At 41.6% G+C, this 245,509-nt stretch overlaps 1 protein-coding gene and 1 long non-coding RNA gene across 2 annotated transcripts in view; one reads left to right on the top strand and one right to left on the bottom strand.

Annotated features, from left to right (window-relative positions):
• Positions 1-4,227: 4,227 nt before the first annotated feature.
• On the bottom strand, positions 4,228-140,522 carry LOC131381463 (uncharacterized). The gene is made up of 3 exons (XR_009210212.1): positions 140,442-140,522; positions 113,253-113,860; positions 4,228-5,512 (listed from the first exon to the last, which is right to left on the bottom strand). It is a non-coding gene; the product is annotated as an uncharacterized LOC131381463 (long non-coding RNA).
• A 72,075-nt stretch (positions 140,523-212,597) lies between these two features.
• Positions 212,598-245,509, top strand: part of ADARB2 (adenosine deaminase RNA specific B2 (inactive)) — a 554,344-nt gene continuing 521,432 nt past the window's right edge. Inside the window, exon 1 of the mRNA XM_032171565.2 lies at positions 212,598-213,051. Within this exon, the coding sequence (XP_032027456.1) occupies positions 212,952-213,051 (100 nt within the window). The 5' untranslated portion in view covers positions 212,598-212,951. The remainder of the gene's footprint in view (positions 213,052-245,509) is intronic.

Raw genomic sequence — 245,509 nt, 5'->3', positions numbered from 1 at the left:
GGATAAGGGGTGCGGATAAGGGGTGAGGATAAGGGGTGAGGATAAGGGGTGCAGATAAGGTGAGGATAAGGGGTGTAATAAGGGGTGTGGATAAGAGGTGCGGATAAGGGGTGCAGTAAGGGGTGTGGATAAGGTGCAGATAAGGGGTATGGTAAGGGGTGTGGATAAGGGGTGCGGATAGGAGCGCGGCCGCCAGTGGGCCTAATCCTTACCTGCCAGCTCCATCCCCGGTGGACCCCAGGGCTTGGCTGTGCCCCGAGTCTGTTGTGGGGACGGTAGCATCTCCAAGAAGTCTTCCAGGAAAAGCTTTGTTATCACACGGGGTTAGAGCTGAAAACCACACACAGATTTTTAACCAAGAGCCAGGCTTTTCATCCAGATATTGCAAGACGTTCCAGTCCATCCTTATATATCCAGCGGCCTTCTTGGTTCTTCATTCTGATGTGTCCTAGATACCTCAAGCTGAATGTGCTCAAAAATGAGACCCCGCTGCCCGAATCGAGTGCCCCTACCCTCCTCCCCATTCCAGTTGTTGATACACCCATTCTTCCAATTGTTCAAGCCAACATCTTTGATGGCTCCAGAAAATTCATGAATTTTCTCTTGTTCCCTTATGCGTTCCCAGTCCATCAGGACATCCTAGTCCTTCAATATTCAAGCCTTTCCCATGATCATTCCAGTCCTCACCAACTGCACAGCCCCCCGATGCAGGTCACCACCTTCTTTTTATAAAAACTTCCAAGCAAATTGAACACTTCTTAAACATGAGTCAAAGGAAAACTTTCAAACAACCATAATTTAAAAATCATGTATGCAAAACTTATTCAGACAAAAAGGTGGTACATTAAACTAATGTGTATAGTAATCCCTCACTGGCATAGGGCACATTTTGCAATTGTGCAGTCGTTTGATTTCTTTTGCTATCTTGTTTTTTAAGCCTCATCTAGATCATAAGTATTCCACATCTGTTCTTTCTCCAGAGGCTTTTTATTTGTACGTTGTACAAGCATTCTAATTTTTCCCCCATCTTGAATAGCATGCTACTGTGGCTAACCGACTCATCAAGGTTAACCATTCTTCTTGCCACCTTCAAAAATTACATTCTTAGAGGAACTGTACAACCAAGTCAGACACTGTGGGCAAATTTAATTAACTAAATGTCAGAGACCATAGTTGTTACAAATGACATAAAGGGAAAAAAACAGGCTAGGGCATAACCTTGAGAGACTTGTTATTGTTGCTGAGTGTTTTTAAAGGACTGTTCACTTGGGCATAATACCTTCAGTCCCAAGAGCGGTGAATAAAACCATGAATATTTCTATAAATAACAAATCACCTCAATTCTGCTATAATTATCTCATGTTGAGACAACATGAAAGGTTAAAAAAAATAAGTGGGAGGCTTTCTTTCTTTTTTTCTGCCTCTGCTTTTCTCTGCAATGTGAAGTTGTGCATTTAGCTGATCCCATCTTCAGAAAGGTTGCTGGATCAGCTGCAGGCTAATCAATGGTCACATCTGGAGGGCCTGCAGACAGAGCAGCCGCTCTTGAAAGAGCTACAAATCGTTTTCACCTTCCTCATTCAATAGAGCCATAGAGAGCTGGATTGCTCCTTGAGCTAGGAGGATATAAATATTTCCAACATCTTCCTCACTTGCCAAGCTCACCTTGGCCTTGGTACTAAATATCTATGTGTGTTCCCATCTTGCTTTTGTGCTATGGCCACACCACATGTTTCTCAACCATCCACAGGTTCTAGGCAGCATTGCCTATTGGATATAGCACAGGTCTCATGTCCATCTGCTACTACCCGGTCCATCTGCTACTACCCGATCTCTAACAAAGAATATTTGCTGGAGGGTGTGAGCACTCCATTCCGCCTCCTACTCTGATTGTGTTGGATTACACCAGTCATATGAGACTTCCTGCTGGCCTTCCAAACTCTTGACCCATTCCAAACATCCAGAGCTGTCTGCATCCTTCAACCTGGTCGAACAACAGAGCTTCAGCCAAGACTCCTCCGGCTTATGGAATGAACACTTCTGGGTTATTGAACCTGAATTTCTTTCCTTATGGGTGGGTGTCAACTATTATAAACTCAACCTTAGCACATTTCCAGCATGGGACTTTATTATTTCAACTCTATTTCTACCAGAATAATACTTTAGAAACGCTGCAAAGTATAAGGTTTTGTCAAATTATCACCATTTTATTTTTACATTTGCCTGCTGTTTTTACCACAACAACACTGCAAAAAACACGAATGCTTTTAACTAAAAATATTTAGATGGTGCATTTCCTTCCAGCTTTTTACACACAACAATCCAATCAACATATGTCAACAGAAATCTATCATCATCTCTGTTATTTCTGACAGACTTCACGCCAGTGAAGGAGCACTGCGTAAAATGAAATGTTTAAAAAAACTCAGAGAATCCAACCTACTGCCTTCTACAACTGGGGAAGAGCTGTTCTTATTTAAGGAATTCATTGACTTCAAAAATATGTAACTAACATCTTAAGTTCCTCTTGTTCAGATGACTTCACTCATTCTTTATCAGCCAAGGTGAGCAGAATCTAGGAATGGGTTGTTTCTTTCTGTCAAGGCAAGGAGCACCGGATGTGGGAGTGCTCCTGAGACAGAAGGCGTCAGGCATAAGAATGGAATCACGGGCCAGGCACGGTGGCTTACACCTGTAATCCCAACACTTTGGGAGGCAGAGGCAGGCAGATCACGAGGTCAGGAGTTGGAGACCAGCCTGGCCAGCATGGTGAAACCCCATCTCTACTAAAAATACAAAAATTAGCCAGGCGTGATGACACATGCCTGTAGTCCCACCTACTTGGGAGGCTGAGGCAGGAAAATCACCTGAACCTGGGAGGCAGAGGTTGTGGTGAGCCAAGATCATACCACTGCACTCCAGCCTGGGAGACAGAGTGAGACTCTGTCACACACACACAAAAATAAAATAAATAAATAAATAAATAAATAAACAAACAAACAAACAGAATCACGTTGTTCTGTGGTGACTGAGATGAAGAGAGAGTTTTGCAAGCTGCTTGGGGAGGGGACTTCTGAATAAAAGCGGGGACTTGCAGGGAGCAAAGGGAGAAAAAGAGTAAATTATACGGCTAAAACCCACAGAAGTTGAGTTAAGCCCTTGTTTAAAGGATCCCCTAACGTTCCCCTGGTCTCTTCCCTAGAGATATGATGTCTGCAGGGTTGGCCATGCAGCCACTGGAAGCTGTAGTTTGGATGGTGGCTGTAGGGACTCTTGCGGAGAGGGCACAGACACAGGTTGACTCTGGCTGGGTTCACGCGTCACATGCCTGAAATCTCCACCTTCTATGTCCTGACTACAGCCGCAGAAGCCCCAGCCCCATTCCTCGGGAAACCACTAGGTTATCTTCACATGTAATGGGAAAACGGTGTGAGGTTTACCTAAGACAACAACAACAAAAACCTGGACTGAAGAAAAAAATTCTGCCTTTTGAAAACATGCCTTACCATCTCGTCACACAAATATTTTACCCATAAATTATGTATATCATTTTTCCTATACTCTCTCCACACAAAATGTATGAACATTTTAGAGCTATGTTAAAATGTGTTTGGATTTCTCAGGAAAAGTATGATTATTTACTTTTTCTCGTCTAATAATGTCTTCAATTTGTCAGTAGCACATAGAGCAGCCGAGAAGAGGTACTTAAGCATGTCAGCAAAGCAGAGTACATTTACACCCATTTAAAAACCGTTTAAGATACTAGCTCGTGAAACAAAAGCAGCAGCAGGATTAAAGAATTAATTAAACTTTACAAATAGAGCTCCAAGTAGATGTGGAATGGTCGTAAGCATGAAAAACAGCATCTTCAGTACTCACTGGTTTCTAAGAAAAGTGAATTAACTACTTGAAGTGAAGAAGGAGGAATAATCTTGAAATGGGTGAAGAACAAAGAACTACGAGCTCTAAAAAGAAATGGGTAATTGCTACCATGAGGTAATAGATATGTTTGAATATACAACACAAACGTAATTGCTACATACAGTCAACATTGGAGTAATTTGGTGAAATGAAGGCTATTTAACTAGAAAAATGGATACCAGAAATTTTAGTGAGAATGTTTTCGTATAATTGGGATACATGTGACCTAAATCTAACAAGGAATATTTTGCATAGTTTTAATGAAGTTATGGAGTAGAATCACAATAATAAATCACTTCAGAAACAGACTTTAAGGAAATGATTTATTGGTATATGAGTCTGTGCTTAAACAACCATGGAAGAAGGGAACTCAGAACATACTTCCTGTTGGTATTAGAGTTCATGGGGTGTGCATGCTGGGTTTCACCTGTGGCTGAGAGGTCATCACTTCGTGTTGGTATTAGTGTTCGTGGAATGTACATGCTGGGCTTCACCTATGGCTGGGAGGTCATCACTTCCTGTTGGTATTAGTGTTCGTGGAATGTACATGCTGAATTTCACCTGTGGCTGAGAGGTCATCACTTCTTGTTGGTATTAGAGTTCATGGGGTGTGCATGCTGGGTTTCGCCTGTGGCTGAGAGGTCATCACTTCCTCTTGGTATTAGAGTTCATGGAATGTACATGCTGGGTTTCACCTGTGGCTGAGAGGTCATCACTTCCTGTTGGTATTACAGTTCGTGGGGTGTGCATGCTGGATTTCACCTGTGGCTGAGAGGTCATCACTTCCTGTTGGTATTAGAGTTCGTGGGGTGTGCATACTGGGTTTCACCTGTGGCTGAGAGGTCATCACTTCCTGTTGGTATTACAGTTCGTGGGGTGTGCATATTGGATTTCACCTGTGGCTGAGAGGTCATCACTTCCTGTTGGTATTACAGTTCGTGGGGTGTGCATGCTGGGTTTCACCTGTGGCTGAGAGGTCATCACTTCGTGTTGGTATTACAGTTCGTGGGGTGTGCATGCTGGGTTTCACCTGTGGCTGAGAGGTCATCACTTCGTGTTGGTATTAGAGTTCATGGAATGTACATGCTGGGTTTCACCTGTGGCTGAGAGGTCATCACTTCCTGTTGGTATTAGAGTTCATGGAATGTACATGCTGGGTTTCACCTGTGGCTGAGAGGTCATCACTTTGTGTTGGTATTACAGTTCGTGGGGTGTGCATACTGGGTTTCACCTGTGGCTGAGAGGTCATCACTTCCTGTTGGTATTAGAGTTCATGGAATGTACGTGCTGGGTTTCACCTGTGGCTGAGAGGTCATCACTTCCTGTTGGTATTAGAGTTCATGGAATGTACATGCTGGGTTTCACCTGTGGCTGAGAGGTCATCACTTCTTGTTGGTATTAGAGTTCATGGGGTGTGCATGCTGGGTTTCACCTGTGGCTGAGAGGTCATCACTTCCTGTTGGTATTACAGTTCGTGGGGTGTGCATGCTGGGTTTCACCTATGGCTGAGAGGTCATCTTGAGAACGATTTCATGAACAACATCCTTTGGCTCCTCCTGGGAGGTGTTTTAATTGTCTTTGCCTTACATATCTGTTAAGGAAGACACAATGAAAACAATTTTCCCCTCATCTCTCCCAGGAGGTATGATGTCAGCAGAGTTGGCTCTGCAGACTTCGCAAGTTTTAGTTTGGATCAGCAAGTTGGAGATTAGAGACAGAACTTTACACCAAGTCAGGCTAGCACGAACTGATACAGCAACTACTCATAAAGGGAAGGAAAAAAATCACCTAATTCCCATCAGAGTTGACCTACATTATGTAGTTTTATTTAATGTCCTCTAATTACTTGATATAATTCATGCAATGCAATTATTTGACATTGCTACCCAACCTAATATACCAAACATATTGACAACAACATTTTTCTGGGATATTTTCTGCTAGGCTTAATGCTAACAAGCTGTTGCCCCTGTGTGAGTGCCAAGATGAGCCCAGCAATGGGACCCACTGCTTAGGGAGGACCCTGGGTTACCAGCTTGTTCCGGAGTCCCACAGGAGAGCACCCCGCTATTGACTACTCAGTTCTCACACCACTTGTCTGTGTTTGAACTACTTTGAAACCTTTATATAGAAAGTATGTCATGGCATTCTTAGGTTTCCTTGTGCACCCCAAAGAGGGCATATTTTGCATATTTATTTCACCTCTGTTCTTTTCTCAGCTTCCCAAGACAATTAAGTTACCTTTCACTGGTACTAAGTCACTTTTTTAATAATACTGATTCAAAGTCTTAGACAACAGTCACATGCAATGAAATACTTTTCTTAAACTATAAACTACAAAAAAGTAGGTGTTGTACCTTAAAAACAGCAAGAAAAATAAAAGCTCAGCGTGGTACCACAGAAGTCATGTGGGGCCTATCAGATGCTGATTCTCCATGTGTTAAGGCTCACTGTTTCCTGCACCTGACTTGGGGTTTGGATGAGGACCCCAAAGCCTCACCCAAGCTCTCTCCCACATATTTAGTCACATTACTATCTGATTCCCACCAAAAAAAAATAAATAAAGATAGAATTGGGATTTGGGCCATCATTGATGTTCAGAGCAATAAATGCACCCCTGATGGTCAGGAACGGAGCCCTCCCAAGTGTAGCTTGCAGTAAAGGATTGCTTGCAGAAAATTCTAAAGGGATTAGGTGTCTCAACTGGTTGTGATGCAACATCATGCCCTGGAGACTCCAGGGGAATGGGAGATTCTGTGTGTAATAGATAAGTGACAGCATGGGCCAGTCCTCCTTCTTTGCCTCGACAATCTTAAGTGCAAAGTGAGTTGTGTATGTATACGCTTGCTTTGTTTTCATCTTTTAACTCTTTAGGGCTTAGGTCTGGGTTTCTCTTGGAATGAATATAAATAGAAGACAGAGCCACCCACTCCCACCTGACTTAAAAAGTGGCTTCCCGATTGTCACAGTGAAGAGATAAATAAAGGTAAATCTTGGACTTGATGATGATGATGTGGCGGGAACATTAGGGACCAGTGTGAGGACTCAGAAAATATGAGTTGATGGACTTCATGTTTTCCCTGAGAACGGCGGCTACAGTGGGGAGGCAGCCAGGCCCATCCAGCAAGGGTATTCGTGGGAGTCAATTCTGAATATAATCCCAGAAAATGACTGGACTTTAATCAAATAGAAAGAAACTCAGGAAAAGTAATATTTGAAATATTAACATAATTGAAAACATAAAACAACATGTTCACACCCATTAGCTGGTGAAGCTTGAGACACTCTGTTTATATCCCAAATATTGGTTGACTAATATTTGATGTCATCTTTAAGCTAGAACAAAATAAGTCCTAGAAACAGTAGAACCAAGTTCTAGAACATTGACTGAAGCCGGAACTGTCCCTGTCCAACTTGTTTTGAATTTCTTTCCACTTTTCTGTGCATGATATTAATCTCTGCCTTCGTTAAACTTGGGGGAATTCAATGATACTGAGTGTCCCCAGCTTTCCCTGAGGCACTAGCTTGACCATGCGTTATTTTTGGTGACATAACGGCCATGTTAATGACACATGTGGAAAAGCCATTGGTCAGCAGGCAGGAGTCGTCAGTGCCTCTGAGACTCACTGCTGCACAAGGCAGTGAATAAATATTTAATGAGACCCTTTTCCATTAAAAAATAATGGATTACACTAGACTCTAAAGATCAACTTGAATTACTTCAGCAAAAGCCATCAACATTAGTCACAAGAGAAACGGATTCCTCGTCAGTGGTATAATAAACTTATGGTATTTGGAGATTAACATCTTTGTGACTTTGAATCTGCTCATCTCCTACTATTCAGAAGGCTCACCTAAAAACGGAAATTTTCCCATGAGGCCTCCTGCTCCCCAGAGCCCATGTCCCAGGGAGAACTCGGAAAATCAACACGATGGGCCTCTGGCGGGGGTCTGAGTGGATGATGTTGGGATGATCTTAACTATGCTTTGGTTAGTTGCTCATCAACTCTGATTAAATCAAACCAAAAGTTTTCCTACATCCTATTTTGCCACAGGCACAGGTACAGAGCAAACGTAAGCTGGTGTTGACCATAAATAGCATAAGCTGCCTCCATGCACTGCTAATGGGACCCTTGACTGAATTCTTTGGAGCCTGGGAAGCTCTGGAGGCTGAGGCAGCAGTCACCATGTGGGCCTGGGCCTGCGTGGGGCGCCTAGGTCCGAAGGTTTAACTTTATGCGGATACAACCAACCTTAAGGATCTGCCATGGGTGTCTTCTTGTTGTGGGAGACATCTTGCCTCCTCTCTTGTGCTCTCCGATCTCTGTGATCTAAAGGACACATCCTCTGTGGAACCCTTCTGTCAATTGATCATTAATGCTACAGAGAAAGTGTTCACTGCTGGCCAGAAGGAACCAAATGCTATCCATCCACAAGCAGGAAAGTCAAGGATCCCGTACACCAAGATGTTAGGACGGGACGGGAAGAAAATCTTGGTCTTCCTTATTTTTAGGCCTAAAGTCATGGTCCTAAGGATCGTCATTCACTTATCAATCTCAATTTGCCTCCCCTCATTTTCTCTGCATGAAAGATGTTACTTTCGGGTTGGGGAGGAGAGCAGGGAGAAGCCGGTGACGTGGAAGCCCTGGGAGAAATCGAGGAAAGCGCTGGGCGAGTCTCTCACCACGCTTTGCGCCTGTATTCCTACTGCATTTACCAGCTACCTTTCCGCTCTTTGCAGAAGTGGCCATTTCACTTCAGAAGTGCATTTCAGGTTTTTCGGCTCTGCCACTGAGAGGCATTTATTTATGTCGCCATCGGCCCTTTTATGATGTGTGCTAGCACCTGGCAGGTGCTTGGCCTTCCGGAGGACGCAATGTTTTGCCCCGATGTTACTCACTGCTATGACGGCTTTCATCAAGTGGGCGGTGGGGCTGACACGAATATTTTCGAGGAAATGATTACTTTGAAGGTCTGTGCCTGAACCCTTCCCGTGGAGGGGGAAGAGAAGCTCACAGGAGTGGGTGTTACGATGGGGCCCTGAGTGTGCTGTGCACCCTGTGTTGTAAAGCAGACACCACAGGAAAAAATAAACCGGGAGAGAAACAGAAAGGGACTCAAGATTCAAATGCATACTTTCAGGTCAGTCCTCATTTGTATTGCTTTAAGACGAAACATTAGATTTTTGTCTTAAATGTACTAATAAAAATATACCTGAATGCAGAAAGCAAAAATATACCTGAATTCCAGAAGACTGGAATATGACTTGCAATTTTCTGAACTTATAAGTAAGCTTAGGGTTCCAAAACCGACAATACAACGGCCTTAGGATTGGCTTTAAAATGATCTAGTGATGTAACTTCGAACTCAATCCATTATGAAGCCAGTTTTCTCCAGGTTCTTTGGGAAATGCCTGAATGGATTCAACATTCTAACAAAATTATTTGGGTTCTTTGTCCAATTTACTTTCTAAGGAATGACTCTCAAAGCAAAATATTAGTATGAAGTTTATAAAAAATGAAGCTGTTCCTGTCTGCGGTTTTCCTGGAAGCAGCCCTCACTCACAGAAAATGACAGCATTCTCCACGGAATTGATATTTGCTGCCACTGGGCTCCGGATCGCATGGACATTTCCTGCTATCTGCCCACAGAACTTGGCACCACTCCCTTCGTTAATTTCATTTTTCAGTTACCCAATTTTATAAACAACTGTTTCCTGCTTGGGCCTCGATTGTCATACATGAGAAGACGGTGCCAACAGTGTAACGTAGCATGATGCTGAGCCCCACAAACAAGGACTTGTATTTTCTTGAATAAAAATGAACAAAATTATTACCCAAAGAATAATTTAAAATTGTAGATATTCAACTGAGTTTTTCTATTTCAAATTTTCCCTGTACTATGTGTACTCACTGAGTTTTGGAAGAATAAAAATGAAAAATAATAAAACTGTCAAGTAAACATATTTAACAAATAAACATATTGGACAGTTTTATTATTTTTCATTTTTATTCTTCCAAAACTCAATGAGTATAAATAGTATACAAATATGTTTATGTGACATGTTAAACAAAACAGTAAGAAATAAAACTAATTATAGAATTCATATTTCAAACAGATTTAAAAATTTTTAGGAATTCAGGTGATTTTATTAAATCGCCATTTCACATGTGTGTTTCTATGGAATCTGCATTGAATAAATTAGGCAGTAATGATTATAATGGAATGCGATCAAGTTATCCTCTTAAGTATCACATTGTACTCACTGTAGACATTGGGTCAAAATGCAGAAGATTGTTCGAGTTTAGTTTTGTTTTTAGGCATTTAATCAATTTATCAATCCTATGTTGGTCATTAAATTGTATGACTCTCAAACCACCAATTAAAAAAAGAAGATTGTTAGCTATATGAGGAGCTTGTTCACAGACACAAGGATCAATAATGGATTCAAATGATTTAAATTTTTTGCAAAGCCATAATAATCTCAGGCTATTAATAGAAGAGCTCAAATGCAGAATGTGAGGGTGCCCAACTCTGCTTCTCCTCCTTCTATCCAGGGGTTTCTGCCCGTATCATGTGTACCCTCATGATCCTGCAACAGATTTAACCTCTCTTTTCATCACTTATTTGTGTAGTATGTACAATCTGTAGTCATAGACAAATGCAGTTATTATTTTCTATTATTATTTTTTGAGACAGGGGCTCACTCTGTTGCCCAGGCTAGAGTGCAGTGGTGTTGTCTTGGCTCACTGCAGCCTCACCCTCCCCATGCTCAGGCGATCCTCCCACCTCAGCCTCCTGAGTAGCTGGGACCACAGGTGTGTGCCACCACGCCTGGCTAATTTTTGTATTTTTTGTAGAGATGGGGTCTTGCTATGTTGCCCAGGCTAGTCTTGGACTCCTGGGCTCAAGAGATCCACCCACCTCAGCCTCCCAAAGTGCTGGGATTATAGGTGTGACCCACCACTCCCTGCCAAATGGAATAATTTTATCAGGTGCTTTATCAAACATATATAAAAGTACTCAAATAAATTTATCAGGTGCATCTTGATTTTTCAGGGTCCAAATTTTGTTGCTTATCGTTGCTGTGTGTTTTGAATAACCACCTTCTTAATGTCAGCGAATCCAGCCTATCCCATGATTACACATGGAGGTGGGTCCCATGAACACAGGAGGGGCTCCTCAAAGCAAAGACTATTCATTTAAAAAATGAGTACGGGGCAGACTTAGTGGCCCATGCTTTATAATTCCAGCACTTTGGGAGACTAAAGTGGATGGATCACTTAAGTCCAAGAATTTGAGACCAGCCTAGACAACATGGTGAAACCCCATCTCTGCTAAAAGTATATATATGTACAAAAATAAAATAAGTTTTAGAAAAGGGTACATGGGTCTTGGGAAATTAGAATCCTTGCTTCTGTGTTTCTTCTTTACACATATCTGTTCTAATGGCTGCACCCCTATTGTGTCATTACCACCCTGACGAGTTCAAGTTATCCTAATAGATACACAAAGATTATTTTACCTGTATTAATATTTGAATAAATAAATACGCATTTATGGGGCAAATTCAGATACTGTTTGCTTACAACACAAATATTTGACATGGCTAGGAAATAAAATATTAAAGGCAATATATTCTAAATAAAAGACTGTAATTATCATCTCTCTCTCTCTCCACACACACGCGCGCGCACACACACACACACACACACACAAATGAAAAAACAAAAAGAATAAAAAAGCACATCCATAGGCACTGTTGGAGTTCTGCCCCGGGGGATTCCCCTTGTCCACTGTCCTTTGGGGACACCTCACAGGGGCTTGGTGCTGCCAGCATCCACTCCTGTGTGCTGCCTGCATGCCATGCAGAACCATCTGTAACTCAGGCCCAGGTCTTCTCTCCCTCTGTCAACGGATCCTAGGGAACTCCCGATGAGGCCACAGGTGCAGGCTTGGGGAAAGAAGGCAGTGCGGCCACAGTGGGGGCCATGGGCACTTCGGCCACTGCCTCGCGTGACTCACTTGTGTCTCCAGGACCTGCTCAGCACTGGTCATGCTCTGCTGCTTCAGTTTGAGGATGGAGGGTGGCTGTGCACACCCCGCGTTGTAGCTTGGTGGGTCAGTGCCCCTGGCTTATGCTGGGCAGCTCAGGTCACACAGCAACTGGGTAGTCCATGGTCAGGCGGCCAGCCTCTATTAAAACCCAGTAACAGGCCAACGCTGAGCTTTCTCTCAACAGGAGAGTAGTCATCTGGGATGATGGCAAGGCCTTGCTCCAAAATCCTAAAGGCCTTCACTACAATTCAGCAAAGGCCCCATGCAGCGTCCTCTCTGCCACAGACACTTCAGGCTCCATTGGGTCTGCTGGATCACGTGGCCTAAGCATCACAGCAGCTTGCATGAAGCTGGATTTGCTACAGAGGCTTTCTGATCGTTCTGGGCCCCAGAACGTACACACGCATGCACACACACACACACACATGCACACACACATGCACACACATGCGCACACACACGCACATGCACACATGCACACACATGCGCACACACACGCGTGCACATGCACGTGCACACACACATGCACACACATGCACACATGCACACACACATGCACACACACATGCACGCACACACACACGCACACACACACGAAGAGAGGTCTAGGGAGACAAAGTCCTTCCTTCTCAGGAGAGCTCAGTCTGCACTCAAGAACTGCAGCCATTTGGAGGAGGCCACATTGTGAAGAATAATCTGCTTTGCTTGAAGGCCATGGATGCAAGTGTCAATCATATCACAAAATGTCTTCAAGGCCACGTCTAGACTGTTGTTTGACCAAATGGCTGGACACCATAGCTCAGCCCAGTTGACATATAAAATTAGCTGTCACACAAATCTAATTCAGAAATGCCAAAATTGGCCAGGCACAGTGGTTCATGCCTGTAATCCCAGCACTTTAAGAGGCTAAGGTAGGCAGATCACTTGAGCTGTGGAGTTTGAGAGCAGCCTGGGCCATCTCTACAAAAAAGAAAAAAAAATTGGAAATGGTGGTAGTGCATGCTTGTAGTCCCAGCTACATGGGAGGCTGAGGTGGGAGGATCACTTGAACCCAAGAGGTCGAGGCTGCACTGAACCATGATTGCACCACCGCACTCCAGCCTGGGCAACAGAGTGGGACCCTGTCTCAAAAATAAAGAAAGAAATGTAAAAATTAAGACCAATGCATCAAATCCAGCTTAGAATTACTGTAGCGATGCAATGATGATTCAAGCTAAAAAATGTATTCGTTGCATTTCAATTAACAAACTAGAAATAAAATGACATAGTCACATCTTTAGATCAATAGATGCAGAGAAGAAAATGAGACCGAAGTGGCACAGTCTAGTCTCTTTGGCCGTATTTCAGCTGACCCACAAGCAGGTGCTGGAGCGCCTGAGGCCCATCAAGCCTCAACCTCTGACCCTCCGCCTGGCACGCTGGGTAAGCTCTCATTCTCTCAAGTCACTGGGCTTCAGTGTGGCTCCCTGTGCAGCACTATTTTAGTAGTAAATGACGGACACGTGGTGCTGTACAGAAAGAAAAGAGTCTCTTCACCTCTGACACAAAATGTAACAGAAAAATAAGTAACAGGTGGTCTTTACATCTACCTGTGGAAGTTAATAAAGTTAACAAAATAAAATATGTTCATGACATCAGGGTAGGTACAATTTACAGAAGCCAAGGCATTAAGCATTTCCATTTATCAAAAGACACTGTTAAGAAAGTCAAATGTCAAGCCATAGCCTAGAAGATTTTTCAACAGTTAGAATCAACAATGAATAGCATTCAAAATAGACAAAGTATTTTTACAAAGCAATACAAAGATAAATAACCCATTATAATGTAGGGGAAATTCATAAAGAGTACTGCACAAGAGACTGTTTTCAAGTGGCCAATAAGTGTATATAAAAGTACTCAAACACACTATCCTTCAAAAAATGCAAATTAAATCTGCAGAGACATAAGCAGCACACACCTGCCTCAGTGGATGAAAATGCAAGAGCTATAATATTAAACGTTGCCTGGAGATAAGTGCAGGGAAAGTTTCCCACTCACAAGAACACACAGCACTTACACGGTGAAAGATCACAAGAATACCCAGCACTCACACAGTGAAAGATGCTTTAATCTGGAAAAAAAGAAGATGCATTTTTCAGCTGCATACATTTGCATTCTCATCCAATATTGCAGACTTGAATAAATCCACTAGGTTAATTCTATTATCTCCTTCTTTCAGGCCCATCCCATTTTAAAGTCATTGGCTCCTAAACATATAATCCCAAATGAAGAGAGATCAGAAATCAATGTTCTTATACTTTCTTTCTTTTTTTATTTTTTATTTTTTTTGAGATGAAGTTTCACTCTTGTTGCCCAGGCTGGATAGAGCACAATGGCGCAATCTTGGCTCACTGCAACCTCCACCTCCTGGGTTCAAGCGATTCTCCTGCCTCAGCCTCTGGAGTAGCTGGGATCACAGGCACGCGCCAACAAGCCCAGCTAATTTTTGTATTTTTAGTAAAGACAGGGTTTCACCGTGTTGATCAGGCTGGTCTTGAACTTCTGACCTCAGGTGATCCACCCACCTCGGCCATCCAAAGTGCTGGAATTATAGGCGTGAGCCACCGTACCTGTCCCTATACTATGTTTTAAGTGTGAAAACAGGAGTAGTGCAATATCGTGTCTTGTTTCTGAACTAAGCATAGGGACGCAGCCCGGAAAATGAAATAAAATTTAGTGGGTGGTCTGGAGAAATACATAAAATAAAATAAAATCCGCTGCATATGGCTGTGGTGGTGGTTGGTGCCAGCAGCTGATTCATCTCCGTGGGCGCTCATGACCTGTTGAAGTGCGGCTCTGAGCTGGCTGCTTAATGAATACGTAAACCCCCGACCACGCACGCCTCGGAGCGGCAATAAAGAGGCCTCGGACAATCCATGGACTAGAGCTCCAGCCCGCACTGGGTCTCAGGAAGACATATTTGCTGAGGTGCGTTAATCTCCCTACATAACTCCCCACAGTTTATAATTAGTATTGCACTTGTATTCCACCTTACTGAGTGTTTTTGAAAGGCTTTTGAATTTAGGTTATGAGTTTTATGACGCGCATGTTATTAAATGTGAACTACTGATACCCAGAGCTTCATGTGCATCACTGCAGGGGATTTGACTTCTGTCTGCCTGGCGGGGCATTTTGCTGCCTGTAATAGAAGAGGTTTTGAAGAGATGCAAGTCTGCTGCAAAGTAACACTTCCTTTCTCTGTAATTAAAAATGGGGGGAATGCACAGCCATTTATTGCATCAGTGAGACCCCCCCGAGCCCTGGGTGGGTCTGTGCAGTCGCCAGAAGTCCCGGGTGCACTCAGGGCCCCCATCCCTAGCCCATTATTTCACCCAATACCCCCTCTCCGCACTCACTACAGCCCCAGCCCATCTTCCCGCTTAGCGGCCGTGTTTCTGCTTCCATTTCAAGCAGTCAGATGAGACACCGCCCAGACCAGCAGCACTTCCAGGCCTCAGCCTTCCCAGCACCCGGAGTTCCACCTTCCCAGGCAGCAGGGAGGGGCTGGCCCTGCTTCTACGGAAAAGCCCTTAGCCTTCTAGAGGGCGTTACCCAGCGGGCCTCTGGTTCCCCTACCCCACCAACTCTTCTATTATTATTCAGTTTCATTCTCCAGGTTTAATTCCATCCACTTTAAAAATGTTGCTATTCTTCCCTTCTTTAAAAACAAATCTGATTTCATTTCCCTGGTTAATTTTTACTTCTATTCTCCTTCTTCCTCCCTCCCCCTCTTTCCCCCACTCTCCCTCTCTCCTTCTCTCTCTCCCTGTCTCTCTCCTTCCCTCCCTCCTCCTCTCTCTACCCTCTCTTGCTCTCTCCCTCCCTCTTCCTCTCCTTTCTCTCCCTCTCTCTTCTACTCCTCCTCCCTTTCTCTCCGCCCCCTCCCTCCCTCCTTCTCTCCTTCTTTATGCCCCCATCTCTCTCTCTCTCCTCTCTCTCTCCTCTTTCTCTCTCTCTGTCTCCTCCTCCCTCCCTCTCTCCAGATAGCCATTCTACCCACCAGGCTTTCGGGGATCAAGGGGCAATGAGGGAAGACAATTGCACTGTTAAAATTACTGAAATGAGGCCAGGTACAGTGTCTCACACCTGTAATCCCACCCCTTTGGGAGGCCGAGGCAGACTGATCACTTGAAGCCAGGAGTTCAATACCAGCCTGACCGGCAGGGTGAAACCCCATCTGCACCAAAAATACAAGAATTAGCTGGGCGTGGTGGCACATGCCTCTAATCCCAGCTACTTGGGAAGCTGAGGCACAGAGTCACCTGAACCTAGGAGGAAGTGGTTGCAGTGAACCAAGATTGCATCACTGCACCCCAGCCTGGGCGACAGAGCAAGACCCTGTCTCAAAAATAAATAAATAAATAAATAAATAAATAAATAAATAAATAAATAAATAAATTTCCTTGAATGGATATTGGTATTTCATATACTGTACATCACATGGTTGCTAACAGACTGGATATTTTAATAAAAGAAGTAGTTAGCTTTTTTTTCTCTTGAAATACATAGAGACTAACATAGCGGGAACATTAACTATGGCAGTCTTCGAAGTCTGTCTTTTTTCTCATTACTACTTGCCATCTCCTGTTACCTTTTTCTTAATATATCATTCATGTTCTGTTTTCCTATAATCCCCAAGACTAGAGCCACATTTAAATAGTATATTTACATGTTGAACACTATAGTAATACTGTTTAGACTAATCTTAAGAACTTTTTAAGTCTAAAAACAGATCTTGTGGAAAGCAGTTTAAGCCTCTCTGATGGCGATGTGTCTTTAAAGAACAGTTGAAAAGATGCCAAATATACAATATGCTGGTAAGTGGGAAAGCTATAGTCACAAAAAGGCACATCTACTGGAAATATAAAACATTTTACTGTAACGCAGAAACCTCATCTGGAAAGTTATGCAGCAAATGACAGCAGTGATTAACTGTTGCTAAGGTGGAAAGCGGGTACAGACACCTTCAACCATTTCTGTGATCATTGTATGTTTATTAAAAATGTGTAGCTTTTATATTGACAAAAGGAGTAGAGATGATAAAACATTTATCTACATATAATGAACAGATATCTCAATCTTTCTCCTCTTCACTTTAAACACTGATGTTATTTTATTATTATTTGAGATGGAGTCTTGCTTTTCCACCCAGGCTGGAGTGCAGTGGCACGGTCTTGGCTCACTGGAACCTCTGCCTCCGGGGGTTCAAGAGATTCTCCTGCCTCAGCCTCCCAAGTAGTTGGGATTACAGGCACCCACCACCACACTTGGCTAATTTTTGTATTTTTAGTAGCGAGGGGATTTCACCATGTTGGCCAGGCTGGTCTCAAACTCTTGACCTCAAGAGATCCACCTGCCTTGGCCGCCCAAAGTACTGGGATTACAGGCTTGAGCCACCACACCTGGCCTGATTTTTTTAAAAATATATTTTTGTACTGAAAGAATGTCTATTATACTTTAAATAATATAAAGCAATTTATTTATACTTCATCATCTTATCACCAATCTTCAGTTTTATGTATAAAAATTTATGATTAGAAACTGTACAATCAGAAGTTTGAAGTAAGTGACACAGGACAAAAGGAGGTGACACAGGACCTCACAGTTTGCACATTTATGGCCTTTGCCCTCTTCTGAAAATTGTACATTTTCCAAAGATATTCAGAAAAAAAAATTACATATAAACCACATATTACTGAATTATTTTCCCCATCAGTACTAATTTTATGTGTATTATACTGTCTGTTAGAATAAGAAATAGTGATTAATTATGACATCTCTCAGATTTAAATTCTTGCAAAATTTTCTACATGTTAGATGGTAATCAAACAAACAATTCTTTTAGAATTTAATGAAAATTTCCGCTCTTTAACATGGGTTTTTTATTAGAAAACAATACAGTGGAAGCTTTCCACTTCAATACGGTGGAAGCTTACAATTATTTTATAGAGAAAATTGCATGCAGACTTGATTACAATAAGTCACAATACTTCAATATTTTAACAATTGAGTCCCAGAGTCAGGTAAATGCCTTATGACATGGTAAAGGCACTTCTTTTCAAATAAAATCAGTGGTTGCCAGGAGACGCTGTGCTTGCTCAAAAAGAAACTCTAATCATATCTTCAGTTTCATTAGGAATAAATGTTCTTAGTAGTTTCGTTAGTCATTCAAATAACCTCAAACCTGCGTTCAAATATTTCCTGGGCTTCTCCTTTCCTCCCCGCAGGGATGGCACTTCAAGTGCATACGCAGGACTTTTATTAGGTATTTAAAATGAGTAGCAGACTCTTATCCAGAGCCCATTGTTCCTTCATTCTAACAGGAAAGGAAAAAATAATAACTCTCGGTTCTAAGCGAGCAGCGAATGGCATAGTTCTTTCTCACTGGGAACCATCCCCACTCCACGTGTAAAGGAAGTCGTGTGGGGCTCTCCTCACCCTCTTTAGCCCAACCTCGGCACAATATCAATGTCGGCTTGGGTTGAACGTTGTTTTCCCAGAAGATAAGAGTCTGAGAGAATCACCAGCCTTCCTGGAAACTTCCACCTCACAACCTCCTTTATTGTATTTTGGGGCAAAGATCATGAGACCAAGACAGGCTGTCCAGCCCTTTCTTCTCCACTAGCCAGATGTGGGGCAAAGCTACCTTGCATTATAAGATTCAGTGTTCTTATCTACAAATTAAAAATCACACCTCCACTACCGTGTTTGTTTAACTTGTAAATTGAATTATTTTGGAAATAATAGACAGTTGCCAAATCAAATTGTTATGGGATTACTGATTAAACAGACTTTTGTTTACTCCACAGCCCCGAATCTCCCCATCCCCAGTAGATCCCAAAACACCAGTTTCAAAATGTTTAACATTTATGCACCTTTCTGTTTTAAGCTGTTCTGGAAGTTGCCTCCATATATGGCAGTAAAGAGGAGAAACTAGTGGCTACTTTATGATTATGTTTAGCATTACAGGTGGTGGTTCTGTTTGTTCACACTCCCCACCACCTCTCTACCCGTCCACCTTCTCGGTGCAATTCAACACCTGTCGATTAACTGGGTGATTTTTAAGGATCTATAGTTAAAGTACTTTTTATTTTTCATCAAATTTGGAGTCCATATTTAGGTTCTGCACTTTGTACAATAAGGATGTGAATGTGCTCCCACCTGCGTTCACCTCATCTCTCTCTGTTGACTATATTTTTCAGTGTTCGGTTTAGTAACATTTCCATTACACTCTTAACCATCACTCTCTCCTGTTTTATCTGCCCATTGATTCCAGTTGAAAATACAGGGCTTCATAGCATTATGTGTAAGTGTTGCTACAGACTAAGATAATGATTCAACAGTTTCCTAGGAGGAAATTTATTTTCTTCGACAACTTCCTTAAATGCTTCTTGGCGTTCACATTGACATGATTTTTAAGAATGTCCTTGAATTCTCTGCTTTCGTCATATGACTGATTTCTTCCAACATTTCATCACACTGTCTAGCCTCGAGAACTCTCCCTACACAGAGCTCTCCTTCCTGGGCCCTCCTCCCTTTGCTCTAATGGAAAGTGTTGGGTCTGTGCCCACAGCTGTCAGCCTGCGATGTGCCCAGATCACTCCTCCATGTGGGAGCCTGTTCTCTTTCCATCCCAGGTTCCCTTTCGCTTGGCCTGGGCTTAGTGCCGCTTCCCAGGAGAATGACCTCAAACAAGGCTTCCAGAATATCTGCATGGGAGGATCAAGCCACCAATGCTTGAGTGTTTCCCAGTCTAGCGTGCCTTGGTAGACTCTGCTCTTCATGTTTTAGATGAGGATATAAAAGTATCAAAAGCATTTCCTGAAAACACTTTGATGAAATTGTTTCATTTCATATAATCATCCAACTTAACTTGTACACGTGGAATACCAGTGAGCGTGATCTTCATTTCCAGTGAAGAAATTAATAAGAAATGAGGATTTCCATGATCTTTGCTTTATCATTGTAGTTCTACAAGCTCACAGTGTTGGATAGATGGGTGTATTTTTAAAACATGCTCTTTAACACTTAGTAAGGCTTCCTCTTAGAACACACATGCCTTTTGTCACTAAGAGATCCCTTCTGCAATTTATTTGATAATTTTTTCTCCTTCACTTTCTCTATGTTCTCTTTCTTGAAATCCTGTTAGTCAGATGTTGGACCCCTCACTTGGGTTCCTCCCTCTTAATGTTTTCCGCACATACTGTGAACCTTGTAATTTAGTTTCATATTTTGTGAGACTTCTATAGCCTTATTTTCCAAGCTTTTTTTTTTCAATTTCAGCAAACACAATTGTCTTCTAAAGAAATCTTTACATTTTCTAATTATTTCTTATCCATAAAATCCAGTTCTTCTTTTATGGATAAAACATCTTCTTGAATTCTTCTAAATTCTAAGTTTAATTCTTCTAATTTAAGTCTAATTCTTCTAATTCTAAGGTTTTCTTCCTCTGTTTCATTTAGAAATAGTTTTCTGTTTAATTGGAATTTTAAATTCAATGTTAAAGATTTTCCTTGCATGTCCGTTTCTACTTGATCTTGCATTTATGTCTTATAACAGGAGGGTTTGTGATGAGTGTGTGCATGCGGGTAAGTCATTTGGGAGCAGACCATTTGGAGGAGGTGACACCACACTCCAGCTTGCAGCATAGTTCTAAGAGGTCAACGACTCCTGTTAGCTTTCTTCTGTGATTTGTTCTGGATACTTCTGTGCATATTTTAGTAAACGCGCCTCCACTGTGTTGCTGTGGTGGGAATGATGGCTGTGAATGCTTTGCGGGTAGCCACATTATTTATGAATTTGGAACAGGGATGTAGACAGAAAGTCATATTGATATACGTTTAAATAACCCTTCTATTTTCACTCCGCATCTCATTCTGCTCTGACAGTTTCAGAGCTCAGCGCCTCTGTGTCTTTGTTCTGCTGGAGGTCAGCTCCCATGTGCATGCCCTCTAGGCCTATATTTACCTGTAGCTTACTCTGCTGTGCTATTCAAGGCGGGCACGTTAACTTTCTTCAATTCAGAAATCTGTTGAAAAATTCTATATGCTGATGGTCCCATCACAGTTTGCAGGGCTGCAGTGAGTTTACCATGCCATTTCCTTTATAATTCATGTAGTATAATTTAAGTGGAGTCAAAAGGAAATGAGGATATAAAGTTAGACACTCTTACATTCTCTCCTGAATGGATATCCATGACCGAGTTTAGCAAGCTGCTTCAGCGGTTAATCCAAGTGAGAGGTTTCTTTAGTAATGAAACCTCTTGAAAAATGAAAGAAAATGAAACATTTTCTTCCAAATAACAAATTGTTATTCAAAATATGTTCTGACACACGTTAAATCTTCTCTTTTGGGCATTAGAAATAACCCCTCCCCCATTTATTTCTTGAGACAATTTCTTGCCCTGTCACCTATGCTGGAGTGCAGTGGTGCAATCGTGGCTCACTGTAGCCTCGGCCTCCTGGGCTCAAGCGATCCTCCCACCTCATCCTTCTGCGTGGCTGGGACCTCAGGTAAGCACCATCCCCAGCTGATTTTGAAAATTTTTGTAGAGATAGGGTCTACCTATATTTCCCAGGCTAATCCGGCACTCCTGGGCTCAAGTGATCCTCCAGGCTGGGCCTCCCAAAGTGCTGGGATTACAGGCATGAGCCACTGCACCCATTCCTAATACCTCTTTTAGTATATCTAGAAATAAGCAAGATATGTGAACTGAGTTATACCATTTGAAGAAAAAGCCTTCTAATGAGACTGCAGTGATAAAATTTAACTTTTAACATTTGTGTGTATACATATACACAAAACCGTATATAGCCAAATCACATACAGCTGTTCTGATTTCAATACAAGTGTTTTTGCTTATCACAATTGGCTTAGTCATTTATTCATGTTTCAAACATGAATTAAACTCATTATTTTTATCAACTGTACTAGGAGAATGGCATTTAAAGATGAGCAAGATACTCAGATTCTAGTTAAATTGATTAACGTTTCTTCTTTTTTAGAAATAGCCTTAAACAAACATCAGTTGTACAAGTATTTAATTTAAATCAATCAAACATAAGCATCTGTTATGCAACACAGTTTCTTCCATAGATTTATACAGGATTGACTTTACTAGACTCTGAAAGCCCATGAGCACATTTTGTTAGAGATTTATTCTTTCTTTTATTTATTCATTTTATTTGCAATGCTTTGAACTTAATAAAGGCTCAATTATTGTGTGTTAGCTGAAAACACGGGCTTGGAAGGAGTGTAAGGCTTCATAATATAATTATATAACTCTTTGTAATATTCCAGGCAATTCTTTAAAAATATTCTGCTTCTAAGGTTGTTCTTAATGTCCTCATGATCGAGTTGGTCTCTAGTTTGAGATTGGAATAGCAAATTAAAATACAAAGTCTCACCTGGTAGAAAAGAAAAAAAGCAGTAAAATATAGCATTCTGGTAACACAAGAGGTCAGCTTAATTATAAGATTGGCTAGACATCTAAAATAGATTAGGCCCCTGACAAGGACAAAGAAAGAGGCCAGGAAGTGCATGCAGGCCGGGAAATTTCCAGAATGTGGGGCTCTGGCCCAGAAATCGCACTGAGAGGTTTTAGCCACGGTGGGGTGGAGAGAGAGTGCATCTTCACAGGGAGGATCCTTTTCTAAAACGGAATATTTTGTACCACCTAAAAGTGCGCATCTCTTTATTCCCTAGAGAATATTATCGTGGCTCTAAGTAAATGTTGGCGGTAGATGCTAATTAAATATATTCTAGTTAATCTTGACTCGACACAAATGTTGGTAAGAAACTTACTTTTTTTTTCCTAAAGAGCTTTTTATACAAAAAATTAAATCCCCGCAAAGCTATTGTGTATGAACCTCTCTGTAATGCACAAAGAGGATCAAAGATCAAGACAAGGAAATGTCTCAATAAATTTAATGTCTCAGTAATTTTTTTTTTTAATTTTTTTTTTTTTTTTTTTGAGACGGAGTCTTGCTCTGTCTCCCAGGCTGGAGTGCAGTGGCGCGATCTCGGCTCACTGCAAGCTCCGCCTCCTGGGTTGACGCCATTCTCCTGCCTCAGCCTCTCTGAGTAGCTGGGACTACAGGCGCCCGCCACCACACCCGGCTAATTTTTTGTATTTTTAGTAGAGACGGGGTTTCACCATGGTCTCGATCTCCTGACCTCGTGATCCACCCGCCTCGGCCTCCCAAAGTGCTGGGATTACAAGCATGAGCCACCGCACCCAGCCTGTCTCAGTAAATTTAATGTCCAGATACATATAAATTCGTTATACACAGATAAGGCTACAAGCTAAAGTAGTTGATTCTTAACTCAGCAAATTTGAACTTATAGAAGATTTATAAAATTCAGCATTTTATTTTTTATATTAAATAGCCTTACATTAAAAATGACAACATTTGTTACACATAAATACGCAATCTCCATTACTAATATTGACTTAATAGCAACTAGATTTAAATAGAAAATTGTTAACATAATCCTTGCTCATTTATATTTCTACTGTTTCCTTACAATTCTCTTTAACTTCCTTTTCAATTAAACAATATTTGTATCCTGGAAACTAATGAAGATTGCTTCAAGTTTTTATAAATATGAACATGACCACCTTGGGACAGACACTCTAATGACTGAAACAAAGCAATACAAATGTGAGTCTTTGGATTTCAAACTGAAACAAGCCAAAGCATTTCTGAGTTAAGAAAAAATATATATCAGGGGAATTTTAGAGGAGCCCCATCAGTAAATAGAAGACAAAGCAGATGCTGCTTCCAACTCGGACTGGTGGGCATGCATTCCCGCAAGGCAGTATATGGAGTTCCACGGAACCAAGCCCCAGATAAACAACCACACTCGTAAAAATTATTTATTTATTTATCTATTTATTTATTTATTTATTTTATTTATTTTTTTCTGAGACAGAGTCTTGCTCTGTCACCCAGGCTGGAGTGCAATGGCACAATCTCAGCTCACTGCAACCTCCTCCTCAAGCAATTCTCCTGCCTCAGCCTCCCAAGAAGCTAGAATTACAGGCACGCACCACTGCGCCCAGCTAATTTTTGTATTTTTAGTAGAGACGGGGTTTCACCATGTTGCCCAGGCTGCTCTTGAACTTTTGACCTTAGGTGATCCACCTGCCTCGGCCTCCCAAAGTGCGAAGATTACAGGAGTGAGCCACTGCACCTGGCCTTAAAAATCCTTAAGTGTCCAGAAATTATCCGAGTGTATGGCTAATAAAGAAACATCTATTCATGAGATTGGCTGAAGTTTGCAACAGCGACGAGAGTCTGTGCTTCACTCTTCCCTTCAGCCCTCAGCTCAGTGAGGTGAGCCTCTCCTTGGGACTGCGCACAGAGTCGACAGGACAGAACTCCCCCCTGCAGAGCCTAAACAAGGGCCTGGTGCCTCCGTGGGAGGGCAGGTCTCCAGCCTTCCTCATCCCCCACAGCTCCGTGATGCAGGGGACAAGTTCCTTAAGAGTTTGGGGCTGCCTTGTCCCCCCGGGGCCCTCTCAGAGGGCAGAAGCTCTCCTCCAGGGAAGATAAGCCAGAAACATCGGAACTCAGGTCCCCTGCACCCTGGTGGGCCTGGACGATGGAGGTTGCACACAGAAATCCAAATTAGAAAACTGGAAGCCGCTTCACCTGGCCCATGCTCCGCCCATAAGGCAGGTGTCACTTTGAGAGAAGCGGCCACCGTCCCTGCACCAGCTTGGGAGAAGTGGCCAGAAGCAGAGGCAGGCGGTGAGAAGAGACAGACCCACAGCTCTCCCCAGAGGAACCAACGTTATTTGAAACAGGGTGTGGGGATTTCCCTCTGCAGGAAGTCAATTCAGACTCCTCGAAAAAGCAGAGATTTTGTTTGTCATTGCAAGCCTATTTAGTAGTGTTTTTAGGAGATGAAATATCTTAATTCCCATGGAGGCACCAGCCACTTTGGCAAGTGCTAGAAATAAAAACACATACGGAAGTCTCAGCCCTCCAGCGATTTTTAAAATCTGACTGAAAGAACAATGCCCTTTGGAAAATAAATACAATGAAAAGAAGGCATGTATGTGATCGCTCCTATGCATTCATTGAGAAATATGGTGGGCGTCAGGAAGGTTGGCCTGCACCCAGAGAGTAAGGGCATTTCAAACCTCAGAGCAGGGCACGGGGAGTGTGGCAAGGGAGAGGGCAGATGGCCTAGAAGCCAATGAGGAATTTACGCAAAGGACTCACCCCAATTCAGCCTGGTTTCTCACCAGCCGGCATCAGCCTTTTAAGGAGAAAGTGGTTATTTGCATGGAGATGTTAGAGAAAGAATTTAAATTCCAAGAGACAAAAAGGTATATACAACCAGTCAATTACATAATCTTGCTGCAATTTGTAATTTGCAGTTCAGAACTATACATATAAATATATCTTATTTTATGGTGCCCTCTGATTGAACATGAAAATAAAATATTCACTAACTGACCAGTTGTTGTACTTACTTCTGAATACTTAACCACCTTTGTTTTCATAAGGTAGATGAGTCTTTTGTATACATGCATGGATTTTATTATACTCATACATATGTTTCATGCATGTCTATGTAAAGGTGAGAAGAACAATTTTATTAAATTCCTGTCTCAGCATAATCAACTTGGTTGTTCAGTCTATATAGATTTTTTTATACCTTAAAGTGATAACTTAATGCTTCTTCTATCACTGCGCTGGTCTCTGATAGATGAACGGGAAGACTGTGGTTCCCAACTATAGTAAATTTATTTTAGCAGTGGAGCAACGACATGATGATCAAATGGAAAGTTTATTCAATCATGTGTCTTGTGGGACTGGGAGTAGAGGAAAATGCACTTTGACAACCAAAGCACAATTTTAAAAATCACTATCTTCATGTATAATTTTATTAAACAACAATGTCAAGCTGCTGAATTAAGAAGAGCTAATAGGTCATTGTCGTAAAAAGGCAATTAGCAACCAGTGGCATTTAATAAGGTTGATTTTGCAGGGTATCTATCAGAGTCATAATTTTTTTATATAATTAGGGTAGGTCACATTTTATTCGCTGTATTAAAAATGATACTAATGTTGCCAAGTTTATGAATTTTGATGAAAGTGTTCAATGTACATGTGAATCATCAGTCTGAAGACAAATCACTAAAATGTCATCATCCCTAACATTAATCTTCCTTCAGGCAGTAACAAATTGGGGAAAGTGTGAGAATATGAGCTAGGTAACAGCTTTCACACACTGTCTTACTTTTCGTCTTAATTGTGTTGCATTTACAGTGACTGATCAAATTATTTTGTTATCTCCTTAAACATGACAACTTTATGCAACTTTAATTTTGAAAACTGCATCGACACTGAGTTCCACAATGATGAGTCTAAGAATTTGAATATATTCATTTGGTCTTAAAATTTGAACCTTGACGTTTCCCTCAGTATTGCCAGCTCCCACGGTGTGTCTCTTTAATTAGTTCAATGCTTTGCTTGTCCCAAAGCACAGGACCAGGGCGTTCACCCAACTGTAATTACCCCTCGCAAATTGTCTTCCATAGAACCTGATGGAGAGACTTTGCAAAATAATTTTTAGAAATGCATTTTTATCATCTTCTTTACTATCCATCAATACAATTCATAGCTGTCATTTTAAAGCTTTAATTTCTTGGTGGGCATTGCATTATTGCACATCCAGGATAAAGGATTAGAAAAGGCTACATCCATTAACGGGAATGTTCTGGCAGATGCAAGTTTGCTTTTCAGCGCTTTGCTCACTAAGCTGATCTTGTTCAATCCCATGCCATCCAAAAGCTAATTTCCACACCCTCTTTCTCATGCCCATCCAGAAAGAGATGCAAGTGCTTAAAACAAGGAAATCATCTTAAGTGAATTTCCATATCATTTAACTTTTGACTGCTTCACTTGCAGTTTTCTTAAAATTGACAAGTAAAGAACTCAAATAAAAACATACACCTAATGTATACATAACGTATATAATCTCAGTGTGCCTTTTGAGTTTTTTATAGCCTACTTTTCCTGACAGATTTCTTTCCAAATAGTGGAACCATTCTTATTTTTTTCCAAAAATTTCAAAAACATGCAACACAAAATTACACTGAGATTTGTGACAATATCTGAGGTCTCTATATAGAGGAAATAAAAAAAATTGAAAGAATAAGCACATACTTGTATGGGAAGATGCTGTAGGGAGAAAGTTGTGGATAGAGCCCACTCGACTGCTTCTTACCCAGTTATTTATTCACTCCCATTTTCTGACTGCATCCAGGCAGTCTCTTGCCCTTATTTATGTAATATACACATAGACCCCAACCCCAGTCGTCATAGAAGAAGAGTCCTATATGCCTATAGATGGAGACCCACAGCAGGGATTTCATGATATTGGAAGTAAAACATGCAAGGAAATTTTTTTTTAAAGTTATGTGAGATAGAAGAACGGCTGGATAACTCTAGAGGCTGGTCGTGGTGCCTGCGTGTGGACTCCAAACACACAATGAGTAGCTGGGATGCACTAAGACTGCCGGTCAGCACCACGCAGCATGGGAGACGGTCAGTGGAACTTATCAAGAAATATGATTAGGGAAAAAGATCAAAATGTGTTCAGCAGTCAAAAAAATTTCAAACAACATAAGTCCACACAAGTCGAGAATAAATAAATGCCAAACTATATGCTGACAACTATATTATCAGAAGTATGGTTCTAGGTGGAGAAAGGCAAATTTTGGTGAAAAACATAGAAAACATTTTGAAGGAAGTGACATTTGGGCTAGGGCTTAAAAATGGATAGGAAGCACTTTATTTTTAATATATCACAAGCATATACTTACAAATGTAAATTTGGACTTTGCATTCTCAGCTCTTCTCCTTTTCAGAAATAATTGGAGTTATGTAACACTAAAAGACACATAAAACTAAGAACATTTAAAATTGTTCTCAGTTTCTACCCAATATTATAAACAATAACAGAGTTAGAAATATTGTTAAGGTATTGCCAAAACTAAAATTGTATTTAGGATATTTTATGATATTCAGAGCTAAATAAATTGTATTTATTTGTTACAATGTGGATTAATCTAGGCACATTATGTTAAGGGAAATAAGCCAGGCACAGAAGGACAAATACCCTCCTATATGTGGATCTACGAAAGAACTCCTAGAAGCAGAGAGCAGGGGTGGAGAATGGGGAGTTGTTGGTGGATAAGCACAAGCTTTCACTTCTGAGATGAGTAAGTTCTGCGAATCTAACATACAGCATGGTGACTGTAGCTAACAACTTTGAATTATGTACTTGAAATTCACTTAAATGTCTTAACCACAAGGCAAGGCAAAACAAAACAAAAAGGTAACCGGGTGAGGTGATAGTTGTGTTATTAACTACATTGATGATGGTGATCTTTTCACTATATACATTACCATATATACACATAAAATCATCGTGTCGTAGATCTTAAAATCCTATAATTTTATTTCTCAATTATACCTCAATAAGTTTGGAAATTTTTGTAATTAAGAAAACTAGTGGAGGTATACAAGTTTAAAAGTAATCTTTATATTTCTAATTATATTCCAATAACTGATATATTTTACTTAGTTTATTCCTCTTACTGTGTATATTAGTTTTTTTTATTTGTAATGGTTTCTCTTCATGTTGTAAAGATGACATCTGAGTATTAAAAATGTGGTGTTACTCATACAATCTGTGTATAATAAAAAGTACACAGAACATGTTACCTTTTCCCACTATACCAGAATATCCACAAGGACTAAGAACATGTCTATACTTCACTTACCACCACGTTCCATGTAATGAGCACAGGGCCTGTGCCCACAATTATGCAGTCACCTGCTGGAGTGAAGTATTCTGAAAATCTCTATGAAATTGTGATAATCACATTGTTCAACAAGTTGGAGAATTACAGCAAAAGAAACAGGTAAAAATGTGGAGAACTTCTCCAGGGAATTGGAATCTAAAAATAAAAGTCAAATTTTAGAACTAAAAGTACAATAACAAAAATAAAGGCCCTTGTAATCATGTATTCAACAGTAAATGAGACAATGGTGAAAGGAAATTTGGGACAACAGAAAATATTAGAGTTAAACACAGGAAATAAAGAATGGGTAAGAAGAAGGGAACAATAAAGATACACGGACATATTTGAAAAAGATCTAACATACACGCAGTTATAATACACGAGAAGAAAAACAAGTAAATGAGGCAGAAGTACTATTTGAAAAAAAAATAGCGGGCAACTTTACAAAACCAAGGAACTTGATAGATTCTGCAATGCACAATGTTCTGCAAATCTCCAATAGGGTCAGCGCAAGGGAAACACGTGGGTGTAAAATAGACTGATGAAAAAAAAGCAGCAGCCAGAAAAAAAAATGAATAACAAAAAATGAATTTTAAGGGAGTATCATTAAAACTAAAAGCTTAATACTGAACAAAAATTTTGGAATCCAGAAGACAGTGAAAATGCATCTGAATGTCCTGAAAGAAAGTAATTACCAAACCAGAATCAATAACACCTTTCAAAAGTGAAAATAAAATAATGATTTTATGATGAAGAAAAACTCAGAATTTTTTTACCAGCAAACCTACACTAAGAGAAATACTAAAAGTAGTTATTCAAGCAGATAGAAAATGAGCTAAGAGTTAAGATAAAATTATAGGAAAGAACAAAGATCAACAGTGAGGGTTATTATGTAACTACATAAAATTGACCACTGGCTAAATATTGACCTGCAAAATTAATATTATTAGTGGCCCTATGGTGTTTCAGTGCAGGGCAAAAAAAAAAAATGCAAAAGGTACAGGGTGATAAATTGAGATAAAGAATCACCATCTTCAGAAATGTTAAGAATATAAAGTGAGATTCTTTATGAATCTAAATGTAAGATTCTGTAAGGTGAGGTTCCATGTTAAAATTTTTGCTAAAATGGTAGAGTGAGTCCATAAGTAAAAAATTAATGGAGAGAAAATAAATATTTGACTAAAATTACTCAAAAATATAGGAAAGATACAAATGCTCCCAGTATTATGAAATAAATATTTTGGTGGAAAAAACTATTTTAAAATTTTGCTGAATTAAGTATTCTAACTAAGATTCAAGAGAGTCAGATCGAGAAAAGAAGAATAATGTTGCATATTATAAGACACAAAACTTAAATATAAGAGTTGGTAATGTTGACAGTAAAAACATAAGAAAAAGTATACCACAAAAACACTAACAAAAGAAATCTAGGTTACTTGTATGAACAGCATATAAAGAATAGTTCAATTAAAGAAGGATTACCTAAAATAAAAAGGGACACTTTATGATTAGTAGAAGATTCACTGGGAGCTGTCATAATTTTAAATCTATATGTAGCCAATAACAAGGCTCAAATATATACAGCAAAAATTGACAGGATTGAGAGGAGATATAAGCAAGTACATGATCATAGTAAGAGATTTTAACACTCGTAATTACTAATAAAATAGACAGGTGAATGCATCAGGGAGTATACAGAAGTCACAAATAACTGAGACATACATTATTATGAGGTATATCTGAGCTATTTCCTAGAATTGACCTATCTTCAGTCATCAAACAATCAGAAAATCTCAGAAGATCGAAATTGTCAAGAATATATTGGACTAAAATGGAATTAAGGTGGATATTAATAACAGAAAGATAACTAGAAAATACTCAAGTGTGTGGAAATAAAGACTACACTATTAAATAATTCATGAGCCAGAAAAGAACATTACAGCAGAAAGAAGAAAATATTTAACTGAATAGTCATAAGTATAAGAAGAAATCAAAGCATATGGGTTGCAGCTAAAAAGAATGCTGAGGAGATTTTTCTTGAAAGCCTATTTTCCAGAATATACAAAAAAAAAAAACTGAAAATCAAACTTCCAAATGATAAGGCTGTTAAGAAAGAAAGAAAAACTAACAGAGTTGGAGGAAGAGAATAAAAATATCAAGGAAGGTTATTCTAATTTTGACACTTATCCCAATGTTTAAGAAACAAACACTCTCTCAAAGAGTTCATATAACAAAGTTAGATGACAGATTGTTGGGATTGTTTACCTGGGATATCAATGGATTCAACAGTGAATGATTTCTAGGAGGGAGTCATGGAAATGACAGATCATGCCATGATTTGTTTTCAGCCAGTAAGCACTGGTATGGCTTTTGTTTAACGTATTTCTGTGCCACTTGGTAAGTAGTTACTGAGGTCAGTGGTAAAATCATGAGCATATCTTCTGATCTATTGGATCTGAGATCACATAGACAGAATGATTGAACTGCACATTCTTTGTAATATGTTCTAAACTGCAGTATTAGAATTATCAGTTTTATTATACTCATTATTTAGTTGTTTCTACTACTCCTGGATAAAATATCTTTTTCATTGCCTTTAATATCCACATGGACAGCACTTGTGTAAGTACTTAACTATGCAATGCATATATTTATAAATTGGAGAATCTTTAATAAAACTTTAAGAAAAAATTTAGATCTTTCAAACGGCTTGGGGGAAAAGCAATGATACTAGTAACGAAAATAGTCTGGAATATTTATGACATCATAGAAATTAGAATAGGCAGGACTATATTTTGTCTATAAGAATCAGTAAAATTGAACAAACTTATTTCAAAAAAATATGTGAGTGGAGTTGTACTGCTGGTGACATAATGTTGAAGGCAAATGGTGCTCAAAAGTTATATCAATAAAACCTGAAAGTGCTGATACTTAGATACGTCATCGGAATAGAATTATAGTTGATTTAAGGTACAGATTTTAATGGGCAAAATGTGCAATCACTAATGAAGAAATGATGTAAACAAATTAAACTTTTAATTAAAACACTATACTAAAAAACAAATTATTTTTTAAGAGTGTTAAAAAAGCAAACAAATAACACAGAAACCAATATGACAGTTTTTAACCGTATGTACTTAATAGTTAAAAATAACCATGCGCTTTCAGACACTTATGATTTACTAAGGCTTGAAAACAATATTAATAGATAGATATATGCTTTACCTGCTTTAAAAATAGATATCTATTTTCATGAGAAAATCAAATTTTAAAAATCAACAATTAAGATAATGCATTTTAAATAATAATCTATGAATATTTACTTCTTATAAATAAATGTGTTAAATAATTTTCTTAAAACGTAAAATTCAGACCTTAAGATAATTTCATTTTTTAATCTCATGGAACCGGAAGGATCAGCATATGAAATTATGTATCAAAGGTTTGTTTGTGCTTTAACGTTTCCATTTGGCAAAAAACTATGAGTGAAAAATTACTGGATTTTAGTAGACATCATATTATTAAATTTATAGAAAAAATATATGGTTTTAGTCAATATCTTGGAAAAGTTTCTGAAGGTTTTATTTTGGCACTGATTTGCCACATGAAATTTTCTCTGACGGATACAATAAAAAATAAAATATTTTAAATGTTTTCTACTATATGCCAAATAATGTTCACAGAAAATTAAATACCAAAGATTGAAACAATGAACTATGGAAGAAAATTTAAACAATGTACTGTGGAAGAAAATTTAAACTTTGTTGGTTAGCCTCGAGTACAGAGGATAAGAAGCGGTTTGAAATTCTTATGGAATCTTCTAAATTTACTCTGATGAAAGTTAATGAACAAATAATAATCATTTTACAATGTAATTACTAGAGTTATTTGCTTTTCATAAAATACATCCTACCAGACACACCAATTTTGTTTCAAAAGAAATAGTTCAGTTGTTAAACCATGATTATTGATTTGTTGAAGATTTATTTAATTAAATGAAGGAAACTGGCAAAAATATAGAAATCACAGAGAAATTAAGTCACATGATATAAAATAAAACAGAACATTTATTCTTTTTACAATTTATGAAATATTGAGACATTGACAAATGACATTAACAATGTTCTATGGATAAAAACTAAACAGAAATTAATATTAAGCTATTTAAATTTTAAGATCTCCCATTAAATATCTTATTGAATTTTTAAAAAATTGATCCGTGAGACAAACACGTTTTATAATGTCAATGTTATTAGAAATGTGAGGAAAATGTAATGTGATTTCTCTTAGATTATCATAAGCTAAAACAGAATTCAGCTGACACATAATGCCGTGGACAGTGAACTATGTGGAAAACTAATGGAAAACTTTGAAGTCACTACTCATGGCAGACCACATGTCAGAAAGAATAGTTTAGCTAGAGATAACCATCCCAAATGCAATTTACAGGCAAAATTTCCTATTTTTCTTAAAAATATGTTAATTTTCTCAATAAATAGCAAATAACTGGAAATTATTAGAAAGACTTGATAAAAAAAATGTTTTGAGACAGAGTCTCGATACGTTGCCTAGGCTGGAGTGCAGTGGCAGGATCTCAGCTCACGGCAACCTCCGCCCCCTGGGTTCAAGTGATTCTCCTGATTCAGCCTCCCTAGTAGCTGGAATTATAGGCATTCACTACCATGCCTGGCTAATTTTTATATTTTTAGTAGTGATGAGGTTTCGTCATGTTGGCCAGGATGGTCTCAAACTCCTGGCGTCAAGCCAGCCTTGACCTTCCAAAGTGCTGGGATTATAGGTGTAAGCCACAGCACCCAGCCTTGATCAATATTTTTAATACTACCACTTTTAAAATTCAGTAAACAGTTTTACTAATGATATAGATAGATGATAGACAAATATGTGGAAAAATGGATAGATAGAAGATAGATAGATAGATAGATAGATAGATAGATAGATAGATAGATAGATAGATGATAGATAGATAGATAGAGAATAATTTTGGAAAAAGGAAATATCAGTTTTTGAAATGACTTTTTATCAAAAAAATAAAGCCAGAGAAAAATAGATGAACGTTAAGGATAAGAATTATATATTTGAAAAATAGTCCAGGGAAGCCATTAATACTAAAAGTATATCTTGATGTATTGATTACTTTGACAATGTTTACTTCTTTAAATTCTACCTGTGCTCCACAGCTTTTATGGCCGCTAGAAAATGAATGGTATTTAAAAACACATATATGAGCCTTTATAGGTTACACTGTGGCTGGCTAAATAGAAGTTAAATAATTATATGATGAATGTACCTTTAAAAACTGTGGTCTGGAGGAAACAAAATGATGTCATGGCATAATAAATGGGCACTATCTGGAAAAGTTGGGGACAATTTCCTTGAAGACGTGATACTGGAGGCCTTTCTTTCGTAAAAGTTAAAAAAGAAAATTATCTTTCATTTGTCGTATTTTAGCATAAAATTATAAAAGCAAATTAATTCATTGGAAAAAAAAAAGCCCTTTCAGGCAAAGATTCAGAGGAAATGTTTTTAAACATGCCTTTGTCTCCACCTGAGCGTGATTGATCAATGCAGTAGATGATGTTCTCAACTTGTTTCCTTACTCAACTGAACTCAGAAAGAGTGAGATGCCAGGGCCTATGCTTCAAGGCAGACTGTGGTATCGAAAAGTCCTGATCTAATTAAAAGGGGGGAAACCCGAAAATAAATAAATAGTCCAAATTTGAGTAATCTCATGTGGCTTTTGACATGAGCCCTGTGAAATGCAATGCACAAGACCAAAACAGATTCTCATAGGAAGAAGCACATGCCTCAGCTACCCAGTAGGTAAGGTAAGATAAATCATTATTCATATGATCAATGTATTGTATTGACTAATCAAAGTGTTAATAAATCAAAACTAAATGTGACCATCTTTCAATTGTATGTCACCATTGAATTCCAAAGGGTCTCACGGCATCATGTGTGATTGTTTAGTAAACAGACTAAATGTTTGAACATTAGCGAATCCAAGTCTAAGAGCTGCATTCCCTTAGGAACCATTATTCAAGGAGCATCTCTCAGAGAACGTTGAAGCCAATGGGGAGGGAATTATGGGAAGGTCATCGTGAGAAACTGGGGAGGGAATTATGGGAAGGTCATCCTGAGAAACTGTTCCCCCTGAATCCACTTGAGTCCAGTGGAGAGTGGGTTGGGAAGCATTTATCCCAGTTATAGGGTTCTTTCCCATGAGGAAATATATTCAAACACAATTTTAATAAAAGAAATAAAAATTAATTATCCTATAAAACAGTATAGATTCTCCAGAGTTTTGTACTTAAATATAATTAAGTATCCTGACTGAAAATAGCTCCAACTTATCTCAATGTTGAAGACTAATCTAGTTCACTATTCTGTGTCTCAGGATAGTTGTTAATTATGTTATTATTACTCTCATTAATATTAGCAGTGTTCGTATTATTTGAGTTTCCTCTTATCTTTTGTAAGAAGATGCATTTGTGCATTTTTTCTAGATAACAATAAAAGAATTTGTAGAAAATGACTTGTATAACATGACTCTTTCTGTATCCACAGCACATCATTCATGGGTGGTAACACACAGAGAAGGTCCCTCCCCACTAAGTCCTACTGGGCCATCCTCATATCCTACTTTGGAAGCTGAAAAATAGAATCTCATGATTGAAATGGTAGAACTGTCACATTTTGTAACATTCATGTATGTCCGCTGTGAACCGTGGGCACGGTTTTCTCTTACTGTTGTTTTACTAAACATCATCAAATATTCACAAATGTGAGAGAGAGGAAAGAGAGGGTGGGATATAGTATGATATATATATAAATATATGACATTTTATATATATATGATAATGTGCCAATAAGTATGATATATGTTACATATCATATATACGTATGACAATGCGCTGCAGGTCTCCAGGAATTACCATGTGCAATATTCCTCAGGAGGCACCAGTCTCATAGTTCATATAAACAGCAACATCAGAGTTTATGCAATTTCCAGCTATATGGTTGCATGAAATTGTCCCAGTAGTATGTAATGTAACATATAACATATGATTTATATAATGAAAAATACAAGGACCTCACCCTGAGATGTACATGTGTTCATGAAAAGCTGCACCTCCTATTTGAGGAGGCAAAAAATTTCACCAGCTTTAAAAATCTTAATGACTTTAGCTAATCCAATGCTGTTCTTTCGCAAATTTATCAGCAGAAGACCATTCGCTATAGCAAATGCTGTTCCTGCATCTCATGCGTGGTGAGTGGTGCCTGTTATGTGGTGAGTGGTGCTGGTTGTCTGATTTTTATAGCTCTATTATGATCAGTTTGAAATGTAGTTGTAGTTCTCAGGCCTTACAAATGCATGCAACTTGTAGTCAAAGAAAGAGTGATTTGAGGCATTGGGATATTACCCTGACCCACGCTTTATTAGATCATCTGATTTATATTCTGTTCCTGACTGTCATTGTTTTCTTCTACACAGAAAAAAAAAATTGATTTTTATCCTGCTGCTCGAGCTTGTGAAGCAGGGTAAGTCAGAAAACAAAGTAAAATAAGCAAATGTGATAAATGACCCAAGGCTATGGAGAAAATCTTTTTTTTTTTTTTTTTTGAGACAGAGTCTCGCTCTGTCACCCAGGCTGGAGTGTAGTGGCGCAATCTCGGCTCACTGCAAGCTCCACCTCCCGGGTTCACGCCATTCTCCTGCCTCGAGTAGCTGGGACTACAGGCGCCCGCCACCACGCCCGGCTAATTTTTTTGTATTTTTAGTAGAGACGGGGTTTCACCGTGGTCTCGATCTCCTGACCTTGTGATCCGCCCGCCTCGGCCTCCCAAAGTGCTGGGATGACAAGCGTGAGCCACCGCGCCCGGCCGAGAAAATCTTTTATTAGAGGCAGACCTCACTCCCCACTCTCCAGTAGAGACCACTGGTCCTCCTGAATTAATACCTAATAATATCCTCAGATTCATGGGTGAGGCCCCCAGGGCATGACAGAGCAAGATACATACTCTTAAAATACTTCCCACAGGACTTTTTCGAATCTGCTAAGTTACTAGGTTTTGGGTTTTACCTGAATATTCAGAGCTAACTATCTCTTGAGAACGCTTGGAATACAAATGTCATATGGACTAAAGAGAAAGAAGCCAGGCCACGGGCAACTGAGGAGTGATTTGGGTATAATTGCAGAGATGTTTAAAGAGAAAATAACTCAAGATCTCCATGGCTTGTGCAAGGCATTCTTTGCTTCCACTTTCCCAAAAAGTATTCAGTAAAATCTCCATACTCTTACATGCATGGCAAACGTTCGTGTATTTTGGGAGTTGTGACAAAGTACTGAATATATATTCTCACTAAATAAGGGTCCAAGGATCCCAGTTAATTAGCTGAGATTTGCTCCAATTAATTTGAATCTGTCTATTTCCCCCTTTTACCTTATAATCATGTCCCTTCTGATCTTTGCAAAACTCTCAGACAAAATTTCAGAAACAACAACGAAAACCAGAGACCATTGTCTTCCACCTCCATTATCAGAAAGTCGTTTCCATCCTTATCCACCATGTGCAATGCCTGCCCACTGCCCTCTAAGAATCACTCCAATTCCCGTTGTCCACTCCTGGATAAGGCATCCACCCACGACTAAAAGTAAAACTGTATACTCAGTAAAAAGACTGCATCTGGATACCAAAGTGAGGCAGTCTCAAATTACCAGCATTTCACTTCTTTTTTTTTATGTTTCTCAAATTTATTTTTTATTTTATTTTTTTTTATTTTTTTTGTTTTATTTTATTATTATTATACTTTAAGTTTTAGGGTACATGTGCACAACATGCAGGTTTGTTACATATGTATCCATGTGCCATGTTGGTGTGCTGCACTCATTAACTCGTCATTTAGCATTAGGTATATCTCCTAATGCTATCCCTCCCCCCTCCCCCCACCCCACAACCGTCTCCGGTGTGTGATGAAGACACATGCACACGTATGTTTATTGCGGCACTATTCACAATAGCAAAGACTTGGAACCAACCCAAATGTGCAACAATGATAGACTGGATTAAGAAAATGTGGCACATATACACCATGGAATACTATGCAGCCATAAAAAATGATGAGTTCATGTCCTTTGTAGGGACATGGATAAAGCTGGAAACCATCATTCTCAGCAAACTATTGCAAGGACAAAAAACCAAACACTGCGTGTTCTCACTCATAGGTGAGAATTGAACAATGAGGACACATGGACACAGGAAGGGGAACAGCATTTCACTTTCTATCTGCATATCGTTTTAAACTCCATCAACTTCAGAGTTGTTGTAAGATTAATAGAAAATCAGGCAAATGGCCTGGGTGAGCTTGTCACTATACATTAAGTATGCAGTAACTAAGAAGTTCAATGATGGTGAGAATAATTATGATCACTGAGACATTCGTGCAGATGAGGAGAATCACAATGCTACCATATTTGAAAATTTCAGCATGATGTTTGTATTTAATGATAATTTCAAATACTAAAATTCTTTGACATTCAAAGAATGTTGCCAAAGGACAGAATAACAAGTGATTAGGCACCATTTGGAATAGGTCAATGAATAAATCTACGTTTCTTATTACATTGGGTAATGACTTTCTTTTCAACCTTATGGAGAGAGACACAAATAATATCAAGACTGATCTGAAAAACATGTGGGGTTAGATTTACATCTGGTAGAATCATAAGGAAAATATCCTGGATGCTATACAAATCCAGATATTTGTATTTCTTCTCATAAAGAACAACTGCATTTGTGAAGGTTGAATTTGGTTTTACCTTTTCTAATTATAGGAAAATCTTTGCTATTGTTGGACTTTATTTTTCCACTTGTCTAATGTAACATGATGTAATCTGATTCTTAATAGTTCTTCCTCTGGTTTTTAAATTTGTTTTTCTAGAATGAGGAAGTACACTGGGCCTTTTAATGTGTTAATATTTCTTGTATTTCTGTTCTTAGAAATGTAAAGCCAACAAAATTTAGTACCAGTTTTTTTTTACATTAATGAAATATTTTATTTTTCTGTTTTGCAAGAAGGACAGAATAGAAAGACACCGTTTTAAAATTAGGCCTTGTTTAAAGTTTATTAATTTCTGTTGTGCAGTGGGGCGTTATCTGTCTCTGTGACTTTCAACATTTACTATTGGGAGGACGTAGTGTGTTCAATAATGTGTTCGATTGAATTAGTTTTCTAGGCTTCAAGAATGTTTCCATCTCTGTATTAACCTGTTAATCTTTCATTCCAGCAGTTAGGTTTTTGTATCACATTGGTTAGAATGTGTTAAAGAAAATGTGAGTAAAAAAAACTGAATTTTATTTTTAATGATATGTAGAAATGAGGAAAAGTGTTTCACCAAGTATTTTCAATGGCTCTCCCATGCAGGATTGACATAGGTGGCGAGACTAGAATCTCACCTCCCAGTGCCCACTTTCCCTCTGTTATTTTCCTTCCTCTCCCTTCTTGGAGTCCTGAACTGTGGGATTCATGATCAGTATCTGTCAAATTACCTCTCGCTATCACATTTTCATCCCTGCCTCCTTAGTGCTCAGAAGGGGCCAAGAACGGCCTGCGGCCGGCCACATTTTTCTGGGTGATTTATCAGGAATGGAGGGGTCGGTGTTTACTTTGACATAACAAAACTTAATCAAAACATAAAAGAGTGTGTTCTGCACACACTGCACACCATTTCCCACACTTTTTAGAAGCAGAAGATACTGATCTACTCGGAAGACATGACCTACGTCCCCACAACGAATCACAAATGCTTCAGCCTTGCTTGAATATATACACTTTACCTACAGAAAAACGTTAGGTGTCAGCCGCGGAGAAAATGTGTGTACATCCCACAGGAAATTCCATACTTGGCCAAACTGTAAGCCATATTTTACTTTACCTCTCTTACTATGATTTTGCTAGAGTTTTAATTATTTAACCATACTTTTACTTGTTTATTCCCTGTTTCTCTAATATCCATAAACTTTTAGATGCCAGAAATGTATTTTTTCTGTTGGTTTGTTTGTGGTTTGGGGGGTTTTGTTTGTTTTTTGAGACAGGGTCTGTCACTTAGGCTAGAGTGCCCACTGCAGCCTCAACCTCCCCGGGGCTGACGCCATCCTCCCGCCTCCGTCTCCCAAGTAACTGGGACTATAGGCATGCACCACCACATCTGCTAATTTTTATTTTTTTCTTTTTTTTGTAGAGACACGGTCTCACTACGTTGCCAGCTGCTTTCACACTCCGGGATCTAAGTGATCCTGCTACTCCAGCCTCCCAAAGTGCTGGGATTACAGGCATGAGCCACCCAGCCTGGACAGACACCAGAGATATATTTTTAATATGTTTACTTCCGAATATTTATTACTTAAATTTTTAACAAATAAATAATCTATGAAATTGTTACTAGAGCTTTCTGGTTTCAATAATGCCATACAAGGCTCAACACACTGCAGAGGTTTAAAGCCATACAAAGGGTACGCACTTCATCCTGCAAATCTCAACAATACTTCTACAGCATCCATATAAATTTGGAAATTGAGGACAGTACATCTCACTTGCCCATATGATAAAGAATAATCTGTGATAAAAGATATTATAAAAAATTCAGAACTAAAAATTTACATACTATAAATTTTGATATGAAATTTTAAAAATAATTTATTGTTCTTTTTAGACTTAATGAGATGGATGCTTACATAATTTACTTTTTAGAAGAAAGTACAAAGGATCAAATATTAGCAATAATAGTAGAAATCAAAGGAACAGCAAACAACATATAAATATGCTCTAGGCAGGTCAACAAAACCTAGAATTAGCTTTTTAAAAAAATGTGTAATGTTGATAAGCCCCTGAGAATATTGATGGAGAAAAAAAGGCAGTAGAAATAACAAATACTAGAAATAACAAATGTATATCATTACCACTTTCTAAGTTTTTAAAGGAGAAATATATATATATAATGAGTATAGTGTAACTATATAATAATATAGAGTAAATATATAAATATATATTTCTATATAATATAAATCTATAAGGGAAAATATAAAGCCCATGATTTTGAAGTACATATTAAATAGATTAATCCTCAAAAAACATACTTCACAAAGCCTGACCAAATAGATATAGAAATTTAAATCATCATAAAATTTGTAAATAAAATGAAGCTATTATGAAAACTGCAGACCATAGAAACTATATTAGTGAATTTTGGCCGGGCGCGGTGGCTCACGCTTGTAATCCCAGCACTTTGGGAGGCCGAGGCGGGCGGATCACGAGGTCAGGAGATCGAGACCACGGTGAAACCCTGTCTCTACTAAAAATACAAAAAAATTAGCCGGGCGTGGTGGCGGGCGCCTGTAGTCCCAGCTACTCGGAGAGGCTGAGGCAGGAGAATAGCGTGAACCCGGGAGGCAGAGCTTGCGGTGAGCCGAGATTGCGCCACTGCACTCCAGCCTGGGCGACAGAGCGAGACTCCGTCTCAAAAAAAAAAAAAAAAAAAAAAGAAACTATATTAGTGAATTTTACCAAATATTTAATGAAGGAATAATACCAATTTTTTACAAAATTTTTCAGACAACAGAGAATTATTAAGTACACTCTAACCAATTTAACATGCCAGAAAAAAAAAACTGATGCCAGATCTCGACAGAGAAATGATAACAATAAAATATAGGCCAAACTCATTCATGAATATAGATTCAAATATCCTTAAACAATGAAATTGATATATTTAAAAAGTCATTCATAATTAATTTTAAAATAGCATTCTAAAAATCTAATTAAATACCCTTCATCTTAAGGAAAGGGTATATACATGTTCTCACTCATAGGTGGGAATTGAACAATGAGAACTCATGGACACAGGAAGGGGAACATCACACTCTGGGGACTATTGTGGGGTGGGGGAAGGGGGAGGGATAGCATTAGGAGATATACCTAATGCTAAATGACGAGTTAATGGGTGCAGCACACCAACATGGCACATGGATACATATGTAACAAACCTGCACATTGTGCACATGTACCCTAAAATCTAAAGTATAATAATAAAAATAAAATAAAATAATAATGAAATAATGATATTTGCTGGAGAAATGTTGAAATCTTTCTCACTGAATCAAGATGAGGATGTCTTCTCTGCTCACATTTATTCTGTACATTACTGAAGTGCTAACCCATTTAATAAAGGAAGAAAAAAATGAAATCTATAAGCTTTTGCAAAAAGGAATAACACCCTCATTATCCAGTGCATATAATTCTGTGTTAAAAGTCCAATAGAATATACAGAAATGTTATTAAAAGTTTAATATGAAAATTATGAAATTTAAATACTATTACTAAAGAGAAACAAACGTTATAATAGATATTTGTCAGTTCTAACAGTTTTTTGGTGGAGTCTTTTGGGTTTTCTATACATTAGATCATGTCATCATAAAACAGACAATTTAACTACTTCTTTTTGTCTTTGGATCCCTTTTATTTCCTTTTCTTGCCTGATTGCTCTGGCTAGCACTTCCACTTTGATGGTGAATAGAAGTGTGTGTTTGGTGGAGGGCATCCTACCCTTGCTCTCGATGTTAGAGGGAAAGCTCTCAGCCCTTCACTATTGAATGTGATCTGGCAGTGGGGCTGCCATGTGTCCTTCTGTGCCACATGTGTGCTGGGATGTCACACTATACTGATGCTGACAGTTTGATCAGTGGGGCGGCCGTGTGTCCTGTGCCACATGTGTGCTGGAACATCACACTATACTGATGCTGAGAGCTTGATCAGTGCGGCTGCCATGTGTCCTTCTGTGCCACATGTTTGCTGAGGACATCACACTATACTGATGCTGACAGCTTGATCATGGAAGGTGCTGAGCAGAGGCCTCCAGGGTGCCCACCTCCTTCTTTCTTCCTTTCAGGGACTCCCCATGCTTCTGAGATGCTGTGATGTTTTAGTTGTAACTGGGAGGGCCCGGGAGGTACAGGGCCACTCTGTCTTGGATTAACCGTGGGTGTGCCCAGCTCTGCCTTGTCTTAGAGAGAGTAAACCCTCTCAGACTCCACTGTTGCCTGAAATCAGCCTCAGGTCATGTGACAGAAGGGTCCAGGGCCCCTTCAGATGCTGCCAGGTCGGAAATGGGCCCTGGAATCTTCATGGCACCAAACTCAAGCGACCTGCGGTAAAGCCCTGGGAAACGGGAATAAGGACTAAGCGGGGCCCCAGATCTCGTCTTTGAAAAAAGCAAGACAGTCCGGGGTTTAAGAAATGCTGGGACTGCTGCGGCCACTGTGCTCTCGATCTGGAAGGAAATCAAGATCCAAGAGAGAGGTTGGGTAGACCCGATCCTGGGGCGCACGAGCTGTGTCCGAAGCAGTGACACTGCTCTGAGGCACCCTCTGAAGTGTCACCTTACAGACAGGAAGGTCATGGCTGGGGCGCAGCTCAGAGTCCAGTGGAGACCTGTCCATGTTAGTGCATAGGATTAATGACAGGTGCTTTCATCACTGGGAATGATCCATAAATATTGCTGGATAGCCAACTGGAAAGTAATCATTTGAATCATTGCTTTATAACTTAAACCAAAGTAATTTTGATTTGAATAAGAAAGTATAGCACAAATCAATAAAAATCATAAAAGAACTAGCATAAAATGTGACGGAATCTCAAAGTAGGAAATGTCTTCCTAAAACTATGTCATCGTTGAGAAGAAATAAGTGAAAAGCTAGATCACACACATGCATACACATACACACACCTTTACAACCAAAAAAAAAAAAAAAGACACCAAATGAGTTCAAAGATCAATTACAAATTAGGAAAATAAATGTAACTTTTGTTATATCAAGAATTGTAGCTGTTGACCTATTGTAACACATATTGAAGTCCTAAAAATTAGTTGATACTCAAATTGTATGTGTATATAAAAAACTACGTTACACTATACATATTTTATAGAAAAGAAAACATTGTTTTTTAAACATATGAAAAGATGTCCAAATTCTCTTTTAATAATAGAAATAAAAATGAAAAGCCAATAGAGACACAATTTTTCACCTATTTGAGTGATAAAGATGATGACAGACAGACATATAGGCAGATGATAGATAAATAGATAGATGATAGATAGACAGACAGATAGATGAGTAGCTCAATAGGTTGATAGATCAATAGATTGATAAATAGAGATATCTAACTTAGGCAGAGAAAAACAGATTGTCTCATACATTGCCCATAAAGGATGTCAAAAGAATCAAAAGAATCCATTGGGAAGTAATTTGACAATATCTAGAAATGCATATATGCCAACAACTTTGATTCACTGATTTTATCCTTAGTATTTTTCTATAGACACTCTCTACCTGTGTGAATGGGGTACTCACAATGGCATTGCAGCATAATTTTTGCTACCCCATGTAAAATAAGTACAAAATAAGTAAGCATCAAATAAATAAGTAGCTGTACAGATATCGCCTTCAGCTTCTTCAGCCTCCTACAAAATAAAAAATAAATCCCATCAGAGTCTTCATCATCATTATGCAATTTTTCTATGCAAGATCGGAAGGGGTTTGAGCTCTGCATCTCTTTGCTGTTTCTTGTGAATGGACTATAATTGCATTCAAATTGACACCTTCAGAATAAACATTTTTTTGCATGATTTAACTGTCTTTACTATCTGAGCAAAGTGTCTACACCCCAAAAACAAAGTTCTGTGATTTTAAAAATGATTCATTATTTACAGGTTGTTGCTTAGGAAAAGAATCATTTGGAGGATTGCAGGTGTGCAGATTTGAATGGATGATCGCTCTGTTTTTGAATTAGTTCCTCTGTATGTGTGTGCACCTGTGCATGCGTGTGTGCATGTGTGTGTGTCCATGTGTGTGCATGTGTGTATGTGCATGTGCACATGCCTGTGTGCCTGTGTGCATGTGTGTGTGGTGAATGTGCATGTGCATATGTGTGTGTGCCTGTGTGTGTGTGTGTGCCTGTGTGTGTGTGTATGCACCCATATTCTTTAGTACTTCAGCTTCCTCCTTCCCTTTTTTGTGTGTCTTCAGTATGGATATCAATGGTAGGCTTATTTCTCTGCCTTCTGGCAGTGGTCATAAGATTTAGATGGAGTGTCATGATTGTCGATTAACGTATACTGGCCTGACTCTGGAAACTTCTGTTTAAAACAGATGATCTTGGGTTATCATTTTTGAATTATACAGTGTGGAGTAGAGGAACTGAGTAGGAATGGCATTGGCTCGCCCTTGGAAATATGTGTAGAATGAGTTTGGAACGAGCAGCTGACTGGAGGAGAAATATCCATGAAGGCTTGCTTGCAATGCATCACTAAACACGTTGACACCTGAGGAAGCAAGGATTCGGGGGCCACCTGGAGTGCCGTGTTTCCCTCCAGTACAGAGAGTCCTTCTATCCCCAAAAGATGCGTTCTGATTCAAGAGATGCTTAAGTGGCTCAAGTGGTTGAATCATTTCCAAAATGTTAACATACACAATAGAAATTGTTTGGATTGATTTTCTCAAGAGGCATGGGATTTTCACCCTAGTGCTCATGGACCACAGATGCCAATAACAGAAGGAATTGTCAGTCATCAATCCAGTAAATAGTCATCAACTTCAAAATTTCAAATCGTAAATCCCAACACATACCCATTTTTTACACACAGCTTAAATTAATTCAGCATTATTGTGTTAATGATGGTTTCATATTTTCTACTTGAAATTCAGAGACATTGTTCAGAATCGGGAGAAAATAGAAGAAGAATAAGAGCTACCTATGGGTCATACTTAAGGGTCAATGCTATCCTCTATCAACCAGGAAAAGATGTCTCTAGGAAAATCTCATCCTGTTGTCTGGCCACCTCTAGCCCATGCAGCTAACAGAGGCATGGTTTCCTCTGAGTAGAGCCTGGAGAGATGATGGGGAACTATTTCCACCAAAATCAACTTTTATCAGCCTTCTCCTATGCCAGAATATCTGAAAAAGCAAGCATTCCAGCTGTGTATGAAAGTCAGTTAAAATAGGAGTTTGATAGAGAATTCCATCCAGAACAGAAGTCCCCCCAACTGCACGTTAGTTTTCCACAGTTTCAGTTACCAGTGGCCAACTGTGGTTCTAAAATAGGTGAGTACAGTACAGGAAGATATTTTGAGAAAGAGAAAGAACACATTCATGTAACTTTTGTAACAGTATATTCAGTATATTGCTATGATTGTTATGTTTATTATTAGTTATTCTTGTTAATTTCTTACTGTGCCTAATTCATAAAATGAACGTCATCATAGGTATGTATGGACAGGAAAACGCAGAGCTAGTATTACTCAACTTTGAGACTTTTTATAAAGATACATTAATCTAGACCATGGAGTGCTGGTAAAGACTAGACAAATAGATTAGTGTGGTAGGATAGAGACCCCAGAAATGGGATCACATGAATATAGTCACCTGATCATTGACAAAGAAGCAAAGGCAACTCATTGGAGAAAAGAATCTTTTTGACAAATGGTGCTGGAACAACTGGACATCCACCCAAAAAAAAAAAAAAAAAGAACTGTAACGTTAACCTTATATACGTTCACAAAAATTAACTCAGAATGGACACTAGAGCTGAGTGTAAAATGCAAAAGTATGAATCCCCAAGAAGATAAGATTTGAAAATCTAGGTGACCCTGGATTTAGCAATGACTTTTTAGGTACAACACTGAAAGTATGATCCATGAGAAAAAAACAGTAAGCTGGACTTGGTTAAAATAAAACATTTCTGTTCTGTAAAAGATACGGTTAAGGTAATGAAAAAATAAGGCACAAACTGAGAAAAAAATATTTTCAAGAGACATATCTCATGAAGGATTGGTATTCAAAGTATACAAAGACCTCTTAAAATTCAACAATAAGAAAACAAACAATCCAATTAAGAAATGGGCAAAAGATATGAACAGACACCTCACCAAAGAAGATATAAAGATGAAAAATAGTGTCATGAAAAAATCAAAAAATCCTATGTTACCAGGAATTGGCAAGTTCACAGTGAGCTACCACTACATACCTATTAGCATGATCAAAATGCAAAACGCTGACACCACCAAATGCTAGTGAGGATGTGGAACAACAGGAATTCTCATTCATTGCTGGTGGAAATGGTGCAAAGTGCAAAATGGTGCTGCCACTGTGGAAGACAGTTTGACAGTTTCTTTGAAAACTAAACACACTTTAACCATGGAATTCAGCAATTGTGTTTCTTGCTATTTATTCAAAAGAGTTAATAACTTTTGTCTACACAAAAACCTGCACACAGAAGTTTATAACAGCTTTATTCATAATTGCCAAACCTTGGAAGACAGTAAGATGCCCTTCAGTGAGTGAATGGATAAATCCACTGTGCTCCATCCAGACACTGGAATGTCATTCAACACTTAAACGAGCTGTGCAGCCATGAAAAGACATGGAAGAAACTCAAATGTATGTTACTAAGAGAAAGAAGTCCATCTGAAAAGGCTACATCCTGTATAAACCCGTCTACGTGACATTCTGAAAAATGAAAAACCATGGAGATGGTGAAAAGATCAGTGGTTGAGGAAGAGAGGGAGGAACAGGGCACAGGGGATGTGTAGGGCAGTGAAACTACCCTGTATGATACTGTAATGGTGGACACATGTCATTATACATTTGTCTAAATGCATGTAATTTATAACACCAGGAGGAAATCCCAGCATGAACTATGGGTTTTGCATGATAATTATGCATCAGTGTAGTTTCATCAGTTGTAACAAATGTACTGTTAAGATATCTATGCTGTGTGGTGTACAATCAGTTACAGAGTTGCACTGCCATTGATCAAGCTATGGTGGAATAACAAAATTGTAGCATGCACAGCAACCCATGGGGGAGATGCTGTTAGTGAGGTCGCTTTTGCCTTGTGTTAGGAAGGGGTATACGAGAATGCTCTGTACTTTCCACTATATTTTGCTGTAAACTTAACATTGTTGTAATAGAATCTATATTAATCATAAAATAAGGATGTGAGAAAATATTTCTGGTTTAATTATAAATTGGTCAAATATTTTTAAATAATTATTTATAATATGAATCAAAAATTTTAAATATCATTACTTTCAGACTGGTCATTTTCTTTCAAGTCTGTTATCCAAAGCAAACAATCATGTATAGCAACATTTTTATAAGTAAGAAAATATATTTTTAAAAATCCTTCAGTATGTAATAATTTATATCAATTAAATCATTATACCTCCACACAGTGGAATATTATGTAGCTACAAAAATGCATTTTAGAAATAATTCAAACATTATGGGATGCTGTCACAATATAATATGAAGAGGAAAAATACTATAAAACAGTTTGTATAACACAGAATTGTATTACTAACCATATGCAAATCATGTGCATTTATAATATATTTGAATGTATTTGTAATATATTTGAATGAATATATGGAATCAATCAGTTTTAAACTCCACTATATGCTTATTAATAAGGGGCATTGTTATAGGTAGTGACTATCTGGGATCAGTGTCACTCAGGCAGTAAAAAGAATTTAGCAAGACAGTTGTAGGTAAAGAAATGCAGATTTATTAGAGAAAGTAGGAAAATACATTGCAAGAAAGCAATGGGCAAGTCAGCAAGAGAGGAGCTGGCTGCAAGGGGACAGAGACTTGCTGGGGATTTTATAGGATGGTGCTTGTGCTGGAGAGAGCCACGTGCAGTACTAAGAACACCAAGGTTGCAATGAGCTAACTGGCATTTTTCTATCAGCACAGGGTCTGGGGACAGCTGGGCCTAGGAAGATTGTGAGCTATTTGCACAGGAGGGCTGTGTGTCCTGCACCATGAAGAAAGGCAGGCTTACAGCATATCTGCTTCTGCTTTTTGCTTTCCCTATCTCCCCCCAGCCTGGCACCTGTTCCCTTATTAGGACTCCACAGTCATGGCTGTTGTTGATCCGCCATTTCTAACCATTGTATTGAGACCCTGATTCTTCTGCCCTGGTTTCTGGACTTGCCTTCCTTCCCCACTGCCTTTGGCCTCATTTGAGACTGGATTAAATGCTAGCTGTGCTTCCTCCCTTGCGTGCACACCCAGAAGTTAACCAGCGGAGTGTCTTGGCTGAGCTTCTCTCCCCATTTCTCCTCTGCATAATCCCAGGAGATCCTTCCGTGTTTCCCATGTTCCCTGGGCGTCAGTGGACCACATAACTCACCTGCTGAGCAGAAATATTTTGGGTGGCTTTGTCTCTCATGTTTTTCTCTTGCAAGAAACTTCAAACCCACTGACCATGTTTTGGCAAAATCCATTTGTATCACAGTTGACCATGCTACAAATTTGTTTTCTTTGAATACTTCCTTATTGGGATGTATTCTGCAGGAATGCCAGAAAAAAAATGCATCAAATATTCTAGGACGCTCTGAGCGGTTTCCACTTCTTCAGCTACCATGGGTTATTTTATGTGCTTGGCATCCCTTGACTCTGCTACTGTCCACGAGCCCCACTTGTTCTTCAACTCACCAAAACCTCAATGTCTAAGACATAACTTTATTTGTTTACTTTGTTTTTCTGACTTATTAAAGTCATGTTTTACTTCCTCTGGTTCAAATTCCTCTGAGACATTACTTGATCACCCTCTGTTACTTTTTGTTCTTTGGGGATTTGTTTTGTTTGTTTTGTTTGTTTGTTTGTTTTTGAGATAGAGTTTCGCTCTTGTCACCCAGGCTGGAATGCAGTGGTGTGATCTCGGCTCACCACAACCTCTGCCTCCCGGGTTCAAGCGATTCTCCTGCCTCAGTCTCCTGAGTAGCTGAGATCACAGGCATGCACCACCACGCCCAGCTAATTTTTCGTATTTTTAGTAGAGACCTGTCTCTACTCCCGACCTCAGGTGATCCACCCGCCTCAGCCTCCCAAAGTGCTGGGATTACAGGCATGAGCCACCATGCCTGGCCTGGGTTTTTTTAATTAGATCTCCTTACTTTTTTTTTATTATTATTTTTGGGGTTTTTTTTTCTTCTTTCATTAAGTCCAGGAAACGTGTTTTCACTCTCTCAACTACTCTCTCTTCATTAAAAAAAATCCCAATAAGATATATGCATTCCCTTTGCAGCTAATCAAAGGCATCTAATTTAAAATGCATTACTCTCAATTTGATAGTGCATGTTTTTTAAATATAGAAATTACTTTTCAGGCTGGGTGCAGTGGCTCATGCCTCTAATCCCAGAACTTTGCAAGGCCGAACTGAGGGAATTCCTTGAGCCCAGGAGTTCCAGACCAGCCTGGGTAACATAATGAGACCCTGCCTCTACAAGAAAATATAATTAAATTTAAAAATTAATTAGCTGGGTGTGGTGGTTTGTGCCTGTGGTCCCAGCTACTTGAGAGGCTGAGGCAGGAGAATCACTTGGGCTTGAGAGGTCAAGGCTGCAGTGAGCTGTGATTGCACCACCGCACTGACAGAGGGTGAAACTGTCTCAAGAAAAAATTATTTTTCATAAAAATAGAGTTGATATGTAATCCCAGCACTTTGGGAGGCCAAGGCTGGTGGATCACGAGGTCAGCAATTCGAGACCAGCCTGGCCAATATGGTGAAACCCCATCTCTACTAAGAATACGAAAATTAGCCAGACATAGTGGCACACGCCTGTAGTCCCAGCTACTCTGCAGGCTGGGGCAGAAAAATCGCTTGAACCCAGGAGGCGGAGGTTGCAGTGAGCCAAGATCGCGCCACTGCACTCCAGCCTCGGTGACAGAGCCAGATGCTGTCTAAAAAAAAACAAATAGAGTTCTTATGTTTCACATTTATCTCAAAAAAAAAAAAATGCAACTATATCTTTAAGTGAGAACAGTAGAACCAAAAATATGGAAGTACACAACCATAAAGACAAACACATTTTAATTGAAGGAGCAGACACCAGAAATACAAAAGAAACTTATGCAAACTAGTTAGTGGGATAGCCTGACCGTTGATCTCTATCATTTCCTAAGCCCCCTACCCACGGAATGTTTGCTGCATGTTTAATAGACTGAATTATATAGAAAGACTTCTTGAACTTTGATTACTATGAGAGCTGAAGGAAGTACCTACAATACAGTATCTTCTATTTCGACATGTCTATTACAGGGGCCTGGGGCAGGGCAAGAGCTCACGACAGTCTTTAAATACTCTCAGGCTTATTTCACTCATCACTGTGAGTGTTAAATAAGATCATATTTAATTAAATAAAAAAGTGCTTGGTATGTGTGAAATGTACAATAAAACACGGATGAAATCATAAGCAAACCAATGCTGATAAGACTGAGACTCCACATAGATAAAAGGCTGGCAACGGAGACTTCCTGGAAGAAGCACTGAACTCACACGCCTCACTGATGTTGCTCTGTGAACAGCGTGCAGCCCTGGGGCTTGTTTCTGCTCCCACCATGTCGCTGCTGCGGATGCTGGGATTCCGTTATTCCACCATAACTTGATCAATGGCACTGCAGCTATGTAACTGATTGTACATCAGACAGCATAGATATCTTTGATTAATCTCCTCCTGGTAGGCTTAAAAGACGAAAAAGCCCCTGAGGATTCCCGTTTGCTCTCCTTCTTTGCACAGATCAGAGACAAATAGTTCTTTCCTATGTTATTCTTGTCTTGTGTAAAGACGGTTTGTACAAGAAAGCCCCTGGTGTAAACAGTATTGAAACATTGTTCTAAAAGATTAAAGCCCCTCTAATGATCTGACCCCAGGAGTGTGTCTTCTTGCAGGCTGCATTGATGTAACTGTGCTGAGGCTGCGGGAAATGATATCAGCACATGGAATGGAAAGTAAATAAAAAAGTAAAAACTGAGACAATCATAAAGTCAGGTTTGCTCCAATCTTTTGATACAAATACAAAAGAATTATAGACAATATATTAGAATATATGCACTTATAAGTATATCTATATGTGTGTATATATACACATATTTACACACGCATATATACATGTATAGATACACTTATACGTGCATATATTCTAATTTTAGTTGATACATTAGGTATGTGTAATTTATCAATTAAAATTAGAGATAAAATGCATAGGGTGTTTTTATGGGCTCTGAGGGCACGTTGAGCTAGGTAAATGGGATTGTTACAAATAGGAAAAGCTGGAAGAAAAATAAATCCAAATATGGGTACAATGAAGTAACAACACTGAAATTTGAAAACACCTCCCAGTTCATCACTCTAGGACTTCCAGGAGCGGGATTATTTTACCTGCTGCATCAGAAAGTTGTTCAATGTCAGCTTTTATTCCCCAGAGGGAAAATTTGGTCTGACTGTCACAATAATCTCTTTGGATCAGTGAATCGTTTGCAACTTAATTTAGCAAAGCACTGCTTTTATTTCCCACCCAAGGTTGGTAAAGCAGACAAATGTCTGAATCAGGCTGTGACCCACTGAGTTGCCTTTTAATGCACTTACAATGATCCAAAGATTACAAATAAATCGAAAGATTACAAACAAATTGCTGCCCAAGACTGCACACTTCCGTCCATCTGCTCTGCCCTGGAGTGGACAGGAGCCAGAGACAGTCAGTTACCACTTTGCAGATGTCTGTTCTATCATAAGAAGGGGTGCTCGGCTGACCTTTCAAACTATTCTTTCTCATGGGAAAGTTAGAGTGGCAGAGGGTTCATATGAATAATCTTTTTAAAAATGTCCTTGCAGAATTTACTGAATTCTTGACAGAGTCCAACTCACTTAGTACAGCTTAACCCAAACTTGAGAATACTGCGAGGAGAAAACCACTCATTGCCACTCCTTGGCCCTGTTTGAAGGGCTACATTTTTTTCCGTAAATAAGCACACCATAAACCAACATACCTTAAACTGTTTTCCATTTTAAAATGCCATTTGAAATGGGGTCCTGTGGATTGAAAAAGAAAAAAAAGGCAGGAAGCTTTGGATTTAACAAGGTATGAGAGATTTCTTCACCCCAGGGATTCCAGGATCCTGTAATATACTAATGAGCCTTACGATCTGCAGAACAGATTACATTAATGTGTATGTGCTATAAACAGTTCAAGTGCTGCTTTTGGCTACTTCACGAGAGTCTTACGTGCTCAAAGTGGATTTAATTTGGATGTCAAATATTCAACTGTTATCCAAAACATAGTACTCGATCACTGGATAGCTCACGGCTGGGTTCACAGGCATTGACTTACTAGCAAGCCTTCAAGTGCATCACGATCACCACCGGTTTGGATCAGTGTCTCCAACAACCCGGGCTGGGGATGATTTTCTTTCTCATTTTCTTCACTGTCACACTCACCACTGCATGAGTCATTGCATTCCATGTGTCCTGTAAGTTCCTCTAGCTGGTCTGTCAAATCATGAGCATTTATCCCTAATATAGATCACTTTACAGATTCCCACCAAAATGTCAGGATGGATTTTTAAATTTCTAGAACACATCCTGCTAAGGATGGTGGATACTATGGTGGATGCTATGGTGGATGCTATGGTGTATACTATGGTGTATAGTATGGTGTATACTGTGGTGTATACTGTGGTGTATACTATGGTGGATGCTATGGTGTGTACTATGGTGAATACCATGGTGTATACTATGATGTATACTGTGGTGTATACTATGGTGTATACTGTGGTGTATACTGTGGTGTGTACTATGGTGTGTATGGTGAATACCATGGTGTATACTGTGGTGTATACTGTGGTGTATGCTATGGTGTATACTATGGTTTATACTACAGTGTATACTATGGTGGTTTTTGTTTGTTTTTGTTTTTTGCCACTTAGCAATAACTCCTATCAGTAAAAAGTCACAAAGATCAAGGAGCAATATTTTTTTCAGATTTGCCTGCGGTAGGATTAAATAGGAGAATTTTAAGGTACCACTTTTTGATTCTAGAGAGATCTTTTTCTCCATTCAGTTTCATAAACTATAGGAATAGCATCATTATTTTTTACTGGTATTTTTATTTCACTTTTGCTGCTTGTGTTTATTTTTTTAATCTTCCCATGTGTCATATATTGGGAGTTCATGGCAACATGGCCAGAACAGCAATTTTTAATCCCCAAGCCCATATCAGCCGTGCTTCCTACAACTGTCTAACAAAGATCGGTGAAAACATAGACTTTCCCAGTCACAGGATTCCTCTCTAGCCATTGAGGCTGTGGCCCTCTGAACAGCTTATCTGCTGTATGTTTCAAAATGCTTATTTTTTACTATTATTAATTAAATTAGGTATTAATATTTATTAAGTATATTGAAACATACAGCAGATAAGCTGTTCAGAGCTGCATCATTATAAAAATGTCTTTCTTTTCTATATCCCCCAGCCTCCTGTATGCAAAGTCAGGAGAAAATCATAAGGGAAACGAAGAGAAAATAATAAAATTCAGCTCGAAAAAATCTCCATTGCGACTGCTGTAGCTGCACTTTGATTTCTGTTGCCATCGGCTCTGTCACGAGCCTCCAGCTCCACGACCTCCCTTGTCCTCACTCGTGTCCTCCAACTTTAATTAGTTTGCACTTTGTGAATGGTTCCTGCTGCCTCGGAGCCCAGGAGTTAATCACGGCACGAGGGAACTTGTGTTCGCTCAGAGACTTTATATTACAGCACTAATTGTACAATTAGTCTGAGGTCAGGTGGGCAGAGGCGTCCCGCGCAACCTCGTGCTGGGGAGAGGGCATCCATCTCAGCTGGGCCAGGTGCCTCGCTGGCAGCCGCTCAGGGAGGGCACTAAACACGGCAAACACAGCGAAAATAAGACCTGGATTGAAATCTCCATCTGCGATCTCTGGATAGGGTGGGCAAAACATTGGTAAGGGGGGCACTTGCTGAGTGTTCAAGGGTAGGATTTAATAAAAGATAAGATTCCAGAGGAATGTGGAGGAGAGCACACTGTGGGCTGCGGTCTTGAATCGTTACATGCAACGCGGTAAGTCGGGGAAGAAGTGGAAAACGTGTCCCTGTGTTTCTCCGAAAATTGTAAATCTATGCAATTATGTTTCAGAAGATCCTGGAGCCCACAGGACTACATATATTGTATGTATAAATGGGATACACATGCATACACACATACACACATGCATACACACATACATCTATGCACACACACATACACACATGCATACACATACATATATGCATACACACATACATCTATGCATACACACATACACACATGCATACACACATACATATATGCATATATATACACATATATATACAAAATTAACATTTCATATAAAATTAAGTTTAAAACAGGGAGTAGAATGCTACATTTAGATTAACTTTTAACATAAAATAAAAGAGTTCTAATGCTTTTGATATTTGGTGTGATTCTGTCAACATTATCTAGCCACTGGGGGCAGCCTTTCATAACCGTCTGGTATAGTTGTGGTTCAGTGAGAATTCCAAGAGAAATGACTTAATGGGTACAATATATGTTATTCAGATGACGGTTATCATAAATGCCCTGACATCACCACTATGCAATCTGTGCCTGTAACAGAATTGTACCTGTACCCCCTAAAATTATACAAATAACAATTTTAAAAAGAATTGTAAGGCATTCTAATCTATTCTATATCCACAAACATCATCGTCATGTCTGAATATCCTGCATTGAGGACATGTGTACATAGAGATATGAGAAAATAGATCAAAAAGCATAAGTATATTAATGAAAGCAACACTAGTACATTTTAAATGTAACAACTTTGAGGTAGTCTTACTTTCTAAGCTTCTGGTAAGGTCATTTCTGTGTTGGAGAGATATTTTGTTTAGGCTACCGCTATGTTTTATAGAACAGAAAGAAGAAATTCTGCACAATTAATGGATTAGAATAGAGAATTCTTGGAGGAAAGTCACAGGAGGGAGAGGGTTGGCAATGAAGCTGAGTGCTACACATGGGGACAGGAGGCCAGTGATGGGCAAAGCAAGTCCTCCAAGGAGAGCAGCGCGCCTGAAGGAGCCTCCGTTGCCTGTGCAGCACCCTTTATAAAGTGCCTGCTCTGGTCCGCAGGTAATGTTGACATTCTATCCAAAAACCCTCCATGTGTGGATCTATTTTTCTGGAGAAATGTGGGAAGGCGGAGTTCAAGAGGAGGGTGAGATAGCAACTCATGTCATACCCAAATGTGGCATTCCACCTAAGGCTGCGATAAGGTGCAGAGCACCCTGGAACCAAGAGATGGGCTCGTCCCTATGGTGATGACCAAAATGCAAGAAGAGAGAGGTCAAAGAGTAGCAATCAGAGAGCAGGTGCCAGGGACAGGCCAGCTGCTCTTCAATATAAGTTTTAGCTGGGCACTCTGGCTCACTCCTGTAATCCCAGCACTTTGGGAGGCTGAGGTGGGTGGATCGCCTGAGGTCAGGAGTTCAAGACCAGCCTGGCCAACATGGTGAAACCCCGTCTCTACAAAAATACAAAAAATTAGCTGGGTGTGGTGGCACATGCCTGTAATCCCAGCTACTCGGGAGGCTGAGGCAGGAGAATCTCTTGAACTCAGGAGGCGGAGGTTGCAGTGAGCCAAGATTGTGCCACTGCACTCCAGCCTGGGTGACAGAGTGAGACTCCATCTCAAAAAAAAAAAAAAAGTTTCTACACTTACCTGCTATTTAAAACTCAAGAGGGGTACACTTGACAGTGACATATTGGTAGACATGTGGTTAATTGTTATTGGTTATTCCCTTTTTATTTAATAATTCTTTACAAATGTATTACATTCTTTATTTCTGCTCAAGACACAGAAAGTTGAAAGAAAGCATCAGATTGCCATGACAACAGATACCATTCAAAGACTCTCCAGAGTGAAAAGGCCTCGACGCCCATCCGAGAGTGGAGGAGGCAGAGAAACCCAATGGGCCAGGAAGATGAGTCCCTTCCTTGGAGGAGGAGATGCTCAGCGACTTTTATCTTCACCAGAATCACAGATCAGGGAGGGAGCTGCCCTCCGTGGAGGAAGGGGCAGGTAAGAACATGGCACTGGAATTTCAATGGACTTTAGGGCCAAGTACCCGCTGGAATGGTGGGTGAAAGCCGCAAGGAACCCCATGAAGGGTTGGCTTTCACCTACCTGTCCTTACCAATGGGTCTCACCTTTATGCTCATAAAAAGCTTCAGGCAGAGCAGGGGAGCAGAGAACCCCAGTGCTGGTCCTGCTCAAGTCTGGGGGAAAGACAAAGACATTGAGAAGAACAAACAAAGACTCCTAGGCACTCACCTCCTCAAAAACTCTTCTCACACTGCTCTCAAATTATTAACACCTCACAGCGAATTGACTCTAGTTCGGAAAAATAAATCCCAGATTGAACTCAACCACAGAGTAGATTGACCCAAGGCCCAAATTGGCCGCCTGACACAAGAGGCATGGAGTTTTCTGGGTGTAAAAATGATGCATCTATTTATCTTCTGGACTTTTTACACAATATACCTGAAATCCAATAAAAAATTAGTTGATACTTGAAGAAGCAAGGAAATCTGACATCTACCAAGACAGGACTGAGCAAAACCCAGAGAGAGGCAAATGCAGGAATTCTAGATTGGGACTTAAATCAACAACAACAACAAAAACCTATGGAAAGTTATTCTAGTAAATGAGTACAAGAACTGCACAATAAATATAAACAGATGGGAAATTTAAGAATAGAAAGGGAAGTACAACAGGAAGGAAGGAAGGAGGAAGGAAGAAGGAAGGGAGGAAGGAAGGGAGGAAGGAAGGAAGGGAGGAAGGAAGGAAGGAAGGAAGAAGGAAGGAAGGAAGGAAGGAAGGAAGGAAGGAAGGAAGGAAGGAAGCAGAAACAGGGAGGGAGGAAGGAAGGAAGAAGGAAGGGAGGAAGGAAGGAAGGAAGAAGAAAGGAAGGAAGGAAGAAGGAAGGGAGGGAGGAAGGAAGGAAGGAAGAAGAAAGGGAGGAAGGGAGGGAGGAAGGAAGGAAGGAAGGAGAAAGGGAGGGAGGAAGGGAGGAAGGGAGGAAGGAAGGAGAAAGGGAAGGAGGAAGGAAGGAAGGAGAAAGGGAGGAAGGAAGGAAGGAAGGAAGGAAATGAGAGAAAACAGTATCCTCTAATGGGTTGTTGGGAAAATCTGATGGCAAAGGTCAAAGAGCAGAAGCAGAGGTAGTCATGGAGCTCTAACTGGGGTTGGATGTGTCTGGTTCAGTAAATATTATGCTTTATCCCCTATCTTTCCCCTGAGATTATATAATAAATTTTTGAAATGGCAAATATTTTGAGAAACATATAAAATGTGGAGGAAAATATTATCTTTTTAAGAGATAGAAAAAATGTAGAAAAAGATAAGATTTTGCAGAGAATATCTATCATTCAGCCCACTGTCATACAAACATTAAAATCCCACAACCTGAGAACAGAGGAAGAGGAGTGGAATCCACTGAGGCACAGCGAGCAGGCTGAGAGCTGCGCTGAGGAGGGCGAGGAGAACCACAGCCTCTCCTGGGTGGGCAAGGGAGGACTGGGGAGCTGTCCGAGGAAAAGCTGTCAAATGACTGTTCATCTGCGTGATTGTTTCACCTCTTTAGTCAGTTCTTTGGGGAGAGAGTAAGTCATTCTGGGACAAAACTTAATCTTCAACAGGGAAAATATCATTCAATGAGCACTACAATGAAAGATGTACTAGAATAAAAGCTGTATCCAAGGCCAAAGGGAAGGTCGATTACTGGCTATGGAAAGGTCAATATGGAAAGATCCTGAGGTGGGCTGGTTAGATGTAAACCCAGGCACACAGCCAGCCAATGGCAGCAGGGAAAATACAGGAACAGCACACCCCATTATCCTCTATTCGATGCCTTCCCAGTAAACCATCCACCAAAAACAAAGTGAGCTACTGATGTGACTGATTTTAATCGAAAAATTTTGATGAAATGGATTCAATTGAATAAATAGATTATTTTATTGTATAAAAATCTATTGTATGAAAGATAAAATGCAGTCCTCAGATTAATTCACAATCCCTGGTGTTTTTGATCTTTCAACATTTTAGGCCTACAAATCAGTCCTGTAGTCAATCAGGAAATGAACAAGCTGATCGCCAGAGCACTCTTACTTAGTGGTCACAGGAGGCCCTTCCCGCCTCCTCCCGCGTATATTATGCTATTCTGGCGTTTGCTTTGAGCCTTGTAAGGTAAGAAGTTAGCTTGCTGGCTGGTGTGGTGGCTCACGCCTGTAATCCCAACACTTTGGGAGGTCGAGGCGGGCAGGTCACGAGGTTGGGAGATGAAGACCATCCTGGCTAACACGGTGAAACCCTGTTTCTACTAAAAATACAAAAAATTAGCCGGGCGTGGTGGCGGGCACCTGTAATCCCAGCTACTCGGGAGGCTGAGGCAGGAGAATGGCGTGAACCCGGGAGGTGGAGCTTGCAGTGAGCCGAGATTGCGCCACTGCACTCCAGCCTGGGCGACAGAGCGAGACTCCGTCTCAAAAAAAAAAAAAAAAAAAAAAAGTCAGCTAAGGACATGCAAAGACAATTCTCAAAAGAAGATATACAAGTGGCCAACAAACATATGAAAAAATGCTCAACATTACTAACGATCAGGAAAATTCAAATCAAAACTGCAATGTAATACCACCCTACTCCCACAAGAATGGCCATAATCAAAAAATCAGAAAATAATAGATGTTGGCATGGATGTAGTGAAAAGGGAGCACTTCTACACTGCTGGTAGGAATGTGAACTAGTACAACCACCATGGAAAACAGCGTGGAGATTCCTTAAAGAACTAAAAGTAGAACTACCATTTGATCCAGCAATCCCACTCCTGGGTATCTATGCAAAGGAAAAGAAGTCATTATTTGAAAAAAATACTTGCACATGCACGTTTATAGCAGCATAATTCTCAATTGCAAAAATGTGGAACCAACCCAATTGCCCATCAATCAACAAATGGATGTAGAAACTGTGGGTATATATACACAATGGAATACTACTTAGCCGTAAAAAGGAATGAATTAATGGCATTCACAGCAACCTAGATGGGATTGAAGAATATTATCCTAAGCAAAGTAATTCAGGAATGGAAAACCAAATATTGTATGTTCTCACGCATAAGTAGGAGCTAAGCTATGAATATGCAAAGGCATAAGAATGATACAACCGATTTTAAGGACTTTTGGGGAAAGGGTGAGAAAGGGGTGAGGGATAAAAGACTACAAATTGGGTTCAGTGCATACTGTTCAGGTGATGGGTGCACCAAAATCTCAAAAATCACCACTAAAAAACTTACTCATGTAACCAAATACCACCTGTTCCCCAAAAACCTATAAAAATAAAATTTTTTACAGGTTTTTGTTTTGGTTTTATTTTAATTTTGTTTTTTGATATTATTAATAAAAACATGCCTAGAGAATTATTATAGGTTTTTTTCATTTCTTTTCCACCTGTAAGTAGGTAGTCTGGTAAGCACGAACCTGGTAAGATAAAGAATTTTTTTTTTAATTACAGGTAGAAAAGAAATGAACATTTTTTCATTGGGTCTCATGAACATATATGTTTAACTTGATTAGAAATTTGTAGACAGTTTTCCAACAAAGTTGTATCATTTTACTCTTCAAGTAGCAATGTTTGTAAGTTCCAGTTGATCTACATTTTTGCCAAGATTTGTTATTAGTATTTTCAGTCATTTTAATGTCACTCTGTAGTATAAAAGTGGGAATATCTCATTGTGGTTTTAACTTGCAATTTTCTGATGACTAATGATGTTGAGCACCTTTTGTTTGCTCATTAGCCATTTATATGTCTATTTATGGGAGGTAACTGATTAAGTCTTTTCTCTATTTTCTATTTATTTGGTTATCTTTTAATTTACAATTAAAGGGATTTCTCATTAAAGGGATTTATTGGTTTTATTTTGAGATGGAGTTTTGCTCTTGAGGGATTTCTTTATATATATTATAGATGAAAGTCTTTTGACAGATATATATATATATATTACCCATCTCAATGGTATATATATAATATTTGTGGCTTCTCTTTCCAGTTCTTACAGTTGCTTTTGATAAGCAGGAATGTTCATTTGTGATGAAGCTAAATTTATCTTTCTTGCTATACGTTGCATGCTTTTCTTCTGTGCTGTTTGTTCAAACAATTGTGCCAATCTAAAAGCTGTGAAAATATTATTTAGTGTTGTCTTCTACAATATTTATACTGTTAAATGTCTTAATTCCAATTTAAATTACTTATCTATGTGGTAGCAGTCAAAGTTAATTTTATTTGAAATCAGCATCCTTTTATTTCAGCAACAATTGATTGTGAGAACTTCCATTTGCTACTAAATTATGGTGGAGCCTTGGTTGGTAATCAAATGGCCAAATGAGTATGAGTACATTTTTGGACTCTTCATCTGCTATATTGGCCTAATTTTCTAATGGTATAAAAACAATATACTCTGTTATTGACTACAAATTCATAGTAAGTCATGAAATAAGACCGAGTAAGTCCTCCCATTCTTTTATTTTTACCTAAGCTTCTCTTGGCTATTCTGAGTGCTTTGAATTTCCATATAAAACTATAGACTCTGCTTGTCAATTTCTACAAAATAAAGCCTCCTGGGACTTTCGTTTGGATTGCATTAAACCTGCAGATTAATTGGTAGAGAGTAACATCTTAGCAATGCTGGGTCTTGCAATTCATGAAGATTGTATAACAGTCAAATCTTCAAGATCTTTTAAATTTCCTTTTAGTTTTATTTTGCAGTCCTTTGTGTAATATACTTTAGTTGTTATTAAAGAGTTTTAAAAGTAGTGTCTTTATGCTACTATAAATGCTTTTCTAAATGACATTTTTCATTATTCATTGCTAAGATAAGAAAATACAATTGGTGTTTCTATAGTAAATTGATATCCTGAAACCTTGCTAATTCACATTAATTCCAGTAGATTGCATTTTTAAGTTTTTTTGCATATCCAACTAAGCATCATGCAAATAGAAATTTAACATTTATGATCATAATTTATTTTTCTTGCCATATTGCATGGGCTAGAAACTTTTATCCCATTCTGAAGCAAAGTAGTGAGAACGGACATTCATGCCCTGTACCATAACTTGCAAGAAATTTAAGTCCGCCAAATTTTAGCTGTAGATAACTCATAGATGTCACTTATCGTATTGAAAAAGTGAGCTCCTCTTTCTGGTTTGTTGGTTTTATCTGAACAAATTTTGATTTTCTCAAGTGCCCTTTTTGCATCTATTGAGAACATCACGTGGCTCTTATTTGAAAGTCTGTTAATATACAGGTTGAGGAATTTTCAAATGTTAAATTAAAACTACATTCTTTAGATAAATTTGCTCACATGTGTAATTTTTAATATAGCTGGATTTGCTGATCTAAATTTTTATTAAGGATTATTGTATCTATGTTCATGAAAATATTGGCACATAGTTTAGTTTTATTGTTACATGTGTTTGTGATTTTTGGGTAATACTGGCCTCATTAAATGGATTGACTACTTCTTAAGTCTTCTATTTTCTGGAAAAGAATATGTAAAATGGTATTATATATCCTTTATTTATTTGACAGTAATCATCAGTAAAGCCACTGGGACTGGAATATTCTTTAAGAAAATGATTTTAGTGATGACTATAATTTATGATTTTATTTATTTACTAGATCTAGAACAAGTCATACTCCTTTTTTTTTTGATGGAGTCTTGGTCTTGTCACCCAGGCTGGAGTGCAATGGCATGATCTCAGCTCACTGCAAACTCTACCTCCTGGGTTCAAGTGATTCTCCTGCCTCAGCCTCCTAAGTAGCAGGGTTAATGTGCCCACCACCACACCTGGCTAATTTTTGTATTTTTAGTAGAGATGGGGTCTCACCGTGTTGGCCAGGCTGGTCTCAAACTCCTGACTTCATGATCTGCCTGCCTTGGCCTCCCAAAGTGCGTCTTATTCCTTTTTTAAGTAATCTTTGGTGGTTTGTTTTCTTGACCAAGCACTCCACCTACTAATTGGTAAGCTTACTATATAACTGAGGTACTCTAAAAATATCTAAGTTTAAATCTACTATCTTGCCCTGAGCTTCCCTTTTGTCTCACATGACCATTGCTTATTTTTCCCTATCTGCATGGGAATTAGTGGAAGGATTTTAAGATTCAATCTGACCTCCAAGATGGCGTAACAGGTGTATCTCTTTACTTTTCAGTGGTAGCACTTGGGTCTGCAGCATGTCACCGTAACAGATCTCAGGGAACCTTCACGCGCAGTGTAGGTGCATGTAAACACCGTAATTCCATTCCCCTGCTACCATTTGGTTTTTGTTTTGCTGTCATGCGCTTTAAATCTAGATCTGTTATAAACCCAACAATACATTCCTGTCATTTTTTTTATTAAGGAGTCAAAGATCAGTTAAAAAGTTTAACAAGTGAGAAAATATGTCTTTGATATGTCTGCCTGTATTTACAATTTCTGGTGCTCTTCATTTCTTTCTGTTATACAAGTTTCCATCTGGTGTAATTTTTCTTCTGCATGAATAACTTATTTTAACATTTCTTGCAGTGCAGGGCTGCTGGCAACGTTTTCTCTCAGCTTCTGTTTGTCTGACAAAGACTATTTCTACTCACTTTTATAGCAGCTTTATTGAGGCATGATATATTTTAATAACATTATTCATGTTTATAACTTGAGGTTGGGCATCATGTCCAGACTTGTAATCACCAGCATGGTCATAGCATAAATGTTTGTCAACCCCAAATTTTCCTACCACTCCTTTGCAGCTAATCTCTGCCATGCTACCTGGTCTAAGCAATGACTTATTTTCTTTTTACCACTATAGCGTTGCATTGTATGAAATTTAAAACTTTATGGGCCTAAATTATACAATATGTAATCTTTTATGCCTTGTCCTTTCACTCAGCATCACGCTTTTGAGAATCTCCCAGGTTGTTGCATGGGTTAGCCGTCTGTGTCTTTTTCTGGCTGAATAGTATTCTGTTACGTAGATAGAACCACGATGTATTCATCTCTATTGGTTCGATGGACTTTGGGTTTCTCTGCAAATGTTGACTATTTAAATAAAGCTTTTTATGAATATACAGATACAAGACTTTTGTCAAGGTACATTTTGATTTCTTTTGTTTTCATTTACTAATTGACCTATACAGTAAAAGTATGTTTAAGCTGAAAAGAAACTGCCAAATTATGTTCCAAAATGGCTCTACTACTTTGCCTTCAAAATAACAATCCACCTGATTTCCATTGCTGCTGCACACGCTCCGCCTGGAACTCCGTGCCCCGCTCTGCGCAGCGCCTTCTCCTCTGGGCCGAGCCGCCCAGATAGAAGACCCACAGCTGCCAGGCTCTGAGCCCTGCTTCGTCCTCCGCTCTGTGGGGTCACCGCACTCCACTGGGCTCCAGAGTTTGCCCCGAGGTAGAAAACTGTCCCCAGACCAAGAACCAGCATGAATGTAGAACTCACCTCATTAGCCTCCTTTTTCCACAATAAATACCGTCCATCAAGTGATGACAACATGGTGCTGTCTTTGTCCAAAGTCTGAAAACAATCACTTCTTATGTTTTTGTTTCCATTTTCCTGGTTGTTACGGGAGGAGCTCGTCTTGTAGCAGTCATTTCTTCATAGCTGGAAGAAGTAGAAAGCCCCCTTGCACGCCTTTTAAAGTGTTTAAAGTACAGGGATGCGTTCACAGGAGAGGCTGTTTTCTCCCGGTATGCGTGGTGCTTCTGTATTAAGTGGTAACACACACACACCCACACATACACACAAATACGACCAACGCACACATCCCTTGCAGTGCAACTTTCACAGCTCATGTGGAGAAGACTCCCAGGATCATCTGTTCCAAGGGGCACAAGGGGCGCCACCCCATGGCTCTGACAGCTTGAGGGGGGCCAGTGTCAGCCACCGCAGCCTGTGAACATCTAAAATTATATATTTCAGGGATATCTACAGCTAATAATGTCAGCAACATATACTGCCCTGTTTCAAAAATGACAGTAATAATGCCAGAATGATAGCACTCAAAGGACGAGCCACAGAGAGGCTGAGGAAAAGTGAGTCCGTGTGGAAGGGGTTGTTGATAGACAGGTGAGATTCCCATCGTCAATGCTCTAAGTCAGGGTTTGCAAAATCTGGGAGTCAGACCTACTTAAACAAACAAACAAGCAAACAAGCAAACTTAGTTGTAAATATATGCTCATACGTATGGTTACACCAGCAATAAACTGGTCATACCAGCAATAAACAGCAGACTTTATTCAACCATATTGATCTTATCTTCATGTAGATTAAGGTAGAAAAATATTGCATCATCAGTAAGAACTGGAACAGAATTAAAGTATTTGTTCATTACAAATGCTGAGCTAACCTTATGAGTAAAACAACGAACAAAGGCTCCGATGGAAATTCTGCCCAAGGAGAACTGCTATACACATTTTTCAGATTCTGTATCTTGCATATCATCTATGTCAAAGGCATATTTATCCAAACAAATTCTAGAATCAAAGAAAAGAAACCGCATTTCTCACCACATTACACATTGAAAATATGACACATTTATTTCTGAGCAAGAAGCTGTAAAAAAATAGCTTAAGAATGGGAGTCGTGAGGTGACCCAGACCATTTTACTCTAAAGTTCTGTCCTTGACATAGGATATATTTTGCTGGTGGCAATGAAGTAGCATTTACGAGTCTGCACAGCCTCTCTCACATATGTGCACGTTGGCTGGCGGTCAGCGGGGACAGTGGAGGCCCCAGACCACAGGTTGTTCGTAATCAATCAGGCTGCCAGGTGGCTGCACTCCGGCAGCAGGCGTGAGCAAGCCCTGTGGGGTGAGCACTGTGCATGGCTGGGTTGAAACCACAAGGACTCTTGTCTCATCAGCCAAAGCAAGCCGAAGGCCTGAGCCCTACCTCAGGTGGGTTACTCTGAGATTGGTGTGATTCACGTGGGACCACACTTCGTCGATCGATTATCAACAATTCACTCTCTGGCATGACTAAGCTGCACCCCTCACACATGCTCAGGGCTGTCAACCTACCCACAGCCCCCGATGCCTCATCCGACCATAGAATTCAGCCCAAAGCCCAGCATCTCCTCATTCACGTCATGTCCAGACGTGACTCCTCAAAGTCAACCCCTAATGATCCAGAAACCTTTGAATTAGAAGGTCAGTTTCTGTCTTTCACACACACAAAGCACACTGGTGTTCTGGGGACAGCATACGTGTGACAGGCACGGCCACTGGGACAGTGAAGGAAGGCAACGGGTGATATAGTTCCTGTTCCGAAACACCTCTGAGATTCTGCCAAGGCAGCTGCCGTTTCCCTGTTAGCAGCGCTGGCAGTGCCCACATCAGGCCTCAGCTCTGCCCCTCAGGAGCCTCCCTTCAGACCGTCCTCTCTCAGAAGCCCTGGCGCTTTGGTCCTGCCATGCCCTGCAAGGGGCTGCCTTCTCTGTTGCTCCCTCCAGCTCTTGGTTTCACCCACTGGGCTCTTGTCATCCTCCTCCAAGACACTCTTCCTTTTCCACAGAAACCTCTGGCTTTGTGTTCCTCACCTTGCTTCCTGCCTGTGGAAAACCGGGGACCTCTTTGCCCTTTCATCCATCTCAGGCCCTCCTAGCACAACATCATGTTACATTTTCATGCACAACACTCTTCAAAGTGTCGTGAGCTTTTCATATATTACAAGTTAGCCGTCTACGGTCAACCAAAGCCACACCCTCAAATGTTTTTGAGACATGTTTCTTTCTCAACCTCGCTTCCATACTTTGTGATTAAGCTTCTAAGAGACTGCACTCCTTGATTCTTAGAAGCCCTTCCTTAGAGCTGAAGGGTCTTCTCTGTAGCGCTTTAATCGTATCAGAAGTCCTAACAAACAGTCCTACCACCCCCTAGATGTAACCTTTGGCTCCAGGCCTCATGGCACATTGAGGGCCTTTTACCAGCTGTGGCTCCCATGGAGGAGAAGCAGGTTTGTTTTTCAAACTAGCAAGACCTGCCTACTGTAGATTCCTGCAAAATACTGCATCCAAGCTGAACAATCATTTCTTGAGTTCACCTCCCTTTTCCTATGTCCTCTCATAAATAGCAAAAAGGAACCAACTTACACTTTCAACATTTTGCCTGGAAATCCCCTCCACAAGGTCCACACGTTGATGGGACCCATTTTCTGTCACCCGAGAGACCGCTGAAGACATTGCGCTAATTCTCTGGCTTCAACAGAACATGGGCCAGCATTTTCCAGCTTTTTGTGGAGTTTTCCACTGAAAACCTGCTCATCATTTTCCAGTCCTTGTCCCCAGCCTCTGCTCCCTACCTCGTCCCAAAGCCGACGTCACATGTTTTAGTTTGTTGTGTTGTTGTTGCTGTTGTTTTCAGCCTTCCTCTTCCAGGTACCAATTTTTCCATCTGCGAGCTTCTAAGTAACAAACCACTTCCAAACTTCGTGGTTTAAAACAACAAGGTGTTCAATTGAGCTTGAGATGAGCTGGACAGTTTTTCTTAACAGGGATCATAAAGTGTCTGTGGTCACACTACAAAGTCTGCCAGGGCCCAGCCGGCCGAGGGAAATGTCACTAGAGTCTGGGCAGCTCCGCTCCATGTGGAGTCTCTCTCCCCAGCAAGGCTGTCCCATCTTTCCCACAGGCTGGCAGAGATCCGTGGGCAACAGAATAAACCGTGAGACCTCCTGAGAACAAGACCCAGAGCCTCCAACAACACCTCACCACAGTCAATTGACAGAGGCTAGTCAAAGTCAAGCCCAGGTTCAAGCACTGGGGAAACTCTCAGTTCTTGCTGTTGGAGGTTGCAAAGCACCTGTCCATGTCTGTAATCTGCACACTTCTCCCATAGCAAGTCCTTGAGCACAGTACTTGGGTTGGACAGGTTATGTATGAATAAGAAACAAAGATGTTGACAGAAATGGGATAGAATGGCCTGTTTTGAGTTCCTTGTAGAAATCCCTAAATCCCTTTGAACAGATGCTCACAGATCTCTCCACATCTCTCTCACCACCTAGATTTTCCCCCTTCTTTCTTCCCACTCCCTCTTCTTGCAACACCACAGGTGGAAAAATTTTGAGGAACTGGCATAATCAAAGTGGTAGAGCAAGAATACAAATTTACAGGCATCTTGTTTCTCCCACTTGAATCCCTAAGAAAATCTCAACTTTGCCATCTATAGAAGAGTATCAGCTGGGCATGGTGGCTCATGTCTGTAATTCCAACGCTTTGGGACGCCAAGGCAGGAGGATCACTTGAGCCCAGGAGTTCGAGACCAGCCTGGGCAACATGGCTAAACCCCATCTCTACAAAACAAAAAAAAGATAGAAAATTAGCTGAGCATGGCGGTGTGTGCCTGTGGTCCCAGTTACTCGAGGCTGCAATGAGTCATAATTGCATCACCACACTCAGCCTGGACAACAGAGCCAGACCCTGTCTCGATAAATAAAAAAAGAAAATAAAGAGTATTATGACTTAGGGCACAAGTGCATTTATTGTAAAATGGCATCTGTCCAAATACTGAAATGCTTTAAAATGTCATAGAACTTAAAGCAACACATCCTTCACTTGAAAATCAAAATGTATCTTCTTGTCCTAAGCAAATCCCTGCATGATGCTGGTGATTTTCCCTGAGTCAACTTCTATGAGATACTAAAACTTGACATTCTCACATCTGTTTGAACGAAGAGATTAAGGAAGGTGTTGCCTGGTAACAGAGTTAGCATGTTTAATGATGGCGTTGGAGACGTTCGCACCTTGATATATTTATAGAAGGTATCCTGAATCAGGTGAAAGTATTAATTTGATGTTAATATGGTTTTGTTTTCAATGGCTGTCAAAATTATAATGATAAACTTTACATGTTAGCTCACAAATAATAATGGCCTTTGGGACATGCGAAGCTTCCAGGAATATTTTGGGCAGCTCAGTTGACAAGTGGGTCGCTCAGGATACAGGACAGCTGCTGACACATTCACATGTGCTGTGTGCTTTCTTTCTTCCTGTCTGTTTTTCCAGTGTTCATCATATATATATATAGATATAGATATTGATATATGTGTATATATGTGTGTATAAAGAGAGAGATATATATGTGTGTATATATCTCTTTTGTTTCTACAACAACATTCTCTTCAAGTCAGACTTTTTGGACAAAAATGATGTTTGACTTGAGTGCATTTCCAGCTTCCCACTGACATCACCAAGAGAAATGAACATCCGTTATTGGCAACAGGGAGGAGACAGCCCTAAGTGTAGCCCCCTGTCTTCCCCCTCACACTCTTCTCTGATTCACAGTCCACAGTCATACTAATGTCATACTAATTTTTGTCACTGATCAGGTTGCAAAATGGTCTGGCTTTTACACATGCAACACTTTAAAAACTTGGACGCTGAAGCCTTAAAAATACAGTGTAGCAATATGACCTTTTTTTTTTTTTGACAGGGTCTCACTCTGTCTGCCAGGCTGGAGTGCAGCACTACAATCACTGCTGATCGCAGCCTCGATCTCCCAGACTCAAGTGATCCTCCTACCTCAGCCTCCAGAGTAACTGGGACTACAGGCATGGGCCACCATGCCTGGCTAATTTTTTTCTTTTTTGTGTTTTTCATAGAGACAGATTTCACCATGTTGCCCAGGCTGGTCTTGAACTCCTGGGCTCAAGCAACCCTCCCACCTCAGCCTTTCAAAGTGCTGGGATTACAGGCATGAGTCACCGTGCCCCAATTTTTTTTTTTTTTAGTTCACAGCATCAAAAATGCACCAGTTTGGTGACATAAAAAGGAAAAATGTAGAATGATTACATTAAATGTGACAGTAAATAAAAAGTAAAACTTCTCCTGTACATTTACCGAAGACTGCCTAGTCTTCGTAGGTTTATTAATCACTTGATTTTATGTAGCAAATGACTCAATGTTTAAATGGCAATGAATGCTTACTGGCATCTCACAATATGACTGAAAACACCAAATTAACTAAATCAATGACAATAAAATGAAGAAAAGGAAGAGAAATAAGCCAGGCACAGAAAGACAAATGTTGCCTGATCTCGGTTATGTTTAGAACCTACAAAAGAGGAACTCACAGAAGCAGAGTAGAATTCCCATGACCAGGACCAGGGCTGGGTTCTGCAGGGCAGGGGGAGACATTGGTCCAAGGGTGCAATGTTTCAGTTATACAGGAGGAATAAGTTTAGTGATTGATTGCACAGAATGGTGACTATTGTTAATAATAATGCAGTATATATTTCAAAATTACTAAAGCAGTAGATGTTAAATGTTTTTACCACCAAAAAAAATAAGTATTTGCAGTGATGAATTTGCTAAATAACTTGATTTAATTATTCTACAATGTAAACACATCAAAACATCACATCTTTTTTTTTTTTTTTTTTTTTTTTGAGACAGAGTCTTGCTCTGTCGCCCAGGCTGGAGTGCAGTGGCGCGATCTCGGCTCACTGCAAGCTCCGCCTCCCGGGTTCACGCCATTCTCCCGCCTCAGCCTCTCCGAGTAGCTGGGACTACAGGCGCCCGCCACCACGCCCGGCTAATTTTTTTGTATTTTTAGTAGAGACGGGGTTTCACCGTGGTCTCGATCTCCTGACCTCGTGATCCGCCCGCCTCGGCCTCCCAAAGTGCTGGGATTACAAGCGTGAGCCACCGCGCCCGGCCAAAAACATCACATCTTATCTCATAAATATATTACAATTAGTATCTGCCAAATAAAAATTAAATTAAATTTAAATTTAAAAAATGATTCTAAAAGCCATACTTAAAAAATAAAAAAGAACAGGATGCAATAATATTAAGATAAGGAAGAATGCTGAATCCCACATTTATGTGAGTTTTACTTTGGAGAATTCATGCTTTATTCTGTCTACATACAGTGCTGCTTCTGTTTCAATTCACAAAGACTTGTGCTCTGAACCTGCTACCCCCATCCCATGGCCCAGTGGGGTTTGCCGAGATTACTCCAGGCACGCCTACAGTTTTCCTCTGACCATCAACCTTGCAAGATAGCTGGTCATGCCTTGAGAGAGACTGTGTTGGAGGCAATGAGTGTATCTACCCCAGCCTCATAGGTCCTAAGTCATGACCTTAGTCTCATGACCTCCATGCCCCAAGCTGCTAACCTCAGTAACCACGGCATAACATAACACAATCATCCAGATCATTCCATCTTTAAATTCTGATTACACGCAAATTACTTCCACTAAAAGATAACTGTTGCTATAATCTCCTTGCAGGTCTCTTAGAAAATAGATTTTAAAAAATTTATTGTTGTTATCAGCAGCCTTTTATTTTGAAAGTGGATTATTTAATTTCTTTATAAAAGACACTTTAGCACTGGGGTGCTATCAGTGACAGTTAAATATCTGTACCTTACTTCTGTACAGAAAATACAGAATCTCGTTCAATATAACACAATGCTATATTTTTCCAGGAATGAAAAGGTATTTCTTAGACAATCACAGTTTCAGTTGATAATTTTTCCTATTAAAACCAAACATCGCATGTTCTCACTCATAGGTGGGAATTGAACAATGAGAACTCATGGACACAGGTAGGGGAACATCACACTCCGGGGACTGTTGTGGGGTGGGGGGAGGGGGGAGGGATAGCATTAGGAGATATACCTAAAGCTAAATGACGAGTTAATGGGTGCAGCAAAACAACATGGCACATGGATACATATGTAACAAACCTGCACATTGTGTACATGTACCCTAAAACCTAAAGTATAATAATAAAAAAAAAAAAAAGAAAAAAAAAGCTCCTCTTGTATGTATCTCAAACATTCTCTGCAGAAAAATTAACGGGTGCTTAAGAATGACAATCAAATGATAGTACCAATCATGTGATTTCAGAATTAACTTCAAACATTAATTCGATATGTTTCAGAAGCTAAAATAAACCTGAAGTAGTCAAGTTTAAAATAATTGTATAGAATTCATGGAGGGAATTTGAAATTCTAAAATATACGATTTCAGTTATAAGCCTCACGTTTGCTTCTTTATAAATTTTTTAATAGGCAGCAATTCAGTATTCTCAAGGTGTCAGTTTTTCCGGGATTGATGGATAGATTTGGTGCAATCTCAATTAAAATTTCAGCAAGTTATTTTATTGACAACAATTCTGATTCTAAAGTTTATCTATAAATTTAAAAGATCCAGAAAAAACAAGCACAATACTGAAGAGAAAGAGCAAAGTCAGAGGACAGACGCTACCCGGCATGGAGGCTTACTATGAAGCGACAGGAATCGAGGCAGGGTGGCATTAGCAAGAGAGGGGGCACAAAGATCAATGGAGCAGAACAGAGAGCCCAGAAATAGACCCACACAAATATAGTCCATTGAACTCTGACAAAGGATTAACGGAATTCAGAGGAGGGCAGATGGTGTCTTCAACCAACGGTGCCGGAACACATAGCTATCCACCCGCAAAAATGAATTCTAGACACAGACTATAGGTAATTTCACAAAAATTAACTCAAAGTAGATCATGGAGCTATACGTAAAACACAAAACTCTAAAACTCCTAGCAGATAACATCAGAGAAGATCTAGGTAACCTTGGATTTGGGAATGACTTTTTAGACACAACACTAAAAATATATTCCATGAAAAAATGATAACTTAGACTTTATTCAAATTTAAAAACTTGTTCTGCAAAAGACACTAGTAAGAGAACAAAAAGATAAGTCAGAGACAGGGAGGAAGTATTTCCAAATTTAAAAACTGACAAATGACTGAGAACTCTTAAAACTTACCCATGAGGAAACAAAGTAACTGAATTAAAAAATGGGCAAAATATCTGAACAGACATCTAGTACCAAAAAATATATATAAATGGCATATAGGCATACAAAAAGATACTCCACATCATGTGTCATCAAGGGAAATGCAAATTAAAATGGCAATGAGATCCCACTGCACCCCTGCTAGCATGGCCCAAATCCAAAACATTGACAACACCAAATGCTGACAAGGATGTGGAGCAACAGGAACTCTCAGTCATTCTTAGTGAGAATGCAAAATGGGGCTGCTGCTTTGGAAGACAATTTGGCAGTTTCTTTAAAAACTTTTTTGAAAAGTTGTGTTTTGCAAAACTTGTACCATATGATCCAGCCATCACTTTCCTTGGTATTTACTCAAATAAGCTACAAACATATGTCCACACAGAAACCTGCACATGCGTGTTTACAGCAGCTTTATTCACAATTGCCCCAACTTGGAAGCAACCAAGGTGTCCTTCAGTGGGTGAAGGGACAAGCCGTGGAGTGTCCGGACAATGCAGTGTTATTCGGTGCTAAAAAAGTGAGCTACCAAGCAATAAAAAGCACAGAAAAATCTTAAATGCACATCACTAAGGGAAAGGATCCAATGTGAAAAGGCTACAGACATCACGATTCCGACTCTGGGACATTCTGGAAAAGGCAAAACTATGGAGGCAGTAAAAAAGTCAGGAGTTGGGGAGGAGGGATGAACAGGCAGAGTGCAGAGGATTTTTAGGGCAGGGAAATGACTCTGTGTGATGCCACGGTGGTGGGTACCTGTTATCCATTTGCCAAAACCCATAGAACATACAACACTAGGCGCAAACCTCAATGGAACCATGGACTTTGGTGAACAATATTGTGTATTATCATTGCCTAATCAACCGTAACAAATGTACCACACTGAGGCAAGATGTTAGTAAGAGGAGAACGTTGGGAAGCGTTCATATGCGAACTTTCTACATGTTTCTCTCAACTTTTGAAAACCAACGCTGCTATTTTTTTAAAAACGATAAATTAAAAGGAAAACAAAAAACTCAAATTGGTAGCATCAATTTTTCGTCTGAGCAGCTTCTGCCTATGAATTTTCAGGCTTCTGAGCAGCCAAGTCCCCCATGCCGCTCCCTCGCTACCAGGAGCATGGGACCTTGGGAGGATCCTCCAGGGGAGGAGCTGGGGAGCCCCTCCTTGGGGCTGCTGGGGTCCCCTAGAGCTGAGGGCCATGTCCAGCGGCCCTGTCTCCTCCATCCGCTACCTCTGCTGCTGCATCTGAGACCAGCAGGTGGGTTGAGGGTTTCCCTGAAACATATTTTGGTTTGAGTCACACTTGTGTTGGGATCAGTGATTATTTAATTTCTTTATTATTTCATCTTCTTCATGCCATTGAAGTTCCATTCATCAAGAAATTTTCATCCAACTAAAGGAAAGAGTGAAGGACTTTCACTTTGTCCTTAGCCCCATGAGCAAAGAAAGAGTTTATTAAATACCTTTGTACAGCTCTTATTTCATATTTCTACTGTGTTCGCCTTCCTGGGAAAGGAAACGGTCAGTGTTCGGTTTTAACCTGTTAAAATGTCCATAGGTGCGAGAGTCCTCAGATAAACCCAAGGTGGGCCAGAGGGGCTGGATCCAGAGGGCTTGAAGGGGGCTCCCCTCACCTGGCCCTACACTCAGCTTCCTCCTGTGTCTTCAAGTTACTTCTATTTCATAAATACAGACCGAGAAGAGGTGAGAAAAAGGCCAACAAACCCAACCACTCAAAGTTTGCTGAAAAAAAAAAACAGGTTCAACAGAAGTGTCCTTCTAAGGAGACGTCACAGCTGCTCGGACTTTAGCACCTGACAAATTGCTGTCTGGGTCCCGCTACCTCCTCTGTCCCCACCCCACGGGAGGCACCAACATGAAAGCACCGTGTGGGCAGGGAAGGGGACCGAGTCCATGAATAAGGAGCATGTTACATTGCCTCTTTCAATGTCCTCTTTAACCGTCTTGACTGTAGCGACAACCGAAGTTAAAGGTTGTTACGGCTCGACACCATTTCCTCCGTAATGGAAGTGCTGATGACCTCACACTGCCACAGCTCTGCTCAGCGTGGAATGGCCCAAGCTTATTACGTGTCTGAAAAAATGCACCTCATCCATTACTAATCCATCACTGCTTCCGGGAGGAGCAAGTGCTGTTGCCTCAGAGTGTGCAAAGCAACTGGACACAGCTCATGGAGAAGAGCAGTAAAAACAAGGTATTTTTGTCTGTATTTTTTTTAAAGAGGTGGCCTTTTTTCTTTTGAGTAATGTGTTTTTGGTCCTTTGTTTTATTCGCAATAAACGGTCACTTTTCAAGTTTAAACATGTTAAGGATTTAGTTGTCTTCCTAAGAATTCCCAATGTAGTTGTCCTCCTGAGGATTTCAAATCGAGATCTCAGTTTACAGCTCTACTAAGAAACAGGTCACTCTTCTATAAATCCAAATAAAAAGCATGTATATTTTTCCTAGAGTGCAAATTTTTATGTTTATAGTTTGTCCACAATCTCTAAAGAATATGTATTTTGAAAAAAAAAAGTTCTTAGCTACAAATTAGAGAACACAAAATGATGAACTTGGAACAGAAACACATGAATCCATCTTACAGCTCTGCCCACCCCGTTTCCACTCACCTGTGCTCACCATTCCTTGCAGTGCCTCACGGAGAAGACCTCCGCTCCTCTGTAGACAATCAGACTAGGAAGTTTGATACTATTACTGAAAATGTTCTGGCCAGGCACAGTGGCTGATGCCTGTAATCCCAGCACTTTGAGAGGCCAAGGCGGGCCTCCCAATCGCGAGGGAATACTGACCTCCTGATCACGAGGCCAGGAGTTCAAGACCAGCCTGACCAACATGGTGAAATCTGTCTCTACTAAAAATACAAAAGTTAGCCAGGCATGGTGGCAGGCACCTGTAATCCCAGCTACTCGGGAGGCTGAGGCAGGAGAACTGCTTGAACCCAGGTGGTGGAGGTTGCAGTGAGCTGAGATCATGCCACTGCACTCCAGCCTGGGCAACAGAGCAAGATTCCACCTCAAAAAAAAAAAACAAACAAAAAAAGAAGATGTTCCTTTTGACAATTGTTGTACCCACAGGGGTGGCCTCCCTTAGAAACATTTTTGGGAGAGAACCCCTTTTCCACCAGCCTAACAGCACCCCAGCACTGCATCTCCTGTGTCTACAGTGATCAGCCATCCAACATCACTTCCTGTAAACCCACTCCTTTCTCCCAGAAGCAACCTGGGAGTGGGGCTTCGGCTCACTCAGCCCGGACTGACAGAATCCCTCCTGTTCTGTCCTGGGTTTGTTTTCTCACCTGGACGCTGAGCTCCAAGGGGACAGAAGACTTCCCGCTGATCCTAACATCCCACATCCCTTTGGTCATTTCTAGGCTGATCCTGGCAGCCCCACAAAGGGCAGCCCGTTGGGGACGCCCCCTGCATGAGTGCAGAAATGTCACCTCAGCATGCACGGCACACACCAGTTACCCACCTCACAGCTACAGCTTTTAGTTTCTTTCTGGGTGCGAGACTTAAGTGAACATTTTCCAGTACCTGTGTGTCTCAATGGATGTGGGAATCACTTTGCTTTTGTCACTGTGATCCAAAAAATGCAAATCAAAGTGTGGGTGGGTTTCATAATTTGCCAGTGAACATATGTTGAGTGGGCAAGTTAGTTGGAGTATTTGAAAACTTCAAATGAATGTTCTTTCTTCTTCCTTCGCCCTGTCCTTATCTATCTCTCCCTTCCTGACCCCTAACCCCTTTCTCTCTCCCTTTCCCTCTGTTTCTCTTTCTTTCTTTTTCTTCCACTCTTTTTCTGTCCTCTCTCATCCCTCCCTCCTCTCTCCTTCCCTTTCTGTGTCTCATCCCTCCAGGCCCTTATATGCAGATCTAATTATTATAAATTGAGGAACACAGGTCCTCCTTTTAGGATCCCAGCTCCTGGACCCTCTTTCTCTCCCTCTCCCTCTCTTTCTCTTTCTCTCTTCCTCTCTCTTTCTCTTTCTCTCTTTTCCTCTTCCTCCCTCTCCTCTCTCGACCCTCTCTTCTCTCTCGTGTCACATCACTCCATGCCCTATGTGCATATCTAATTATTATAGACTGAGCAACACAGGTCCTGTTTTAGGATCCCAGCTCCTGGAGCTCCCTCTCTCTCTCTTTCTCTTTCTCATTTCCTCTTCCTCCCTCTCCTCTCTCTTGCCCCTCTCTTCTCTCTCTCATCACTTGCACCCTATGTGCAAATCTAATTATTATAGACTGAGGAACTCAGGTCCTGTTCTAGGAGCCCAGCTCCTGGGTCCCACCATCGCTCGTCATGACAGCATGCAGGCTAGGGTGCCCACTGCCTTGAGCAGCCCAGCCCATCCATTATTTACCCTGGTTATCAACTGCAGACCATAAAGTACTCTTGGCTTCTGAGCTGTAAATCATGAAATGGAATAATAACTAGGCTGAAGGGGAAAAACAAATTGAGATCAATCCTACAGAAGAGTACAAACTAATAACACTTGTTGTCTCTTTGGAGAATTAGAATGAGATTTTATCACAGGAGGTTGTTGACAACGTTATGACAAAGCAATTTTCACCCTAACCTGAGGGCACTGTTCCCATGGGACAGAACCGAAGTTTCTTTCATTCACATGCAGGCCAAACATTCAATTGATTTTTAACTGTCCTTTTTATTGTTTTTCAATATAAAAGAAAACATCCAATTTTAGGGGATTGGTTCCCACAGGCAAGCTCTTCAGAGCATAAAATCATAGGGTTCAGCCCCAGTGGTGCGTTTCCTGCCTGCGCATGCGTCAGACTCTGCTAACATGTGGGCTGTGAGCAGGTGGTACAGGCCAGTGGGCGAAGATGCTGGGGGGAGCCCAGGACAGGGGTTGGCCAGGACCACTGAGGCTCTGCTATGAGCCTATCCCACGTGACTCTGTCACTTTCCCTGCCTTCTTTCCCATGGAAAAGGCCCATTTGTTCACTCTCTGAGGTTAGGAGTGTGACAAGTTTTCATAAGTCATCAGCCATTTGTACTGGAGTGAGAACTGTGTTTATCAGAATCACCCAGCTTCCCGCATGGGTGGGATACTCTGGCTGGGGCTGAGGGAATAAGAAAGCATCCCTTGAGCAGAGGTCCTCAATGATCCCCTCACTGCCCAGGGCCACCTGGGGATGCTCGTGACAGCCACAGAGTCCTGGAGTAGTCACGGATCCCTTGAGCAGAGGTCCTCAATGATCCCCTCACTGGCCAGAGCCACCTGGAGATGCTTGTTACATCCACAGAGTCCTGGGCTTCACACCAGGAACGATACCCATGAGCAAGATCTGATGGACTTAAAATACCCCCAAATGTCTTATTACTGATCCAAGATACTGTGTTCCCTTAAGTCATCAAAGCCTAGTGGGGCCTTGTGTGGAAGCACAAAGAGATACCCACAGCACAGCCTGAAGCGGGAGGCACCCAGACCTAGGCAGATGAAGAGGACTCAGGAAGCACAGCCACCGTGGGCCCCAGGATGATGGCCCATGCTCAACACCCACATCTCACATGGAGGCAGGATCCACTCTGAGTGGCGTCGAGATCTAACACGTGAGGACAAACGCAAGAATTCTTGGCAACGTCAAAGCTGGAGCCCAGGCATATCTGGGCTCTGGTGCTAGGCACGCTCTGCTGTCCACATCTGCCTCTCAGGCACTCCATACGCCAGCCAGAGACTGGAGGAAAAGGGTCCCTGGGAAGGGCTGGTGAGTATTTGACAAACCCAGTTCCAGCACAAGCCCAGTGTCGACTCAGGTGCCCCAAATCAAGGATGGGGCCGACTAGAGACCGGAACACCTCGGGGACTTTCAGAAGAGGATTGCAACCTGGGAGCCCTGCGGGTGCACCTGCTCACGGTGGGGGTGACTGTTCGGATGGGAAGATTTCTTTTCTCTGACTTCTACCCGTAAGAGCTGTATTCCTGGGGTGGCCTCTTCATTTTACCAGGATTAACTCAGGAAGGAATTTGACCTAAGGGCCTGCTCCTTGGTGACTGGGAAGAGGTGAGCCTGGGCCCCTGAGGCCTCTCTGCAGGTTGATTCTCACCATTAGTCCATAGAACGTTACTGTTTAATCTCATTTTCTACTGCTGCCTTAACCAATCACCACCAACTTGTCAGCTTCAAACCGCAGAGCTTTATCGTCTCTCACTGTTCTATAGATTGGAAGTCAGTGTGGGCTCCACTGTGTCCTCCGCACAGGATCTCATGGGCTGAGCTCAAGTCTCCTGCAGGGCTGCATTATTTACCAGAGACGCCAGGGAAGCAGGTGCTCCCCAGGGTGCTGGCGGAGTTCAGTTCTTGTAGCAGTGGGACTGAGTCCCTGCCTCCTCTGGTCCATCCCATCCTCTGATTTGGGTATCCGTCTTCTCCTCCGTGTCCTCAGCCGGGGACTGCTTTCTCCAGTGTGTCCTGTCCTCTGATACGGGCACCATTTCCTCAGCCAGGACTGGCCTTTTCCTCTAGAGCCCCCCACATTCCCCATCAGTTTCCACGTGGCCCCTGCTGCAGTGGCCCCTTTCCCTGCCTTTGGCCCAGGGAAACTGTCTGCTTTCAAAGGCCCCTGTGGTTAAATAGGGCCCACCTGAATAACCCAAGACAATCTATTTTCAGGTTCCATAATCCTAAGGACAGCTGCAAAGGCCCTTTTGCCACACAAGACAACAGCACTTGCAGGTCGCAGGGATTGGGGTGATGTCGTCAGGCCTCCCACTTCCCACACCCTGCAGTGATGCACCTGTCACTGCATGAGCCATACCTCCATCTCAGGAAGCGTCTGTGGTTGGGCTGCAAGAGAGAAACATGCCCTGGTCCTTGAAAGGCCACACAGCAGGTCTCTGATGGAGTCCAGGAATATGGACAGTTGGCCTATGTGTCTGTGGATTCTACAAGAGCCATTGTCCATATTTTAACATGAAGAGCATTAAAATATCTTGGGAGAAGTGAGTGCCTTGAGGAAATACTTGGAAATAATTGAGGAGGTGCAGACTGAGGTAGAAAAATTTTATGCCATCTGATTAAAGATGAATGCACCGAGAGGGACCTTGTTCTCCCAAGGATTGGGGACAGCCTGAGTTAAATTCCTGAAAATGTAAGTCGCATGTCCACTGTCAACAACAGTGGGTGTCTCTGCTGCCCCTGGTGAACAAAAATGAGGTGGCAAGGAGGAGTATTTTGGGTGGTCAGGTGGCACCTTGGTTGGCATGGGGATGAATTTCTATGAAAAGAAAAGGTCATGTTCATTTACCAAAACTGATTTTTAATAGGAAAGGTAAAAATAAACTTATGTTTTCATTAACATCTATCTTAAATGTCAAATGTCTCAAAAATCATCCCCTGACAAGAATACATTAGTGATACATGATAACTTAATGTATTCTAGAAACTCAGGACAAAGACCTTTGAGGAGAGACGTTTCTGAGGATTTTGGTCTTGTTTTTATCACATTTGCTAAAAGTCTAGGATAAGAAGCTTGAGCTGACTAAATGTAAAAAGAAAGACCTCTCAGTACAGCAGGGAAAAGTAAAATGTAAATTGTATAATTGCATATATGGGATGAACTTTAAATGAGTGGAAATTTTATCATGCTATGGTGTAGTATTTATGTACAGTGAAGTATTTATGTACATGGTAGTATTTATGCAGTATTCATGTACATTGTAGTATTTACATAGTAAGTACATTGTAGTATTGATGGAGCATTTATGTAGTATTTATGTACATTGTAGTATTTATGTAGTATTTATGCCTATTGCAGTATTTATGTGGTATTTATGTACATTGCAGTATTTATGTAGTATTCATGTACATTGCAGTATTTATGTAGTATTTATGTACATTTCAGTCTTTAGTATTTATGTACACTGTAGTATTTACATAGTATTTACATACATTGCAGTGTTTATGTAGTATTTATGTACACTGTAGTATTTATGTACTTTGCAATATTTATGTACATTTTAGTATTTATTTATGTACATTGACAAAAGCTCTCTCCTCAGCCAAACTTTAGTCTGACTCCTCTGCGTTCTCTTCTCCATTTGACCTTGACCTTGGACTTTCTTGTGTGTCCTTACTGAGTCCAGTTTTGGCAACAATTCTGCTAGGTCTGTGTAGGGAGAATCACCCTATTCTGGAAGCCTCCTCTTGGTAATTTTTCATGCACAGAACCCACACTCTGCTTCTTGACTATAAATCCCCACTTGTTCTTAGTGTGTTTGGAATTTAGTTTGATATTTTCCCCCATTGCAATAGTCTAGAATAAAGTCTTCCTTACCATTTTAACAACTGCCAGAGCTTTTTGTTTCATTTGAAAGCATTATATGGTGCGGATTTACATGCATATAGTGCAGTTGGAATATTTCTTTAGAAATAAAATGAAGTAGGCTGATTACAATGAATATTTTTTTCATTAAGCTGGTTTTAACTGTTTGTCCTTCGCTAGAGAACTTTCAGAATTACAGGAGGTTATTAAATAATAGCCATGTTTGGACTTGATGTCATATAAGTCAAATCAATCTCATCTCACTTTTAGGAACAACCATTAAACTGAAAAGGAAACATTTATCTTTGCAAAAAGTCAAGCACCACATCCCATTCACTTTATGATATAGACACTGAATAAAGAGAGGAGTCAAAAAGTATTCTCTGAAATTAGAGGTATATAATTTATGTAAGTGTATAATTATATACGCATATATGTTTATGTGTATGCATCCACATTATATTTAGTTAGTTATATTGGTATTTCCCTATATCCACTGTTGAGGAATTTCAAACAAGAAATTTGGAAAGAGATGATACAAGACAGGAAAAAATACTTTCTCATGAAACATTTTATTTTATTTACACATTTTTTGTTTGTAAAAATTTATGGGCTACATGTGCAATTTGGTTACATTGATAGATTGTGTAGTGGATGGATTATTAAATAAACTGATCAATCTTCTACTAGAGTCCTAGCTAAAAGTAAAAATAGAAAAAAGCACTGGCACTTTCTACCACTTCATGGATGCAGAAATGGCTCCGATCATGAGTAACTCGTCAGCAAGCTATCCAGGCATCCCAGGGAGAGAAAGACCTGAGGAAGCCCCAAAGCAGGCAGAAGAAAACAACAAAAACCTCGGAGAAAGAAGCATATTTTCATATTCAGCTGGCTTTGCATGCATCCAGGCAAGTGTGGATGTATTTTGGGAAGGGTTATTGTTAAAATTAGCTGGGTAAAATTGAAAAAATGCCAAAGGCGGAGTGGAAATTGGAGTTGAAAGTCTAACTAGTTCCTGAACCCACTGAACAAATGTGGGCAAGTTCCTGAAGTGTTCTGGGCTTGGTTCCTTATTTTCAAACCAGAGAAGATGAAGTTGTCTTCATACGGCCATCTTGGGAATTAAATGGAGTTGCGTGTGGAGAAACTCATCGTGCACAGGGCTTGTATATAAAACACTAAGTAAACATCAGTGATTCAGTCTCCAAATCTCTACTTCCCTCTTCGTTACCTGTCCATATCGTTGCACAGTCATCCCACAATATCCATGAAGAATTAGTTCCAGGATCTCCCACAGATACCAAAACCCTCGGATGCTCAAGTCCTTTATTGAACATTATGGAGTATTTGCAGATAACCTACAAACATCCTCCCACACACTGTAAATCATTTCTAGATTATCTATGATATTAAATACAGTGTAAGAGCTATGTAAAAAGTTGTCATACCATATAGTTTAGGAAATAATGACCAAAACCACATCTGTACATGTTCAGTACAGACTCAAATTTTTTTTTCCCAAACATTTTTGATTTGTGGTTAGTTGAAGCCACAGATATGGAGCCCATGAATATTGAAGGTCGACTGTACACAGACGAAACTCAGAGATATGATGGGTTTGGTTCCAGAACATCACAAGAAAGCAAACATCACAACAAAGCAAGTCACATAAATTTTTGGATTTCTTATGCATCTAAAAGTTATGTTTACACCATACCATAGTCTATTAAGTATGCAAGAACATCATGTCTAGAAAAAGTGCCTATCTTCACTAAAGAATACTTTATTGCCCCCAAAATGCTAAGGATCATCTGAGCCTTCACGAGTCATGATCACTCACTGGTGAAGGGCCCTGCCTCCATGGTGATGGCAGCTGACTGAACAGGGTGGCAGTTATGAAGGGTGGGGTGGCTCTGGAAATTTCTTAAAATAAGACAGTGAACTTTGGGGCCTCAACTGACTCTTCCTTTCATGAGACATTTCCTGTGGCATGTGATGCTGTTGATATCATTTTACCCACAGTAGGACTTCTTTCAAAATTGCAGTTAGTCCTCTCAATCTCTGCTGCTTCTTTATCAACTAAGCGTATATAATATTCTCAATGCTTTATTCTCATTTCAACAATGTTTACAGCATCTTCACCAGGGGTACATTCTAACTCAACAAAACCACTTTCTTTCCTCATCCCTAAGAAGCAATTCCGTGTCCATTCAAGTTTCCTCATAAGATTGCAATTCAGTCCCATCTTCAGGCTCCACTTCTAATTCCAGTTCTCTTGCTATTTCCACCACTTCTGCAGTTATTCCCTCCACCAAAGTGTTCAATCCCTCACACTCATCTACGAGGGTTGAAAATTAGCTTCTTCGAAACTTTTGGTAATGTTGATATTTGGACCTTGTTCTATAAATAACTAGTGTTACTAATGGCATCTAGGAGAATGAGTCCTTGACAGAAAGTTTTCAATTTACTTTGCCCAGATCCATCAGAGGACTCACTGTCTATGGCTACTATAGCTTTTCGAAGTGTATTTCCCTTTTTTTTTTTTTTTTTGAGACAGTCTCACTCTGTCTCCCAGGCTAGAGTGCAGTGGTGCAGTCTCAGCTCACTGCAACCTCCACCCCCGGGTTCAAGCAATTCTCCTGCCTCAGCTGCCTGAGTAGCTGGAATTGCAGGTGCCCACCACCATGCCTGTCTAATTTTTGTATTGTTAGTAGAGATGGGGTTTCACCATATTGGTTAAGCTGGTCTTGAACTCCTGACCTCAGGTGATCCACCCACCTTGGCATCCCCCACCGCACCCGGCCTGAAATGTATTTCTTAAATCATAAGACTTGAAAGTCAGAATGACTCCTTGATCCCTGGGCTGCAGAATGGAAGTTGTGTTACCAGGCACATGAATGCAAACAGCATTATCTCCTTGCACATCTGCATCATGGCTCCCGGGTGACCAGATGCCTTGTCAATGAGCAGTAACAATTTGAAGGGAAGCTTTTTTCTGAGCAGTAGGTCTCAACAGTGGGCTTAAAATATTGAGTAAACCATGCTATAAACAGATGTGCTGTCATCCAAGCTTTGTTGTTCCATTTCTAGAGCACAGGCAGAGTAGATTTAGCATAATTCTTAAGGGCCCTATGACTTTCGGAGTCGTAAATAAATATTGGCTTCAAGTTAAAGTCATCAGCTATATTAGCCCCTAACAAGAGGGTCAGCCTGTCCCTTGAAGTTTTGAAGTAAGACATTGACTTCTCACCTCCAGCTCTGAAAGTTCGAGTTGGCATTTTCTTTCCAATGGAAGGCGATTTCATCTACTTTAAAACCTGTTGTTGAGAGTAGCCGCCTTTATCAATGATCTTAGCTAGATCTTCTGGAGGACTTGCTGCAGCTTCTCCATCAGCACATGCGGCTTCGGTTTGCACTTTTACGTTACACGGATGGCTTCTTTCCTTCAACCTCACAACTTCAAACTTCTCTTCTGCAGTTTCCTCACCTTTCTCAGCCTCTGCAGAATCGAAGAGAGTTATGGCCTTGCTCTGAATTAGGCTTCCACTTAAGGGAATGCTGTGGCAGGTTTGATCTTCTATCAGATCTCCATCTCAGCAATGAGGTTGTTTCACTTCTTATCATCTGTGTGTTCGCTGGTGTAGTAATTCTAACTTCCTCAAGAACTTGTTCTTTGCATTGGCCACTTGGCTGTTTGGCACAAGAGGCCTAGGTCTTGGTCTGTCTCAATTTTCAACGTGCCTTCCTCACTAAGATTAATCATTTCTAGCTTTGCATTTAAAGGAAGAGAAGTATAAATTTTTCTTTTACTTGTGCAGTTAGAGGTCATTGTAGGGTTACTGACTGGGGCTGACTTTTAATATTGTTGTATTTCAGGGAATAAGGAGGCCTGAGGAGACAGAGGAAGATGGAAGAATGGCGGGTCAGTGGAGCAGTCAGAAGACACATCCTTCTATGGACATCGTCTGTGATGCCCCGAAAAAATGACAGCAGTGGCATCAAACATCACTGACCACAGAGCACTAAACCAGATATAATAATAATGAAAAACTTCAGAACATTGGGAGAATTATCAAAACGTGGCATGGAGACCCGAAGTGAGCACACACTGTGGGAAAATGCCGCTGGTGAACTTGCACAATGCAGGGTTGCCATGAACCTTCAATTTGTAAGAAACACATGATCTGTGAAGTGCCGTGAAGTGAAGCTCCACAAATCAAGGTGTGCCCATACTTGTCACATCATACTGATTGTCCAACCTTTTGCTGAATTCACCTTCTCAACATGAATGTTCATTTATGAGACACAGACCACAACAGGGTCTTTCTCTGATCTGAAACGTCAAGGTCTTTATCCAGATTGAAAGCCTTTGCTGGCATCATGGTGGGTGGAGAACCTGGGAAACTCCCCATCCAGGTGGGATAGTGAGAGGCAGGGGATCTCTGAGGCCTCTGTACTCCTGACAGCAACGATGTCCTTGGTGTGTCACTGGGGGGAAAAGCCTCAGCTGTTGGGTGGAGGGATCTGGGCCAATCCCAGCTTCTCTATTTAGTTTAATCTGGCCTTGGTCAAATTCCTGCACAGCTTCAAATTATCAAGTGTCTTCAAATTTTAGTTTCCTCATTTGTAAAATGGAGTTTATACTATTATTTGTCAGTATAAAGATTAAATAGGGTAATTCAAGTCAAACTCCCTACACAATCAAAATTGTCAATACAGTGCATTAACTATGAGCAGAGCTATTGACTAACGATCTTGTGTAAACTGCCTTACACCAGGTGCTTTCCACTATCTCACTGAGTTCCGACCATTCTTGAGATGGGCCTTATCATCTCCATTGTAAAGGATGAAGAAAATGGAATGCAGGACAATTAAAGCAAAAAAAAAAAAAAAAAAATCCCAATTTGCACAGCAGGAAATCACCTTGGATCCAATCCTGCCTCATCCCTGGTGCTGCTTGTTAAATATTCTAGCTCTCTGAACTTTGAGACAGTCGTATCAAAGCTCCTTACCATGTCTCAGTGCTTCCACCTATGAAATACGAGTGGACACGGGTTCTGTGCAGGCTGTGCCTCTGTCGAACTGTTTCCCAGGGTAAGGACAGGCAGGGAAGACGTGGGCCAATGTGACCAGGACCCATTGAGCAGGTGGGGCCGCGCATTTCTGTGGCATCACAGGTGCAGTCCACAGTCCATGCTCCTCTTGCATAATACTCTGCCCTTGACCGAAGATGGACCACGTTGTTGTCTTTATTATTTACACCAATAAATGATGATCAATTATGCCCAGTTACTAATAATATACTGCTTATTTTGCAAACCTCTCTATGCTTAGTAATTAGTGGTTTAGAAGGAGTGAAGTTTCTACATAACATAAATAGTTTTTGTATTCCTAAAATAGTGTCTGTAGATTGTTCCTCCTTAGAAAGTGATTGATGGCTGAAACTAAATGTATATTTGATTTTTTGAAGTAGATGTGATTTCTCAGTGCAGAGTTCTTTAGATTTAACTTCAGAAACCCTAGTAATTTGTTTTTATGAGTGCACTTCTGTTATAAATTTATTCTTGAATTGTTTGTTCTAAAGAGCCAAATTCAGAAATGAAGTTGAGCCTGGATGAGTCAGTTACAGGTAAATTGCAGTTTTCATGTAACTGAATCATAATGCAATGAAACCCAGTAAAGGCATTAAACAGTTACAGGATAAACTAACCAGATAATTAATTCAATCATCCTAGAAAGGATTCAACAGTTAATATGATGGAGACACCTTATGTCATGATTAAACGTAGCAGGCCAAAAGAAAGTTATTAAATAGAAAACAACTAATTGCATGCAAAACAACCACCATTCCTGCTATGTTTAGAATTGTATTAATTTGTTAACTACTGATTAATACACACACAGACACACACAAAACATTCTTACTTCCGCTTGTAAATCAAATGATTCAGACACCTATTGTATTACCTACAAAAAGAGCAAGAAGGCCTCATATTTTCGTTTGTACTTTGGTTTATTTTGCATAATTTCTGTGTTCCTGGACAAGAACCATGCAGTATTCCTGCTGCTATGTGGAGGGAACAAGAAGCAACCACATGAAAACAGAAAATGAAGCAAAGAGAAAGCCTCTTCTTTTGTTCAGCAACACTAAACATGAAACAATGGAGCCGTGCAAAAGTAGAAGCTATGGAATCTATGGAAACCAAGAACATACAGGATTCTGAAATATACATGCCAAATATCCAAATGAATGTTTTCACAGATAGCAATAGCCATGCAATCATGGCTTGTGCAATGCTGTCAAATGTAACTCACTTTAAGTTGGTATTAAAGAAATGGATTGTGTACTGAAGAGGGAAGCAGGAGGGAAGCTGATATTCCAAGATCTTCCCAGCTGCTCACAGAGGTGTGTGAAACTACTACGCATCCTTTGAAGTGGAGGAGATTAAGGGAACGGCTCATTGTGGGAAAGAAATTTCTACTTGGAACAGACGGCACAGAAGGACCCGCAAAGCTATTTGAGATAAAACGGAAGGGAGTGGCAAAAGAACCTAAGACCCTCTCTCTTTAAAAATAAAATTTTGTGGAATTTTTATTGTCCCATGGACTATATGTAAATATTATTTCTGAGATCTTTCTGATTCAATAATCAAATAAAATGACTCTGGCTCCATGCGTCATCTGCCTCATGTTAATTCCAGTTATCTGTCATCCCCTCTCAGCTCAATCCACAATATTTATTGAACAGCCCTCATCTGCATGGGACTGTGAAGGTGCCGTGCAGGGTGGGGATGAAGTGGCAAGGTGCCTCTTCCCTCAGTGAATTTCCATAATAACTGGAATGCCCTCTGCCACTTGCCAGCCAGGATCAGACACAAGCGTGCCAGTGCCTGCCTCGGAATAGAAATGGCAGGAAGACAAACCCTCCCAGGAGGAGGTGACTGGGACGCTAGACCACATTTTTACAGGGCTTTTGGCTTCGCACAACCGTGTTTCCATACACACCACTGTCTAAAAAGCACCAGTTAAGAAATGAGGAGTGCCATTGCTCAGTGTTTGCTGTTGACAAGGGATGGGATCCACAGCTGAAGCAGGCCAGGCTCATCAGTAACCAGCTCATTAAACACTTTCTGGATGTGATACAATTCCACATGTTCCGCTGGGCAGGGGTGACATTTTACAAAGTCTGAGGTGTTTTGATTTGAAACATCTCAGCAGCCAAGTCAGGTGTTCTTCCCTGATTCAAGTTATCTCAATACAGCCAGTAAATATGAGCCACAGTTCAGAGACAGGTAGGTCAATGGACATATAGATGATAAATAGATGAAGGATAGAGGCACAGATTGATACATAGATAGATAGACGAGATCTAAATAGTAGACAGATAGATACATAGAGAGATGAGATAGGTATTAGGTAGATGGATAGACAATAGATCGCTTAGATGACACATATGATAGATAAATAGATCATAGATAGCTACATAGATATATAGATGAGATAGATAAATAGATGTTAAGTAGATGGAAAGATGATAGATTAGATGGATGACAGATGAATAGATAGAAAATGATGGATAGATAGATGTTAGACTAGACAGATAGAGATGATAGATAATAGATGATTGATAGATTATAGATAGATGGATAGAGATGATAGATGATAGGCAATAGATAGATAGATAGATAGATAGATAGATAGATAGATAGATAGATATGATAGATATGATAGATTTATAGGTTATAGATTAGAGAGAAGACAGATAAATGTGACACCCATAGCTTACATGTAGATCAGAGATTAGAATGATTCTTTCTTGTTTTTGAGGGTGAACTATCACTATACTGAAGATTCTAATTTTATCTGTAATATTTTACTTATTTTATTAAAATTGTAAGGCCAATATGACATAATATTAATAATTGTGGTTCCGGGGAGGGAGGCATTTGGCTGTTTATGGCATTATCTGTTTTTCTCCCCTTTTAAAATTGTAGTTACCTACCATTTTACAATTTTTAAACAAATTTAATGATTTTCCAAAACAATTTAACTTTTCACATCTGCTAGTGGTTAAAGTAGTTTCTTCTGCTGTACATAAAGGAAGAGCTTTTCTAGGAAGGACATTTCTAGAGAGCTTTCCTTCCCAGCCATATGAGTTTTCCACCAGAAAGCTCCCCGCTTCAAGCACTTTAGGAGGAAAAGGCTCCATGGCAATGAGGGGTGTGGGAAAGGATAAAGAGGAGGCTGGGTTTCAGAGAAGCCACGGCCTCCACATGTCTGGCGTCTGATTGAAGTCTGGTCTGAGGCTGAGAGAACACCCATATAAATTCCTTGGTTCTGTCTTGGAGGAAGGAGAGACCCCAAGAGGTGTGCAGCACTGTCCTCTGGCCACTGGCTCATCAGCTTGTGGCATCGCCCGAGACCCCAGCCTGCCCCTCTGTGCCCTGACTGCACAGCTGCCTCTGCTGTGACCCTGCCCAAGAGACTGATCAGTAAACCGACTTGGACCCAGAAAGATGGTGCAGGAAATGGGCTTCAATTCACTAGAGTGCTTCAGAGTTTCCTGGATTTTACTGTTTTGAAAACGTTTGTTTAGCATTGGCCCAGGGTACTAAGGCTGCAGGTGTCAATTTTATGAATCAGATAAATTCTCACTTGTTCACTGCAGTTGTAGACATTTTCCCCCACAGACGCTGCAGCTCCCAGCTTCATTAGTAAATGCCACACATTGGAGAATCAGGTTCTGCAGGAGGGTGGTTGAGTGCTTTGCCCAACCACAAGCCTCACTCATGCACAGGGACGTTCATTATTGATGACACCAACCATCCTGGAATATGCAACGTGGCCTTTCTGTTTGATTGGTTGTTTGATTTTGTTCAGATATGTGGCTGTTTCTAGGTGGCAGGAGATACTTCCATCAGAAAGGCAGAGCAATTGGGGTTCTGGAGTCAGACGTGGCATCTAGAGTCACACTCGAAAAATAGGTGCCTCTGGCAACTACCTTATGCCTCCCAGCCTCGGTTTTCTCACCTGCAAAATGAGTAGGGTAATATTCTCCACCACGTATGGTTATGTTCTCATGCAAGTCCTTAACATGGTGCCTGACATATAGTAATAAAAATCCAACATGTGTTAACGTTTGGGCATCGCAGCAGCAAAAATTGTTGTGTAAGCAGTGGTCATGGCAGTGTTCTTCCTGTGTGTAACCGGAAGAACAAAATCACAAGGGAAGGAGCCTCCGGAGGGGCAGGCGGAAGAGCTCCCAGGGGAAAACACACCATCCTGCTAATGCTCTGTTCAGGCCAGGGTGTGGGGGGACTCGGACAGCAGGAGGCTGGGAGCTGGGGCCAAGCCCTGTGATAAACGAGTGTATTTACTCTTTTTGTTCACACACTAAACCGCATATTTCCCGCTCAGATTGAGGCTTTCAAATGTGGCAAATAATTTCTCCTTAATAGGAAGAATAGAACACTATATTCAAGAAGTTACGCTTCATCTTAAACCCTCAGATATTTCACAAACCTTTTCATTTCTTTTCTTTTCTGTTTTCAGGCAGGGTCTCATTCTCTCACCCAGGCTGGAGTGCAGTGGTGGTATCACAGCTCACTGCAGCCTCTAACACCTGGGCTCAAGCCATCCTCCCACCTTAACCTCCCTAATAGCTGAGACTACAGACGTGTGCCATCACACCTGGCTAATTTTCACTTTTATTTTTTGTAGAGACAGGTCTTGCTATGTTGCCCAGGCTGGTCTTGAACTCCAGACCTCAAGCAATCCTGCCACCTTGGCCTCCCAAAATTCTGGGATTACAGGAATGAGCCACTGCACCCAACCCCTTTCCTATTCATATCTCCTGGTGATGGGGGGGGGTTCTTACAGCATCTACCTGTGTGTGGAAACTTCCCATTGTAATGTAATCAGCAAATGGACAGGAAGGAGGAAAGCCTCTATTTTATGACTAAGCAGCCATAATGAGGAATTCAAAACGGCAAGTTCTGAATTCAGGGCAATGAGTGGACAATACCCCAACAAAATATACTGTTGAGTTTCAGGGTCCACCTCTTTTCTCCTCCAAAACTGCTGTCTTTCTTACCTAAGCATTAAGATTTCAAAATGAGAAAGCACCTTTGGAAATGGCGGGAGAACAAGCCGCAGCCTGCGTGTGGGTTCACGGGCATTATGGTATAGAAAGGTTAGATCCTCATGAGAACTTAGCCTGAAATTATATTTTGTTTTCCCACAACCTTTTGAAAAGAGGAGCGAGAGTGACCCGGAATGCTTCCAGAATATGACACAACAGCTCAATCTCTGAATGTAAGACCACATGAGATGAACAATATGAAAAAAAAATTGAGAAATGTCAGGTGGAACACGACTCTTGATGTTACATATTCGAAAGACAATCACGGAAATGGGAAACCAGGCCTGCTCTATGTGGCCACGGAACAGACTTGACCTGCACCCATGACGAAGACCCAGTGGTGTTTTCCTGGCTTGTGCTTTTTACTAAAATCCTGCTCGGCAGATACACACAAGCATATTTGCCTATACAGTGGCCTGAGAGACTGAGTTAATACGAAGAGACTTCGCACAGCCACAGCCATGCACTTTTAGAGAATAAGAGGAAGAGAGGAGGCAGCTTATATCACTGTTAAGTTAAAGCTTGCTGACTCTGAAAGGAAAACAAAAGTCCTCCTCACTCTTCTCTGCCTCCAGTGGGGACAGTTGTCCTCTCTGTGCCCCTAGGAAGTTCACTCACCTGGTGATGAATCTTACGCCACATCATTTCGTCTGAGGGAGAAAAGCCTTGAGCCAGAATAATCCTTTCCTTCAATACAGAATATTAAGAATGGGGCAAGTAGAAGAACTTTTGAGTGACGATGCCTCCTCTCTGAGACTGCAAAATTCTGGGGAGGGGGTTGAACAGAAAAACAAGGTGGCACTGGGTACGGGCGTTCGGTTTGTGGAGCTCAGATGTGTCCACACACCTGTGTTTATAGGACTCTCTAGGAAGATGAACCACAGGCCTCATAAATATCTGTTCCATGGCAAACCAGCTATTCAGAGGAAGGTGTCATTAGGAACAAGTTGCTAAACAGTGTTTGCATATGGTTAAGGCTGGGAAGCAGGATATGCCCTTTTTGTTACAAAATAACTATTGCAGATGAAACAGCCACAGCCCTCTAAGACCCCACTGTCCTAGGTTAAATCATCAAAAATTCATTCAGTTTTCTATTTTGGTTTTTTTCCTAAAGGATTGTTGTATTCCGCACTTACACAGAGGCCTTCCTTGGCCTGGTGTGCCGCCAATTTTTTTTTTTCTTTTTTTAACAGTTAGCAGGGAGGCCGTCCTTGTGGTGCCAACGATGGCATCCAGGGCTGTAATTTTTCCAAATTACTGGTTTTGTTTAGCAGAATGGAGTTGGCTATCCATAGCAATCCCTGACAGCATCGTGTGGTATGTTTAGACCTGCAAAGCAATTAGGAGAATCTCAGAGGATACCCCACGCACAGCTGAGTTTCCTGTGAAAGCCAAGCCGGTATCTCAGAGCCCTGCAATGGAGAAGAGCTTTCCAGAGTTCAGCTTTAAAACTCGCTGGCACGTGTTTTTTTAGTTCACCTTGGAGGGCTGGGCTGTGCTCCCACCACAGGCACCTTGAGTGGGTCCTGAGCCACTCGCCCCGTTGGTCCTGAAGCTCAGCTCTCAGGACAGGGGGAGACGGGCACCCACTCCCCCCGGTGCTGTCAGGCTCTGGCAGACGTGAATGGCATTCACCCGCCACAGGCTGCCTCCTCTTCACAGACCAACTCGTCTTCGCTCGTCAAATTCCTGCTAACTCTTCAGGATCCAATTCAAATTAAACTGATCCAAATTTTACCAAAGAAAAAGTCAATTGCTTATTTCCATTATATTTTATAAACATATCCCCATTAGTACATCCTTTTCTCTGGGTATTTGCTTACATTTCTGACTACCCTGTTTAGATGGTCCGTTCCTCCAGCACAACTGCAAACTTTTACATCTGCTGCCACCTGCCCTAAAGCTCCACACAATGCCTACACTTCAGGGTACAGGAAAGGTTTATAGTAAATTTTTGGATGCACCCCCTGGCTTCAATTGACTTTATGTCTGCGACATCTTCAGTGTGCTTGTGGTATCTTCTATGAAATTAGGAATGGCATCTATGTCACTCATGTAGATTATACTCACATAGAAAATGCAACTGATGAAAATAATAGGAATTTCGTTGTTTTTCAAGAAGATGAACTCTGACAGGAAAGGCTTCCTTCAAATTATTTATTTATTTATTTATTTACTTATTTATTTATTTATTTATCTGTCTATTTTGGGAGACAGAGTCTCGCTCTGTCACCCAGGCTGGAGTGCAGTGGCGCAATCTTGGCTCCTGAGTTCCTGCAACCTCCACCTCCTGAATTCAAGCAATTCTACTGCCTCAGCCTCCCAAGTAGTTGGGACTACAGGCACATGTCACCACGCCTGGCTAATTTTTTGTATTTAGTAGAGATGGAGTTTCACCATTTTGCCCAGGCTGGTCTTGATCTCCTCAGCCCAGGCAATCTGCCCACCTCAGCCTCCCAAAGTGCTAGGATTATAGGCGTGAGCCACTGTGCTGGGTCCCTTCAAATTATTCATTTGTTTCTTCCTTGACAGAGGGCTGAAAATCTGCCGCACACTAGTTGTGGGCATGTTCGGATATTCCACACACAAAAGTATATAAAAATTCATCAAGTGGAAGAGAGAACGCTTGATCATGATACCTAGGCGTGACTTCTTTCTTTTTTTTCTTTTTTTAAGTTTTACTTTAAGTTCTGGGATACATGTGCAGAAAGTGCAGGTTTCTTACATGGTTTCTGATTGACACGCGGGGTCATTTCACTCTCAGCGCAAGGAATGGAATGGTCCAGGTTTCCACCCTGATTTTACCACATGCAGAAGGGATGGCAAGGGTTTAAAGGGACGCGGCTTCCATTTGCTGATTACATTACAACGGGAAGCTTCCACACACGAGCTGATGCCCTCAGAGCCCCCCACCAGGGGATATTAATAGAAGAGGGGCTGGGGGTGGTGGCTCATGCCTGTAATCCCAGAACATACCACCTGGAACATGGGTTCTGTGTTGTTGCCTCCTCAGCTCTGAGCGGCTCTGTCCAAATGATAAGAAAGAAGAAAGGAGAAGTCACTCCAGTCTCCCACGAAGAATAGCAAGGGTAGGCTGAGCATTTCTTTTATTTTATTTTTCAAAGTTGCTGACATTAAAAAGGAGCACAGAAACATTTTTAAAACAAAAACCTAAGACAATTTCCTCATATCTTTTTATTCTAACTCACTTTCGGAAACATCTCTTGGTCAAGGTTCAGCCCCGTTCTTGGAATCCTGTAACTCTCTTTCAATACAGAGACTCACCGTCTCCGATATCTTCCTAGGTTATAACACGATCTCCTTCATAGGAGAAACTGAGCAGCACTTGACACAAGAACAGAGAACGGTTCTGAGTACCGCAGTCATCATGGCTGGAGTTCCCCGTACTCATGTCCCGTCTAGTCCATAGCACATGAGGGGACCACGGAGAGGGACGTCATGGTCACAGCACACCTGAGAAGTGCCAACTAAATATTCATCAGATTATGGAACTAATACATAAACTTTAATACCTGAGCAAAATCTACATGACCCTTTTGGTGCCACCCCTACCCAAACAAAGAAAAATGAGGAATTGTCCAGTAGAATTCTCCCCTCGAAAACTTCATTGCCATTTTTCTTATAGTTCCATTGTTTGGGACAAAATAAAGGGCATTTACACAAATGTTATTCCAAAGGGTCCAATACAATAATGCCAGAAACAGCCACTACTCATTCAGCATCTTGTAGGTGTGAGCCAGTGGCCAGGGACTTCAGGAATACTTCCTGGAACCTTCACAACAGCCTTTTACAGTAACCACTGGTGTGCTCCATTTCATAGTAGAGCAGCCTGGGGTCATCTGTCAGGTGAGGAGCTGAAATCCAAGTCTGCCTATTGGTTTCAGTTTCCTGGACGTGTCCCAGGGACTAAGGCTACCTCCAAGGCAGGCAGGCGGCACACTGGGAGACTGAAGGAGCGGTGTACCCCCGGGCCTCACACACGCACTCTGCTGATGTCTCCCTGGGGCGGGGACGGCACTCACAGGGCTCACGGCACCTGTGGCTTCACCGTCAGACAAAGGACGAACGGAGAGATACCTTCACAAAGGAGAGAGAGAGAGTGCGTGTGTGTGCGTGAGAGTTTTAATATAAGAAACACATTTTTGCAAGGTGGGGTGGTGGGGGCACAGCCCTTCTCTGATGCTGCCCAAGTTACAGTAACCATAATTGGTACGCGGGGAAAACGCAGCACTCAAGTGTCAGGACTGGAGTCCTCAGCCACCGTCTCCCTGACTGAACTGTGATCGCTGGCTCATTAAAAGCACCGTGTTTTACTTAGAGAGATCTGAGGTTATTCATAAATAATTCAGTGCTACTGGGAGGGTAAAAACAATTGTGAGAACATTAAATTTCCATTAAACATATTAAACGCAAGCAGACTCTCAAATGATCTCTTGGGCACAGGATCCAGTACAGCATTCAGTTACATATCAAGAGAAAGCCCCCTGTACAGTGCATGCTAAATCGCTGTTTAAGATAAAAGTAAAAAATCAAGGAGTCCAAGACAGTTGAAAATGAATAAATCACAAACTTTGGTAAAAGACAATAGCTCGTGGAGAATATTTTATGCCAAAGGAATGTGAATAAATGTGAATAAAATTGGGAGAATATTTTATACCAAAGGAATGTGAATAAATGTGAATAAAATTGAGACAAGAGTTAAAGTCGAGTTACTTTTACTGGAATGTATGAGTAAAGTCGCTTATTTATTTATTAATTTACTTATTATTTTTATTTTTTTGAGACGGAGTCTCGCTCTGTCACCCAGGCTGGAGTGCAGTGGCACGATCTCAGCTCACTGCAATCTCTGCCTTCCAGGTTCAAGCGATTTTTCTTCCTCAGCCTCCTGAGTAGCTGGGACTACAGGCATCCGCCACCACACCTTCCTAATTTTTGTGTTTTTAGTAGAGACGAGGTTTCACCATGTTGGCCAGAATGGTCTCAATCTCTTCACCTTCTGATCCACTGGCCTCGGCCTCCCAAAGTGCTGGGATTACAGATGTGAGCCACCGTGCCAGGTCAAGTCATTGTTTTAAATCCAATTCCAAAGGTATCTAAAATCCCAGGAAGCAGGAGGAGGTCAGTCCATCTATTCCTCTCCCCCTGCAGACAGTCCCAGCATCAGCCCAGGAAAACTTTGTATCTATAAAATTAGAGAAGAGAGGTCTTAAGGCCTCCCAGGGTGAGCACTGCTGTTACTAGCAGGGAGCAGAACCTGCAGCCCCATGTTCAGCTGCTCTTAGAAGGATGATTAGTTCAGGCGTGGGAGGAGACAGAACAACGATCTTGCTTAAGCGGAGATAATATTGTACAGCTCATCTTACTAAAATGTGACATTGGTAAAATATTTGAGAGTTGTCACTAAGTGCATATGACAATAACTGATATTTATTGAGTGCCAGAGAGTGTCGCAACGGTATTGCGTGTCTCAACTCATTTCATCAAACTAGACGGCAAAGTGATTCTAGACAGCCGCGGCACCAGGCAACCTCACTGGCTCCCGCTGCAGGGTTCTTGCTTGTTTTGCAATCCATTTACCACAGTAAGGTGGGAATTTTTATTTTCTCTTTAATCACCTTGTTAGAGGAGTAATTGGTGCACGGTAAAATTCATTCTTTGTAAGGGTACAACGTAATGAGCTTTGACAAAGTATTGTAAGACTTTTAACCATGACCAAAATCGAGGTGGAGCATTTTCATCACCCTGTCAACATGGCACTGTTGACACTCATCAGTCCTATCGTATGAAGCATTCGACCTTAGCGCCAAGTCCTTTTCCATTATATGCATGTACCACAATTTATTAATCTATTAAAAAGTGGATAGACACTGGCTTCCCCCACCGTATTGGGAATTACAACTAAAATAGTTGTGTTCATTTCATGTCACGTAATGTGAATTAGTATTTAATATTAATTTCATTATTATATCTCATTTCACGATAGTTAGATTGCTGCTTAGGATAAGTTTATGTTTAATTGTGTAAGAAATGGCCACACTGTGTTCAGAATTGCTTACCCCACTTTGCATTTTCTATAACAATGTGTAAGCATACCAGTTGCTCCACACTGCTTTGTGTTTGCCTGGTTTTAGTCATTCTAGAAGTGTCACGGTATGATATCACGTTGTGGTTTTAATTTGTATTTCATTAATTAATGAAATTACTAATAAGATTGAACATCTTTTCATATGCTTATTTAACATCTACATTTCTTTGACTAAATGTTCAAATATTTTCCCACGATATATTGGAGTATTCGTCTTTTTTTTTTTTAGACGGAGGTTTGCTCTTGTTGCCCAGGCTGGAGTGCAGCAGCCCAATCTCAGCTCACTGCAACCTCTGCCTCCAAGAGCCAAGCAATTCTCTTGTCTCAGCCTCCCAAGTAGCTGGGATTACAGGTGTCCGTCACGACACCTGACACCTGGCTAGATTTTGTACTTTTTTAGTAGAGACAGGGTTTCACCATGTTGACCAGGCTGGTCTGGAACTCCTGACCTGATGTGATTCTCCTGCCTCAGTTTCTCAAAGTACTGGGATTACAGGCTTGAGCCACCGCACCTGGCCAGTATTTGTCTTTTTATTTTGAGTTTAAATAATTCTTTGTGTAATTTTGTTACTAGTCTTTGACCAGATAAGTGTTTTTCAAATATTTTCTTCTATCCTGTGTGTCTTGTTCCTTCATTTACCTCACAATGTCTTTCAAAAGTTAGGCATTTTTAATTTAATTTTAATTTTAATAAGTCAGATTTACCCATTTTTTTTAACGTTTGATGTGTGAGTTTTATGTCCTAGTTCACTTTTGTACATATGGATACTCAATTGTTCCAGCACTATTCATTGAATATTTTTTTACTAAACCACAATTGAACCTTGGTTCAATTGTCAAGAATCGTTGAGAGACTTTTCTGTTCTGGTTCATTGATCTATACACCAATGATTACGCCAGTGCATACTCTGTGGATTGCTCTAACTCTCTGGATTGCTCTACCTTTACAAAAAGACCTGAAATCAGGAGCGCCGTTTTTTCAAAATCACTTTGGCTGTTCTAGGTCATTTGTTTTCCTTATACATTTTAGAAAGACCTTGTAAATTTCAACACAAATAGGCTGCTGTAATTTTGATTGTGTTAAACCTATAATGCAGTTTTGTGATAGTTGACAATTTTACTGTATGAGTTTTATGATAAATATATACCATAAACATGGTATACATTTCTTCTTAAGAAATTTATTTAGATTTACTCAATTTATCTCAGCAATATTTGGTAGTAGTTTTCTTTCTTTTTTTTTTTTTTTTTTCATTTAATTGAGATGGAGTTTCAATCTTTTGCCCAGGCTGGAGTGCAATGGTGCAATCTCAGCTCACTGCAACCTCCACCCCCTAGGTTCAAGCAATTCTCCTGCCTTAGTCTCCTGAGTAGCTGGGAGTACATGCACCCGCCACCACACCCAGCTAATTTTTGTATTTTTAGTAGAGACGGGGTTTTGCCATGTTGCCCAGGCTGCTCTCAAACTTCTAATCTCAGGTGATCCACCTGCCTCGGCTTCCCAAAGTGCTAGGATCACAGGCGTGAGCCACCACGCCCAGCTGGTAGTAGTTTCCAGCAAAGAATTTTTACACATATATTTTAGTTTTATCCCTAACAATTCCATAGTTTTTATGCAATTTTAATGTATTTTGTTAATTTTAATTTCTAATTTTTATTGATAATATATAGAAAAACTATTGATTTCTGTATTCTGAGTCTGTTTTCTGTTAATTTGCTAATCTCATCTATTCCAGTGCATTTTTGTAGACTCTTAGGACTTTCTTTGAAAATTATTTTATCTTCCAATACAGACATGTTTTATGTTGCCTTTCCAATATCTATGTCTAAACAATATTTTTCTTGCCTTTTTGTTTTGGTTACCTGTTCAGTATTGAATAGGAGTTGTAAGGAAGAAACTCCAAGCCTTGTTTCCCATCTTCGGGGAAAAGACTTTCACCATTAAGTATGAAATTTCTTATAGATTGAGGAAGTTTTGTTATCAGGTTGAAGACGTCTTCTTTTTCTACTTTGCTGAGAGTTTTCATTGGGACCGGATTTTGTCCAAAATTATATAACATTATCATACACATTTTTTGATGTGTGGTTTTTTTTTTTTTTTTTTTTTTGAGATGGAATCTTGCTCTGGTGCCCAGGCTGGAGTGCAGTGGCGTGGTCTCAGCTCACTGCAACCTCTATCTCACAGGTTCAAGCGATTCTTCTGCCTCAGCCTCCCAAGTAGCTGGGATTACAGGCACCTGCCATCATGCCTGGCTAATTTTTGTATTTTTAGTAGAAACAGGCTTTCACCATGTTGGCCACACTGATCTCAAACTTCTGATCTCAAGTGATTGCCCACCTTGACCTCCCAAAGTGCTGGGATTACAGGCACCCACCATCATCATGCCTGGCTAATTTTTGAATTTCTAGTAGAGATAGGTCTCACCATGTTGCCCAGGCTGGTCTCAAATTCTAGACCCCAAGTGATCCACCTGCTTTGGCCTCCCAAAGAGCTGGTGTTGCAGATGTGAGCCACCACTCCCGGGCCCTTGTTTAACATATTGATATTGGGAACTACACTTACTTGTTTTCAAATGTCGAAACAACCTTACATTCCTGGGATGAATTTCAATGAGTCATCCTACATGTTCTCATTTTGCTGGATTTCACTTCTCAAAATTGTGTTAGCGATTTTATTTGTCCCTGTGTATGTGGAGTATTGTTCTGTAGTATGCTCATTTTCCTGTAATGTCTTTGTATGGTTTTGCTTTCACAGTAGTTCTACTCTCATCAAATAAGTTGAGAACATGATCTGTCCTCTTATTTTTTGGAAGACATTGTGCTGAATTATAAGTATTTTTTTCATAAATTATTTTGTAAATTTTTTCAGGGAAAATATACAGGCCTGTAATTTTGTTTCTTTAGTGAATTAATGATGATTTTGTTGATCTACTTCTTGGTCGAGATCGGAAACTTTCTTTTTAATCCCTCAAATATATTGCCTTACCGTTATTTTAATATCTCTTATGTTTTATTACCACTGGAGTTTATAATAACCTCATTAATTTCATTCCTAATATTGGAAATTTGTGTATTTCTTTTTTTCCCTTAATCACACTAGTTAGAGTTTTAGAAATCTTATTTATCTTTTCAAAGGATTAGTTTTGGTGTCACTGATTTTCTCTACATTTTTCTGTTTTCTATTTCTTTTCTTATCTTTACAATTTTCCTTTTCACCTTTTTGCATTTAATTAGCTTTTCTTTTTTAAGTTTCATAATCCTGCAACTTATATCATGGAATTGAAACTTTCTTTCCTTTTCTAATATAAACATTTTAAGGCTATAAAGTCTCCTCTGGGCACTGCTTTAGCTGTATCTTACCCAATTTTATGAATTCTACTACATTTTATTCAATTATAATAAATTATAACTTTTCTGATATTTCTTCTTTGACCGTTGTATGTAAAATACTGTTGTTGTTGGATATTGTCAAGATACCTTTGTGTTCCTGAATTTTAATTTTAATTTAATTCTGGTGTGTTCAGAGAACACACTTAGTATTATTTCAGTGACTTTATACCTGTTAATATGTGTTTTATGGCCAGGAGTACTGTCTTGAGCACTACTGCATGTGCACTAGAATATTATCCGTACCCCTCTGCAGTTGGGTGCAGTAATCAGCAAATGTCAATAAGCTCAAGTTGGGATGGCAGGGCTGTTCAGGGCTTCCGGACTCTCATTTCACTGTCTAATAATTCTATCAATTGATAAGAGAGGGGTGTTAAATACTCCAAAAACAAGTAGATAAATCCAACAATTTTGGATTCATCTATTTTCTTTTTTAGTTCTGTCAGATTTACTTTGAATCTTTGTTATTAGTTGCATAGACATTTAACATTTTTTTTCTAGACGAATTAACTTCTTCAATATTATATGTGTCTCTTTATACCTGGTAATACTTCTCCTTAGGCAGTCTAATTTGATATTAATTTGCTACTTAAGCTTACTTTGGGCTAGTGTTTGCTTAGCATTCTTTGAATTTTGTCTTTTAATTTTATGTCTTTATACTTAAAAAGGGTTTAAATAGACATCCTCTCACGTCTTGCTTTTCATCTAAAGTGAGAATCTCTATTAATATCTTTACATTTAATATAATTATTAACGTGGTTGTGTTTAAATGCAGTAGTTCGTTAGTTGTTTTCCATTTCCCCATCTGTTCTTTATTCATTTTATCCTCTTTCTATGTATTGCCTTGTGTTAAATGAGTATTATTATTATTCCATTTTATTTTACTATTGGCTTATCAGCTGCGCTTTAAAATGTTTAATCTATTTATTTATTTATTTATTTATTTATTTATTTATTTATTTATTTTATTTTTCTGAGACAAGGTCTCGCTCTGTCACCCAGACTGGACTGCAGTGGCATGACCACAGCTCACTGCAGTCCCGCCCTCCTGGGCTCAAGTCATCCTCTTGCTACTGCCTCCTGAGTAGCTGAGATCACAGGTGCGCACCACACCCAACCAATTTTAGTCCAGTCTAGTCTAGTCTGTAGAGATGGGGTCTCAGTGTGTTGCCCAGAGTGGTCTCAAACTCCTCGGCTCAAGCAATCCTCCTGTCTCAGCCTCCCAAAGTGCTGGAATTACAGATGTGAGCCACTGTGCCTGGCCTGAAATTTTTAATTTTTTCTAAGATCTGCATGTGCACATTTAATTTAATATCAGAATATATCTGTGACTGTCATTAGACAAGTCAGTTATCCTCGTCACCCTCCCTGACATGCAGGATTATTTCAGTGCTCCATCATGGTCCCTAAGTGCTCCATGGGCCCCCCCTCAAGGCTGTTGTCACAGTTACTATTTTATATACTTTCTTCTGAATGATGATTTGACGAATTCACCTTCTAATATAATCTGTGCTCCAAGAAGACAGGAGACAGATCTGTGCTATTCTATTGCCTGTGTCCACATGCAGAATCAGGCGCATGACAGTGCGTAAGGCACAAGAGAGGAAATACTTCCCGAGTCAGAAAGTAAGTCAACGAATAAATAAAAAACTGGATTTTTCTCCAAATATTTCATTCTACATCGAGAACATATCCCTTCCACCACAAACCCTCCTCTGTTCCCTCTGTTGTCTAAGTATCAATTAGAATCTTTGATCATCTACTTGGTACTAGGCCTATATTTCACTTCATCTCTTTTTTCTTCCTCTCCTATTTTTTTAACATAAACACCACACACACACACATACACACACACATGCTTACACACTTGTACATATCTAAGTTTTTAAAAAATAGTTCTTAATTTTAATACAGTCTTCACATACATAAGTATGTGATATATATACATGACATGTAATACAAATATATATGCAAACACATAAATTTAATATAATTTCAAGCCATTTCTGACATGAATATAAAACTGACAAGTGTGACTCAAGTGAGGGCTATATCGAAGTTCACCTTCAGATGAAATACACCTCTACTTGGCTCCTGTTAACAAGTGTTTTAGCTTCTTGTGCCCAAACCAGGTCATGAATCAACAAAGAAAAATGGTTTCTGCCCTACAGTTAGAGAAATTGACTAGGAAAGTTAAAAGTCAGATTTGCAGTGCTAGACCTGAAAAGAGGTAGGAAGTAATTAGCAGAGGGTCAAAGAAATCTGAATTCTGAAAATGCCCGTGGGATTCGGGCACCCGATTCCATTGTTATTTAGTCGATTTGAATATTAATTAGGAAATGTCCTTACATTTATGCTCCCTGTGAAACTTAGAAAACTACCTTCACTTCCGTCAGAAGATGGATTCGAAATTTATATTTCCTTTCCCGTTAACGATGTTGACATTCTTCTGGACTCTTATGGCTTCCCATTCCGGGGATTAAGGGGTGCAGCTCTCTCGAGCCCTTCGAAGGGAAACACGCCAATCTCCCGTTCTGGACAGGGTGGGGCTGGATGCTCCTTCACCCCCGCCCCAGGCTCTACTGCACGCCGTCCGTCCACGCAGCCCAGCCTGCTGAGGCCTCAGTTCTGCCGTTTTCCCGGTGCTTACCCTCGGGCACAGCAATCCATTTGGACAGTGAAGTGAGTCCCGTTGCAGGCATAGCTCGAGGGTTTCTAATAAAGGAACATAATGTAAACTATCCCCCTGGCTTGTCACCTGGAAAGTTAATAGGCCAGCACCACCCTGGCGGAGCCCCTTCATTCACCGCTGGGGCCCACCTCCGCACGGTCCCTCGGGACTGCAGGGGCCGCTATGCAGGTGCATGGCGATGTGTCGGTGCAGGGTGGGGAAGCTGCTAGAGTAACTTCAACTCCAGGACTGAACGCACCATCAGAATAGAGGAACTTGGCCATTGAGCCAGAGTGAAATGGGAAAGGCGAGGACACATGAGGGAGAGAGATACTAATACTTGAGAAGAAGGAGAATAAAGCCCAGACGGCTCACGGGTTTGCCCACGGTCCCCTGTCTAAACCAACCTGACTCTTCCCAGTGCCTGCCTGCAGGTGGGTGGCTTCAAAGGACAGCGCCCCGACCCGGACAGCGCCTCCAATGAGAGGGCCTCATGGACGACCCCTCTGCCTCCCTCTTCCAATGCTTAAATCCTTCCCACAGCACTGGACTCTGAGGATGCCTGGCCTCTGCCTGTCCCCTGCACCCACAACTCAAAAAACCAAAGTACTGGAGATCAGCAGCTTCTTCTTATTGAGCCCAAAGCTGCCTCCTTTAAATTTCACACATTGGATTTAGCTGAATCCAGAGGTCCACCCTTCATATTCCCCTTCATATTCCTGGAAAACATGTTGTGCCTCCGACTCCCCGCCTACCCAGGCTAGAATGTCAACAGTTACTCCAAGGACGTCCTATCATCCTCACCACTGTTTTTTTAAAAAACCCCACTTCCCCTATGCCGTTATTAACGTGTGAGGTTCAAAACTACACAAACATCTTCATATATTGTTCAAAAAGTCAGAATAAAGGGGAATACGCTTCAAACCATGTTCTCAGAAGTGCAGCTTTCGCCTTTACCTGGGGGCTCAGGTCCGGCATCACATCACACCCGGCGAGAAACAGGATTGAATCCCCGTCTTTCCAAAAGAAAGCCAGAGACAAAGTTTTCATGTTTCCGGAAGGTTATGCGCAAAGGAGAGGAAGAAAATACCCCAAAATGAGAAGAACATTTTATTTTTATACTCACATATTTGACTTTTTTTAAAAAAGGTTTCTTCAATTCTTGAAAGAACTAGGTAACAAAATAATTCTTCAGAACTTCTTGGCCTAAATGCTATGATTAGGTTGTCTTTTCACTTTGGAAAGGATTTTTTAAACTGCATATCCAAATGCACATCTTGAGAAGTGACTTTTTTTTCTGTTGCACATACATATTAATAGGAACTTTCATGGAATGCCACCGAACTATATCTTCATTAAATCTGAGAAACATAGAAATCCAAATTCTTGAATAGGTCATCATTTCAAGAAACATGAGTGGTGGCACATTTTGATGATTTAAATCATATGGGCTGATAAAATCAATGTTCTTCCATTTCTCTGCATAATGTGCCCTCTGCCACCCACCCAGCAATTGTATCAAGATGGAAACAGCCGTGATCGCTGAGTGATAGCCGGAGAGATTTTGCCTAGCATAAGTTCTGGCATCACACACAATTGGCTGAGAATTGCAGCTCCACCACTTACAGCAAGTGTGAAATTGGGAAAATTACTTAACCACCCTAAGATGAGTTATCGTAGGCAGCAGACACAGGTCATGGAAAGGGTGGTTGTGAGGATGCCGAGAGGTACCAGGGACCATCTCCTTCCCCGTGAGCAGCTACTCCTGTTTCCTATCATGAAGACTATGGGTTGAATTCTCATGCTTCTCATCCAGAAAATAAGTTAGGAAAACCTGGGACATATGGAGGATGGTTTGTTAATTCCTGCATTCCTTGATTTATACGCACAAGGCTATTGTCCATTCCTGCATGACTACCTTCGTTAAAAACACCTCCTCTTGCTCTAACTAGACTCTAATTTGGGGAAACCAATCTAGAAGTAGAAGCCAGCGGAGCAAACACAGAGTGCAGCCTCTGCTCCACCCTGACCACCAACCACGCAGCTCAGCGACCCAGAGCATCAGCCTCACCTAGAGCTTGTCAGATGTTCTGATTCTCCAGCTCCAGCGCAGACCCCCATGTTGAAATCCACAGTTTAACACATTTCCCCAAGGATTCACAGGCTCTCAGGAGCCCCACTAGAGACCGCCACAAGGGGAATGAGAAAGAGGATGAACACAGGCACAGTGTGGACTCACATAACACAGGGCAACGTGAGTGAGACCCCGCTGAACCCCATAATTGCACACAGGAGGAATTTGTGAAAACACAGAAGTTATTTTCTACAAATTCTAATTGCAGTGAGTCAGAACTGGATCTCAATATTGCATTATATTCATAGCATCATTCTGTCTACCTTTTGAGCCACATGGAAGAAAGAAGATCATAGAACCAAAACTAGAGGATAAGTAATTTTATCCACATCACTGCTGTTGAGTTGGATGGGACTTGCACCTGCCTTGTATGCCACAGTCTCTGTGCTGACACTCAGGATGTGTATAGAGAATGGTGCTGAGTGAATGAGGGAACCAGAGCCAAGTCATAGGAAATAAAGGAACCTTGTTGCATGTGCAGATGAAATATTAGATTGTTTTCAGCTCATATGAATGATCTGGGGAAGAGTTTGCTGGTAGCAAGAACATCGAAGGATTTTTTTGCAAACTGATTAATTGAACATTTAACAGCTTGTTTTCATGTACAGTTTACCCAATTTATATAAGCAATTACTGCATTTGCATGTACAAATGGATGCAGCTGCAAAGCCTAAGGTATTTTTTTTTTATTAGATCTACTAAATTTGAATCAGAACATAGGTTTAAAAGTAGCATTTGACATAGCTGTTTCTGCTAATGACCAGCAGAGACCAGCATCCTGTATTTGAAAAAAGGTCATCGGGAAGTTCAATTTCACCAAATGAACTAATTGGATTTGAAATGCATGTAATCTTGTTTTACAGTTAAAAGGCGAGAATCACATCCTACCTTGATTGAGTCCTAACTCCTCAACTGTTTTAAGTTCGTTATTTAGAAACAAGCCTGTGGAGTACGGGTAACCTACAGTGAAATGTGTTCACAGCAATGATGTTAATGCCTATTTCCGTTTATTACATCACGTGGATGCCACTTTGTTTATCAAGCGTATTCCTCTTGATTTCTCACTGGAATATGAAGGATGGGTAAGACACTTCAGTGCTGTGGCAGATAATTTTATCAAAATTTGGCATGGTACATACTGGAATTTTTTTAGATTCTGTCTTCCCGATTTGCCTGCTTTCTTGTCTCTGGTACCTGTATTCTGAACTAAATAAAAGTGGTTTCCTATAAATAAGGAAAGATGTTATTTTAATTTCTGATTAATTCTAAGCAAAGAGAATTTCATGGCACACCTGTGTAGATACCTCCAAATTCTTGACAATATACTGAATATATCTGAGGGTTATTAGTAAATTCATGTTCCTGGGAGTTTTCTTCATGCTTTATAAAGTAAATTAATTCGAGAAGAATCTGCCAGATGATGTTTAAAAATCACTTGCACACAAAAGTTACTATTGTGATATTCATTTCAAGCTTTTCAAATCAGACAGAAGTGCTTGAACATTCCTATATTTTAAATTACGTTGGTGCACGGTAAGCTAAATAACTTGCAACTCCCTGGTTATAAATCTAACAGGGTCTTTCAATCTCAGATATTTCCAACCTTTTTATCTTCATTAACGTAAATCACAAAGAGTTGAGGTGACAATGAGAGATTGTTCAACCCATAAAACAAATCCAATAAATTTCAACTTGTTTGAGGTGTTGCCACAGAACCTAAAATACCCTTATGAGAATTTATAACAATGATTTGTTCCTTCAAGCCTTCATGGATGTTCCATTTTATTGTTTCTCTTGATTTATAAATCGCCTTGGACATTTTTGGCCATGGAGTCCTATTACCTTCCCTTTAGTGGTTCGTGAGTTTCAAGTTTTTCTGGGATGAAAGCATTTTATATTTAGCGGAATTCAGTGGCAATTTGTATAAGTAGACTGATGAAATGTCTCCAGACTGTATGAGTCTGAATGGTATAATACACTCAAGGCTAAATTCACTTAATTATGAAATCACACATATGTGTGCTCATATCCCAGTTATTTACTCAGGTGTCAGGCATTAATGCAAATTTCTCACTGACTACTGTTACTTTCCATAACAACAGATAAAATGAGGTGTGCCAGGTACTGTGCAAGTGGGTTTACGTGTGTTCCATTCACATAGCTTGCAACACAACCCTGTGATGTAGGCGTTATTGTTATCCCGACTCTGCAAATAAGAAAACGGTGGGGCCCAGGAGAAAGGACAAAACCTGTTCCAGCTCCCACATCCAGTCAATGGTCAGTTGAAGATCTAACGAACAGGTTGCAGTAAACGGCATTGAAACCGATTTCCCTTGGATGTGGGTAGCTGAAAACACTCGGAGATTCCAGTCAGGAGAGCAGGCTTTGAGTCCAAATACTATCACTAACCAGGTGTTTGGGCTTGACTTCTGGTACTTACAGTTTCTCATATATTACTGTAAAAGTTGGGCTTTTAACTGTTCAGCTATGCTCCCACCAAAACAATATAGAGTCTAATGAAAACCATTAAATGTATTTTTCAAAGTTTCTTTGTGGCCTTTAGATTATTGTCCTGAATTTCAAATTCCAGTTTTAAACTATTTGGATTAAAATATGTAACAGATCTGAAGCCCTCTGATTCCTCTGAAAATTGAGCTCCTTTCAAAATGTACACACTAGATTTTATTTTTTGTAACTGAAATTTCCTCAGGTTCATTATTCACAGTTAAAACACTCAATTGTGTTTGAAAGCACCATTATGGTACCTGGACCCAGGCCATTCACTTTAAAGCCTTCGCTTGCCCTCCCCACACCGCTGGGCAATAAACGCCACATCCCCAGGCCCCAAGTGGCAGCGGTCAGCTGCCCAGGAGGGAGGACACGAAACTGACCTCTTGACCCCTTAGGGCAGCTCCTGGTCTTCGACCCGCATGTTTCTGGGAACCACATCTCAACGTGTGTCTTTACGTCTTTCTAGCACGATTGCTTTCAGCTGTTCATACCTGGTTTGGCATCACTGTTACTTTTTATAAAAGCAGGATTGTATTAGGCAGGTTAGAAAATATGATGTATCAAAACTTGGAAATTAAAAAATGTGAGGACTGTGTGTTCACAGGTGTGCAGAATTCTATCCAGCTTGTTTCATCCTGAAAACCATGGCCTGTGTCAAGCTTCTGATGCGCTCAGTCATAGCTCCCCCTCCCTGCGGCCACCAAGACGATCTGTTTAGACCACATCATTGGTGGAGCTGTCACTGGTAACTGGCGCTGCCCCAGACACCGTGCTAAATGGTTAAGATTCTTGACATTAAGACAAGATTGCCCCTGCTTCTCCTGCTATTTCAACCCAAAACCCTCTTCAGAAGCAACCTTACCAAGTATTCTTTGATGCTCACATCTGAGCCAGGACCGAGCTTTGTGGAAACTACCCAATAAATCATCATTGAGCAGATAGAGTCATTTTTTTCCTATATTGCCTGCAATAGAATATATTCACAACACTTCATATTTCATTATAATTATCAACAAAATGACTTTCATTGAATTTTATTTCTTCTCTTAATAAAAAGAGCCTCCAAAGTGAATAATACAAATTTCCTCTCATTTTTATACATAAAATCCATAATATAATCATCAGAAATAAATGACCCCTAAAATGGATGACAAAGGTCATTCACTATAGGGTCAGGATGAGTCTTTTTTAAAACTTTCTCCAGAGATTTTATAAATTTATTTTATGAATTAAAACTACTCTGACTTCCACAAATTTTAAGTCAATGTATGAAATGTGATATAGATTTTTCATTGTTTACGGAGTCTGTTCAGACTCGAAGTGCAATTCAGAGATCCAGCATATTTCGTCCGTTCACTACAAAAAAGTCTGTTAAAATCGTCACAAATGCTTTGCATAAATTGTCAAGTTTGTGTACTTTCAAAAGCCGTTTAGAGAGGAGAACGCTATAACAATTAGATGATCTTGTGATGTATGTGTTTATTCAATTCATACCTGTGAAAGGAAGATTTTAAATCATCTGAAAAATATATGCACACATTTATATACTTACCCCCCCCCCACACACACACAAGAACACACACACAGGAATGAACCCCATGTTAGCGACACTGATGTGAGATTTATGTTCGTATTTCTAAATGGCCCATCTTGCTGCTATCTCCCTCTCCATTGATGGTCTTGTTGGTGAGTTTTCTCTTTCCTTCTTTCCTTGTCCCTGGTTATAATGAGGGAAACAGGCAGGTCCTCACATTATTTCCTGAACAGACTCTGGTCCCTGGAGATGCAAAGTCTTTAACTCCCTGCTGGCTGTGACTGACGAATGGATTACTGAAGGGCAAAAGAGACTCCATGGGACTCATAAACACACTGATTTTCATCATTTGGTCAATACTTTCACCTATCAAGATTCAGTATTGAATATCATTTTATAATTATCAATGGATACGCACACACATCTTTAATAATCCATATGAAGAATTATCTAACTTAAATTTTCCCTTTGTTTTGTTTTTCATTCACATAAAATTTTATTCCATCCACAATCCAGGCTCTACAGTTAGGTTGAAGGGATCCAAATAAAGCTGAACCACTGGGGCTCTGTGACTCTGCCAGATTCACGCACCAATCTGTGCCTCAAATGCCATCCAGAAAGCCAGGAGTAATACAGCCTATCTGCATGCTTTGAATATTTAAATACAAATGATGATAGATGATTGATAGGTATATATAGATGGACAGATGACAGAGATAGATAGATATAGACATACAGACAGATAGATGACAGATAGATAGAGAGATGGAGATATATCTTTCTGAATTATGCCAAAGCCATCCATGAATATTAGCTGTTATTATTGTCATCATCATCACCATCATCATCATCATCACCACCACCATCATCATTATAATCACTGAATTTCAGGAATTCTGAAGAATGAAAAGTTAAACTACTATGCCTTAAGTTTGAAGAATGTATCCCAGATTGACTATAGAACCAAACAAGGATATAAATAACAAGAATATATATATATAACTTAATAGATTTTTTAGGCCCCTGGTTTCTAGGGAAACCTCCCCTGCATTCAGGAAGCCTCCACGAATATTCTGTTCGGCCGCACTCTCTCCCTGCCACGTGGATGATCCCTACTTAGGAAACCCTCAGAGGACAGCATCTCAGAAACGGCGCCCTAATTGCCACCACAATGATGTTAAGGTGAAAACCAAAGACACGATTCCCCAGTGCTCCTGAACCTGCAAACTTGCCAGCACACAGACATGGCTTTGGTGCCTGAAGCTCACACTGGAAAAGGCAACACAATCATTTGTAATCCAACACATGAAGTTCCCCTGATCATTCTTCAGCTAATAAGCCTGTGATTATCTGTTCCTTGTGTGAAGAGAACAGGAATGCAAAAACTCCTAGAGAACAATGTGTCCTTTTGATGAGTTGACTCATGTCATGATCTTATTTTTAATGAGAATGTTTTTAAGAAGCTAAAAAATTCCCTAAATTTATTACTATACCTCATATACATGAACACATCCGCCTGGTTTATATGCAACCCTTGTCTTTGAAATGATAATTATTGGTTTTAAAAATCAGTTGAAGAGAAATATACAAAAAGTATCCTCATATATGAAATCTAGCTGCAAAACTCAAGAACCTAAATGTCCTAAAGGATGTATATAAAGACATGCTTGTGCAGAATTGCTCGAGGGAAAGCAGGGTGGGAAACAGCTCCTTTTACACCTGAGTGCTCCAGTCCATCTATTTTATTCTGTCTTTTCTGTCCTATATCAATTAGGCGCTCTGATCTAATGCTCCCTAATATTCAGCTTTGCACCAAAGCCTGCTTTACAGATAGACCATGATGTATATCTGCCAATCTAAATCTGTGTATCTATATATCTAAATCCAGATGTAGATAGATACAGATATATAGATACATAGATATAGATATACAGATATCTATATCCATTATGTATCTATAGATGTATCAATGTATCAATATCTATAGATATATAGATGTCAATATCCACAATGCATCTATAGATGTATCAATGTATCAGTATCTATAGGTATCTATATAGATATATCTAGATATGCAGACATATCTGGATATAGATATATAGATATCTATGTCCACTATGCATCTATAGATGTATCAGTGTATCAGTATCTATAGATATCTATATAGATATACCTAGATATGTAGACATATCTAGATATAGAGATAAATAGATGGATGATCAATTGATTGATACATAGATACATACACACATACATACATACACAGATGTATAGATACATAGACGTATAGATGGTGTAAATTTAGGTGTTCACGATAATTCCTTGATACCATCAGCATCTCCTACAATTTTTGGGAAATTAATTGATATCTCCCTTCTCCAATTTCCCCTTCCTGGAAAGCAAGAACCCAGCACTCTGCACCAAGGTTGAGGATGGACACCATGAGACCTGTGGCAATAAGTACATTATACATATTTAAAATATATCTTGTACTTGTGGTCGATACATGGATGCAGAAAAGGAATACTGGACTAGAAATTCCTAGTATTTTTCCTGGTATTTTTCCAGTGTACTCTGAATAATAAACATATTCTTCATGTTCTTCATTATGTACTTCAGATGCCAACCTCAAAAAAGGGAAAACAGGCCTGAAATGTAGAATACTTAGAACCACTCAGCCTTCGGTGTGCATCAAACTTTGAACTGGGCATTGTTTCAATACTAACCAATACCTTACCAAGTATTTTGAAAACAGGGATTGATCTATAAAAAGTCACTGGCATTGATCATTTTCATTGCAATTGAGTTTGATAATACCATTCCAAATCCTTCACAGAAGTCACTGTAAGAATGTTGCATGTCAACCACACGATAACTCATTTTCACAAACCCTGCTTTTCCTGTTGCCTGGTTTTTCTCTCTCTGAAATATTCCATCAGAACTTTGTGTGCAGCACCTGGATCTTTTCAGCCTGGGCTGCAGCCATCTGGCTCCTGAAGGAAGCATCGCTGAAGACCCATGATGGCTTCAGGAGCTCCTAGAGGAGCCACTTTGGTTCATACTGAAGCCCAAAGCACTTTATTAAATGTCCCCACCCCATATCCTACTGTGTACCATACAACAATAAATAGTCCAACCCATCAAAGAACAGCTGGCCACTATTTACCAGAGTGTTAGAACCCACTCATTCAAGCATTTCTTGTACCTACAGTGAGAAAAGCAAGGACTCATCACCACAAGCAGAAACTCACAATTTCCTTCTGTTTAGTAGTTTTGCAACCCTATTAGCGTTATTTACTTTTTTAAAAAATTGTAAATCTTTGTTTTAATTTCTAAGTTGTAGTTCTACAGTGTAGCCTGTGGGCTTTAATATGACAAGTAATTAACAACTGCAGGCCTTTTGTGTTCATATAGATATAAAAACATCTTCCACGCTGAGCGACATGAGAGGGGGACATAGGAATCTGAAAGTGCTTGTTGATTCTAAAAGACCCTTCCCTGGTGAGAAATTCCCAGGTTCTTTGTTTTTCATTTTTATAACTGACACATAAAAATTGTCTATATTCAATCCATCATGTACAACATGTTTTGAAATTTGTCTGCCTTGTGAAATGACTAAATTGAGCCACTTAACATACGTCACCTCATATTATATGGTGAGAACACTTAAAATTACTCTTTTAGCAATTTTCAAACATATATTATATTGTTATTGTATTAGTGTTCTCTAGAGGGACAGAACTAATAGGATAGATGTATATATGGAAGAGAGCTTATTAAGAAGAGTTGACTTACGGGATCACGAGGTGAAGTCCCACAATAGTCTGTCTGCAAGTTGAGGAGCAAGGAGGCCAGTGATGGATCAGTCCAAGTCCTGAAACCTTCCCTGCACTAGGGAAGCTGACAGTGCAGCCGAGAGTCTGTGGCCAAAGACCCGAGAGCCGCTGGTAAACCACTGATGTAAATTCAAGGGTCCAAAAGCCGAAGAACTTGGAGTCTGATATTCTACGGCAGGAAGCATCCAGCACGGGAGAAAGATGCAGGCTGGAGACTCGCAAGTCGGCTCATTCCACCTTCTCCTGCCTGCTTTATTCTAGCCATGCTGGCAGCTGATTAGAAGGTGCCCACCCAAATTAAAGGTGGGTCTGCCTCTCCCAGTCCACTGAATCAAATGTTAATCTCATTTGGCAGCTCCCTCACAGACACACCCAGGATCAATACTTTGCATCGTTCAATCTAATCAAGTTGACACTTAATATTAACCATCACAGTTATCCACTAAGTCACCATGTTGTCCGATAGATCTTGAACTTGGAAGACATCGTGTTCCATGCAGTAAGCCAGGCACAGAAAGACGAATGCTGCGCAGTCTCACTTGTACGTGGAGGCTGAAGATGTTGAACCTGCAGAAGTAGAGAAAGGAACGATTATCACCAGGGGCTGGGGCTGTGTGGTGGGGACATGTTGCTCAAGGGATACAAAATGTCAGTTAGATGGGAAGAGTACGTTACCAAATCTTTCTATACCTTCATTTTCTGGTCTCTAAAATTCATGGCACAGAATCCTGCCACGTGGCCAGCACATCTCAGGTGCTGGATGGACGTGGGCACCTCCATTGGCCAGTTCCTCTCTTCAGGTCCCTGGCCTTTGTCCCACAGCCTCCGGCGACAGCTGATTCCACAACAGAGGGGCAGGTGGGAGGGGGGCGGCAGGTGGGAAGCTGAGCTTCTCGCACCGCCGCCTGCCCTGTGGGGCCTCGGGGTGGGTGCCCAGCTCTAGGGCTCTGGTGGCATGGCCTCCTCCCTCCACCCTGAGCCTGGCAGGCAGGTCCAGGTAACCTCCAGATCCTGTCTGCCTTGTCAGCCTCTTCCATCACCTGCGTAACTGAGGCTCTGCTGAGTCCTCCCAGACTGAGGGATGCAGAGTTGTTCTCCTCCCTTGTCCTCCCCCCACATCCATCCACAGCCCTCTGTCCAGTATTGAGCCATTTAAGCAGCATTTACAGAAGGTGCCAGATCCCTGGCCTCACCCAGGCTCGGGTCTCCACTGCCACTGCCTCCCAGGAGCCTCCGACCTCCTGACTCTCCTCCAGCCCTTGCTCCTGACTCCCCTTCTCCCCACCACGTCTTTGACATCCAGTTTCACACTGTCCATTTCTGTCTTTTAGTTCTTTCATTTATTTTTGTCTTATTTATCAAAAGAGTTCCTAGAGGGTACAAATTGCATCTTACATTATTTTTCAAAACTACAACCCACACCTGAGTATATCAGTGCTGACCAATATTTAAATATCCAGCAGCTTCTATTCTAATTGCTTTGTATCTTAGTAATAGCAACTATAGTGCCACACAGAGAAATGGCAGGGAAAGCATATGAGATCTTCCAGCTGTAAGAGACACTACAGATAATATTAGTTAATTTTTTTAAGATGTGTATATAGAAAAATAGAAGTCAAGAAATGCTACTGGATTTATCTGACACAAAACCTTAGGGGAAGCTGTCCTGCTTTCCAGCCCAGTAAGAATTTCAGTAAAAGAGGAATTCACCTAAGAATTTTATGACAAAGGTAGCCATTCAAAAGGAATTATGTTCAGTTATTTGTTTTTATTTTAAAAATATGTTATCTATTGTTTAAATTATAGAAAAAAACAGGCTTATAGGGTATTAAAATCAGATTAAAATTATATATTATTTCAAAATACCTGAATATCATACAAGCTTGGATAAATTATTCAGAAATAACTAGACAAATGTTGAGATAAGTGATGGTGTGACCTCTCTTATTATTTTTAATTATTATCTTTTCAAGACAGAGATCCTGCAGTAGAGAATATACCTGGTTAGTATGCTCCCATTCTCTTTGAAATGGTAATTACCGGGGGAAAGTTTTATAAAGAGAAATCAGAGAAACACAAAAACAGAATCATCTTCCTTCCTCATGGCCCTGGCTGTGTGTGGCTTCAAGAGCACCCTCTGAGCCAAGGGAACGTCTCCAGCTGCACTGTGACCGCCCAACTGGGCTGAATAGATCCAGTGCGCATTTGTAAGGTGATTCTGCAATTACAAGGTCCCCAGACCAAAGGGAGATACTGGCATTTTTGAAGTTACAGTGGTCTCAGAAATACCGTTGAGCATTTGTGCATTTGACATGCAGGTCAGTAAGACTCACTGTGTGCCAGGCACTGCCCTAGGCTCAGGAGAACAGTCCTAGAGGAACAGACGGGGAGAAGCGAGCAGGTTCCCCGGGACAGGGGCTGATCACCATGCCAGGCAGCCGGGCAGGGGCCTGTTACACCCAGGTGTGCGCAGGTGGCCTCTTCTTCATGAAGGAGACCAAAGCAGCTTCAAGTGTGTGTCCTCCACTGGCCAGAATCCTGTGCAGGGAGAACAGCCCCTCTGGAGAAGCAAGGATTCACCCCAGGGATGCGTTTCTGCTTCAGATCCCAGAGGAAACAAAGGTGGGCTCTGGCCCCTCGGGATACCTCCTCCAGCCCATCACTGGTACAGCCACAAGAGTCAGTGTACACAGAAACCCACTGAATTGTTAAAAAAAAAAAAAAAAGAAGAAGAAGAAAAAAAAATAGAAAAGAAAAGGAGGCAGTTCCAGTCACATGGCTTCAAGTCAACAAACAAATACACGGACAGCCCCATCCCGGGCAGCGGGAAGCCCAGCAGGCACCAGCCTCTTCCCTGGGCTCAGTGACCATCCAGACCCTGACAGACGTGTACATGTACTTATCAGGGGACTTTCTTCCCTAGGCTAGAAATGAGGTGGGTCCCTCATGCTGCATTTTAGGGCAAATGTTGAAAATATTAACTCGACAACAAGGAAAATGAGAGACGAGAAAACCCACCATGAATCAAGTCATTTAATTTCTATTCAGGACACCAAAGACCATGTAGCAGTGTGATGTGTATAAGACATGTTTAAATGTGGATAGAGGAAAGCAGGATTCAGGCATTTGTGACGTCCACATATTATCACTCTGATAGCTATGGGTCTCACTTCTTTATCAGCTGTTGCAATGAGATCTCAGTGGAAACAATTATTGTCCGTGCTCAAAATAGACTTAACAGTTTGCAGATGATAGAATGCCAGCACCCCAGGGTGTGATATAAACAATAAAAGGAATTTTCAGAAAATGCAAGGTAAACAGAAAAGTAAAAAAATATATTTCGGCCGGGCGTGGTGGCTCACGCCTGTAACCCCAGCGCTTCGGGAGGCCGAAGCGGGCAGATCACCTGAGGTTGGGAGTTCGAGACTAGCCTGACCAACGTGGAGAAGCCCCGTCTCTACTAAAAATACAAACTTAGCCTGGCATGCTGGCACATGCCTGTCATCCCAGCTATTTGGGAGGCTGAGACAGGAGAACCACTTGAACCCGGGAGGCGGAGGTTGCGGTGAGCTGAGATCACGCCATTGCATTCTAGCCCGGGCAACAAGAGTGGAACTCTCTCTCAATAAATAAATAAATAAATAAATAAATAAATAAATAAATAAATAAATATTTCATCCATACAGTTTGTAGGTCTGCTTTACAGAAACACTACAAAGAAAAGACCTACGAAAAAGAGCTAATGGAGAATATGAACTTAAACATTTTAAGGTATGGATACTGAGCAAATTGGACATACTAAAACCCATCGCACGGTGTCTCAGTTACACAATACGCATAAAGAAAGTAAGACACGTATCGCACCTCATACAATTGAGTGCAGCAAACAACTGGTTCTAGATTGTTCTGGTGACCGTCTCCACACAGCTACCAGGGATGTGTTAAAAGCATCAGTCTTCCTTCCTTTCTCCTTGTACCATGTCTTATTAAGAATCAGAACAAAAGGCCAAGGTCCCAATCCCCTTTCAACAATTCTGAGTTCCTCAAGACCAAATAGTAAGAGTTGAAAGCCAAAACTTCCAGTACAACAGAATGTGTTCTGGTCTCAAATGAGAGCTGCCTCTCATCTTTGTTCTTTCCACCTTTTCTCTGCTGTTCTGTCCACATAAACGATCACACGGCAATGCCCAGACCCCATGGGAGACTGTGTGTTAATGGTAATATGCAGAAAATTATGTGATTTTTTTTTTAGATGGAGTTTCCAGGCTTTTTTGTTTTTTTAGATTGAGTTTCTTGTTGCCCAGGCTGGAGTGCAATGGCACGATCTCAGCTCACCACCACCTGTGCCTCCCATGTTCAAGCAATTCTCCTGCCTCAGCCTCCCAGGTAGCTGGGATTACGGGCACGCACCATCATGCCAGGCTAATATTTTGTGTTTTTAGTAGAGATAGGGTTTCTCCATGTTGGGCAGGCTGATCTCAAACTCCTGACCTCATGTGATCCCCCCACCTCGGCCTCGGCCTCGGCCTCCCAAAGTGCTGGGATTAGAGGTATGAGCCACTTTTTTTTTTTTTTTTTTTTTTGAGAGGGAGTCTCACTCTGTCGCCTAGGCTGGAATGCAGTAGTATGATGGCTCACTGCAACCTCCACCTCCCAGGTTCAAGTGATTCTCCTGCCTCAGCCTCCCAAGTAGCTGGGATTATAGGCACCCACCACCATGCCTGGATAATTTTTGTATTTTAGTAGAGACGGGGTTTCACCGTGTTGGTCAGGCTGGTCTTGAAATCCTGACCTCAAATGATCTGCCCACCTCAGCCTTCCAAAGTGCTGGGATTACCGGTGTGAGCCACCTGGCCTGGCCTTTTAAATGTATTTCTGGACATGATTTCCAGTTAGAAAACTTTGATTTCGAATTACCTTCCTGAAAATCTGGGTAAGTTCAAGTTCTGAAACACACTTGGCCCCCTCTAGGTTTGGAAAGACCTGCCATTCCACTGGTCAGCCAAGCCCTGCAGAGGGGACCCCACCTCACTCCTGCAGAGGTCAGCTCTCACCACACTGGCACCTGGTCCCTCCAGCACCATAGTGTCCCTGCCCCAGGGTCTTTGCACTGCCCCGTCCCTCTGCTTGACAATGTCTCTCGCTAGATCTCTGCATTAGATCGCTTCCTTGCCATTCTCCAGACAACACTGAAATCCGGCTTTTCTAGTAAGGCCTCCCAGGACCATATTGCTGCAAACAGCAGGTCCTGCATGCCTGGCCTGGCTTACCCACTTGCTTGTTTTCTCTTTCTCAAGAGTACTCGTGGCTCCTTCTTCACACAATGGCTATTTTGCTAATATTTTACTTATTTTGTCTTAGAGTAAATAGAAACTCCGTGAGAAAAGGAGTTCTATGATGTCTGACCAATAGAAAAATTTAATAAATACCTGAATAAATTTCTATGTGGAATATCTGTGTGTGTGTGTGTGTGTGTGTGTGTGTTCTCCTTGAATTTCTGGCAAATATTACATATGAGTACCAATTTCAGGTATTCTCAACTGAACTTTAGAGAAAAATATGTTATTTTATGATCTGGATGAGCTAGCTAATGATGTTTCTTGCTAACCTTTACCTTTAGAGGTGAAAATTTGATTATCACATAGGATATTTACTTGCCATAAAACGGAAAGCTGTAAAATTCCTACAGCTTTCATCTTTTTATTTTCTTTGAAGTGTTGTGTATTTTAAGCTGTAAAAGGCCTTTCATTTCTAGTAGGATTAAGAACTTTCTTTAGTTTCAGCTTTTTTGAAATATACCTGACAAATAAAAATCACATATGTTCAAGATACACTACGTGATGCATTGCTATACTTTGTGAAACAGTCACCACAATCAAGTTAATTACCATTACTCACATAGTCACTGCGTGTGTGTCTGTGTGTGTGTGTGTGTGTGTGTGTGGTGAGAACAATTTCAACAGGTTATTTCTCTGTTGAATCTTTCAAATCCAATCCTTTGGAATTTTATTGACACTTGAACAGAAAAATGTTTGCAAAGTTCTTATTAAATATTTTAACTCCCCTCCTTTTTTAGCACAATTTGACAAATGTTTGCTGAACACTGTGCTTAGGGGTGGAGATATGGCAGGAGCGAATTTTATCTGTCTTCAAGGAACTGGCAGTCAAATGAGTGAGAAAATAAAAATATATAATCACAACTTCTTATAAAAGTCAACAAAGGAAAATAAACTTCTTATAAAAATCACAAAGGCCATTAAGGTAAAGAATTCTGGGTGTGTGTGGCAGGGGCCAGGAGCAGGGGGACGTGCCAGGATGAGCAGAAACCTACCTGCACGTGGCCCCTACCCAGCCTGGAGGTCAGAGGCCGCCCCTCCAAGGTGAGCCATGGCAAGGGTGTCTCTCCAAATCCCACACCTGCATTCCTGCTAAGTTCTTTATTGCCTAAGCTTTGGTTGTGAGGACCCTCAGGTATTTAGATGCCTTCATAGTGAAACCTGTTTTCTGGACCAAACTCCTGTGGAATTTAAGGAGGTCGCTGAAGCTGCAGGACAGGTGGGGTGCTGGGTGTGGATTATCTGGTTGCTGGTCTATCAGTTTGATACCCACGTGTTTCTCCACCATGGTGTTGTCCACTGGGCTGGTGGCATTAGGTTTGGGATCTTCCTGCCCATATCTGCAAACTGGCTGCCACCAGTCCAGTGTCACCATTTCACAAGCACTGAGGTCTACTGATGGCATTTCCAGGGCCTCCGTCCCTCTGAAAATGGTGAGTAGTTTTCTTATTCCAGGTGTCCCAATCCAGCCTCTTATGAAAAGCCAAAGCTTCACTTTTCACCCATGGTGAAGCCGGTGGTTAAACCGCTGGCTCGTGTGAGAGGCACACATGTTGTTGAGCAAACACAGTGCCAGCCAAGGGCCCGCAACCTGTGTGCACCCTCTTCTAAGGCTGTGACACACTACGAATACTTCAAGCATGTGTAAATAACTATGGCTACGCTTTGGATATGATCTCCTCTATTCACACCAGAGGCAGGCTTCTGTATCCCTTGCCTGGTGATTAGCTGGCTGAAAAGGCGCAGATCACACCGTACTTGCGTGTGCATATGTATGTGTGTATATGTGCAGCTGTTCATGAGTGCACATGTGTGTGAGTTGTGTATTTCGCTTGTGTGCATGCATGTGCACATGTGCATGTATGTGTGTTTATTTACTCACCGTATCTACTAACTTATGAGCTACTTGAAGCCTGGAGGTGACTTTTACCCCTTGTATCTCTACACCAACACATGTTCATCAGGGACTGTATCTGCCATTGTTCAAGTAGTTCATGTTTGAAGCCATGGAAATCTCAACTCTGAGAATGGAAAGGAGGAAACTATAGCTACAAGAAGATTTATGAAGGAAACATCGAGTTGAGAAAATGTCATGTGGACCTTTGATGAGTAATTCAGGGATAAGAAATACTCAACAGGTAAAAAAATCCCACATTAACTAGTAAAAAATAGCCAAGGTAAGAAAAAATCAGTGAGAACACTGAGTAATGAAGGATCATTACAGAATTCAGTTCTCTGTGACCTTCTCAGACATTAAAAATGATAGGGAAACGAGGAGTATCATGTATTTCTAAGACCATGAGATGATTGTGAGAGAATGCTAACAGTTAGGTCTAAAGTAATACAGTTCCGTTTCTTGCAGCATGTCTTTTCTCTTGTAAACACTTACAGGTGGTGATTATCCTGCACCCTGGCTGTGCAGGCTGTAATTACCATGCTAACAGAGCACGTTATAGTAACGCACAGCATGTCAGTCATGAAAGGAAGCCATCGCTCCTCTCAAGTGCTCAAAATGCCCTCTTGGAAAGCAAGAGAGTTTCCAGAAAATTGTTAACACCTATGCATATCAATTTTAACACATTTTCAGTTTTTTTAGATTTCAAATTCTCATCACCGATTGCAAAATCAATTTTTGCATATTAATCACAACTTTCAGTTAATTCATTGTACTCTCGTGATGTGTTTAAAGAAAAAATGTAACTATTTTTATGGTACAAACAAAATTGTAACATAACTCCACTTAAAGTCCCTGGCCCCCAATTAGTGCCCTAATTATAATGCTTTTTATCCAAATATGAAAAAATTATCCTTTATAGCAAGCTACAGACATCACTTTCTATTCTCTATTGAATTAATAGTACATTTGTTTCCTAAGAAATGTCTTCTTGTTTTCTTATGAGATTTCCAGTGGAAATCCAATCATCACAATTTAATTTAAGATGGCACAATTTACTTATTTCAAAGCTTTTCGTTAAATGTTAATTGTCCAGGGATTATACAATGAAATGTGCCAGTTAGTAGACACACTTAGATATATGTCATATATAGCTCAGGACTATTTTCACTAAAAGAATATTTTGGGTATATACCCAACGGACTATAAATCATGCTGCTATAAAGACACATGCACACGTATGTTTATTGCGGCACTATTCACAATAGCAAAGACTTGGAACCAACCCAAATGTCCAACAACGATAGACTAGATTAAGAAAATGTGGCACATATACACCATAGAATACTATGCAGCCATAAAAAATGATGAGTTCATGTCCTTTGTAGGGACATGGATGAAACTGGAAAACATCATTCTCAGTAAACTATCGCAAGGACAAAAAACCAAACACCGCATGTTCTCACTCATAGGTGGGAATTGAACAAGGAGAACACATGGACACAGGAAGGGGAACATCACACTCCGGGGACTGTTGTGAGGTGGGGGGAGGGGGGAGGGACAGCATTAAGAGATATACCTAATGCTAAACGACGAGTTAATGGGTGCAGCAAACCAACATGGCACATGGATACATATGTAACAAACCTGCACATTGTACACATGTACCCTAAAACTTGAAGTATAATAATAAAAATAACTATGGCTACTGGATGTAAAGTGGTGTCTCCTGGTGGTTTTAATTCACAGTTTTCTGATAAACAATGCTTAGGACTGTCAAAGATTATTGTTCATGTGACTGTCACATGTCACAGATACATTTTCTAAATGTAAACTCTGATGGAGTATGAGAAGTATACTTTTTAAGGGATCAGCAACAGTGAAAGGAATGTGGAGAAAGTGAATTAAGCAGAGGGAGAAGTTGAATTGAGGTGCAGGCTTGACGAGGTCTCAGTGGACCTAGCAGGGACCTCCAAAGAAAACGTGGACAATAAGCTGTGTCCCCTTCAGCCTTGGATGTCCATGGCCTCAGGCAGGGCAGCTCCTCGCAGCTTGGCAGACCCGACGCCCAGGGGCTGCCCGTTAACCACTCTCCTAGAAAGTAGTGGCACGTCCTTCTTCAGGGAGTCCACGCCAGTGTCTCCACATGGGCCATGCCCCTGTCTCCATCACTCATGGCCCTGCCAAGACCCTGTCTTGTAAATTTACATCTGCTGCCCAATGTCATTGGGTTGTTTGAATTTTCATCTCTCCCATGGGAATTCTTCATATATTCTGGATACAAACCCTGTATCAAATGTGTTTTACAAATATGTTCTCTGAATCTGTAATTTGGCTTTTCATATTCTTATTACTATTATTGAAAAAGGGATATTTTAAATATTTATTTCCTTTTTGTTTATTGCTTTTTTGTGTAATATGTAAGAAATAGTTGACCATGAAGTCTCAAAAGTATTCAATTTTTTATATACACTTTACATTTTTAGCTTTTGCATTTAGGTCTGTTATCTGGTGGTGGGCAGAATAATGACCCCCAAAGATATCCACATCTTCATCTCCAGAACTCATGAAGATATTACGTTATCTTACGTGGCAAAAGGGACTTTGCAGGTGTCATTAAGTTAGGGCCTTGAGGTGGGAGGTGTTCCTGGATTTTCTAGGTGGCTCCTCTGAAATCATGAGAGTCCTTGGGAGGGAAAGAGGAAGGCATGGGGTCAGTCAGAGAGATGTGAGGAAGGAAGGATGTGGAGGTGGGAATAACGTGACTGTTGGCTTTAGAAGAACCCGTCTGTTCCCAGCAATTTGTTGATCATTAGATTACCTTGTAACCCTTTTAATGTTGTAGAATCTGTTGTGATGCTCTCCATCTGTTTGAGGAGCAGCAAGGAAGTCAAGGCTTCTAGAGAAGATCATTGAAGAGAGAAGTCCCCAAGAAGCATCACTGGAGATAATGAAGACTGGCCTGTGTCAGGCCTAGGGCCCTGAGGGACTATGGCTTTCACTTCAGGTGGATTTGAGCAGAAAGTGGCATGTTCCTACATTAAGTGGATCATGCTGATGGCTGTAGAGAGAAGAAAGCTGGGGGATGCAGAGTGATAAAAGGAGGAAGTAAATCTGAAACCAGCAGCTGCCATCAACCCAGGAAGGGATGCTTTGCCTCCGCCTAGTCTGGACACAGGGTGAATAAGTGGCCATTGGATACTGCAGGTTTGGAGGGCAAATTCAACAGCATATGCTAGTAACTGAGCATGGGAACTAAGAAAGAAAGAAAAATCAAGAGTATGTGTGAGTTTTTGCTCAAAAAGTTGGAAGAACCAAATTGCCGTTTACAGGCATGAAGAATTTGCAAGATCAAGCTTAGGTCTGTGGGTGGAGGAAAGATGAAGATGGATTTAGTGGTGGATGCCTTCAGTTCAGGAGGCCACTGATGAACCGAGTCGTACAGGTGCCAAGAGAATGGATGGAATCATCACAGAGGTGAGTGAAGAGAAATCCATGGGGGCTAGAGGACCGAGTGCTTATCAGAAGATGGAGAGGACGAGGACTCAGACTGGGAGAAAATGAGCACCAGTGGCTTGGAAGGGAAACCAAGAGAAGGAGGCTCCTGGAGTTCAGTGAAGAATGCCGTGGGGGTAGGGCAGGCAGTTCTGTCAAAGCTGCTGACCACTAAGCAAGGGGGGCTCCCAGGCAGGAACACTGGGTTAACAAACATGGCAGACAATGGTGTTACTACTTGGGGGAAATATGTAAACCATGTTATCTTCAAATTAACTGTAATTTTGAAGTCTTGTAATAGTCATGGAGCATCCCTGTGGTTTTCTGAGTCATCAACCAAAGAAGAATCCTGTCTTCTCCACGGTAGAGTCCCCATTCCTTCCTCACTGCCAAGGCCTGGAAGCCCTAAGCCTGGATCATGTCCCGGAACGACACATAACAGCTCTGGAATCTCCAGTGTTCCAGAATGACCTGGGAAAGATGAAGACCAAGCCAATCTCGAGGCACTAGAACTTTCATACCTTCATAAAACCAACATGCTTCACAGGGAATAGCAAAAGAACATTTAACAGAGATGTGGAAGAAACTGTTTTGCACTAGAAATTGGGATCTGAGAAATTTCTTCTCAGCATACTGAAAAGAGAATGCCTGCTCTCCATCACAGGTCCAAAGCTGTATTTTCTCTTTTGTGTTCACAGGATAAAGTCTTCTGGGCATCAACACTCAAGATTTCTGGAACCAAGACCTACATATTGAAGATTCCAGGTTGTGTAACTATCATTATTCAATGATGCTTTCACAGCAGGACGAGGAGGTTGGCTTGATTTAAAATATCATATCTGCAGATGCATGGACATTCTAATCATTATCACTAGATTAAAGATGAGAATCTCTAAAACTCTTCCACTTGCAGAAAAGTTGATCCCACCCTATTTTAATGTTAAGTCTCTACCAATGTAATGTTTATGACCATCGATTGTTAAAGATCTTGTCTAGCTGACTTCCCTGGTCCAGCTTGTCTGCCTTTCCTCTCTGAGTACCTTGGTTGCTATTCAAATCTTAACTCAAATGCCACCTCTTCCACTTCTTGCTCCAGTCACCTGAGCAAGCTGTGGTTCTGACTTTAATCTCCACTCCCAGGGCAATAGCATCACCAACATGGTAATAATCATATTTTGTTAGGTGATAAAACTGTTTGTATTCATGCATACAAATGCATATCTTAACTTCTGTGGTGCACAATAAACTGCTTCAGAGCAAAAATAAGTCTGACTTATTGATAGCTACTTCACAACTCCGGGCAAAGTGCCTTGCATATAGGTGTTCCATAAAGTTATGCAAATACCCTAGCCAGAAATATTATAGATATTACTAATTGCCAGCATCTCAACTGAAGGTGAAGCTCAAGGTTGCTTATAAGAGGGAGAGATTGAAAATGAGAGAGAGAGATAGAGAGAGAGAGACTCAATGGTTAATATTTAGCTGATGATGTGACAAAGTAACAATTTCAGCTGGAATAGAGAAATTGACACAAAGCATTAAACAAAAGCGAAGATGAAATGATATGGAAGATGATGCTGATGAGAATAAAGTAAGAGATTCATTGCTGAAAGAGGCACCATGTGGAGTTTCAACTCAATTGATGGTTGGTGAGATCTAGATCGTAAGCATGAACAAATACCCTGCATGCAATAAAGAACTGGACTTAGCAAGCCAGTATGCTAACAAGCAGAGAAAAATTATGTGCAGTGCTTGAGGGGATAATAGGATTCAAAAAGAGAAACTTATAAAGAGAAAGTGAATGAGGCGGTGAAGAGCTATATAAAAAATTTTATCTGGAATAGTTTAAGGGATAACTTTTGTATTTATGCAAGACAAAAAAATACTGCACTGTTAAGATGAAAACTTATAAATGATGGCAAGGATTTGGTTTAAACTTTCAAAAGCACATTCATCTATCAAAATGTCTCTTTGGATTTGCATTTTGGGGTCGGCATACTCTGGCAGGGATGAGAGAAGAAACCGCTAAGTAAGAGGTGTGTGTCCTATTTAAGTCATCTCTTTAAGCCATCTCTTCCTGGAAAGAGGACAGAGACACACAGGGTTGGGGTTCTAGGGCAATAATAGCCAATGGTGCCAAGATAGTTGTGCTAAAAGAAGACCAGAGATTACCAATTTCCCTTGGAGTTTGGACATTCCCTGCTGTTTTTGGACTTTTAGGTGCCAGAAATTTCCACACCGCCCTGGACACCTAAGAGCATGTAGAGCTGCCCTCCTTCTCCCCACATCCCTCCCCTGCTGCACTGCCTGGACAGTTGCCAACGGGAAACTGACACCCTCATCCTATATCATATTCTGGACACGCACAGTTTCACCCCCTTGGATCTAAAGCCAAAGTTATTCTTTGCCACGTTGTTCCTTTTGTTTTTCAAGCTCTGGTTCACCTTAAGTACACACCTGTCTGTCATTTGGACCCCCCATGGGACATAGAAAATGATTGCATTTTTTTCTCTTTAGTGTGTTAAAAATCAACCTCGAGATCACCTTTTTCCTACACCTGCTCCCTAGTGAAGCCAGTTCTGCACACAGGTGTCAGCTTTTTCTGGGTTCGGGACAGGTGCAGCCCATTCCTGCTCAGGGCTGTTAGAAGACTCAGCTGGTTAGATGTATCTATGGTGATAGCAGAGGATGGTCCTCTGCCATTAAGGACCATAAAGTTCAGAACCAGCTTGCTCCTGCTTAACAGGCATTTACTTTCGCGTTCATTGTGAGTTTTACACGTGGCAAATCTGTTTATAAGGGGTCTGATATGGTTTGGCTGTGTCCCCACCCAAATCTCATCTCGAATTGTAGCTCCCATAATCCCCACGTCACGGAAGGGACATGGTGGGAGGTAACTGAATCATGGAGGCGGTTACCCTTATACTGTTCTCGTGACGGTGAGTTCTCACGAGATCAGATGGTTTCATAAGGGGCTTTTCCTCCCTTTGCTCTCATTCTTCTTTCTCCTTCTGCCACGTGAAGAAGGACATGTTTGCTTCCCCTTATACCAAGATTGTAAGTTTCCTGAGGCCTCCCCAGCTGTGCAAAACTGAGTCAATTAAACATCTTTCTTTTAGAAATTACCCAGCCTCAGGTATGTCCTTATAGCAGTGTGAGAACAAATGAATACAGGATCCATATGAATGGTTGCATTTTATTTATCCAGAAAAGTGTATACAAATTCTTCTGTGTGTGAGACTGATTAGGTGATGCGGTAGGATGGGAAGACAGATACCTGTCACTATGTCTTACACAGAGAAGCCTTCCATATGACATCTGGAGGATGATCAGCAGCCCCAAAGTGTACTTGCTCCTTTTTTTCCTCGATTACATTCAATGGTGATTTTTCTGTTTTGTTGTTTTTACTGAGAGCTAGGATTTTTAGTTATTAATTTGACCTTTTTTTCTCTATTTTATCAATTCTTGCTCACATCTTCATTATATCCTTTCTTGTACCATTTCATGAATGACACTCTACTCCAATTGAGTCCAGTCCATTCAATAAATTGGTCCTACCATGTGTTAGTTTCTTGCCACTGTGGCAACAAGGTATGAAATGGGAGGCTTCAACAAGAAATCTGTTCTCATCACAGCCCTGGAGGTCAGAAGTCTGAAGTTGTGGTCTCAGCACAGGTGCACTCACTCCAAAGGCCCCCAGGTGGAAGTCTTCCTGTCTCTTCCAGCTTTTAGTGACTGCAGGCACTCCTTGGCTTGTGGCCACATGGCTCCGGTCTCTATGGACACACAGCTTCTCCTGTGTGTCTGCCCAAGCTCCCTCTGCTCTTGTCTTACAAGGATGCTTGTGAGGGTTTTCAGATAATCCAGGATGACGGCATCTCAAGATACTTCATTTTATTACATATGCAAAGACCCTTCTTTGTAAGTAAGCTAATATTTTAATGTTACATGAATTAGAAAGTGAAGATGGATAAATTCATCCCTTGGTATCCACAAGGGAATGGTTCCAGGATCCCCTATTGATATCAAAATTCACAGATGCTCAAGTGTCAGATATAAATGGTGCAGTATTTGCATATAACCTATGCATATCCTTGCATAAACTTTAAATAATCCATAGGTTACTTATAACACCTAATACAACGTAAATGATATGTAAATACTTGCTATGCTTTATTTTTATTTGTATTTCTATTGTTGTATTATTATTTTTATTGTTTTTAAAATATTTTAAACTAGCAACGGGTTGAATGTGTGGATGTGAAACTCAGGGATACTCAAGGATATAATTTGGAGGAGGTGATGGGGCATATCTTTTTTCAGTTTCCCACACAGACTATGTTTATGTAATTCCCTCTCTTGTTTACCAATATCTTTACTCATCTTCATTTTTGGAATCCTAGACCCATCATGTAGAGTTTATTTTTCTTGAAAAATATCCTCTGTTAGATGTTTTTATGTAAACGGTTACTTCCATCAGATGGAAACATCCTTATTTTCCCATATTATTGAGTAACAACCTCTCTGGGGTTAGAGCTCCAGTGCCTTTTATCATCTGTTGTTTGTTTTCAGTCTTAGAACATCATTGTTTGGTATTGAGAAGTGGTAATACATGGTCTCAGTGTAATTTATTTTTATATGTCCTATTTTGAGTTCCTTGTTAATCTAAAATTTGAGGAATGTATTTGTTCACACTTTCTGGAAAATGAATCATCTCTTCTATCTTATCAACTTCCCTCTTCTGATACTTTTAATGGAAATTGGAGTCTATCATTGCATCCTTCATAACTCTTCATTTCTATTTGATATTTTCTATTTGTCATCTCTAATCAATTCTGATGAATTTATAAAGCTCAATCACCTATTTAGTTCATTAATTTCTTCTTAAGATATGTCAAATAATTGGATTTAATTGCCATATCTATGCTTTTAAATTTGTAGATGCTCCACTTAATTTACAGAAGTATCAATTTTTCCATTCTTCATACATCACGGCTTCTATTATTTGGTCTGTTTTAATCAACTCAACCATATTTTTTAGAATTGATCTTAATATTACTACTCTCTTATTTTTAGTTCTTAAGTGTCTAATTCTACCTTTTGTTGTGTTTTTTGACTTTGATTTTTGTGATGTCCCCACAAAAATCTATTTTCCAGTTTTATAATAAAAATAGAAAACACAGTGTTTTCATGTGTTTTCTATTTTTATTATAAGCTCTTTTATGTTAATTTGTTTTTATTTAAAATCCCTTAAGTTTAGTTATTTTTCCAGCTTGTGTCATTTACACACAAAGCTTGCTGTTTAAATTCCAACCCCAAACCAATGTGATATAAAATTCTAAATTCTGAATTATCATTTTGGGTTTTTTCTTCCACTTACAGCCCAAACAAAAACAGGCAGCTATCACTGATGTTCATATGTTTTTCAAGAGGTGTTCATATGGATGATCTAACATTTTTCTACTGTTCCTTTCCATAGGGGAAAATCATTTTATGATTTTTGTTTAATGCCATACACTCATTTCCAACACCAATCTTCATGAAGATATTCAAACAAAAACTTACTAGGTTATCAAGACCATTAATACATTTCCCCCAAGTGCATTTGCTCATGCAAAAGATACACCTGAATAAATAAGGTCATAGAAATGTTCCAAATTATTTATAGACCAGGGCATTTGCTCATGCAAAAGATATACCTGAATAAATAAGGTCACAGAAATTTTCCAAATTATTTATAGACACCAAAGCATAGATTCAGATTTAAGAATTACAACCATTCAGGACATAGGCGTGGGCAAGGACTTCATGTCTAAAACACCAAAAGCAATGGCAACAGAAGCCAAAATTGACAAATGGGATCTAATTAAACTAAAGAGCTTCTGCACAGCAAAAGAAGCTACCATCAGAGTGAACAGGCAACCTACAGAATGGGAGAAAATTTTTGCAACCTACTCATCTGACAAAGGGCTAATATCCAGAATCTACAATGAACTCAAACAAATTTACAAGAAAAAAACAAACAACCCCATCAAAAAGTGGGCAGAGGACATGAACAGACACTTCTCAAAAGAAGACATTTATGCAGCCAAAAAACACATGAAGAAATGCTCATCATCACTGGCCATCAGAGAAATGCAAATCAAAACCACAGTGAGATACCATCTCACACCAGTTAGAATGGCCATCATTAAAAAATCAGGAAACAACAGGTGCTGGAGAGGATGTGGAGAAATAGGAACAGTTTTACACTGTTGGTGGGACTGTAAACTAGTTCAACCATTGTGGAAGTCAGTGTGGCGATTCCTCAGGGATCTAGAACTAGAAATACCATTTGACCCAGCCATTCCATTACTGGGTATATACCCAAAGGACTATAAATCATGCTGCTATAAAGACACATGCAGAGGTATGTTTACTGTGGCACTATTCACAATAGCAAAGACTTGGAACCAACCCAAATGTCCAACAACGATAGACTGGATTAAGAAAATGTGGCACATATACACCATGGAATACTATGCAGCCATAAAAAATGATGAGTTCATGTCCTTTGTAGGGACATGGATGAAACGAAAACATCATTCTCAGTAAACTATCGCAAGGACAAAAAACCAAACACCGCATGTTCTCACTCATAGGTGGGAATTGAACAATGAGAACTCATGGACACAGGAAGGGGAACATCACACTCCGGGGACTGTTGCGGGGTGGGGGGAGGGGGGAGGGACAGCATTAGGAGATATACCTAATGCTAAATGACGAGTTAATGGGTGCAGGAAATCAACATGGCACATGGATACATATGTAACAAACCTGCACATTGTGCACATGTACCCTAAAACCTAAAGTATAATAATAATAAAAAAAAAGAATTACAATGAACAGCAATCAAAATGGATAAGTATCCACACACACTCACACAAACTAAACCTAGCAATACAAATTGTGAAAGGATATCTAGAACAAAATGGACTTACTTACATGTAAGTGCAAGTGTAAATTGGGAAATACATTTAAAAAAACAATTTGATATTAGCTAGTAGTGTTGAAGATGTACATATCTATGACTCTGTGATTTAACTCATTAGTATTAGAGTACACCCTAAAGAGAGTCTTGAGCACGGTCCCAAAGAAACACATGTAAGAATGTTCAAATATCAGTGTTTGGAATAAAAATGAGGAAAATGACTATCAATAGAATAATAAATACATAAATGTTGATATATTCACACAATGGAATATTTTCTCACAATTAAAAATAAATGACATAATTATATGTAAAAACTAAACAAATATTAGAAATATTATTAAAGAAAAATAGTGAGTTTTTAAAAATCATTTCACACATGTCCTAAACAAGTAAAACTATAAAACTTTGCTTCATTGCACCCACACACATACCTACACACCTTTTAAAGGCAAGTAAATAGAAAATTGTGAAGTAAGCAACTCCAAATTCTGTTTTTTCATAAAAGCTGTGAAAACCTGGCAAAATTGTTAGATTCAACATTTTTAGAACTCAGGAAATGAACCAAAGGCTTGCAGCACCCTGGGGGACACTTTTTTAAGAAAAAAAGAGCTTATTCTCAGAAGCAACAGCAAACTCTAGAGAGATTTGACTTACCCCAGTACCATTTCTCCCTCCCCAGTGTAATGGTAGTCATAAAAGTAACAGCTCACATTCCCTGGACTTCGTATGTTGAAATCCTAACCACCAGTATTTCAGTGTGTAATCTTATTTGAGGAGGAGCATCTTTACAGAGATAACCAAATTAAAATGAGGTAACTGAGTGGATTCTAATCCAATATGACTAGCATACTAGGAACATTTGGACACAGAGGCATGTACAGAGGAATGGAGACATGAGGCCATGCAGGAAGAAGACAGCCAGCTGCAAGCCAAGGAGAGAGGACTGGAACAGGTCCTGCCCTCAGAGCCCTAAGAAGGAACTAATGCTTCTGACACAGAGGTTTTGAACTTATGGCCTCTGGAACTGTGTGACAATACAGTTCTGTTGTTTAAACCATCCAGTTTGTGGCACTTTGTTATAGTAGCCCTGGAAACCTACTAGAGAGGAATTAAAAGAATCAGATGAAAATTCTCCAATTGGGAAGTACTGTAGCTGAAGTGAAAAATACACTACAGGGTCTCAGTAGAAGATTCATGCAGGCAGAATAAACAATCCGTAAGCTTGAGGGTAGGTCAATTGAGATGACACAGTCTGAGGAATAAAAAGAAAAAAATTTTTTTTTTAAATGTAGAGTTTTATAGACCTGCAAGAGACCATCAAATGTACAAGCACACACAAAATGGGGCCTCAGAAAAAGACCAGAGAGAGAAAGAGGCACAAGTAATATTTCAAAAAATAATAACCACAGTTTCCCTAATGTGAAGAAAAATTTTAATCTACACATAAAAATGTTCAACAAACCCCAATCAGGATAAAATCAAGGAGATCCAAACTAAGATATGTTAAAACTGAATTGTTGGAAGTCAAAGACAATCTTGAAAACAGTAGGAGGAAAACAACTCGTAACACACAAGGGATGCTTGGCAAAATTAACAACAAGTTTCCCATTAGAAACAATTAAGTTCAGAAAGCAGTGGGATGATATATTTAGTGTTGAAGAAAACACTGTCAACCAAGAATATTATTTCCAGAAAAGCTATGTCTTCAAAAATGAAAGAAAAATTAAGATATTACCAGATAAACAAAAGCTCAGAATCTGTTGCTGTTAGTGCTAACTTACAAGGAATGCTAAAGGGAGTCCTTAAGGCTGAAACAGAAGGACAATCAACAATATCTCAAATCCACCTGAAATAATGAAGGACTCAGGGGGTGATAACCACATAAGTAAAAATAAAAACAGTATAAGTGAGTTGTTTTGTTTACAACTCCTTCTTTATCTTATTTTTTAAAAATGATTGCATAAGATAATAATTATAAATCTAGGTTGATGGTAAAACACTATATAAAGAAGCTATTGTGAAAATCACAGCAAAAAGTGGGGAGCAGAACTAGATAGAAGCAAAATTTTTAATATTTTTGAGACTAAATTGGCATTAATTTAAACTGGATTGGTATAACTTAAGATATTTATTGTACTCTGCAGGACACCCACTATGAAAATAACTCAAAAAATATAGTAAAGGAAATGTTAAAGGAATTGAAATTGTATGCTAGAAAATGTTTATTTAATGCAAAGAAAGCAATAATGGAGAGTGAGAGAAAAAAGGTATAAAACATATATAAAATAGTTAAATGGCAGAAATCCTTACTTAACAGAAATTTCATTAAATGTAATTGACTAACTTCTACAAGATAAAAGGCAGAGATTGTCAGGACATATTTTAAAAATTATCATACTATATGTTATATATAAGAGACTTATGTTAAATTCAAGGACACAAATGGATTGAAAGTAAAAGGATGTAATTTATGGAAATAGTAACCAAAAGAGAGCTGGGGTGGCTATACAAATATCAGTCAAAATAGACTTTAAATTAAGAACCGTTATAAAGGACAAAGAAGGACATTATATGCTTATAAAAGGGTTAATTCATCAAAAATATGTAACAATTATAAACATGTATTCACCTAAAAAAAATATCAAACTGATGAAGCAAAAATTAACTTAATAAGTTAAGCAAAAATTAAGCAAAGATTAACTCGCTTCATCAGTTTGGTACATTGTTTTTAGGTGAATAAGTATTTGTAATTGTTACATATTTTTAATGGATCAACTCTTTTATAAACATAATTTGAAAGAAGAAACAGACAATTTATGAAAATAGAGATTTTAATAGTCCACTTTCAGTAATTGATAGAGCCTCTAGAGTGAAGATCAGTAAGAAAACGAGACTTGAATTATATGCCAACCAGACATGGCATCTATAGAACACCCCATCTAACAATTGCAGAATACAAAATTTTTTCAAGAGTACATGGAACATTCTCCAGGGTAGGCCACATGTTAGTCCATAAAATAGGTCTTAATAAGTTAAAAATCTAAAAATCCACATATGTTCTCTGACTTTAAAGGATCAAAATTAGAAAAAAAATAGAATTCACAAATATGTGAAAATTAAACAACTTTTTATAAAACCAATAAAAATGGAGAATCACAAGAAAATACATTAATATGAACGAAAATGAAAACAAAATATGCTAAAATTTATGAGATATAATGAAAGCAGTGCTCAGATCAACATTTGTAACTGGAAATGTGAGCACTATGAAAGAAGAAAGATTGCAGACATATAAACTAATCTTCCATTTTAAGGGGATAAAAAATAGAAGAGCAAACTAAACCCAAAGAAATAAGAAGGAAAAGAATAATAAATATTGTCAGGACATAAAAGAATTAGACAATAGAAAAAACAAGAGAGAAAAATCAATGAACCTCAATTTTGGTTCTTTTAAAATATAAACAAAATTGACAACACATTGGAATATTGACCAAGAATAAAAGACAAAAAGGTCCAATTACTAAATTAGAAGTGAAAGAAGATACATTACAATCAAACTTAAGGAAATAAAAAGGATTAATAGAAATACTATAAACAACCAATTGCCAACAAATTAGATAACTTAGATGAAATAAAAGAACTACCAAAACTGACACAAGAAGAAAATGGAAAATAAGATTAGACCTACAACCCCTAATATATTAAATTAGTAATAAAAAAATCCACCCACAAAGAAAAACCCATCTACAGTAGGTTTCTCTGATAAATTTTACTACATGCTTAATAATGAATTCATAGTAATTCTCTTCAAATTCTTCCAAAAAAGAGAAGAACTATTGTCCTTTGAAGAACAATAGTTTTTAATTTTGATTAAATTCAATTTATCATCTTTTGTTTCATTGCTTATGCTTTTGATGTCTTATCTAAGAAACTCTTCCCTAATTCAAATGCACAGCAATTTACTCCTATGTTTCTTGTAAGAGTTTAATAGTTTTATGTCATATATTTAGCTCTTTGATTAATTTTGTATTTGGTGTGAATCAGAGATCAAATTCATTCTCTTGCATATGGATATTCAGTTCCCAGAAACGTGTGTTGAAAAGACAATTGCTTCCCCATAGGGTGGTCTTGACACCCTTTATTTCCATACTCTTCATGCTGTCCCGTTGGTCCATATGTCTATCTTCATGTCAGTTCCACATTGTCCTGATTCCTATAGATTTGTTGTAAGATTTTAAATCAGGAAGCATAACTCCTTCAACTTTGTCTTCTTCTTCAAAAAGGTTTGGTTTATATTGGGCCATCTGAATTTTCATGCGAATTTAGTATCAGTTTGTCAATTTCTGTGCCAAAGACATCTGGGATCTTGATAGGATTATATTCAATCTGTAGATCAGTTGGAATAGTATCCTATATTACCAACATTAAGATGTCTATTTCATGAATATGAGATATCTTTTTATTTATCTAGATCTTTTTTAATTTCTTTCAACAATTTATTGTAGTTTTAAGAGCATAAACATTCCGCTTCTTTTGCTATAATTATTCCTAATTCAGTGCTATCATAAGTATTTTTTTTCTTAATTTTAATTTTGTATTGTTCATGTCTAGTGCACAGAAATAGAAGTAATTTTTATATATTAATTTTGCATACTGCAACATTTCTGAGGTCATTTAGCAGTTTTAATTATTTTAATATATTTGTTAGCATTTACTATATACAATTATGTCATCTTCAGCTACATATGGTTTCACTTCTTCCTTTTCAATCCGGATGCCTGGTATTTCTTTTGCTTCCCTACTTGTCCTGGCCACATCTTCCAGTTTAATATTGAAAAGAAGTGAAAAGAGTGGAATCCTGCCTTGTTCCTTATTTTATTGAGACAACATTCAGCCTTTACCACTGAGTATGACGTTGGCTTTGAGAGTTTTATAGATGACTTTTATCAGGTCCAGGAAGACCGCTTCCATTTTTATTTTGTTAACAATTTTTATCATGGAGAATGTTGGATTTAATTAAATGCTCTTTTTTTAATCTATTGAGATGATTATATATTGTTTATCCTTTATTCTATTGATACGGTGTATTTCATTAATTGATTTTAGGATGCTAATCCCATCTTTCTTTTATAGGTAAATCCCCCTTGGTCATGTTATATAATCCTTTTATAGGTAGATGGTTGTTTTGTTTGCTACTACTTAGTGAAGAATTTTCTTATCTATGTTTTTAAGACATATTCATCTGTGGTTTGATTTTCTCACTATGTCTTTTGTCTGGATTTTGCTATTAGAGTAATATCAGCCTCATGGAATAAGTTGCAAAGTGTTTTCTGTTTTTTTAAGAGTTTGAGAAAAATTGATGTTGATTATTAAGTGTTTGGTAAAATGTAACAATAAAGCTAACTAGGTCTTGGGTTTTTTGGTGGGTAGTTTTGGGATTACTAATTTAATCCTTTAATCTCTTTACTAGGCCCATTCAGATTATCTATTTCCTCTTGAGTTAGTTTGAGTAGTTTCTGTCTTGCTGGATGCTTGTCCGTCTCATCTAAGCCATCTAATTTGCTGTCATGCAGTTGTTCATGGGTCAATGAACTTCCAACTTTTACACAGCTAGCCAATTATATACCTTATAACAATTATCTTACAATAATCTTTATTTCTATAGTATTGTCAGTAAGTCCGTCTTTTTTTGCTCCTTTGGGAAATGATTCTTCTTCCCTTTCTCTTTGGTCAGTCTAGCTAAAAATCCATCAATTTTCTTCTTTTCAAATAACCAACTGTTAGTTTCATTGGCTTTCTCTGTGGCTTTTCTATTCTGTATTTCATTTAATTATGCTCTAATATTTGTTATTTCCTTTCTTCTCATGGCTTTGTGTTTAGCTTGCTCTTCATCCACCTGATATCTTAGTTTGAGATTAGATTGTCAATTAAAGACCTATCTGGCTTTCCTTATGTGTATATTTCCAGCCATAAATTTGTCTTTAAACACTGCATTAGCTGCACCGCATAATCTTTGTCATGTTGTGTCCTCATTTCATTAATTTTGAAGTATTTTAAAATGTATCTTGTAGTTTCTTTTTTACTTGTTGGTTATTTAGGAATGTGTTACTATCCATATACATGTGAATTTTTCAAATTTCTTTCCATTATTGGTTTCTAATTTAACTCCTTTATGGTTGGAAAACATTATGTTTAAATTTTTTAATTATTTAAATGTATTAAGGCTTTTTATGGTATATTATGGTCCATGCGGAAGAATGTCCTATATGCACTGGAGGATAATACCTATTCTTTCTTGTTGGGTGGAATGTTCTATAGGTAGCTGTTAGGTGTAGTTCACAAGCAGTAAGTTATTATGACTAATTAATCATTAAGGTCTTATATGTCCTGGGGGATATAATGGTTAAGGCTGACCCCAAAGTTTAAGGAATGGATAATCTAACTGGAGAAGTACACATGAGAAATTGATGTTCAATAAAATACAATATTTATGCTACAAATTATGGATATAGAAAATAATTATTCTGAAGTGTCTGATACATTGAGAAATGTGATATTTGGAGCAGGGAAGATTCTAGGAGAAGTGGGGCTTGAGTATTGGACATGAAAGATGGGTAGGATTTGTCTGACATATAATCAAGGAAAGGATTAGGAATAAGCCATTTAAAATGACAGGGCTTAGAAACCATGTGGTTAGTATAAATCAAACTTGAGACATACAGACTAAACGAGTTGACAACTCAATGGGAATAAAACATAAAATAATGAAGGAAGGGTAAGCAGATAATTTGGAAATCAGACAAGAATTATGTGAGAGTGATTGCTAATTCAATAATTTAATGAATCTGCACATGTAGTCATCACCTTTTGCTTTGGGGTACCAAATTTGTGTTCATATCTTTATTCTCATGCATTCATTTACATCTATTTGAATAATGCTCAATTTATTGCTTAAAACCTCTAAGGACAAATATTACCTACGTGACCTCCAAAGTTATCTGCTTTCAAGTAATGCTATTATGAAACACAAATCCCAATTTTTAGTCTGAGTGAATATCTATGTATTTTCTCATATTCCCTTAAATTCACTGACCCTGATTGTTAAATGGCTATTTGTGTTGAATCCTGGAAAACTACAAATAATCGATGCTTTTTGATGTGCATGCACTTTAATTTCATGCGGTTCAACTAATTAGCATATCCCTTTCTGGAAAATTCCAAAGCAGAAAGCCCAGAGATGTGTGGCTTTGCTAGGTGCTGACATGGTCTCACACTATGTCAGTGACCCACCGGACAGGAGCTTGTGGAACCATTACCCAAGTGAACTGAGCCATTTCATTCTTTAAAGGAAATAAAGCTCACGGAATCTCAAGCTTTCCTTTTCGTCCGCGTGCCTTAATTTACATAACAAATTTGTTCCAAATTGCTCCTGTTTGTCTCCTAACACAGCAAGCCCCTTATGGAGGCCTAATGAACACATTTAATGAACCCATAGTAATCCATTTGTAAAGGACAAATTGGATTGTAACTTAAAGAATCATTCCAAATATTTATTTACAAAATTAGATATGCATAGGTCCATGGTTGAATATATAGGTCTTATCTGTTTTGGACACATTCAATGTCTCTGAATACAAATTAAAATATTATTTTTCCCTTGATCTTGAATTTTTACACTTGAAGTAAAGAAGGAAATCTGTTTCTTAAATGTTAGATTTATTACATTGTATCTGCACACATCTCTATCTGTATGTATGTATAGATACATATAATTTTATAATTTCTTAGACTTCCTCCTATAGAATATAGCAAGAAACTTTCAATCTATAAATTTAAATGTGTGTGCACAGTGGTATTTCAATAAATACGTCATCATAATGGAATACTGAGATGAAAATATGGCGTTTTAATAAATGTTATAAACTCTTTTTTAAATGGCAAGTTAGACAATTCACTGGGCCTATTCTTAATTTTCCATGTACTGAAACTGATAATACCATTCTAACATGCAGAATGATTATGATTATACTAGTATTAAAGACAAAACGTGAAAATCAGATTGTAAGTCATGCAAACCAGAGAAAAATAACTGTCCGCATATTTCCTCAAGGTTGTCTCATAACTTAGAGACTGTTTTGTGGCTTTATTGTGGATATAGTTTGGTTACAATTTCTTCTGCCACTCTAATTTCCATGACAATCTAAATATTTGTTTTGGAGTATTTTTGTAATTTAGGAACTCTAACTTTGAAAGGTTAATGGACTTTCAACTTTTACACTTCTTCTCAATAATAGAGCTGTGTCTAGAATTTAAGGGCTGTTTTCAAAGCCTCCCTCTTTTTTCTCCTCTCTTCTCTGCCTCTCTATCCCTCTGTGTGTGTTTCTCTCTCTGTCCCTCCCCTTCTATTTAGAAATATAACTAATAGCATTAATTAATTTTATGTGTCAACTTGGCTGGGTGTGGCATGCCCAGATATTTAACCATGATTTTGGGGGTGTCTGCGCGAAGGCTTCTGGACATGATTAACACTGGAATCAGTAGACTGAGAAAACAAATTGCCCTCGCTAAGGTGGATGGTTCTCACCAAACCATTGAAGTCCTGCAGAGTAGACAAAGTCTGCATGATAAATAACTCTTGGCCGGGCGCGGTGGCTCACACCTGTAATCCCAGCACTTTTGGGGGCCGAGGCGGGCAGATCACAAGGTCAGGAGATTGAGACCATCCTGGCTAACACGGTGAAACCCTGTCTCTACTAAAAATACAAACAATTAGCCGGGCGTGGTGGCGGGCGTCTGTAGTCCCAGCTACTAAGGAGGCTGAGGCAGGAGAATGGAGTGAACCCGGGAGGCGGAGCTTGCAGTGAGCCGAGATGGTGCCACTGCAATCCAGCCTGGGTGACAGAGCGAGACTCCGTCTCAAAAAAAAAAAAAAAAGAAAGAAAAGGAACTCTCTCTCTCTCTCTCTGCCTGAGTGTCTGAGCTGGGACACGGATCTACCTTGGCCTCAGACTGGACCTCACCACTCTGGCTCTCCTGGGTCTCCAGCTCAGCCTGCAGCACACTGTGAGTCCAGTTCCTATCAAAAATCTCCTATTGCTTCTACTCCGTGGAACATCCAGACTAATATGCACATGTGTGTATATATTACCAACATACACATCTGAATATTCACATCACACACACACACACACATACACACGACAGAGATTCTGGGAGTGGTTTCCGACAGCACCCTCCACTCCTTGCTGGCGTGAGAACCGTCTCTTGACGGCTGCTGTCTGTCAAGGGAGATCTGGGATCACTAAATGGGATGTGAAATTGTGTCACCCACGCCTAGAACATGAGGCACGATGTTGGTTGGTTTCAGCTCTGCACCTTACACAGCATACATAGCTTGGAAATTAATCTTATACGTTTTCTTAAAAGGAAACCAGCAGTTGTGACACTCACCTCTGCAGCATTCTCCCCTCACGGCTGGCACACACCCTGCTTCTCGGCCTGATCCAGTCTCCACACCGTGTTGCTAGGTGATTCTCAACGCGGCTGCGATTGGGGAAGCGTATGGACGTGCGCATGCGCACACAGGCCTGCACGCATGCGCACACAGCCTGCACGCGACAGCGCCTCGCCCACGCTGGCTCCGCACGCACAGGTGAAGGCAGCGGAAGCTCCCCACTGCCCCCGCGCTAGTAACTGAAATATCTGCAGGAGTTATTTTAAGGAATTACACATAGAAACAGCAATAAGTTCAAATTGTCTTAATGAGAAAATATTTATTTCGATTAAAAATTGGAATTTTGAGAATACTTATTGCTTTATCATATTCCAAAAAATGTTTAATGCTGAATCTTTTAAAAATTTTCTTAGGCCGGGCGCGGTGGCTCACGCCTGTAATCCCAGCACTTTGGAAGGCCGAGACGGGCGGATCACGAGGTCAGGAGATCGAGACCATCTTGGCTAACACGGTGAAACCCCGTTTCTACTAAAAATACAAAACAGCCGGGCGTGGTGGCGGGCGCCTGTAGTCCCAGCTACTCGGGAGGCTGAGGCAGGAGAATGGGGTGAACCCGGGAGGCGGAGCTTGCAGTGAGCCGAGATTGCGCCACTGCACTCCAGCCTGGGGGACACAGCGAGACTCTGTCTCAAAAAAAAAAAAAAAAAAAAAAGTCTTTACTTATTTTCTATAAAACTGATGCTTTTTCTTTTCCGTTGGCATCTATTTGTTTTACTCATATTTCATGAGAAAAAATTTCTTATAGTGAATAATGTCCTTGAATATTAGAATTGATTTTTAAAAAATATTTACTAAAAGCATCTGTAAAATTCCTATGCTAGACATACAGAATACGGTGAGAGACAAGCCATCGTTCTTCCTCTCCAGAAGATTACAAATCTTTTCTTATTATGAATACCCATTCTTTGTCCACGGTGAACGGGGCTTCATTTTATCTGATTTTTTGTAATTATATAATAACGTGCTTACTGTAAAAAGTAGCAATAATAATAATAAAACGTTATCTCCCTTTTATCCATGGAATATTCGTTCCAAGACCCCTGTGGATGCCTGAGATGGCAGCTCGCACCAAGACTTGTATGTATTATGTTTCCCTGTACTTACATATCTATGATAAAGTGTTGTCTATAAATTAAGCACAGTAAGAGATTAACAACGACAACTAATAAAAATAGATCAATGATAACAATATACTCCAATAGAAGTTAGGTGAATGTGGTCTCTTTCTTTCGAAATATTTTATTGTGCCATAGTTTGGGTAGCCCACGGGTAACTGAGTAACTGCGTAAGGGGGACTACACTAGTAATAGGATAAAGTAAAACAACCTAAACAAGTTATACGAAAGAAAATATTCATCTATAAATATCCCAGCTCTGCTGTGTTGGAGGCAACTCTGTGGCTCATGCCTGGCGCCCACGCAGGGACGGGCAGTGGCACCAATGTGTTCCCAGGACACTCACAGTTCTCTGGCGCGCGCTCCCGTCGCCCTGGCCTCCCCCAGCTGCTCTGCCCTCTGTGCCTGCCAGACGCCAACGCTGTGGCATGGGCCTCCCAAACCTTCCCCCGGGGCACCATGGAGAAACACACGCCAGGCGGACACGAGGCGCGGAGCGCACCGTTCATGTTTCAAACATGATTGGAAATTTTTCACATCACCTCCTACACAGCGAACTCTAATTTTAATGAGTAGAAATAACGCACCGGCTTGTTTGTTTTTATGATCTGCATTCCCAGGAGTAGAATTGTTGGGTAAGAAGAGAGGTGTGCTCTTCACTCTCAAACTCTTTGCACACTTTTCCTCTGTGCCTGGCTGTGGTTGCAGTGGCCGGGTGTGTGCTGCTGAAGGTCCCTTTTACCAAGAACCCCCATATCTGGAAATTCAAAATGTTCCCTTTCGTGGCTCTCTGATGCCTTTCCGGTCATCTTTTTGTGTGTTTCTTGTTTTCTTTGCTATCTTTCTTTCTCCATTTGCCTCTGCTCCCAGCTTCTGGGGTAACCTTAGCAAGGGCAGACCTCCTTCCCAGGGGGGATCACTGCCACGTCCCTCATCTGCCGCAGAGGGGGGTCACTGCCGCACCTGTTATCTGCAGAGGCAGCTGGGAGGAGACGGAGACCTAGCCACGCTCCCTGTGCCATCTCTCTGTTGCTGGAGACCTCCAAGCTTGCCACCTCTCTCTGGCTACAGGGGCCCCCAGGCAAGCCCACCCACCTGTCCAGGCACAGGGCTCCTGGCCAACGTGCCCAGGTTTCCATCTGAGCTGGCATTGGGTGTACCCAGCCTGGAGAGCCCCCTGCTGCCAGCCTGGACCATGCTCTGCTCGGGAAAGCTCATGGTGGGCGGCACCAGCTGAGGGAGAGTCCAAGGGTGGCACATGTGCAGGCCTGGGTCCACCCCCCGCCCGCCGTGAAGGTCATGCCTTGGTACTGTTACCTGTGGGACCCAGACCTGCACCTGCAGGATAGATTTTCTTCCTCTCTCTCACACTGAGGCCTCTGATAGAGGAGGTTCATTCTCCTGAGCCCCTGCCATCTGACACTGCCATCTGACACTGTCGTCATCTCTGCCTGGGATGAGGGTTAGAATTATTATTATTATTATTATTATTATTATTATTATTATTATTATGAGACAGAGTCTCACTCTATTGCCCATGTGGGAGTGCAGTGGCACCATCTCAGCTCACTGCAACCTCCTCCTCCTGGGTTCAAGCGATTCTTCTGCCTCAGCCTCCCAAGTAGCTGAGACTACAGGCGCCCACCACCATGCCTGGCTGATTTTCTATTTTTAGTAGAGACGGGGTTTCACCATATTGGCCAGGATGGCCTTGAATTCCTGACCTCCTGATCTGCCTGCCTCGGCCTCTCAAAGTGCTGGCATTACAGGCGTGAGCCACCACGCCCGGCCAGAACTCTGTCTTAACTGGTGCCAAGATCTGGCTTTGGTGGCAGATAATTTATCTGTCAGAGAGGATTGCTTAGACCCTGGAAATATCCCATCAGCAACAATCTCATATGTGTCCAAATGAGGCAAGTAGCATGGAGAGAAAAGGCCAGTTCTGAAAAGGACGGGTGGCCACGTCACGCTATGTCATCACCTACCTGTGTCTCTGTGCTGCATTTATAAGGAGTCCATCATCAACAGTTAATCCTCGAAACACCACTGAGACCAGGAAGAACCCTCAGAAGCAGTAAACCATATGAGAATCCACTCTCCAAAACAACATTTGCAGGCAGAGGCCGGGCAAATTATTCTAACAACAGCAGGGTGACAGGGTGCACCTCTCAGGGCTCACTTCGGCTCTGCGTGGAGAGCGGGGCAAGTCATGGCCCCGCAGGTTTCTTCTGGTCTCTGATTGTGAATCAAGGTAAGGATGTATCATAGAAAGTAAGAACTTATATTTTTCAGGGTTTGTAGGTTCCAGAGTGCTTTCCTGTGCATTCACATGACGTAGAAACGCAGCCGCTCTCTGAAGCCGGAACACTGAGTGTTGGAACCCACACCTGCAGCCACAGGGAAACTGAGTCCCGGGTGCTGCAGCAGGGCTGGGGTGGCCCCAGTGCCCTCTCCAGGGGTCTTGATGGCCTGGCCTGTTTCTGGCTTAACTCGCCTTTGTCATCTTGTGGCAGACAGAGCCTGACACATGGTGACCCTTGATGAGTGTGATGAAGGAAGGATGAAGGAGGGACAAATTGAATGGACATGATAGAATAAACGTCCACAAGTGCGAGATTTTCATTCTCAGCGTCTCTACCCGACCTGTCACCACGCCCTCCAGTCTCTCTCCAGAGGCAGAGCAGGCAGCGAGGTGTAAAATCACTGCATTCCTGACTTCCCTACACATGGATGGGGTCAAGGTAAAGACGCCAGGAGCTGTGCTGTGCCCTGGTTCTCCCGGTGCAGCCAAAACACACTTCATCACAAACATCCCTTGCAACGGTGTGAGAACAACCTACTTATTGTCACTGAACCCAGAGGAAAACGACGGAAAGGGACTGGCTGTGGCATCTGCCCACGACGGTGAATGTCTCCCTTCAGGTGGAAGCAGCAAGTCCGTGACAGGGATTCTGTGATGACATCCTACCGAAAAGTAGATCTGTCTGGGGCCAGAAAGAGTTCCCTAAACTCCAAAGAGAAAATGCTGTACCACACTGAAGCGGAGTAACAGAGGGGAAACAGGTGGATGCTGGAAGAGGAGAGGCCCTTTTTAAAATTCAATCACAAATTGAAGTCTTTTTTTTTTGGCTCTTGGATTTGTTGTTCCCAAAAACGAAGTCCGCAACACACTTAGGAAGAAATGATGGGATATTTCCCACCTCATATTTTATGCAGATCATCATCATTCCATATGTTGTTTGGCTTGTTTATGAAGTTTAAGAGTAACTATTTAGAAAAATGCATGCCTAATGGGGCCTGAGGAAGCTGATGCTTTTAGAGAGAAGTCCATATGTTTCTGCTCACACATACATTTTTCCAAGACGTAGATGCTCCCTGTGTGTCACTTGCTCCTCCATAAATTAATTTCCTTATGCACCTTGGCCTTGGTTTTATATTAAAAATGGAAGATATTTCATCTCCTAAAAACGATAATTTATATTGAATATTACATTTGGTGATTCCGTCCCGTTTGAGGTTTGTTGCAAGAAAACTCTTATTTTTACCAATGTTTATCATTTGTAGACTAACCTAAGATAGGATTTTTACAAGAAAATCCTGCTTGTTACATAGCTACATAATTTCAAAAATATCTATCTTGCTGTCTTTGTGCTTACCCCACACCAACCGTGCTCCTAAAGATGGTTAAAGAAGCTAGGACTCCCTCTTCCTCCAGAGGCTCCTTCATTCTAGAGTCGACAGCCTGGATACATGCTGAAGAAATGGAGGAAAGACCCATTTGTTCGGATTCATCATAAACAAGCCCGTGAGGCTGTGGGGGTGTCAGCTACCTCACCAGGGCCAGGCTGGGCTGAAGTCGTGGCCCGCTCAAAGGCGTCACAGTGGAGCCCTATTGTTTCTGTGGCTACAGAAGCAGGTCTGAACTGTGACCTCCAAATTCACAGGCGAGGTGGTGCAGGAACGAACGGGTACAGCCTGGTGTCATGAGGGCCTGATGTTTTAAAGGAAACAGAAGTGGCCCGGCCTGGATGCACCAGTGAGGATCAAGGTGGGCCCAGCTGGCACGTGGGATGCTGGGTAGGAGGATGGGGGAGGGGAAAACAGCCCCCCGAGAGGCAGGCAGCCAAGGCCGCTGTGCCCTGAGGCTCTGGTCAGCCTGAGGGAAAAGGTGAAAGGCAGGGCTGAGAATGGGAGACGGTGCTGACAACAGGCTCACAGGTCTGGAAGCCCATATAGCAGGACCTCAAGAACTGAGAAAATGGCCAGGCACAGTGGCTCACGCGTGTAATCCCAACCAAAACTTCAGGGGACTGAGGCAGGCGGATCACCTGCGGTCAGGAGTTCGAGACCAGCCTGGCCAACATGGTGAAACCCTGTCTCTACTAAAAATACAAAAATTAGCTGGGTTTGGTAGAGGGTACCTGTAATCCCAGATGAACCCAGAAGGCTGAGGTGGGAGAATTGCTTGAACCAGGGAGGCGGAGGTTGCAGTGAGCCGAGATTGTGCCATTGCCCTCCAGCCTGGGTGACACAGCAAGACTCTGTCTCAAAAATAAAAAAATAATTGAGGAGAAATGTGAATGGAACAAAGTGGTGGAGAGATGGGGGCATGGAGAGGAGGCCCCACTGCAGGGCCCTGGGCACGTAGCCTGAAGGACCTCTGATGACGGGGTGCTTGCCGAGAGTTGGTCAATACCGCTGTGTATTGCATCTCTGTGGTGTGTCTGTTGCAGAACTCTCATTGCTTTGTCTATATCCCTTCTCATCAGAAATCGAAGCCCTTTCCTTCTTTTATTTTCACCTTCTGCAAAGACGGGTCCACTCTCCCTCACTGAAGGGGCCCATCTCCCTCTTTACCTCTCATGCCCTCGGCTGCCTCCCCTCCTGCACGCGTGTGGGTCTATTCTAAGGGTCGGCATGCTTCAGGGAGCGTGCCACAGTGCACTTTCTGTAGGAAGTGTTCCTTGGGGTGATTGAAGCCTCATGACCAAACTTGTCATTTATTTATTATTTTTGAGGCAGGGTCTCACTCTGTTACCCAGGCAGGAGTACTGCTTTTGTTCACAAATGACATTTCTCTATGTAGGAAGATGTTCTAGTCAATAATGTGTTTATTGTGGGTGTGCAGGTTAAAAATTCTGGTACTGCTATGCATTCCCCTGGAATTGAATAGCTAAGTGAATGGATGTCGGTGGCTGGGTAATAAATAGATATAAATAAATAGCACGATCACAGCTCACCACAGCCTGGGCTTCCTGGTGCTCAAGTGATCCTCCCACCTCAAGCCTCCTGAGTAGCTGGACCACAGGTGCATACCACCTTACCCGGCTAATATTTGTGTTTTTTTGTAGAGACAGGGTTTCACCAAGTTGCCCAGGCTGGTCCCGGGCTCAGGCAATCCACCCTCTTCAGCCTCCCAAAGTGTTGAGATTACAGGCATGAGCCATCACGTCCAGCCTTGTCACGTATTTAAGCACTGGTGGCCGGGCATGGTGGCTCACGCTTATAATCCCAGCACTTTGGGAGGCCGAGGCGGGCGGATCACGAGGTCAGGAGATGGAGACCACGGTGAAACCCCGTCTCTACTAAAAATACAAAAAATTAGCCAGGCGTGGTGGCGGGCGCCTGTAGTCCCAGCTACTTGGAGAGGCTGAGGCAGGAGAATGGCGTGAACCCGGGAGGCGGAGCTTGCAGTGAGCCGAGATTGCGCCACTGCACTCCAGTCTGGGCGACAGGGCGAGACTCCGTCTCAAAAAAAGAAAAAAAAAGAAAAGAAAGAAAGCACTGGTAATATCTTTATTACTCTGTGGTCCTTTCAGTTGCCACAAAAAACACAACTTGAATTTAGCTTGTCCCTTCCATCTAAATAATGGCCTCCCGATTACCCCTTTCTAGGGCAGTGGAAACCAAGCCTTAAAGCCCCACAGCCCCAGTGTCTACTTCTGAGCACTCTCTCCAAGGTTCCCAGTAGCCCAACTGTGCCTGACACTGATCAGAGAGCCCAGAAGCACCTGCCTTGCAGTCACCCTTCCCTTCCAGACGTCCCTGCTTTCCAAAGCTCATGTTGCCCACTTGGCGTTCTCTCTCTTGGCCTTCTCTTGAGCAATGTGACATCACCCATGTTCCTTCTGGCCTCTTTATCTAACCTCACCATCTCTCTCTGTTGCTCTTTTCTTCTTCCTCTCTGTGCAGCAGTAAGTACATGCAACTTGTTTTATCACGCAAAGAAACATCCCTTTTCTCTGACAGCTTGGGAGTCACCAATACCCAGGGTCTTACCTTGATCAGTGCTAAAGGTAGAAAATATTTTTCCAGTCGTGATTTTATCTCCCTAAAATGTATTCCGATGCCTGTTGTGGAGCAAAACAATGTAGCCTCCCCATCACAAATAAGTGTGCAAGAGGGAGGCCCGCAAATACTGGCAAACATTCTTCATAGATCTCATTTTCAAATGAAATATGATTCTTAGTATTTGAATGGTGTCTACACTAAGCGAAAATAATGAAATTGAAAAACTCATTCTGTCAGATTTTCTGCACTCAAAATTCCAAACAATTAACTTGCATGCTTGCATGATTTTTTTACAGAATTGGTAGAATTACAACAGTTGCTCAGGTATCATATGGAGAAACCATAAGACATTCATCTTGATTTCCTTGTTCCCTCAGGTACCATTTCCAACTAAATATATGCACTCTATAAAATCTCTGTCATAAATATAGACAGCTGACTCATAATGCTAGCTAACAGGATTTCAGCTTTTTCTCCCAAGAATGTGCAAAGCAATTCGGTTCCAATCCAAGTGGAAAAAAATCTCTAAAACTTGTATTTTTAGCAGGCATCTTATTGCATTATATAAGAATGCTGAGAAAAAGTGTAAACCCACACCTGTCATTGTAAATCATCCAGAGGGCATGACACTGCCCTTTTCTTCTGCTGGGCACCATAGCTGTGATCATTCTACCCAAAGAATTCCTAAAATATCAGTCACTACCAATGGATCAATAAGCAATTACTGAGAATCTGTTCTGTACAAAGACCTGCACTTGATACCCTGTGACAAAAAATGAGATACAAAGGATGGCTTTCCCACAAAACCAAATAATGCATTGCAGTCCTGGGACTGCCACAGACAAACCCTCACTGGGGCTCTGAAGTTGTTAAGTGGTATGTAGCAGAGCTCCTTACAGAAACTCAGAGAAGAAAACTGGGATTTGGGTGCATGGAGGAGGGAGAGTGTGTGTGTGCATGTACGTGCAAGTGTGTGCGTGCATGCATATGTATGTGTGTGCAGATGTATACACACGTGTGTGTTCTGTATATGTATGTGTGTGGATGTGTACATGCATGCATTTGTTCTACATGTATGTGTGTGCAGATGTGTACATGCATGTGTGAATGTGTGTGTGTATGTGCAGATGTGTACATGCATGCGTTTGTTCTGCATGTATATGTGTGTGCAGATGTGTACGTGCATGTGTGTGTATGTGTGTGTGTGGATTTGTACGTGTGTGTGTGTTCTGCAGGCATGTGTATTTACAGATGTGTGTGTATGTGTGTGCAGATGTGTATATACATGTGTACGCATGCATGCTTATGAATGTGTGTGCAGATGTGTACATGCATGTGTGTGTTCTGCAGGCATGTGTATGTGTGTGAATGTGTGCACGTGTGCATGCATGCTTGTGCATGTGTGTGCCGATGTGTACATGCATGTGTGTGTTCTGCAGGCATGTGTATGTGTGTGAATGTGTACATGTGCACATGCATGCTTGTGCATGTGTGTGCCGATGTGTACATGCATGTGTTCTGCATGCATATGTGTGTGTGAATGTGTACGTGTGTGCACATGCATGCTTGTGCATGTGTGTGCCGATGTGTACATGTATGTGTTCTGCATGCATATGTATGTGTGTGTGAATGTGTGCGTGTGTGCATGCATGCTTGTGCATGTGTGTGCCGATGTGTACATGCATGTGTGTGTTCTGCATGCATGCTAGAACCAAATGTCTTTGAGAGAGAAATAACGCAAAATATGCACATTAGACAGGAAGCTGATAAAATGACATTTTATAAGGCAATGTGTTTAAGGGGAATTTTTCTTTACTTCTAACAGATGGGTGAGCTGTAAGAGTGATGTGGAATCGTTCTGTTTTAATACGTAGGGACCTTTGGCAAGAGCCACAGCTGACATGCATAAGTCTGGTGGCCTGGCCTCGCCTCACCAGGTGAATGCCACAGAATCAAGACAGGGCCATTGCTTGCTGTCCTGGAAGCTGATTCATCAGAGGCTTTGTCTTTTCTTGATTCTTCACTCCCAGTCCCCACGGCTCAACATGCGTCTGCCTCTATTCTTCTTTTGGAAGGCCAGTCTTCCCAGGGGTCTTGATTCCTACTTCCGTGTGCTCCTAGGTGGGTGGCATTGGGGTCTTAGGTGTCTGGCTTCTCCTCTCCTTCTTGTTCACGTACTTGGTCTCTCTCAGGTCATCTCAGACACACACACACCTGTGTCTCCGTATGGGGTGGCATTATAGTAGCCACACCATCCTCTTCCTCCCTCACATCTGAGCAGACCCATGCCCGTCTCCTCACCCTTCCCTCACTCCCTCCTCAATGGGACCTTCCACTGTGAACCTTCCCAGGAGAAGGTTCCCAGTGACCACATGGACACTGCCCCTGCAGGTCCTCCCGCTTTCCAGTGACCACCCTGGATGTGCCCTGGAAGCCACAGGCCCCTCCTCCAGAATCTCCTCCCTTCGCCTCTCCAGCACCAACTCTCGTCTCCGGCCTGTCCCTGGCCCTCCAGCATCTCCTTAGTCTCATCACAGACTTCATGTTCTCTTCTGTCTCTACATACTGATGTTTTCAAGGATTCTGTCATTTGAATCTTCCTGTCTCTGCCCAGTGAGATCTTACATAATAGACACTTAACCTCTCTGGGCCACAGTTTCTTCTTCTTTAAAACATATATGCTAATGGTATCTATCTCATAGTAAATATGATGATTAAATTGGTGAATGCTTGTAAAGCACTTGCAGGTGTGTTTGACATCAGGCAATGCTAAGTAAATCTGTCTAACAGTATATCATACGCTACCCTGAAGGATCTCATCCCCTCATACTGATTGTTCAAAGCCTTCTGTTCTCTAAATTCTAGATTACCTATTGGATAACTTCACGTACATTCCCCGTAAGCATATCAAAAATAATACCACCAAAACTGAGCAAAGTAACACACACAGGTACACACATATTTCCACCCTGTTTAACGCATCACTTTTTCACATTTCCCATCTTAAAGAAAAGCAATGTCACTCACCTAGTGCCACTCACTAAAAGAAATGTCTATTAATTCTGGTCTGAAGGAGTAGCTGTGATATAGAAGAAGGTAAGGAGTTTTGGGTAGATACAAAAGACAGTGGGGAAAACTGCCATTACTGGTGAAGAGTCAGCGATGGGGAGAGGCAAGGAGACACCCGACAGAGAAACACACTCCCTGGTGGAATGTCACAATGTCCCCAAACCTCAGAGCTGAGAACGAGGACAGCTGTGGAGCAAGCTGGCTCACAAGGAATGAGTCCTAGCGAAGCAGTGACCTAGTCACTCCTCAGTGGACTTTGCTTAGTTGGTCTTGCTCTATGTAGCCTCTGCCATGGTAGGCCCTTTCCTGAGAGAATCAATTTGGGGGCATCAAAAGACAAAGTAAAAATGTAATAAAAATAATGAAAACAATATCTAACCAGAAACAGCTTGTTTATAACAGGATGTGTTTCCCTATGTTGCTCCCACAACTTCGGCCCCTTCCCATTGAAATATGCACACCTGCCTTCCCCCCAGCTGACCACCAGAAGGTAGAGGAGCTGAGACCCGGCACCAGGGAGCGGGTCTGAGGGGTGGGGCTTCCCCAGGGCAGTTCATGGGAAAGCTGCCCTCAAGCTGGCCACATCCTGAGTGCCCTGGCACCTGCTGCCTCCTGTGTCCGGTGTGAACGCTTCTGCAGAGAACTCTGGGGGGAATGGAGAAGGGTCGCAAAGCCCTCTCCCCAAGGGGCTCTCTTCTGTGGTTGACTCCCTGTCAATACTTTGGATAGAAAATCTCTGTTTCCTGGGAAAACACCTAATTGTGCATTGCAGGTAAGAGGGGCCCTCCATGGAACTGAAAGGCACCAGAGAGGGCCCCTAGGAAAACCATATAATGGCCTCAATTGCTAACTTACTGGATACTTACCAGCTACCTTAGACATGGACCTATGAATGTAATTAGGTAACAGAAAAATCAGCAGCTCAAAAGATGAGAATCAAGTTTACTAAATGTATATGAAGCTGAAGCTCTATAATATAGTAGTAGGATTCTGACAACACAGCTACAATACATGCTTAGGTTCGTATGTTGGTTAAACAAATAAGCAAAGCGCAAGAACAAGAATCACTGAAAAGAAGAAAATATAAAGTACAAGGAATTGTGAAAAGCATTAACTCCAATACATTTCAGAGTACAGGTCAAAGTAAGTGTTGATGATGTGGTATATAAATGTCAATGCAGTGGTTTAAAACAGCTTGCAAAGTTAGAGATACTTAATTTCAAAAAACAAAACTAAAATTAAAGGTCATTAAAAAGAAATTTCTGCTATCTGTGGGCAGTGAGAGTAGAAGTAGGAGAGATATGGAAGGATGTTTATATAGTGCAAGCCAGAGAAATTATTCAATACGAGGGAGGCTGATAAAGACATTAAGGTTTAAATGCATATAAACAAACTTTAGAGGAATCCACTAGTACTATTAGTAATATGATATGGAAATCAATAATAGTTCATCAATCAGTATTAGCATACAATCAGAAAACAACAAAATGTATAATAAAAGGAAAATGTATTGTGGCTAAAGTAATTTAGAGTATTTATGTTTTGACAAAAATTGTAAATGGGTTGTATTCTCCTGCTGAAAGAATCAGATTGATTTTTAAAACATCTTTCATTCACATACTTTTTCTGGGATGCATACATTTAAAACAACACGGTGTTGTTGAAAATAATGGAAAAGCTATGCTTTACTGGATTATTTTAAAAAACAAAAATAAAACTGTAATAAGAATATTGATAACTAAATTACAAAGAGGTGTGTGAATATGGGGGAGAGATTGAGGTATGTCAAAGGTAAGTCATAACAGAACAAAAAAGTAGAGAAAAGAAGCCATCAAACCTGCACATTGTGCACATGTACCCTAAAACTTAAAGTATAATAATAATAAAAAAATTTAAAAAAAGAAATAAGAAACTACTAATTATCAAAGCTTACATTCAATGAGTATATTTGAGTGTATATAGTAAGCAAGAATGAAACCAAGTTTGAAAAATCACTTCATGAAATCTTTAGCACATTTCTATGTTTTAGCTAAGATATGCATTACCAATTTTTCTATCTCAAAACAGAAAACTTGATCTCACGACAAACCACATTTAAATAATTATTTTCACCATAGGCAAAATGGAATTCAAGTGATCTATCTTTACCAAAAAACTTTCATTGTATGGTAGAAAAGAGTGATACAGAAATGTTTAATTATAATTAACAATATTTAATTATGTTTAATTATAAAGAGTTAGCACTTCGTCTCTGACTTCAAGTATACAAATCTAAATATTTTCATTTTATTCACAGTAAATATAAAACCCACATACATCCAATGTTGATACTGTAGGGTTTCATGTCACTGTGCAATTGGAGAAAACCAACATTAGGAATGGTTTCCAGGATGCTTCTTATAATTACAATGGGAACTTAACAGTGTATCCTGAGTGAAGAAATTACAGTAACAAGATGTCATTAGAGAAACTCTTATCCCTCTTTAATCAGGCAAGAAGCTTTCTTTGACTTGCCTCTCCTCACTGTCCACATGCAAGTTTCTCTCCACACACTGCTTCTTTCTTGTTTTTATTTCCATGTTACCACCTGTATCTTTTTATTCTCTCTGCTCTCCTGTTCTTCTTCAGGTCAGATGAGTTCCCATTCCTACTACCTTCTAAGGGATATGGCTTTCACGCCAGCCTTGGACTCTACTGATACCTACATTGGGTACTTGGGACTCTCAACATATTTTCAATTTTAAAATGAATGCAAATAGTAAAAAACGACTCAGGGCTGGTGAGACATACCTTGGGGAAAATAACATTGGCCAGTTCCAAGAGAACGTTCAGTGGGTTAAAAAGAACCAGGCCTGAGAACATATCTGAAAAAGCCAACCCAGTGAGATAATTAGTTGCTGAGAAACTGGGCTAACTCACCCAGAATCCAGTATTTGATATTTGATCATAATTATATCCAAATAAGATGTGGATCCAAGGAGATTTTGATTGAAAGAAAAATAACCTATTTATAATTAAACTGGATTCTTGGTGATTGAGCAGTCAAAGGGCAAAGAGAGCCTGTGTTTTCTGTTTGAATCATTTGAAGAGCTAATTGTGACTAATAATTCTGTAAGATCCCATCTGCATCACCACTACATTGCGTAGGCGATGTGGCCACTGGGCTGCACCCCGACCTGTCCCACAGGACTGGAGGACCTATTTCCCCAGCTGGGGGTGCTCTGAGGGTCCTCAGCTGTCCACCACCCCCCACAGGATCCCCCACATGGCACGACTCAGGACAAGTCTGAAGGCCCTTTGGGGGCACGGCTCCCCCAGCCCACCTTCTCCCTCTGCTTTCTCACCTGCTTTCTTCTCTCCCTTCTCATTGACCTAATAACAATCTACCAGCTCTCCAATTTCAGACTCTGCTTCTCAGGGAACCTGCCAGCAAGAGTCATTCCTAGTGCAACACTTTAAGGTTGAGGATATTGAAAACCAGCAACATTAAGAGATTTTTCTCAAGATCACAGGGAAAAATATGGCAGAACTCCAATTGAAACCTTAATTATTTGGGACTCCGTAAAACCGGTTCACTTCACACATACTCCGTATTGTGGGGACTGGTCCAAGCAGGAGTGAGCAGACACTCCTGCACCCATGAGTGTGCGTGTTTGTGTAGGGGAAGCCCAGATACTACCTGTGTGTTGCCGATTTGAATTGCTCAGCCAGGATCCCTCTGCAAGGCCACACCAGGGCAATATGAGGAAAATGATGTCTTTCCGTGAGTTCTCCGTGCCTCTCCTCCTCCATTCTGTGATACTTCATTCTCCCTCCCAAGATACTGTTTCTCAAGATCTGTGCGAGCCATGTCTTCCCTCCCATCTCTCACCAAGCTTCATTACTGTCATAATTGACCACAGCTATGGTCTTATTCTTGGCTTATGGTATTTGGTTAACCAAATATCATCACTAAGTGGCTTATAAACAATGGAGACTTATTTTTCACAGTTGAGAAGGGTGGAACTCTGAGATCAGGGTGTCTGTAAGGTGAGGTTCTGGTGAGGGCCATCTTCCAGCCTGCCTACGGCCAGTTTCTCACTGTGTCCTCACATGGTGGAGAAGACCAAGAGAGCTCTCTCATATAGGACACTTATTTATGAGCTCCTATATAAAGGCTTGGATAAGGGAACTAGTCCCATTCGTGAGACTCCACCCTTGTAATCTGACCACTTCCTAAAGGCCTACCTCCTAATACTATGCATTGGAGGCTGGATTCCAACTTACACATTTTGAGGGGACACAAACATGCGCTCCATTACAGTGACCATAGCTGGAGCCAATGCTAAATCCAACTAAAGTGCAAATATCCTTTGATGAATGTGTCACCCTATAGAGAGATGAATGTTGGGCAGTCGTCCTGAAGATCTGGCAGGTGAATATCAAGCAGTGTGTGAACTGGAAGTAACTGGGAGAGACGACCCCTTTCCACCCGGTAGCAAGGGGAGCTAACTGACACCACTCTTTGCCTTATCTAAAACACCATGTCTATAAGATCTCTGGGCTGGTCACTTTGGGATTGTAGCACCAGACGCACCCTGCACCCTTCCTCGCTCTGTTTTCTGTCCAGGGCAGCTCACCTGTGTGAACAGTATCCAAGGCTCTCTGGTCATCTGCTTCTAATTGGGTTTGGTCACTGTGAAGACAAGCAGACAGTTGGAAAAAGGACAGGATGAAGTTTGGATTTGGCTATGTCTAGCTTTCTTGGGTATCAAAGACTGGCTCTGTGCCTTAACGAACAGTCAGGGATCTGACGGGGGCGAGGGGGTGGGTGGGCCTCTCCCTACAGTTGCCTGTCCCCAGATTCTCATGGGCTCTCCTTCCCTCATCGTCATGCTGAGGATCAATTTGCACTGTTCCCAGCGCCAGGTCACTGCAAGCACATGGCGGCTTCTCCACTCTACCACACTTATGTGAATTCTTGAGAACATTCTTCACATCATCGGAATCTGTCACTCTGCTTTCTGCCAGCTTCTTAAATACTACAGTCCACTACATGCTTTCAACCAGACAAAGGTTACTTCTCTGCAAAAAAAAAAAAAAAAAAAAAACCACCACATGTAATGTTTTAGGCATCGCTATTCTAAAAAAAAGCATTTGCATTTGATTTTATCATTTGTACGGACAGGCGTTTGAAGTGAACAGCTTATGAGGTGCTTGCTGGCAGTGTGATTACATATCTTTATGTGACTTTTCAATTTGGGGATGAAGTTGAGCCAACCCTAAGCACACATCTATCTTTAGAAAGTAAGTTGACATTTAATTGTTAAATAGGAATTTTTCTCCCCAGGGTGCTCTTGTTAAAATTCCAGTATCTTATTTTACAACGTCACTAATGTTACTCAATTTAGCTTATTGTATTCTACGTGTTGGTTTCATTTTCCCAACCTCTAAATTAAAATGCAATTTTTTACTATATTTTGAATATTTAAAATATTGAGGGTTTCATAAAGGCTTCTTATCATTACGAAGGAAGATGGGCTTCTGTCCTTTCATCCTAAAAAATAGTCTCACTGAGATCAGGAATAAGGCAAGGCTGTCTCCTCTCATTTCTTTTATTTCAACACTTACTAGAAATCTTAGCTAATACAGTAAGACAAAAAAGGAAGAAGATGCATACAAATTGGAAGAAAAAATAAAACTTTGTTCACAGATTACATAATTTTAATGTGGGAAATCCCAAAGAATCAACAAAAATTGTAGCAAATAATTAAACTAATAATTGTAGCAAAAAAATGAACTAATAAGTTATTGGAGAATTTAAGGTCAATATACAAAAGCCAGTCGCTTTTGTTTATACCAGCAATGAACAATTGGATTTGATTCAAAAACACAATAGTGCTTACTCAGCACTTCAAAAATGAAATACAAGTACAAATGTAGCAAAATGTGTACAATATCTGTATGAAGAAAACTAAATTTTGAGAACTCTGATTAAAAGAATCAAAGAAAAATCAAATAAATGGAGAGAGATTCCATGTGCATAGAGAGAAACACTCAATATTGTCAAGATGTCAGTTCTTCCCGCATTTGATCAACACAATTCCCATGAAAATTTTAGCAAGTTATTTTGTGAATATGAACAAACTGAATATAATGTCTATATGAAGAGGCCAAAACCCAAGGAGAGCCAGCACAATTGTGAAGGAGATAAAACAAAATTAGAGAACTAACACTACCTGACATCAAAGCTTACTATAAAGCTACAACACACAAAACTGTGTGGTATTGGTTGACCTATACAAACATAGTCTTGACAAAGCATAAAGGCAACACAACAGGGACAAGACAGTATTTTCAGCAAACGATGCTAGAATATCTGGACATCAATATGCAAAAACAAAAAAAAATAAAATAAAAGAATCTAGACACCTACACCCTTCACAAAAATCAACTCAAAATTATTCATAGACCTAGATGCAAACTACAAAATTATAAAACTCCTAGAAGATAACATAGCAGAAAATTTAGATTAACTTGAATTTGGCTATGACTTTTTAGATATGACACCAAAGGCACAATCCATGAAAGAAATAATTGATTAGATAGACTTCATTGAAAATCAAAATGTACAAAATACATCATTAAGAGAAGAAGAAGACAGACCAGACTAGTAGAAAACGTTTGTGGAACACGTATTTGATAAAGAACTGGTACCTGAAATATATAGAGACTCTTAAAACTCTACAGGAAGAAAACAAACAAATCATTAAAAAATTGGGAAAGATATCTACACAGATCCCTCACCAAATAAGATGTATGGAAGAAAGTAAGCATATGAAAAGATGTTCAATAGCATATGTCATTAGGAAATCGCAAATGAAAACCACAATTAGGTACGTCTAGACACCCAGAATAACCAAATTCCAAAGCGCCGGCAAAATCAACTGCTGTCGAGGATGTGGAGAGGAAGGAACTCTCATTCTTTGTGTGTGGAAATGCGAAATGATACAGCCACTTTGGAAAACAATTTGGTGGTTTCTTAAATAATTAAACATGTACTTTCCATATGATCCAGTTACTGAGGATTAAAAGATAAAGGAGCATTACAAGCCAATATCACTCATTTAAAAAGGTAACAAAATACTAAAATATTGATAAACTATTCTAATATTTTATGTGTGAATGTAATATTATATATAATACTTCATTACCAAATATGTATGTATGTGTGTATATATTCATATATACATATCAGCTATGTACACATCATACATATGTATACTTCACATATATAGTACATCATTATCAAATTATGTTTATACCAGGAATGCAAGGTTAGTTTGACATTGTCTGGGCTAAATACCATGCAATTTTTAATCCTTTCACTATATAGAATATATTTCTCAACATGAAAAAAATCTCAATTGATGTTTTTGTAAAAATATATTTACCTGGCAGGGTGCGGTGGCTCCCACCTGTAATCCCCGCACTTTGGGAGGCCAAGGTGGGTAGATCATGAGGTCAGGAGTTCGAGACCAGCCTGGCCAAAATGTTGAAACCCTGTCTCTACTAAAAATACAAAAATTAGCCGGGCATGGTGGTGTGCACCTGTAATCCCAGCTACTCCCGAAGCTGAGTCAGGAGAATTGCTTGAACCCAGGAGGTGGAGGTTACAGTGAGCTGAGATTGTGCCACTGTACTCCAGCCTAGGCAACAGAGAAAGACTCCTATCAAAATAATAATGATAATAATTTTATGTAAATATATATATATACACATATATATATTTACCTTCCCAATTTCAATGCAGCCTTTTAATAATGTGTAGGAAATGTATTTAATCTTATTTTAAATACATATGTAGAGAATCACAGCCATTGTAAATTTTTTGAAAATCTTACTGAGTGCCTACGAAGGGGCTGTGAGCTCATATGGTTTTCTTACTAAAAGAGGCATTTTGCATTCTGCTGAGAGCTCTCCACTCTGCCACTTATCCTGAAGGTGTTTCCATATTGTCTTTCATATTCATTAGTTTTCCTTTGAATTGCATGAGTTCCAAGAATATGGAAAAGATGCTGAAGAAAAAAGCTTGCCCTTCCCGGGCTGAGTGATCACCTCTTTACTCTGCAGCTGCCACAGGAGGTGGCGGTGGCTGCAGGGAAAGAGCAGCACATTCCCTGTCCTCAGCCCCCTGGCGCACCCCTGTCTATTCCTCCCTAACAGCTTTTTGGTGAGAAAACTTGTATGATGTGCTGTCTGTTGATCAGTCAGTTTGGCCTCAGCAGCTTGTCCTGCCTGAGGTTTATTGGGCAGGAGGGCATTCCCATCTCTGCAGTGTGCATCAGTCATGATAAGGATAAGAGCTGCCCCTCTCAGGCAAGCAGGGCCTGCAGTCTGTTGCATAGCATGGCACCCAAGGTGCTGCACCCAGAACCCAGCACTGGACTCTGCTGCTGGAATGTTGGACATTCAGCAGTAGTAGAAGAGAGCCCATACTTTCAGAACCACACACAGACTTCATTCCTTCGCAGTGGTCCAAAGAGCCACTGTGTTTACTGGTCCACTGTGCAAGACTGGGAGCAGCTGCAGGAGAAGCAGGTTGCCATTCAGGACGGAGATCACTGTTTCCAGCTCAGGCACTGATGACCCTTCATGAGTTGGCATATATTCCTGAGTATCTCCCTACAAATAAAATGGAAAACCAAATGTACTGCTCAACTTGCCACCTGGAGGGCTTCCCTGCACCCCTGTTCTTTAGGGGCAATGCTGAGAGGGGCTGCAGTGAAGCCAAAGTCCACATCGGTCTAGGAGCAACGTATTGTATGAATTCTGTGAATGTCACTCAAGTCCCTTTATGCTCTGCCAGTTGATGCTGGAAGCCTCCCATGAGGTCAGGTAGGAGCTGAGGATGAGGCGCCTCAGGGCCAAAGAAGCAGGTGGCATGGGCATCTGGTCTACCTGATGATGTAACCAACTCTTTCCTTCCTGCCTGGTTCCCAATGTGTCATGATCAACATCAAATGATGAGGCATTACTGCTGCCTCCAAGAGCCATAGGACATGAGGAGCCTCTAATACTGAGATCACAATTAATTCACATCTGTGTGGCCAGTTACGGATGCAGACCTGGTAGCAGCCAGTGAGCAGTGCTTTGTAAACAGAAAGTGTTCTCTGCCACTGAGGATAGTCCAGGCTCTGGTCATGTGCCTCTTCCTGGAACAGGGCTCATGCTTTCCTCATCATGGGGTGCTAATAACTGAGGCAGTGGAGGTCATTCCCTCCAAATGACCAGTCTACAAATCTGCCTTGTAAAGTAACCCACAGCAGCAGTTTTCTTAATTCCCTCTGCTCCCTAGAAAACGGAGAATCAGGCACAATTTGTGTGCTGAGATTTTTATTAAATGCAATTCCAGCATAGTAAGACTATGGGAAAAAAGAAGTGGGGAAAGAAAGAAAAAGAAAAAATATTCAATGTGCTAAATGACAGAAGTAGAAGCACTCGGCAGTAACGGCTGGCGGCTCAGCCTTGCAGGCTGTCTTCAGAGAGGTCTTGCTGGCCTCCCCGGCTCAGAACAGACCCATTGAGGGAGAAGTGGAGGGGATTTTTCTGCCACTCTCTTTTTGTTGCTCCTTGATCAAAGGACACCACACAGGGTCTTAAGTCCCAGATTCTGTTACACGGCTGCTCTCATTAACCATAGGATGGCCAAATCCACCTACCATGCCATGCTGAAGGAAGAAGAGGATGAGGGAGCTAAATGACCATGGTTGCAGCTGAGTTGGGCTGGGCGGACCTCACAGTGAATACCACTGCAGCCATGCCAAAGGCTGTTCCCCATCCCCAGGAGGCTGAAACAGCCAGCAGTGTAGACATATGAGGCCACAATGATAGCACCTCCATTAAACAAATGCCCAAGGTGCATGCCGCAGTTGGGAACAAGCTGTGAAAAGAATTAGGATTTGGATGCAGTAAAAATCATAACAATTTTATGAACATTATAAACAATTTTGAACCAATGTTCACTAGATACACTTACTTCCACTAAGCAAATAAATCCCTTTCAAAGTTCCACCATGTGTATTTCCATCTGGAATCCTATGAACAGAAAATAATGGCAGAAGGATTTAAGAAAAAAAAAGAACAAGAGGAGAGGGATAAGCAATGAGTTTGCCATTGTGTATCTACCATGTACAGTTATGGAGAGAATAGGACATTTCACATTCCTTATCTCATTTTATTCTCACGTTAACTTCTGTGTTAGCATCACTGAGGGCATCATGAATGAAGAAGTTAGTGTTGATGAGATGAAGCCATATTCCCATGGGGAATTCCACAGCTGCAGCAGAAACCGTGCTCCTGGCTGCAGAGTCTGTCTGTCCTTGGATTGAGCCAACCAATTCTCTGATATTTCAACACTCCGTCAGTCCTACCCAGCATCGCTCCCCAAAGTAGTTTATTGCATACTACGTATAAGCGTGGTACCATAATAAGTGATGTCTTTTTAAATCATTTCAAAATGGCATAAACTTGTCTAGTTTTAAAAAAGAAAAAGCACAGCCCTGTCATTGGCCAGACTTGGAGGAGACGTAGATAAATCCAGCTGCAGGTTCTGAGGAAGAGCTTCCTCTGGGGTGACGCAGCAGCTGTGAAATGCCTTCGCGACCCCCTCTTTGACTGGTAATTGCTTTCTTTCTAATACCACCCTAGAACTGCTTTGCTATTTCCTCCCAGAAATTGGATACCTGATTGCTAAACTGCCCTTAACTCATGGCAACACCTAATCCCGAATTAATCCTCACTTTCACTAATCCCTCCAAAGAGCAGCCAATTCAGAACGGATCCCTGGCTCCCCTAGGCCCGCATCTCATTTCCAGCTTATAACAGGTTCTTCCCCTTGCCGTTGAGGCTCATGCGCTGTTCCCCACGAGCTCCCCTTAGCTGCACCAGATCAAAAAATCGAACTACAGACTTTTCCTAGAGTTCACAGGGAAGTGATTGTGTATGTTTTATGCTTAAAACAGATGTTCATAGAGCCTAAAACAGGCCCCGGACTAACACACATGGTCAAAAAATATTTGTTCAATTATCTTATCTCAATAGAAATTATCGTATCATTTTAAACCAAGCATATGATTTGATTTAAGCTGACCACCTTAGGGAGGCAGTTCTTTTGCACAGACAGCGAACCCCTTTGTTACAAGAGTGCAATGGCTGCTGGACTTAAAATGCTACCACCTGGCTGCTCATCAAAACTGCTGACTTCCAAGAAAAAAGGACCACAAAAGAAATGTGGTTACCAACAGTAATTCTTTCATATTTATCATCTTCTTTCTAACTCTATTTTATGTACCTAAATAACTATATTGCACGGACTTAAATATAATTTGCATTAAAACTATACAACACTTCGCAAATTCTTTGAATCCTACGTGCAGAGGAAAATCTGATCATTTCACAATTGCAAGGGATTCAAGAGAATGCATGGCCCAAACGCCCTTGTTATACAGGTGACATCAAAGAGACTCAGAATGGCTAAGCTGACAGGACAACTAGAACCAGGGCTACATACTATGCACCTGACCGCCAGTCAAGGGCCCTTTCTATTAATATATCCTAATATCTGACATTTAAAGATATAAAATGGTCATAAAGGTTGTTTCAGAATTTCATAAAAGGTAAAATCATATTATCTTGTTGATCATAGATTTTGAATTTAAAACTATGAGCATGTAGTTACTAATCATGATTTATCAAGAGCAGCATGTTTGATTAAGTTCTACACTGACAATATGTAGCTTCTGTTAAATAATTATCAGGAAGCATAATAAAAACATATGAATGTTAGAAAATATTTTTTACTCTTGTTAATTGGAACTTTTCTTGCAGTCAACCTATATGTTGCATTGCCCATAATTTTTTAGTGCAAGATTTTTATAACATATCTATTCTACGAGTATAATGAAATCACAACTGTAAAAACTAGTATGAAATAACAATAAAAGGTCATTTTAATTTTTGTTATTATTAGATTGCAAAACATATGTCTGCTTTCAGTGTAATCACTATGCAAAAAAAGGCTATTCATCTATTCAACTGCTATCTTGTTGAACCCAGTTATGACTTAGTGAGGAGCTTTGTCATTTTTCAAGATATAAATTAATTTTTGAGCACAGATTAAATATTTTTAAAAATGAAAACTTGAAACAGATTGTGAAATCTTATCACACAAAAGAATCTCAGTAGTCCAACTCTGGCTATTCACAAAACATATTAATTAATATTTTATCTGCTGAGGATTTTTCTAAGGCTTAACAGTGAAAACTGGTGCGTGAATCTCTCTATAACTTCCAAAGGGCAGCTGCATTTTTTTTTAATTCACCCTATTCAACACTTCATTTTGCCAAGCACCTCTGTGAATGTGCTTCCCTCTAGATATGTGCGTGAAGTCATTTCTTCATCTTCTATTTTAAACTGCCCACCTACCAGTGCGAAGCCAACAACCTTTGAAAGGAGGCTTCCTGGTCTCTGTGTGGCAAATCCATCCCACCTCTCCAAAGGGAAGTGGGATGGATTTGCCTCTAAAGTTCTCTAAAGAGAACTTACTTCCTTACAGTTCTCTTTAGTGCTAAATACACTGCACACATGCACATAAGCACATACACACATGTGCACATGGAAACAAATATGAGTGCATTGACAAAGGTGCTCACACAGGTGCACACACATGCAGAAACACGTGCGGACACATACATGGCTGCAAGCACGTGTGTGTGTGCACAGGCATGAACACATACACACACCTGCATGTATGTACACTCACACAGAGCCTGTCTTCACATTCATTGACACACAGCCCCTGGACACCTGCCCGTTACTATCCCAGCTTCCTCTGCATCTGCACTGACCACGCAACCATCGTCTCCTTATGTTTAGTGCAGAAGTTGTCTCCTCCATTAAATGTGTTCCAACCCCTCAAATATGAAAAAAAGCGGTTCTCTGCTCTGGGTTCTAAGTCATTTTTTTAGATTCCTGTTATGTTTATGGGATAGATCTCAGCTCTTCCAGGGGAGGAATGACCATGCTGGAACAATGTCAAGTGCAAGTCTATATCGAATATTAATTGTAAAAAGTGTTATGTGATAGGTAGTTCCTCATATCTCCATTTTAAGTAAAGAAACTGGAACTTTGGAATATTTAAAAAAATTTTTTGTGCATTGATTGACAGGATACGTAGCCAAATGCACCCAAGTTCACCCCAGTGATTACAAAATACAGTTTGTTTTTATATCTAAATAGTAGCCCCTTCAGAATATAGTATCAGTTATTTCTGAAAGTTATTGGAGTTCTTACATGTGCCCATCACAAGATGCCAACCACTGGTCAGTGACCTCTGACCCTGAATTTTTGGAAACAAACCTCACCTCTGTCACAATTGTTTAAAAATAGGCAAACAGTCATTCAAGTGCAGAGTGTCCCCTGAATGATCCCAAAGCTGGCACCCTCCAGTGACAGGCAGAGTTCATTCAGAAGGAGGAGAGCAGGGGTCTCATCAACGACAGAGCACACTGTGGTGGTCTTTGCAAACTCCTGGCGTCCACACTCAAGCTCAGCAGGTGCACAGCGGCTGACAGGCAAACACAAGAGCCACACGGGTTCTTCCATCCCCCCGGCAGCCCTCCTCCAGCTTAGGGCCTGAGCAGACTCAGGAAGGAGAGCAGGGGCCTCATCAACTGCAGAGCACACTGTGGTGGTCTTTGCAAACTCCTGTCACCCACGCTCAAGCTCAGCAGGTGCACAGAGGCTGACGAGCAAACACAAGATTCTTTCATCCCCTCCACCCCGCCCTCCTCCAGCTTAGGGCCCGAGCAGACTCACCTGCTCCATTATTCATAGTGAGGCAATCGTGTTGGCCAGGGTTCTCCAGAGAAACAGAGCACCCTGTTAGACACACACATGCACACGCGCACACACAGACACACACACGTGTGTGTAGGAACCGATTCACATGATCATGGGAGCTGGCAAGTCCAAAACCTGCAGAGCCAGCATCCCAGCAAAAAGGCTGCCAGGCAGGAGATGCTCTGGCCCGGGGGAGGCCAGCCTTGTTCCATGCAAACCTTCACCATCCAATGAGGCTCACTCACGTTTGGGAGAGGGACCTGCTGTCCTCAACCTATTGATCCAAATGTTAATCTCATCCCAAAACACCCCCACAGAAACACCCAGAAGGACATCTGACCAAATATTTGGGCACCCTGTGGCCCAGTAATGCTGCACATAAAATGAACCCTCACAACACCCAATCCCCCGCCATCAGCACATGCTAAGGGCCAGACCAGTGAGGGGGTGCCCGTGAGGGCAGCATTGCAGCAGATGGAATTCCAGCCTAAAATGCCCTTTTATAAAAGAAAAAAGTCACCACAAATGAAGAGACAAAAGAAGTTCAAATGAGAAAAATATCACATGACAAATCCAAACCTCAGGCATTTCATTATATTCTGCTAAGGTTTTAAGTGTTAGGGTCTCACTGTTTAAAAATCAATTCTAAAATGGCCATACTGCCCAAAGTAATTTATAGATTCAATGCTTTCCCTATCAAGCTACCACTGACTTTCTTCACATAATTGGGTAAAAACTACTTTAAACTTTATATGGAACCAAAAAAGAGCCTGCATAGCCAAGACAATCCTATGCAAGAAAAAAAAAAAAAAAAGCTGGAGGCATCACGCTACCTGACTTCAAACTATACTACAAGCCTACAGTAACAAAAACAGCATGGTATTGGTACCAAAACAGATATATAGACCAATGGAACAGAACAGAGGCCTCAGAAATAATGCCACACATCTACAACTACCTAAGCTTTGACAAACCTGACACAAACAAGCAATGGGGAAAAGTTTCCCTATTTAATAAATGGTTCTTGGAAAACCAGCTAGCCATGTGCAGAAAACTGAAACTGGATGCCTTCCTTATACCTTATACAAAAATCAACTCAAGATGGAGTAAAGACTTAAACGTAAGACCTAAAACCATAAAAATCCCCAAAGAAAAACTGAGCAATACCATCCAGGAGATAGGCACGGGCAAAGACTTTATGTCTAAAACACCAAAAGCAATGACAATAAAAGCCAAAATTGACAAATGGGGTCTAATTAAACTAAAGAGCTTCTGCACAGCAAAGGAAACTATCAACAGAGTGAATGCACAACCTACGGAATGGGAGAAAACTTTTGCAATCTACTCATCTGACAAAGGGCTAATATCCAGAATCTACAAAGAACTTAAACAAATTCACAAGAAAAAAAAAACCATCAAAAAGTGGGCAAAGGATATGAACAGACACTTCTCAAAAGAAGACATTTATGCAGCCAACAAACATATGAAAAAATGCTCATCATCACTGATCATTAGAGAAATGCAAATCAAAACCACAATGAGATACCATCTCATGCCAGTTAGAATGGTGATCATTAAAAAGTCAGGAAACAACAGATGCTGGAGAGGATGTGGAGAAATAGGGATACTTTTACACTGTTGGTGGGACTGTAAATTAGTTCAACCATTGTGGAAGACAGTGTGGTGACTCCTCAAGGATCTAGAACTAGAAATACCATTTGACTCAGCAATCCCATTACTGGACATATACCCAAGGGATTATAAATTATTCTACTATAAAGACACATGCACATATATGTTTATTGTGGCACTATTCACAATAACAAAGACTTGGAACCAACCCAAATGTCCATCAATGATAGACTGGATAAAGAAAATGTATCACATATACACCATGGAATACTACGCAGCCATAAAAAAGGATGAGTTCATGGATGAAGCTGGAAACCTTCATTCTCAGCAAACTATCACAAGAACAGAAAACCAAACACTGCATATTCTCACTCATAAGTGGGAGTTGAACAATGAGAACCCATAGACAGAGGGAGGGGAACATCACACACCAGGGTCTGTTGGGGAATGGGGAGCTAGGGGAGGGATAGCATTAGGAGAAATACCTAATGTAGGTGACAGGTTGATGGGTGCAGCAAACCACCATGGCACGTGTATACCTATGTAACAAAACTGCACGTTCTGCACATGTATCCCAGAACTTAAAGTATAATAATAAAAAAAACCTCTTCTTTGAACTGCTCATATAGGTCTTCTCAGCTTCTGCTCCCAACCTTAGATTCCCTTCAAAGAAAAACTTCTCTGAATCTTAGTTTCTGACTTGCTCTATATTTATTTTTTGCCTTTCTGGACATCGCAATTACCTGGGAAGTCAAGGACCTCCATGCTGCATGATGACACACACTTGTGCCCTGAGCCCCCGCATCCCGGGCAACTCGCTCTGAGAACACAGCACCTCCTTAGCCCATGTGCCTTCCACAGCCGGCATGGCCTGCTGGGATTGCTCAGACAGGAGCACAGGTGCCTCCCGGAGAAGGAGCAGAATGAGCAGGTGCCGATATGATCTCACAGGTTTACAAAGTTCTGGTTAAATAAATAGATCTTCACGACGTAATGTTCCCTTCCTAAATATCTCTTTGGTGGATGCAATTTATAAACTGGTTTTGTCGGTGAATCATTCTACACATTCAAAAATGGAATTGATGCTAACTTTTCCTTTTTGTAGCATGAAGAAAAATATCTACATTGAGTCTTTGAATAAATTATTAGATACAGGTAACCACTATCAAAGTGTTATTTTACATGTAGCCATTTACAGCCCTTAATTAAACAGCCAACATCTAAAGAACAAACTGAAATACCGGGTAAATATGGAAATATTATCCACTCTGAATAAGTACACTTAAAATAGGCCCAACTGACCACAATCTTAGTATAATTCTGCTAGGCAACTAAACAAAGAAAGGCAAATTACATTGCCGTCTCCCTTCTCTCCCTCTTCTCTCTCTCTTTCTCTCTCTCCTTCTCTCTCTCTCTTTCTCTCTCTCCTTCTCTCTCTCTTCTCTCTCCTTCTCTCTCTCTCTTTCTCTCTCTCCTTCTCTCTCTCTGTCATCCCTCCAGCCACGTCTCTCAGAAACAACCTCAATTAACCCAGCAAATTATCAGCTTCAAGAATTATAAAGAGTTAATAATCTTATTACAAAACGGCTCACGAATAAAAAAATATGAACACAAAATAGAAATAAATTCAAATATCTAAAGAAGAAAAAAGCTCAATAAATACATTAAAATGTGAAAAATATCATGAATAAGCAATAAAATGCAAAAATATACCAGATACCAGAATTTATGTACCAAAAGGCATAAGCTATGTCTAATAAGAATACTAAATCTTTGCAAAAGAATAGTGAAAAGAGAGTTATCACGCATTGCCTATGGGAATACAGGTGTTAGAATACCATAAATTCCCTTGCAATTGCCTATCAACGTTTCTTTAAAATTCAGGTCCTTTTCCTCAACATTTATGTGATAGGAATCAATTTCGCCTTTACCTTCATAATCTGAAAGATTCAGATGAAAGACGTGTGCGATTATGTTCATGATGCCGTCGTTCATGAGGATGTAGATTAGAAACTGCCTACATGGCCGGGCGCGGAGGCTCACGCCTATAATCCCAGCTACTTGGGAGGTTCAGGCACAAGATCGCGCCCCTGCACCCCAGCCTGGGCAACAGAACGAGACTCTGTCTAAAAAAAAAGAAAAGAAAAGAAAATACAGGTCGGGCGCGGTGGATCACGCCTGTAATCCGAGCACTTTGGAAGGCCAAGGCGGGCGGATGACCTGAGGTCAGAAGTTCCAGACTAGCCTGACAACATGGTGAAACCCCAACTCTACTAAAAATACAAAAATTAACCGGGCATGGTTGCACATGCCTGTAACTCCAGCTATTCGGGAGGCTGAGGCAGGAGAATCGCTTGAACCCGGGAGGCGGAGCTTGCAGTGAGCCGAGATTGCGCCACTGCACTCCAGCCTGGGCAACAGAGCGAAACTCCGTCTCAAAAAAAAAAGAAAAAAGAAAAGAAAAGAAAAACAAACCACCTGCATAATGCAGCAGCAGGAGGGCACTGACCGCAGTGGGAGGCATCCCTAGAACAGACGCTCTGGGACAGGCTCTCACATTTGTCTCAGATGCCCTGATGTGAATCATGAATTTTCTTTTTTCTGGGAAGCAGATGAAATCGACTGTGACAGTTGTCTACACATCTTGTTTCACCAAGATCTCTGCATCATTTCACCAACATACAGATTAGACTGTGGAAAGAAACACCAATGCTTCCTCCTGGCCTAAAGTCAATCTGTCTGAAGACTATGTATGCTGTATATTTACCTTGCTGGTTAAGAGCTTTAATTTTTTTCACTAAAGTTTCGATATGATGGTGACGATAGAGAGGTAGCAGGATAGACTAGAAAAAAAAATCAGAATCTTAAAAGGGTCTTCTACATACCCCTTGAACCAATGATAAAAGGATTAGCATATTTTATTTTCTTATTATAAAGCAAAAACAATATTTATGAATTACTATCTTTAATGTTTAAATAATTTTTTAAAAAATGAAACGTCTTCCTCTAGTTTTCATTAAAAATAAGCACACAGCACCGCAGCTGCTGGCTTGCACATTGATGATGAATTAATTAATAAACCTATATAACATTGAGGAAAATAAGCTCTTCCTCTGAAATAGTAATATTAATGTTGAAAACAAGTTTCCCCCTGCTAGGTAGCTTAAATATCTTTCCTCATCCCATTTGAAATATCTAGGAGAATCTCAAAGTGTTTGTGAATGGGCACATGCTACAAAATTTCATTTCTTAATTTATCTTCTCTATTTGGGGATAATTTTAAGCTCCTCATTTCCCTGACGTTCCACTGCTCAATCTCATCCCAGTGCCTTAAGGGAGCTGCATCTATACATGGCGTCAGCAGTATATGTGGGGATGAGAAGGAGCCCATGTTGTTAGGACAATTTAAATCCAAAGGGACCATCTCCATCACGGGGACCGTCCTGGTCCTGGAACTGTGATGTCCAAGGAACACCTGCTCACCTGACTGTTCCAAGCCTCCTCTGGAGTCAATGTCTTCCCGGTGCATTAACGTGGGATTCCAAGGTCATTGTACTTTCTGGCCAGGGCCATAGGTCCACCCGGAGGCTTTTTCTGGATATGTCCTTATACCGGATCATGCAGTTTGTTCTGGAAGGAGTCTGTTGGCCAATCACTGGCAGTTTGTGTGTCCTCACGCCACAGGGCAGTACTCCCACCTTCCCAGCTGGACAAGCAAGCGTGCTGCACAGGGCTGGGGTTTGTGCCTGTGGTCCAGTTCCACTCTGCCCTGCTCTGTGCCCCTGTTCTTCTCAATGTTCAGCCACTTGTGTCTCTGCCCACTATGGTCTTAGGTTTTTATGGGCACAGGATGGGAAGGGGCATGGCAGGCTGGAGTGGGCTTGGAAAATGCAACATTCAGGTGCAAAAACAGGAGTACCTGTTCTCACTTAGGTCCATGGGCACAGGCCGGAGGATGGAGCCTTCAACAGGGACCTTGCCCTTCTCTATGCAGCACTTCCCTGCCCCCCTCACATCTCCCTAAAATGGTTAAAACCAAACTGTGTCCGGACCACTTTGGGCAAATGTTCTCAGTGTCTCCTGAGGGCTGCATCATGGGCCATGGTCACTCATATTTGGCTCAGAATAAATATTTTCATATGTTTTAAAGAGCTTGACTCATTTCATCCACACTAATATGCACTTCTTGCCAGTTTATATTAAAGATGTTTTGTGATTTGAAGCTAATGTATGTATTGGTTATCTTTCTTTCCCTCTATTATAATTCTTATTTATATAAAAGTGAAGAAAACAGTGAGATAAATCTCACAGGTCTATGACCCAGCATCAAAAAGGAGCAGCCATTCTGCCACCGCTGTGCAATGGAGTCACTGGCAGCCACATGACAAAGAGCTGTGGGTGTGGCTGGGCGCGGTAGCTCACACCTGTAATCCCAGCACTTTGGGAAGCCAAGGCCTGCGAATCACTTGAGGTTGGGAGTTTGAGACCAGCCCGGCCACCCTGGTGAAATCCCTATCTTTGCTAAAAATACAAAGATTAGGCAGGCATGGTGACACGCACCTGTAGTCCCAGCCACTAGACAGGCTGAGGCAAGAGAATCACTGGAACCCAGGAGTCAGAGGCTGCAGTGAGCCAAGATTGCACCACTGTACTCCAGCCTGAGTGACAGAGCGAGACTTGATCTCAAAAAAAAAAAATACAAAATTAAAAAGCCATGGGCCAGCTTCCCTCTAGTTATTCTTCCATCCCCTGTGTGTTCCTTGCTTTGCTTTCTCTTTGTGGCTCAGTCAATGATGCAACTGTGGTCACGGGATGCAGACCTCGACCACACCTTGAATCCCCTGGTAAACTTCTGCATGAGGAAGAACATCAGACCGGGGTGCAGAAGAGGATTCCTTCTAATGGCCTGTGGGCCCCAGGAAGCCAGTGCCTTTCTCATTATTTAATTGTCTCCCTGCCTGGGGAGAGCCAGCACATGGCGAGGGCCACAGGTGCTGAATGCAGATGGCACTGAAACGGAGCTTGCTCTTTTCTCTGACACGCAGCTCCCAGTAACATCACGATGGATCTGGCCTGATTAACCACTTACGAGATGTTGGAAAAATCACTCAACACATTTTTTGTGTGCAAGATTCCTCTATTTGAACACTCTCAACTTCCCATTACCATGGAAACCATAAAGATTCAACTGTGAATTACAGTTTGAGATTTTTTCCTTGGCTGGTTGTGTATAATTAACTTTTGTCATATCATGTATTTTGATACTCCAGAGAGGGCTGCTGTAATACTAACAAGCCCAACTATACTCTATTTTAAAAGGTGGAAACCCCGCAGTGGTGTCTAGGAGACATGGATTCTTGTTCTAACTTGACTACAGCTGCACTGGTCAGAAAAGGGGAACTTTTCTTGGCCTAGCCAACCTCAGTCTCAGTGGTGGCTGCAGAGAAGTGGTTCAAGAATTATCTGAAGCCTGGCTGGGTGCAGTGGCTCATGCCTGTAACCCCAGCACTTTGGGAAGCCAAGGCAGGCAGATCACTTGAGGTCAGGAGTTTGAGACCAGCCTGGCAAACTGGTGAAACTCCATCTCTGCTGAAAATACAAAAATTAGCCAGGCCTGGTGGCACAAGCCTGTAATCCCAGCTTGGGATGCTGAGGCTGAAGAATGACTTGAACCTGGGAGATGGAGGTTGCAGTGAGCCAGGATTGTACCACTGCACTCCAGCCTGGGCAACAGAGTGAGACTTCGTCTCAAAAAAAAAAAAAAAAAAGAAAGAAAGAAAACAAAATTATCTGAAGTTCTTTCCAACACAAAAATCCTGTGAATCAATAACTGTTGTAATTGTCTTCTCTTTCAGATTAAAAACACAAGCAATAGTAATGTCTGAGCACTTAGAAGTCAATGATTCCTTCTCAAAAGCCTAAACACTCTTCTCAATCAGATTGATAGACATTCTAGGGAACACTCAAGAAGCTTTAAAGCTTGGACCAATAGGCAAGTGGAAGTCAACAGCATTCAACCTATTAGTAAGCAAGATACTAGCAATAATAATAATGATAATGATAAAAATTCCTACTCCTTAAGTGACTGCATGTGCCAGGCACTGAGCTAGGTTTTTATAGTATTTGATGGAAATGACTTTTGACAGGTCATTATTAACATCTGTTCTCATAAGGAAAATTAGTTTCAAAAAATTAAACGGCCAGTCCACGACATCTGAGTAAGTGGCAGATGGGTGTGAAATCCTCCTGCCCGTCACAGCCTTTCCCCTGCTATTTCCCTATTTGAACCTGCCTTTTCCACTAGGGGAGCCCCTTGTTTCTGAGAGCCACACTTTACTTCCACTGACCTTTTCTTAAATTATTCTCCCTCAATTTTCTGATAACTACTACTAAGTTCAGCAATTTATATTCTGATGAAAAAATTACAAATGATATTGAAAGCTCATATTTGCAACACTTCCATTCATTGTGCATGGCAAAAAAAATAATCCGAAGCAAGTTTTCTCCTTCCAAAAATGATTTTAAAATATCAACAACTGCCTGTGAAATATGGCACTAAAACAGAGTGTCAAAGGGTCCAAGAGGATACCAGTAAAATAGCTCTGTCCCCAACAGCAAATCCAAACAGGTCCACAGCAAACTCACTCCTCGCCACCTCCCTCAGCAGAGGAAAGAATTCAGCTGAGGGGCAGAAATGGGTTTAAGGCAGAGGCAGAGACAGGCAAGTTTTAGAGCAGGAGTGAGAGTTTATTAAAAAGTTTTAGAGTGGCCGGGCTCGGTGGCTCACGCCTGTAATCCCAGCACTTTGGGAGGCCGAGGTGGGCGGATCACGAGGTCAGGAGATGGAGACCATCCTGGCTAACACGGTGAAACCCCATCTCTACTAAAAATACAAAAAATTAGCCGGGCGTGATGGTGGGCGCCTGCAGTCCCAGCTACTCAGGACGCTGAGGCAGGAGAATGGGGTGAACCCGGGAGGCAGACCTTGCAGTGAGCAGAGATCGCGCCACTGCACTCCAGCCTGGGCGACACAGCGAGGCTCCGTCTCCAAAAAAAAATAGTTCTGGAGCAGGAACAAAAGGAAATAAAGTACACTCGGAAGAGGGCCAAGCAGGCGATGTGAGAGGTCTCAGTGCTCCATCCACCCTTGACTTGGGGTTTTTTGTGTTGGCATGGCTCTGGGGTTTGCATTTCTTCTCCCCTGGTTCTTCCCTTGGGGTGTGCTGTCCGCGTGCACAGCGGCCTGCTAGTGCTCAGGAGGGCCGCAGGCCCGGTAGTTACCAGAGTTGTGCGCATGCTTACTTGAGGCGTTCTTCCCTTAGCAGTTGAGCGTCCTAGAAGGTCATATCCTGGTTAAACTCCGCCACTTTGCGTCTTAGTGCACATGCTTGAGTCTGTTCGTCCAACTGCTGAGGTCTTATCGGGAAGCTGCTGATCATCAGCTTCAGGTGTTTTCTATGGAGAGCCTGCCGTTCCCTGGCAGCAGCTGCAACCAATTATTATTTTGGAGAGACAGTTTAATAACTGCCTGACCATCACCTGAGAGTCACCTGACATTCCTGGATGGGGGGCCCTCTCCTGCCCTGCTCATGTCACTGAGCTCCCTACTCTAGCAGATCGTTCCATTGTACATGTGTGTGCCCATGTACACATGCATAAATACATGTGTATTCAGAGGTTTGTTTTTATCTCCTTCCTTCATTATCTATTGGTGCAGAAAATTTTTATTGCAGTGTTTCAGATTGTTTATGCTTTTGAGCTGATTAAGACCTAATAGTACCAGAGAGTCAATGGAGAGTCCTGTGTTCTGAATGCCACAGAAATAATAGCCAGAGACGGGAAGCCACTGGAACTTTAAATATCCACACACATAACCCCGCAGAAAAACCGTAAATTTCAATTTTAGTTTGAAAGATAATCACATAGGGCTTAGTTTTCCTTTCTCCTATACTTTCTGTCATTTTTAAATGTAGCTGAATGTCCACTGGAACCACTCTGTGCTTAAAGATGTAAATAAAATTGGACCAACACTTCTGTCCAGGGTGATGGTGGTAACAGCCTAAGAGTTCTGAAAACCCCTCTTGCTCTAACTTCTATCCCTTCTCTCTCCCATCTTACTGCCTGCAGCAGTCCTCTTTCCTTTCCCAAATTTCCTTGGGAAAATTTCCTATTTACTCTGGCCCTGGCCTGCTGAGCCAACAGTCTTTTCTTAGGGCATTGAATATCAGGTTGGTGCAAAAGTAATTGCAGTTTTGGACCATGAATTTTAAGTCATTATAACTAGGCTCGAACACACCTTTTTTTATTTTTTATTATTTATTTATTTATTTATTTATTTTGAGACAGAGTCTGACTCTGTCACCCAGGCTGGAGTGCAGTGGCATGATCTCGGCTCACTGCAACCTCCAATTCCGTGGAGGGTTCAGAGCCCATGAAACCAGCTCCCCACTTACATCTTTACAGGATATTTCTGCAATTGCATCCTGTATTTCAAACCCCCAAATCCAGAAGTTGAGTTTCCTAAGCACCTGAAATTGGGAATAAGGAATTGCAACCTGCCTGCTCCTACCCCAAAGCCACTCAGAGCTGGAGCTGCCTCCTGCATTCCTGGCCCTACCTCTCTCTGCTCTCAAATGGTCAGATACTCTCTCTGCCTCCTGTCTGTACACTTCCTCAATCTGCTTCCTGAAGTCCTATCGTTTTTTTATTATCACCTCCATTTATTTGACAAAGAGCTGTGGATGTCTCTCTTCCTGTCTTTCCCTGATAAGCGTTCTGCTAAATGAAACACAATGCAGCTATTGGTGCAAATTACTGAAAAGATAATGTTGCCTGACCTGGGGTCAATGGTGTTGTTAGCAATGGAAAGGTAGTTACATTTACACAAAAGATCGTTCGAATTAAAGAGCCTGCAAGTAACCTGCTGGGTACGAAGGGCAAAATTATAAATATGCTAATATGCCTCATTATCATAATATGACTTTGTTGCTAAAAAATATTGAAAAATTATAATTATATTAAATATAGTAGACACGGTGCTTTTCATGTTCATATCTGATATTTAAACTTTTATCTTGACAGCCACAAATTAAAGAAAGAAATACATTCCACAAGCAAGATGGGTTTTGCCACCAGCTCTTTCTGATTACAAAATGCCTCTTTTAAAATTTGGGATCTTTTAAGAAAAAAAATTGTGTTTAATTTATGATAACAATCATTCTTGGGTAAGCATCAGTTTTTTTCTGGGTTTGTTTTTTTTTTCACTTGATTTTGACTCTAGGATGTACATCTCACTTACAAAGAGGGAAAACTCCCTATTTGTGGGTTATTCACAGGCCGCTGTGAGGTCGATTACAAACGCCCAGGGAGAAGCTCATGATGGACACAATCTAGTCCAGGGATACCATTTACACGCTAACCTTTCCTGGTTGGATATGGTGGCTGTTCTTAAAGTTAAAATGACACATATTTCTGCTACATGTTTAAAATTCATAGCATCCCAGATTTATCCCTTTACAAATCACTTTATTTTTTCTCATCAGATAAAATATCGAGAGTCTGAGATTTAAGTGCCAGGAGTAGTCACTGCCCTGTTGTGCCCTCACTCATCTGGGAAGGAGGGAGAGGCATGAGCCAGGCCAGTTATAGCACAGAATAAAGCCCAGCTGCAGCCATACCTGCAGTCGGAATTACTTCCTCACAGACCATTAGCAGAGGTGAATCTGTATGAGTCTGCAGCAACTCAATTCTTGCGTCTTCAAAAGAAAGAATTTGGCCAAGGGGCATAAGGCAGAGTGAGAGATTAAGATGAGTTTTAGAGCGGGAGTGAGCGTTTTTTTAAAGTTTTAGAGCAGGAACAAAAAGAAGTAAAGTACACTCGGAAGAGGGCCAAGCAGGCGATGTGAGAGGTCTCAGTGCTCCATCCACCCTTGACTTGGGGTTTTTTGTGTTGCATTGGCTCTGGGGTTTGCATTTCTTCTCCCTGGTTCTTCCCTTGGGGTGTGCCGTCCGCAGGCCAGGTGTTTACTGGAGTTGTGCGCATGCTCACTTGAGGCGTCCTTCCCTTAGCAGTTGAGCTTCCTAGAAGGTCACACACTGGTTAAACTCCGCCACCCTGCCTCTTAGTGCGCATGCTGGAGCCTGCTCGTCCCGCTCCGGAGGTCTTATTGGGAAGCTGCTGATCACCAGCTTCAGGTGTTTTCTATCTATGGGGAGACTGCCTTTCCCTGGCACTGGCTGTGATCAATTACTGTTTTAGAGACAAAGTTTAACAACTGCCTGACCATCACCTGATGGTCACGTGGCAGTCCTGGGGCGGGGCCTCTGCTTCCCCGCTCATGTCTGCCGAGCTCCCTACTCTAACGAGACCACCAGGGCGTTTCCGTGGAGGGTCAGTGTGGATAGAGGGGCAGGACACGGAGATGCTAGATTGAAGCATATACATCTCAGTATGAAGAACAGGTAAGAATTAGACAGACGCGAGACAGGCATCCAGGTAAGGAGGTGACCTGGAAAACAATGGTTACCACTGACGCCCTTCCTCTCCAGGGCACCCAGCACAGGCAGACGCCTTACCACACACATCAACTCTTTCAGTGCTCACCACGCTTAGATTCCCAGCCCCAATCCCAGGACACTCTTGCTCACAGACTTTACCAATGTCACATGAACTTGCCAGGGCTGGGACCTGAGCCCAACAGGAAAAGGAGGAAAAACAGACCCGGGAGAGGGTCCGGAGCATGAACTGCACATTTTATTGCCTTGTAAACATTTCTACTGCAGGTGTCCCGATGGCCCAGCAGTGTCTCCATCAGTAAAGTTCACCTGGTCGGGCGCAGTGGCTCACACCTGTCATCCCAGCACTTTGGGAGGCTGAGGCAGGCAGATCACAAGGTCAAGAGATCGCGACCATCCTGGCCAACATGGTGAAACCTCATCTCTACTAACAATACAAAAACTAGCTAGGCGTGGCACACGCCTGTAGTCCCAGCTACTCAGGAGGCTGAGGCAGGAGAATCGCTTGAACCCAGGAGACGGAGGTTGCAGTGAGCCGAGATCACGCCACTACACTCCAGTCTGGGTGACAGAGTGAGACTCCATCTCAAAAAAAAACAAAACAACAACAAAAAACAAAAACAAAAAAACCACCTCACCTCTGCTGCTACCTCTCATGCACAGAGCCAACTCTTGCACGGTATCTCTGATGGAGAGTCGTCCAGTCTGTGCAAAGTTTTCACATCCTGCCGAGAAACCCTCTTCACTGAGACCTGGCCCTCTTCATTAAGAAATTCCTGCTTTGTATAACAAATGGGTTTTTTTCAATGCTCAGACACTCATCATCGTCCAATCTCCTGGAGCCATGTGGAGGAAAGCACTCCACCTCCCTCAGAACAGAGTTTCAATAACTGAGGGCAGCTTCGACGACTCTCAGTGTCTTCTTCAGGCCAAGCCAGAGCAAACTGGCTCTGCCGTCTTCTGCAGACTGGGCAGTGTCTCCCCACAGCACTCAGGATGACAGTTATCAAGTGATTGATAATCCAGGTGATCTTGGTCACTCTTCTCTCGGTAAATTACAGATCGTCAACGTCTCCTCCCTCTCGTGTCCCAGACCATACTTCCTATTTCACTCTTTCTAGCTCTGAATCCGTCCGTGGAACTCACACTGTCGGCTCACTACAAGCTTATCGCCAACTGAAACTCCCAGCTCCATGCCTGGCTGGCTGGGCCCAACAGGCCCTCCAAATCTATACTTTGGCAGCTGATGTTTGGTTGTTTCTTCTAAAGGTGAGACTTCACAGATGGCCCTGTTAAATTTGCTTTTCTTGGCCTTGGTCCAACATCGTATCTGGTCAAGGTGATTGAGATAGGGGAAGAAAGGAAGATGACAGTACAAACTATAAGGATGTCTATAAAGTCCAAAATGAAATAAATGCAAAATAAAGAGGTCTCAACATAATCAGGAAGAATAATAAACTTCAGGGGCAGAGCCAAGGGTATAAGTCCCATCATACTAGACAGTGGTTAGGGCACGCGGTGCCATTTCCTTCTGCCTCTGTCCAGATGTAAGGGGAGCTGCATTCACCTGGAAATGCGCCTCGTGAAAAGCTAAATACCCCTCACCAGAAACACGCGCTGTGAAAAGCAGGACGTCTCTCAGCAAAGCGTTTTTCTCTGTCCTGTCTCCAATATGGATTTTGCAGTAGCTTTAGAGACGCCAGTCAAGTAGATGGGAACATAAAAATAATCTGACTTAACTGTGTTCCCTGTCCCATATCAAACACGAAAACTGAATTATGTTTCCACATATTCCCAGCTGTCCTATCATCACCTTTATTTATGACATGCATCTGGTAACGGAGGGGAAAATACATAAAATTCCTTAAAGGAATTAAATGGACTAAAGCTTATTAGATTTACAGCATTATTATTACTATAAATTTTTATATTTCTATTTTTAAATTTCATATAAGCCTAAGGGAATTTTACATTTAATTAATATCCCCGTCTAATAAAAGTCGCAGGATAAATGCCATCATTCCAAGATCTGAGAGAACCTTCCTTCCAAGAACGATGAGCATAAGCGGTGGAATGTCAGTACACTAAAACCTATCGACACCAGGCCAGCCCCGGCATGGAGAGAAATAGCCCATGTGCAGTTACCATGAACCAAAACAGGGTTTGGGGTTGTGTTTCTTCATTGTTCATCTGCTTCTCTTCTTTGTTCATTCATTTGATCTCTTTTTAAGTATAATTTTATCTTATAGTTCCAAATTGTCCCCAAATAGAAGAAAGTGAAGGAGTAGATAATTTCTAGCATTCTCTTGTTTTGTTTTAATCTGACCATAGCAGAGATCGTCCCAGAAATAACTGGGTACTGAAAGCTATTATACACACATCCTAACACATCAGCATCCAAAATTACTTCATATTTCATTATAAGTCAAATGTCAATGCACGTAGCAGAGTCCCTTCTAAACGCAATGTTCCAAAATGTTATGATTTATTTATGAGCAAAATGCATTTATTTGTGGAGACAATTCTTTTTTTTATTATTATTAGTAGTAGTAGTAGTATACTTTAAGTTTTAGGGTACATGTGCACAATGTGCAGGTTTGTTACATATGTATCCATGTGCCATGTTGGTTTGCTGCACCCATTAACTCGTCATTCAGCATTAGGTATATCTCCTAATGCTGTCCCTCCCCCCCCCCCCCACCCCACAACAGTCCCCGGAGTGTGATGTTCCCCTTCCTGTGTCCATGTGTTCTCATTGTTCAATTCCCACCTATGAGTGAGAACATGCGGTGTTTGGTTTTCTGTCCTTGAGATAGTTTACTGAGAATGATGGTTTCCAGTTTCATCCGTGACCCTACAAAGGACATGAACTCATCATTTTTTATGGCTGCATAGTATTCCATGGTGTATATGTGCCACATTTTCTTAATCCAGTCTATCGTTGTTGGACATTTGGGTTGGTTCCAAGTCTTTGCTATTGTAAATAGTGCTGCAATAAACATACATGTGCATGTGTCTTTATAGCAGCATGATTTATAATCCTTTGGGTATATACCGAGTAACGGGATGGCTGGGTCAAATGGTATTTCTAGTTCTAGATCCCTGAGGAATCGCCACACTGACTTCCACAATGGTTGAACTAGTTTACAGTCCCACCAACAGTGTAAAACTGTTCCTATTTCTCCACATCCTCTCCAGCACCTGTTGTTTCCTGACTTTTTAATGATGGCCATTCTAACTGGTGTGAGATGGTATCTCATTGTGGTTTTGATTTGCATTTCTCTGATGGCCAGTGATGATGAGCATTTTTTCATGTGTTTTTTGGCTGCATAAATGTCTTCTTTTGAGAAGTGTCTGTTCGTGTCCTTTGCCCACTTTTTGATGGGGTTGTTTGTTTTTTTCTTGTAAATTTGTTTGAGTTCATTGTAGATTCTGGATATTAGCCCTTTGTCAGATGAGTAGGTTGTGAAAATTTTCTCCCATTCTGTAGGTTGCCTGTTTACTCTGAAGGTAGTTTCTTTTGCTGTGCAGAAGCTCTTCAGTTTAATTAGATCCCATTTGTCAATTTTGGCTTTTGTTGCCATTGCTTTTGGTGTTTTAGACATGAAGTCCTTGCCCATGCCTATGTTCTGAATGGTATTGCCTAGGGTTTCTTCTAGGGTTTTTATGGTTTTAGGTCTAACATGTAAGTCTTTAATCCATCTTGAATTAATTTTTGTAGAAGTTGTAAGGAAGGGATCCAGTTTCAGCTTTCTACATATGGCTAGCCAGTTTTCCCAGCACCATTTATTAAATAAGGAATCCTTTTCCCATTTCTTGTTTTTGTCAGGTTTGTCAAAGATCAGATAGTTGTAGATATGCGGCATTATTTCTGAGGGCTCTGTTCTGATCCATTGATCTATGTCTCTGTTGTGGTACCAGTACCATGCTGTTTTGGTTACTGTAGCCTTGTAGTATACTTTGAAGTCAGGTAGCATGATGCCTCCAGCTTTGTTCTTTTGGCTTAGGATTGACTTGGCGATGTGGGCTCTTTTTTGGTTCCATATGAACTTTAAAGTAGTTTTTTCCAATTCTGTGAAGAAAGTCATTGGTAGCTTGATGGGGATGGCGTTGAATCTATACATTACCTTGGGCAGTATGGCCATTTTCACGATATTAATTCTTCCAACCCATGAGCATGGAATGTTCTTCCATTTGTTTGTATCCTCTTTTATTTCATTGAGCAGTGGTTTGTAGTTCTCCTTGAAGAGGTCTTTCACGTCCCTTGTAAGTTGGATTCCTAGGTATTTGATTCTCTTTGAAGCAATTGTGAATGGGAGTTCACTCATGATTTGGCTCTCTGTCTGTGATTGGTGTACAAGAATGCTTGTGATTTTTGTACATTGATTTTGTATCCTGAGACTTTGCTGAATTTGCTTATCAGCTTAGGGAGACTTTGAGCTGAGACAATGGGGTTTTCTAGATATACAATCATATCATCTGCAAACAGGGACAATTTGACTTCCTCTTTTCCTAATTGAATACCCTTTATTTCCTTCTCCTGCCTGATTGCCCTGGCCAGAACTTCCAGCACTATGTTGAATAGGAGTGGTGAGAGAGGGCATCCCTGTCTTGTGCCAGTTTTCAAAGGGAATGCTTCCAGTTTTTGCCCATTCAGTATGATATTGGCTGTGGGTTTGCCATAGATAGGTCTTATTATTTTGAGATACGTCTCATCGATACCTAATTTATTGAGAGTTTTTAGCATGAAGGGTTGTTGAATTTTGTCAAAGGCCTTCTCCATCAGCTCCTTTAAGCCCTTTTCTGCATTGGTTATCTTAGTTAAACATTCATCTATTTTTTTTCAAAGTTTTTAACTTCTTTGCCATTGGTTTGAATTTCCTCCTGTAGCTCGGAGTAGCTTGATCGTCTGAAGCCTTCTTCTCTCAACTCATCAAGGTCATTCTCCGTCCAGCTTTGTTCTGTTGCTGGTGAAGAACTGCATTCCTTTGGAGGAGGAGAGGTGCTCTGCTTTTTAGAGTTTCCAGTTTTTCTGCTCTGTTTTCTCCCCATCTTTGTAGGTTTTTCTACTTTTGGTCTTTGATGATGGTGATGTACAGATGGGTTTTTGGTGTGGGTGTCCTTTCTGTTTGTTAGTTTCCTTCTAACAGACAGGACCCTCAGCTGCAGGTCTGTTAGAGTTTGCTAGAGGTCCACTCCAGACCCTGTTTGCCTGGGTGTCAGCAGCGGTGGCTGCAGAACAGCGGATTTTCGTGAGACCGCAAATTCTGCTGTCTGATCGTTCCTCTGGAAGTTTTGTCTCAGAGGAGTACCTGGCCGTGTGAGGTGTCAGTCTGTCCCTACTGGGGGGTGCCTCCCAGTTAGGCTGCTCGGGGGTCAAGGACCCACTTTAGGAGGCAGTCTACCCGTTCTCAGATCTCCAGCTGCGTGCTGGGAGAACCACTACTCTCTTCAAAGCTGTCAGAGAGGGACATTTAAGTCTGCAGAGGTTCCTGCTGTCTTTTTGTTTGTCTGTGTCCTGCCTCCAGAGGTGGAGCCTACAGAGGCAGGCAGGCCTCCTTGAGCTGTGGTGGGCTCCACCCAGTTGAGCTTCCTGGCTGCTTTGTTTACCTAAGCAAGCCTGGGCAGTGGCGGGCGCCACTCCCCCAGCCTCGCTGCTGCCTTGCAGTTTGATCTCAGACTGCTGTGCTAGCAATTAGTGAGACTCTGTGGGCTTAGGACCCTCCGAGCCAGGTGCGGGACACAATCTCCTGGTGTGCTGTTTTCCAAGCCCGTTGGAAAAGCGCAGTATTAGGGTGGGAGTGACCCAATTTTCCAGGTGCCATCTGTTACCCCTTTCTTTGACTAGGAAAGGGAACTCCCTGACCCCTTGCGCTTCCCGAGTGAGCCAATGCCTCGCTCTGCTTCAGCTCGCACATGGTGCGCTGCACTGACTGTCCTGCACCCACTGTTTGGCACTCCCTAGTGAGATGAACCCGGTACCTCAGACGGAAATGCAGAAATCACCCGTCTTCTGCGTCACTCACGCTGGGAGCTGTAGACCGGAGCTGTTCCTATTCGGCCATCTTGGCTCCATCTATGGAGACAATTCTAACTTCTACGCTATTTGGATCACAATGATTGGAAAAACACCAACACTTATTTCCAGTTAATAAACATATTGCATGGATCAATATGATTTTGACATTAATACATTTGAATAAAAACAGATTTTTAAATAAAAACTACATTAAATATTCTCTCATGGCCGGGCATGATGGCTCATGCCTGTAATCCCAGCACTTTAGGAGGCCAAGGCGGGCGGATCACCTGAAGTCGGGGGTTTGAGACCAGCCTGACCAACATGGAGAAACCCCGTCTCTACTAAAAATACAAAATTAGCCTGGCGCGGTGGTGCATGCGTGTAATTCCAGCTACTTGGAAAGGCTGAGGCAGGAGAATCGTTTGAACCCAGAAGGCGGAGGTTGCAGTGAGCTGAGATCATGGCATTGCACTCCAGCCTGAGTGACACAGTGAAATTCCATCTCAAAAAAAAAAAAAAAAAATTCTCTCATTTTCTTCCTTATATGTCATTAAGCAGAAGAATTTAAAATTCCATTTCCTCAGAAAAGGTATTTCTATTTAGGCCTAGAACTGGCTCCCATTCAACTTTGCATGTGAAAACACACAGAGCTTGAGAAGATCAGTGCTTTATCTAGAAGAAACATTCTGGGTAACCTTATGTGCCATATTCCAGTGAGAAGATGGGACAGCTCATGCCAGCCTGAGGAGGAGCCAGGGAGGAGCTGCTCAGAGAGCCCAGCGTGCATCTGCAAAGGACAAGACCCATTCGGACTTGCCGGAGTGCAGAGGCCACAGGAGAGCTCGGACCAGTGGTCACTCCCAGGACCTCTCTTTATAAGGCCACCAGTTCCACTCCCATGATTACCCATTAATCTATGAGTCCATTAATTGATTGATCCATTAGTCCACCAATAGATTAATCTATTCATGAAGTCAGAGCCTTCATGATCCAATCACCTCATAAAGGCCCCAACTTTCAATATGACCAAACTGGGGATTAAGTCTCCAACACATGAAATTTGGGGGACACACTTAAACCACAGCAAATATCAAGAGTTCAGGCCAGGTTTTTGGAGGTAGAAAGTATTTTGTTTGGTTTTGCTTTGTTTTGTTTTGTTTTGTTTTCCATCAACGTTTTTGAAAAGGGAAGTGGGAGAGGCAAAAATGTGAGTGGTTTCTGATTCCTCCCAACACACATACTGCTTACTAAAGAGGCCAGAATACATAGACACGTATGCGTATGCATATATACACAATGTAATATAGTGTACGTTACATATGTATATGTTTAAATATACATCGTGTAAAGTAATACAGGCATCTGCATGCGTGCATACAATGTAATATAACAAACTAATGTGTATAAATGTATATATACACATGTATTCACTATTTTTTCCCGTGGAACTACTCCAGGGAACAATGTGTATGCCTGGGTGCCATGAGCCCTGAATGCCCCCAAAGCCGACACTGTCAATCCATAGTTGATTCCTTGGAAATCACCTGGGCTCTGGGGTCAGGAGCTCTGTCTTCCCTCAGGAGTGTGAGACTGAGAATGGAAAGCAGCCTGAAGGGAGAACTGGGGGCTCTGGAGTGAGGCGGGCTGGTTTCTGATCACAGCTCTGGGATTCAAGCTGCATGGCTTGGGTGGCCCATCTGCCCATTTCCTCACCTGTACAACCATGGCAATGCATCTCCTCATTCTGGCTGGGTGAAGGTGAAGGCTCAACGGGATAATGTGTGTGTGTGTCATGTTTTGCCCAGAGAAGCTCCCCAAAGACGGTTCTTATTGAAATAAGCTGGGTGCTCTCCATAGCCTCACCCTACTAGACTTTAAAGTGGCGGGAGGGACCAGCTGTCCCTTCCTGCCTTAATGTACCCTGAAGACTCACTGAATACACATAAGAAACAGAAGCCTGATCATTTTGCAGTGCCTTGTTATGGACAAGAGAAAAAAGTATAATTGCAGTTGGTCCCACTGGGGAAGGGGTATTGAGACAAACACAGCTATTTTCTTCTAAGAAATGGTATTTATTCCAGGTACTCACCAAATAAAAATCAGTCAATAATAATTATTAAAGTCTGGGCCACGCACGGTGGCTCACGTCTGTAATCCCAGCACTTTGGGAGGCCGAGGCAGGCAGATCATGAGGTCAGGAGATCGAGACCATCCTGGCTAACACAGTGACACCCCATCTGTACTAAAAATACAAAAAATTAGCTGGGCGTGGTGGTGGGCGCCTATAGTCCCAGCTACTCGGGAGGCTGAGGCAGGAGAATGGCGTGAACCCAGGAGGCAGAGCTTGCAGTGAGCGGAGATCACGCCACCGCACTCCAGCCTGGGTGACAGAGCGAGACTCTGTCTCAAAAAAACAAAAAAAAAAGAGAAAAAGAAAAAAAAAGTCTGCAATGGGTTACTGCTATACCAAAAATAAGCATGTCCTAAGACAGTCCCTGGGAATGCTATGTGGGGAGACTTAGTCCTATCAGCGAATTTACATGAAGGAGAGCCACATTTAAAAATTGGGGCACACATTGCTCCCCAAGTTAGAACTTACTTTCTTTTTCAGCCATGAGTTAGACTTCGATCTTGACAGATTTAAGGGGTAATTTTTTACAGTATAAGATGGCATGAAATGTATTTATTGACATTTCAAATTACAGCATTTTCAGTGAGAAAGATGTTTAATTTTGAGGCACTAAAGCAGCATGGTGTAGTCATATATTTCTTGCTGAATAGTAATCACTCAGATACAGGGTTCTTATTTATAGCAGGTATCTAAGATGGGAGTGCCACGTACAAAAACTGATGTTAAATAGACAAAAAGTTATCATTGTGATTACTCACATGCTTCACTCGATTTCAAAATGCTGAAGAATTCTATGATATTTCTGCATTTAATAATCATGCCAGCTCAATACAAAATATGAAATCATTATTTCCTGACATTAATGAAGTCAACTTTTCCAGCACAATTTGAATAGGCAATTGAACAGCGAGACTCAAAAATGCATTAAAACCGGGTCAGCTGCTTCCTGCTTCCAACAATATGTGCACGATTCCACGAAGGGTAATCTTAAACCATTTTTTAGAGCAGCCTGTACATCTTTATCTTAAAATTCCAAATGCTTCAACAATAGACAATTGTTAAGAACTAGACAATTATTTTTCAGCACCCATTGATTAATGACTTAGTCCATGTTGCAGGGAAACTGCAGAACAAAGGGGTCCATTATAATAATGCACGGGCATTAAACCATCTTCATTAACAGAATCTTCTGAATTCAGTTTAGCATAGAACCAAATATACCATCAAGAAAGTGGAGAGGTGAGAATTTTAAATATATTTTGAAAACTCACTTGATAAAAAGAAGATTAAATAATGGTACTGCCCTCTATTAAAATTCCCTCTCTCACTCTCTCTCTCTCTCTCTCTCTCTCACACACACACACACACACACACACACACACACGGTTAACCCAGTTAAAACTGTCATAAAACTGCATTTTTAACAGCACTATAAATTAATAATACTTATACATTCATATATTCTCAGTCATTATTAGCATTCAGGAGAATGTACAGTATTTTATGTAATTACAATCTGTTAAACATAAAATGCGATAAAACGACAGAGTGTGAGAGTGACCATCCCACGTTAGTAACCTCGCTATGCAATCACAGCAAGGAAGACGTGGTTTTAGAAAACAAGATGGTTTTTTAAAAAGTTGTCTTGGGGCTAAACTTTGTCAATAAAAGTCCTGTTCATGAAGAAGTGTTGCAAAAGGTATTATGATTATCAACTATTTCAGCCTTTTCTAGAACCCTATTAGGTCAACAGCTCAGCCCCCATCCAGTTTCTTCATGTGCAGGTCCGTGGCTGCAAGAACCCAAGTCACAGCAAATCCAAACAAAGCGGTATCAGTCATGGTGTCCCCGACATTTAGGGAGCTTGACACGGCGAGGCGCGGCCTGAGTGGCACCATTCAGTTTGCACAACGGCCCTCGGAAGTGGGGACTCCAGACATTTCTGTTTCGTGGGAGAAGAAATTGAGCCTCAGTGAAATTAAGTTGTTCCATGTTGTGACTTTTTACCGTGGCTACTGGAAAATTTAAAATTCTCTACAGGGCTCACCTATGTAGGTGACTAACATTTCTATTGAACAGCTTTGGTCTTGCCATCCTCATTTTGAAGTTTCCATTATTTCTATATCAATTTAGTGTCTGCTTCAAGTGATTTAATCTGAACGTGCCACAGCGCATCTTCTGAGCACTGTGGCAGGAAGCCTCCCGGGTGGCCCTACCTACCACCACCTCCTGGTGCTCACCTGTCCCATGTGTGACTGATGGCAAAGGCAGGAGCTATGGAATGCCACTTTTGAGGTGCAGTTGCAAAATACTGCTACTTGCTTCTTGGATGCCCTCTCTCTGTCTCTCTGCCCTCTCTCCTGTCTCTCTTCCTCTCTTTCTCTCTCTCTCTCTCTCCTTCACTCTCTCTCTCCCATCACTTGCTCTGGGGGATACCCGCTCCCCTGTTGCAGGGACACTCTGGCAGCTTATGGAGAGGTTCACATCGTGAGAAACCAAAGTCTCCATCCAAAAGCCAGGAAGGTCTTGTGTTCGCCCAAAAACCACGGAAGCGCCTTTGGAAGCAGGTGCTTACCAGTCAAGCCTCTGTTGAGATGGCGTCCTCAGCCCACAGCAGGAGCCCTCTGAGCCACCTCTGGATTTCTCAGCCTCAGGAAGAATGAGATTTGAATGCTGGTTGCTTTAAGCTTCGGAGTTCCAGGGTGATTTGTTATTCAGGAATAAATCGCTGAACAGGGAGGGCTGTGGGGAACGAACGCTTTGTGAAGGTGTGGAATGCCTGGCACTGTTTGGTAATCATCATTTCCTCTAATCTTGATGACAATTCTGTGAAGTGAGTGTTGCCATCATCATTTTACAGATGAGAGAATCTACACTGACTGAGCTGGAGTTCTGATGAGGGGCTGGGCTGGGACCCTGAGTGCTGGAGTCTGAGAGACAGGGTCTTCTTACCCACATCTCTGACCTGTCCACCCGCCGTGCTGGCTCTCGGGGAAGGCATGGGGTCTCACTATATATCCTATAGCCTAGACAAAGCACAGTAGTGTTTTCCGCAATGCATCAATTAAGGTTGTACTCCACTGCAAGGACATGTGTATGCGTGGGTTAGGAAACAAAGGTGTCTGGTTATTCTCTATCACAAATGCCTGGAGATCTGCATGTCCGCCGTGTCCCTGCCGACCTGCCTTCCACAGCTTTCCACTCTGCTGTCAGGAGCATCGCTGGTTTTCGTCCCCCTGCTTATATGACCTCACACCTGCCAGAGTCCCTTGTACTGAAGCAAGGAAGACAGGGTACAGGCAGTGCTGGCAATCTCTCCTCTGTCCTTTAATTAGGAAGCAAATATCTTTCCAGAAGGCCCCCAAACTAGTGTAATTATTCTTTTTATATATTTCCTTGGTCAAATTTAGGTTATTTCAAAGAAGGCTGAAAAAAATAAAATGAGTAGTGGGGCTGGGTACGGTGGCTCACGCCTGTAATCCCAGCACTTTGGGAGGCTGAGGGGGGTGGATCACCTGAAGTCAGGAGTTCAAGACCAGCCTGGGCAACATGGTGAAACCCAGTCCCTACTAAAAATGCAAAGATTAGCTGGGCGTGGTGGCAGGCGCCTGTAATCCCAGGTACTCAGGAGGCCGAGACAGGAGAATAGCTTGAATCCAGGAGGCAGAGGTTGCAGTGAGCCGAGATCAAGCCACTGCACTCCAGCCTGGGTGACAGAGTGAGACTGCAGACTGCCTATCTCAGCAGGAGAGTCCTGGAGCCTGGAGGTTCGGGCAAGAAGGATTCTGGGTTTCCATCGAGGCGCACTGTGTCGTTCAACACCTTGTTCTGTATTGCAGTAGACTTGTTTTGTTCCAACCAGGGGAAGAGTCATAGTGGAGAGACTCTAAAGCAGGCCCCTGTGAGGCTGTAGGGTGGAGGCCGGGCAGTGGGGCTGTTGCTGGTGGGCTGGAATGGAGGCGGTGGGCATATTTATAAGGAGAGTCTAGACAGAGAAGGATCAGAGGAGAGAGGACAACCTTTGCACCAATTTAGGATTTGGGGCCTGCACGTCCAAGGCATACTTGTGAAACTTTATTCATTTCTTCATCAGAGGGATTCATGAGGCTTCCACAAGGGGACAGGAAGCATAGAAGGTTCCGCTCTGCAGCAGTTGTTCCTCTCTGCTTAGACATCCTACCCCTCTACAGAACAATCAGTAGAAGTAAGTCAGGCCGTTTCCTTTGGGATCGAAATGGGCATAAACACTCACAGACCTGGACGTGACCAGTCCTCACGGGTAATTAGCCTGTAACCGAAGCAACACAGGAAACCCCATTTCCACAGCAAATTACCACATTACTGCAGGCTCTGAGGGCAGCTAAGCGGGCTCAAACTTTATACAAAGAATTGGCCATTGGGGCGTTTTGTGTTATAATTTAATGGACTTTTACAAATGTTTGTAGCATACTATTATCCCACAAAACAACAACAACAACCACAAAACAACCAGCAACATCAGCAATGACAGCAAAAGAATCTCATCACGGCAGCAGACTGAACTTCTGAAAGTAACTTTATGCGTGCAAAGGATGGAAATGTGTGTGTGTGAGTGTGTGTGAGTGTGTGAACAAAAACAGACGAAGAGATTTCTGAATGAATCAGACTGTTGGACTGTTGTTTTAAAGCCCCCAGGATTGGGACATTCGTGCTTTAAGTTTTTGCCTTTGTATCCAGGACTTTCTCACCCTTTTCAATCTTTTCGGCATCAGCTTTTAATCGAGGTGACCTAATCGGACCTGGAGGTTAATGACACAGAGTGTGCAATTAATCCGTGCAGCTTTCTGGGCACTTAAGCCTGAACGGGCATCTGGCTGCCGGTGCTGATCTGCTTAAGATGATGATCAGCTGCTGGTTTTCTTGGAAGGGAGGAATTAAGACTTCAGGACAGACTTGCAAAAGGAGAGCCCTTCACTCTCTCCTGTAAGATACAGACAAGGGGATTCAACGGACAGGACGGTGGAGCTGAAAGTTGGGGAGGGCTGTGGAGTGAGAGACTGGGGGAATTAACTAAATATCACCAAGGGTTTCAACCAAAAAGCTGTCTACTTTACCCAGAAGAGGCAGCCATGACCTGTAGGAAAGAGTGATTTTCAGCAAGTGGCTTGCTATTTCAGCCTGGAGTCACTCATCTTTAGATGTGGACAGGGACCACTCCAATACGCTGCAGCATCAGGGCGGTCTATGAACGAAACCTTTAGATAACGTACTGCTTCTTTGGCCTCAGGGCTTTTTCAATAAAACCTTCCCCCTCTTTGGGAGGTACTCTTTGCACCCCCCTTTCATATTCACTCAGTCGCAATCCCTGAGCAGTCCTCATCCCAGTTGTCGCTTTTTTAGTGGAAACCTTAAAAAGAAAACAAACAAAAAAAACTTTTATTTTAGGCTCCGGGGTACATGTGCAGCTTTGTAATCTAGGTAAACTCATGTCCGTAGTTAGGAGGTGTGTTGTACAGTTTATTTTGTCACCCAGGTACTGAGCCTGGGACCCAGGAGTTATTCTTCCTGGTGCTCTCCCTCCTCCCACCCTCCTGAGAGAGCAGCGGCCAGGTCAGTGAGGTCGGTGCTCCCGGAGCCTGCGAGCCTGTCTTGGGAATGGAACCCTCGGCTGGGGAACCACCTGGTTGAGGGTGTTATGTCGGTCTTCACTGTAAAGAAGGCAAGAACAGGGCTGTGTCTGCCCCTGGTCCCGACTATAACCCATCATCCAGCACAGGGATAGGCATGAGAAAGGGCCTGGAAGGGAATAAGTGAACTGAGAGAACTGTGCAGATTTAAACACAGATTCTCATGTTCTCTGAAGTCAACTTGACCCTGAATCAGCCTGAACCATTGCTCCCCTGGAAACACAAGGTTAGGTTCCTGAAAGCCACTGGTCACACATTTTCATCAAATAGTCAATAGCTAACCTTGTTAGGTGTGTGCTTCTGTTAACCATTGTGGATTCATTGACGTTGGACCCGAGGCCCATACCCCATAACCCAGGCCTGACCAAAACTCCTGTAGCACAGACTCTCCCAAGGAAGCACATCCCAGCTGCTGATGCTCACACACACTGGGAAGCATCTCAGCTCTGTGCTGGGCATCGCTGTAAACAGCGAGATCGCCAGCAAAAGGCATGAAACGGCAAAACGCAAGGAATGGAACAGGCCGTGGAAAGAACACATGTTCACAGCATGAGAGCTGCAGGAAGAACACAGCCTGGCTTCTGCCAGGAACACGCACCTTCACCGCCCAAGTTTCTCACCCCTTTGAAGCTTTCCCGAGCACAAGCTTGGGGATAACAAGTTAAATCGTACTAAGTGGGCAAATTCATAACTATGAATCTGTGACTAATGAGGATCAACTTTCTATGTTAAAAACTGAGCACATGGATCAATAGATAATCACTTTCATAGCATCACGTCATCATGAGAAGATCATGCTGGTGGCCAGCGAGGTGCCCAGGAGGTGGAGAAACACGCGGGTCTGTGGGACCAAGACCCTTCCCAGCTGACCCAAGTGGTCTCTCGCAGACCTCCTAGAGGAGGTGGGCGAGTAGAGGGATGGTTCATCTCCTGGGAATTTATACCCTTTTTAAAAGTATTTTATTATTTTAGTGTCAGGGGTTACACGTACAGCTTCACTACATGAACGTGGTACATGACACTGGTGTTGGGCTTCCCGTGAACCCACCACCCAAATGGTGAGCATGGCGCCCAGTAGGCAGTTCTTCAACCCTGACCCTCCTTTCTCCCTCCCTGCGTTTGGAATCTCAGTATCTATTGTTTCCATCTTTGTGTCCATGTGAACCCGTTGTTTAGCTGAGAACATGTGGTTTATTTTTGGTTTCTGCATTAATTCACCTTTCTACCCAAAGTTCTCTCCAACTCAAATATTCTCTGGGTCTTTGCTTTTAAGATTTCAAATGATAACTGTGGGCAGTTTGATTTTCCTTGTTTGAAAATTTGTCTGTAACAAGAAAACATTTTTTTTGAAGATTTTCTTTTTTTTTTTTTTTTGGTTTTGTTGTCTTGTTAGGAAGCAGCCTTTTCTTTTCTTTCTTCTGTTTTTGTTTGTTTGTTTGTTTGTTTCTCTCTTTTTGACTGTCGCTTCTGTTTTTGGTCCTTCTCCAGTCCTTGCTAACTCCCACGGGATACACAGGTAATGTTTATGCACCACTGAGTCATTCTTTCAGAGACTGACTTCGCCCTAAGGAAAATCATGTTTTCAGCTATTTCACTTGTTCAAACATTTTTTAGCTTTTAAGCAACAAAATCATATTTCTTACAAGTAACTATCATATGGATGAATTTTGCAAATTTTTTTTTTTGCTCGTATTTGGATTTCTGTTTTTTTTCCCCGGGCTTTCTTACTCTCGCTTACATTAAAAACTATGAAGAATGTAAAGTGTCTTGTAATAAATAAATCCAAAATGGAAGAGTGGGTCTAATCATATGAGCTCCTTCCTGTATGTCTGACTATTTTAAAATTGCAGGGCAATGGGCCCCCTGGAAAGTCACTGGAGTTCTTTCCATGTTTAGGGAGTGTGTGTAAATTATTGACCTAGGAGTTTGCATGGGTTTTTAAAACGTCTGCCTCAGTCACAGAAGACAGCCTCCCCTGGGTCTGATGCATGGCTCTCATGGGTGTTTATTCGATTTTCTTTTCTCTTTTCACTCTAACCTCAGAGAACGAAGAGACATGCCTTTCTTTCTAAGTGCATTTTAGTTGAGTAATATATAAAGGGCTGAAGATGTTTTTAAAGAAAAAATATTATATCGTATTTTCTATGGTTTTATGAGTCCACTGAAAAAAATAACACCTTGATAAATTTAATTCTGATTTTTTGAGAGAAGATTATGGGAGTAGGAACTCCTGAAAAATATATTCCTGGGTTTTGAATTTAGAATTAATATTTGGGTTTGTAAATAATCCATGTAGGGCTTCCAAAAATTATGCTCCATTCTTCATCCGAGTCAAAAACAAACCACCATTTTTTTAAAATAAAGTAATAGTTCTTATAATTTTTCACAACAATTTAAAATGTGTGTAAGACACAAAACTTGCTAATAGGTTATCTGGCAAGAATGTATATGGTCCAATTCACATGAATCACTATGCAGATTATGCATTTTTCATAATGCTAATAGCAAAATGCTCTGACATCTCTTAGTGTCTGCTGTTTATCAGTAAGTAATACTGCTACAGCTTCTTAACAGGTGAATTGTAGAAACTTCCTTTTCATAGTATTGGGCCATTCCCATTGAATCAAATTAGCCTTCATTAAATGGTTATGGCAGAACAGCCAGTTATTTTAGACATTAGGAAGATTCAAAAGCGTTTTGGCATAAAATATTTGTATTTTGTGTACATGACTAGTCACCACTGCAGCCATGAAACTTCTGTAAAAACTTCTTTTAAAACCATTAAATCTCATGAGACTCATTGACTATCACAAGAACAGCACAGGAAAGACCCACCCCCATAACTCAATCACCTCCCACCAGGCTTCTCCCACAACATGTGGGAATTGTGGGAGTTAAAATTCAAGATGAGATTTGGGTGAGGACACAACCAAACCATATCCATAGTTCTTACGCTTCTTTGATAAATTTGTTTATCAAAGTTGTATGTGTTCTAATGGTTATTGAAGATGGAATTATTTAATTGCCTTTCCATAGTTTGCTGCTAGCATATAAAATTCAATGGATTTTTATATGTTAACTTAGTGTCCTCTGTACTAAATTCATTACTAGTTCCAGTAGAATTCTTTATTGTAAATTACTTAAGATTTTTCTACGCTTGTGCTGTGAATAAGCACAGTTTAACTTCTCTCTCATATCTATACCTTGATTTCTTTTTCATGCCTTATTGCACTAGTTAGGAATTCAAGTACAAAGTTTAATAGAAATAACAAGAGTGGATACACTTGCCATGTTCCTGGCCTTGTGGAAAATGTTCAGTATTATACTCTTAACTGTGATGTTTGCTGCTGACTTTTCCATAGGTTCACCTCATTGAATCAAGCAAGTAGCCTTGAATTCTCAGTTTGCTGCATTTTAGTATCAGCTATATGCTATCTTTATAAATTGATTGAGAAAATGTTCTTTTCCCCTCTGTTTTCTGAAGGATTTGGGGTAAGATTGGAATTATTTATTTTGTCAATGTTACACAAAATTTAGTGTGACTGAGTGTCAAGAATTTCTTTTTTTAATGAAGATGTTTTTTATAATGAATTAGAATTACTTAATAAATGTCATACTCAGATTTCATAGTTCATTTCCATCCATATTGGTAAATCGTGCTTTGAGGAAGTTGTCCATTTAATCTAGCTATCTATTTTATTGGTATGAAGTTGATTCATAATATTTCCTTATTGCCTTTCTGATGTTATCAGGATGTGTGGTGATTTTTTTTTTCATTACTGCTATTGGAAGTGTGTATTTTTCTCTCTTTTCTTGATAGGTTCTTTTAGGAGCTTATCAACTTAATTACTGTTTTTCAAAGAACCAGCTTGCAGGAAAAGCAGGTGTGATTGAACCGTCACGCTCCTCGTTTTTTATTTTCTCCTTGCTCCTTCTTCATGGAGGCTTTATTTTCTCAAGTCTATTTTCTTTGACTTACCAGCTGCCATGGCTTCCATGGGCTCTGACACCACATATTCCCAGGTTCCTAACAGAGAGAGGCTCCTCCTCCCCACTGCTCAAGCCAAAAGTAAAGAAAAAGAAGATAAAGAAAACACTTGGGGAAAGATTCTGAGTCCTTTCCTTTGGGTGTCCATGGGTCATGTGGACATGTGTGAATGAACGTGCATCACTGCACTCCACTCCCATGATTCCAGCCGGTTCCCATGATGGGCTCATCTGCCTCATCCTATTGACTCCAGGCTGCCCGTGTTACTTGCTTTGGTCAATGAGAGGAGACTGGAAGTGATGTTGATCATGGCTGAGCAGGAGCTTTGAAAGCCATCTCCTGGTCCAGCCACTGTTCTTTTCCTTCTACTTCGAGCACAGCAAAGCCCTAGATGAAGGTTGTCATCACCCTGGATTTGAGGATGAGGAGGACCTTGTGGAGCAAGGCCACAGCTGACAGGCAATGGTATTGGAAATGAGCCTTTGCTGTAGTAAGCCTTTTAGATGCCAGGAGTATTCGTTACTGCAGCAGCAACTGGCAGGTGATGACTAATACAGTTGGTTATGGGCCTGGGCCAAGTGTATATGCTTTGAACCCTCATGGCTCCTAAGAATTTTTCATTCAGGGGGCAAATCAGAATTAGAAAAATTGGAGGTGGGAAGGAATACATTCCCTAGCATAGAAGGAGTACAAGAAAAAGCATTTTGAGGTGGATCTTGTCTTTGTGTTGATATCAGCCAACCACTCTTCTGCTGAAACATTTTCTATGGCTTCTGTACAAAATAAAATTCAAATCTCCATGCTTCCATTAAAAGCCTTTCAATAATTCCCCCAGAATGACTTCCTCAGAACTGCTGAAACAAAGTAGACTATTCCTTTCCTTCTGCCTTTCAGCCTGAAATCTCTCTCCTGCCTCCAAACATAGAAATCTGCAACGTGAAGCAAAGCCATTTTTCTATTTCAAGGTTATTACATACTCAAAAATTGTTTACTGGATTAATGAAAACTCACCTGCTAAATGAAGAATTCTCAGAATGCCCCAGCCTTATCTGCTCTTAATTCATATTTATATATGTATATGTATACACATATACACATATATACATATTTTCTATATATATGAAAATATATATGTGCATTTTCATATACATATATGTAAATGCATGTATATGTATATGTGTGTGTATGTATATGCCAAAATTAGCAGAACTTGTTATAAGACTATATGAATTATTAGTTAACTTTTCATACCTTGGCATCTATTCCTTTGATACTACACAGTTGAAGAATTATGATGTACACATTCCCTGCAGAATATCTTGTGTGTGCCTTATCTGTGGCAGGTATTCAGATATTTTTTGATCGGCTATGGTTCTTTACTCATTCAGAGTTACAACATTGATAACTCAATCTTGGTAACTGCAAATTCTCGGAAATCTTTTTCACTTTTCTAGCCCAAAGTGAATTTTTTTTGTCTTATTTTAAAACTTTATTTCCACGGACATGTGTGTATGCACTTATTTTTAAACCACCTCAGCAATTTACTTACCAAAATATAGGTAGATACACTTATCAAAGTGCTGAATGAACTCTAACCATTCATTCTGATAGAGCAGGTTACACCAAAAAAATAAAATAAATATTTTCCTTTACACTTTCTATTTTAGATTCAGCATTTCAATTTTCAATTTATTTTTGCCAGGTAAAGCACAGTAATTATTATGTTTTTCAAGCCTATTCTCTAAACATGACCGTGTTCCTTCTGTTCATTTGTGTGGACTTTTTCTCTTCTGTTTTTAATAATTAATTATCTTAGCATATCATAAAATTTTCTTTTCTAAATTATTCTAAGGCTAGTTTTGCTGGCATGGTTCCACAGGTCTATTCTGGGAGTTCAGCACCTGGGCACCTGGCTGCCCGCTGACTGCCCCACAGCAGCCTTTGCAGGGGGCTGTCTTCACAAACCAGTTGATTCATCTGCACACCGCATCCCCTTTTATTCAATACTTAGGAATAGATTTTTTTTCTTACATTTTCTTGCTTCATTTTTTTCTGAAGCAAAGCAAGGTTGTCCCTGACGACTTAGAGGATACTTTTACTGATAAAAGAAAGGCAGGAGAAAGACCTCCCTGAGCCTGCAAGACCAGACTGGCGCTCTCCAGCGACCCCCTGTGGCCACACGGGACAAAGTCTGTCTCTCTGGCATCATTTGTTACAGTTACTGGTGTGTGTGTGTGTGTGTGTGTGTGTGGGTGTGTGTGTGTGTGTGTGTGTGTCTGTGTGTGTTCGGGAGAAAACAGGGTTCTGGTTAGTTACATTAGCCTGAAAATACGGCACTTGAAGCATTGATAGTACTGCACCTTCCTAGAACCCAGCAATAGAGACCTGCAGGCGTGAGTCTCAGGATGACCTTAGAGTCGAGGGTGTGGCCAGCAGGCTCTGTCTTGTGTGAGTGAGGCTGTGAGCTCTGCTGGGGAAACACATTTGTGACCAAGAGAAGAAAGAACTCCCTGGTGTTATTCCAAGAACAAAGGAGAGAAAAGTATGTTTCACATAATGCGAACTAATTTATTACAAAATGCTGGTAAAAAGACAAAGCCTATTACAGGTAGCCACAGGCCTGGAGCTGCAGAGGTAATTTCTCTACATTCCAGTGGGACCTTTGGTTCCGGTGTTTCCCTGTCGTGTTGTTTTCAGCTGTGGGGTTTGTGTTGCTCCCTCCCTCTCCTCACACACTGGCGTCGGAGCACACAGGAGGCCTGCAGCATCCTGGCCCTATGCCAGGTTCTCCCAAGCAGGGCAGCACCTGTGGGAAGGAACCCAGTGTAACCGCCCTTCCCCAGAGGTCCAGCGCTGAAGAGTGTGGGGTGAGGGAAAGAGAGGGCAGGAAGAGCTACAGAGAGAGGGGCCTTTGTTTCTCTCCAGCTACTCAGAGCTTCCAGAGAAATCTGTTTCAGAGGTAAAAGATGGATTCATCTCCCTCTTCCAAGAGTGAGGAGAAGTGGGAACTCGGAGAGTGGGGCAGCTTCTGTGCAAGATGTCTCCACCCCAAGCCCCCCAGGTGACCCAAAGTGTGCCCTGCGGCTGCCCAAGGCCGGTCCTCACTTTCTAGGCGGTCCTGACAGCTCAGCCACGTTTGGCCTGAGCGGCTGGCTGGAGCTCAGCACAGGCAAGCAGGACTTGAATTATTGCTCTCCGGCTGCCCAACAATCCTATTGTTCTGACCCCTGTGTCTTGCAAAATGCAGTGGAGCCGTAATTGTCGCTGCTTCCCACACCCTGCAGCACAGCGAGCAGGGGTCAGCATTAGCCACACGGCCTTCGCGGGGCCCTCAAAGAGCTCCTGTCTCCTCTCGTGCTCAGCTGATAAAATGTTAAATAGCATCAAAGCTGACCATGCTTCTGCGACACAGAAAAGACGAAATCGCTTTACACTGCGACTTTGTTTCTCACAGGGAAGTGGAGCTGAGATGGATCACCCTGCACACACTCTCCCAACAAACAGAGACGTTTAAAATATCATAAAATCATTTATCTTCTGTAAAAGAGCCTGAGTCCTGCCAATTTCCCTTATGATTCATTTCAAGAGACACAGATGATACAAGAAAAAAAAAAAAAAAAAAAAACTTTAGTCACCATTCTTATGAGGGGAAAAATTGGAAATTATACCAGAATGTGTTGACTTTGACACATGTAGAAATGTACATAGATGGGCTTTTTGGGGTTGATCTTAGTTTGTTACAGCCTTGATGACGGAGATAGGCAAAATCCTTGTATAACAAGAGGTCTCTAGCCAGACATCTGAATTTCATTTTTAACATTTTTGTTTTCTAGAGAACATTTTGATAATTGGCAAGGAAAACTACAACAACAGAAATAAATTAGAAACAAATTATAAACCTAAAGTAATTACTTATGAAACCCAGAGCAAAATTTGTTGAAATTTCTTAAGCTTGAAGATTTGAATTTATATTAGACCTAGAGAGAGGTGAAAATTCTCTTTCATTTATTTTTTTCCATGTGCACCAAAAAACTTTTAAAGACAACGTAGATAAAAACAAAGGCATAACGTACATATGAAAAAACCACTTGGGTTTTGAGCACATGTACTAATAGAGCTTCAAAAATAAGCCATTTCCTCTGAGGCATGAGGATGATGAAAATTTCTGTTTTGAGTTACAGAGAAGAGTATTTAGAACAATGTCTTTAATATCCACACCCAGATACGGTGGGTAGCAAACCCCAGGTGAGTGTTTCTCATGATTGTAGAAACTGTAATCTATAACACTATTGGCAGGAAGTATTTAGACTTACAGAGACGTGGATTTACTGTTTTTTCTCATAGCCATTTTAAGAAAGCTGCCTCCTTCCTGGGTCCTCTGGGACATCGGGTTGAGCAGTATTGTGGCTGTCATCATGAACCTTGCCATCAGGAACAGGCTCCAGTGTGTTTGAAATCACAGCCAGGAGACAGGTTCAAGCCACCTGCGAGGGAGGGTAAGCCTCTCTTTTTAACCATCTATGTCCCAAGGGGAAGCTTGATGACACCATATCTTCCCAAGTTTGCTTGATGGACAGTCTAAATATATACAGTTGTTTCTCTTTTATACCAATAATTTGAACATCCCCCCCATGCCTCCAAACACACAAATACTTTGCAGCCCAGTTGCACAGACAGGGTGTACAGAAAGAACTTATGCCTCCCACCCTACCCTGCCTACTTCTGTGGACCATGGACAGCACTGCTCTCACTTAACACATTCCCACCAGTGCCTTCACTCCTCACTTTGTCTTGAAGGCCATTGCCACAAGTCAATCATTTCTTACCAATCTCCCCAATGCTTTGGAAAATACATAGCTCCAAGGCTTGCTAACTACAGATCTGGCCACTGAATGAGTGCATGAATGAGTGAGTCAGCCTATGGGAGGAAGACCACAACAGCAGTGTTTTTCCACCATGGCCACTGTTATTGCCCATATTTGAAAGGATAATTTCTGCTATTCCTTGTGTTCACATCATAACTCTTAGATGAGACCCTCATTGGGAGTGTGGTCAATCCCAAAAAGCTTAAATAATGAGAATGTACTTGCAATTGTTATCCCAGCTATTTAATAAGCAATTGAGGTTAAAGAATAGCATTATTAGGGTATTTCAGCTGATTGCAAGAGAAAACATTAAACTGCTAGTCAGCTTTCCTGCATGAGTATGCTCAATTCCTAGTGCACTTCCCTTTCTTACTTAATAAGTACATGCCCTTTAGCTGTTGTTGAGAAATAAATTGCCCTACCTAGCTAGAGCAAAATGCTCTGCTAAACCTTCCAAGGTAGATGGTGCAGAACACTGGTCCCCATCCTTCCTGTGTGGATGGTGCAGAGTGCTGTTCCTAACCTTCCAGTGTGATGGAGAAAAGCAGCGTCCCCAGACTTCCTGTGTGATGGAGCAGAGCAGGGGTCCACAACATTTCTGTGTACATGGAGCAGAGCTATGTCCCCAGCCTTTCTGTGTGATGGAGCAGAGTGGTGTCCCCAACCTTCCTCTTTGCATGGAGCAGAGCAGTGGTGATTAAATTTGGCTTTGGGTTCATGTTGCCTGTGGAGCTTTAAAAGGTGCTAATATTTGGATTCCAATCTCAGAGGCAGTTGGGAGTCCTTAGATTGCTTTTCAATGTCTCGACTTTCCCCCAACTTTTCTAATAAATAAATAAAGTTGAGAATCACCGATGATAAGATGGAATTGACTCTGTGCTGACCCTATGAAATTCTCTCAAAGATTTTTATTTTAGTATATTTGATATCTATTTTTTGTCATTTTTCTGTGGGTTCTCATAGCTAAGTACTGAAAATTGTTGTATCTAGCTGAAGGGTATTTTGTTTTGAGCTCTTTTAAAATGAAATTGAGATAGAATAAATCAATGAACTGTATTAAGCTGTACCAGGCATCTATTTTTGAGTAGCTCATGTAATCTACCAGCAGTCAAGATAATTAGTATTACATAATGTTTCAAAATATGTGCCTAATTTAGCAATATTTTCCTATTCAAAGAGACTCCGTGTCCAGTAATATAAAATAATATGCCTCACCTAAGCATAATGATTCTCATTATAAGGAAAGCTTAGAGAATTTTGTCCCTTGTCATAAAACATGAGCATGTGGTAAAATGTCCATTTCCACTGACATATCTATAGATCCTTATACTTTTTGCACATATTTTTCCTTCTCTCTAATACCTCTAAAACCACAGATGTTTTGTCTAAATTTTTACTTTTGTAATTAGTAGCTTTTTTTAATCTCCACCACTTGGTTTTTCTGTAAACCAAATTCTTGCTAAATCAATTCTTTCTTCCTCACTTTCCCATTAACATCTTGCATGAATATGATGCATTTTCAACTGACAAACCTACATTTGGACATCATTATCACCCAGATCCTATAGTTGACATTAGGCTATACATTTTATGGGTTTTGACAAATCTATAACAAGATATATCCACATTATTAGAGCATCAATGCAGAGCAGTTTCCCTGCGCTAAAAATCTTCTGTGCTCCTCCTGTTCATCCCTTCCTCTTCCAAGTTCTGACAGCCACTGATCTTTTTACTGCCTCTATAGTTTTTCCTTTCCAGAATGTCATGGAGTTGGAACTGTACAGTATGCAACTTTCTCAGATTGGCTTCTTTCACTTAAGATGCAGTTAAGATTCCTTCCTCCATATCTTTTCTTAGTCAGATAGATTATTTTTTATCACTGGATAGTATTTCACTTATGGATGTACCTGTTTGGTTATCCATTCACCTAGTGAAAAATGTCTTCGTTATATCCAAGTTTTGGCAACTATGAATAAAGTTCCTGTAAATACTTGTGTGCAGGTTTTGTGTAGACTTATATTTTGACTAATTTTGGTAAATATCAAGGAGCATGATTGCTTCACGTTATATTAAGAGTATGTTTAGTTTTGTACGAAACTGCCAAATTGGCTTCCACAGTGGCTGTGCTATTTTGCATTTCCATCAGCAGTGAATAAGAGTTCCTGTTGCTCCACATCCTCACTAACATCTGATGATGTCAGTGTTTTGGATTTTGATCATTCTAATAAGTGTGTAGTAATATCTTATTATTGTTTTAATTTGCATTCCTAATAACATATGATGCTGAATATCTTTACATGTCTTTACTTGCTATCTATATATCATGTTTGTTAGGTGCCTGCTCAGATATTTTGCACACTTTTTAATGTAGGCTTTTTTTAAATTGTGGAATTTTAAGAGTGCTTTGTATGTATATTTTAGATACCAGTCCTTTATAAGATATGTCTTTTGTAAATATTTTATCTCAATCACAGTCTTGTCTTCTTCACTTTTGAAGGATGATTTTGCTGGACACGGAATTTTACATTTGTATTTCTTTTTTTTCTTGTAATACTTTAAATATTTCACTCCACTCTCTTCTTGCTTGCATGGTTTCTGAAGAGAAGTCTAACATAATTCTTATTCTAGTTCCTCTAGAGGTAAGGTGTTTCTTTTCCACCCCTCTCTCTCTCTTTTAAAGGACTTCTTTTAAAACTCCCTTTCCTTTGATCTTCTACAGTCTAAACATGATAGGCTTAGGTGTAGATTTTTTTGGTATTTATCCTTCCTGGTGTTCTCTGAGCTTCTGGGATCTATGGTTTGATATCTATCATTAGTTGTGGAATAATTTTCAGTCATTTTTACTACAAATATTTCTTTTTATCTACTTTCTTTCTGGCCTTTCTCATTACAATTTTTATAATTGTCCCACAGGTCTTGCATCGGCTGGTGTGTCTTTTTTCCTTCCTCTTTCTCTCTGCATTTCACTTCCAGATGTTTCTCTTAACATTTATTTGGGCTTACTAATTCTTTCCTTGGCCCTGTGTGGTTTACTGAATGGCCCATAAAGGCAGAATTCATTTCTGTTACAGTTTTTGTTTCCAGCATTTCCTTTTTATTCTTTCTTAGTGTTTTCATCTCTCTGCTTACATTACCCATCTGTCCTTGCAGGTTATCTACTTTTTCCATTAAAGCCCTTGCACATTCATCATACCTGTTCTAAGTTCCCAGTCTCATAACTCCAACATCTCTGCCATACCAGAGTATGGTTGTGATTCTGGTTCTGCCTCTTCAAATTATGTTTTATTGACTTTAGGGTGCCTTCTAATTTTGTGTTGAAAGTCAGACATGATGTGTTGGGTAAAGGGATAGCAGCAAATAAACCTTCAGTATGAGGTCTGATATTTGTCTAGCCATGAGTTAGGTCACATTTCCTGCTTGCCATAGCTAGCTGATGTCCTGTGTTTTTGTTTCTCCTGTTGTCTTTGGGTTTCCCTAGAGACACCTTCTTAAATAGGGTTGAGACACACAGTTCTGTCAGTCTTTTTCTTCTGCTGTTATACAGGAGACTTGTTGAAGTGGTGGTGAAGAGTTAGGAGGGGGACATGTTCCAGAGTCCTATGATTAGGTCTTGGTCTTTAGTGAGCCTGTGTCCTCTGGCCCGTGACCTTCACAGATGTGTTTGCATTGTTTGATTTTTATTTGTCTGTTTTACTCCCCCTTGGGTCAGCCATGTTCAAGCCTTTGAATGAAATGTTTTTTTTGCCTATCTGTGGTGGCAGATATCATGAAAATTATGGATTGACTTTTATTTAAGCTCATCTTAAATAAAATTATTTTGAAATATTATTGTACATGTAGGTTGTAAATATAAGATTAGATTTTTTCAAATGGCATCTTTCGATTTTCCCTTTTTTAAAAGAAAGACCATCTTAGCATATTTCCTTTATTTAATCAGAAACTGTTTCCTGGATACAAAAGAAATTGAAAACATTTTAATAATAGCCCAAAGTGATTTTTCCCTTCCCATCATTTTCTAGGAGAGCCTGGGATTCATTATTGCTTTAATGACCAGCCTCTTGACTCCCAGCCAAGAGGAGGAGTGTTTTCAGGGCTGTCAGATCCACCAGGAGGTGGTCACTGACACTGTGGGTCAGCCGGTGATGCCCAGAACAGATTGCAGTGCAGAGCATATGCGGGCTGCATGCTTGCTCTCCGCACCCAGCGGGCTCCACTGCTACCAGCAATCACAGAGGACAACAGCACAGACCCACTCCAGAGGCTGCACAGGCACCTGCATACCACTGCCCCACCATGCCCTCCACTGCCATCTGTGAGCACTCAGACAGCCCCACCTTCACAGGCACCCACCCAGCACACCACTGCCCCACCACGCCCTGCACTGCCATTTGAGTGCTCACACAGCCCCACCTTCCCAGGCACCTGCACACTGCTGCCCCACCATGCCCTGCACTGCCATTTGAGTGCTCACACAGCCCTACCTTCACTAGGTCCAGCACTGACCATGTGTCACATCCATTGATTTCACTCGAACTGCAATCTACATGGATCACTGCCACTGTCCTGTAAATCGGATCTCCCTCTGATGTGTTGGCAGCTGTGGAGGACCAGGATGAAAACCAAGGTGACTTTCCACAGCCCTGCGTCCCCTCTACCCACAGCCAGGCTGCTCCAGGCTTCATGGACGCCTCGGTGCCATGACTCTGGGATGCCACCTCAGACGGTTGGATTCCAACAAAGCTTTGAAGCATCAGCGTGGAAACTGCTGTGTGCAGTGATCATATTAACCTAAGTATTGCGGGGAAACCAATGTCCCAGTCTGACAGGCTATCGGCGACACTCTACTGATGTTTGTGAGTGCCTGGGAACACAGCATTTCACATAAGCAACCTCGCCTGATCCTCACAACACCGTGAGATGAATATTTATGTGGATACCCCACAGATGAGGACAGCACAGCTGTCATGTAGGTAACAGGTGACTCAACTGAGCTTGGGCTGAGGTCTGCTTGGCTCCAAACCCACTCCCTCCCTGTGGTCAGTGTCTACACACCCCTGCGTGCATGGCTCAGAGGGACCTGCTCATCTATTCCACCAGCTTCATGTTTTCCCTGTACTTATTCATTTCTCTTGGAATATGTTTTAGTCTCCGTCTTTCTGCATTCTTTCTTCTTCAAAGACTGCAATGGTCTCTCCCATGACTTTTCCCAAATATATTTTAACAATATTTGTGGTGAACCAAAGGATCTATGAAAACAAAGACCTGCACTAAAAAAGTCAGTTGTATTCTCTAAGGCCCCACCCCATCCCAGTGTAAAATCTAACAAAATAAAATATGTCCGTTTAGTTAGTATCTGTAGTTAGACAGCATAAGGAGACAACCCAGCCATAGGCACATGTATAATACATTCCCAAGGTGCACTTCAGCTGTGAAAATACACCCTCGACACTGCTGTCTAAAGCGATGGCATGAGTTCCCTGCATTTTTTAATTTTTTGGCCATGATATAACAAATATCTGCACAGCACTCCGTGTGCCCAGCAGTGTTCTGAGCCTCACAAATGCTGACATTCTTCAACCACATAACAACCCGGTGCTTTCTGCAGATCGGGGACGTGAAGCCACAGCCCACGTGGCCAGTAGGGCCAAGACTGGGAGTCCAGCGGCTCTACCCTCTGGGCAACGACTGCGGTACTGGGACCCTTCCTGGGGCTGAAGGGCACAAGCCGGTCTGCTGCCTGCGGACATGAAGTGTGCTGTGCAAGACAACAGCTGGCTCGAGTTATTTTCCTGTACCTGCACACACAGATTTCCACTGTTCTGATAACTCTTACAAGTGTTAACTGGTTTAATCTTCACGAAAATGCCTGGAGGAAATACTGCATCCCCTGGCACAGGCCAGGCCTGGATTGGAGCCCATCGGTGGGAGCTTCTCCCAGGGACGGGGTTTCGAAGTCATGGATGGCAGTATAAATAATTTTTCTGAGCACTGGAAATAAGAAAAAGGAAGCATGGAAGTGGAAAACTGGCTTCATTTTCAGAAAATGTGAGTGGAACCCCAATGTCTCTAGGACAATTATCAAGCAGAAAACCCAGAATTACGACCAAAACTGCTTGGGTGAGGCTGAGAAGAGCAGCTTCGAGGGAAGGAGACATGGATGAATTTCATTTCCCTCTTTTCCTCCCCAGCAGGAGGAAGACCCCGCAAGAGTATCTGCCGTGGCTGCAGGGGTGCCCCCGCTTTGCCATCCACCCTGGGGCCACAGCTGATGGACTCTGCACTTGGCCACTGTCCTGGCGGGGCCCCTGCCTCTGCCTCCTGTTCACTTTCCTTATTTCTCTTGCAATTGTGGAGGAAGGTGCTGCTGTTTTTCACAGAAGTGAGTGGGACAGGGTTTCTCTCCTAATATATATTTGTCCTTAGAGCAAGGCTGTTCTGCATGGACCCAGGATTTTGAGGAATAAGAGGATGTCACTGCGTTTTGGGGGATTTAGCTGTCTGGCCGGCCTTTGAGTGCCAAGTGGATACAATAGTAGCAAAGCAAGGTCCTTCGTCGCCTGCTGTTTGCGCACATCCATTCTAGTTCAGCAACATTTTCTGCTCGTGTGAGCGGTTACCTTTCATGAAGCCCAGGCTCACTCAGTTAAGGGATAATATTACGTGGTTTTGACCCGCAGGGCAGCCACACACCCCCTTGGCGATTGTCCATTTTACTCATTTGTTGACTAAAAAAAATGAGACAGGTGGCAGGGCCCGCATCAGGGGCTTCTCACCGACGCCCACCTGGATCCCAGTCAGGCCAGGGTCTCGGGGAAGCAGAAACCCAAGGCTGCCCAGCTCCCCGGGCTTCATCCTTGCTTGGAACCCAATAAGGGTTTCCCTGGCTCTTCCTCTCCCTGCTGGAACCAAATGTAGGGAATTAAAATCCAGGGTTTTTAAATTAATGCTATCAATGGCCAGAGATGCCAGTTCAAGCATCAAAACCACGTGACAAGCAGCCGTCCACTCAGGCCTCTGCACGTGGTCCCCGAAGGCCAAGACCAGGGAGAGGGCCGGGCAATGAAGAATTGGAGTCTCACAGATGCGCACCACCTGTGCCTCAGATAGCGGGAGAACGGAGGAAGCCGGAGGAGGAAATGAAGTGTTTAGACTTTAAACATCAGAGTGGAAAATTGAAATAAATTCATTACATCAGCCTACCCTAGTTTAAATAACAGAAATGTATTCTCAACAAGCTTTCATCCTTTCCTTTCAATTTATTACATCGATTAACACCCCAAACCATTAATTCCATCTGTGTTTTGTTGTCCTGCTCTCTTCCTGCTGTCACACGGCGCTCTGGGGATATGACAGTGTTCATTTTGAAAATCACTGGTTCAAAAAGAAGATTTGGAAAGTGTGAAAAAAATAACTCTTTGAACCATACTCATTTAAGACACAAAGAAACACCGAGGGTGGGCCGTGCATTAATGTAGCTTTAAAATGGTAATTTTTATGATTCCATAAAATATTAAGGTTTCTCATTTCAGAAACTAGCAACCAAGGGCATTGTCAATGTAAATGTAAGTAATTGAACCTATCTAGGATATTGAAGAGGATTATTTCAGGCCGTTATTTCTCATATCCTGCACAAATATTTAGTAGTAAAATACCATACTTTACTCTATCCAAAGGCCACAGATATCATAAAACAACTTATCAGCACATTCTCCCCGCAGCTGGCAGAGCCATCTCACGAACGACCTGGACCTTCAGGAAGAAATGGAATCAGCTGTTACAATTAGCCCTGAGGAAAGATTGATGACTTGAGGTCACCTGCACTGCATAATAAATGGGCCTGGGTGTCTCCTGGGCTTGCGGGATGGAAGCCTCCATCCCTGAGTTCCCTTGATCTTAAAGACGATCTTGATTTTCAGTGCTTTCACCTGGGCACAGGTACGTTCGTGATTAAAATCAACTGTGTTAAAAGAAGACCCTAAACATCTTATGTGACCTTGGCATTTCAGGATCATTCACAAAGAAATTTGCGTCCTTTTTCTTTATCTTCATAGCAGTTCTGTGCCATCATTTTCCCTCCTTCTACAGATGATGTTCAGAAAGGGTTATGTCTTCCCCAATGTACTAGACCCATAGCACCAACAGAAGCAGGACTTGGAGTCTCCTCTTGTGATTACACATGTAGGATATTTTTTTCACTTGTATTTTCCAAGTACTGTCTTTTTATTTTATTTTATTTTATTTTTTATTATTTTTTTGAGATGGAGTCTCACTCTGTCACCCAGGCTAGAGTGCGGTGTCACAATCTCGGCTCACTGCAATGTCTGCCTCCTGGGTTCAAGTGATTCTCATGCCTCAGCCTCCCCAGTAGCTGAGACTACAGGTGTGCGCCACCACACCTCGCTAATTTTTGTATTTTTAGTAGTGACAGGGTTTCACCATGTTGGCCAGGATGGTCTCGAACTCCTGACCTCAGGTGATTCACCCACCTGCTCCACACCAAGTTCATTCAGGAAATTGGTAAGTGTGCATTTGGTGCTCTCAAACCATAGGCATGCCTCCGAGAAAAAGAATGAACAAAGGGAAAAACTGGTAAAAGTGTAGGATAAAGAGCATTTCATATTCAAGATGCTTCTCTGCATCTTGGGACTTCTCTGCTGCCCCCTCCCCTTCACCAGCCTCCTTCCACGCCCTTTGAAGAGAATGTGAATACACACGCAAGTGGTATAGCAGGTATATTGCACAATATTGTTTGGCAATACTTTCAGGTCTCATGCCCAAGTTCTTTGATGTGTGTTATTTAAACTTAAGAGCAATGGCTGAAGATGAAAGAGTAAAAAAGTCCCCTTGTGCTATTTCTTGTAAAAAGTCATAATTGTGTGTCATATGTGATGATAAAGTGAGTTAGCAAACACAAATATCTCCAGGGAATCCTTTGTTCTGCTATTTTCCACCTGGTAAAATTGTCTGATGGAGGGAAGTGGATATTAACTAGAATTCTGATTCTAAAGAAATCATGTTTGTTTGTCAGTGTTCTTATTTGTTTTGGGAAACCAGTAAGAAATCAAGTCAGCCAACCCTTTAACTGTCTGGAAAGACACACATTGCAATGAATTAAGAACTGAAGTATTGTAAGTCAGTCCTGACATCAGGACTTTGAAGCAAAGAATAGTTGTCCATGTCTTCAGACAGATGAAGGACTTGAGAGGAAAACATTCCGGAGTAGGCACAAGATGACCTGAATATGGGTTAAAAGATGCAATCTGTGTGGTCGGCCGCAGGAAGGATGCCTTAGGTCTCTCTTTTGCAGAAATAAAAGATCAGGACAGTTATGTGAATCTATGAAATTTCTCATGGCTGTTATTTTGGGGATATATTAGAACCTTACGTTCGGGTCATGGCTCTGCTGCTATCTGGCAACATGACAGGAATCCAGACTTCACACTTCACCTTCGTAACCTTAGGGGAAAAATGAGGATGATAAGATCTTTCTGTCCACATCATATGTTCGTTCTGAAGAAACAAAAATTCTGATTTGTTTATATATGTGTACATTATGCACACACATAGGCTTACTGAAGCTTTGAGTCACTATTTAATGTATTTTTTGCGTATCTCAAGAAAGCTTGTAGAAGTTCACAAAATCCACCAATTTCAGGCCGCAGGATAAAATACCAGTAGGGCATAGTGGTAACAACCCCAGACTATGAAGTTAGGATGTGCTGAATGTGAATCCTGACTAGTAACCCGTGTGACTTCTAGCAAGTTACCTAAGTTGTCTGAGCCTCTGCTCAGAATGTTGTTTCAGTACTGCTGCCATCGAGGTCTTCTGCGTTAAATGAGAGTCACTATAACATTTAAGCTCAGAACCATACCTTCAGCAGAGCAAGCACTGCCCCAGTGGTAAATATCAGCATCTGCCATGCAAGGACACTTGTGTCCCAGGTCAGTGCCTGCACAGCAGCAAAGCCACAGAGAGATGTGGTTTTGCCTCTGTAGTGCTTGTGATCTGTGGAGAGACAGACATTGAAGAAACAAGCAAAATATCACACAGGAGACCTGTAACATTGCAGGACGGATGAGAGCAATGGTGAGTCGGGGGAGCTTTAAGCAACGCCAACAGAAGGACCCTTTCTGGCCTTGACTGAGAAAACTCCTCCTCCTGGCACACACATGCCACTTGGGTGTGGGGACTCACTGCGGAGGCAGCACTGTCCCTTCCATCCAGCCAAGGACCCCTTTCTTTGCCTCACCCATCTCCCCCCGACCCCGATAGGTTCATGCCGGGCTGCAGTTGGCTTTGTAGCTGCCCGGTTCCTCCTTGCAACCTCTCTGCTAGTGCTTTGTTCTGTGAGAAGAGCAGGAACTGAGCATGAAGTAGCTGGGGACACCACAGCGACATCTCCTGATGGGCACCGGGCGAGATTGGCTCCTGCTCCTGAAGCCTCTTCCAACGGCTGCTCATCCCACCACGCTGCCAAGCTGCACTGAGGCACTGTGGGGAACAGGCGGGAGGTGCGGAGGCTCATCGGGGAATGGCAGCTCACCAGCACTGCTCACTTGCAGCCCGGCTTGCAACAGCAGAGTAAGACGTGCTGGAAACCACGCTGGAGTTAATGCACTTGTCGCTGCGAGTTTCCTCTTTAAAGCCCCTCTATGATGAGAAACAAACGCTTTCTCGCCCAGCCATCACCCTAGCATCATCTATTATGCATCGTCTTATGCAAAATAAATAAAACACAGAAAACAGCAAGTATCTGTGGAAACAGCATTTTCATAAATTATACAAAAATGAACAAATTGGAGGAACTTCAAGAAAAAGGTTTGCCAAAATTTTGATCGTAACTAACTTTCAAATTAGGGTCTAAATGAAGTGTTCAAAGACAGTTTTCAGTTTTGTTTCCCCACTCCACCAACATCAGAAGAACATATAACAGACACGTTACTTTCCGGCCACCATACCTGCCCTTTGAGTGAAACAAGGGTCCGTGTATACGAGTCTCCCAGACAGCACGGTTGTTCCGTGTGTTGATGGAGCTACTGGGGCCACTAATAAATGCTGACCACCTTGTGGGGGCTGTGTGTGTGTGTGTGAAGCTCTTCTGAAGCACCTTCCTTCGGTGACTTCACCTCCTGATGGGTTTTCTGAAGATACAGAAATAGGGCAACTCTGGATTAGTGCAGGCACATTGTGTGAAGCTCAGAAGTTTCACAGGCAGAGTCCTAGAGCTGTGTTTCTCGATATAGTTTAAGCACTTAAATATCTCGGGTATTGCAGAGAGGAAGTGAGAGAGCTATGTGCCTTCTCAACCCTCGCTGGGAATTATCAGCAGAGCTGAGCTGTGCTGTCATGGGAACAGGATTGTTGAAGCCAGCACTGAAGAGGGATATTGGTTTGATAGTGGTCCTCAGTCTGACTTGGACTAGAAGGTTCAACATTCTAAAAGGAAAACACAGAAGCCCTGTCTTTCTGAGGCCTGTCTGTAACATATGCTCATTCCTTCCAAATTATTTGCTGGAAAAAATTTAATAAACAATCATAGAGTAATTAACATGTTCCGGTTCCTGTCTATACTGGTCGATACTGATTCAATGAGTATGAATGAACTTATGAGGTGGGTGACGTTGTTATCCCCAGTTTACAGATGAGGAAACTGAGGCACGGTTTTACCTACCCAAGGTGATAGCAGTAGAGTGAAGATTTGAAATCCAATCTCTTACTCTCTCTCATCAGTGAAAACTGAGCTACGATCTATGAGCTCAGCACATAACACAGGAACATCCTAATTATTTCCAGTGTTCCCCAGAGTGATTATTTTTTCTTATGATAAAAATTATCTGGAAATTTCTAGGCACATAAGCAGCCGAAAAGGTTGCATGTGAGGCAATGAATAGCAGAAATATTTGTGTGCCATTTTTATATCAACATGTTAATGTGTGCTAGTGAATTTTAGAGTGGATTTTTTTAAAAACATGACTATTGTAATTAAAAGCTTATGTGATTTAAATACAAGATGCAATGATGATTAACAGATTCTATTCCTCTTTGTATTTTACATCAGACTTCTAGGGTCCCATAAGTATAATCTTGAAACATAGGACATTCCTGGAAAAAAAAATTGCTTAAAACTATTTCAATGTGCAATCCACCTCTTTGTAAATGTTACTTTCTTTCATCCAAATATTACCTTTGGCAACAAAACTCTCCGATGAGAGCCTTCTCTTCCTTTTCTGTCATTGTTCCCCAAATAAAGCAACACATGAAATTCCTGATGGCAAAAATCAGACTCAGATCCCAAAACCTCTGTCTTTATGCAAGATTTATGTTTTGCATTGGAAATGGCCAAGGAATATGAAGAGGGGGAAAGAAGAGACAGACAAGCAAACAGACAAGCATGCAGGCTCTGAGGAATAAATACCCCCCAGGACGCTGTCTCCTGGGGAATTGCAAACCTCAGTCCGTTTCTGAGGAAGTGCGGTCTCTGCGTTTCTGAAACAGGTATTTCCCCCCCTTGACACAAGGAGCATGATAATGAATTGACTAGCTAAAAACTGTTGATTGGAAAAACCCGTCCCTGTGTCTTTCTGAGCAGGGCGAGCTGAGCTGTCCGCGTGGCTGCGGCAGGAGGCCTCGTCCTCCCAGGCAGGGTCCCTCCCGGAGGCTCCCCCGGTCTCTCCCAGACGCACCCGCGCCGCGTCCTTGTTCCCCGGGAGCAGCCTCCCTCCAGCCGCCGGTCCTGGGAGCTTCACCGTCCAAACGGGAGCTGAGTTTGCAAGCTGCCAGGCGGCGGTGCGGCTGGTGCTGCTGCTGATGTCAGAGCCAGAAAGCAGTTGTGATTGGATCTAATTAGACGCTGCTGCAGCAAATAGACAAGCTCCCTGCGTGATTGGCTTCAAAGTGGCTGGTGCCAAACAACTAGCAGAGGCGCAAAAGTAGCCTCCCTGCGCTGGGAGCCCAGAGCAGGAGGCAGAGCCCGCGGGAAGCTCGGAGCACTCAGGACGCCGCGCGCCCTTCCCCGCCCTCCCTGACCAGGGAGCAGCTCGCTCCAGGCGCCCAGCCGAGGCCCCCAGCCCAGTGGGGGCGAGTCATAGAGAACAATTCGAGAGACAGAGACAGACGGAGCGCGCTCTCCTGCTCAGTCCTGAAAAGTGAGCCGCTCCCGGGTTTGCAACCTCAAGCTTCGCAGCAGCGGCGGCGGCGGCGGCGGCCGGGAAGGAGGCAGGTGCAGGTGCAGGAGAGAGGCGGCTCTGGGCTCGGCGCCTGGGTCTCGGCCATGGCCTCGGTCCTGGGGAGCGGCAGAGGCTCTGGAGGGCTGAGCAGTCAACTCAAGTGCAAGTCCAAGAGGAGGAGGAGGCGGAGGTCCAAGCGGAAAGGTAAGGACCGCGGGGCGCGCCGGCTCCTGCCCCCCTTCCCTCCCACCCCTCCGGCTTCTCCACCCCGGTCTCTCACGGGGTCTCCGGGCTTGTCCGTTGTGAGCACATTCACTCTGGGGTGCTGGCGGGATGGCTGCTCCGTGCAGGGCGCTCGGGAGTTCAGATCCCGTGGAAATGTCTGGGGCCTCCTCTCGCCCAGAGGGGACAGTGAGCAGCCACGCGGCGACATGTTTGAGGGACCGGGACGAAGTGGGGCGAGGGCGGCGAGGAGCTCCCCGTGGAGCCCGCGCGTCTCCGGGCCCCGCAGTCCCCAGTGGCCCGCCGGGCTGGCACTGCCTTCCACCCTCCGGAGGCCACCTCGTCTCCCGGTGCCAAAGGAATTACCCAAAAACGGGGGAACGAGCCCTCGCGCCAGCTACTCCCATCCAAACTGTCCCGGAGGAAGGGATGGGCGAAGCCCTGCGATCGCCTCCCCAAATTGGCTGGCAGTTTTTACTCAATGTGGTGCCCGTCGATTTGTAAACATTGGGACGTAAAGAGAACACAGGGCTCGTCCTTGGAGAAATAAGCAGAAATGAATACAGGAAAACAGAAAGAAGCATCATATTTTGTTAGTGGTAGAAAAAAAGCCGCAAACCAGGAAAGCAGGAAAAGCAGCCGCCGGCTGACAGTGGCCACTGACAAACTCAGCTGTGCCTTGTTACTGATATTCCTGGGGCTGGGCCGCGCTGAAGTTAGTCAATGCAGCAAGCGAGGGCTTTCACACTGGGGATTGTGCGAAATTAGCAATCGCTCCAATATGAGAGCAATGCCCCCAGTGCCATCGTAGCCTGCGTGCATGCCAGGAAGAATTAAAAGATTCTTCTCATGCCGACCCTTCTCGCCCAGAGAGGAACCTGTGTTATTGTCAGCTCCTAGTGGGCCTGAAGGAGAAAGTTCAGTTCTAATCATGATTTGAAATGTGCTGATTTCTTTTTAAAGTGAGGTAGAATTATAAAGAACTGTGGGAAAAACACAGCTAGAATTGATCAGCTTTGCCAGGTGTTTGAAAGCAAGAGGCAACGTTAGGTGTGTGTGGGGTTGTCCATCTTTCCTGGAGAATTTTCATCTTTGCATTGGCCTAAGATAAGTTTCTACCAGACCGTTTCCTGTGTGCCCTCGAACCGTCACCAGGTCCTTTACTGCTTCTTCCAATAATAGAAATTATCCAGAGAGTCTGCAGGCATAAATGTCAATAGCAAACAGTCATTCATTATGACCCAACGTCAGGACCACTGGGAGGGATTCGCCCCCACAACTTCCTCAAAAGGTTTTGGAGCCTTTGGTTTCAGAAGGGGGGTGATGTTGTGGTTCTCATTTACCTCTCAGCTGCTAAGTGTGCGCTTGCGATTCACTTTGTTGTTTGAAATTATCATTTTGAAACAGACCTGTTAGTGTCCTCCAAAGATAATGCCAACACAAAGTGGCATTGATATTGAGGAAGTCACGGGATTGAATAATGAATATGACTTTTAAAAGAGGAAAAAGGAAGCATCATCTTTACACTTCAAGTGTTCACATTTCCCAATATTTTTTGATTAGTCTATTTAAATATTTAGAGTTGAAGAATGTGGAGTAATAGTTTGCAATAATGCAGTTTATAGACATATAAACAGGAGGAAAGTGTTGCCTTTCTCCAAATTCACTTGCCTTACCAGGAAGCGTCAGTCGTGCTGGCTTAGAAAGTAGTCAATTTAGGGGGGAAAGGAAATCTGGGGAAAGACTTCACTTGCTGTAGACTTAACTTTAGCAATTCAAAATAAAACGCCGATAGCAAATATTTCCATACCTTGGTTATTTTGAATATATCAAGTCCCTTAATTTTCATAGCCAAAAATTGAAGCGGGAAAGGGCATTCAGGATTTGTACACTGATTTCTATTGCGAAGAGATTTCTGGCGTGCGGGAGAATTTCCCATGGCACCTGCCGGCAGCTAGCTTGACAGGAGAGTCAAACCAAACTGCTCAATATTCAATTTTGGGGGAAATGTTAACCATGTAGATGTAGCTGATCAAATTAAAAGGTAACATAGCCAGCTAAGAGGCACATTAAATAATTATTTACATTTTCCTGGGAATCGATTACTTCATCTGATACCTAGTTATTACAGATGCTGATTTATTTTATAAAAAACAATGGTGAGTTTAAATTACGTTCTAATTGTCATTAATCTTAACCATAAATGAATAGAATAACCTCAATTTTTAAGCGTATCTGATATTCAAACTCTATACTTGCCACAATTTAAAATCCACGTGTGTATGAGAGACTGTTAAGGAATTTTAGTGTGGCTCTATTGGGTGCTAACTGAAGACACTGACAGAAGCACAAAGTAGGGGCTGTTCTCATGGGGGAATAAAGACAATTAAGATACATGCTGACCCTGTTGCCTGTGAGATGCGTATTTCCACCTAGTCTAAGGGACAAGAATCATTTTTGAAGACGCATGATAACTTTAATTTCCCAGTGTGGTGACATCTGGCTCCTTTTCTATGTGTGACTCTGAGAGTGACTTTGGCACGACATGCTTCTTATCAAAATGATCTGTGAGCTCTGAAATAAAGCATGCCAGGGCTACAGCTGAAGTGTGGCCAAGACGCAATACTTTCATTAAGTATAATCCATAGTCTTGGAAATGATATTTTTTCCTGTGGAAGGTATATTTTAGTTACTATGCCACAAAGGAAGCTGTATGTATCTTTAAAAAAAAAAACACCTTTGTCACAGACTATGACTTCCAGGTATTATTTGGCAGGAACCTGTATTTCTCTCTCAGATAAACTTTAAATAAGATTCTCAGAATGTCTCCCCACACATCAATCCTACTTCTGTTATTTTACTGGGACCTAGTGTTGTACAATTTTGCATTTTCTGTTTTATTTTTCAGCAGGGACTTTCTTTAAGAAATTATTCATACATGGTTTAAATTTTTTATGTAAATGAAAAATGCCAAAATTTGACTCTCACATGAGAGAAAAACAAGCTGCTGGAAAAAAAAAACAAAAAAGGACTGTGAGAAGGACAGGGAAAACCTCTCTCGGTCTTACATCGATGGCGAAGCAACGCTCATATCCCATGACACATGCCAGACACGTCAGTGTGTCCCGCGCCCGCCTCACTCAGAGCCGTTCGAAAAATAATAGCGCTTGGAGTTTATGGAGACTGTTACCTGCCATCACTAAATACCCCTGGAGTTCATTTCTCACAGACAGTACCAGGAGATCGCACTTTATTTTATAGTTCTTGGTAGAATTATACAAGGTAATTATGTACAACCAAATCCATATTATGTGGTTATATAGAGTAATATCTGCCTGTATTAGAAAATAGCTCAATGTGTAAGTATTAAAAAGATCTATTTTAACCAAAAAATAAAAAGTTTTTTTTTTTTTGTTAATATCAGTTCAACCAGGTAGAATAAGAGGCAGAACTCATCAAAACAGTATAGGATATAAAAATAAATCACTTTAAAATATGCCAATAATTCTCTGAACCCTGGAATAACTTCAAGGTAATATGTATGAGGAATTTCTTAAATGTTTTTAGTTATTAAAACAGTGCGTATATTCTGTTTTGTCTTTTTCTCTCTTTTCTGAATGTATTTTTTTTTCTAAAGCTATGCATTGGCATGAAAGGCATTTTGCAAATGAAATATTTTTAATCTTCTACCCATTACTGTGTACAATGTGTAAAATGGCTGAAGTTTCCAGAATTTTTCTTTGAAAAAGGCTCTTTCAAGGCAAACATATTTGGAAATAGATTGACAGCCAATCCAAAATCAGCTGGCTCCACAAGGTACATTGGAGGCTGGGGTTTTAGAAGCGGCGTGTCAATCTTCACAGAGTGGAAAGGGAAGGGGCTTCGGGGTGGCTGGCCACGCAGGATCCGCAGTCACCCGGGGCCAGTCGGGTTGCGTTTGAGCTTTGGCACAGGACACCTCTTTGAGGCATTTGACAGCAAAATAAGTTAACTTGAAATTTAGGTTTTGTTCTAGAGTGGTTGGTTATACAGAGTTTTAGGAACTTGAAAATGCATTTTGAGCACGAGGTAGCTCTGTAAAAGTAAAGCCATGAGTCATGGGAAGGTGTGGAGAACGGGCAGGTTGCTGAATGTTGTGAAATGTAAATAAAAAGTTGGCAAAGGGAACAAAATAAGTCGAGCAGATGGATGGCAGACGCCGGCTTGCTGTGAAATGAAAATCCATGAAAAATTAATGAAATAGATTGTGCTGAGGACGAGGGCAGAGCGGCCGTGGGCGCCGCAGCCCCTGCACTGCTACAGTCGTCCCCGCCGGTGTCACCCTGGCTGGCTAGGGACACAGCCCTGCACCGCTGGCCGGAGCCCCACATCCTCCGCTTATCTCGCTCACTAACAGCTCAAGAAGAAGGGCTGGATTTAGCGATAAAAATCAAATTGATTCAACCGTTAACCAGCATCTAACTGTGTGGTGCTTTTTTCCCCCCTTTCTCTTTTTAAAAATTTTGTATCAATGCCTCTGGTTTCTAGTGACTCGTCTAGTAACAGTAATTGGAGATTGCTTCAAGGGCATTAGATATAATGAGCGATTTTGAATGTAGAATAAAAATATGGGATTCGTGTATCCATATCTAAACAGGGGTGAGTCGGTTGCCGCAGAAGAACCACCCTGGAAGGAGCAGTACGTGAGGAAACATAGAAAAGGAAAATTTTTTTTTTTGAGGCATGAAAAGATAACTTATGCCCTAAAAGCATTTAATGTTCAATTTTAAAACTATACATATATATAGTATGATATATATACACACATACATATTATATATATACATGTATATTACTATGTATGTATGTATATGTATATACACGGTAAAAGCAGCTGAAACATTCGAGCAATTTTTATACCCCCCTACTTTTTCCAAAATAGTGGAAAATGAATGTCAGCATTTTTGCAATCTGAACAATTTTGAACAACTCCTAAAACCAAAATTATTGTAATACTCTGCTTCTCATCATTTAAAAATATTATATCAAAATAGATATTGCAGTTTTAAATTCGGTTCTTAATTACTAGCTCACAAGATTTCTAAAAGGATAATTTTCCAAATTGTAAGCAAGACTTTAAAAGCTCTTATTGCCATTTTGAACTGAATATACGAATAAAGGTGAATAAATGCCAAATGAACTATGCAAAGCCTGGCTGCCCTTCACAGAACATTCAAACTACTGCGTGTTGACGCCGTCTCTGTGGTTAGGATAGCTCAAGAAAAGCAGCAGGGGCTGCACCGTGCCTGGTGTGTGGCCAAGAACCTGATTCGTGTTGCTACGTATTTGCCAATAGAATGAAACTAAATTAACCTCTATCTTTACAATTAAAAGTTTTTCCTCCACTCAGAGAAACAGATGCTGCTTAACACTTGATTTTTCAAAGGTGATTGCTTATTCCTAGCTTTTGATATAACTCAATTAAGAACGTACCAATATCAAATAGAGACATTACGTTCAAAAAGAGAAGAAACAATGCTTATAAAATTTTTGGTTCACAGGGACAGCTAACGCGCTCTGGTGAGACTTTAGAAAACAAGAAGGGAAGGGAACATTGAGAAATTTAGGAACTCGGAGCCAAAACTCCTCTTCTGCTTGCGTATGTTACTATCTTAGTATCAAGACATCCCTGTTCAGCAGTTAAAGTTGGGCTTTTATTTACTCGTTTATTTGATTTAAAAGGAATGGAGGACGGGGCTATTTTATCTGATTGCTTGCCTGACGTTGTTTAAGCAACGCCCTAGCAAACAGGGCTCATAGGCCCTGAATCTCCATCTGCAAATTTATGACTGAATCCATTTTCCTGGAAACCACATCCAAATATTAGCAACTTAGAAACTGACATGTTTGCTTTTCAAGAGATCCACAATCTCCCTCCAGCCCCTAAAATTTGGTCACTTGCAAAGATAGCAGACTTTTTGGAAGAACGATCTATATTTGGAAATAAAGAGTTAATCTGAATTTCCCAGGCCCTCCATATGCACTGTGGATATTTAATCACCTTTTATTCTAGTCATAGGTGTTGAGTAGGAAGAGCAGGAAAATAATTACATTGTATTATTGATGGTGAATGAATACAGTTGGTATCTAGTTTCTGGCAGGAAGATGTCTGGTAAATCCTCTTTGGGTTATAAAATACATATATATTGGAATTTAGTATCATCTGTTCTAAATTACAAAAATGATCAATAGTTAATGTTCAGTTTTTTAATCTCAAAACATAGCAGACAGATCATCTAAATTCCATATTTATATTAAGGAGGGGATTTTATACTTAAGAAGTAGTGTCCAATAAATCATGCATTCCTATAAACAAAGAAGAGTAGCATGTGTGCTTAAGTTCGAAGAGAAAGATGATATAAATGCTCAGGTGACTTAGATTTTAAGGAAATTTATTTCAACTCTCTAAGAGGTGAAATTTTGGAAGTTTTTTCAGCTGTGTACACTTAAAATTGTGGAATTGTGGGTGGCTTCGTTGAGCTGCTTCCAAGGCAGAGGGCAACTAGGACCCTCGTGTTTGTGTAACTGAACGGCTAATTCAGTTCTGATGCAAATAGTCATACCAGCTGAAGCCTCACGCAGAAGAGGGCCACATTGTGTACGAGCAAAATCTCCCACGGATCAGAAAGAGAAACCGAGCAGTGGAGATGCAAAGGTGAAAGAGGGCAGTTATTGATTTCGTGTTAAGTACCGTCTCACTCCTAGGGATCTCTAACTCAAATCTGGCCACGTTCATCACTGCACATCTTTTTAACGGTGCCAACAACAGATCACTCATTTGCAAAACAGATCCAGGTTTCTCTCTGTGGCTGTTGTTTTGCCATTTGGATCATAAATAAAATGAACATTGCTCAGAATCTATTTGTAAACCCACTTCTCTAGGGCCTCTAATAGATGGAGTGAATCTTACACCAAAATGATAGCTCAACACCTTCAGGTGATTTGCACATAATGGAAAGAATTCCTTTAAACCCCTTAACCAAGATGTGCTTTGGAGAATTTATCGATTTAATTAATCTGTGCTGCTCCATTTATTTGAGATGAAGTCTTTGATTCTTGTTTCCCACTGCCGACAGACGGAAGCTCTGCCTCATCATTTTGTAATGTCTGACATGATTTCTCAAATACGTCTTCTCAAAGGTGGCATTAAAATAGAATGGGGAGCTCAGTTCTCAGAAACTGGAGCCTACTCCTACCTGAAAATGCTAACCCAAGTCAAATCTCTTCTTATGGCTAAAAACAAACAAGAGTAGAGGGTCCTTACTGTTGCTAAGAAGCAGGACTTGAGACCCCTAGCAGGAGAGCTCAAAGCATATACCTAGGGCACAAATAATGATTAAACAAAAAGCAGGTTTTATTAGTTTAAGTCCAACGGAAGTACAAAAATGTCCTCTCTTTAATTGCAATATTTCCTAAAAGTGTAATTGCATTTGGGAAAAAAAATGCAATTTAATAAACATGACAGAAACAGCAGAATAGATTTTGACCTCCTCCAAACCCCAAGTCTGGCTGGGTTCACTCATCCCTGTCTGGAGCAGATGCTGTGCTCACATTGGGCTCATAGCTGTGAAAATAGCCGCATTCTTAAAGGAAGTACCTGCCCTCTTTGTGTTAGACTGTGCTCAGGACTGAGGACAGAAACGAAAAATATATACAAGCTCAGACACTATCTGATGTGTACAATTAAAAAGGACATTGTTTCTGTAAATTTGGGGATCTACAAGTGATTTGTTTTTTTTTAAAACAATACCTTTTACTATTCCTTAGGTAAAGAAAAACATAGGTAGCCTAATTTAACCACAGACACAAAGATATTTTATTCGTGCTTCAATTCTAAATGTTACTACTACAGATAAACTTTTTAAAGGACTATCCAGATTCTCAAAGAATTCTAACAGGAAGAGAGTTTTCAATCCAAAATATATGGCTGAAGGAGAAATTTTGAAAATTCTAAGAACTCTATGCTAATTTTTTCTGAAGAAGAGATAGTTTTGAGATAAACATCATTGTCGGAGTTCTAGGAAAACTACTAGGACAAGCAGTAGCTTTTGAAAAAACTCCAAGACAGCAGCATGAGGGATACAGAAACTTCGACAGCCCTGAGTGATACTGAACTGAGAGCAAAAGCTGTTGCCTCTAGAAGTATAATAGCTTTGATGTGTAGCAAAGCGTTATTCCAACATCCTTATACTGTTTCACTCTCAGGAAATAAGGATGGGTATATATTCAGCACTGACTGACATGCAGGGAAATATTTATTTATTAACCATTTAGGAAGATAAGGTTCTTTGTTTTTAAGTATAACAAATGTGAGAATTCATATAATTTTATGTAATCACCTGAGTTTTTAATCAAATTGTTGCTTCAGGGAAGTGAAATCATGACATGGGCTCTTGTATGTGGGTAATGAATAGAAGGCATGCCATTAACATGTGCACTTGTGTGTTTGTGCAGATGTCTCATATATGCATGCAACGTAGAGGGATGACAGACTCAAGAGGTAAAGCACAAAAGCCATTATTCAAATAGAGAAAGTTGGAATACTAGAAGACTCCCCAGCTCTAGAACAGCAGCAGTCTAATATAAACATTACAAAAATCATGTCGAGAAAGAAATCTTATCTAAACCTCTGAGAGCACAAATTCTTTGGGAGGTGATGAAAAAGAATGTCGGTTTGTGACTGTGTTTTAGGGTATGGAGAGAAACACTGATTGCTTAATTTTAAAAATTGCAAAACATCATTGTTTAAAGTCGCCCTTTGTGCATATTTTACACCAAGTGAAATAAATCTTTTTGTCGTTGCCACTAATAAAAAAATTATCTTCTTACATCATAAAACAAAAGAGAAACAACCACCACACTGGTGTGAAGGAAGGGATTTTAACAGAGAGAGAGAGACAGAAAGAATAACTTTCAAGTCTCTTCTTGTGCCTGATTAAAGTTCACCTTTCTTACATTTTGTTTTATGTGACTACCAATACAGAAAGAACACTTGATTTTAAAGTATGGTGGATGCTATCCAATTCTGCTCTGTTTGCAATTTTGCCTCAAACATTATATGTGTCTTTAGGCAAAAACTGTATTGGGAATGAGTCTTATTTATTTGTTTATTCATGTGTAGATCTATCTCCAGTGCCTACTATGAGACAGGCAAAGAGTGAGGCGTCACAATGACATGAGCAAAAGCAGTGGATGTGGCCCTTGCTCCTGAGCGTCTATTGTTTATGGAGATACAGAGGCACATACCTGAAATCCGAACACGGAACAAAAATAACCTTTCGTGATCTCAACGCTATATACATATAAATTATCATCAGATGGGCTTACAAAAAATAGATTTCTATTGTATTTCCTTTATTATATCAAGTGAAAGTTCTTTATAAAACTAAACCGTTAAAATATAAACCCCTTTACGTTTGAACATTTCTATTCTTTCTACAATATCAAAACATAATAGCTACTCAATTAAAACCCACTGAGAAAACTGATTGCGTTTTTGTAATAAGAATTTCTTAAAGAAATAATGGGAACACTCTGGGAGAGGGGAACATTTTCGGGGGAGGCTGTGGAGAGACGGGCTGAGCTGTTGTCTTTTACACAGGGCGGCACTCAGTGTGGAGCAGGTTTGGAGGTGGCTTCCACGACCACCTTTGGGGTGATGAGCAGAGAAGACTTCTTCCTTGGCTCTTGCTCTGTGGGGCTCCCCGCAGGTGTGGATGCGGGTGGTGCTTCCTCCTTTGTTGGGATTTCTCAAGAATGGGGGCCAAAATCCCTATCTCTGGGCTCCCAGAAACCAGCATAGTGACTGTCTCGCCACATACCATGAATACATGCTTGTTGTAGAATTTATTATCAGATTTACATTGTACATTTACAAAGTGCCCTGTCGGGTTTATTTTTAAGCCATAGTTATGTAAATTGGAGTCTGTCCATTCAGCAAACATTTACTGAACACCTTTCATTGTCAGTCACTGTGCTGCATGGTAGAGATTAAGCAGGAACAGAAGCTCTAGAACATGTTCTAAAAACGCCAGAGAGCAAGTCTGAATGTGGTTTGCCTTCTCCGTGGTCTCTGTTGAAGATGGGCGCCCTCGCTGTCCTTCCCCGGGCCCTCTCCCTGGCCCCTCTGCTGAGCTTCCAGCGTGGGGCCCTGAGGTCTCCCTGGGATGCACACACTCCTCCCCACACTCCTCCCTCCTGAACGCACAGCTGCTCTCCAGTCTCCCTCACCTGCAAACAGGTCCCCAGCTCCCCATCTACGGAAAGCCAGGCACTACCCAGTGCCCAGGACCCTGTGGCTTCTTGCAGCGCAGGGCAAGTGCTGCCTGCCTATCTCGTGAAAAAGCCAGGCAGCCGGGGAACCGAGGACTCTGACTGTCAACAGAGCATGGCGACATTCGTGACCAAGGAGGGTATCTCTTTGCCTGGAGGTCGGTCATGTGAAGCAGGATACACACTCATCTGTCTCACACTATTTACAGAGTCATCCGTGGAGTCACAGAAGGTGCTGGCAGCACCATGTTCATGCAATACTGCAGATATGGGATAGGGAACAGAAAAGGCGACAGTCACCCAGTGTGAATGGTCCCGTGTTTCTATGTAGACAGCATGTCTCTTGGTCGTCTTATCTTATTAGATAACTTTGGAATCATATCTATCACCCATCATCCAGCTATCTACCATCTACCTTACTGATCTGTCATCTATCATCTAGAATCTAAACAATCTATCGTCTGTTCCTTTTCTCTCATACACACTAACTAAGCAGGGGACATACGTAGAAGCTACACCCGACCGCACCGTAGAGAATAAATAAAATTCTGTCCTATGTGCTACTTGCCTAGGCACTGCTCATTTTTGGCCACAGGAACACTGGCTGCAGCAGTCAGGCAGAGATGCTTATCCATAACAGTACTTAGTAATGCCTCAAAACTTGGACATCAGGGAAACTAAAAATGCGAGTTGCTAAAATGGAAATCAGTCAATAGACTGAATGCTGTATACTGTTTGTACATGTTTATGCATAATCATTGATAAACACAGTAGAATTCTGGGGTTAGCCCCTGTACTCTTTACTATGAAAACATTTTAGCCGTAGTCCGGTGTGGCCGAGGAAATGGCCTTCGTGCCTCTCTCCCTGGGACTTCTCTCCTTCCTTCGGTTCGGGCTGAGCTGATTCCTTGGTGTTCCCAGGACAGCTTCACCCGCACCTCTCGAAAGGTTAGTGTCTTGTGTCAGCGTTCTTGTCACTCATATCAAAAAACACATCTGAGGCTGAAGACATTCAAACTTCAGATACGAGTGCTGCGTGTGGCCTTCTGTCCTGGAAGTGAATGTCTTTGTTCCTGGCTGTCTCAGGTGTCGCCCTGGGTGGGGTGGGGGTGCCATTCCCCCCTGCGGGGTCCCGGGCGTCTCTTCTTGGGGGGCTGTTCCCCCGCTGCGGGGTCCTGGGCGTCTCTTCTGGGGGGGGGCTGTTCCCCCCCCTGCAGGGTCCTGGGCGTCTCTTCTGGGGGGGGGCTCTTCCCCCCTGCAGGGTCCTGGGAGTCTCTTCTGGGAGGGGCTGTTCCCCTGCTGCGGGGTCCTGGGCGTCTCTTCTTGGGGTGGCTGTTTCCCCGCTGCAGGGTCCTGGGCGTCTCTTCTGGGGGGGGGCTGTTCCCCCCTGCAGGGTCCTGGGCGTCTCTTCTGGGGGGGTCTGTTCCTCCGCTGCGGGGTCCTGGGCATCTCTTCTGGGGGGGGCTGCAGGACTCACTTGCGAGTGTTTTTCATGTGACTCTGAAGCGGTGACATGTGATTTATCCTGATGTATTTTTGCAAGAAGGAATGACATTCTAGTCTGGGCTCATGTCAGAAACAGGCCCCCCACCCTTGATGGAGAAGAAATAAATAGAACCGCGTGTGCCACAGCCATGTGACATCGCCGAGACCGCTCTGGTTCAGGAGTCAGGGATGTGGCCCTTTACTCACATCCCAGGCAAGAGTATATTCCCTAAAAATTCATGAGATTGGATGTATCTATTTTACAGCACGTTAACCCGGCCCCTGAGGTTAGCACAATGCAGGGAGGGCGTGTCCTGGCAGGTTCATCTGGTCGGGACTCTCCTTCTCTGCAGGGTCCACATGCTCAGTCAGGTGTGAATCAGTGCAGTGCGTCTGTTTAACTGATTGTCCGTTTGGCCCTTAGGCAATAGGAACTAAATATTAATAACTAATATTTACTGAGCCCTTATCCTGTCCTAACAGCTTCATGTGCATTGCCTCATTTAATCCTCCCAACAACACTACAAGGCGGCGACATTTATGGTCTTCATTTTACAGCGTTGGCGTGGAGAGGTTACAGCAGGTACCTGTGGCCCCTCATCAGGCATTGTGGCTGTCCGCATTCTCCCTACGACACCCCTGCTTGTTAAAGTTCTGTGGCCCCCTCCCTAGGTTCCATCCTCTCTCCCACAAAGGGTAGACGTGGCTAGGGTCCCCCATTTTGAATATGGAACTTCCGGACCAATGTATTCTTTCCTTTGGATCTTCTTTTATTGCTCTATGGGACCTGAAGCTCTTCCAGGACCCCGCCAGGCTGTGGCTCACTGAGGCAGAGAGCACAATGGGACCCTGGCCATGGAAATGAGGTGCATCATCACTTTCTGTCGGGGACCCGGGATGACAGGCAGGCCCTCCTGCTGCTGCGCACACGAGGAGCCTCCGAGGCTGCTGGGGTTTGGGGGACTGGCTCTGATGGAGATGCTTTTGGGGGCTTGATGCATCTGGCACTTGGGAACAAAGATAAACCAGGCAGGAGACATGCCCTGACCTCTCGGGGAGAAGAGTGCTTTCACCTGATGCTGTGAGAGTGTCCTTCGACACCACCAGGGCACAGATACAGTTAGAATAATTAGCCAGGCAAGAATTGTGTACCTCGTGGTTCTCCATGGGCCAGATGCAGAGATGGGTGCAGCTGAAAAGCCAGCAGCAGAAAAAGCCCTAGTCCTGCGGACACACAGGCACATGCACACGCTTTTAATCTTGGCTGCACGCTTTTCAGCTGTATGTTTTCAGCTTCATTTTACCTTAAACACCTCTTTAAAGACCCCGTCTTCAAATATGGTCACACTGTGAGGCACCACAGGTCAGGACTTAAATGCATGAATTTGGGGGAAACACCATTCAGCCCACGACAGAGAGAAAACCACAGAAATTCACCTTCGGAAACATTTTCTGAAAACTAAAGCTTACGGTTAGGCTATCAGCGCCCTTTTCCCAGAAACATTATCCCTACCTCAATAAGGGCCAGAAAATTCATAAGTCCCATCTTCATCCCTGTAGCATCACTGCTAGAGAAACCATCATGTCTCCAGGGGTGAGAGATACTTGTAGAATTGAACTAACCTCTGATTAGGTTAAATAACATCCAGAAAATTCCCCTTGATTTCTTTGCCACGCGATGCCCTCTAACAGGGTGGTTCGAAGCTGAGTGGTTTTATTTCGTTCCACCTTTTGAATTCTCCCTTCCTGGCCCTTCGGAAGGTGCCCATTTCTCATGAAAGGTGGAGAGAACTGCGGTGATTCTAAGAAGGGCTGCTGTCCCCCTGTGCAGGTGGCAAGCGGACCATTCTCACCTCTCGCTGACGGCTCTTTTCCCAGGTCAGATAAGGTCTGCTCCATAACTCTCTTATGGGGAGGTCAAAAGGACCTACGACGCCATCAACTAAACTGTGTCTCTGTCTCATGGATGAGGGAAGGGAGGCCCAAAGAATGCAAGTGGCTACCGAAGCAAGCGAGATGGTGAGAGCAAGCCCGAATCAGAGCCTGGTCCCTCCGGTCCCACTGGCTGTTCTTTGCTTAAGAAGGGACCAAGGCCCTGGAGTGGGATTGAACAGGTGGGTTCAGAAAGGCCACAAGGAGAGCTCAGGTCCCCAGAGGACAGGAGCACAAAACTCAGGAGCAGGTGTTCTCTGGGCAATGTAGAGTGAATCGCCACTTAGAAAAGACTCCGCTGGAAGCTCTTCCATGTTGCTCTTAAAACAGAAGTCTCAGAAACAGTGTGTTAGCAGTGGCCGTAAAAGCTACATCACGGGACCATGACACACAAGGGCCTTCTGAGAAGGGGCATGCACTCCCATTTCCAGGGAGATACTGCATATCGTGCAGCCCAGCTCACACCTTAGTGAGCATGTGTTGCCCACACCTGTGTGTGCAGGTTCATGTATGTGCGTGTGTACACATGAATATGGACATAGGACACCTTAGTGAACGTGTGTGTCCACATCTGCATGTGCATATGCATGTATGTGCATCTGTACACATGTATATGAATATAGGACACCTTAGTGAGTGTGTATGTGCACACTGTGTGCGTGTGCATGTACGTGCATGTGTACATGTGTATATGAATATAGGTAAATATACACGTATGTATAGGCACACTCCACTGTGCTTTTGCTTGCTTAAGTAATACACCTTTTTGATTTGAGGGTTAAAGGAAACTGCAGAGGTCGTTGAACTGAATTCAGATAGGCAAACATCTTCATTTTTCAGATATCTATATAATAAGTACATTGAATTCCAAAATAATTTTTAATTACAGCACAAGGTAAAAATCTTTAAGGAATACAATGAATTAAGACGAGAGACGAGGGAATTTTTAATTCTATTTTCCAAAAGAAAAATAGAAAAAATTAGGAAGCTGATGTGCTACCAAGAAATGCAACGAAATACAGCACATTATTCATTCAGTAAAACCCTGGAAATAAATTTGAAAATTACAAAGTGTGCTTATCAGGTTGATATTCACGCTTTGGGTTACCGGGCATGTAGATTTACAATGAGGACCTACTGCATTCCCTTGTGTGTCCCTGTGTGTTTGTGTAGAGGATACTTTCATCCACTTCCCTGCATAAACAAGAAGTCACTTCTTAGATTAACTGGTTCAGAGTCAGTGCTGGTAAAACAAAGTGGAATTGAAGCCACAGATAAATGTGCATGTTCTATTTTAACCTCAGTAAGTCAATGAATGAAAAGTAGATTACAGAAATAAATCTGGATGCACAATAATAACCAGGACATTTGAACTCACTCTAAGTGACCAATGCCCCAAGTGTCAATTTAAAGGTTAAATAAGTGCGACCCTCCTAAGAAAACATGTTGTAACATTGTAGCACCCCCACAATGTAACAAAGGGTTTACAGTGAAATAGAGTCTACACAATTTCATGACACACCAACTGACTAAAATAGCTCTTCCCATCTGTTCCCAATCTTACTTATAAAGTCATTTTACATAAACACAGGTAGGATTTCTGAGATTTAAACATTTTAAACATTTAAATATAGTAAACAAATTCCCGATTCTTGGTGGCATTTTATTAGCAATGGGCCAGTAATTATCAATCTCTGATCACCAGGAATGAGGGGTCCCCTCATGCCGCTGAACTTTGACAAGGATGCAGATGGAGACAATTTCTCTAGACCCCTCTCCAGTCAGTTCTGTGGACCCCAGGAGCCCTGACCAAGTGCTGGGATGAGGCCAAGGCTGAGGATAGATGAAAGCACAAATGCTGTGTCCCTGAGATCCACAGCTCAGTCCAGAACAGACACATCATTGAGACAATATTGCATGTTACACTGAGGCCACACAAGGCCCTCTGTACATCTGGCTTAAATGGGCTTTTGTGAGCTTCGCTGCTGTTGCAATAATGCATAAAATTCTTTATGTGTAAAATACCTTCCTATGCAAAGTCCCAACTGACTTCCAACAGAAATCACTTGCAATCTGTGTACCGGAAACGAATGTGTCCAGTGTGTGTGTGTGACTTTGCACGCCATATGATGTGTGTGCACACAGCAAGCCCACCTAATTCGGTATAAATAGAATCCCACTAGATGAAAGCTACCCGGGAAAATATAGAAAACACGCCGATAGTAAGCTGGTGCTTTTAAAGTCTGTGTTTGATACTTGTTCTTTCTGAATTATTTTACGTCAACATCAACATTCGTTTGGTCTTATCTGAAAACATACAGCAAAATGTCACCTCCTGCAATATTTTGGTTTGCATTCTTCTCTTTATTGCTTTATTTTTAAAAAGTGACTTGAATTATTTACATAATTTTGATGATGATGAATTAACTTCTCTGCTGGGGCCAGGGCCCTTCTTTCTGCTGACGTCCCCTCAAGCAGAAGGAGGCCAAACTTGAGCTGGAGATGCAGGTTTGTCAGATTAGCCTCTTCCTGCATTTCCTTCAAGCGAGTGCTGGCCTTGCTTTCAGTTATGTTAACTGTATTCTTCCTCATCAAGTTCCACAACTGAACTCTCTTTTTTTGAAATCATCTTCATCCGAGCAATGGGAAGGTACATTCAAGGTGGCTTTGTGCAGGGAGAGGTGGTGGGTGCCTTTGTTTTCTGAAAACCTTCCAGACAGAAGCACTGCAGCAAGCCAGTGGCGCCAGGACATCGGGCACACGCACGTTAATAAACGCCTTTTATACCAGCTCCTCTTCTTTTTCCATATATTAGTTGCTGCCCCCAAATTTGCCTTGAGTGAGCTTCCCGCTCCTCCAAATGTTTTGCCACAGGGTGTCCACGTGTCCAGGCTGCCCGGAGGCCCCCACGTGCTCCTGCAGTGTGGGCCAAAGTAGAAATAATGTCCCATTTCACACATGAGGCAGTAGCCCATATAGTCCTATACCCCATCATCCATGAGACAATACTGATTACTCTGCTAAATATTCAAATAAAGACCGCCCCTAGATTTCTCTTTTGGCAATTTTTTTTTTTGCCATCTACAAGTTAACCTTTTTTTTTCAACTTTTATTTTAGATTCAGGGAGTACTCAACTTTTATTTTAGATTCAGGGGGTACTCAACTTTTATTTTAGATTCAGGGAGTACTCAACTTTTATTTTAGATTCAGTTAACGTGTGAGTTTGTTCCGTGAATAAATTGGGTGTCGCTGAGGTTTGGTATAGGATCTTCTCAGCCCGGGAGTGAGCATAGTACCTGGCAGTTTTTCAACCCTTGTTCTTCTCTGGCCCCTTCTAGTGTTGCCAGTGTGTGTTGTTCCCGTATCTGTGTCCATGAATACTCAGTATTTACCTCCCACTTATAAGTGAGAACATGTGGTATTTGGTTTTCTGTTCCTGTGTTAATTTTCTCAGGGTAACAGCCTCTAGCTGCATCCATGTTGCTGCAAAGAACATGATTTTATTCTTTTTCATGGCTGCATTATATTCCACAGTGTATGTGGACCTCATTTTCTTTATCCAATCCACCATTGATAGGCACTAGATTGATTCCATGCCTTTGCTATTGTGAATAGTGCTGTGATGAACATTCTGGATGATTCCTCCAAGTCACAGGCAAGGAACATGGAGAGTGGGAAGAGCTAAGCTCCAGAATCAAAAAAGTGCGACCAAACATAAGTTTCCCCCAATTGTAGTTATTCGAATTCCATATTTTCAGTTTCTGCCCCAGCCATCACCTTCCTATGATGCGTGTTAGGTTTTCTCAGCATGGTGGAAACAGGGACTTCCTGCTGCTGCTGTGTTTGTGCCTGTTGGTTTCCTCCTCCTCCCTCCCTCCTTCCCTCCCTCCTTCCCTCCCTTCCTTTCTTCCTTCGTTAGCATTTTTCTAACTATATTATTCATAGGCTTGTGGGTTTGATGTGCCTGCATTATATTGTTCTAATTCCCATTAAAATATAAGATGGCATTTAATACACATTTAAAAGTTTTTCACATGCCACCCAAAATCAGCTTGCAAGCCACCCTTAGCCTGCATACATATGAAAGAGACTGGTGTCTGGGTGTGGAGGCTCACACCTATAATCCCAGCACTTTGGGAGGCCCAGGCAGGTGGATCACTTGAGGTCAAGAGTTCAAGACCAGCCTGGCCTACATGACAAAACCCCATCTCTACTAAAAATACAAAAATTAGTCTGGTGTGGTGGTGTGTGCCTGTAGTCCCAGCTACTCCGGAGGCTGGGGCGGGAGAATCTCCTGAACTCAGGAGGAGGAGGTTGCAGTGGGCTGAGATCGTGCCATTGCACTCCAGCCTTAGTGACAGAATGAGACTGTCTCAAAAAAAGAAAGAAGGAAGGAAGGAAAGAAAAAGGAAGGAAGGAAGGAAAAAGGAAAGGAAGAAGGGAAAGAAAAGAAAAAAAGGAAAAAGGAAAGAAAAGAAAGAAGAGAAAGAAAGAGACTGGAGTCCCTTCTCGAGCAGGGTCTGAGAGTGAGGACCCATCTGAGGAGTGGGTGCAGAGGGAGGTTCAGATGTGCGGCTCTGTCAGGACGGACTTGTCACTGACACAGGCCCAGCTGCCCCAGGGTCCGCAGGGCTTCCCCGACTCAGATCCCTGCATAACCAAATACACAGGGCCCTGGACAATGTTTCTGCCCCAAAATTGGGCCAATCTGTGTCTGCAAATGGGAAGAGCTCAGAGATTTAAAAACAAAAAGCCAAAAAAAAAAAAAAAAAAAAAAAACCAAAGCACACTACAAACCCAAGCAGAGACAGAGGGCCCGCTTCCCGTCTTGGTTGTGATCAGAATAACATGTGCTATGTGTGCGATGAAGCATGCGCTCTAATGCTCTCTAGGAATTTTAGGAGTGCCTTTAGCCCTTCCAATCCCAGTGAATTCAAAAGGCCTGCATGTGGTTTATTGTTATTCAAGGTATATGTAAACTTTACGGTTATTTTGCAGACTTTTTTCTTGTAGATCTTCTCTACAGTATAGCTCCTTGATAGTCATAAGAGATATATACTCAGAGATCTCAGAATCCTAAATCTGCCAAAGCATCCATGGCATGACACTTCGACTGGGGGATGGAGTAAAGCAAAATTTCCAAATCAACTTTCATGTAATGTATATTTATTTTTTAAAGTTTGGGGTATTTTGCTTTATATAAATGTATCAGGTTGTCTTGCTCTAAGACTTCTTAGAGGTAACGCACATTGAGAACCCCCAAGGAAAAGAGACACATGCCATGTTTTCTAAATTTATCTCAACCTTAAACAACTTTTTTGGAGGGAATGATACATTAATGCCTCACTTAATATTAGCAATAAAATTAGGAAATGCTCAAATGATTAATTCACAATATCAAGAACTTTCACTGGCTGCTTCATAACGGAGTTGGCTACCAAGTAATCTACAATTTTTACTTTGTCTGAAATGTCTATTGTCTTTCCAAGGATGATACTCTTTTTAGATCTTTCACACCTTCATGACTGTCTCCAGCTGTATTGGAAAAATGTTTATCATTTTCTGGCCCTTCAGAGTCTAAAGCACCTTTCTGCCTGGGGCAGTTACAGAGGCTGCCCAATGTGTTTTTGGAGCTCAGCAGGTGTGCATGAGTCGTGATGGAACGTACAGGGAGAAGTTGGGCAAGGAGTTTGCACAGCAGGTGTGCATGAGTCGTGGAACATGCAGGGTGCACCCCATTAGCAATCGGGAAAGGAGTGTGCACAGCAGGGGGAAAGGAGTGTGCACAGCAGGTGTGCACGAGTCGTGATGGAACACGCAGGGCACACTGACTCAGCGGGCCGGAGGGGAGGGTGCATACAGCAGCTGGGCGTGAGTTGTGGAACGAACAGGGTGCACCAAGTTAGCAGTCGGGCGAGAAGTGTGCACAGCACCACCTGCAGGCAGCATTCCCTGCAGCCCTGCTGCTGTTCAGAAGGGTGTGCAGAGCTTGCGCCAGCAGCTGGGGCAGAGGGGTGAGCAGCGGTGTTGGAGGCCATTGCCTAACAGTGCTGCAAGGCAGCTCTGGAAACTTCCGGAGCCTCCTGGCTTCCTCAGCGGCACCAGTTGGTCGCTCCAGAAGTGCTCTGTGTACTTCTAATACCTGTTTTTGTTTTTGTTTTTTTGCATAAAATTAATGGGTTTAGTTTCAACTGCTTGAAAATAAGAACTAGCATATGATTTTCTTCTCAAGACCTTTGTAAGGTGATAGAAGAAGGCCAGATGTGGAAACACTGGTGAGAAGCAGATTTGGAGCCACTGGCTGGGTTTCTGCTTCAGGATACTTAAGCTTTCCTACATTTCCTAGATTTGGGGGTCGATTTTCATCTACAATTTTTTTAAATCACATTTAATATTAAACAACCTTGAAAGTTTCTCAATTAATCAAAATCTATTTGTACAGTAAAAAATATTAAAAATACACTTAGTGACTTTTATTTCATTTTCAAACCCTACTTATTTCCAAAAAGAATTTCAAAGGCTTACCATAAAAGGCATAAAGTTCTGCCAATGGAAATACACTTCCACATAGAATGGAAAAATCTGGGGTAATGAGACCTACTGCAACTGAGCATGGAATGAAATGCTGGGATTCCTGGCAGTCAAGGCAAAAAGGGAAACAATGATTTAGAGACTTCTTGCTTTCTAAGAAAAGCAATCAAACCAGGATGTCACACCACAGAGAGAAAAGAATTAGGTTATCTGACTTAGGAAAGAATGAGAGCAGATATCACTAATTGGCTATTATGGTGATAAAAACCCCTTGTTGGGAGCATCACACACCAGGGACTGTTGTGGGGTGGGGGGAGGGAGGAAGGACAGCATTAGGAGATATACCTAATGTAAATGACGAGTTAATGGGTGCAGCACACCAACATGGCACATGGATACATATGTAACAAACCTGCACGTTGTGCACATGTACCCTAGAACTTAAAGTATAACAATAAAAAAGCCCCTTGTTAAGGCTTCACTGAAGCATCTGGCTTTTAAGTAGCTGGTTCCAATGGGCTGTCCAGTGAGAACCAGCTATAAAATGCACACCTGGGTAAATGAAAGTGCTCAAAGGCTTCGTGGAATGACTTTCTATGGTTCAGATGGGCATGGATGTGTCAGGACTGCAAAGACAGGTATTGAACTTCCTGCCTTCTGTGGGTGGAGGGTATGTATCTAAAAGAATGAAAGACAAGTAAAGTTACTTAAATAAGAAATATAAGAAGGGAGTTAGGACCCAAGCATAGCTTTTACCACTTCAGGCTGAATACAGAGAAGACTGTTTGCACATTCTAAATGTGTGCATAGATTCAAAAAGCATTAAATGGGCATTGGCTGGTTTAGATGTGTGCCTAGAGGCCAGCTTTGACCAATGAATTAAAGGCTCCACGGAAATTAGACATGCTCATTAGGTGAATTATTTTAGCTTTGGTTTTTAATAAATGAAAGATTGGCAATTAGCCTTAAAAAATATATGGTGCCTAAATTCTGTTTGGTCCTCATGCTGGTTCTAGATAGCAACCCTCACACGTAGTTTATGGAGGTGCTTCACAATGCCAGCTGCGAACGCAATCTAAATCGTCCAACCTTCCTCCACCCAGTGCAAAATTCATGTGGAACACTGACTGTAATATTTCAAATCCTGGCGTCAAATTTTAAATAGAAACTGCTGAAATGTCCATTGGTTTTTGTTTGGTTGGCTTTAGTACCAATCCAGTCCAAGAAGTACCTTCCTCTCAAATTTTCTAAACACGTTTTCACATCAAATCTTTTTTGAAGCAATGAAACATCTTTTAAGTGAAATCACATGCAGAGTCTCTTTATGCAAAACAAGGAACTAAGCTTTGCCCTCAGAGCTCCAGGAAGCATGTTCAGTAGACCACTGGGTCCCCAGGCATCTGACCCTGACCCACACTTGTATGGCAGATATCATTTTATGTACGTCTATAACCAGACTCCTCCAACTTGGCATTCTCTGTGTCCTCAAGGAAGTGAGGACATGCAATACATTGACAATTTGCTTTAAAGTGACAAGGGTGACTTTGTTCTCTCCATGTTCCCCACGGGACCGGAGCATGGCACTTCACCCATGGAGGTATCCAGGTACTGCAGCAGGAGGAATTCTGGCCATGGCGCTTGTTTAACAGGCTTCTGCAGCTCAGGTGTTGAGGTTCATTACACTCTCTTCCCATTGCTTTTTGGCCAAATAGAAGAGTATTGTGGCTTTGCCAATGCTCTTTGAAACCCCCTGGAACCCACGTGAGCAAGTCTTGCAGCACCGTGCCGCTGCGACCATTTACACCCACGGAGCGAAGGCAGCTCTGTTTGTATTTATCAAGAGTCCGCCCGGCCCCTTTCCCACCTCCTTCACCAAGCTCCGCCCCCTGCCCAACCTACTGGAATATGCTGGGAGCAGCACTGCCCGGATTCATGTTCTAAGGTTCTTCTCTAACTCTCCACGCGGCCAGACACTTCTGTGGTAAGGTGGGTGGGTGCCGGTCCGGGAAACAGAGAATTTCATTCCAAGCGCTGTAGGAACCACTTAAGCTTTCTTGAAACATCAACTGAATGGGACTTTGCAGGTTCCGCCTTCGCCTCCCATCACCCACACCTCCCCAGGTGTGTGTGGTCCCCTCCCCGGCACCCAGGTGTGAGCGGTACCCTCCAGGCACCCCGTGTCTGCAGGCTCCATCGCCTGTCTCCTAACAACTATTCTTTTTTCTCAAACTGGCCACTATTAAAATCCGATGTCAGCTAGTTGACAAGTGGAAATGATTTGATAGACTATTTCACAGGGAAGTACACATGACTGATGAAAACCATGCTGTCAGGACTAAGGAGCTTCATGTTAGTAGGAAAAATCATTTTTGACCAATGCAGTGAAAGTAATGGTGGTGGCCGGGCATGGTGGCTCACGCCTGTAATCCCAGCACTTTGGGAGGCCAAGACGGGCAGATCACAAGGTCAGCAGATTAAGACCATCCTGGCTAACACGGTGAAACCCCATCTCTACTAAAAATACAAAAAATTGGCTGGGCATGGTGGCAAGGCGCCTGTAGTCCCAGCTATTCGGAAGGCTGAGGCAGGAGAATGGCGTGAATCCGGGAGGCGGAGGTTGCAGTGAGCCGAGATCGTGCCACTGCACTCCAGCCTGGGTAACAGAAAAAAAAAAAAAAAAAAAAAAAAAGGAGGTAGGTTAGGGATTTCATAATGAAACTTTCGATGGTAAGGGGCTTCCAACTCTCTGGTTGTTCATACACCACACATCCACTTCTTTTTTTGACGGAGTCTCGCTCTGTCGCCCAGGCTGGAGTGCAGTGGCGCAATCTCGGCTCACTGCAAGCTCCGCCTCCCGGGTTCACGCCGTTCTCCTGCCGCAGCCTCTCCGAGTAGCTGGGACTATAAGTCCAGCTTTGAGAACACACAGTGTGCCTGCCCCCTGTGCTTCCACACAGCCTCTCCTCATGCAGGAGGCACGCAAAGAAAAAAAAAAAAAAACAGCAAATTCTGCAATGCACCTCGTAACTTCTTACCTTTGTATAAAACTGAGGCCATCAGACTAGGTAATTTTTGCCTGCTAGAGCTGTGTGAAACCTTTCAAAAAATGGTAATTTTTACATAATAAAAAAACTGTTGCATTTCTGCTAGGCAAATGCATTTTGAGCAATTACTGTGTGTCAGGAGATAAGCAAATATTGAGTCATAAAAAGAAAATAGTCATTGTCACTCAGGTCTTTGTCCTGGAGGAAGTTTCATGCACGAATTTGAGAACATCTGTTTTAAATACAGCTTCGAACATTATCAGCTGTTGTATTTTCTTAATGTATCTTACACATTTATAATTTGTAAATGTATTTTTACTGGGTGTATTTTGAGTAACTAAAATTATGAGCATTTGGAGAAGGCTGGAAAATCCAAAGTCAACATCCATCTAACATTAAATGGATAAGCCACCCAGAGAATTTGTCTAGGTTTTAATTCCTTATCAGGATGCTTTGCGGGGGGCATGATAGCATGGTTCAGTTGTATGAAATTCTAGGCAGCTATGAGAATTCTACTAGAACCTGGAATAGCCTGGAAATGTCAGAGCCTCCTCTTATCCTAGTCCTCATAAAGGAGGAAGCTGTACATGTAAATCTGTAACAGCCTGGGCAGGAGGGAAACTCTTTCATCACTTATTTTCATGGGAAAGAGAAATGTCATTAGCCTTGAGAGCTTTGGCAATGCCTGTAACTCCTATTTGTTAGAAGCTATCACACAAGACACAACTGTGTCCCTGAGAAAGGAGGAATTGCCTCAGCTCACACAGCTGGAAATCAGCACTAAAGGTCTCCAGCTCTCTTGTTATTCTCACCTTTTCTTCTTTGTCAAGTGGAGGAAAACACCTTAGTAAGGAATCCCCTATGAGACTATGTTCTATATCAAAGAACAGAAGAACAAAATCAGTGCCAATTATCGACATTCTCAGTGCTCCCATCAGCTATGGTGGTGCTCCCAGGATCCATGCTGGTCCTGGCCAGGGGTAGGAGTTTCCTAGGTGCGTCCTTCAGAGCGGGGGCCTCACCATGACACCGGGTGTCCAGTGGGTTCCCCTCCAGATAGGAGACCTTGAGTGTGTCCTCAGCTTCTCATGTTGCAAGTGTAAGTCAGCTCCCCACTGGGCGAACAGGAAGGACTAATGCCTGAGATCCAGCCCTGAGCTTCCAGACGGGGCTGTCTGGCATCCCAGACGATGCTGAGGTTAGGTGCTGGTGTCCCCGGCCATTGTGAGCCTATTTTGGGGCCTGGCAAGCTCAGGACGGGCCAGGTCTCGGAGTAACACACGGCACTGGCTGATGGTGCCCTGAGAGTTTGCAAGAACTGACTTTCAAACATGGAAATGCAGAGTACACATGGTTGGGCCAAAAATCAGATCCTCTAGGTTGGTCACATGTGACCCTGCAGGGCCCCCGGACAGGCCTGGGAAGCACCTGTGGAGGTATCAAAGCCGTCCTCCTCCTCACACTGGCCTGAACAAGCTGAGAAATGAGACAAGGAGTGAAGGTGAAGCCCCGGGGTGGTCTTTCTGGCCAGTAAAGACGAAGCTGAAGGTAGGAGCATGGTGTGAAAGCTGAGAGGCTGCAGGAGCTCACGGTCAGGTGCCCAACGGCAGCCCTGGTGCCTCTCTCCAGTCCACGCTCATGGCAGTGTGGTGTGAGCCCAGATAAGCTGGTCAGCACACCAGATTTACCAGCCAGCCTCGTCTCTCCCCTGCCCTGTGAGTGCCGTGAATAAGTGGCAGGGACAGTGGGAAGGAGGGGAAGGTGCCCCCAGCACCCAAGTGCAGGCTGGATTCCCAGGCATCTCATCCTTATCCCTCCAGCTTATCTTCTGGGTGCATGTGTCCCAGTGGCAGGGTCAACTCAAACCCAGGGAGTTTCGTCAATTGTTTTTGCTTATCCATTATATTTCTTCTAAATAGTAACTTTTTTGGAGAAAGGATGGTAATTATCAATGTCAAACAAGGCCCCAGCCTCTGATTCAGTGCTGCAGGGCCCTGAGGACAGTTTCAATGCTTGGGATCCATTATTAAGACTCAGAGATGATGAGGGGGGAAACCACAGCTATGATAGAAATTAAATATACTCTTCTGGGCTGAGTATAAAGGAATAGCTACTGCTGGCCTGTGAGAAGCTGTAATAACTAGTATAAATCATTAACAATGAGGACATAGACTCCCCTAAAGCGACCCTTTCCGCTCAACTGTGAACCTTCCCGGGTTTGGGGCATGGAAGTTTAGGACAAACTGTCCTCCACTGAGCACTTTGCAGGGAAGGTTATTAGCCCTGCGAGGGGACTGTGCTCTCAGGAGAGCTGCACGTAAAATGACCAGGAAGGAAATAGCAGCAACTTCTCAAATTAGCATAATTAGTAATTATCTCTTAATAGCCCCACTTGGCTTTAGAGACTTGGCACTTGAAATTCTGCTTAAAGTTCGGTGAGGAAAAACAAATTTCACGCTGCAATGTCTCAATAATACAGCTGAGCTGCTAAGGTAGTTGTCTGGTTGAGGTAAGGGAAGGAGAGGGGTGTGTGGACGTGCCAAGCGCTTCCTGTAAGAAGAGCTAGGCATGGGGTCATCTATACAGAGAGAAAGCAAGGGAAGCATCATTGGAACTCTCCCACTCGCACTCTTTGAAGATACTTTCAGAATGTTCCCCCCTTGGAAGCTCAAGTCACCACCTGTGCTTAGGGTCACTCTTTCTAATGACACATAATTCAGCTTCCTTCAGATCAAAAGTCTCTCCAAAGTAAAGACAATATGAAAAGGAAAAATGGAAAAGAAAACCTGGCCTCCACATCATAGCAGCTAACAAACATTGCACAAACCTTGCTGTTGGCTCACTGGAATTCAAATCCAAATAAGATTCACAAAGAAATTAGAGTCTGTGGCAAGAAAACAGATGGATTCTTTCTAATTTTTATGAAGACTTGCTTGGCAGGGAGTAGAGAAGACATAACCACACTTTTACAAGACTAAACAACATCCCTCTTTAGGCAAGAAATACTTTCCCCCTCATCAGAGGGAACTTGTGTTATTAATTAGCTGTGTACATTGTAGCAATTTGCAGAAAGTCTAAACCATCCCCTTAAGAGACTTAGCATAAACACTGTACAGTAGCTTTATTATAAAAGGCAACATAAGTAGGTCTTCACTTAGCAACTTCCATAGAGACTCATTCAGCACTGGAGCAGGAAATACCTATGAAACAGTCATTCTTAGTTTAGATCAATGGGGTCAACATGGAGGCTGAGAAGATTTCTCAGGACCCGAGGTGACCTCCCCTCCTCCCTCCATATTTAAAATGTTCCCTGCGTGGCCTCCTCCTGTCCTTACCTCAGGTGTGTCTTGCGTCCACCACCACAGTCCTCTCCTGTGGATTTCCACCCACGCCCTCAGCCCTCTGCTCACGTACAGCAGGGGTTGCATGTTCACGGGTGTGGCTTGCAGGCTGGAGGATGGATTCTGCAGTGACTGTAGAAAGAAGGAAAAAGGATTTCATATGTGATGTTGACGTGGCATGTGCCAAGTGCTTCTGTGTGTACATCCTCGCCAAATCCTCACTGTGACCCCAGGAGGGACATGCTACTATTCCCATTTTACAGAAAAGGAAAATCTTGCCCTAAAATGATAATGAATTTAGCAAAACTAGGACTTGAACCCGAACGTCTCCCAGGACCCCGGCTGCCCCCAAAGCCCATGCCTCTCCTTGAACGTTCTTCTTCTTGTAGCTTTTCCTGCAAATTCTCCATCGGCGCCTTGACTAAAGGGCCTTGTGTCTTGTTGTCCGCCAGCACAGTCCCTGGCTGAAAGATTCTGACCAGGAAGGAAGCAAACATATTCATACTTCCCTTTCAATCGAAAATTAATACATATTTAGTCAGGGCAGATTTTCCTGAGTAAATGCATTCTTTCCTTTGAGGAACAGATGGGGCTTCTCAGACCAAGGCTTGGTGTGGGGTCTGCCTGGTTAAACTGCAAGTAGGCACCCTGGCTTTGGGAGCCCAGGGTCCCTTTTCTTCATCCCCCTTGATCTTCTCACCTCTCCTGTAACACAGAAAACTCCCCTGAGTTCCTATAATCTTCCATTTTGAACAGGCATCAAAAGATACGAGTTAAACTAGAATCTGCTATGGAGAAACTGGAACCCCAAGGGACAGAAGGCAGCCCGCATGGAGCAGAGCCCCAGCCAGAGCTGCGGCTTGCCACTGCCTTCCAGCACTGCATACCTGTCATTTCCACCCTCATGTGAGCACAAGCTGCCGTGTCATTTTCCTGAAGAGACCTGTGTCTTAGGCTTTAACACACTGTAGAATGTTAACAACTCTGAATACAGTATTTTTCATGATGAGAAAGAATGGAGGCCAGAAACTCTTTTTAGAGCCCCTGCAACCTCTCCTGCTGTCCGGAGCTGACTCTGCTGTGTGTGGACCCTGCTGGTGCCCCAACAAGCAGAGGACAAATCAGACAAAGGTCTGAATTCTGTGCTGCCTGCAGGACACAGCTTTAACCAAGCTTCAACTTCACAGTCTTCTAAGCCAAATGTCTAGTTCATAAACAAAGGAGAAGATGAAATATATATATATATTTGGAGAAGTGTAACTATGCCGAACCATGCCCATGAAGGCATCCCTGTATAGTGGTTAACCCACACTCTCCAGACAGCCCGAGTCTGCCCGTCCTCAGGTGAGACAGTTCTGCACAGGAACCACTCTTAACACACCAGGCCACGGGATCGATTTTCAAACACCATCTTCATCAAGTAACAAGATTAATTTTCCACCTCAGGACGTCTCAAAGGCTACATTAGGAAACCAGATTCAAAAGACAATGTGGAGAAAACACCTGCTTGTGAGAAGACCACTGGCCAAACAAGCTGCAAATGAAGATTAAGATGAGCTCTCACTGGGACAGACAAACGTTCACAGAAAATTCTGGGAAACGGGATGCATGAGGATTTGAAGCCCCGTGGGACACACCCCTCTCTTCCTCCTTCGGAGTCTTCCCTCTGCCTCCCCTGACGAGATGGATCTGAGGTGGAATCAGTGAAAGGAGGCGCCTGTGGGCAGGTCCTGGGCAGATTGGGGCCGCGGTGCTGAGCTGTGGGCTGGCGCGGGAATCCGGGACACCGCGTGAAGGAAGCACCTGTAAAGGAATCCAGGGGAAAAGGGCATATTTTCTGGAAACAATGTTTGTTATGATGGAAATAATTTTGATATCCATTTGATGAAATAAAAATCCTAAACTTTTTCTGTGGGGTGTATCTCCCTCTTCACTCCGGACCAGGCACCCGAGGAGAGGAACATGAAGCCATGTCAGAAGGCCCGGGGAAACCCTTTGCCCAACGAAAATCCCACTTCCTGCCCAATAAAACCCTACTTCCTGCCCAACAAAAACCCCACTTCCTGCTGTTCACCACTATGGTGTCCCCGGAGAGGTTGTCCTCAGTGGAGGGTGTGATTCTTTTGTTCCCCATCAGTCTCCTCCTGTTATAAGGCCAGTGTTGTCTTTCTGATTAGCACGTCAATGCGTGTCTATTTAATGGAGTAAGATTTTTGACTGCACACACAGGCAGAAGATAAAAATGCCTGAGAAACCAGGCTTCTGATCCTCAATTACTGCAGAAAGCAACATCATCCTGCAGATTCTAGTCTAGCGCCAGGCCCTCTGTTGAAAAGTAGGACTGTTTTCCTTTGAAATAAAAATACTTGGAGGAATCAAAACGAACCGAAAATACTCTCCTGGAACACCATTTGGATTTGTTGCCTTGAGAAGAAGAAATCACTGCGGCACAAAAATGTGTTACCTGAATATGTAAATACCTGTGGCTGGCCTTTGGATTCCGGGACAAAGGCCAGCCCACAGGAAAAGCAGCAAAGGAGAGGAGATTTTTGAAACCTAGGGGTGCTCACCTCTTCTGCTCCCAAGCTGTTCCTATTACCCAGTTCTCTTTGTGCCCATTTCTCACCGTTTTGCATGCATGGAATGTTCTGCTTCTGAGAAGCAAGAAACATGGTCAGCCATGTCGATAAGCATGGCCGTGACCCTAGTCAAGCTCTACTTAGGAGAGAAAAAGTATCACCCATGCTTCCAGGGTAGGGATCAAAAACACCAGCGTTTTAGCAAAGTGAATTTGAGCATGTAGCTGATTCTGTACATTCTCTGCTCTCTGATAAAAGCAGGTCAACGTTTGATGCTGCTCACATTACTGTCATTCACTGCAGCTCCACTAATCACAGCTAACGGCTGGTAAAGCATTCATGTATACTAGAACCTCAGCTAAAGCATAAAAAACAAGAGGATAAAATGGTAAACATAAATTTAAAATAAGGCATTAAACCACTGTAATTCACCGCGAAATGTTTTGTCACTTTCTGATCCTAGAATAGCTAGGGAAGAAATACTTAATAGGAAAAAAAAAAAGCAAAATTTGATCTCCAAATTCAAATAACTTCCCAAGTATACCTCTCATTGTCCCTGTGAGTTGTTATCCATAGAGGCGGGTGCCAGCTATCCCTGGAACCCTCAGAGCAGCACAATATTGAGAGGCCTCGCACGCTTTTTTGTAAGAACAGCTTTAGGTGGAGACGTAAAATCATCTGATGGTGGATGATGGAATAAATAGATCGCTTCACCTTAATTGCTGCACCCTGCATTTCAGGACAATTATGTCTGAAATTTTCAGATTAAGCTTGTTCTCTACAAAACTGTCCGTAAACAATCTCCATTGCATTCTGTTCATTAACCCCCGCTCAGCTGCCTGCCCGACATCCTGATAACCTACCTGGCCCTGCAGCCCCTCTCACCCCATCTGCCACCTCTCCTCCTGCTGCTGACCTGGGGCTCCAGTGGCACTGTGACCAAGTGACCCAGTCCGTCCTCTCCGGTCTCCCAGGACCCCGGTGCCATCCATGTTGGCTGCCTTGTCCATCATACTGGCCACTCTTCCAGACCACACTACCCTCCCCAGCCACAAAACCGGCACAGAGTGGGCAGAGGCACCATGCAGAATGCAGCCCCCACTCCCCTGCAAAGCACAGCTGCCTTGGCCCATCCACCTATGTCCTCAAAGTATCAAAGTGGTTTCATCATTAGATCAAGAGGACTTTAGGGTCTAAGCCATTCTGTTGCTACAGAGGTTTGGAAAATGTGAAGAAATGCCACTTTAAATAATAGAAAAGTCAACCTACATTTGTTTATTTTTTTAATGAAATTATGGGATTTCAGCTGTAATTTTTTTCACACATATTGAAAAGCTTTGAAAGGACTTCTTCCAGGGCTTTGCCTGTGGGTCTGTGCTCGTGGGGTTATTGCCTCTGAGACTCATGGCTGGGTGGTGCCCACACCCTCATGGTCTCCCCTGCACCCATTTCCTGCTCAAACGATAAACTGCTGGGCTTCTCAGTGAGACTGGAGGCTCAGGCTGGCATGTGCAAGCTCACCGTTCTCAATACTCCCCACCCCTTTAACATCTTGACCCACACTAGCTTTTTTTTTTATCATTCTATGCTTCCAGGCTCTCTGAGACCCTATCAGATTTATTCTTTGTAATAATATCAATGATCCCACATGATTCCAAACCACTTTATATGTACCCCTCACAAAACCCCAGAGTTAGATACTTTAACTCAGGCATCTCCAACCCTGGTACAAAAACACCAAGTGTTTCTCCACCAGCATCCGTTCTGGGCACAAAGACCCAAGTGGATCTGAGAGCAAACAGACCCCACTCCCTGCTTTGGACCCCTTGACCCTGTGCATTGCAGCCTTCAAGGAGTTCGCCCAGAAACTGAGAGTTTCTGAACTTTTCATCACTGCAAAATCTTTCAAGCTCACTCCTTCTTCTGCCTTTCGAATAAATTTAGAAGTTTCTCATGTGTTTGTTTGGTTTTCTTCTTTCCATACCTCGCTTCATCCTTCTAGAGTCATGTTCCCCCAAATGTGCTCAATCAGGTCAGTTGGATTCCTTATGAAGCACAATTTTAAAGTTCTCAGAAATAAGATTTAATTTAGAACCAAGAGATGCCCGAATCCTCGGAAAAGTGAATTGCATCTGGGGTCAGACCTATCTCGGTAGGAATGCTAGCGCTATTTGTTTCTCCCTATGTAAACTCACACAAATATCCCACTGTTCTCCTCTGTGAATGAGAAATCATGTCTATCCCATAAGTAAAGCATGAAAAACACACAAAATGTTGTCTGTAGCAGCATAGTCATCTCTGCTTCCACGCAAATGAAGCTGTGATGAATGACAACGTTCGATAACCACATGCTTCTTAGCCCACCTCTGCGGTTCTGTGTTGCCCCCGGCATTCGGGCCGTGTTTAAAGAGCTGTATCAGCTGTTGGCCTCGTGGGCTTTGCGGCCTCTCACTCTCTCATCTGCAGCCCATGCCACATGGTTCTGAATGCCATGAGAACCCATCTGCCCCTGGCCGTCTGCATTACGTACTGATTTGAATATTATTCTGTTTCTGTAAATACGTGCAATTTAAATTTCTTACAGTCACCGTAATGTTCTCAACCCCTTCCCAGGACACACCTGGCAATGGTGTTGGGGGACCCCTCTGCTCTCTGGTCTTGCTAACAGAGGCTGTGAGTGACACAGAACCCGTTTGAACCCTGAGAAGCAGTTGAGTGACGTTCACTGCAGTTGGAGATGCAGTTGGCATTCGGAAATTACACCCCGAACTTGGCTTAATCCCAGGTTGCACAGAAAAGAATGGCCAACCGAGGGGAGGAAGCAAAGAGACACCCAATACCCGTGGTCCTTTCGGGTCTCTGGTTTGGGGTCATTTTTGGTTGGTTGGTTGGTTTCTAAGACCGACTTTCAGGGGATACTGGTTTCCTTAAAGTGCAAATGGCTTCCCAGGCTGCTTTCTTCATTTGGCAGATTATCTGGCTGCTGTTCCTCTAGGCGAGACCCTCAGTGGCTCTGCAGAAGCACGGGAGGAAAGCCGGGTGGTGGGGTGGGCACGGACATTAGTCCTTCCTTCGCGTCTGAGCTTGTGGACGAGCTGCTGGCTTCGTGCTGAGGCCTCTGGGTCTTTGACGCCCAGTGCTCTCTTATTCCTCCATGTTCTTCCATCTTTGTGGAGTTCTCATCCATGTTTTTTGCACCTGACTGACTGCAATTCT

Source organism: Hylobates moloch, unplaced genomic scaffold (assembly GCF_009828535.3).
Source record: "Hylobates moloch isolate HMO894 unplaced genomic scaffold, HMol_V3 SCAFFOLD_2, whole genome shotgun sequence".
NCBI lineage: Eukaryota > Metazoa > Chordata > Mammalia > Primates > Hylobatidae > Hylobates > Hylobates moloch.
This window is presented reverse-complemented; position numbering and strand designations above follow the sequence as displayed.